This window comes from Apodemus sylvaticus, chromosome 3 (genome assembly GCF_947179515.1).
Source record: "Apodemus sylvaticus chromosome 3, mApoSyl1.1, whole genome shotgun sequence".
Lineage (NCBI taxonomy): Eukaryota > Metazoa > Chordata > Mammalia > Rodentia > Muridae > Apodemus > Apodemus sylvaticus.
Window position 1 is genome coordinate 67,202,375 of NC_067474.1, and position 288,358 is coordinate 67,490,732.

At 41.8% G+C, this 288,358-nt stretch overlaps 5 protein-coding genes, 1 long non-coding RNA gene and 2 pseudogenes across 13 annotated transcripts; 6 read left to right on the plus strand and 2 right to left on the minus strand.

Moving 5' to 3' along the window:
- Nucleotides 1-797: 797 nt before the first annotated feature.
- On the minus strand, nt 798-1,314 carry LOC127679913 (60S ribosomal protein L17-like; annotated as a pseudogene).
- A 3,094-nt stretch (nt 1,315-4,408) lies between these two features.
- Nucleotides 4,409-79,914, plus strand: Fsd1l (fibronectin type III and SPRY domain containing 1 like). Of its 2 annotated transcripts, XM_052176502.1 has the most exons (13): nt 4,409-4,556; nt 18,419-18,514; nt 19,120-19,251; nt 21,676-21,777; nt 28,218-28,240; nt 31,852-31,973; nt 47,966-48,175; nt 50,069-50,167; nt 54,294-54,423; nt 61,666-61,766; nt 62,287-62,538; nt 64,372-64,460; nt 78,862-79,914. In XM_052176502.1, exons 1-13 carry the CDS (start codon nt 4,542-4,544, stop codon nt 78,982-78,984), a joined length of 1,494 nt encoding a protein of 497 aa, XP_052032462.1. In that variant the 5' UTR covers nt 4,409-4,541; the 3' UTR covers nt 78,985-79,914. The 2 variants fall into 2 exon arrangements, with proteins under 2 accessions (XP_052032462.1, XP_052032463.1); XM_052176503.1 differs by lacking the exons at nt 4,409-4,556; nt 18,419-18,514; nt 19,120-19,251; nt 28,218-28,240 and having other exon boundaries at nt 21,702-21,777.
- A 10,066-nt stretch (nt 79,915-89,980) lies between these two features.
- Nucleotides 89,981-147,489, plus strand: Fktn (fukutin). 7 transcript variants are annotated; one of them, XR_007977016.1, is made up of 12 exons: nt 90,128-90,375; nt 92,744-92,878; nt 96,042-96,241; nt 103,918-103,977; nt 105,013-105,216; nt 109,837-110,114; nt 112,054-112,186; nt 119,512-119,641; nt 122,024-122,157; nt 123,358-123,485; nt 142,555-143,012; nt 143,849-147,489. XR_007977016.1 is itself a non-coding variant. In XM_052176507.1 (12 exons), the coding sequence occupies exons 3-11, from the start codon at nt 96,137-96,139 to the stop codon at nt 142,766-142,768; spliced, it is 1,386 nt and encodes a 461-aa protein (XP_052032467.1). In that variant the 5' UTR covers nt 90,128-90,375; nt 92,744-92,878; nt 96,042-96,136; the 3' UTR covers nt 142,769-142,783; nt 143,849-147,489. The 7 variants fall into 7 exon arrangements, 6 of the variants coding, with proteins under 6 accessions (XP_052032465.1, XP_052032466.1, XP_052032467.1 ...); XM_052176507.1 differs by having other exon boundaries at nt 142,555-142,783; XM_052176506.1 differs by lacking the exon at nt 90,128-90,375 and adding an exon at nt 89,986-90,025 and having other exon boundaries at nt 142,555-147,489.
- On the minus strand, nt 131,304-131,973 carry LOC127680807 (uncharacterized). The gene is made up of 3 exons (XR_007977017.1): nt 131,526-131,973; nt 131,390-131,488; nt 131,304-131,356 (listed from the first exon to the last, which is right to left on the minus strand). It is a non-coding gene; the product is annotated as an uncharacterized LOC127680807 (long non-coding RNA).
- Nucleotides 147,490-164,543: 17,054 nt separating the features above from the next.
- Nucleotides 164,544-170,260, plus strand: Tal2 (TAL bHLH transcription factor 2). The gene is made up of 2 exons (XM_052175495.1): nt 164,544-164,602; nt 169,376-170,260. The coding sequence occupies exon 2, from the start codon at nt 169,386-169,388 to the stop codon at nt 169,710-169,712; it is 327 nt and encodes a 108-aa protein (XP_052031455.1). The 5' UTR covers nt 164,544-164,602; nt 169,376-169,385; the 3' UTR covers nt 169,713-170,260.
- Nucleotides 170,261-172,436: 2,176 nt separating this feature from the next.
- Nucleotides 172,437-175,638, plus strand: LOC127680246 (eukaryotic translation initiation factor 1A-like). The gene is made up of 3 exons (XM_052175789.1): nt 172,437-172,453; nt 175,234-175,403; nt 175,457-175,638. Exons 1-3 carry the CDS (start codon nt 172,437-172,439, stop codon nt 175,636-175,638), a joined length of 369 nt encoding a protein of 122 aa, XP_052031749.1.
- Nucleotides 175,639-199,837: 24,199 nt separating this feature from the next.
- Nucleotides 199,838-234,201, plus strand: Tmem38b (transmembrane protein 38B). Its single transcript, XM_052176510.1, has 6 exons — nt 199,838-200,049; nt 216,500-216,656; nt 222,302-222,486; nt 223,560-223,647; nt 227,077-227,194; nt 232,176-234,201. The coding sequence occupies exons 1-6, from the start codon at nt 199,938-199,940 to the stop codon at nt 232,389-232,391; spliced, it is 876 nt and encodes a 291-aa protein (XP_052032470.1). The 5' UTR covers nt 199,838-199,937; the 3' UTR covers nt 232,392-234,201.
- A 45,204-nt stretch (nt 234,202-279,405) lies between these two features.
- LOC127681962 (uncharacterized) lies at nt 279,406-279,530 on the plus strand (annotated as a pseudogene).
- Nucleotides 279,531-288,358: the final 8,828 nt, after the last annotated feature.

The window sequence follows — 288,358 nt, forward strand, 5'->3', positions numbered from 1 at the left end:
AGGAAATGGAGCCATGGTGAAGGGCTTACTGATGGCTGTAGAGCTGGCAAGCAGCGGTGTCAGGATTCAAATGTAGATAGACCCGTTGGACTGATCCTCAAAGGGGAAGGTTCTTAGATACAGGGAGAGAAGGAACTTCCTCTCCCAGAACTCCCAAGGAAGCTCAGGCCTGCATGGAACCTAACATCTCTCCAAGAGGACAAAGAACCTAGTTTGGAGTGGGGAAGTTTTGCTGGACATTAGCAGTGCCAATCATGAGCGGATCCTGCCTTGGGGAGTCATTAGAAAGCAAGCGGTTCAGTATAGGTCAGAAGCTTCCATGGGGTAGCCGTGACTACAGGAGCATCTCAGAACCACAAGCTCACATTTGTAAGCAACATATATCGTTACTCCTCTGTTGTTCCTTTCCCTTTGAAGTGTGTGTATCATGTTTGTGTGCAACAGGTATGTACAGGTCCAACAGGTACATGTGCATCTGTATACCATGAGTGCGGGCACCAAAAGTTGATATCGGGCTCCCTGCTTAATTGCTTTTCTCTTAAAACTTGAGGCATGATCGCTGGAAGGTCACTTACTAATTCTGCAGCGTGCTGATTAGGTTGGCCTGGCGAGCCTCTGAGTGCCCGGTATTCTTTTATCTCTACCTCCCTAGCATTGGGATTGCAGGCATGCCGCCACACCCGACCCTTTTTTTTTTTTTTACCTTATCTGCATTTATTTTATGCTGAATTTACTCCCGTGCCATGAGTTTTTTTTTTTGTTTTGTTTTGTTTTGTTTTTGTTTTGTTTTGTTTTGTTTCTTCAGTTTCTTCTGGGATATCTTTTCTTCTGTGCAACCTCCTCTTCGGGCTTTGGAACGATCTGCTCCTTCTCAGTGAGGATCATCTCAATGTAGCAGGGCGAGCTCATGTATGGAATAATCCAGCCACGATCTATGTAGGTCTGTCGACGCATCCCAGGTGCCTCGTTCACCTGGATGTGTTCAATGACTAGAGAATCTACATATAAACCCTTAAGTTCAGCATTACTCTGCATTTTTAAGGCATGGGTGGCAAAAATTCAGCACTCTTTTTTTTGGCCACCGTCCCCCACTGTTTGACCTGGGCGCACTGAGGAACTCCACCTTCACACCGGAATAGTATACATTGCTTCTTTCAAGTGACATCCTTCAGATACTTGGTGGTTTTGTGGATATGCATACTCTTGATGGCTTGGGCAGTTTCCCAGGGTGTTCTTAAAGTGAACGCAAAGGTTTGAACCTCTTGATTTGCATGATTGTGTGGGGTTTTCAGGGTCATGAGAGTAGGGAACCATCTTCACAGGTCACCTCCGGCCGCTCACTGGGCACTTTCCGTGTGGGTAGAGGTAGCAAGCCGAGATCCTCACTCTTGGATGGCAGGCGCTCTACCACTAAGCTGTCTCTCCACCCCTCTGCTTTCGTCTCTTAAGACATTTTTATTTTTATTGTATATGTGTAAGTGTTTTGTCCATTTGTATGTATGTGAACTGAGTGCCTGGTGCCCTTGGAGGTCAGGGAAGGCATTATGCTGACTAGAAATGGGAGTTACAGTTGGGGGATGCCATGTGGATGCTGGGAACTGAGCCGGGCTCCTCTGGAAGAACTGCCAGTGCTCCTAACTGCTGAGCCATCTCTCCAGCTTCCCTTTCCCTTTCCCCCTTCAAGGAGCAGTATCCTTCCTCTCAGTGGTCCCCAGATGTTAGCTGCATTCGTCTCATCTGGAGGACTGGTTAAAACAGGTTACTGGACCTGACCCTGGAGTTTCAGTTTTGTTGGTTCTGAGGATAAGGCCTGAGAAACTTGCATTTCTAAGAAGTTATCAGATGGTGCTGATGCAGCCAGTCCTGGGGTCAGGAATTAACAGCAACTGCCTTAAAATAAAGTTCCTTCAGCACATTTCCTGACCTGATTGGGTATGCCAAGACAAGTACATGGAAGGTAAGGACCTGCCTGTAGTCCGAAGGCTCAGTGGATGGGTTTGTAGACTAACGGCCTAGCTTGGTGAGGGGGTGTCGTGAGAGAACTCTGAGGGCTGAAGGGACACAAGTCACAGTCCAAAGGAACTGGCTGCTGAGAACGAGGTTAGCACGGTCACGCGTGAGCTGTGCTGGGAAGCCAGATGTCTAACCAGAGCCAGAGATCTTCTGGGGGCAGAAGTCAAAGGGGTACAGCTGTTGTCAAAAGCCACAGGCTGCTTGGCTGGCCTGAAAGGAAAGAACTACAGAAACCAGGGCAAGGAACCAGAAATGAGCTCCCAGGGTGTGGCTCTGTGAGAGTCTGGTGATCACCTTGCAGGGAGACTGTGTCTCCCAAACCCACTTTCTGGCTCTTGTGGTGGCATCTGTCACTCAAATCGTTCCTCTGGGGTGAAGCTTTGGAGATGAGACCAAATGCTGTTTCCCTCCTTTTGTGATCCATCTACAGTGTCAATCAAGGGCAGCGGTGTGACCTCTGATGTCCTCTTCCCTGCAGGCTGCATTTCTCAGTCATAGGAAATGGCTCCACTCCTCCGAGCCACCAGCCACTGGGTCAGTGGTGGATACCCGGCTTCTGTCACTTCTCCTCCATGTAACTGAGGGGGCTTGGATAGTAGAGTCCCTTCCCTCGGACTCCTCTCAGTTGGCAGGGGTGAAGCTGGGCATTCTTCACCTTTGTGCCAGGCTTGCCAGCATTGTCTGCTTAGCCCGAACTAAACCATGGCTTCTCTTTGTGTGTTTTACCACATTCCTTGCATCTCTGTTCAGTTAAGAAAGGGTCACGTGGTGGTGCACGCTTTTAATCCCAGCACTGGGGAGGCCGAGACAGGTGAGTCTCTGTGGGTTTGAAGCCACATTGGTCTACAAATGGAGTCCTAGAACAGCCAGGACTACACATCCTGTCTCCAGGAAAAACAAAACAAAACAAAACAAAACAAAAAAGCAGGTCTATTGGGTGCACAGTGTGTGACTGCCCTTTGTGTGAGTCGGAATACAGGTATGGTAAAAGAAGTTTTGGTCTTAAGAAACCCACAGTGTAGTTGGAAAGACTCTAGTAGAAACATAAAACCTTGAAGTGTAAATACGATTTATCTAAGCCAGCTCAGGCCTCGTCAAGGCCTTCATTCTCAACTGTCCTTCTGACTAGACGTTCTTCTTCAGACCCTTTCATAACCCTTACCCAGATCTTTCCTGAGTAATGTCTGGAAATGGAACGCTACTTCTTTTGAGTCCATTAACTCTAAACAATTTATTTGTTTACTTTATTTCTTCCATTTACCTCATGTAACTTCCTCCTTGGTTAAATTTTTCATGTGTGTGCTTTGAGCGAGGATATTCCTATGTGTGGGCACACGAGTAGGGGCACTTGGGCGTTGGTGTGTGTTTGTGGTCACTTGCCTTTTATGTGGGTACCAGGGTATACAAACTCTGGTCCTCACATGTGTTTTATCCACTGATTTATCGCCCTCCTTCTCCCTGATTTTCTTACAAACTTTTCTTCTAACAGCCTCGTGGATTCTGTCATTTCTTGCCTTAGATTGTAAGCTCTTTGAGAACCAAGCCTTCTCGCTGAGGATTTGTGGAGAACTACAGGACCAGTAACTAGTGTTCATTCATACTCGTTTCCCTTTTATTCCATTAGGATGTGAACACCTGGATGAATTTTCTTGAGTCACCAAAATGGAGATGAAGCCTGCCTCTGTGGAGAACCTTTTCAAGTCTTCTTCCCAAGCTTTTCGGTTTGCATTGCCGGCTCCAGCCGTCCTGAGCAGATTCTAGTTTGCTGTCCCACTCTCGTTTACTCCATGTTCTGGGGAGTTCAAACACATTACTTAAAGCTGCACAGTCCTCCGCGAGGTATGCATTCATTCTATTTCATAGATGACACAGGATTGCAGAGAAAGACTTGCTCACAAGGTAGCAAGGTTCTAGTAGGGCAAGGTTGGCCAGACAACAAAGCCCATGTGGTCGCATACCCACGTTTCTGTAACTTCTTCCTACCACTTGTCCCAGAGCCCTTTACAGTTTCCACCACGCCCCCTGAAGACCCTTCCCTACATTTCCAAGGCAGCCTCTCCATCCTACCAGCTGGATCATTGGGCCTGGCCTACCAAGGCTAAGTGGAGAGAGGCTGTAGGTGAGGGATGCGTCCTGGGCAGAGCTAGCTCCCAGGGCCTGGCTGCTGGGTGCCCATTGGTTCACTGCAGGGATGGCCCAGGAAAATGATGCAAGGAAAGAAACAGCTGCAGAAGGAAGACACAAGAGGACAAGCAGCTCCATCCTCTCCGCGGGTGCGGGCGCCAGCGCACGCATGCGCATGCGTGGCGCGCTCGCACCCCACCCTCCCGCGGGCCGCCCTTTCACCCTGGCAACCGCGGCTCGGCAGAGGCGAGCGCGCGGGTTGGGCGCGGACGGGCGGGATCTCTGCGGGACGGGACGGGACAGGACCGGGCGGGCAGCAGCAGAGGTAGCGGGTCTCAAAGGCTCCTCCGGCTTCTCACTCAGCTCCGGTGACAGGTTCGGCCCGGAGGGCTTAGTCCCTCGCCATGGACTCGCAGAAAGTAAGCGGGGGCGCAGCGCCCGGCCGAGAGGGTGGGCGGGGCGCGCGGGGCTGGGCGGCAGAGGGCGAGGCCGGGCCTGGGACCCACCCGACCCGACCCGATCCCGACCCGGCCCGAGCGGACCTGAGCGCCCGCAGGGAGCGGTGACCGCGCCCGGGACCCCGGATGACCTGCTTGGCTCCAGGCAGGGACTGCGGAGCGGAAACTGGGAGCCGCACCCGGGTCCCCGTCGCCCTCTGCGGGCGCTAGGCCCCTTTCTTCCCGCTGCCCGCGGCGTGCTCCGAGGGTGGGACCCTCCTCCTTTGGAGTGAGAACCAAGGCTCAGTCTCGCGTAGGGGGATCCCCGCCTGCGCAGAAGCTGGTGTCTTTTTCTTCCACCGTGTCTTCAGCACGGTTCGGGGACCGAATCTCCTTTGTACCTCTGTCCACTGCCTTGCTAGTGGTTTATTTATAAGCAGATCTCAGTGTTTGCCAGATTGAGGAAAAAGGCAGTTGTCAGGGCCGCTGCCCCACCCTCGCCCTTCAGTTGGTGAGGCTGGTCAGTTACCTACCTAGTGGTCTTGTTTCGGAATGTTTAGTACTTTGAGAACAAGTTTAAGGAAAGAGCTACAGAGTAACCTTTTTAATTAAGTAAAAACATAGCCAGCGTACAGAATACAATTGCAGCTGGATTTTTAATATTTAGCAGTAATTCCTGTATAGAAGAAAATAAGCCATCTTGTTATCTTTGTTATAGTTGTTATAGTGTAATTGCAATACATTCTGGTATAGGAAAGAAAAAACAAGTGTTATTAATAATGCATCTTGGAAAACAAGGGTTTTTCTAAGAGGCCATTCTTTTTTAATATTGCATAGAAAATGTCAGAAAGGCTAATAGAAAAACTGCAATTTTTACCTGGATTCATCTTTCTGAGGAGTGCTGGGGATCTGGGGATTTCAGCAATGTGATGGGTTAAGCAGTTACTATTGTAATATTGAACAGAGATGCACAAGATTCCATTGTATGTGCTTGTCTTGAAATACATTTGAGTAGATCCAATTATTATTTCCAGAACTATGCTATAATATCTTTTAAAGATGTTACTAGGAAATCTAAGAAGTTTTGTGTATTTTGAGTGTATATACATTTAAAGAATTCTCTGTTAAACTTATAAAAAAAATTGCACGACTTATTAGAGGAAAAGGCATGTGATATTTAAGTGGACATTAGCAAAGGTCAAAAGGAAGAGAAAGTGACTGGGCAGTCCAGAAAGACGAGTTGCAGGGTACAGTATGTTTGCTAACTGTAAGTAGAGCACATCCATCTCTTTCATCTTCTGTCCTGTAGAAATAAGAATACAGTACAAAACAAATATTGGGTAAAATACTGCATTTGGAAGACAGTTCATGAAGAATTAGTACTAAAATAGTCCGTGCATGGTAGAATGCTAGGTGTTTGAATGTAGATCATCTTATCAGGGGACACTGAGCAATCAAGTGCTTGACGTTGTGAGTTCTATAAGGACAAACAAGGTTTGAACCAGGTTATTCTCATTTCAGACAATGTAATTGCGCACCCACAGGATACCATGTCTAGTTTTCCCAGAGGCAGTGAAGAATTAGCTGTTCTTTTTTTACTGGTGCTGATGTATCATATTGGATAACTCTGAAAAACCAACTTTTCAATATGAAACCTTTGTTGGAAGTATTGGGTAATCTTTTTAGGGAAGAGAGCTTGTGCTATGACTTCCAATGGTTAGCTAGTGCTAATGCTTGTAACTAGCACTCCTCCTGTCAGTCTGAGCTTCATTTTCTTCTGATTTGCTGCAGAGTCAGTTACTCGCTACAAATAGTAGTGAACTAATTGGGTATTCTTGTCTATTACCTAAGACAGTAGTGCACCCGTAGCATGAGATTTCCAGACTGTTTCCTGTTATATAGAATGTTCAAATTAAAATTGTAGCAGAAATGATACCCGCCTCGGGTCTATAAAGAAAGCACTTTACATACTGTAAGTGGTAAGGGAGGCCCTGGGATTTGGATGGCGAATTGTTAAGAGGAGCTCTCTGGCCATACTGCCTGTGGGCCATCATAGCTTGGATAATTTACCATTACTCTCCATCTCTTCATCTATAGAATAGAAACAACCACTGCAGTCTCTTTAAGAGTTCCGAGGATCGTGTCCACTTCCAAACACCCATCTAACAGTAATATCTGTGAGCTCTTGTTAATCGCAGACCCTCAACTTCAAAATCACCTTTTCAGATCCACTCTAGACTTCCTTAAGGTGTGTCTTCTACTTGTTTATCTTTAAGAAATTATTTCAGCAGGTGGTGCCAGGAGACAGTTGTTAAGTCCTAATACAAAGAGGATTGAGAGTTGTGAGTCAGGCAATCTAAGATAAAGACACTCACTGAGCGTCTTACGGAAGCTTGCTGCTGCCGGGCTGGTCAGCACGTGGGTCAGCTTCCCCCGGCTGCTTTTTTTTTGTTGCCTGTGGAAACAACTTCAGTGTTTTGTTAGCAACAGATGCTCTATTTCAGTAGAGGAAGAAGACGAAGTCGCTGTGGGTGTAGGATACAGAAGCAGTATTATCTCCTAGAAATGGACAGAGGGATTTTGTGTATGTAGAGTTTCTGGGACACTTTTGTGAGCAGGATGTGCTGTGGCTAGGTGGCTTTGTTTGATCCTCAGACCCTTTGAATATGTCCTTAAGTGGTTCTAAGATAAAATCTGGAAGGTTTCTTTACCTGATGTAATAAATGTGCACATTCAGAGAAAACACTGAAACAAATAAGACAGTCATGCCTCTCAGGTACTTCTTTTGAGTTTGGTAGTGCAGGTTAAATGCTAGAGCAGATCACTGGTATTCATAGGGGTTTCTGTTTCTAGGGACAGTGCTTGTTACAGCAATGGGGAGGGGTGCAGAGGAAGGATGCTGTTAGGAGCTGCTTTGTTAAATGCTTTCCCCATTGTTTTTCTGAATGTTTTCCCTACCTGGGTAGGGACTCAGAGGTCTCCTTCATACTGCAAGGTAAAGCTAGACTGGGGACATCTGCATTTGTCTTACCTGTTTCCTCTTAAATCCTGATACGCTGTACAGTTGAGAGACTCACTCCATATCCCATTGGGGTATCCATAACTAGTCAGTTGACCGGCGTTTCTTAGTTACTTGTTTTCAATTTGAAAAAGAAAAAGTTTCTCAAGGAAAGTGAAGAAGTGGATGTTGGGCGTTGCGCATCCAGGACTGTGTCAGGGTACCTTGAGCTCTCTCTGCAGAACTCTCTCCTGGTTCGCAGAGTCACTCAGCGAGCAACTGGCAGCCTGCATTCAAACCGGGTTTTTTTTTTTTTTTTCATATTCCACACTTTTCCATTACCTCCCTTCAGGCCTGAAGTCTTGGCTTCTAAAAACTGAAACAATTAAGGTAATTAAAACTTAAAATATTAGGTGCCAACATTTAGGAGCTGCAGAGATGGCTGAGCAGTTAAGAGCACTTCCTGCTCTTGCAAGAGGACCAGAGTTTGATTCCAAGACCCATATCAGGTGACTCACAAGCTCCTGCATGCATGTGCCTACACACACACACACACACATAATTAAAAAGAAAAAATATTTTTAATACAAGTAAAATGTTTCTAGGAACAAACCCCAGTTGGGCAGTCGGTTTTGTTTATTTTAAATACTTGTCCAGTGTAGTGAAGTATGGATGAGTGGTATACACTATAAGTTAGAGGAAAGTCGGGCGTCCGGTAAGATCACCGTACTGCACGAGCATCTCCCTCCCTTTGTTTCTTTCTCTTCTTGGAGAGGGGTGGGAATCTTACTTCTCTCAACAGAGCCGTAGACCATGAAGCACCATATGAGCGAATGCCTTGTGAATGCTCATGAACTCAGTACTCATGTTTAAGTATCTTTGTGTTTTTAATTGAACTTGGCAGTTTCTAACTATCAGTAATGAAGCAGGCTTTCTTTTAAGTTTAACACAATGCCTCTTTGCAATGCTTGGCTGAAGGTAAATAGGATTACTCATGCATCAGGCACACACTGATGTTGGCTGTAGTGATGGATGCCCACAGGGACCCTACTCTGAAGCAGGTGGATTTGTGAGCCACCTCGTTCCCACCTCGGCTGCTTTCCCCAGCCTAGGCATTCAGATTTAATCACTGATGTTTGTTGATTGATAGTAATTTAAATTTGGTATATAATTATTTATTTTTAAATATAACTTTGTAGCATAACCAGTCTATGTACCTCTGCAAGATTATAAATACAAATAATAGAAGTTTTATTGCAGGAAATGTTAGTTATAAATAAATAAGTAAAATCACCTTTAATTTTGTGCCTTGAAAATAACCACATGCAACATTTGATTTACTGATCACCTTTTTATGCAAATAGAACCTTAAAAATTAGGTATCATACTACGTGTACTGCTTTATAATTTGCCTTTACGTAATATATCATGGACATTCTTGCAATTTATCATCATTCTACTACACTTACTATCAAGTCAACATAGTGCTGTCATATGAATGTGATTCTTGAATACACTTGATTGCTATCCATTTCTGTTAGATGTTTATGTTGGTTCCCAGCTTTTAAGGTGGTAATACTGAAAGAAACATTTTGTAGCTAAGTCCCTGCCTCCATTCTTAATAACTCCTTGGCATACATCGGAGAAATGGAATTACCAGTTACTTAAAATTCTTGAGATGTATTGCTCATTTTCCCTTCAAAAGGGCTATGGGGGGGTCAGTGTTCCTATCCAGGGTGTCTGAGCGGCTCCATCTAGGGTCTCCTTGTGCCTCCCTGACCCCTGGTTTGCTTGTTAGGTAAGTGATTTGTTATTGGTAGTGGTGTGGTTTTGTTTTGTTTGGTTTGCTAGTTCCATGTTATTGCTCTAGTGGACTTGTGGCTGGGTAAGTACTTAGGCTGTTGTTGTAGGTCTGGGACCTTGAATGCCCAAGGCTCATATAGGGTAATCAGGCTCAGGGGCTTACTGCTCAAAACCAGGAAAACTAGAGCTTTATAGCCCTAGGCCTTGGAAGCCAGAGCCATCTAGCTGTGTGGTCAGATAAGAAGCTTACTGCCCCAGGGCTATGATTGCCAGTGGCCTGACCAGTCAAAGCCTCAGTTCTAAGCAGTAGCTACCATGAACATCGGTCAACAGCAGTCAGGGACCATCACTTTTACTGGCCTAGTGCTTTGGATGTTAGCTCCATAGTGACATGAGTTCCCTTTTGAGATGCCTGTGGCAAGGCCCTAGCCTTCAAGGCTTAGAGGCTCTTAGGCATGCCTAAGAGAATGGCATTTTCAGTCTTGACCACCACCTCGCCTTTCTACTTTCTTTGTATTTTTATCACCCTTTATCATCTACTGCTGTTACTTCTGCCACTGCTGTTCCTGCTGCTGTCTGGACTCATCACTATCTTTTGGGTGTCACTGCTGGGGTGGCAGCCACTCCACCTCCACTTCGAGGGCCTTCCACCCATTCTACTTAAGACTGACCCATAGAGAGAAGCTCAGAGGTTAAGAGCACTGACTGCTCTTCCAGAGATACTGAGTTCAAATCCCAGCAACCGCATAGTGGCTCACAACCATCTGTAGTGGGATCTGATGTCCTCTTCTGGTGTGGCTGAGGACAGCTATAGTGTAGTGTACTCATATACATAAAAAATAAATAAAATCTTAAAAAGGGGGGGGGGGATTGACTATTAGATAAGGAGGATGTCCCGGGCCTAGAACTAGAGCACTGGGGTAGCAGAGAGGGTGCTGGACGCCTTGGTTATGCAGGGGAGAGGAGGGCGTGGCATACAAATGAAGGGGGGTGTGCGTGCCAGTCAGGACACCAGCTTCAGTCACCAGTCTCAGCCTTGTGCTGTGACTCAGGGCGCGCTTGGCCTTCATCCTGAGTGAGAAGAGCTACAGGGCCATCTGAAGTGTAGCAAGGCTTGTTATCTTGGCATAAAGCTTTCCAAGGCCAGGCCAGGTTGTCTGAAGTGGTTGTGACTGGAGTCAAAGGCTCCTGGGGCAGGAGCCCTGGCTGCCAGGGTATTGACCCTTGCAGGGGAACATTCTCACAGTAAGTGTAAAGTATCTGTGACAGCCAAGCTACCGTGAGGGCTGTCTGGCCAGTTGCCAGAGAAGGGCCGCCTGCTGTAAGGAAGGCTCTGTGCTGCTAGTCAGAGACCTGAGCAGCTGCTCCTGGTAACCTAACTCACCGACAGAAAACCTTTATGGGATATTTACAATAAAGACTGAAAGCTCAACGTAAAACTAACATTCCCAACAGCACTTAACAGTGCTCATGTTTCCTTAGCCTCTCCACAGTGTCCTCTCCTAGGGAATGGTGGCTCCGTCTCACCTCCTACGCCACTGAGTGCACCATTTCTCTGCATGGTAAAACCTCTCAGTCAGTCACTCACATGCGTACATTCCCTGACTCCTAGAGGGAGGCTACCTCTTCCCCTTCTGACCCCTGTTACCCAGTTCAGCACAGATAGGCTCCATCCTGCCAGTTCATTTACTAGTGTTAGCTGATGCTCCCAGTTGTAAGTCAGATGACCAGAACTGGTCACTGGCTCAGTGAACTCAGTCTTCCATTTACACTCAGTACTGCTCACAGCATTCACTGAGCCCCCCACCGGTTACTTTATCATTGTCAGATTCCCAACATCTCCGTTCTCCTTTCTTACCTTCTTACATCATGCCAGGGCCAAACACTCTTGTTCATATTTGCAATAGCTGTACTCACCTGGTAAGACTTACTCTCTTAGCTTACCTGCTGGATGAGGCCTTCTAATTTTGGACTCTTTCTACCTAATTCAAATGAGGTATGAAGTGGTACAAGAGGTGCCATTCTGGCAACAGCTGGATCCACTGATCCCCTTGCTTACTAAAGCCTTGTCTTCCAGCCCCAGTAGTGGCAGTAGCTTACACTAGTATAAAAGCTGACGCTCCGCAGACAAGGGCCTGGATTTGAATTGGGGCTGAGGGGTGATAGCTGCATGACCTCAGTCGCATTAACTTCTGAAATCTTTCTGCAACCATAGGTTGTTGACAGCCCTTATAATGATCTTTTTGAAATACTTTTGACATTGGACGTGCTTACTAAATAATAATTTGTCTGAATGTAAGAGTAGATTAGCTTCTTAAATTGCAGGGGTGTTAGTGGTATTCACAGTGATTCTAGTTTTGTATGTCCTAACTGTTGTAAGTATGAATGTAGAATTTGTCCCAGAAGTCTCTCGGTCTGCACCCGTTTTTCTTAATCCTGCCACATGGATGATGGGTGATGATAGAAGGTAAAGTTCGGGCCTCATGGTTTGAGGTCATTTATTCTAAAAACAGGAAGTTAACACATCATCATGTCAGGCTGGTTATACTGGGTAGGTTTTAAATAAGTAGCCCGAGTTGGACGAGTTTTGTTGTTGTTGTTGTTGTTGCTATTGGCTGCAGCTAAATTAAGACTCAGCACTGGAGTTATCAGATGTTGCTGGAGCACATTAGTTAGAACAATGCCATTCGAAGTGGTGAGCGGCAGCATCATAGATTCCAGTTTACAAATGATTGACATGCAGGGTACTGTGGACTGGGTCTGGGTCTGGAGACTTGGGTCTCCTCAAGCCCCGTGTTAAAGACTCTTCCCCAGTGTGGCACTGTAGTGAGAGCCTTGCGGGAGGTCTTCAGGTTAGTGGGCTTACCCCAGCCTTGCACACTTCTCTCTCTGGTTTCCTTGTCATGGCGGTGAGCAGTGTCCTCTGTGCAGCCATATGCTGGAAGCTCCGGCGCATACCAGCCATGTGTGAAACGGAAGGTGCTGTCCCTCTGTAGGTGGTACGTGTGGAACCTGCTTGTCAGTTCCAGGGGATTTTCTTGTAATTTTGAAGCACAATCTTAGAGGGTTGTGATGCTCTTAGACATTCTGACTCCTTCTCATGAACCTCAAATTGTTTCTATATCAGATAGTACAGCATAATAGTTAATATTAACAGTTTTCATCTGAGTCCTGTGAATCCATCTGAATCTGTGGCACATTAATTCTGAGCTTCTGGACAAGCTATTTGACCTTCTTCATGCCTTCTTTGGAAAATTAAGATAATATTAGTATCTTGTAAGATTCTTGACTTAAAATGTGTATGGCTGTCTTGTTTGAATGTATGTTAGTGCTCCATATGTATGCCTGGTGCCTGGGGGGGCCTGAAGAGGGCGGGAGTCCCTGGGACTGGGGTGACAGACAGCTGTGAGCAGTAGTATGGGTGCTGGGAATTGAACCTGGGTCCTCTGACAGAGCACCCAGTGCTCCTACCAGTGAGTCCAATATATAAGACTCTTGAAAAGGCTAACTGAATTAATATGTAAGGAGTTTAAGCTGGCCTTGGCTCCCACAGTGTGAAAGTGTGACTGTGCTTTGCCCAGTCTAGTGAGTGTGTTTTTACTTCACAATTCATTGTGATTATAAACATAAGTTGTGCCACCTCAAAGAAAGTGTTTTAGGCTTTGTACATCCCAGATTACATTGATCCAATCTGGAAATGGTAGCAATTGCATTTGGCCAGAGTGTATAAAACGCCCTTTTTAAATGCTGACTTAGCACTTGTGTTATTCTAAATTCACAGTCATATAATTGATAGCTTGATCCTTATGACATGGACTTTTGTGTTTTGGTGACCATGCCGCATGACCACGCACAGCAGTTTAGAGTACACATCTCTGGAGACATTTGCTCTGTGTTCTGTCATGACCTGGCATAATTGGCATTTGTCAGAGTCTCTTTTCCAACCTATTTATAACTCTTACTTATTACTGCCTGAAGCTTTATAAAACAGTTATCTAAATAAGCTCCAAATGGTTTTATATGGCCTTTATCTATTAACATTTATGATATCCATTAATATTTGGAAGATAACTGGAGCCTTGAGGTCTGACGTGAATCCCAGATCCTCGTAGGCATCTGTCCTGCAGGCAGATTTCCATGATGCAGATGGACAGTTTTCATTGTGAGTACTGTCCTTCAGCAAGAAGCATGGACATTATCACAGACAGCACAGTGTGCCTCCTATGACCTTTGTTTAACCAATACATTGTGTATGTCTTAGAATTGTAGTTAGGAATGTGAGGGCTCCCAGGTGGAAAGAGACCTTATTGGAGAAACTCAAAACATTCTGTACAGCTGAGAGGAGAGCAAGGGAGTTGTTATGAATTAAAACAGCTGAGGTGGGCTGTGGAATGATCAGGTGGGCTTTGGATGCTGTGTTGAGGGTGTTCTGCTTTATACAGGAAGCACAAGAAGTGGCTGAGAGATGTGTTGGTGTCTTATTGCTTTAATTGAAAAATAAAATAACTTTGTATCAGAGGTTGAGCATGGGCTTTGCTACAGATTGAGACATGATAGTGACTTGTACTAGGATTGTTAGTAACTATCTAGAACTATTTAGGATATAAAAGTGGTAGAACTTAGTGGTTGTCTGCAGGTTATAAATCAGAGAGGAGGAAATGTCAGAAGGTGAAGTTTTTGGATTTTTGGATTGCAGCACCTTTTATGGAATTAGAACACTAGAATGGACTATGAGTCAGTGAGGGAAGATTATGATGTGTTGACTTTTGAAGGGCTTTTGCCACATCCAAGTGAGATTTCAAGTAGGAAGCATATTGAATGCACTGGGGCTCAGAGGAAAGGCCCTGCCGGAAAGCTCTGGGTCTCCTGCTGCCCAGCACAGTGTCTGCCACATTGGTGGAAACATCAGGCTTTGACCTTCTGCCTCACTGCATCAGTTCATTTATGTTCTCATTATGAAAACTATTTGTAGGCTTAGATTTTTCAAAACCTACTTTAATAATGGTTCTTAAACACTTTAACTTCACTTCTAGCCCACCACCCACCAGAGAGAGTGGAAAGGAAAGGTTATTAGGACAAAGGGGGATGTGGACCTGCTTAGAAATAGTTCTTTTGGGCAATTCCAATCTTCACTGTCAGGATATCAGAAGTTCAATTCAGTTCACACAAATCAGCAGCAGCAGCTCAATCCACTCACAAACACTGTTCATGAATCAGCAGTGGCAGTTTGATCCAGAAGAAACTGCAAAGCTCTGCCAGTTGGTCCAAGTCTGTGGAAGTAGTAAGAAGCTGCCAGAGTGAGAAGTTCTTTGGTGCATTTTCTCTCTACAAAGGCATGACAATGATGAGTGAAGAAAGAAGGCAAGGTGTTCCAATGCCACATCAGCAGCAGCAAAGACCAACAAACAAGGACCAGCAAAGAGGGGCAAGGCGAACCAATGCCACAGTGTCGCCCACGGCTGCTGGGTTATACTTGCACCCTTTCCAAATATTGCGTGTCCTGTCAAGCAAAGCATCACGTGCCCTTTTCCCAGGCAGCTTCCAGAAAAGCACCATATATCTGCTCTCAACAAAATATCCTCCCTCATATCTGCTTCAGCAGGACATCCTCTCATAAGATAGTTTCCATAAAAACATCATATGACACAACTGAGTCTCCAAAGAAACCAAAACTTTCCACTTCAACTATCGATAAAATTTAAAGTTCTGCAGGGGGGATCAACTGAGGCAGTTAGATCCAGAATGTATTTACATCTGCCCTGACATGTTGCCTGTTATATTTAGAAATCACTTAAAAACAAACCAATGGAGACCCTGCTGCTCTGGCATCAATTCAGCCTGCTCTCAGCAGCACATGTCCCAGAGTTGTCACACGCCATCTCTGTATGTTCCTCTTCCCGGGCCCTGTCACCCTAGAGACAACTCTTGTCTGTTACACATCACATTAAAGTCGAGTTTTCCAAATACAGCTCACATTATTATCTTTTAGGGATTTTTAAGGTACATTTTGGAGGTGGTTGTAGTTCATCTTAAATACTTTGATTACTTGTAAAAGTCTTCTGTTCTGCTGAGCTGCTGGCTCTTCTGTGGTTCTGTCATCCCACCCTGGGTTAGCAAGTCCCATCCTTGGAGCAGAATGGTTGAAGACACTGGTGCCCTTCGTAATTTAGTTCTCAATACTTCCCGTGGAACCTGGACTTGTTTATTACACTATGTGTAAGCTGTTGACCAGAGTCCTTTGCATTTGCTTGGCCTCTCCATCACACAGGGTAAAGGTCAGGTGGATTCAGAGGTGCTGGGCCCTTTGTCTCAGCAGTCTGCCCTTGGGGGACTTTTAGGTCATTAAATATAGAAGCACTGTATCTGCATTAGCTGCCAATGTCACATTGGTTTCTATGGGTTTCTGTTATTGATCTAGTAGTTTGCTTCTCCTGCAGTATATAGTGTGCTCAGTAGCTGTATTAGATTCCTTTCTTGTTGCTGTGATAAAAATTCCTTGACAAAAGCAACTTAAGACAGGGTTTATTTAACCCACAATTCTAGGATTTACAGTCCATCATTATGGGGAAGTCAAGGTAGCAGGAGCTTTCAGCAGCTGTCACATGACATCAGTAGTCAAGAGCAGGGAGTAGTGGGTTAATGTATCATATATTCTAGTGGGCAGCATTCTCTCTCTCTTACTAACCCTGCCCAGGCAGTTGAGCTACCCACAATGGGTAAGTCTCCCATGTCAATTAATATAATCAGTATAATCCTCTGTAGCCATGTCAACAGGCCAAGTTAATCTAGACAGTCTTTCATTCAGATTCCTCTCCAGATGGTTCTAGATCGTGTCAAATTGACAATTGAAATTAACTATCACAGAGCTGGAGAAGTGTCTCAGTGGTTAAGAACACTTAGTGCTCTTGAAGAGGACTGTAGTTTGGTCTCTGGCACCTACATGCCAGCTTACAGCTGCCTGTAATTCTAGTTCCAAAGAATCCAACAACCTCGTTTACCGTCCATGGGCATGTGTCCTCTGTGGTCAGGCAGATCCCACAAATTCATTTTAAAAAAATCTAAAAAACAAACCTGTCCCAGTAGTTTTGAAAATCAATGTGAACATCTTTCCAGAACAGCTACTAAAGCACCTCCTGGACCAATACAGTTTGAAAAGGGGTCTTTGATTCTTGTTTTGGTAATAGCAAGAATTTCAGATAAATTAAATGGAAATGGTAAAAATAAAATTAATTGTAATCTAAAGATGGCTATTTTGGATATATTAAATTGTATCATACAAAATAGGCACTATCCTGGTGGGACTTTGAGTTTGATAATTCACATGACAGCTGTCCCCGGGTACAGTCTTACTTTGTCAGTTTCTATTTTTACTTTGTCATCTCCCCAAACTCCTCTCCAGTGAAAAGTATTGATGATCAGTGTACATTTTCCTAGCAGAGTGCACTTATTTCTCTCCTGGTTGTTGTGATTTCTAAAAGTCTTTCAAACCTAAGAGTAATGCTGTCTCTGCACCATTGATTTTTCTTTTTTCTGAGAGTTGATAACTTTATAATATTTTACATGTTCTAGTGCTAGTAAGTACACAAATAAAAACTTAGAAATTACTAAAACTTTGAAACTCTGGTAAAGAAGCTTAATTTGACCATTTCCACTTATATCCACACAAGGTACTTAGTGTTCAAGAATCCAGCGTGATAGAGACACATAAGGGAAAGCTACCTTGTGTAGCTCATACATGCTTAGCCCCTGCTGAGGTCAGAAGATGGCATCGGGTCCCTTCACACTGCAGTTAGAGATGCTTGTGAGCCCATGTGGGTGCTGCTCTGAATCAAACACCCTGACAGAGCAATGAGTTCACTTAACCGACTCCCCAGGCCCTAGGAATGCGCTCTTGAAAACAGAATCATTCATAACCAGTAAACCTTTTTTTATTTTGTTTTTAAAATTGGTATCTCTGTGTTGTTCTATGCAGGCTGACCTTGAATTCTTGCACTCAAGCAACCTTCCTGCCTCTGCTTCCTAAGTAGCAGGGACTACAGGTGTGTCTGTATAATGACTGAATATTTACTATAAGTTAGAATGATATTTTAGACATATTAGGTCAAGTAAAATACCACAATGAATGCGCCTGTTTCTCTTTTACTTTTTTGATATGGCTGTGATTGGTTCACACTGTGTTTCTGTTGACCAGTACTACCCTAAGAATTAGAACACTGCAGTTGATAAAAACTACACTCTGACTTCTGACACTACTACTAGACAAAAGCCTATTAATTTTTCAGCAGGTGGGTAATTCATAAGGGTGTAGAAGAGTTATTATGAAGACATAATAAAAATTAGAGTATTAAGTATGTTTGACTGCACTCAGTAAATAATAGAGGCTTAAAAGAAAAAGCAAGCTTTTCATTGAAAAAGTGCACATGGCTCACAGCTTACATAGCCAAGGCAATATGCATTTGTCCCCAGAGTTCTTACAAAACTCTTACCCTTTGCTCCTCACTGTGGTGGAGTGTTCTCGCTCAGAGAGCTTTGCTCTTCTGTGTACACTGCTTTACATTTGTACTTCAGTTTTGATTGAGTATGCATGACCATTGAAACTTTGTTGTTGGCCTGTATCCCTTGGGACTTAGCGCTTCTTTTGCATAGACTAAGACTGCTTCTTGAAAATTCTTCCCTGTTCTGGTGCAGTGTCAGCATCTTTAAATGACCCTTGAGTTTGCTACATGTGCTTCACAGTGAACAGAGCTTAAGTTCAATTGTGGGTCTCTACTGTGAGTTCTAGGCCGGCCAGGGCTACATTGATTATTTTCAGTCTAACCTGTGTTGAGGGGATGACCTTGGGTACTAGAAATGACATAGTTTAAGAGAGGACAAGTGCATACTCCACCCTGTGTGATTACTGGTTTTGAGAAGAAAAGAGAAGCTTTAGATTGCCCCCTGTATATTATGCAGTGCACTATTATGTTGGTGTCTCTAGAGAATGGTTGTTAGGGGATTTAAATTTTTCTTTTATGAGAAGATAATACTTTATTTTAAATCCTAGGAAGCTCTTCAAAGAATCATTTCAACTCTGGCAAATAAGAATGATGAAATTCAGAACTTTATTGATACACTAAATCACACACTGAAAGGAGTTCAGGTATGGATATTTCTATCAAAAATTGCATAATTGAATAATTGCTAAGTAATATCTATATAAGTAACACTACATCAACTTTGGAGTGTAATGTAATGCAGCTGGGTCTTCAAAGGACAGAAGAGTAAAATAGCTTCCCGTGTCCCCTGCAGTCTACACAGGGGAAACAAGTGTTTGGGGCCAGGATATCTGACATCGTGTTTATGAGCAAGCATTAAAGTCTTGCTCATTTCTGTTTGGTGATTTTCTTTACTAATTCCAAATAAAAGCAAAGTAGTGGAGAGCAAACTATTGCTTTTACTGTACATAATGAGGCAGATACCAATGATAAGGCTTGGTTAAAGAAGTTGATGAATATCAGATATTTACATTATTATTAATATCAATAGCAAAATTACAGTTTTGGAGTAGCAACAACATAATTTATGATTCTGGATCACCACAGCACGAGAAACCGTATTGAAGGATCACAGCATTAGGAAGGTTGAGAGCCACTCCGTTAGAGAAAGGCACTTTATGATATGAATCTGTTCTCTACTTTGCTTATATGTTTAGTTTTTATATGCTGTATAAAATCAATAAAATCTTCATTTTGTTTTTTAAAACAGGAAAATTCTTCCAACATACTTTCAGAATTAGATGAAGAATTTGATAGTTTATACTCTATCTTGGATGATGTAAAAGAAAGCATGATTAGTGCCATCAAGCAGGAGCAAGTGCACAAGTCACAGGAGCTACAGGTGAGCGCAGCTGCTTCCGCATGGCCTCAGCTGCAGGCTGCGGGACCCCGGGGGAAGGCTTGTCGGAGTGGCTTTACCTTGGCTTGGCTCACAAATATCTTGTAATATTTTTAAAGTTAAGGTTAAAAATAACAGAATTTACTGCTTGCCCCTTTCAGGTATAGCTTGTTGATTCCTATTGTTGTTTAGCAGAACTCAGGATCGTTTTCATCTTATTACAAAGCTGAAACTCTTCACCCCTGAAAGAACAGTCCTCGCTTCCTTCCCCCTCTCAGCTCCTGGCAACTGCACCAATTGCTCCATCATTCTGATTACATAGATGTCTTATGCAAGTGCAATTGTGCACATTTGTCCTTAGAGACCATGCAACTGTAGCATCATGTTCCCAGGTCTGTCTGTGCTCTGGCACAAGCTGAGGTTTCCTTTTGACTGAGGAGCATTCCCGTAAGCCCTGCCCTTGCCGCCCTTCTTCTCTGTGGCCTCTGAGCTGTTGCATCTGTGCAGTGAGCAGTGCTGTGCTGTGTGGACAGGCAGACACTCCTGAAGACACACCTTTCCCTTCTTTCAGCCGCCTGTGCTGATCACAGGGCAGCTGCACTTTTAGTTTTCTGAGGTGCCTCACACTGTTCCTCACTGCCCACCAGCTGTGCGCAATGATTCAGGTTGCTCATCCTTATCAGCATCTGGTTCCAGCTGTTTTGTTTGTTTTGTTTGGTTTGGTTATGGGCATGGTAAAGGCTATGAATCATTTTTTGTTTATTTTGTTGGGTTTTTTTTTGTTTTGTTTTGTTTTGTTTTGTTTTTGAGACAGGGTCTTGATCTGGCTATACTGGATTTAGATTTCACTTATAGACCAGGTTGGCCTTGAACTAACAGAGACCCATTTGTCTCTGCCTCCTGAGTGCTGGTATTAAAGGCATGTACCACTGTGCTTAGATATGAATCTGTTTTTTTGATATGGTCTTGATTCCCATTTCTCTAGTGACTAGAGCGATAAAGCCATTTCTATGCACTTGTTAAAGCCTATATATTTTCCTTGAAGAAATTTTTATTCATTTTGTTCTGTTTATTAAGTAACTTATTTATTGTTTTAAAGTTACAGGCTTTCTTTGTGCATTCTAGCTATATTTTTATTTCTAGTCTTGCTTTCAGCAAGGCTGTGTGGGGTGTGAGCCCCGCCAGGGTCACATATGTGTTAATGTGAACCCAGCCAGGGTCACGTATGTGTTAAGCACATGACCCTGCTTAGCTTCACCTCTAAGCCTGAGCTCTGGATAGTAACGTTTGACAGATATGGCCTGGAAATATTTTCTTTTCTGTATTTGCCTTTTCACTCTTGGTTGTTTTCATTGTTTTCTAACTATAAATTATGATTTTAAATAATTTTTGACACTTGAGTCATGTGTAAGTCAATTCCAACTGTGCTAACTTGATTTACAAGCTTAAGATAAGCATTATCAAGAATTTCAGTCTTGGCAGCTGGGGTACATGGACTAAGGGTTGGATAACATTGAGATAACAAGCTGCCTTTCCAGGAGCCCTGACATGACCAGCCTGGGATGGGGGAAGGCTGGAGAGATGGCTCAGCAGTTAAAAGCACCAACTGTTCTTCCAACAGTCCTGAGTTCAAATCCCAGCAACCACATGGTGGCTCACAACCATTCATAATGAGATCTGATGCCCTCCTTTGGTGTATCTGAAGACAGCTATAGTGTACTCACATATGATAATAAATAAATCTTTGGGCTGGAGCAAGTGGGCCCGAGCAAGCAGCGGTCCTGAATTCAATTCCCAGCAACCACATGATGGCTCACAACCATCTTTACAGCTACAGTATACTCACACATAAGATAAATAAATAAATCTTAAAAAAAAAAAAGAATTTCATTCTTTATTACAGCAAGTTGCTTTCTACAAGTAGATATTTTAGTATATGATACAGTTTTCTGACTTCTCTAAGACGTTCAATTCACCCCACTTATAATTGCTTTATTTTTCCTTTTGTTTGAAATTATGCACTCAACATTTTTATTTTATGTAATTAAGTTTTAAAAATATTTACATGTGAGCATATGTGAAAGCGAGATGGGCGGAGTGTGGATGCTAGTGCAGGTCAGAGGGCAACTTTTTCAAGTCACCTCTTTCCATCCACTGTGGGACAAATTCATATCGTCAGACTTGGACCACAAATATGTCTATCCGCTTAGCCTTCCTGTCAGCCCTGTTTAAGCTGTTTATGGTGAATTATAGAAAAAGAGGCAATTTTGTCATGTATATAACTGGTAGTAATTATCTTTCTTCAGTAGCTCCATGACATTCATATTTATCCAATTATTGCCGTCTCTTTAAATTTATTATAGCATATATTTAAGGTTGGCCTTAGGACAGTGCACGTGATAACCTGATATTGTGCTTCTCCCCTAGAGTCAGCTCAGTCAGTGTAACAATGCCCTGGAGAACTCTGAAGAACTGCTAGAATTTGCAACAAGGTCATTAGATATTAAGGAACCTGAAGAATTTTCAAAGGTAAACAAAAAGCAAATAAACAGACAAATAGAAATGTTATCCTCGTATAGTGAAAGATTATTTTAAAAAGTATTTTTGTCATTTCTTTCTAATGCTGAGAAGGGCTCGGGGTTTTTGCTAAATAAAATACAAGATGTTCACTTATTTCAAAGCGTCTCCTTTTGTAGTATGTATCTTTGGGGTCAGGAATTGATTATTTTAGTTCTGTTTTTCTTGAATGTTTAATTTAAATAAGCCACATTTTTATATGTTTAAGGCAATTCATTTTAGCTGATCTTCAATACCTGAGGAGGTCATAAGTCTCTATAGGCCTACTTCAAATGCTTAGCTACTGACAGAATAGTGTGGGTAACTTTGAAGCACAATTAGGAGATAGTGGTGAATTTTTAGAAAGCTGGGGAAAACAATTTTTTTAGTCACACTATTTTTAAACATACCATATTAAAGTCCTTAAGTTGGGCTAATATAATTGGAAACAACAAAAAATAGCCTTTGGTAACTGTACAATGATACTTTTCATACTTCTTTATCTTCAAGTTCTACTATTTAAATTATCATGTTCCTGTTTCTAGCATGAGGTCTGGATTTGAAGGGCCTCCATTTATCAACATCAGATGATCTGATGAGAGTGAACAGTAAAAACAGCACAAATGTCAGGCAGTGGTAGTGCACGCCTGTAATCCCAGCACTTGGGAGGCAGAGGCAGGTGCATTTCTGAGTTCAAGGTCAATCTGGTCTACAGAGTGAGTCCCAAGACAGCCTAGGGCTACATAGAGAAACCCTGGCTTGAAAAACCACAAAACAAAACAAAACCAACAAATAAATAAATAAATAAATAAACCCAGCACAATTGTGATAGAATTCTAGAATATACTTCACCTTATTTTTTTGCATATTAAAAGTTTGGTTGATAGTAAATATATGTGAAAAGTTCAGATGAGATATAAAGGTGAATTAGGTAAATATCAGGTATGTGAAATCATTAGGTAAACAGCCAGGATTCCACCAACTACTCCGGTTTCTCCATTACTAGTACTTGGGCCTGCAGAACAGTACTTGTATCCTCTGTCAAAATTAAATTCCTCTTCTTACCCTGAATTCAAACCTTGAACTCCTCCAATGAAAAGAACTGGCCAGAACAACTTCCAAGCCAGTGTATAATTATCCACCTCCTTCAACCAGTTGTCAGATTAAAAGGGAAAGAGTGATTGCCTACCCATGAGTACCACAGTGGAATAATAAACAGCCCCAGGGGACTGTGAAAGGGGAACAGTGTCTTCTGCATTTGATCACAGATGAAAAGAGAAAATGGGGCTTTTTTCTTTTGTCTCACTCACAATAGCTTGCCCCTGGAATGCTGCTCAGGGTGTGTCAGTCTCTTGAGCATTGAGAAGAGTGGATGAGAGGGGGAGCTCAGTCAATACCCTGCAGACTGAGGTTGGGAGAAGGTCCTTTAGGCTGGTCAGGAATGCCTGGAAGAGAGGAATTTCAACAGAAGCAACTTTACCTTTGACAACAACTACAAATAAACTTACAAAGAACTTACAAACATACCTTAAAGCAGACCTTTACCTTTCCTTTGTGAGAGTTGGTGTCTCACAGAAATGTCGTCTCCTGCTGTAGAGATGTGCTTGGCTTTAAAGACGCTGTAAGGAGTGCTGTACTTACATCAGTGTCAGGCTGGTGACTTTTGGTTGAGCATGCGTTTGTTTTAAGTATATGAAGGTTTTGCTTGCATATGTGTTTGTGTATGTGTCCTGTGCCCTCAGAAGCTAGAAGAGGGCATCAGATGTCTGGACTGGAGTTACAGGGGTTGGAAAATACCCTGTGGGTGCTGGGGACTGAACCCAGGTCCTCTGAAGAAACAGCAAGTGCCCTTTACCACTGAGCCATCTCTTCCGGCCCTGATCATTTTGAAAAACACTACTTTTATAAAAAAGATTAAATACACATAGGAAAAAAAATATTTTATATATATATATATACATATATATATATATATATATATATATATATACACAGAGAGAGAGAGAGAGAGAGAGAGAGAGTATGTAACTAGTTCTTTTCCAAGGGTCTTTAAAAGATAAGATTTCCTATGTAGGTCTGGGACTTGCTTCTGTAGACTAGGACGGCCTAAATCTCACAGAGTCACCTGCCTCTGCTTCCTTACATGGCAAGGTTAGTATTTTTGCCTAAAGGAAAAAGAACATTTTGAGATACCTCCTTTTTCATCCTGTAAGGGGGGTGATATTAGGAGGAAATGGTCTTTGTCAGAGCTAGGAGGTCCCAGAGATTCAAACATTAGGAACTTTACATCCTGGAGTCTATCTTGTGGCCTGTGATGCCACATGCTACAAATATTTTGAATTACACCATAAAAGGTATTGCTTATCTTTTGAATTTATATAAGAAAAAGAATCCCCAGGTTCATGAACATTTGAAGAAGAAAAAAATAAAGATCGATCTGACCTGAGCAGCTAGGCTGGAATATACAAATGAAGTCGACTACCATGGTAAGTGGAAAGTGGAAAGTGGAGTGACAAAGGAAAGGCTAGAAGCCGCTGCAGGGACAGATGAGAAACTGACGAAGAGAAGGTGAAACAAGGAAGCCCATGTGCCCACAGTCCATGCTCAGAGAGAAGCAGAAGGATTAAAAGTTATTTGCACTGGCATGAGGAAAAGCATTCACGGAAGAGGCCAGGCCACTGTAAAGGCCACATCAGCACCGAGCTGAGAACCACCCTTTGCTTTCCGATGTTAGCTGTGAGAAAGCATCACCTCTTCCCACCACAGACAACTCTGGGGTAGTTAGCCAAGGCACTGCCATTAAAGTGGGTTTGACATGGGCCTTGTGGCTTAGGAAGCAAAATTATTTGTGAAAAAGTACCTCAGGTTATCCACAGTCCTGAAAATGGAGCATGTGTAAATGTAATCTTAGTGATTTGATGGTGGTTTCATATTGACAGCCACAAAGCAGCCAGGAAATCCACCATTACTGTGCTGTTTCTGAATACTGCTGTCTTAGGTAGGGTGTTACTGCTGTGAACAGACACCATGACCAATGCAAGTTTTATAAAAGACAACATTTAATTGACGCTGGCTTACAGGTTTATCTAGGCAGGGATGGTGCAGGAGGAGCTGAGGGTTCTAGCTATGTCTTTATCCAGAAGCCAGGAACAAACTGGGCATGCTCAGGCCTCTAGGAGGAAGATCTCCAAGCCCAACCCTACAGTGACACACTTCCTCCAACATGGCCACACCTTCTAACAGTGCCACTCCCTGGGACAAGCATATGCAAACCACTACAACTGCCAAACAGCCTATCATTGATCCCAGCCATCAAAAGAACTGTTCTGTAAATTCTTAAGAAGACAGCCTAGTCTTTTTTTAATATTTATGTTTGGCTATGAGTGCTCTATTTGCTTGTATGTCTATACAACAAAAGAGAGCATCAGATCCATCACAGATGGTTGTGAGCCACCACGTGGGTGCTGGGAATTGAACTCAGGACCTTTGGGAAAAGCAGCCAATGCTCTTAACCCCTGAGCCATCTCTCTAGCCCCTGACAGGTTAGTCTTATTGTTGTTTATGTTTGCCTGTTTGAGACAGGGTTTTATGTATATCCCAATGTGTCTTTAATTTACTCTAGAGCTGAAGATGCCCTTGAACTCCCAATCTTCCTGACTCTACTGCCTGAGGGCTGGGATTGCAGACACACACCGCCTTGCTCAGTTTAAGCTGCTGGAGCTCAGACTTAGGGCAGTGTGCATGCCAGGCAAGCACCTTACCAACCGAGCAACACCCACAGCCCCTGGGTTCTTAAAAGTATAGAAGCAATAAGGGGGTCAGAATGCTGGGTAGATTTACAGTGGTTTCTGTATCTTCATTGCAATTAAGAACAGGTTAGGCAAAGATCCAGTTTTGGTTTTGTTTATACTTAGTTGGTAATTTGAATAGTTATTTGTAATTACTCCTCTTGCAGTTCTACTTAAGTAACTTTGGCCTAGGGTGGCAAGTTCATAAATATGATATATAAAGGACTGTGATTATTAATTTAAAAACCAGAGGCTAGGTGTGCTAGCTCAGGCCTAACGTCCCAGTATTTGAGAAGCTGAAGCAGGAGGATTGCTGTGTGTTTGAGGCCAGTCTGGACTGTAGTATGAAACTGTTTCTCAGAGAACAAAACAAGAACATTAACTGATGATGGGAAGAGAGAATGAGACACATTAGAGGAAGGAGAGGCTGTCTCCAATCCAAACACAGAGGTGACATGTTGGCAAATGGGATTTAGTCAGAAATTATGATGCTTCCTGGAGGCTCTCCAGTACCATAACCCCAGCGGAAGCCGAGTGAGCACTGCCCCCTGTCCTCCTGCTTGGCCAAGTGGAGTCTTGCAGAGGCAGGTATGTGAGAGAGTAGAATTTGGGAAAATTCTAGGCTTAGCACTTCAGAGATACAAATTTTTAAAATGATCACTCTTGAAATTAAAGCAGAGGAATGAAATAATATGATAAAGTATACTTTTTAGATGGCTATCTTTGGAAGAAGAATTTCTAGAAAAGTATAATTTATTCTTTATTTAAAGATACTTCTTAAAGTTGGGCCAGTCTAGATTCTTGTAGAGTATAATTTCTCATCTTCTATATCTATAGGTGCATGTAAAATAAAATGTGAGTCTAAATGAGAGGACAGAATAAGGTTCAGTGAGTATTGTCTGTGAACGCTCAGAACAGCAGTGTCTCCTAGGCTGTCTGCTTTTTCATTTGTTCCTTTTCTGTTGTCTTCACACACCGTATGGTAGCTGACAGGATGCACAGAAGCCAGGTCAGTAGTGGTCTTTTATCCATAGGTCATGCGAGGGAAACTGGGAGTTCAGAGCCATCAGGAAACAAGAGAAAGCAGGAAAGCTGAGGAGATCCCGAATGCAGCTGTGCTGGAGAGGTCGGGTTATGTCGGAGTCAGACTGCCTAAGCCTGGAATTACCTTCCCTACCCAGGCCTGCTCAGCACAGGTTTCAGATCATTAGGGGTAGAGAAGGCTGTTTCAGTGACACTTAACAGCACAGAGGAAGAAGAACACAATATATATTTTCTGTAGACAAACAAACTTCTGAGAAAAGTAAGAGACACTGAGTTAATGCCTTTAAAACTCATAATCTAGTATCACTCTCTGTAAAGTGAAGGAAGAAAGAAGTAAGGGGTAATGACAGGAGCTTCCTCTGAATGTAAAGACGTGTTGGGAACAGAGGAAAGCCCTTTTCCTTTCCAAATTTCACGTCTATTTCAGTTCCAGCTGCCATGGCAGTAGTTTTCAAAACCAGTGTAATCGTTGACTAATGTAACATTGCTTATGAAAGGGTTCATTACCTGAGATCATAAAGCATCACATTGGACTGGCTACAGTATGTGGACCCTGAGAAGGGGCCTTTTGTTCTTAAGAGCAGTAAGAACCCAAATCCCTTAGTAGAAACTAAAATAGTTACTATCCAAGGTCGAAGTGTTGATCACTTGTAATGCTGGTGCTAGAGTATGTTGCACTCTATTTCACACTCAGCTCTTCCGTTTAGAATGAGACTCAGGCCTGAATAGTTGAGGCTGGGTATAAAGTTGACCTGTAGCAAGTAGAAACAATGCTGGGATGCAAAGAAAAACTAGAAGCAGTGTTTTTTACATCTAATTTATAGTCAGCTGTGTACCAGGCTGTATGCTAGCAAAACAGCCATCTTTGTCAGCTGTAATTGCTAACTGTGTTTGTTAGCATGGAAGAAAATCTTTCATTGTATATATTATATTTAATTCATATATAAGGAGGCAAATTTTTGTATGTTTTCATTGTTGTTCTATGACTGTATAGTACAAGGTAATGATCATGAACCCTTTCTGAACTTGTATTTTCATTTTCTAAAAACAAAAACAGAAGATATGTACAATCTGTGTAAGTTTATAGGTTCTGTGAACCTTCGAGTGTTTCTCTCATCCATCCTTGTCTGAATCTCTACTATTAGAACTCATTCTTGGGAGCAAAGGCTTCTTCTAGAGTTACAGTCTAGATTTGTATGCTAGCAAGAAAACTTTTATATGCATAAGAACCACTGGGTTGTATGGAAATTTAGTTGAATATATCAGACTGAATAAAAGTGAAGGTGTATTTGATAATCTTATGTTAAAAAAACACAATTATAGTTCCATGAAACTAGTTGAAGCTAAATTTTCCTACTTTTGCAGTAATTGCTATGGGGAGGGGTCTGGATTCTACTGTGGTCCTAACATTACTTTATCAAGCTTACATGAACTATATCGATTTCTTGTAATTTATGTTTGATGAATATGAACTAATGTATTGCAGGGTTTATATCCTAACTTTTCTTGCATGTTGCTGCCGTTGAGCTTGCATGGAAAGCACTAACTCCCTTCTTTCTCTTCTCCCTCATTTGCTCCAAGGCTGCCAGACAGATCAAGGATAGGTAAGGTATAAAACCGACATTGTTTTAATTTAAGTGTCAATATTGAAGTCAGAAATGAAATTCAGAAACCATCTTTCTTAGGATTCTGTTGATTAACATAACTACATAATTATGTGCAAAGTAAAGAGATGTGCACTGTATATCAGAGAATTACTGGTGAACTTTTTAAAGTCACATTTTAAGTTGTGGAAATTACACATTTCTAAGAGAATTTCATTTCTGGTTTAATACAATAGTTAGCTCTAGTTTTTAGAATAGTTCTTAAATAGTTTAGTATTGAATATTGATCTGTTCTGAATGACTTAAGAATGTATCCTGCTGGGATGTAGTTTTTGCTGCTGTTCTTAAATCTAAGTGGATCTTGTTTTCAGAGCAGTCCAGTGCTGCCTAGTGTCTTCAGCGGCTGAAGCTCTGCACTGCTGTCCTGGTAACACCTTTGAGTTCTCCTGGGCTGGGCTGCCACCGCCTTTCTTCTTTTCCTGCCTCTACTGTCTTGTTTTGATACTGAGGAAAACACTTCAGGAAATTGTTAAGTAGTTTGACTTAAAAGGTGCTTCTCATTGGTAGAGTCAGGAACATCAAAGGGCATTTAGCACTTGCTGGAAGAACTGTGTGTGTTAAAGGGGCTGAGGTAACACTGGAATTGTGTTCTCTGTCTTGCCGACTACTCAGTGAGATTTTCTGACAGGCAACTTTTGAGTCTCTTCAAATCTCATTTCATTCTTTATCAAGAATTTCACAGAAATACTCATTTTGGATTGTGTGAAAACCAGTGACTGTTGTTAATTTGGAGAATTTTTTCACTGTGTTTCTTTGTGTTTTTGACAGTGGGACACTGGGGGTGCAGTATGGAGCAAATTTACATAGAGTCAAAGCAAAACTATTGTCCATTTTGGTAGACTTTTCATTATGACATGATTAATGACGTAGTTCATTCTTGTAAGTGCTGGATAGCGGAAGGTCACTAGAGTTGTGTTGTTTTAAGAGATGGAGTCTCACCCTGGTTCCCAGGCTGGCCTTGAGCCCAGCTCTCAGGTAGCCAGGCCTGTGGGTGCTTGCTGCAGTCCTCAGTGAGTGGGGTGTGGTGTGAGACGTGGGTGAGAGGAAATTCTTTGACAAAGTAAATTTGTCTGCTGAGATTTGTCAGAAACAACTCTGTCTTACCCAGGCTAGATTATTACTCCTTACCAGCTAATTCCATTGTGCTTCCTGATTTTTCTGGCCTAGAAATCAAATCCTAACCAGGTTTTGGGCTGTCCAAAGAAATCTTAAGAGAGATCTTTGATTGGTTTCACGGTTCTGTTTCTGTGCTTTTTGGGTTCCCACCTTTACTTCTGATGCCCTCTGTTCAGGTTTGTTTGTCAGAATTTAATTTTAATGCCAGCTTTAATGGTTTCTCTTCTTCTCAGTCAGCCTCTCCATGTGATCCCGCCAGTATCCTGGCATCACAGGAATCAGAGTCCTTGTTTCTTCTTTGTTTTGTTTAAAGCCCACACTGTTTTCTTTGTTCATTTGGCTACCAGAGCATTCATTCCTTGTCTGAAGAGTATTTCTAGGTCTATTTTTTAACTTGATTAAATGTGTTCATCTGTTTTGTAATTATTTTCTGGTCACCATGATAACACTGGGAAGCAAGAGCCTTTTAATTCAACTGCTAATATAAGAGATAATCTAGGAAAATCAAAATGAATAAAAACATAAAAAATAGCATGGGTTGAGGCTGTTGTCAATTTTGGATTTTTAGTTTGGGCTTTGAAGCTAATTTGTCTAAATATAATCAGCTTAAAAATAAATTTAGGTTTCTTTGAAATTTTTTTTGTTTGCTTGATTGTTTTCTTGTTTTTTTCTGAGACAGGGTTTCTCTATATAGCCCTGGTTGTTTTAGAACTAGCTCTGTAGACCAGACTGTCCTCAAACTCAGACATCCGTCTGCCTCTGCCTCCTAAGTGCTGGGATTAAAAGCATGTGCCACCACTACCTGGCAGATTCATGTTCTTATTTTGACTAGAAATTGTTCTTATTTTTCCTATTATAAGTGACATGTCTACTGCATTGATGGGGAGGGCATTCTTTTCTTTGTGTTCCTTTTTGCTTATGTCAAGTTTCTGTAAATTTTACTGGTTTCAGACTTAAAATTCTCAAATTCTCACCTGTTCTCATTAAACAATTAGTTCATTAGGTTTAAAGAAACCAGTGAGGTTGAAACCCATCTTTTGAGCATCTATGAACTATCTCATCTCAGTCTAGTGCTTTAGGAACTCGTAAGTCAGAAAATACTCAGGGCTGTGCGTGCACAGCTGAACCATCATCATGACTGTTTACCAGTACAATTCAGATCTTATTCCTTGAGAACCAACAGCTTGTGCTGTATATGTGGAGTATGCAGTGCATATTTGGTTTCTAAAGCATTTAGATATGTAAGCTGCCTTCCCCATGAACTGATTTACAACATATCACTTTCTTCTTGCTAATTTCTTTACTTTATTGTATTGCTTGTTCGTTGTTATATTACACTGATTACATCATTTTTTAATGAAGTAAAATAACTAAATATAGCAACAGCTTTACATTAGCAAGTTTGCCATCTCCCATCCAGTTAACCTCTTGATAGCAGGTCCAGTTGACTAGGCCTGGTGTTCCCTTTCTTCCTGTAGCTCTGTTTATATTGTCTCTTACTCTGTGTACTAGGAAGAGAACATTGATGAATAGACATCTGTATCTTTCTTTCTCAAAGGATGTTACAGAACTGATTGTGGTGTTTATAGAAATTTACTATAACGTGAAAATATTGAAATTGATGATTAACAAGTTATTTAAATACATTTATTTATTTATTTTTGTTTGTGGGAAACCAATTCATTTGGCTAGCTGAGGGAAAGCAATTACAAGCAGGCACAATTAAGTGGGTTTCCTTTTTACATCAACATGCAAGTTTCTTTTAATTTTCAGTTTTTGCTAAGAATTTCCCCCATACTTTTGATAAGTAACATCTGATTTGGTTAGATCTTTATTTTGTATTTTACTTCACATTTATCTGAGTGTTTATTGAACACTTCTTATTCTATGACACAGATCCACTAGGCTGTTTCTCATCGTAAGTATCTTTCCACGCAGTTGATGCTGATAGATGGGAGGGCCATCTTGGTGGTACGGCACTCACTGTTAAGGATCTCAGTTCTCCTTCGTTGTCCGTAGTCTTTAGCAGATTGAGTGTGGAATGCCAGGCGTCTGCCTTTGTTGAGAGGACACGCTTTAGCAGGACCTGGGAGAAGGCTTACAGCAGGCTCGTGCTTCGGTGGATATGAGTAAGGCTTGGTACTGGAAGTGAGAGTGCACACAGTGCTTCAGATGAATTGGGATCTTGTATAGATTATTTATATTGGCTATTGGCTATTGTGATGTCTATGCAATTTTAGAAAACTGGCTGGATTTTGATTCAGTTTCCAAAAGACAAAGCAAATTTCTTTAACTGCCTGTATTAGAATTTCTATAGTCACTTAGTGAAATAATTTTTATCTTAATTTTATAAATTGTATAAAATGTGTTACTTTGCATTCATTTATTTTAAAAATTAAATGTCAAAAAAAATTAAATGTCTGTGTTTACCATAGAGTCACCATGGCTTCTGCCTTTCGCCTTTCTTTGAAACCAAAAGTCAGTGACAACATGACCCATTTAATGGTGGATTTCTCTCAGGAAAGACAGATGCTGCAAACTTTGAAGTTTTTGCCAGGTAAATGCATTATTACATTGGGACTTTCAAATAAAAATATTATAAGAATTTTTGGTAATGAACATTATGTATATATTAAAGAAATATAATTTTGCTTTAGCAATAAGTAATTATATTTGCTAGGTTTTATTGAAAAGAATTATTTTCTTGTAGTACAAATTCAACTTTAATGACATTAAGGGATAGCACATGTTGCTGTTTTGGTAAGAATAATAGTTGGTCTCACAGCTAGACTGCATAGATTTGAATTTTGCTGGGGTTTTTGTAGTGTAATCTCAAGAAGTTAACTAACTTTACCTTTTCTATGTCTTTAATGCAATGCTGATGTTTTCTATGCTTCATAGATATTACATGGATTGATTCTTCTAACACACCTGTTACAGCAGCTGGACTCATTTCAGACTCGGTGAATGTTTACTGCCAGTCTTGTTGCTGTTATATTCAGTGTTCACCATGAACTTTATCTCCATGATAGTTTGGTAACATTGTCTTATAAGAGAGTTAGTCTAAACATGTGAAACTCAGTCACAAATTATCACTTGTCTGTGTATTAATAGCCAACTGGTGGTTTTTGTTAGTGTTCTTTGAATTCCATCTTTGCATTTTTAGTGCTAAATAGTATTTTTTAATTTTAATTTTAATTTTTTATTCACCACAATATATGTTTTATACCAATCATAGAAATGATGGGCGTGTTATTAAATGAACATATAAAGATAGTCTTTTTGTTTGTTTTGTTTTTAGTAGAGTTTAAAATCTTGACTTTTACTGTGCTACAAACCTAAAATAAGAACAATTTTTAGATATTGGAGTTCATTGTAATAAGGCTTCAATGTCCCTCACATCCCCAAAGGATTTTACCTCCATAGAAGCTAAGCTAAGAGTTAACAGTTCTGCTGCACCAAGGAATGAATTGTAGACACAATTATTTGGATACATATTTCCTGCTATGGCCAAAGCTATTTGACTTGAGTGATTCATCATTCTCAGCCCACAGGGAACAGGTTACAGTCATTTAAGAAATTGTGTGTGAGCCAGGCAGTGGTGGTGCACGCCTGTAATCCCAGCACTCTGGGAGGCAGAGGCAGGCGGATTTCTGAGTTCAAGGCCAGCCTGGTCTACAGAGTGAGCTCCAAGACAGCCAGGGCTATACAGAGAAACCCTGTTCTAAAAAAAAAAAAAAAAAAAAAAACAAATCCAACCCCCCCCCAAAAAAAAAGAAAGAAAGAAATTGTGTATTAGGTTGGTCTTATCCATGAAGTCATTCATCAACTGTTTAAATGAACAATGATTCTACTTGGAGGGTGGCACAGACATTAGTTGAGGGTAAGATTCTGGTTCATTGGCTGTGATAATCTTGAAAAGGATTCATCTCAGAAAAAGAGTAATTTATAAAGTCATCTTCAAAATTGATAACAATAATTATAAATATCAAGCAAAACATTCAGTCTCACTATTTGTTGTTCTCTTACAAGCCACCTCCCAAATTAATTGTCTATGCTTCTTTTGGCTGTATAAGTAATTTTGCAATATGTAAGCTGTTCTGAAAACCATAGTATAGAGTAAAAACATCAAATAAACAATCCTACTAATAGAGAGGCTGAGATAGGAAAAACATGATTCCAAGACCATTATCTGGTACACAGCAAGACACTGTCACATACAAACAAGCAGAAAGTGTATATGGGTTGTACAATATTAGACATATTTCTCCAGTTACCAAATTAGTGAGACCACTGGGTGGCAGCCAACAAATTTCTAATTCCTCATATTTTTGAATTTCAATAGATTAGGATTTGTTGGTAATATTCATTTTCATATTAAGAGATATTAAGGAAAAGTGATTGTTACTTCCTGTTATTTTTGTTGTTAGAGGTGGAATTATGTTTGTGTGGGTTTGTTGAGAGATTACTTTCTTGCTTTTTCTAGGGTATAGTTTCCCTCCTTGTGTTGGTGTTTTCCATCGTTCCATTTGTGGAACGAAATTGTGTAAATTTGGTTTTGTTGTGGAATATCTTGGTTTCTCCATCTATGGTAATTGAGAATTTTGCTTATAGTAAGCAAATTATAGTAGCCTGGGCTGGCATTTATTTTCTCTTAGGATCTGTATGCCATCTGCCCAGGATCTTCTAGTTTTCAGAGTCTCTGGTGAGAAGTTTGGTGTAATTCTGATAGGCCTCCCTTTATATGTTACTTGACATTTTCCCCTTACTGTTTTTAATTTTCTTTGTTTAGTGCATTTGGTATTTTTATTATTATGTGCCAGGAGGAATTTCTTTTCTGGTCCAGTCTATTTGGAGTTTTGTAGGCATCTTGTATATTCATGGGCATCTCTTTCTTTAGGTTAGGGAAGTTTTCTTCTGTAATTTTTGTTTAAGATATTTACTGGCCCTTTAGGTTGTAAATCTTCATGCTCTTTTATACCTATTATCCTAAGGTTTGGTCTTCTCATTGTGTCCTGGATTTTCTGGATGTTTTGGGTTAGGAGCTTTTTGCTTTTTGTGTTTTCTTTGACTGTTGTGTCAATGTTTTCTATGGTATCTTCAGCACCTGAGATTCTCTATCTCTTGTATTCTGTTGGTGATGCTTGCATCTATGACTCCTGATCTCTTTCCTAGGTTTTCTAGCTCCATGGTTGTCTCCCTTTGTGATTTCTTTGTTGTTCCTAATACCATTTTTAGATCCTGGATGATTTTGTTCATTTCCTTCACCTGTTTGAGTTTTCCTGTAATTCTTTAAGGGATTTTTGTGTTTTCTCTTTAAGGACTTCTAGCTGTTTACCTGTGTTCTCCTGCATTTCTTTAAGTGAGTTATTTATGTCCATCTTAAAGTCCTCTATCATCATCATGTGATGTGATTTTAAATCACAGTCTTGCTTTTCCAGTGTGATGGAGTATCCAGGGCTTGCTATGGAGGAAGAATTGGGTTCTGATGATGCCAAGTAACCTTGGTTTCTGCTATGTTCTTACACTTGGCCTCCCGCCATCTGGTTATCTCTAATACTACCTGCCCTCACTATATCTGACTGAAACCTGTCCTGCCTGTGATCCTGGTTGTGTTAGAACTCCTCAGAGTCAAGCTGTTACTGGGATTCTGGGACCCTGTGATTCTGGGCGAGTTAGAGTGCCTGGGAGTGGAGCTTCCTCTGGGTAATGTGGGACTGGCTGCGGAGTTTGCACCCAAGGTCTGCTCAGGGTACCAGCCCAGACAAACAGGAAGGAACCCATGCCACTGGTCTGGCAGAGTTCCTGTGTGCCTGGGTCCTGCTGTTCCCAGTTCTCCCGGTTTTGGGACAGATGTTGTGTCCTCCTCACCACTGATCCTGTGAGAGTTAGAGCACCTAGCTGCTAAGTAGTATTTTTATTGCCAAATAATTCTGTCAGTTGATATGTAAAATTGTTTAAAAATAGTGATTTGGGGAATCAAGGATCCTTTTGAAAGTGAAGTTCCACTTACATGTTTTTTGTGGGGTTAGTTTATTTATGCTTTTTGTTTATTTGCTTGTTTTTGAACTGGGCTCGTTTTTGAGTAGGAAATACTAATTGCGCAAAACCGTTTCTCTGAATTTAAATCTAGTCATAGTGACTACTATAATACTGGTATAATAGATCCCATAATGCTAAGAGATCCCAGTGAGGGTAGCGTAGATGAACTAACTTGTAGGGGAGAAATTATGAGCTGTAGAGGAGGAATGTAGCAGGAGAGTTAAAGAAGGGTGTGCACCTGAGAGGAGGACGGTGCCAGCGTGTGCAGGGGTATGTACTCAGGGTTACAGTGCCAGCGTGTGCAGGGTTCTGGACTCAGGGTTACAGTGCCAGCGTGTGCAGGGGTATGTACTCAGGGTTACAGTGCCAGCATATGCAGGGGTATGTACTCAGGGTTACAGTGCCAGCGTGTGCAGGGGTATGTACTCAGGGTTACAGTGCCAGCATATGCAGGGGTATGTACTCAGGGTTACAGTGCCAGCGTGTGCAGGGGTATGTACTCAGGGTTACAGTGCCAGCATATGCAGGGGTCTGGACTCAGGGTTACAGTGCCAGCATGTGCAGGGGTCTGGACTCAGGGTTACAGTGCCAGCGTGTGCAGGGGTCTGGACTCAGGGTTACAGTGCCAGCATATGCAGGGGTATGTACTCAGGGTTACAGTGCCAGCGTGTGCAGGGGTATGTACTCAGGGTTACAGTGCCAGCGTGTGCAGGGGTATGTACTCAGGGTTACAGTGCCAGCATATGCAGGGGTATGTACTCAGGGTTACAGTGCCAGCGTGTGCAGGGATATGTACTCAGGGTTACAGTGCCAGCGTGTACAGGGGTATGTACTCAGGGTTACAGTGCCAGCGTGTGCAGGGGTATGTACTCAGGGTTATAGTGCCAGCGTGTGCAGGGGTATGTACTCAGGGTTACAGTGCCAGCGTGTGCAGGGGTATGTACTCAGGGTTACAGTACCAGCGTGTGCAGGGGTCTGGACTCAGGGTTACAGTGCCAGCGTGTGCAGGGGTATGTACTCAGGGTTACAGTGCCAGCATATGCAGGGGTCTGGACTCAGGGTTACAGTGCCAGCGTGTGCAGGGGTCTGGACTCAGGGTTACAGTGCCAGCATATGCAGGGGTATGTACTCAGGGTTACAGTGCCAGCGTGTGCAGGGGTATGTACTCAGGGTTACAGTGCCAGCATATGCAGGGGTATGTACTCAGGGTTACAGTGCCAGCGTGTGCAGGGGTATGTACTCAGGGTTACAGTGCCAGCATATGCAGGGGTATGTACTCAGGGTTACAGTGCCAGCGTGTGCAGGGGTATGTACTCAGGGTTACAGTGCCAGCGTGTGCAGGGGTATGTACTCAGGGTTACAGTGCCAGCATGTGCAGGGGTCTGGACTCAGGGTTACAGTGCCAGCGTGTGCAGGGGTCTGGACTCAGGGTTACAGTGCCAGCATATGCAGGGGTATGTACTCAGGGTTACAGTGCCAGCATGTGCAGGGGTATGTACTCAGGGTTACAGTGCCAGCATGTGCAGGGGTATGTACTCAGGGTTACAGTGCCAGCATATGCAGGGGTATGTACTCAGGGTTACAGTGCCAGCGTGTGCAGGGGTATGTACTCAGGGTTACAGTGCCAGCGTGTGCAGGGGTATGTACTCAGGGTTACAGTGTCAGCGTGTGCAGGGGTATGTACTCAGGGTTACAGTGCCAGCGTGTGTAGGGGTATGGACTCAGGTTTACAGTGTCAGCGTGTGAAGGCATATGTACGCAGGGTGACAGGTGACCCCTGGCCTGTGCAGAGCTGACTTGTAGGTTTCTGTATTAGACTGATGCAAGGGAAAAGCGTTGAGCGGAGACCATAGTTTCCAAGTGGGTCTTTCCCTAGGTTGGCAGCATGCTCAGATGGGATTTGCTCTTGGGACGGAGGGCAGCAGTAGGAAGTCACGGTGCAGAGAACATTGTAAAGAGCCAGTTGTATACAGTGGACATACTGTGTGGGCACACTGCAGTGTACCAGAGACTAGGCTTATGACATGAATTTTTACATAAGATACTTTCTAGTTCTGGTTGGCTTAGTGTACCCCAGGCCTGTTGCAGACTGGAGAACATCTGTGCTCTCTCTCATTCAGTGCACAGGGCTCACAGTTGGTGTGCAACTGATATCAAAAGGCAAGGAGACATTTTAGAATTTCCTTGGGAAGAGACTGGATCTTATTTTAGTTTTGATAGCTTGAGGGGTTTAGATCAAAGTTTTGCTGATATTCGTTAACTGAGATCTTACTCTTTGTCTCCACGTGTTCACTTGTGAGCTTCAGATGCTACTTAGCAGCAGAATGCAGCCTCATGTGCACAAGACAGCCCTGCCACAGAAAGAGCGAGTGCGAGTGTTCACTTGTAGGCACTAGAGCAGGGACTTAGTTCAGGCGGGCAATAGATCTCAAAATGTTTTAAGAATGGCGTTTTCTAAAATACTTATGGAAAAGAATTTAAAAAAAAATCTTGGGTCTCATTAACTGTGTACAATTTACCATCAAAGAAATGGTAGCAAGCTAATGAGAAGACCTGCCCATGAAGTCTCGCCACTTAGCAGTTAGAGCTTCTTAAAGCCCTGTGCTGGAGCATTGTATTGGAGTGGAAATGCATGCCCAGGAAGGGCAGAGCAGCACTGAGCACACACGAGTTGCTCTTTCTCACTGCACAGCAGCTTTCTTTGCAAGACCAGCATAGCTATTGCTTTCTGCATTACAAATGGGAGATGGCCAGACAAGTGTCATAAGCACAGTCTTGTAACTGACAGTACTTGGACATTTTGCTTCCCTAAACTGCCATTCCTTTAATTCAACCTGGTGTTTTTCCACTGCCTGTACAAATATGGAAGCATACATATATACTATACTGCTAAATACTTTTGCTTTGGCATGTAACAGTATGAGAGAGGTTCTTGCTGATCACTTCAGTTTCACTAATGGCTGGATAGTGTGAATTTTTTCCATTTTTATTTATGATAGGGTATTATGTGGAGGTCAGAGGATAGCTTGCAGGAGTAGGCCTTTGTCTTATATGTAGTATATACCCTTGACATCTTAGTTTTTCTATCAAAGCAGTTTATGGTCATTTTTGCCAAGCAAAGAAAATATTTTTTATGTAATCATATATATGATTTTTCTTATATATAATATGTATTATATATATTTATAAATATTTACTTATATAGATATAGATAATTCCTTTGTGTCTTTTACATTTTAATAGGTAGTTCCTACTTAGATTCACCATTGCATGATTATATAAGTATACATACTTTCTTATTTAGGTAACTGAGTGTTTTGTTCCCCCTTCTAAGAAGGACTGAAGGACCCACACTTTGGTCTTCCTTCTTCTTGCACTTCATGTGGTCTGTGAATTGTATCTTAGGTATTTAGAGCTTTCGAGCTAATATCTATTTATCTGTGAGTGCATACCATGTATATTCTTTTGTGATTGGGTTACCTCACTCAGGATGATATTTTCTAGTTCCATCCATTTGCTTAAGAATTTCATGAACTCATTGTTTTTAATAGCTGAGTAGTACTCCATTGTGTAAATGTACCACATTTTCTGAATCCATTCCTCTGTTGAAGAACATCTGGGTTCTTTCCAGCTTCTGGCTATTATAAATAAGGCAGCTATGGACATAGTGGAGCATGTGTCCTTATTACATGGTGGAGCATCATTTGGATATATGTTCAAGAGTGGAATAGCTGGGACCTCAGGTAATTCGTCCAATTTTCTGAGGAACTACCAGACTGATTTCTAGAGTGGTTGTACCAGCTTGCAATCCCACCAACAATGGAGGAGTGTTCCTCTTTCTCCACATCCTCACCAGCATCTGCTGTCACCTGAGTTTTTGATCTTAGCCATTCTGATTGGTGTGAGGTGGAATCCCAGGGTTTTTTGATTTGCATTTCCTTGATGACTAAGGATGCTGAACATTTCTGTAGGTACTTCTCGACCATTCAAGTTTCCTCAGTTGAGAATTCTTTGTTTAGCTCTGTACCCCATTTTTAATAGGGTTATTTGATTATCTGAAGTCTAATTTCTTGAGTTCCATTTGGTCAACACATATTCTTACTGTACATTGTTATATTTGTTCTGTAAATATTTTGTTGAACTTTTTTACATCTGCTCATTAATAAATATAGTAGTCTATAGTTTTCCTACAATGCTAGGAATCCTATTTTGCCTAGGTTAGGTTATTGTAGGTTGCTGGCCTCATAAACAAAGAGTTAGAAAATATTTCATCTGCTTTTCTCAAAATGATTGTATAGAATTTATTCTTTGTGTTAGGTGGAATTCACCAGTGAATCCATCCAGGCATTACTTTGGAAAGGTATTAATTAACTATTGGTTGAATTTCTTCAGTAAATTTAGGCCTAACCAGATTATTTTTTTCTTATGTGATTTTTTTTCTGCATATAGTGTTTATCATGGAATCATGGAGTTTATTTGTTCATTTATGTCATCAAAATTGTAGATCTAGAGTTTGTTCATAGTATTTATTTGTTTTTGAGGATTTTTTGTTTGTTTTTTGAAACAGGATTTCTCTGTATAGCCCTGGCCATCCTGGAATTTGTTCTGGAGACCAGGCTGGCCCTGAACTCAGATATTTTCTTGTCTCTACCTTCTGAGTGATAGCATTAAAGGCATGTGCCACCACTGCTTAGCCATAGTATTTCTTGTTATTCTTTCTCTCTCCCTCCTCATCCTCATCCTTTTCCTCATCTCCCTCTTTCCCCTCTCCTTTCTTCCAGTGCTCTCTCTTCTCCTTTCTCTCTCCCTCCCTCCCTCTCTCTCTCTCTCTCTCTCTCTCTCTCTCTCTTGGTGTGTGTGTGTGTGTGTGTGTGTGTGTGTATGTGTGTGTGTGTATGTGTGTGTATTTGCCTCCTTCCTTCCCTTCACCTAAGCATCCATGTCCTCTCCCCTTGGAGAGAGTCTCCAGGTTGCTGGCCTGAACTTCACAATGTAGACCAGGCTGACCTCAAACCTATATATAGTGTTTCTCTTTGTCCCCAAATGCTTGCAAGTGTTTTACCTGGCTTGGTTATTGGTGTTTACATCCATGGGGTCTTTAGTAATACCTCCTCTTTCATTTCTGATATTAACAATTTGTGTCTCTGTCACTGGGGTTAACTTAGGTAGAAGCTTGTTGGTTTTAATGATATTTTAAAAGAACCAGCTTTTGTTTTCATGAGTTTTCGTTACTGGTTTTCTATTTTTAGATTCACTTATTTTAGTGCTAATTTTCATCATTATTTTCCTAATTCTGTATTTAATTTGTTCTTTTTATGTATATATATATATTTGTTTTCTAAAATGCATGCTTAAATTATTGATTTTTAGATTCTGATGCATATAATCAGTGTTATTCCTCTTTATAAGCAAGTCATATGTTTTACAAATTTTCTTAAGCTGTATTTTTATTTTCATTTAGTTCAAAATATTTAACATTTTTTTATTCGATATGTTTTTTATTTACATTTCAAATGATTTCCCCTTTTCTGGCCCCCCACTCCCCGAAAGTCACATAAGCCCCCTTCCCTCCCCCTGTTCTCCTACCCACCCCTTCCTACTTCCCTGTTCTGGTTTTGCCCTACACTGCTACACTGAGTCTTTCCAGAACCAGGGGCCACTCCTCCATTCTTCTTGTACCTCATTTGATGTGTGGATTATGTTTTGGGTATCCCAGTTTTCTAGGTTAATATCCACTTATTAGTGAGTGCATACCATGATTGATCTTTTGAGACTGGGTTACCTCACTTAGTATGATGTTCTCCAGCTCCATCCATTTGCCTAAGAATTTCATGAATTCATTGTTTCTAATGGCTGAATAGTACTCCATTGTGTGTATATACCACATTTTTTGCATCCATTCTTCTGTTGAGGGATACCTGGGTTCTTTCCAGCTTTTGGCAATTATAAATAGGACTGCTATGAACATAGTGGAGCATGTAACCTTATTACATGCTGGGGAATCCTCTGGGTATATGCCCAGGAATGATATAGCAGGATCTTCCGGAAGTGAGGTGCCCCCATATGTTATTTATAGGTGGGTTGCTTAATATTTCTCAGTATTGTAGTATTTTCCAGCTCTTTTTCAGTTAATTATTCCTAGTTCAATTGGATTGTAGACTAAGAACAGATACTGTATGTTTTCTACGCTTCTGACTTTGTTAAGGTATATCTTGTGAGCCAGATATAGTCTATCTTGTTGAAAATCCATAGGTATTTCAGGTGATTCTGTAGTCTTCTAACACTGTACATATCAGACTTACAGATGATTGTTGTTTAGTTCAGCAGTTTTCTGTGGTGTTCTGCCTTCTAAATCTTTCTGATTCTGGGGAGGACTGCTGAAGTCTCTGACTTGTCTGCATTTAGGCATGTCTCTTTGCAGTCTTGTTAGTTGTTCAGGTTCTTGTGCCTTTCTTAGGGAGTCAGTATAACACCCATTCTTATCCTTGAAAAATTCCCTACTCTAATGTCCAAAGTGTCCAAAATTAATGTAGTGAGATGCATTTTCCTATCATTCATGTTAACAGTGTATATCTTTTCCTAACCAATGAGTGCTGTTATATTTAAGGTGGGTTTGCTGTATTCAACTTCTCAATATGGCTGGTGATTCAGACTTGTAATCTGTGTCGTTCAGCTGGTGCATGTAGGTCTGTTACTTCTCTCTGCTCTCAAGCAGCCACATTGAGGTTTCTCTAACTGAATGTACTTCTGACACTGTGTAACGGGAGCACGAGATACACAGGTTCTAAGCTCAGTTCTTAAAACTTCTACTTTACACCCACTTGCACATATGAGGCCTCCAGAACCTGTTAGCTGATAGGAAAATTGAGATTCCTGTTGAGAAAGAGTCAGTCTTCCCCAAGGGTGAGCACTTCATGGACTTAGCACATTGTATTTGTATGTTTAGGTGTGTGTGTGTGTGTGTGTGTGTGTGTGTGTTTGTGTGTGTGTAATCTAACTGTAACAGTAAGAAAGAAGTCATGATTTTGAGAGCACGCACGGGAGGGTGGTATACATGGGAAGGATTAGAGGAGGAAAGGAGAAGAGGGAAACAGTGTGATTTTATTTTAACTTAAAACATTAAAAAAGTTAATAAAATTAAACTGAGAATTAAACAGCCCCCTCCTTAGGGTTTTATGACTTGCTCACAAAACTCAGAAAAACACTGTATTTACATTTACTAATTTATTTTTTCTTTTTTTTTTAATTGAAAAGGGAAGTAAAAACACTTTATGATAAAATTAAAGATTTACATGGAAAATATTTCAGATAAACATGTTAAAATTGACAATTTTCATGGAAAATTAAAGAGTAAAGTGGTAGACATGTAAAACATTGCTAAATTAATTGAAATATGGAATAGAAACATTTTATGATAGAATTGAAGATTTACATGGAAAATATTTCTGATAAAAATTATAGAAAAATGTAGAAAAACATGTTAGAATTGAAGATTATCATAGAAATTTTTATATAGATATAATAATAGTAGGCATAAAAGTATTCCTAAGTTGACTGAAAGTAGAATTATATATATTTTCTGATAAACTTGAAGATTTACATGGAAAATATTTCTGATAAAATTGAAGAAATATATAGAAAAACATGTTAAAATTAAAGATTATCATGGAAATTATACAGATAAAATGATAGGCATAAACATAATTCTAAGTTGGTTGAAGGTGGAATTATAAACATTTTCAGATAAAATTGAAGATTTACATGGAAAGTAATTTTGGTAAAATTTGAGAAATATATAGACAAACATGATAAAATTGACTATTTCATGGAAAATTTTACATATAAGATGGTAGATATAAAAACTCTTTCTAAATTAATTGAAGGTAGAATTAGAAACATTTGTGGTAAAATCAGATTTACATTGAAAACATTTCTGATAAAATAGAGGAAATATATAGAAAGACATTAAAATTGAAGATTATCATGAAAAATAATGCAGATAAAGTGATAGACATAAAAACATCACTAAATTAATTAAAAGTGGAATTACAAACATTTTCTGATAAAATTGAAGATTTGCATGAGAAATATTTCGTTAGTCTATATCTTTTTATTGGGGAGTTGAGTCCATTGTTGTTAAGAGATACTAAGGAATAGTGATTGTTGCTTCTTGTTATTTTTAATGTTATTTTTATGTCTGTGTGGGTATCTTCTTTTGGGTTTGTTGGAAGAAGATTACATTCTTGCTTTTTCTAGGGTGTAGTTTCCCTCCTTGTGTTGGCATTTTCCATCAGTCATCCTTTGTAAGGCTAGATTTGTGGACAGATATTGTAAATTTGGTTTTATCATGGAATATCTTGGTTTCTCCATCTATGATGATTGAGAGTTTTGCTGGGTATAGTAGCCTGGGCTAGCATTTGTGTTCTCTTAGGGTCTGTATGAGGTCTGCCCAGGATCTTCTAGCTTTCATCTTCTCTGGTGAGAAGTCTGGTGTGATTCTGATAGGTCGGCCTTTATAAATTACTTGCCCCTTTTCCCTTACTGCTTTTAATATTCTTTGTTTAGTGAATTTGGTGTTTTGATTATTATGTGCCAGGAGGACTTTCTGTTCTGGTCCAGTCTATTTGGAGTTCTGAAGGCTTCTTGTATGTTCATGGGCATCTCTTTCTCTAGGTTAGGGAAGTTTTCTTCTACAATTTTGTTGAAGATATTTACTGGGCCTTTAAGATGTAAATCCTTGCTCTTGTCTGCCTATAATCCTTAAGTTTGGTCTTCTCATTGTGACCTGGAGTTCCTGGATGTTTTGGGTTACCAGCTTGATGCATTTTGCATTTTTTTTGACTGTTGAGTCAATGTTTTCTATGTTATATTCAGCACCTGAGGTTCTTTCTTCTATCTCTTGTATTCTGTTATTGATGCTTGCATCTATGACTCCTGAATTCTTTCCAAGGTTTTCTATCTCCAGAGATGTCTCACTTTGTGATTTCTTTATTGTTTCTACTTCCACTTTTAGATCCTGGATGATTTTGTTCAGTTCCTTCACTTGATTGTTTGTGTTTTCCTGTAATTCTTTAAGGGATTTTTGTGTTTCCTCTTTAAGGGCTTTAACCTGTTGGCCAATGTTCTCCTGTATTTCTTTACGGGAGTTATTTAAGTCTTTCTTGAAGAGCTCTATCAGCATCATGAGATATGATTTTAAATCCAACTCTTGCTTTTCCAGTGTGTTGGGGTATCCAGAACTTGCTGTGGTGGGAGAACTGGGTTCTGATGTTGCCATGTGTCCTTGGTTTCTGTTTGTAGGGTTCTTGTGCTTGCCTTTCACCATCTGGTTATCTCTGGTGCTAGTTGGTATTGTTGTCTCTGGCTGGAGTTTGTTCCTCCTGTGGGCCTGAAAGCCTGTGTCTTTATTCCTCTGAGCTCAGAAGTGAAAGTACTGCTGGGAGATCACTCTCTCCTGGTGGGCTATGCACAGAAGGCTGAGGAGTCTTTCGGCTCCCTGGTGCCAATGGCGGCAGGAAGATTTCCATCCCAGGTGCTCCACTGATCTTAGGCCCTGTGTGCTCCTAGCTGGTCCCCTCTAGAGAGAAGGTGGAGATCTCACCTCTGCGCTCAGAAGTGAAGGCACTGCTGGGAGATCACTCTCTCCTGGTGGGCTGTGCACAGAAGGCTGTGGAGTCTCCTGGCTCCCTGGTGCAAATGATGGCGGGAAGGCATTTTACTAATTTATTACAAAGGCCACTTTAACAGCTATAAGTAAGTAGCTCAAAGAAGAGGCATTAGGATGAAGTCTGGAAGGAGTCCGGCACCAGAGGTTCCTTCCTGGCAGGATTTTGGTGTGTCACACTCCTCGCATGCGTGAGTTCTTAGTACAGCACATTTGGCTTCCCAGTTCTCAGCCCAGCCATTTTGGTCTTAATGGAGACTTCATTGCATAGGTTAGATTGCCAGTGGGGCTGATGAGGGAAATCCACAAGAGCATACCTTCCTTTGGGATCTCTCTGGACTAGAAAGGAACTATAACTTACTCTCTGAGTTTCTGTAACCTACTTTGATAAAGTAGTTATAAATCAGTAATCATGATTAAAAACCAACATCTAGGTATCATAATGTCACATAGTACTTTATGTAAATGACATGGTAATCATAAACCCCCAAATCCTAGAGATATTAGAAATAAAGGAGGAAATGAAACTCATTCAAAACATTTTTTAAAATGGAAAAGTGAAGACAAGAAGAAGAATCATGAGAGCTGTAAGACAAATGGACAGCAGTTGACCGGGGGCAATAGTAAATCCTTCCTTATCAATAAGTAAATGCAGAGACTATCGGAATGACTCAGCAGTACAGAGTGTGTTCATTTCTCAAAGGACGAGATTCAATTCCATGCATCTATGTAATATTCCACCACACTCTATCCAGGCCAGGGAATCCACGTCCTTCGCTGACCCCCGGAGATAGGGATTGGGGTTCTCGGCTGCTACTGCACAGTTCTCAGGGCTTTGACAGCTGTTTGTTACATTGCCACAGAGTCTCTAGGAAGAATAGGTTCACTGCTGTTAAGTTCCCTCACGCTCCTCTTACTCTGCTCCCTCATCCCACAGTGATTCTACAGCCACGTGAGACTTCCAATGTTTGTTATGTTCAATGTTTTACCTGTTGGTTATTTCATCTGCAAAGAAAATTTTGTTTTCTTTAGATATGTTTCATGTTTTATTTTCTTATCTTGCTGGATTTTTTTCTTAGTAAAATGCTGAGTGGGATGACAAGGAAATATCTTCCCACCCTGGTTCTGAAGTTTGGGGTTAGGTATTGTGTTTCTCGCCATTAAGTGTGATGTTACCTTTTGAAGATTTTTTTTCCTTTTACTTGGTTTTGTGTTGTTTGCTTGTTTGCTTTTGAGAATCCTCTAGCCTCAGCCTCCCTAGAGCTGGAGTTCAAGGTATGCACTGCGTACAGGTATTGGCCAACTTAGAAAAGATTTAACTTTACGTATTTATTATATGTGTATGAATGTTGTTCCTGCATGTGTGTATGTACACCATCTATGTGCCTAATACCCTGAGAGGGTATCAGATGCCTGGGACTGAGTTATAGACAACTGTAAGCTTCCATGTGGCGCCTGAGAATACAACTAGGACCTCTCTAGAGTAATAGCTGCTCTTAACCACTGCGCTATCTGTTCAGCCCCTTGAAAATATTCTTTTTAATTATGGTTTCTACTTTGCTAAAAGCTCTTGTCATGATTATTGTAATATATTTTCATTTATTGTTATGGTCATATCTTTATTAATATTGAATATATCGATCAATTTTAAATGTTGATCTAGCTTTACACACCAGAATTGGTTTTTTTAAAATATAAGGACTCATCGTGTAGCCTCTCTGCCTGTGAAACTCACTGTGCAGAGCTGGCTTGCCCTGATTGCAGAGATTGGCTGTTTGTGCTTCCCAAGTGCTAGGACCAAAAGTAACTCACTGTTCTCATGGCCACCATGAGAAGAGTGAGTGTGTTTACATTTCTGCTTAAGCTTTACATATTTATATATGTACCTATATAGCATATGCAGTTAAGATTCATCTGAGTCACTTACTCAGTGTGGCAAAGCTGTGAAATCTCTTTTGTGGAAAATAAATTGATTTATACTTGTACATGCTAATTTTAGCTCATTGGATCCATTTTTAATATATCATAAAACTCTAGGGAGAAACACTTAAAAACTAATAAGTATTTTTGAGAAATGAGGAAATCAGTTTTGTTTAGTATTTTAAAATTATCTTTTAATTATTTCAAAATTATCTTTTTGAAATTTGATAAACATAATTTTTATGTATTTATGGAGTATAGTGTGATATTTTTATATATAGTCAAATCATAAAGTCATGATCAAATTATTCACGATCACATCATTACCTAATACATTTACCATTTGTGTTGGGAACATTAAAAATGTAACTATTTTAAAGTACATAAATTATTGCCAAGTATAGTCATTTTCTTCTGCTTTGGAATATCAGAAACTATTCTTGTTATTTAACTTGATATATTTGTTCATACCTGGTAACCAACTGTTCTTTTATCTTCCTACTTCCTATAAAACCAGATCTTAAAAATACACTGAAAACAATTTTTACTTAATTTAATTATTATATTCAAAGCTTTTCAATACTTATTTAATTTATATAAAACAACAATTAAAATATATTTGCAAGTAACAATCCATTCTCAATTATCTTTAGCATGATATATATTTGGAATTTGCCTGTTAATAAACCCAGAGTCTATGAGAAAGCTTTGTAATGCAAATGTTTATAATCTGGCAAAAAGAGGCTTTGAAAATAATTATTTTTAATTTCTAGGTTATCTTTTCTCATAACCTGACTGACTCACTTTGAATATTTAAAAAAAAAAAAGAAAGAGCAGAGGCTGAGTGCCAAGTGTAATAAATGTTTGCTTAGTGTTAGTGTGTGAGACTTGATTGCACCCTACTTTTTTTTCCTTCTCTGCAGTCCCAAAAGCTCCAGAGATTGACCCAGTAGAGTGTTTGGTAGCTGACAACTCTGTAACTGTAGCTTGGAGAATGCCTGAAGAAGATAATAAAATTGACCATTTCATAATGGAATATAGGAAAACGAACTTTGATGGACTCCCACGTGTAAAGGATGAGAGATGCTGGGAAGTGATTGATAACATCAAGGGTACTGAATATACATTATCAGGTAACATGACAGCACTTCATGAATCTGATCCTTAGAAAATAAGTGCAAATAAGAAAACAGTTTGTCATTTTAAATGATAAAATTAAGTTTTATCAACTAAACTGTTTTTAGATATTTGTTACGTAAATGAGTTTCCATTAAAATATCAGTAAAACTTTTAATGACTTAATATTTGCAACCTACTAAAATAGTGTGTGTAAAGCAAATAGATGTTATGGGAGCAATGTGTCAGAGCAGTCTTTCCCTGCTGTTCTTCTTTTGTTGTCATTTGTTGGTTTGCTTGTTTGTTTAGGTAGACTCTTCCATGCATCCCCAGCTGGCCTGGAGCTCACTAAGCACCACACCCATCTTGAACTCTGCCTTCTGAGTGCTAGAGTCAGGGCAGGTGCCATCGAGCCCAGCTAACCTGGACTTTCAATTTTTTGACTAAGTAAAGAAACTAATTTTTTAGGCCTACTCAGACCTCCACATTTCGGGAGTGCCATAACCACCCTTGTCTTAATTGCTTAGCCCCACATTAGCCCAGAATTGGGACTTTGCTAAGACTTTTTTTTTGTCAGACTATTGAATGCTTTTTAAAAGGTAGCTTAGCATAATGAGGTCTTTTGATGCTCTAAATGATGAAGTGTTAGCAGACCTTTTCAGTGTGTCCTGTGCAGAGTGGGATATATCACCAGCTGTCCTGTTTGAGCACTAGTTCCTTTCCTACAGTAGGCATTCTGTGTAGTAGGCATGAAGTGCGTGCAGCACACTACAGTTAGTCAGCACACCACATATCACTTAATCCTGAGTGGTTGGAAGTGTTTGTAATTGTTATACTACAGATAGAAAACAGGTCAGTCAAGTTTTGAACTAAGATTTTAGTCTAGGTGTGACTGAACAAGTCACATCTGTCTCTATTCTTTATTTCCTTTCATCTTTCCTGTAAAAATGGTTTTTCATATCAACATTGCACTGACTGGTTTTGTGTGTCAGTGTGACATAAGCCAGAGAAGGAGGAGTGTCAGTTTAGGACATGCCTCCCATGAGCTCCAGCTGTGAGGCAATTTCTCAATGATAAAGGGGGCTGGACAGTCACTATGGGTGGTAGCATCTCTGGACTGATGAAGAGGCAGGCTGAGCAAGCCATGGGGAGCAAGCCAGTAAGCAGCACCCCTCCATAGCCTCTGCATCAGTTCTTGCCTCCAGGTTCCTGCCACATTTGAGTTCCTGTCCTGACTTCCCTCAGTGATAAAGAGCAACGGTGGAAGTGTAAGCTGAGTAAGCTCTTTCCTCCCCAACTTGCTGTTTGGGCACGGTGTTTTGTCACAGCAATAAAAGCCCTGACGAAGATACACATACATTTCATATACCTATAAAAATTCCTTAGGGTATTTATTTTTATTTTTTCAAAAAAAATGATAACTATGCTGTTGTAAATTATGACATCTCTAGAATGAAATGCTACAGGTTTTGGTTGTTGTTGCTGCTATTGCTGTCTTTGTTATTGGTTTGTTTTGATTTATGCTATTTTACTTTATTTTATCTATCTATCTATTTATTTATTTCCTTTGGCGAGAGACTCTTGCTTTGTTAAATGGAACTAATGGTCTTCCTGTGTTGGCTTTCCAAGTGCTGGTATTACAGCAATGCCACCTCTAATGAAGTCTGAAAGGGTACTATTTTATTAATCACCAGGTTGAAATGTTGGTAATTGTGTAAATTATTTTGAAGAAAATTTTAAATAAGTCATTATTCTTATTTTCATGAACTACCATTCAAATAACATAAAACTATACTCTTCTCAAGTAAAGGGATTTCTAAGAAGGAAAGCAGTATCTGTTTGGTGTACACTCACACTTTTGGGAAGGAATCCTTTACTTTTTATGACGAAAAACTTCCATTTTATTTCAGGCTTAAAATTTGATTCAAAGTATATGAATTTCAGAGTGAGAGCGTGCAACAAAGCTGTGGCCGGCGACTACTCTGACCCAGTGACTCTAGAGACCAAAGGTAAGGCTAGTGGCCAGCAGAGCTTTAGCAGGCAAAACTTACCTTCAGAACGTGAGACTTTGTCAGTCATTTCCTGTGTAGTTGGACTCCTTCCCAGCACCTACCACCTACCGCTGGCCTTTGCAGTATAAGAAGTACAGGCAGGGGAAATAGGACTGTGGAAGTAAAGATTTTCCTTAGATTCTCCCCCGTGGAGGTAAGGGGCAGCATGTAGGAGTCCCTCCATTTGTGAATCCCAGAGATGGAATTCAGGTCAGTGGGCTTGGTAGCAGGCACCTGTGCCTGCTAAACCATCTCACTGTCCTGAGAAGGTGCAGTCATGTTTGCCTCTGCGTGTTTATTTCACATTTTAGGTTAGTAAATACATAAGCACTGCTGAAGTTTGTCAGAGAATTAAGAATCAGCAACAAAGAAATTTCTTCTATTTCCCCCCAAATGTTCTCCTAGTTATTACTGTCTATAGTTTGTTAATAATTACATAGCACTCACGTTTTTTTGGTCATTAAGAACACCTTGAGACCACTGCTCAATACTATTAATATCCATAATGCAAATGAAGAAAGGAAAGTTAAATTATCCTAGGTGACTATTAGAACCCAGTACCAGGTTCTAGGCCAGCCTTTATTGTAGGCTTCTAACCCAAGTTCTATTCTCTAAGCGTTCAGATTTATAAATGTCACCTCCTGTAACACAGATTTTTTAGGTAGTTACCAATTTGAAAGCGATTCTACTAGATATCCTCTCACCCACAAGGAGATAAGAAAATACAACTTGTAGAAATTTGCTATGATCCAGATGATAACATAAGCATGTATCAGAATAAAACTAAGCAAGCACTGGAAGCTGACCCAGGCCCTGTGCGTGGTCAGCGAGTGCTTGAGTTCTGTGAGTTGACTAACTCAAGAGTGATGTCTGTGGCATAAAAGCCTAGAAAAATTCTCCTTTGAAGTACTCTGAATTAGTAAATAACTTTACATGAGAATTATACTTAGCTTAGTGAAGAAATGTAATCACCATCTGTCATTAAACTGAGATATTAGCTTTTAAAAAAATGGTTTCTATATTCAGAGCCTTGTCAAACTTCCGGCAGATCATCTTTTCTCTGTGGCTGAACTGCTTTGGCCCTTGTCAGCAGAGACTGCATTGCTGCCGCTGCTCGCCCTAAGGAGCGGCAGGTCTCTGCCTTGTTGCCCATTTTGTTATCTCCTCAGTGAACACGCTTGGACCTAAGTGGGCAGGCAGCGCTGTAGATTTTGTGAACATTAAGTGAGAGAATAAATAGCTGGCTGTTGTCTCCCAGCACAGCTGCTCCTGTAGCAGGGTCTGCTATCACTAAGACCCTCGGCTGGCCCTGGGCTCCAGAGACAGAATAAGCTGATTCTGCTCTCTAGGATTTCATGAGCTTAGCCTAGAGTTAAATATCTATAACCCAGTAACAGTGATTCTGATTATCAGGGAGTTTGAGATAAAATTATTTCTTCTGTGACTATGGATCATAAAATTTCTGGGATTATTTTGTAGCATTGACATGACTATTAATGAAAACATAAGCATTGTAGAAAAGGTCCACATTTTTAAAAAGTGACCATTGAACAACTGTTTACTAAGTTATTTGGCTGGTTCTTGCTATTTTTGACCACCCAGTACAAACCAGTAAACCCACAGAAGAAGGGAGGGAAGAGGCAGTGAAAATTAAATCACTCAGACTTATAACAATAAAATACAATACAACACAATACAATACAACACAATACAACATAACACAATACAACACATCTACCATTACTCACTGCTCACCTCTTCCTTAAACCTATATGGCATTATTTCTTCCTGCCTAAAACTTATAAAAGTGATGAGTAGTGTAAGTTTCAAGTATATTTTCCCTTCCTTTCTGGTAGGATAAATGATATTATTAAATAACAACTTTTTATTCCAACCTCAAACCGTAGTGCCTATGATTCAGCTTTATAGTATAAGAGGCAGGGCTTCCTCTCAAGGGAGTGAGTCATTCCTCAGCTCCTGCTCTCTGGTCTTTTTCTTTCTAGTGTTCTCTCTGTCACCTTAAAAAAAATGTGTGGCTTAACAGAGGCATAATAAAGGGATTGTTGTGTCTGTTAAAGAGACTAAACTCAGTACACTTTCGGCAACCTGTGCCCTTTGGTTGGATATTTTGGTATTTTGTAAGTTGACTCACAAATGGTTTGAGGTGGTGCCTTTTCCTGCCACCAAGGTGGCTAGTGGCCTTAACTCCATCATTACAAATATTAGGGAACAGCCTGGGAGTCCTCTTTCTTTTGTCCTTAGGGTTTTAATAAACTATGGGCAAATGATGATACTTCTATGTTAAAGCCAAGTTTTCTTTATTTCAAAAGTATAAATGCTCTATCTGTATAATCTAATGGCTAACATCTAGGGGATACCTGTGTTTCTATAAAACAAGTTGGCATTGGAAATGTCTCAGTGTATTTCTATTAAAGTATTAAATAGTAATTCTATTAAAGAATTCTGTCTTCATTTTGCTGAAAAGCTGCATTCTTCCTGTTTACTTCTGCTTAGATGCAGCTTTTGAAAGTGATTGACTTCCTTGTATAGTGTGACATTTAGTAGAGCTGTGCAGTCAGTAGATTTTTATTCAGATGTTTTATAAGTGAGACAATGAACAATGGCTGTGATGCATGTTGGAATTGAAGTACTCTGTCCAGAATCAAGGGTGAAAGGATGCTTCATGCACTGGGCCCTCTGTGCTTATTTTGTTTAATGATGAAATTTTACTGGCTTACAAATGACTTAGCTAATTTTAAATAATTTCTGTAAGCAAAGTAGTGTACTGTAAAGGAATATTTTTTTTAATCTACAATTACACAAAATTTGAACTTTTAGCAAGAGATGTAGTAGGAGCAAATTAACTTGTAACTAAGTAGGTGATACCTTGTAAAGTAGTTTGGGAATTGCATTACAAAATAAAAGACACAGCATTGTACAGCTGTTGCATCACTGATTTTAATGATTCATTTTCTCAGTTTCTAGAAAGGGAAGCTAATACCATATTTCACTAATTTCCTCAATTATCACTTCTAAGGATTTTGAACAGTACTTATGGAGTTTCAATCTTAGAGTTTCATTGCTTTGAAGAATCAGACAACCAAGACAACTTTTAAAAGGACAACATTTAATTGTGACTGGCTTACAGTTTCAGAGTTCAGCCCATTATCATTATGGTGGGAAGCATGGCAGTACCCAGGCAGGCAGGCAGGCAGTGCTGGAGAGGAACTGAGAGTTCTACATCTTGATCTAAAGACAGGCAGACAGAACTTAAGCATATATATTACCTCAGAGCCCTGTCTCCACAGTGACATACTTTCTCTAACAAGGCCACACTTCCTCCAATAAGGCCACACCTCCTAATAGTGTCACTTCCCATGAGCCAAGCATGTTCAAACCACTACAATATAATTCCCTAAAACATCAAATAATCTGACTAGTATGGGTTGTTTCATTTTTTTTTGCTTGCCTTATTTTCATTAAGTGGATGTTTTTCTCTCCTACTGTGTCAAACAAGCTGTCTGTCATCTGGCTCAGTCCCTTTGCTTAGGTTTCCAGGGCTCCAGTATATATATTCACACATCCAGTGATGATGCGGTGTTCAGATATCACTGGAACTAATGAGCATTTAAGTGTGGATTGTTAATGGTAAAGCTTCAGAGAGAACACTTGTGCTGTTTTTACGTTATCATCTTGTATACTATATTGCTTTTTTTTCCTCCATAATTCTACCAGTTCTTTCCATTTAGTCAAAACATCAACCAAGAACCAAACTGATAATTGTAATACCATGAAATTCTGATTATTGTGTGCTAATGGAACATTCAGTCGAAGTTAGAGATGTTATTGACACTTCAAGTTCACTGTACTTGGTTAGTGTCTATAGTATGTGAATAGAAGAAGTAATTGGATAAGTGGGATTTACAACTACAACCAAAGGATTGAGAGTTTTTGTGCAAACAAAAAAGTGATTGGAACTTTTTTCTATGCACACAGAGTTGACCCACTTGAGTAAGAAATAACATGATAGGTGTGTTTCAGACAGTGGAGATGGCTTACGTTTGTTAAACATTGTCTTGGGCAGCACTTAACTTCAGTCTAGATAACTCATCATCCCATTTGAACTTGAAAGTTGAAGATTCCTGTGTAGAGTGGGATCCCACTGGAGGAAAAGGCCAAGAAAGTAAAATTAAAGGGAAAGAGAATAAAGGCAGGTAAGTCAGCTCTCTAAATCTGTGTTGTAACTAAATGCCTGCACAGTGATTGTCTCTGACCATAACTGATACTGACATTCTTTCTTATTTTATAGACAAGTACTTGTATGTTGATTCTTATTTGACAGTAATTTACAATTTTAATATTTATTCTGCTTAGTAATATGATTTCTGATATGTTAGTAACTCAGAGGTGAAGAATATAGTATCATCTGTCAATACCTGAATTTGTGGTTAACATTTTTTATATTTTTCTTGATGTCTTTCATAATTGTTTCATATATTTTATTTCAGCATTCTTATTTTTAATGTTATAGATACACCAATCTGAACTAGTTAAAGTTTTTTGACATCTCTCTAGACTTATATAGGTCATCTATCTTACCTGAAAGATGACTGCCCTAAACGACAGCTTTGAGCATTTCTACCCAAGCCTTCCTGCTGAAGACAACCCAGTGAACTCAAGGCTTGAGAATCTTTTGTTTTTATCATACCTTTCATAGATGAATCAGAATATGGAAGCTATAGGTTTTAATGGTAAAGTTTTGCTCAGACTGATGGCAAATGTCTGTGAGATATGATAGGAAGCCTTCAGGCTAGCTCTGTTGTAAGATGGTACCTAGTAGCTGTAAAGGAGTGTGTTAACAGTTGCCTGTTTTTATCTGACAGTGTCCATGTTACTTCACTGAAGAAACACACAAGGTGACGATCTGTGTCTGTGTAGTTCTAGGACTTAGTATCTAGCTTGGCTGAATAATTCTTTAACCAATAAGCAGGTGCCATTGCAGCAGCCTTCATAAGTTAAAATGCTCCTTTGCGTAGACTGTCTCTATTGGTAGCTTGTGTTTTGAATTTGCAGCATTGTGGTGCACTGCATTCTTTTGAGTTATGTTATATATAACATGTGCTCTGCTTTAAAAAGACTGTTTCTCAGATGTTTTCACCCTGCTTTTACTTATACTTGGCCTCCTCCTTGTTTCTCTTTATTCAGTAACATTATTGATCGCTTTTATATGTATTTGATAGGAGGTAGACTTAGAATGTTCTATAATAGTTATATAATTTCAAAAGTGTCAAAAACAATGAGCATGATAAAATGATTTAGACAGTACCAAAAATAGGGATCATTCCAAGTTGCTCAAGTAAGATGATACTCAGGTGAGGATAATCATGTATCTTTCTTAGGTGCCAGCCTGTGCTCTCTTTTCTGAGTTATCTTTTTTTTGTGATGTATTTACTTGGTATTGGTGAAAGTGACTGCATTTGTATTATAAGATGCTATTGAACTTGATAGACTGCATAATGTTTCATTTGGCAGCTAGGAAAGTTGTAAATAGAATTTAGCATTCAGACTGTGCTATGTCTTTCTCCTTTCTTTCAAGATTATTGCATATGTTGGCTGTTTATAGAATGGTATATGAGTATCCCTTATCTGAAACACTCAAGACTCAAATTTATTTTAGATTTTGAAATATTTGCACATATATATTGCACATATATAAAGTTGGGACTCAGCTCTAAACTCAAAATTGTTTGTTTCATGTGTACTTTATACTAATAGCCTGAAAGTAATTTTGTAAATTTTTTAGTATACCAGTGTTTAGACTGTGACTTGTTACAGGTCAGGCATAGACTTTTCTATTCATGACAATTATCAGTGCTCAGAGTTTTCAGTATTGAACTATTTCAGATTTTTGGATTAGGTCTGCTCAACATGTATATATTTACTTATCTTTTTCATAAGTATTTGTTATAGAATATAAATAGATTTTATGGGGCTTATGGGATAAACACTGCCCTTACTTTCAATAATCTTGGTCTGAGTCTTATACATGAGCTGTGTACACATGAAACAGTGATACAAGATGGCGATTGTGTATAGTGATGAACTATAAGAAAGCTGTTCAGAGCTGCCAGATGTTGAGGTGGTCAGTTAGAACTATGCACCAAATTACCATGACAGGCAAGTCTTGACGGACTGACTGTGGTAGTGTAAGAAACAGGTCACAAAGCAAGGGATGCTCCCTCACGGAGTGTCCTAATTTTCCTGGTTGAATGGTAAAAGTCAGGTGACCTAAGACAGATCATAGGCAGAGGACCTCACTGGTGGGAAGCCCCAAACAGGTGGTTTGTGTTGGCTTTTGGAGTAGAGTGCTAGAGATACAGGGAATAAGAAAAGATCAAAAGAGGAAAGAGCACCGGGATAAGCGACAAAAACTGGCTCCTTCATACACACACTTTTCAAAGAAGTCTCTGTGTAGTGCTTCTCTTGCATAAGAACAGGTCTCTAAATCAATGGTTCTCAACCTTCCTAATGCTGTGACCCTTGAATACAGTTCCTCATGTTGTGGTAACCCCACCCATAAAATTATTTTATGAATCACTACTTCATAACTAATTTTGCAACTGTTATGAATCATAATATAAATATCTGTGTTTTCCAGTGGTCTTAGGTGACCCCTGTAGAAGGGTCATTTGACCCCCAAAGGGGTCTCAACCCCCAGGTTGAGATCTAAGTGTCCAGTAAATAAAGCTGAGAAGGCCAGGCATATGGCTTGGCACTGAGCTTGGCTTTATGTAAGAAAGTGCTGAGGAACTTGTTCTGCACATGTGATACCCGTGAGCAGGGTACCCACAATCCTTCTGACACCAAGACTCCCACTCATGCCTCCTGGAGGCCTACCTGGTAGAGTCTGGAGAGTTGTGATTGTGTGTGGAGAGTTGTGATTGTGTGCGAAATGTCACAGTAGGGCCAGGATCTAGTGTGTAAAATTAGCATAGTAGGGGCTAGAAGGCCTTCATTCAAGAAGTGGTATTTCCACTGTTTCTTCCTGGAGTGGGTGTTTCATCTTGCAAAGAAGGGAAACAAGACATATAGTAGATAAATAGTCTAAAAGTTAAAGGACACTTCAGCTAGGCTAGAGTGCAGACTGGACTAAAGCAGAAGCCTGTGAGACTAAATTGCTTGTAGACAATAAGAAAATGATTATTTTATCTTACAATAGTGAACATTTGGAAAGCGGGTAAACAATTTGCTCTAGCGGCTATACAAATACTCAATCCAGTAAGATCACCAAAGGACCTTTAAGATGGAGCCCATTCTGTACACAAGGTGATGGCTGCTGTCCTTACAAAGAGTGGACCGCAGAGATGGAAGGCCGAGGCACTAAGGTGGAGCCTTCTCTTCTTTAACCTAACTCTGCAGCCAAACTGTCAACCTCAGCAGTTATCTCTTTTCTGTTTTTCATGCTTCCTTGTATTTCTTTACTACTGGTAAGTCATACTTATTTTGATTTTGTTTGTTTGGGTTTTTAGATGAGCCCTTAATATATGTTTGAAGCAAGGCTCAGTGAGTCATTTTTGCTTATTTCTATATATCATTATCCTCTCGCTGTTTATTCTTCCTAAGCACCTGGTATATAGTTTTCAGAATGAGTTCTTCCCTGTGGACTGTTGGAACTACCAGTGGGGGAGTAAATGAAATGTAGGTATTTTAGGAAGATGCCCTGGTAGGTTCTGATTCTATTGTGTCTTCTTTATTGATATCAATACTTCGTTACAAAAATCCTAAAGACCTGTTTTTTTGTTTTGTTTTTTGCAGTTTTAAGACTCTAAGAGTATAGCTAGCTCCTCACTCTTCAGCACTGCTAGCATATTTTAGTGAAGATGCTGTACATCTCTAGTGTGCTGAGGACGCAGGGCTGAGCTGTGGTTCCTGTTCTCAGTTCCTTTCTTCCGCTGAGATACTTCATAGAGAGGCCCTCACTGCCACATTAACCACGTGTTGAAGGCCCACATATTAGACTGTATTCTTGTTGTCTTTTCAGTATCATCTCTTAGTCCATGTCTGTGGTAAGGGAAGCATTTACTTAGCTTCTGCAGAGGCTTCTTGTTTTGCCCTTCTGTGCCACTGCGATGATTTGTGTTTTAGGAGTTCTTCAAATGGGCCTGGGGTATACAGTTCAGTGGCAGACTGCGTCTGTAACGTATGCACAACCCTGATCCCACCACCAGCACCAGCACAGCAAGAAAACAAACACTGCCTGGTCATTATAACCGTGCCCATGTCACGGCGCCCTGGCTTAGTGTTTTTCATTCTTGCTCACACTTAATCACACATTTACCGTTACCTCTTCCTCATTTTCTTTCATTGATCATTGCTTTGTTATTCACAAGATCTCTTTTACATTCTTTGGTCCACCTCTCAACTAAGAAGCAGTCACAGCCTGACCGTTAAGCATGCCAGCCTTCCCAGGAGCATGGGGGTCAGAGGTCAGCTCTATGTAGTGAAGTGCTGCTGGTCTAAAGGACACAGACCAAGCCTTCTCTAGTTCCAAAAGGTATTTTCTACAAATACACTTAAGATTAGTTAAAACTATGCTTATTATATCTAAAAATAAATATATAAACTAAATTAACTTTCAGAGAAGAAAGCTAATGTGCAGCAACATTTTGGTGACTGAGTTAGGTACTCTGATGAACTCTCCTGAGTGCACAGTCATTTTTTCTGGTGGAGAGGCACATTTCAGATATGAATTTCAAATGAGTGTCTAGGGAATACTCACAGTCACACAGAAGTCTTATATTATATAGATGTTTCAGAGATTTAAAACTCTTTTGTTAAAATTTATAAGCCATGTTAGGCCAGTCGCATTTTTATTTTTAACCCTGTTCCTTTTCAGGCTTCCCTGATGTTGCACCTAAAACAGGGCTTTTTACACTTCACAAGGAACAGAATGGCTTCCTCAGGAAATATGCCCAGAAGGCTAATCTAAAAAGAGAAAAAAGGAGCAGCCTTAGAGCCAGCCTCATCCTAGAGTCCCACAGCAGCCTGTGCTCTGTGGGTAGCCTGGAGTTCAGGGCATGGCTTGAAAACTGTCCCCCCAAGCTGCTGTGGTCTCCCCACAGCAGAACAGTAGGAATTGGAGGAGAGGGGATCTTTCCTCTGTACGTTCGTTCTAGCTTCCTTCCTTCCTTCCTTTCCATCTGTCTACTTTTTCTATTTTGGCAAAAATACAGTGTTGCTTTCCCCTTTAGTTTAGAAAACACAGAATATTTGTAATCAGGCAGTTTATATAAAAAGAATAAAAAAAGAAAATAATGACATGGATTTTTTTCCTTGAGTTGTCATTAATTTGACAGTATTTATACAATTTAAGTTTTTACTACTTAATGATTCTTGTGTTGCATAATAAGTACCAGCTTAGAAAATTTGGTCAAGCCAAAATTTTTTATATACTAATTTGTATCCTAATTTTATTTGTTAATTTATTATCTAATAAAAATTTTTAACTTCTTAACCTAAAAATACATTTCCTCAAAATTTGCTTTTTCAGTTTCAGTTTTCCCCCAGCATTTGAGGAAGAAATTCTGTATGCACTCATTCTAGTTTTAAACCTGCTCCTAGACTCTCCTCAAACTTGTAATCCTCCTGCCTCATACCCTTGCGTACTGAAGTTACTGACACCATACCCGGGGATTGATTGATTGATTGATTGATGATGCCTTCTATTCTGGAGAACTTCTCAGAAGCACTTGTAGATATTTTTTTCTCCCACTCAGTTCCTTTACTCTTCTGCCCCAACTTGTGCTTCTAATATTCACAGAAAATTTCGGTTACCAGTCCTCACTGATCTCTGTTCATACTCTTGGAATAGACATAATGTATAATTTATTTTAAAATGACCTTTTAGGTTTTTTTCTAAGACATGGTTTCTCTGTATAGCCCTTGCTGCCCTGGAACTCATTCTGTAGACCAGACCAGGCTGGCCTTTGAAAAAGGAGAGTTTTTAAAGAAAAGAATATTCTTTATTATTCTGACATGGCAAATGATCACTGTTAATAGTATTCCATATAAAGGACATTTGATCTCCTTTAGGAAGGATTAAACTAAACCATGCCAATTTTATTGTTGTATGTAATCATGCTCCTTAATAGCATTCACTGAAATGAAGGTACTTGAAGCAGTCCAGTGTAGTTTAATTATTTGAAGCCATCTATCTGATCTTAAAGTAAGATAATATTTAAATAATGTAAATTAAGTCATTGGATCACATGAAATGACTGTAACTATCTTTATGTTTGTTTTCTGTTTATAAAGAATTTGTATATTGATTTTACTTATATTAACATATATTCTAACACATTTTTCCATTGGGAAGAAAAATCCTAGTGCAACTGTATTGGAAATTTTCTAAATATTTATTATGGTGATAATAAAGTTTTAGCATTTCTATTTTTCCTAAATAACTTGAAGAATAATCTCTCAATATCTCCCTACTATGTGCACAAGTGTACACATTCACACGTGTAGGTGGGCAGGCAGTATTTACCCATCATCCACCTTGTGTTTTGAGACTGGTTCTTGAGTCCACTTGCCCAGGGCTGGGGTAACAAGGGCGCACCACCACTCCTGGCTTTTTATGTGCATCCTAGGGATTGAACTTCAGTCCTTATGCTTGCACACTAAGCACTTTACCACTGAGCTGTTTCTGTACCCCAACTTCAGGATGGTCTTATCCAAAAAAGCATCCTAACCAAAAAAGCAAATGTTTTTCAAGTGCAAATTCAGTATAATTAAAGCATACTTTGAAGAGCATGCTGGGGACAGTGTAGAAGGAGCCGAGACTACAAAAAGCATTCCATGGAACTTGAGGCACCGTCTTGATCAGTCCAATAGAGACGTCCTGGAGAGTTCATCTTTTTGAGGGTTTTGAGAGTTAGTAAGGAGTCTAACAGTGTCCAGTTTTCTTGTCATATAATTTGATATGAAGCGATCCTATTCATTGTAATTGTGGGCATTCTTTGAGATTTGATATTTCCAATGCATAAATTCAGATAACTTCTCTTTTTAAGAAGGAATGATCAGAGCTAAAAAAAAAAAAAGGCTACTTAGTTGTAGTTATGTAAGGAACCTCATTTTGCTGTTGCTTTTATTTAAATCCAGTTGTAAAATATTTACAAGCAATAGTAAAAGCAAAATAGCAAAAGATCTTTCCTAATTTTTCCCATCAGCAAGTGTTGTCTAATTTCAGCCTTGTATCTTACTTCAGCTGTGTGCTCTTTGTATAAACCGTGCTCAGTGTGCATGACAGTGGTGGTTTTAGCCTGTGCTGTGTGGATGCTTCTTATAGTTGAGTGCTTCTGATCCAATGACATGTTGCAACATAATGAGAAGTATTTTCAAAAATTTCTGCTGTGATTTGTAATTCTAATTTGTGAACCATTTTCAACATTTTTTAGAAGTGGCACCCCATCCCCCAAACGGACATCTGTAGGCTCCAGGCCACCAGCAGCAAGGGGCAGCAGAGACCGCTTTACTGGGGAGTCCTACACCGTGCTAGGTAGGCTGAAGCGCAATCCTTTTCAGAGTCCAGGTTGCACAGAACGCCTACTTGCCTGCGTAGGGAATGGGTCTCTGAAGAAGCTCCTGTGGATTGCCTGGGGACTGTGAGAGTTTCCAGACTAACTTACTTTTAAATCTCTGCTCCAGCTGATGTAGTGTGCCTCATGGATATAACCCTTGATGGGATTCTAACAAAGAAAGGCTTTGACGTATTTTATATGCATTGAAACATAAACAATACATGTAAATTTATAGAGTATGTACTCTGCATTCAGCATCTGATATTGATATGGTTATTTTCACAGAAAGAGGAGTTGGATTTAGTGGGTATGGTGGGATAGGCCTGTAAGTCCAGTACCTGGAGGCCGAGGTGGAAGGGTCATGAGCTTGTGGTGCGCCTGAGATTTGTAAAAAAAAATAAATAAATAAATAAAAAGAAGAAGAAATTGTTTGTTGTTAAGTAAAAAATCTGTCATAATTATGACAAGGTATCAAAACTTTTTTCTTATCTTTTATAGGAGACACTGCTATTGAAAATGGACAACATTATTGGGAAGTAAAGGCCCAGAAGGATTGTAAATCCTATAGTGTGGGTGTAGCATATAAAACTATAGGCAAATTTGATCAGTTAGGAAAGACAAACACTAGTTGGTGTGTTCATGTCAACAGCTGGTTACAGAACACATTTGCAGCCAAGCATAATAATAAGGTGAAAGCTTTGGATGTTCCTGTTCCTGAGAAAATCGGTGTGTTTTGTGACTTTGATGGGGGTAAGTGTACTTTTTTTTTCTAAAAAAAACAAAAAACAACAACAAAAAAAACCATTTCTCCATACTTGCTTGTATTTAAATATATTTTATGTATACAAAATAATATTTTTACTTCTGCGAAAGTATGGGAATACTGCTTTTTTCTCTTCCTATTTGATGATAGTTGTTTTTTAGAAATAGCTTACAAAGAAAATGAGAAACTGGACAAAGCAGCTACATTTAGAATAGTTGAAAAACAAGCAAATGCTTAGCAGGTAGAGGACAGGTGGAGTAATGTTTAAAAACTGAGGAATTGGGCACAGTCAGTATAAAAAGGAAGAGATCTTAGCATCTAGTGAACTAAAAGCCTTTTGTTTGATGATGAACAGTTGGTGTAGAGTAAGAAGAAGAGTGTTATTGGGTGGGTGCAATGGAAATTCACTTTCTAGACTGAATTTTAAATCATTATAGCTAGGCTTGAATACATTTTTGCTAATCTAAATAGGAACCATTAAAATCAATAACTTTTGCCAATAAGAAGTGTTTGTTTATTCATGTAGTATAAAAATCTATACTTCAGGGATTTGAGTAATCTTCATCCTGCCGAGTTGCTTTTATTGCAAAAAGTTCTCTGGGTTCTTGAACAAGAGTCAGTGAGATGTTGGGTGACTGTGGTTGTCAAAGCTTGCACCCATTCTCTCTGTTTCGAAGCTTTGGTTGTTTGATGTGAGGTCAGCAGTGTTGTGGAGAACTGGGCCCTGTCCCTTATTTAGTGCCAGCATCAGGCCATGCAGTCCATGATGCATCTCATGGACTTGCTAAGCATGATTCTCAGGTGTAATGGTCTTGCTGGGTTCATCAGAGCAGCAGCAGAGTGCCAAGCACTAACCTCGAGAGGGAGAGGGAGGAGGAAGGAGGGAGGGAAGAGCACAGGCGCGCATGCGTGGAGAGGGAGCGGGAAGAGGGAGAAGAGAGGGACAAGCACAGGTGCGCATGCGTGGAGAGGGAGGAGGGAGAAGAGAGGGAAGAGCACAGGCGCGCATGCTCTTAGGAGCAGCTTTGGTTGGACCACGGAGCAAGTCGTCATCAATTGCCATGCGCACTCCACTCTCCTTACCCATCACTCTCAGGATGAGAAATGGTTGTTTACACAGAGTAAGAGACGACAGCAATTCAAAATGGCTTTTCGTTTTAGTTCAGCTTAAGAGGCACCCACATACCAAGTCTTTTCACCTTTCCAGTTGCTTCCAACGCACACCACCTCAAATGGTCCATGATGAGTTGCTCCACGTCTCAACAGCGTAGCTCGTCTTCCAAGTCCCTTTCTTCTGCAAAAGTTCTTACCCAACCACTGTCTACAGGTTCATTGGCAGTTCCCAGACTAGATTCAGTACTGATGAAGGCTGTAGCTGCTGCTTACAACCAGTTTGAACTCGCATGAGAACCTAGTTTGCCTTTTGTCTAACTTTCCAAAGTATAAAATAAATATAAAACAAATAGCAAATATTGTCAGTAACAAAAAGCATACAGAAGAAATGTGCATTAAAGTGATATATAACATAATTTTTAAGAATGTATTCTAATAATGACAAATTTCAATGGTATAAAAACCACAATTACTTCTGCACCAACTTAATAGATGATGGAGATATTAGTAAGGTCTTGATGACCAGGAAAAAACAGATTTAAGATTTTATCCTTATAATGTTTTGATATTTTTTATAAGAACTGTTAAGTATGGCTCTTATAGTTTATAACAAAGACTAATAATTAACTAAGTCTTTTTGGCATGCTCATCTGTTTAACTTAAGTGTTTAATTTTGAATAATAAATGAGACTGTTTTATCCTTTTAGGTCAGCTTTCATTTTATGATGCACTCTCAAAGCAGTTGCTGTATTCCTTCAAGACAAAATTTACACAGCCAGTAGTACCTGGCTTCATGGTTAGTATCTTCTTGATATTTGTGGCTCAGCAGTTTGAGGCTGACCTGGGCTGTGCTTTCTGATGAAGCCGAGTTCCCACTTCCTTTGTGTTTGTCTCCTGTTCCCCACCCACCCCTTCCAAGCGCGATTTCTTTCTATATGTTTTCAGTATGCTTTATTAAAGTCAGTACTAACCTTACAAAAGGATAAAAACCACAATGGATATTACATTTACTCATTGTAACTGTTACCCAAGCGAGGTGTGCAGCCTTACAGAGCCCTGTGCCCATGTCCATTCCCTACGCAGCTCTTCGGGAAGGGCCAGCTGTGGTGTTTGATTTTAGTACTTGCTACTTCACTTAGCCTCCTGTTTAGCTTTAGGGAGTCGGACAATATCTTTTTGACTCAACCATATGTGTGTAAGATTTTTCCATGGCCTGTGTGGTTTTAGTTTGTTCGCTGTTCTTAAATCGACATTGTTTTCCAGGGTATGATGCATCAGCCTATTGAGTGCCAGTTAGGTTGAGTATTTTATGTGGTGTCTTCCATTTGAGGGTATGACACACATGCATGATTTCAGGACTGCTCAGTTGCATGATAATTTGTAAAGAAAAGCCATGTTTCTTCACATGAAATGAAACATGTCTTTAATTTTTTAATAAATTGTTATTGTTGCTTCTATACCATACCTGTCTGCTTTTCTCTGTTAAAGTTGGGTTGATGTAGGGAGTTCTGAGATCCACTAATGGCTTCCTTGGTTTGAATAAAACTTTTCTAAGTGTGGGAGGGCTACCTCCCTAATCCGGATGGTACATTTTTAGGTCACTTTGTGGGATGTACCACATGAGTTCTCTTCTATCTTTACTGCAGGTGTAACCCTCCATCTCAGAAGAAAGTGTTCAGGGTATGTGTGAATTTAGAATGTGTATTTACTCTTAAAACTCACAATCAAAATTTTATTCCTGAGACCTTAAAATCTTAACCTTGAGGTAATCCTGCTAGCCAGCACTCTCCATTTTTCATTAAAACATGAAGGTGATTAATGAACAAAATTGTTGCTCATGGAAAATTCTTAAAGATAGTTGTTTATTTTTCACTTTCTGAACTTTGCCACAGACCTATATTTTAATGTGTATTTTGTGCTGTTTCCAAATGAATCTGTTGAAGACAAATTATTTACCATATGTAACCCAGAGCTACACTGTTACAAAATATTTCATTTTTACTTTTTATAATAAAAATCATTATATATATGACAACTTAAGTAAAATGATTATTACATGAAAGCTAATTGATACATGTAATTATTATGTTGAAGTCCACTGTTAGAAAATATTGAGGGTCTACATACAATGATCTGATAAAATTGAAGAAATATATAGAAAACAGTGTTAAAATAGGAGAATTTTATGGAAAATAATGATAAATTGGTAAATAGAAAATATATCTATACTAATTGACCAAGCACATAGAAAAAAATTTATGATAAAATTGAAGATTTTCAAGGAAAATAATTCTGATAAAATAGAAGAAACATTTAGAGAAAAGTTTGAAAATTGAAGATTTCATGGAAAATAATACAGATAAAAGGGTAGACATAGAAAACATTTCTAAACTAATTGAAGAGGTAAGGAGAAATATTTTCTGATAAAACTGAAGATTTACATGGAAAATATTTCTGATAAAATTAAAAAAATAAATAGAAAAATGTGTTGAAATTAAAATATTCTATGGAAATTACCTCAGATAAAAACAGAGACATGGAAAACATTTCTTTTTTTTTAGATCCCCAAGGCACAATTTTATTTTATTCTTTATTGAATATTGGCTTCATTTACATTGCCAATGGTAAAACCTTTTCCGATTCCCCCCTCCCCAAAGACCCCCCAACCCCTCCTCCCACCCCCTGCCTCCACGTATATGCCCCTCCACCCAACATAATCCCACCTCCCTTCCCCTTGTTTTCCCTTTGTTGGGGCCTCTGTTGAGCCTTTACCTGTCCAAGGACCACTCCTCCCACGATACCCAACAAGGCCTTCCTCTGCCACATTTTTGTCTGGAACCATGTACCCCTTGGTTGATGGTTCAGTCCCTGGGAGTCTTGGGGCATCTGGGTGGCCGAAATCATTGTTCTTCCCATGGGGCTGTAAACCCCTTCAGCTCCTCTGGACCATCCTCCAGCTCCTCCATTAGGGACTCCATGCCCAGTCCAATAGTTGGTTGCTAGCATCTGCCTCTGTATTTGTAAGGCTCTGGCAGAGCCCCTCTGGAGACAACCATGGCATGCTCCTTTTGGTATACACTTCTTGTTGTCCATAGTAGTGTCAGGGTTTGTTGACTGTTTATAGGATGAATCCCCAGGTAGGGCAGTCTCTGGGTGGCCTTTACTTCAGTCTCTGTTCCACACATTGTCTCCCTTATTGCTCCTGTGACTATTTTGTTCCCTTTCTCAGAGGAACCAAAGCACTCTCACTTAAGTCCTCCTTCTTGAGCTTCCTGTGCTGGGTGAATTGCAAATTGTTTATTTTGAGCTTTTGGGCTTACATCTGCTTATTAGTGAGTGTATACCATGTGTGTTCTTTTGGCTTTGTTGTTTGTTTGGGTTATTTTGTTTTTTTTGTTGTTTGGATTTGGTTTTTTCGAGACAGGGTTTCTCTGTATAGCCCTGGTTGTCGTGGAACTCACTCTGTAGACCAGTGTACTGGCTAGTTTTGTGTGTCAACTTGACACAGGCTGGTGTTATCACAGAGAAAGGAGCTTCAGTTGGGGAAGTGCCTCCATGAGACTCAGCTGCAGGACATTTTCTCAATTAGTGATCAAGTGGGGAGGGCCCCTTGTGGGTGGTGCCATCCCTGGGCTGGTGCTCTTGGGGTCTATAAAAGAGCAGGCTGAGAAAGCCAGGGGAAGCAAGCCAGTAAGAAACATCCTTCCATGGTTTCTGCATCAGCTCCTGCTTCCTGACCTGCTTGAGTTCCAGTCCTGACTTCCTTTAGTGGTGAACTGCAACGTGGAAGTGTAAGCTCAATAAACCCTTTCCTCCCCAACTTGGTTCTTGGTCATGATGTTTGTGCAGGAATAGAAACCCCAACTAAGACAACCAGGCTGGCCTCGAACTCAGAAATCCGCCTACCTCTGCCTCCCAGAGTGCTGGGATTATAGGTGTGCACCACCACTGCCCGGCCATACACGTTCTTTTGTGATTGGGTTACCTCGCTCAGGATGACACTTTCTAGTTCCATCCATTTGCCTAAGAATTTCATGAATTCATTGTTTTTAATAGCTGAATAGTACTCCATTGTGTATATATACCACAGTTTCTGTATCCATTCCTCTGTTGAGAGACATCTGGGTTCTTTCCATTTTCTGGCTATTATAAATAAGGCAGCTATGAACATAGTGGAGCATGTGTCCTTATTACATGTAGGAGCATCTTCTGGGTATATGTTCAGGAGTAGTATAACTGGGTCCGCAGGTAGTACTATGTCCAATTTTCTGAGGAATCTCCAAACTGATTTCCAGAGTGGTTTTACCAGCTTGTAATCCCACCAACAAGAGAGAAGTGTTCCTTTCCCCCCACATCCTCTCCAGCATCTGCTGTCCCCAGAATTTTTCATCTTAGCCATTCTGACTGGTATAAGGTGGAATATCAGTGTTGTTTTGATTTGCATTTCCCTGATAACTAAGGATGCTGAACATTTCTTTAGGTGCTTTAGAGCTATTCGAGTTTCTTCAGTTGAGAATTCCCTGTTAAGCTCTGTGCCCTATTTTTTAATAGGGTTATTTGACTCTCTGGAGAATAACTTCTTGAGTTCTTTGTATAAACTGGATATTAGCCATCTATCGGATGTAGGGTTAGTAAAGATTGTTTCCCAATTTGTTGGTTGCCATTTTATCCTATTGACCATGTCCTTTGCCTTACAGAAGCTTTGCAGTTTTATGAGGTCCCATTTGTCGATTCTTGTTCTTAGAGCATAAGCCATTGGTGTTCTGTTCAGGAACTTTTCCCCTGTGCCCACATGTTCAAGATTTGTCCTCACTTTCTCCTCTATAAGCTTAAGTGTATCTGGTTTTATGTGTAGATCTTTGATCCACTTGGACTTGGGCTTTGTACAAGGAGATAAGAATGTGTCAATTTGCATTTTTCTGCATGCAGACCTCCAGTTGATCCAGCACCATTTGTTAAAAATGCTGTCTTTTTTTCCACTGGATGTTTTTAGCTCCTTTGTCAAATATCAAGTGACTGTACGTGTATGGGTTCTTTTCTGGGTCTTCAATTCTATTCCATTGATCTTCCTGCCTGTCTGCATATCAATAACAAACAGTTCTTACCACTATTGCTCTGTAGTAGAGCTTGAGGTCAGGGATGGTAATTCCCCCAGAAGATCTTTTGTTGTGGAGAATAGCTTTTGCTATCCTGGATTTTTTGTTATTCCAGATGAATTTGAGAATTACTCTTTCTAGATCTATGAAGAATTGATTTGGGATTTTGATGGGGATTGCATTGAATCTGTAGACTGCTTTTGGCAAGATAGCCATTTTTACTGTATTGATCTTGCCAATCCATGAATATGGGAGATCTTTCCATCTTCTCAGATCTTCGATTTCTTTCTTCAGAGACTTAAAGTTGTCATATAGATCTTTCATTTGCTTCATTAGGGTCACACCTAGGTATGAAATATTATTTGGTGGGACCTCATAAAATTACAAAGTTTCTGTAAGGGCAAAGGACACCATCAAAAGGACAGATCGGCAACCAACAAATTGGGAAAAGATCTTCACCAACCCTACATCAGATAGAGGGTTAATATCCAATATATATAAAGAACTCAAGAAGTTAGACTCCAGAAAACCAAACAACCCTATTAAAAATGGGATACAGAGTTAAACAAAGAATTCTCACCTGAAGAATTTCGGATGGCGGAGAAACATCTTAAAAAATGCTCAACTTCATTAGTCATTAGGGAAATGCAAATCAAAACAACCCTGAGATTTCACTTTACACCAGTCAGAATGGCTAAGATTAAAAATTCAGGAGACAGCAGGTGTTGGCGAGGATGTGGAGAAAGAGGAACACTCCTCCACTGCTGGTGGGGTTGCAAATTGGTACAACCACTCTGGAAATCAGTCTGGCGGTTCCTCCGAAAACTGGGCACCTCACTTCCAGAAGATCCTGCTATACCACTCGTGGGCATATACCCAAAGATTCCCCAGCATGTAATAAGGATACATGTTCTACTATGTTCATAGCAGCCCTATTTATAATTGCCAGAAGTTGGAAAGAACCCAGGTATCCCTCAACAGAAGAGTGGATGCAAAAAATGTGGTATATATACACAATGGAGTACTATTCAGCCATTAGAAACAATGAATTCATGAAATTCTTAGGCAAATGGATGGAGCTGGAGAACATCATACTAAGTGAGGTAACCCAGACTCAAAAGATGAATCATGGTATGCACTCACTAATAAGTGGATATTAACCTAGAAAACTGGAATACCCAAAACATAATCCACACATCAAATGAGGTACAAGAAGAACGGAGGAGTGGCCCCTTGTTCTGGAAAGACTCAGTGAAGCAGTATAGAACAAAATCAGAACAGGGAAGTGGGAAGGGTTGGGTGGGAAAACGGGGAGGGAAGGGGACTGATGGGACTTTCGGGGAGTGGGGGTCCAGAAAAGGGGAAATCATTTGAAATGTAAATAAATATATCAATAAATTTAAAAAACAAGAAATATTATTTGGGACTATTGTGAAGGGTGTCATTTCCCTGATTTCTTTCTCATCTTGTTTGTCCTTTGAGTAGAGGAAGGCTACTAATTTGCTTGAGTTAATTTTATATCCAGCCACTTTGCTGAAGTTGTTTATCAGCTTTAGGAGTTCTCTGGTAGAAGTCTTGGGGTTGCTTAAGTATACTATCATATCATCTGCAAATAGTGATAGTTTGACTTCTTCCTTTCCATTTTGTATACCTTTGACCTTCTTTTGCTGCCTGATTGCTCTGGCTAGGACTTCAAGTACTATATTGAATAGATAGGGAGAGAGTGGGCAGTCTTGTCTGGTCCCCGATTTAAGTGGTATTGTTTCAAGTTTCTCTCTGTTTAACTTAATGTTGACTACCAGTTTGCAATATATTGCTTTCACTATGTTTAGATATGGGCCTTGGATTCCTGGTCTCTCCAAGACTTTTATCCTGAGGGGATGCTGGATTTTGTCAAAAGCCTTTTCAGCATGAAATGACCTTTCTTTTTTTTTTTTAACTTTAGTTTGTTTATGTAGTGGATTACATTGACCGATTTCCCTATATTGAACCTTCCCTGCATCCCTGGGATGAAGCCTCCCTGATCATGGTGAATTATAATTCTGATGCATTCTTGGATTCAGCTGGCCAGGATTTTGTTCAGTATTTTTGCATCAATGTTCATGAGGGAGATTGGTCTGAAATTTTCCTTCTTTTTTGGGTCTTTGTTTGGTTTAGGTATAAGCGTTATTGTGGCTTCATAGAATGAGTTGGGTAGTGTTCCTTAAGTTTCTATTTCGTGGAAAAGTTTGAAGAGTATTGGTATTAACTCTTCTTTGAAGATCTGATAAAATTCCCTGCTAAACCTATGTGGTCCTGGGCTTTTTTTTGATGGAAGACTATTAATGTCTGCTTCTATTTCCTCAGGACTTAAGTTAAGGACTATTTAGATGGTTTATCTGATCCTGTTTTAACATTGGAACCTTTTATGTATCTAGAAAGGTATTCATTTCATCCAGGTTTTCAAACTTTGTTGAGTATAAACTCTTGTATTAGGATCTGATGATTTTTTTTGAATTTCCACAGTTTCTGTTGTTAGGTCTCCCTTTTCATTTCTGATTTTATTAATTTGGATACTGTCTCTGTGCCCTCTCGTTAGTCTGGCTAAGGGTTTATCTATCTTGTTAATTTTTTCAAAGAACCAGCTCCTTGTTTTGTTGATTCTTTGTATAGTTCTTTTTGTTTCTGTTTGGTTGATTTCGGCCCTGAGTTTGATTATTTCCTGCCATCTACTCATCTCAGGTGAATTTGCTTCTTTTTGTTCTAGAGCTTTCAAGTGCATTGTCAAGCTGTTAGTGTAAGCTCTCTCCATTCTCTTTTTGGAGGCACTCAGAGCTATGAGTTTTTCTCTTAGCACTGCTTTCATTGTGTTACATAAATTTTGGTATGATGTGTCTTCATTTTCATTAAATTCTAAAAAGTCTTTAATTTATTTCTTTATTTCTTTCTTGACCAAGCAATTGTTGAGAAGAGCATTGTTCAAAATCCACGTGTATGTGTGTTTTTCATTGTTTTTGTTTGAGCTTAAGACCAGCCTTAGGCCATGGAGATCTGATAATGTACGGGAATAATTTCAATATTTCTGTATCTGTTGAGGCCCATTTTGTGACCAATTATATGGTCAATTTTGAGAAGGTACCATGAGGTGCTGAGAAGAAGGTATATTCCTTTGCTTTAGGGTGGAATGTTCTATAAATATGTTAGATTCATTTGGTCCATAACTTCAGTTAGTTTCACTGTATCTCTGTTTAGCTTCTGATTCCATGATTTGTCCATTTTTGAGAGTGGAGTGTTGAAGTCTTCCACTATTATTGTATGGGGTGCAATGTATATTTTGAGTTTTATTAAAGTTTCTTTTATGAATGTGGGTGCCCTTTTGTTCAGAGCATTGATGTTCAGAATTGAGAGTTCATCTTGGTAGACTTTTCCTTTGACCATTATGAAATGTCCCTCCTTATCTTTTTTGACAACTTTTGGTTGAAAGTCATTTTTATCTGATAAAAGAATGGCCACTCCAGCTTGTTTCTTGGGACCATTTGCTTGGAAAATTGTTTTCCAACCTTTGACTCTTAAATAGTAACTGTCTTTGTCACTGAGGAGGGTTTCTTGTATGCAGCAAAATGTTGGGTCCTGTTTATGTATCCAGTCTGTTAATCTACGTCTTTTTATAGGGGAATTGAGACCATTGATATAAAGAGATATTAAGGAAAAGTGATTGTTGCTTACTGTTATCTTCTTAGTTAAAGGTGAAATTCTGGTTGTATGGCTATCTTCTATTGGGTTTATTAAAAGATTACCTTATTGATTTTTCTATGGTATCATTTCCTGCCCTGTGTTGGTATTTTCCAACCATTATCCTTTGCAGAGCTGGATTTGTGGAAAGATACTGTGTAAGTTTGCTTTTGTCATGGAATGTTTTGTTTTCTCCGTCTACGGTAATTGAAAGTTTTGCTGGGTATAGTAGTCTGGGCTGACATTTATGTTCTCTTAGGGTCTGTATGATATCTGCCCAGGTTCTTTTGGCTTTCATAGTCTCTGGTGAGAAGTCTGGTGTAATTCTGATAGGTCTGCCTTTATATGTTATTTGACCTTTTTCTCTCACTGCTTTTAATATTCTTTCTTTGTTTAGTGCATTTGGTGTTTTGATTATTATGTGACGGGAGGAATTTCTCCTCTGGTCCAATCTGTTTGGAGTTCTGTAGGCTTCTTGTATGTTCATTGGCATCTCTTTCTTTAGGTTAGGGAAGTTTTCATCTATACTTTTGTTGAAGATATTCACTGGGCTTTTGAGATGTAAATCCTTGCTTTCTTCTATACCTATAATCCTTAGGTTTGGTCTTATTGTGTCCTGGAGTTCTTGGATGTTTTGGGTTACCAGCTTTTTGCATTTTGCATTTTTTTTGACTGTTGAGTCAGTGTTTTCTATGGAATCTTCAGCATCTGAGATTCATTCTTTTATCTCTTGTGTTCTGTTGAATACAAGACTCCTGAATTCTTTCCAAGGTTTTATATCTTCAGAGATGTCTCACTTTGCGATTTCTTTATTGATTCTATTTCCAGTTTTAAATCCTGAATAGTTTTGTTCAGTTCCTTCACTTGTTTGTTTGTTTGTTTCCTGAAATTCTTTAAGGAATTTTTGAGTTTCCTCTTTAAGGGCTTCTGCCTGTTGACCCATATTCTCCTGTGTTTCTTTTAGGGATTTTTGTGATTCCTCTTTAAGGGCTTCTGCATGTTGACCCATGTTATCCCATAATTCCCTATGGGATTTTTGTATTACCTTTTTAAGGGCTTCTACCTATTGACCCATATTCTCCTATATTTCTTTAAGTGATTTTTGTGTTTTCTCTTTAAGGGCTTCTACCTGTTGACCCATATTCTGCCATATTTCTTTAAGAGATTTTTGTGTTTCCTCTTTAAGAGCTTCTACCTTTTGATCCATATTCTCTTGTATTTCTTTAAGGGATGTTTGTGCTTCTACCTGTTGACCCACGTTCTCCTGTATTTCTTTAAGGGAGTTATTTATGTCCTTCTTGAAGTCCTCCATCAGTGATATGAGATGTGATTTTAAATCTAGCTCTTGCTTTTCTGATGTGATGGAGTATGCAGAGTGGAAAACATTTCTAAACTAATTGACAACACATGTTGTAAAGTTTTCTGATCAAACTGAAGAATTTCATGAAAAATATTTCTGATAAAATTAAAGAAATATAGGGGGAAAGTGTTAAAATTGAAGAATTTGTTAGAAAATAATAATAGTAAAAAGGTATACACAGAAAATGTATCTTTATAACTTGACCAAGCTCCTGTCCCAGCTGTCCACTGATCGTAAGCCCTGTGCACTTCTAGTTGTTCCCCTCCAGAGAGTTATTGGAGAGAAAGTGGAGACCTCACCTCCACTCTCAGAAGTGAAAGCGCTGCTGGGAGATCACTCTCTCCTGGCTGGCCTTGCACAGAAGGCTGTGGAGCTGCCTGGCTCCCTGGTGCAAATGGCAACCAGAAGACTCCAGAATCATTTTTAATTTGAATGTATCTTACATGGATATTTATTGAGTTTATCTATTATTTTTCATTCCAAGTAATTGTAATTATGTAATAATATAGATAACCTGAGGAAACTGTTTTAAATTTATTAAACCCCTTTACTTCCCTTCTTTGGAATCCTAGTTTTATTAACTTAGTGATGGATGATATTTGCACATGATATTAATTTTTAAAGTTAGGTTTATTAAGTTATAATTTACATATACTATTATATATGTATGAATTTTGCTAGATGCATGCAGACATATAACCACTACCATAAATCAGGATTTGGAACAGTTAGCACATAGGAAGTTCTGACATGCTCCCATGTAGTAGGCTTTCCCATCACAACCACCCAAAAATAAGTAAAGCATTTTCTCTTCCTGTGGTTTGGCCTGTTGAGGCTTTCCTGTAGATGGAGGTGTGAGGCAGAAGTTTCCCTGTCCAATCACTTTAAATAATAATACAACAAGAAGCCTGTGATTGGATAGGGAACAGGGAGGGAGAACTAAGAGTCTCTGAGATGGGAGAAGGAAGGAAAATGAGGAGGAACAGATTCTGCATGGCTTTAAATAGCCACAAGTAGTTATGATTATCTTATACGCGATGGGTAATTACAGGATAATTTGTCTTATCTAGGTAGGCAATTTATATCATTATTAATTGGCTCTGAAATTATTGTTTGGGCATCTTGACAATTGAGAATTATTTGATATATAAATCTGACTGATTAATTATAAGCTTCTAGAGTTTTGGTTTACTGGGTTAAGGGGAATTGTGACCGCCAGCCATGGAGGGGGAAAGCTGAGAAGGTATGAAGCATGGGAACTTGGTGTCTCTCTTTTTTTTTAATATTTCCTACAACCGTGGTGTACGGTATACAGCCTTCAATGCTGCCACAGAGCAGTTGTGAGTGTTAGCATCCCCACCCTGTGGGCCAGTCAGGCTTCTTCTTGCCTGCTGAGGAGTTACAATGTTTGTGTGTGCTGTGGCATGAAGCCAGGGCCTGCACATGCTGAGCGAGTACTCCACCACCAGCTTCTTTCCTACCTCACAGTATTTTGGGTCAAGGTCTCTTTGTAGACTAGTCTGGCCTGAAATCCTCCTGCCTTGCTTGGGTTACAGGTGTAGACATCAAACAATTTCTGTTTACATACCAGTCCAAGGACATTTGTTTTTAATCTAGTTTGAACAACAAATAAATAATATAAATAAAGATACTCTAAGTATTCACATAGGTATTTTTGTGTGGGCATATGGTTGCTTTTCCTTTCAATAACAGGGTTGTTTAATCACACTGAAATTTTATGCTTAATTTTCTAAGAAGCTGTCAAAATATATTCCACAGTAGCTATGACATATTTGCATTGCTGCAAGCAACATGTGAAAGTTCACCACACCTTTCCCATTATTTGTATTATCATTTTCTCACATTTCTTCAAATTTTGTATTTTTAAGTTTGACATTTAATTCTTTGATTTCTTTTGTGTTGATTTTTGTATACAGCCTGTCTCAAGACTCTTTTTTTTTTCTCTTTGCACATGAATTACCACTTCCTCTAGGACTGTTTACTTTTTTAAAAAAACTGACTTTTATTGTTTTGCTTTGTACTTTTCTGCTAGATCTTTTTTTTCAAAATTAAAAAAGAAGCTGTTTGTGTGTGAGGGTTTACCTGTGTGTTTTATTGTTATTATGTGTTCTGTTATTAGTATTCATTTTGACACAAGCCAGAGTTATCTGGGAAGAGGAAACCTCAGTTGAAAGGTTTGGGCTATAGGCAAGTCTGTCCAGTGTTTTCCTGATAAACGATTGATTTGGGAGAGCCAGCTTATTGCTGTCATCCAGGCAAGCTATACTGGGTGTATAAGAAAGCAATCTAAACAAGTCCCGAGGAGACAGTAAGCAGCCTTCCTCCATGGCTTCTGCTTTAGTTGCCTGCCTCCAGGGTCCTGCCTTGAGTTTCTGCTCTGATTTCCTTTGATGATACACTGTGATGCAGAATATAAGATAAACTACTTCCTCCCCAAGTTCTTAGTATTTTATCACAGCATTAGAAACTCTAAGTAAGCATTGAATGAATGACCACCTCATCCATACCTGATGACATAGAGAGGTCAGAAGAGGTCACCAGAGCCCCTGGAACTGGAGTTACAGATGGTTGAAGCTACTATGTGGGAGCTGGGAAACAAACCCAATTCTCTGAAAGCAACCAGTGTTCTGGATGCTGAGCCATTTCCCCAGCTCTTTTCTGCTATTTTAATTTATTCTCTCACATATTGCATCCCAACTACAGTCCCCCCTTGTCTCCTTCAATTCCTCCCCTATCCAACCCCCATCTACTCCTCTATTTTCCTTCAGAAAAAGGCAGGCCTTCCAGAGATAGCGACTAAACAAAGCATATCAAATTACAATAAAACTAGATACCTCTCTTCATATTAATGCTGGACTAAGCAACCCAGTGGGAAGAAAAGGGTTCCAAAAGCAGGCGGAAGGGCAAAAGACAATGCCATTCCCACTGTTAGGAGGCCCACAAGATCACCAAGCTATACCACCATAACATGTGTGCAGAGGACCTGACTCAAACCTGTTCAGAAACTCTGGTTGTTGGTTCACTGTGTGAGCCCCTATGAGCCCAGAATAGTTGATTTCATGGATTTTCTTATGAAGCCCTTGGCTCTTTCTACAATCCTTCTTCCCCCTCTTCTACAAGATTTCCCAAGATCTGCCTAGTGTGTAGCTGTGGACCTCTGCATCTGTTCCCATCAGTTGCTGGGGGGCGCTCTCTGATGATGATTATGTTAGGCTTTTATCTACCAGTATAGTAGACTATCATTCCAGATCAGTTTATTGGCTTTTTTTTTTCTGGTATATTTGGACCTGTCTGGGGATCTGGGCTATCTAGCCTCTAGTTCCTGGCTTTCCAGGCTGAGACAGGGGTTGGCTGTCTCACATGGTGTCAATCTAGACCAGTCATTGATTGGTTATTCCCCCAGTCTCTGCACCACCCTTACCTTAACACACATTGTAGACAGAACAAATTGTAGGTCAAAGGTTTTGAGGCTGGGTTGGTTGCCCCAATCCCTCCACTGGAAGTCTTATCTGGTTACAGGAGATGTCTGGTTCAGGTTCCATATCCCCTTTACTAGGAGTCTTAGGTAGGGTCATCCTCATACATTCCTGGCAGTTTCTACTGCACTAATTCTACCTTGTCCCCAAAGTATCCCACAATTCCAGTTGTCTCTGTCAGTACTCTCTCCTTCTTTCTTCCCCCAACCTGATTCCTCTTGTTCCTGTCCCTACTTGCATGTTTGTCACAGTGGAGGAGTATTACCCTTGCTCCATATCCTGGCCAGCATGTGCTGTCACTTGTATTTTTGATCTTAGCCTTCTGACAGGTGTAAGGTGGAATCTCAGAGTAGTTTTAATTTGCATATCCCTGATGGCTGTGGATGTTAAACATTTAAGTGTTTCTTGTCCATTTGAGAGTCCTCTACTGAGAATTCTGTTTAAATCTGTACACCATTTTTAATAGAATTACGTAGTTTGTTGATGTCCAATTTCTTGATTTCGTTATATATTTTGGAAATTAGCCCTCTCAGATGTGGAGCTGTTGAAAATCTTTTTCCTTTCTGTAGGCTGCCATTTTGTTCTATTGACAGTGTCCTTTGCCTTACAGAATCTTTTCAGTTTCATGAGGTCCCATTTATTAATTGTAGATCTTTGTTGCATTCTGTAGCTGCCTGCAGCTACTGCGAACTGGGTTCCTGGAACAGAAGCTGAGGGATGGATCGGGGAAACGGTGAAAAGGAGGAGGCCAGGACGATAGTTTACCGATTGAGGACCCAACTTTAATGGCGGTCAGACCATTGAACAGTTTGGGCAAGCCCCTCCCCCCAGACTCCAGGCTGAGTTCTGGGGGAGTCTGCTGGGGGTTCTTGGCTCCACTGCTCAGGCAGCTGGTTGGGTCACCTGCTTAATTCAGGAATTCATAGACCTGGAGGAACAATGAACTTCCCCTTCACTCTGAGCACTCCACCCTAGGTAGAGCAGGATCCTGAATAGCACAGGAATCCCTGCTCAACAAAGTCTGGGAGAGGAAGTTCACTTTGATCAATGTGGAGTTCCTACCAAGTGCCATGACACTCCAATATGGCTTTGTACAGATCTTAGGACTTGTGTGATTGGTGTTTTGTTCAGGGCAGTTGTCTCAATGGATCATATGTCCTGTCTAAAGCCATGTATCAATATTAAGGTCTTAAGTGAGATAAGCTTCTTTGGAGTACAGTCCCCTGGTTGTAGAGATTAGGGAAGTACCAATAGTCAGTGTTGCTGAGATTAATCAAGTTTAGCCTCCTGAGTTTCTGCTGCTCTGAGCTCCCTTTCCTGGGTGCAGATCTGCTGGCTTCTGCTACTACACAGACTTCCTTTGGCAGCTGTGAACCTTTTCATCTCCCCTCAGCTTAAACATGAAGCTTATCAGTTTGGGGGTTGTTGATGTTTATACCTGTGATATGTTGCCTTTCAAATGGAAAGCTAAGGATTACTGGAGTTCTAATTTGGTTTGAGTCTAACTGAGGCTTTGTTTTCATCTTTTCTTAGGTTTGGTGTGGTGGACTGTCTTTGAGCACTGGAATGCAGGTTCCAAGTGCCGTGAGAACACTTCAGAAAAGTGAAAATGGCCTGACTGGTTCAGCAAGCAGCCTGAACAACCTCACTCAGTAATGGCAGCTCAGACCGGTTCCCTGCTCTTCGACTGCGTGGCCTCTCCCATACAGTTACTAACAGATATTTCTGAGTGGTGGAAATCGGGTTTTCTATGTTCTGCTTTAAAGCCTGGAATCTGTTAGATTGACTACCAAATAAGAAGCAGCCACAGGAGGTTATTACTGTCCCAGAATCAAGCAGTTGGGGTGCAGGAGGCTGACATAGTGATATTTGAATAGTAAATAGGAAAGGAGCAGTGCTGAAATATTTACGTAGAAAGCCATTTTTCTGTTTCTTGAGCTATTCTGGCTGTCGAGTAGGTGTAATTACGTCTGGTGAGCCCTGGACCTGGGGTGCAAAGCTTTTAAAGCTCACCTTTCCTAACGTCCTGGTAATGTTTCTTTCTCCTCACTGGCTGCCATTAAGTCCTACACTGAGGCTTTCAAAACACAAGGTCCCCTTAAGGCTTCCTAGAAATTGAAATCTTTGCCTAGGGATGCCAGAGATATTGTCCTATGGTGGCTTATTTTATTCTTTTATAAACAAGCTGGGCTTTTGATAGGACTACTTATGTATTGACTAGATTCATATCATTTTCTCCTCTAAAATATTGTGGTATTTTCTTATAGTTATAACTCAAAATATCAAGCAGATGGAGAAGTTAGGCGGTGCAAGGGAGTATTCTTGTGTGTTTGTGCTGAGTCATTCTGTCCACTCCGCCATGGGGCTCCTGGGCACCACCTGAGAAGCCACGCTCTCTCAGTTTGTCCTCTGCTTTAACCCCGCCTTTATAGCTGTCTTTGTATCTTTGGTAAAACTTCCACTTGAATTTGGCACTGATAATAATTATTGCTTATGGAAGTTTATGAATTAAGTTCTTTATAAAAGGTAAAAAGCTGTATATTACTGATTTTTTAATCTGTGAAAGATTATAAAGAAATGTGCCTGAAGTATTGTTTTTTTTTTTTTTAAAGATATGGATCGGTTTAACCAGCTGCTTAAAAAAACACGTGTCCTACTTAATTGGTATATGTGGTTTTCAAACAATCATTTGAGGGTTTTTTTGTTTGTTTGTTTTGATCTGGTTTTTGTTTCTGTCTTTTTGGTCCATTCATTCTCTGTTTAAAAGTTTATGATTCTTCCAAAAATGAATAGTTTTCTTTTTCACCAATCTGAAGGACTATGTGAAGCAGTGAGTAAAACCTGTGGTTATTAACAGAAAAACCTTTCATTAAAACTTTTCACTCAAGGTTTTTGAGCCAAACTAGAAGTTGAAATTGTAAAACTGCTTTCAGAACTTTAAAGAAACAAATATTTGACTTTTGATTAATTTTTGAGACTGTCTCTTCTTGTTTTAAGTTTCTTGGACTTCTGACAAGCTTCCCTGGAGAAATGTTCATTTTTGTTTCCTTTGTGTAGCTTGTAGGATCGTAATAAGTATTTGCTCTTAAAATGTACTGCTTACTGGCATGATTATTTTTGTTCTGTTGATGAAACAAATTTGACATAGAATATTATTTTTCCATATAACAAATATCTACACTATTGTCTGATGACACACTGGTAGTTTTTAAGACTAAAGCAGTTTATAGAATGAAGTATATTAGTATTCTTTTGGATTCCCCAAAACAATATTTTACCTTTCATTTATTATAGTTTGAAAGACATTTTTCATTGTTCTACTACCTATAGAAATGGTATTTCATGACCTAGGGAAAAAGGAATTACTCCTCTTTGTAGACTCATACCTGAAAGCAGTGATTTACTGGAACTGCTTTTTGTGGTTACTAAGTTTATTTTGTCAAAAAATGACATGGAAAAAGCCAGCTGCTCTTGTATAGAACTTTTCATTATGATGTTATGTCTTGCATAGTCGAATCTTCTCATTTATACAGTGCCTTTTTCTCATGCTCATTGTCTACTGAATTTAAGGCATTACTGGACCACAGTGATGAGGGCCTTCTGTTGAGGCCAGAGGAACACACGTGCTTCTGCCTTGTCTTTGTCCATCACTGAGAGAGACCTTCATCTACAGTTTCCAAACAGTCATTGGAGAATGCACGACTTTTGCTGGGAAGGTTTTATTTCTCAGCAGATTTGTAGAACGAAGTATAAAGTCAGTGAATAAGAGTCCAATTTCTTATCATGTGATATTAAGTATTAATTATACCCTCATTGCTTTAAAATAAACATCAGGGTCTCTTTTTTTAAAAGAACAAATCTGTAGTATTTTAGATTAAAAACTTAAGTTTATTATGTTAAATTGAATTTTGTCAACCCTTTTTAAATTAAAATAGTTGAATAGAGTGCCTAGTTAAATCATCTGTGAACAAGGTCCCTCTGAACGTGATGATGATATTGTCACTCTTCTAGCGTTAGGTGACATGTGTCACTCTTCTAGCGTTAGATGACATGTGTCACTCTTCTAGCGTTAGGCTGACTGCCTGGACTGCTCTGCTCAGCTCAGCCTGCTGTGGGAAGCTTGCCAGCCCTCTCCAGCACTCTTCATCCTGTGTCTGCCTGCACAGCTTAAACACGAAAGCTTCCGTGAAAGAAATATAGGGCAGGTGGACTGTAAGGAATATATCACCGGTGTGAAGGATTGTTCATAAAATATGTATTAAGTATTGTATTTCCCTCTTAGCAGTTGAATTCCAAACCAGTTTCATTTAGCTGGAAATAGACAGGAAGGAGCTGCCTCACGCACTTTAGAAAAAGAATCTGCTACAATTCATTTGACTCAGCTGATTGTGTCACATCTTTTAAATACTGGTAAATATGTATACACCAAGTATTTAATGACTAATGCACATAGAAATTTAATATACAGTGATCTTTTGAATGTTCCAGGTATAGGCTTTTTAAAAAGTGTTAAGAGTGTCTGGCTGTGTGTTTGATAGCACCTCTACCATGTGTCAGTAAACTGCTGGACAGCCAGGCTGCGCCATCTCACTCTGTTCTGAAGATGTTCTGTTCTGAATATTCTAAAAAACTCAAACCATCAACAATATTATGTGTAATTTGAACTTCCATGATTAAATTGATTAACTTGATATAAATAATAAAAGAAAATATTTATGATGAAATATTTTAATTAGGTCAGTTACCTAGAATTACCTAGTTTTTTCTATATATCTTTTCCACGAAATTATAGCTATTTATGTATTTGCAGTTGTTTCTTTCAAAAACAATTTTTAAAAATTGGAAAGGGATATATATATGTATATATATGGGAAGTGATTACTCCAAAGAATATTAATCTTAAAAGAAGACAGTATAGATGTCTTACCATGAAATACATTACTCTAGGCTAAAATTTCAACTGTTTAGTCATATATTTTTAGCATCTTTGTTATATCAGCATATAATTCATATGATTCACATATCAGCAGATAATTCATATAATTCACAGTACTTAAATTGTTCTTATGTAGCTTCAATTTTACTACTTTCTGTCTAGGTTTCTAAAAGTAGTAGAGTTTGCTTCACCATATGAACCTCATTCTGCAATTTTTGATTTGATAGTTTTGATCTGAAATAATGTTTTGTTAATATGTCACTAAATTTCTAAAAACTGTATTTATGGGCTGGCGAGATGGCTCACAAGAAAAGTGCTTGCTGCCAACAGGATGGCTTGAGTTTGTTCCTGGGACCCAAACAGAAGGGGAGACTGATCTCCTGCAACTTGTCTTTTGACCTATGTCTTTTGACGCATGCACACACACACACACATACACACACACACACAAAAACATAAAAAATTTTTTAAAGTACATTTGTTGTAGCTTGTAAAAATAACTATCAAATTAACTACACATAGTAATATTTTACTTTTAAGTTTCTTGTTTTATTTTTTACATCATATTCATTCTGTCAGAGGTAAGCATGAATTTGCTCAGTATCCATGTCACCATCAAGTTGTTATTTTCAACCAAGTATACCTTTCATAACTCCAGTGCTCAGACCTAGAGTAGGTAATAAAGCTTTTCTTACAGAAAATCATCACAGCAACATTACCTCATGTTTGATATTTTTAGTTTTATGTGTCTTATAACAGTGTTCACATTTGTGATTCTGATGTCAGTATTGTGTTACCTAAGTGTATGGTTATCTGAATAGCATAGGAACTTTGCACCAGTTGGAATTTAAATGGATTGTTTGCTGCTTTTGTTCGCATTGGAACGTTGGACATGCCATGTGATAACAATACTGGCTTAGTAATCAATACCAGTAATTACCATACAACTTTTATCTTGACTATACAACCATATCAAAAGAGTACTTTTTTCTAGGTTAATAATACTAGCTTTGGTACATAATCATTTAAGTTATATTTGTTTAAAACCATATATTTTCTTAGTAATAACAACTTAAGTTGGTGCTTAGGAGTAAACATGTAGAAGTTTTTGCAGTATGTAGGGCAGAGGTTAGTGAATGTATTTGCTTGGCTTGGAACTTAAGATGAATCAATTTTACAATAAATCAAATTGGAAGAAATTGGTAAAAGGCATTTTAGTAATATTGGAACTTTTTGGAGAGCGCAGTACTATGAGAAGAATTTCTTTAACATTTCCAATATCTGTAAGATACCAAAGGACTGAGACTAATTGGTCTTTTAATGGAGACTCCTTGAATTAAAATCCATAACTGATTCTACTAAGATACAATAGCTAAAGTTGAAGAATAACTTGAGGCAAAAGCTGCAAGTCTGTAGGATTTTTACCATTCTTTGAAGTATTTAAACTTAATCTTCATAGCTACCCCATACAGTAATCTATGTCTTCTCTGAATTGCTCATCACCCTTGGGCCTCTATTGCCTTACTTCAGATATTGTACCTTGTGTAGCCTACCTCACAGGGCTGTTGTGAGGAGTGTAGTAAAATGGACTCTGGTGCAAATGGGGTGGTTTTCACTAAGAATGGCTGTGTTTGGATACTTGTAAATGCTGCTTAGTTAGAAAAAGCATGTTAAGTTGGTATACGTGGTGATTTTTAAATGATTTTTAAAAATAAGATGTCCTTCAAAATGTTCTTTAGTACCAATTTACTTTGTGCATGATTGTTTTCATATTTCTCATCAACTACACAACTTTTCCGAGCTATGAAGTCTGCTGCAGCCTTCGTGTGTAGAGGAGGAGCCTGCGGAAGCATACTGCTGCAGCTCCTCTCCACCAGGAGTTGGCACTTGCATTTAGAATGGCTGGTGCCCCATGCAACGCGACTTTGGCTGAAATAACTTTTCCAGCAACCAAGTAGTTCAACAATTTGTTGCATTTGACAAATATTCATCAACTTTATTGAATTGTACCTTTTATTAAAAAAGAAACTCTTCAAAAACCTTGCTCATTAACCTATATCAGTTGTTATCTGTCTGGACACAGTTATGTTGCTCTAAATTGGATGTATTAAATGGTTTACAAGTTATCCTACTTCACAGAATTTTGGTATGTTTGTTATCTGGACATGATTTTGCTATGCAGTCGTGATAATAAAAATTACAGTTCCTCAGGTTTAACCTCTAAGTTGTGGATGAAGACTACGTAAAGTACACATGATCTATTCAGTGCTGCAAGAGTGTTTGAAATGAGCACACTGCCTCGTTTCCCTTACCAACAACACTAAGCCTGTTAAATGATTTTTTTTAAACTTTAAAAATGGTTATTCAAAGTGTAGCAACTTGTATGTTGAAATGATTGTATGTTCTGTATAAAATGTTCCACTTGAGGTTTTTATGAAAGTACCTGTATTATCCCTTCTAAAAATTAAACCTTTTTTTTTTGCTTTCTTTTGTGTCAGCGTTTTATTTTTATCAACTTTTATTTAGCTATCTATAGCTGTTTATCGATAAAGAGAATGTTTAAAATGTCATTGTCTCATTTCCTCAAAATATATAATGATGGGAAATCCTGTATTTAGTAGCCAATAGCCATGGGCAGCTACTGTGAATAATGTACTAGCCAATTGAATTTTTAAATTTATATTAATTTAAAATAAGTATGTTTTACTAGTCGCTCATGTTTTATACATTAAAGATGCGATAGTTAGCTCATCACATCCTATGTTACATCTTTGTAGACGGGTCACTAATAGAGTCAGACCTAGAACCCAGTCCTATTTACAGTATGTATTCTAACCAGAAAGAAAGTGAAGGAGAAAATAATAGCAATGATTGATTCTATTTAGGTTGCAGTTTCTGTGTTTCAGATCTTTATCAACAAGAGAAAGATAAAAGGAAAGCATACAGTCTTGCATTATGAGGAGAAGTATGTGACAGGTTTTGAGGGGCAGTCCTCTTGTTAGAAGGCCTATAGATAGCTGCAACTTAACAGTTTAGTGAAATCAAGATTTTCAAGTGCGCTTACCCTCAAAAGGTTATGTTATTCAGTGATTTCTCTTGCATATATGCAGAGATAAGACAGAATACATTATAGTATTGTGGATTAAGATAGAAGCAAACTGATTGTTAATTAAAGGCAAACGTGGACCATTCATCCTTTTGTGGCTGCTAGGCAAAGAACTGGCCCCCACAGTTCAGAGTTATTTTAATAATAGATTTAAATAATAGACTATGAGAATTTTGAAGGTTACCCTTTCTGACTTGTACCTGCAAGTTAACTATTTGTGTATGATGTCTTGTATATGTTCCAGCAGTTAATATTATAAATATATAGACAGTTTGTTATTTAGATCAAATATCTGACTGGGTAGTGGTGGCATATGCCTTTAATCCCAGCACTTGGGAGGCAGAGGCAGGCAGATTTCTGAGTTCGAGGCCAGCCTGGTCTACAGAGTGAGTTCCAGGACAACCAGGGCTATACAGAGAAACCCTGTCTCTCACCCCCCCCCAAAAAAAAATCAAATATCTGACAAGTAACTACCTTCAGGGAAGAAAGATGTATTTTCAGGGGTTAGAAATCCTGTGTGAGAAGGCACAGTGGGTGAACAAGCCAGAGATTGATCCAGTAGTAAACTGGTTGTAACCTTTAAGACCTGCCCACAAACAACCCCCTCCCATCAACTGTAGGTTCCACAGACTGCAGCACCATTATGAAATGTAACTGCTACGGGAACATTTTACATCCAGCCATAACATCATATGGCAGCTGGCTTCTTCAAAATTTGGTCTTTTCCTTACTAAATTACGTCCACTCTAATTTTAATGGTAAAGTTTTTTGCATCTAACAGTTGTGCACTTAACGGCACTAGTTGCTTGTTCCCACTTTACTCAAGGTTAGCACCAGAGGGATTGATAAATCCAGTGATAAAATATGTGTTAAGAGAAGACTATTCTTAAAAAAAAAAAAATTAAAAAAAAGAAAAAAAAAGAAGACTATTCTTATTCTAAACAGAGCCAACCAGTAGTGTAGACAGTATGATACAAGATTGTACATTCACCAGATACTTGGGTTACACTGGACTGCTCTTCATAAAATCACAATTGGAAGGAAGCCAAGGATAAGGAAATATGTCTTCCATATTTCTTGACCTGAATCAGGATAAGAATGGAAATTTAAGGTATGGGTAGGGATCTTGTTTTTATATAGCTATTGGTAAAGTGCTTGGTTCTCCTCCATATTGGCGCATCCTGCAACTCCATAATAGAAATCGAGCTCCCAGCTTCACCTAGTAGAATTCCCTAAGGGTGTGTTATGGCTGGTTTGAATTGTCTACTTGGCCCAAGGTGGGATCACATGAAACGGGAGTCTCAGTGAGGGATTGTCTCAGGTTGATCTGTGGGCGTGTCTATGGATGGGCGTGTCTGTCTATGGGTGGGAGAGCCACCTGAATGTGGAGCGCATCATTTCACCAGCTGGGACCTGGACTGGAGGGGAGAGACCTTCCTGAGCAGGGGCATGTCTTCTTTGCTCTTCTGCTCCTTCCTGCTTTGGGACGTGATGTAACCAGCTCCCTTAAGCTGTCGCCTCTTAGACTTCCTAATAAGATATGCTGTAATCCGGGACTGTGAGATAAAAGTGAGTCTTGCCTTTCAAATTGCCTTTGTCAGAGCATTTTATCACAGCAACAAGAAATGAAACTTGAGGTTGGATTCCTCAGGCCAGTATCCCAGACCTTCTTTCCTGGTCACTGTAAGTTTCCCTTGAGGACCTGTGTATACATGTTCCCAAGATCCATCCAGAAAAAAGACACACACGCACATGCATACACACCATGGATGGCAATTTGTGGAGGCTAGATGGTGTTTGTACAGTGAAAAAGGGCGAAAGGAAAAAACACCCTGACCTTGACTTGACCCAAAGACCGAGACAAGGACCAAGAAACAGAATTCCACCAATCCCTGAGCTTGCCACAGAAACCCACCAATCCCTGACCTTCCCGAAGCTCAGGAATTGAAATTTTACTAGTCCTCACTCAGGGAATCTGCACCCTGGGAAGCTCTGCCCTGCCCCACAAGAAACCCCATACAAACCCTGCCCGCTTCTCCCAAGCAGAAGCAGCCGCCCTGCTGGGGTTTCCCTCCCAATAAATTTCTCGTGCGGTTTGTTGTGCAGTGTGTTATTCCTGGGCTCTGGATGGAGCAGAGCTATTTAACACTGCTGCTGGGGAAATCCCCCTTGCTTAACAGAGCTGTTAGACTCGCCCTGGGGAAGCCTTTGCCTGCAGCCCCAGTAGAGTGCAAGGCTTCTGTAGGAGAAGCCTTTCCCTTCAGAGCTGCAACACTTACAGCTTGGAGGTGCCAATGTGAGTGTCTACATGCATGCATTCCAGGTCACAGAGTACTTATGCCACTCATTTTCAACACTGTCTGAGGAATTTGAGACTCCCCTATTTGAATCCGGATTTATGTTCCTTCAGAAAAATCTATCAAGGATGGATATTAAAGAAACTTTATATTCGTTTTATTTAGGTATATGTATATGTCACATAAGTGTGGGTACCCTCAAAGGCCAGAAGAGGACATTGGATACCCTGGAACTGGAGTTGGGTCCTCTGGGAGAATACTGAGCGTTCTCTGCCAAGCCCTTTCTCCAGCCCCTGAATATGGCATTTTGATGGCTAAGCTCTTGGTTCTTAAATTTGTTTGTGCTGGTATTTTCTACTTTTGCCGTAGGATATCACAAATGTTACCAGGCCAGAATGTGCAGATACACACACCTGGATGATTCTTGAAAGGTGAATGTTTACTTCTGATGGAGGCCATTTTTAGTCCTCCTTGTATCCTTCTCAACAGCTTTACATTTGGCTAAACAGATTAAAAGACGTTTTATGGTGAGAGAGTCTCCCAAATTGCCTCTCTGAACCTGCTTGAGAAGTACTATTTGGTAGTTGTAGGAGAAGCTCTGATAGCAGTAAGTTAAGGGAATAAACATTCCCTTTGGCTCAAAGTTGGGAGGTAAAAGTCTATCATAGGAGAGAGGGCATGGCATACGGCATGGCATACGGCAGCGGGGCAGGAGGCCGAGTCTCCTCACGGGTAGATGGACTGAACCAAGGAGCAGGGAGCAAACTGACAGGGGAGCCACTTCCTCCAGGGTGTTAGAATCCTACCCCTCCAAGGCTCTAAAGCTGCTTGGAGACAAAGTAGTCCAAGAGAAAAGTCTGGGGAGCAGTTCCCATTCAACCCATTAACAAGGACCATCGTCAGCAGCGTGTTTACTTGGTTATGGTCCAACTTCTGGTAGAAGATGGGCTTTTAATTTGTAAGCTTATATTAAAAAGAATAAAGTTACTTACGAGTAGAGAAAAATTTAGAGATAAATTGGAAAAAAAAGTTGCGGACAAGTTATGTCTAGTATAACCAAGAGGATTGTCAATTTTCTTTGGAGGGTTCTAAATCCTTTTCTTGATATATATCTCTAAATCCTGATACACTCTACAGTAATGGAAACTTGATAATGTAAATAGCACATTATGACTGCGCTTATCTAGGAAAAACAATGAGATCTCTACTTAAACTTAGCTCACATCAGAGGACTGGCTAGCCTTCTGCCTCTTTAAGGTTTCTACAGGATAAGATTTACTATGCACTCGAGATCTATTCACTTCTAAAACCCAGGAAGTTTTTTTCCTCATAATTCCCAGACATTGTTGAGCATAATAAACACTCCCCGTTTCTTTTTAAATATCACCTCTTAATACTCCATAGGCATCAATTATATTTGTGTGTGTGCATGCGTGTGTGCAGATCCTCCTCCCTTGGCTCCCCAAATGATTGAATCGTAGGCATATCAGACTTAATAAAAATGTTTTGATACAGCCACATTCCATCACAATTTTTAGAAAAATTCTGTTTAAGCCAAGCCTGGTGATGCAAACTTGTTATCTCAGTACTTGAGATGTGGGAGATGTGTAGGATCAGTTGAAGGCCATTCTGGGCTGAGTAGAAATTAAAGCCCGCCCATCTGAGTTAAATGATACAGAACGGGGTGTGTAGGGTAAAATATTTCATCTTTTTTTTCTATCCGCTATTAGTAATTTTCCTAGAGAGAACTTAAAAATTACAATAATTCCTTTAGTGTTTTTTAATTTTCAAAAACTCCTATCAAAGTCCACATCTGATCCTTGCCAATAACTCTTTAAATCACACTGCTAAAAGCAAAGATGCCCAGTGCCAGGCCCAGAACCGGCTGTATGTCTTTCAAGCCCCAAACTGGAAGACAGCATCTTCTAGACCGGGATGTCAAGTCGGCACCTCAACTGCATTGTACCTGCATCACTACATTGTACTCTTTCCCATTCTGTCCCCAAAGCAGAATGTGGAGAGAGGAGGAAAAGGGGGAGGACGGAGGAAGAAAAAGAAACTTTGTACTTTCTGTGCTCTGTCTGGTAAGCCGCACACTGGGGTAGGGGTGGGAGGGAACGTTCCGTTTTTCCTAAACTCCAGGCAGCCTCGGGTCACTGCTGGGAGGGGATGGCTGACTGCAGATTTCTAAAGGCCAGAAAAATAGCAGCGCTCCGAGAACTGGGCAGCAACCGCAGACAAACCAGCAACACCCAATGCTACCCGGGCTAGCGTACGCCGCTGCGCGCTTGACGGCTTCTTCGCGACAGGTGCCGTGACTGCCGTAAAGCGAGGCCTCCGCCGCAGCTCTGGAGTTAGGTAAGATCAGGGAACCCGGGCTGGGTAGCCGAGCCTAGGCGTGGGCGGGCTTCCTCAGGCACGTGTTGCTGGTCGACTGGTGCTCTGAGCAGCTCCCCTTTGGCGGCGGGGAGTCGGACGTCGGCCGCAGGTCGGGTCTGCGAGTCAGTGTGCGAGCCTGCTGCCGCCGCCCCGGCGACAGATGGTTCCCACACGTCCGTGCTGCCGGCCGGGGATCCTGACCCGGCCGAGGATCCTGACGCGGCCTCGATTTTGGAGGTTCAGAGAAACCTTGAAAAAGCCGAGTTGGGACAGTGACGTTTGAGCTGGGTGGGGAGAGCGAGAGCGGACGATGCGGGGAGAACGATCAGGTGTGATCAGGTGTGAGGACCAATGCACGCCAAAGTGCCTCGCAGGGGAGGAACTGATGCAGCCCGCTGCTCGAGTGCATCCTCCTCCGTGGCTTGAGGCAGGAACTCTCGGGGGGAAAGGGAGGGAGAAAGGCAGGGCCGCCACCCAGGGAGGGATCCACCTGACAACGACTTTGATGCTGCGCCAAAGCCAAGTTCTGTGTACAGCAGCCAGCTAGCTGCAGCCGCTTCGAAGAGAGGAGGTGGTTGGTTTACCAGTCTCCTTCCTCTCTTCTTGACTCCTCAGTGGTCATCGTTAGTTCGTTTGAAGGAGTGCTCTCTATGCTTAATAATTTGATGACGATGGTAATAACAACAACAACAACAATAATAATAATAATAAGGTGGGCGCGGTTAGCGATGCCAGATAACTGCATGTAGGAACTTTCCTGTCTTCCGTTTACATTATCAGTTGGGGGATGTCGTGAAAGATTTGATATAAATGGGGCCGGGTAGTTAAAAGCTTTAGATAAGAGTCCAGAGAACTGAATTCAGATTTCATCACGATCGCCAGTTTCTCAGGTAGCACAAGGCAAGCCACTTTCCTGTATGTCTCAAGCTTTCTCGGCTATAAAGAATATTCCAGTCTTTCTACCTTTGAAGATTTCCAATAAATAAAAGTCAGCCTGTGCGCCAGCCATGGTAGCTCACACCTGTAATACCAGCACTTGCCCGCCTCTGCTCTGGGATTTCGTCTGACTTGAGCTTCTGCAGGTCTTGTTCATGCCGTCAGTCTCTGTGAGTTCAAGTGTACATCAGCCCTGTTGTGTCTGGACAATGCTGTTTCCTCTGGCTCTTACAGGCTTTCTATTTCCTCTTCTATATATATCCCTGAGTCTTGAGGGGAGGGCATTGATAGGTTTTCCCTTTAGGGGTGAGTGCCCCAAAGTCTTTCAATCTCTGTACCATGTCTAGTTTGGAGTATCGATGTTTGTAGCGGTGGATTTAGCTACTCCACTTTGTGCTCCTGGCAACACCAGTTCATTTTAAATGCTGTGGCTAGCTCAAGGCTGGACGGTTCGAATCCTTCCCACTGCTAGCAAACACTCCCCTCCAGTACTTCTGAGTTAACATCCTTAAAATCTGTATTTCATCTCTGCTACCCCAAACACAATTGGGGAAGTGTCTCGAAAAGTGTGGCTACTTTTCCCTGATGCTCACATGTCGGTGGGCCTTTAGGTCTGATCTTCTCCCAGCATCTAGGAACGTAGCCTTTGGGAGCCAAACTGAATTGAGACAGCGTTAGAACCAATCCCTAAAGTATGTTAACTACTACCTACTGCAAGAGGTCTCTTTTTTGATGCGTGTTCAACAATGCAATGATCCATGAGTATAGCAATATGTAGTTAGGAGTCATTTGATTTCTATGTTCATTTGGCAGAATAATTTTAGCAGGGTTTCCCTTGGGGCCTATGACCTATCTAGTCTCAGGTTCTTAGTCCCATTAGTAGTGCCAGTTATAGGTTCCATCTCCTAGAGCTGGCCTTGCATCCAGTCAGAAGGTGGTTGGTTCCCCCCTTAACGTTTGCGCCACGGTTGTACAGTCAGTGGGTTTATCCTGCAGACAGACTGCTGTTGTAGCTCAGGGTTCACAGCTGGCTGAGGCTGATGATCGATTTTCTTCTCCTCCAGTAGTGTGTGTGTCATACCTTCCAGCACTGCGAGCTCTAGTCCCTTGGGGTGAAGCTTCTAGGTGAACATCAACTCAGTTTGTCTATATTCAGTGACATAAATTCATAGTATCTTCAGCAACAGAGTTTTACTATCTGGTTGTGGAGGGTAAACAGTAGCATTGGCAATATTGTCTACACTTCTCTTGCAGTCTAAAAGCATTAAGTGCTTTTTCAGTTTCTTTTTCTTTTTTGCTTCTGGGTACATCTTTTTTTAAAAAAAGATATATATATATATATATATATATATACATACAATCATTGTCTTCAGACACACTAGAAGAGGGCATTGGATCCCATTACATGTGGTTGAACTCTGGACCTCTGGAAGGACAGTCAATACTCTTAGTTGAATGTCAGCTGTGACCCTGAAAGACTAATGTTCTTGGCTACAGGAAGAATCTAAAAACAATCTTGAACTTTGTACACATTTCTATCACAAGTGTGTTTGGCTCTTACAACCACTTTTTCTCAGACTTGTTCATGTAGTGATATGTAGTAAAATTTTGATAAAAAAAAATGAAAGGAAAGCTAAAACAATACACATTCTGTAACCTAAAAATGACAGTGTAGTCTCTTGCTGACCCAGGGCCATAGATAAAAGAGAGCTCTGATGCTCACAACCAATGGTTCTTAACCATTTCCTTCTTCGTTGGCAGATCTCAGTTCATGTACTAGTGTTGTCCTGTTTCCATGCCATTTAAGAAGAATTGTACAATGTAATATGTCATATTTAAAACAACCTCTCATTTACATTTGAACTTCAGGATACCCGGACCCCTTAAACTTCTTCTGTAAGTGTTTTCAAATGCTTCTCACTGTTTTCAAAGTCATAGCTAAAATGTCACAAATGCACACCAGTATTAACTTGATTTAGATTCTGTACCATTGAAGAAGCCAGGGCCTGAGATGCTGCCGTGAGACATCTCTTTTTAAAACTATCCCATTGCTTAGTTTTTTTTTTTTTTAATGGATGAATCTTGTATTAAGTGTAAAGTAGAGACAGCTCCCAGAAAACAACAGTTTATTATTTGGAACTTTAGAATAGTTACGCTAGAGGAACTTATATAGTGGTGCAGTACACTGTTCAACACATGTATGAGGGATAGCTGAAATCTAGAGAGTGAGAGATAATCTTGTTATCCAGGACCTGCTCTGATGAAATCACTGTAGTAGATTTTAGTTAACAGCAGACTCATACCGTCATCAGTATTGATAGACGTTGCTGATTTTCACAGTTGAGTGGAGAAAATCATGATTGATTCCAATATTTTGATGCAATATCTGCAGATGGGTCAGGTGATTCTCATCTCTGTTGAGGAACCTCCCATGGATAGTTGGTCTTAGCTCATTTCTTCCAGTGCGTGTTCCATGTGTCCAGGTTGTTTATAGGGATTGTTTTGAGGCTCCACACAAAAGTTTAGGACCTTAATTAAGATGGCAGAGTAAAACTACTTGTACTTTATTCATTCTGAAGTTACCCTGAAATGACATGAAAACTGTGAGGTAGGTTAACACAGCTTCTCCAAGACAAATATTGCTGTGACCCCAAAGTGAAATATTTAAGAAGTGGTTGCCACAGGTAAAGGTAAGATCTTGTACAAAGAGATCTCAGAACTGATAGAACAGGACATGGCTCTCTCTGTGAAAAGGTCAGGACATGTCGGCAGGTGTGTGGGCAGTCACAGGAGCAGTCACAGCTGTTTGGCAGCATGAACTAGCAAGAAAAGTAAACAACATATACATACACAAATGCACTGTCTGTACAGCAGCAAAATGGAGAGATTGTCAGACACTCTTTGGTACCTGTTTCTGATATCATGAAGTAGTCGTTTTAACTTTTCGCATGTAACATGTGTTCTCTATCTTTCTCACATACACACATGTATAAACTGTTCTGTCAGAAAAAAAAAAAAGCTTCCATCTAGGCTACAGCATGTTCCCTCCTACTCCAGTATTCTTATAAATAACTGATCTGGGAGCTCAGGTATTTAAAGATAAGTAGCTAAAATAAAATGAACACTAAAAATGCTGCAGCAGGAAGAAAATAAGCTAGAAAATAAGTGATAGTGGCACAGACCAAAGAGGAAAATTAATGGAAGATGGAGAAGTCACTGGTTAAAGGCATATACTGCTCTTCCTGGGGATCTGAGTTTGCTTCCTAGAACCCATGTCAGGTGACAAACAACTACCACCTATAACTCTATTCCAGGGGAGTCCCAGTTCCTCTGTCCTTCACGGGACCTGCACACATGTGAACATACACATGCATGTACTTATAGTTAAAATCATCTTTTGACAATCTTTAAAATGACAGGGTTGTGCTGTATCTCAGTGATAACGTGCTGATCAGTCCTGGATAGAGAGAGGCCATGGGTTCAGTGTGCAGCATTGTAAAAGTAAGGCAGTGGTCATTGGGTCAAGTGCTAGGAGTTGGTTGTAAGACTGCAGTCTGGCCTAGTTCTGGAAGAAAGGACACGCAAGGAGAAGTAACAGCCTATTGAAATGCAAAGTTGACATTGAAGCTTCAGAAGATGACATGATAACAGACTTTGGAAGTTGAATGAACTGAAGGGGGAGTGAAGGAGTTATACTTTAGTTCTGGAAATAGAGAAAACAATGTCCTATTGAAGTTATTTAAACAGAACTTCAAAAGGCTTTCTATAATTGTTATAAGTTGAAAGAACACTCAAAGACTAAAGAAAATGAATATATAGTAACCACCATCATTATATAGTCTAAGTAAAAGAGAGTGGAATTTCACAGGTAGGGAATCTGTTTGCATACTTTGTACATCCCATTAGAACAGATAAGATTCTCTCTATGTGGGGCTATGATATTGAATATTATCAAGAGAACATTTAGCATTACAGGGCAATGATATAAATCCTGTAATCTGTCAGGAAGGAGAGTATGACCTCCCAGCCAAACTTCCCTGACATTGTATTTTAACAATGCCAACACTAAGTAGTGCCTTCACTGTCTCTTCTTTATGAGCTGCAGAGATAAGTAGACAAAGGACCTGAAAAGACAGTGGCAATAGGACCACTGTGGAGCACTGTGGAATAGGGTGGAATAGCACAATTACAGGACAATAAAATAACCAAGTAGAAATAAGTAGAATAAAGAAAGAAACTAGGAAAGAAAGAAGCATAGTTTGTCAGTTTCACATTATAACCAGGGAACAAAAGAACACTTAGATGTTAAGTAAAAGAGGTATTAATATTGGAGATATAGAGCTAAATACTAGGGGATCTTTAAATCTACCTAACTAAAATAATGTATTTGAGAGGGGACAGGAAGTATATACATATTAAATTTCTTATTCTAAAAAGATCATCAGAGGTGGTACCCAGGGTGAAAGACCAGAATGTTTATCAAAATTTTCTTTACCCTTGCAAATTCCAAGATCATATATGAACATCCTATACCTCACACTCATACACACATACACGCCTCTCATAAAACAGCTATATACTGTGCTCCTTGACTAGAAACAGTCACACTTTTTTCCAATGGAAGTAGATCTCAGTGTGGTCAGACATACATCCTGAGGTCCAGAGGTCCCAGGACAGCTCTGTTGAGTCAGACACATTGGAGAAGACTCCCCTCTGCACATGTTCTTGGCCATAGTGTTCTGTGGAACTGCAGATAACTTTTCCTATTTTTTGTATTTTCTTTTCTAGATTAGCTTTTGATATTTGTTAGTTTGTTTGAGACAGGATCCTTTTATGCACTTCAAGCTGGTCTTAACCTCATTATATAGCCTAGGCTAGCCTTGTACCTGTTATCCCCCTGCCTCAGCATACCAAATGCTGGCCATTTGGGGTAAATACTTGGGTAAATATAAATAACTCTGTGTGTGTGTGTGTGTGTGTGTGTGTGTGTGTGTGTGTTGTCAATAATTATTGAAGTTAATTTTTTTGTTGTTGCCAAATTGGCTTTTTTTCTTTGCAGAACTATCTCTGGTCACAGGAAACAAGATTCTGTTCCATGAAGATGAAAACAACTGGGTCACTGTTAAAAGCCAGCCAAGAGAACAGCACAGACCAATGAGTAGAATCAACAAGAACGTGATCTTGGCCCTGTTAACACTGGCGAGTTCTGCATTCCTGCTGTTTCAGCTGTACTACTACAAGCACTACTTGTCAGCAAGGGTAATTGTCTTCTTAAGAGGCATAACGTGGCTGTGTGGTTTCTTAACATGTACATTTCAGTATAGAAAATTAATGATGTTTATTTTTTAAAGAAATATTTCTCAGTGGGGTCCTCATCTTTATAGGATGTGACAGGCAGATTAAAATTCAGCTAAATGTTTTTGTAATTAAATCAAAAGTAATGTTTCAATAATGTTTAACCTATTCACATTCCCTATTGAATAAAAATTGTTATTTACAAATTATATCAGTTAAATTAAGTCACTGATAAGTAATTTTGATAACATATCAAAGTTATTTTATCTGACAGTGTATATTTGATTCAGAATCGACTTGAAGGGTAGTGTGGCTTACCTTTGCTGCTGTTTGAGGGAATGAAGTGGAGACACCGGCTGGAGTCAGGCAGCGGCAGGTCAGGCAGCAGTGTGTGCCTGCAGCTCCATGTTCGGATGAGTGCCCAGCATTCCAGGATCTTAGGAGATGCTACCCTATGTCGCTCGTGGGCTAGGGAAGGGGTCTTAGAATAAAGGAGGCCTATTTCTGCTTATGTTTGGAGCGAGCATTACTGTAGATGTCCTCTCGGCCCTTGCTGTATATTTAGATGTTTAGACTTTCTGTGATCTACAAATAAAATCAATCCAGTTATCTAATAATTAAAGAAAAGGAACAAATATCCTGTATTTCATAGAGGAACAGGCTTGACAGAAGGTTTTTAAAATGCAAACTTTGTTTGGATGTCCTATGAGGGAGCACAGCCTCTCATACACCTTTGACCCAAGAATAGCCCTCCTTTTGAGGGGAAGATTGTCATTTTTGACGGACTGAGTGCTCAGCTTCAAGGGGAGCAGACATGGAGCAGTGAGGGAGGAAGGGGACACTTGCCTGGCCAGCCAAATCAATCCTGGCAGTTAGTGAGGTCGCAGGTACCACAGCAGGATCTCCCTCAGCTCCTGAAACACAAACTCCAGTGGAATAGTAGCATTGTGAGTACTGAATAGCCTACCCAGGGAGAGATGAAATTCCCAAACTTAAAGTATCATTTCTGAGCAGTGCCTAGTAGTACTTTCCTGTCATTATAAACTCAAAAGTCCCACTTTAAGCTGGGATCCATCCAGAGTCAGCTTACAGTTCACACCAAGAATTGTTTCTAGGGAAGTTTCAACCATTCATCATTTTTTATTTTTTTCTTACTACACCCAACCAGTGTCTTAATTCAGTGTGCTTATTGAATTTGTATTTATTGATCACTTATTAATGCACAGGGTATATAGCAGGAAAACTGAGATTAATAAGGCAAAGGTCTTACTTTTGAGATACTCATAATTTGATAGGTAGTAAATCTTGAGTATGGGTTTTGAGTTCAAATCTTAGTTCAGTCATCTGACTTTTTGCAGGTCACCTCTTCAAGCTCTGATTTCTTTGTCTGGGGCTCAGTAACATTGCCAGTCGAGGTAGTCTAGTTGACGTGCTGCAGCTCACTTAGTGTTTCCGTGTAGTACATGCTAAAATCCATAGCTTCTAGTAACTTCTATTTCCTGCCAGTGGCTTACATTATAATGTTAAAAATAAAGTTGAGAGGCTGGAGAGAGGCTCGGTGGGTAAGGTCACTTGCCTCTAGGCTAGACAACCCTGAATTCAATTCCTGGAACACTTTCTGTAGAGGGGAGAACTGGCGCCACAAAGTTGTCCTCTGACCACCACATGCAGGCCACGGCACGCCTTCTCTCACCCATGGACGGATGGACGGACGGATGGACGGATGGATGGATGGATGGATGGATGGATGGATGAAATTATTAGAGTCCTTGTGAGCCTCTATTTTCACTGTTTAATCAATGAATTAACTGGAGTCTAGATAGAATGTTTATCGCTCTTGATTCAGGGCCTAAAACTGTTAGGAGCCATTCTGATGTGTAAGTAAAACTACTTAAACAGAATGTGTTCAGAGTGGCAGATAGGAAATAAAATGGCTCTCAGAATGCTGTAGGACAATTGGAAATATTAAGCTTGATGGCTAAGTAAAGGCAGCACTAGGTGAAGCAAAGCGTGATCGTGCTTTCTAACCGCCGTTCGCATTACCAGTGGCCATCACAGGGTGCTGCTCTGGGCTAGCTTCCCACTATGCTGAGTAATTTGTTTTCAGTCAGAGGGAGAGGTTTGAAAGAAGAATGGTGGCAATTATTCACAGTGAACAATTTTGTATGCCATCATTAAGAGTGGGAATTAATCCTCCAGCCATGTGAAACATGTGTAGCAAAGGCTCTTGAAATATTTTTGTTTGTTTATTATGTTTGTTGCTTACTAAAATTTATGCAAAAATTTTCACTCAGTCTTTGACTTTTGGCTTGCTTTATTTTTCTCTGAAGGAAAATATATAGGTTATTCCTGGAATAGAAGCATACTAGATGTTCCCTAGACTACAGTATGAACAGTTTTTATTCTTTTGTATATTCTCAGGGTGTGGATTATTGGTTTTCAGATGGTTTACCTAGACAGATAGCTTGCTTCGCCTTGCTGATAACACTTAGGAGTCCAGTCCAAGGAGAACTTGAGAGAAGTGTTTCTATGTGAAGGAACAGTACTGAGATGCAGAAGAAGGCAGCTACCCAGACAGATGGGACTTCCGCCAATTAGGGTCTTCCGGCTTTATCTATGCAGGTTTATAAACAATGGGAGAAAATCAAGTATTGAAGACCTTAAAGTTTTTAACAAATTAGTAACCATTTTACTCTAAGTGGGCATGTTTAAACAGTCATACAAATTAAGAATTTGGATTTTGAGTTCCTGTAAGAATTTTATTATTAGATACTTTGCATCAGAAATGACAAGACTTTTCTTAAGTCTTAGCATCCTGTTTCTGAAATGCCTTTTCTTTAATTATGCCATAGTTGGGTCACTGGAGTGCAGTAGTCACCAATTACTCTTCTACCAGTTCTTTCTAGGATCTGGGTCTACCCATCTGTTATTGGTGGGCCTTAACTTTTCAGTACAACTATCCAAGTTTTCAGGAAAAAAAAAGAACTGAAGAATAGCATGCTTGGAGGACTGGGTTACTGATTATTTCGTGGGTGCACAGTATTTTAAGCTGGTCTTGTGGGATGTGTAGGAGTTTTCAGATGAGCAGGAGAAGGCCTTTACAATCAAAGAAAAAGTTTATTTGAAAAGAATGAATTGCATAGATATCTATAGGAGAACAGTTCTTTCTGTGCAGAACCAAAGGAAACTGAGTACAAAACTCGAGGTGGAAAGTGTCTGGAATAACCTGGGTGTTAATATCATTGTAGAGGAGTGAGGTGTGTAGATGAGAGAAGGGAGGGTAAAACTAAAGACTTTGCTGTCTTTGAGACTGTTATCGACCATCATAGGAACTTTTGGTCTTAGTGGTAAGCTTGAACCATAGGAATGAGCTGTTAACATGGCATGATTGGGACTAACCTATCTGCTCTATTTAGGAATAGCCTAGGAGCACAGGCTGAAAGAAACCAGTTAAAAGGCTGCTATACCCTACACAAGAGGTGGCAATGGCTTTGCCAAGGAATTACTAAGAAACCAAAAGCAGAGCTATGAGGATTTGTTAATTGTTAGAAGCAGAGTATGACATACAGACGGGAACCAGAAGTTACTTGTGTTTTGATCTAGGCAATAGAAGGAGAAGTTGCAGTTTATTGAGAGAGAAACACTAGAACAGCAAGTCTGAAGTAGGACAGAGGGAGAGCTTTGCATATGCCAGTTTTAGGTGCCTAGTTGACATCCTGGTGAAGAACAGACAGCCAGATAGATGTATGAGTCTGCAATTCAAAGCAGTACTGTGGCCTGGAGTTATAAGCAGATATATGGTATACACAGCTGTAAGGCTTGGGGGAGCAAGATGACTCTGGTAAAGGCACTTTCCTGTGTGTGATCCTCTAAAGAGGCCACAGAATGGAAAGAACAAACTTCCACAAGTTGTCCTCAGACCTCCAAATGCACAGGATGGTGGTATTAAAAGAGGAAGAGGAAAAAGAAGAGGAGGAAGAGAAGAAGCAGCAGAAGTAGTAGCTATGGGCTTAGCAGTTGGGAACATTTGCTGTTCTTCAAGAAGATCTAGATTTGGTTTCTAGCACTTGTAGGGTGGCTCACAAGCTCCTGTAACTCTAGTTCCAAGACATTTAATGCTCTCTTCTAGCACAGCACAGATGTGATACATATGTATAAGCAATACACTCATACACATATAAGTAAATCTTTAATAAAAATAAAAAGTGGGGCCAGGCAGTCATGGCGCATGGCTTTAATCCTAGCACTTGGGAGGAAGAGGCAGGGGGATTTCTGAGTTCAAGGCCAGCCTGGTCTATAGAGTGAGTTCCAGGACAGCCAGGGCTACACAGAGAAACCCTGTCTCGGAAAAAAAAAAAAAAAAAGAAAGAAAAGAAAAAGGAAAGAAAGAAAAGAAACTTTAGGCTGGAGAGATGGCTCAGTGCTTAAGAGCACCGACTGCTCTTCTGAAAGTCCTGAGTTCAAATCCCAGCAACCACATGGTGGCTTACAACCATTTGTAATGAGATCTGGCTCTCTAATCTGGTGTGTCTGAAGACAGTTACAGTGTCTTCACTGTATAATAATAAATAAGTTACTTAAATAGTAATATAAGTTACTTATAATACATATAATAATAAGTTACTTAAATAAAAAATAAAAACTGACAAGACTCAATGAAATACCAAATAAGTGAACATAGATTTAAAAGAGAATATCTCAGGATTGGAGCTTTGGCCCCTTAAGCTCATTTCAAGGAATTGAGAACTAGCTAGTGAGACTAAGGGCTAGCCAGAGAGGCATAGCAGGAGAGTGTAGTATGGGAGTCTTGAGAGTCCAGTAAATGAAGTATACCAGTGAAGCAGAAGAGACCAAGTCTTGTTAGATGGAATGAGGAAGAGCTCACAACCAATGGAATTAGCATTGTGGAAGTCAGTGGGAGATGTGAGTGTTTGGCAGAGTGGCTCTGAGCTCAGGTGATCTCACAGGAGTGAAAGGCAATGACAGCAACCATTGGGAGATTTTTATGTGCTTGGTTGCTTGGTTGGTTTTTTAATAAAAGGTTTCCTCGGTGTAGCCTTGGCTGTCCTAGAGCTAGATTTGTAGACCAAGCTGGCCTGTAACTCACAGAGATCTTCCTACCTCTGCCTCCCAAATGCTGGGATTAAAGGCTGTACCACTACAGCTACCCAGCATAAAGGAGAAATTGTTGAGGAAAAGGGCTGTTGAGAGGTTTTTGCTTGTTTCTTGTTTTAATTATTTTTAATGGGAAGAATAATACTGTGTGTGTGTACATACTAACAGGAATGGTCCAGCAGAAAAAGAAATTTTTCTGGAGCAGTGTCTTTGGCCAAGTCAAAGGGCTATAAATAGGAATATAGACAGATTGTCTCTTATGAGGAAAGGGAAGTCAGATTGTATGAATGTAATTTCACTGGGTAGCAAACTATTGGGAGTGCTTGAAAGTTCTTTAATTCTTTTCTTGGGAAAGAGAAAGGAATGCCACAGACAGATAGAATAAGGAATTGTGTTAAAGGAGAAAAGAGCAGAAGCCTCCCAAGAGGATGAGAATCAGTGGGCCAGGGAGTAGAGGATCGCTCCACAGAATGAAGACCTACTCTACATCTTCAAGGACCAGTAGTGACAGCAGTGAACAGCCATGGTTAGCTGTGTGTTTGCATGTGCAGACAACTGAGTAGCTGGATTTCTGTGCTTATCTTGCTGTTTTTTTTTTTTTTTTTAATGAAGAGCTTCACTATGCCATGTAGTTGGATGTCCTAGAACCTACTCAGGGATCCTCTGGCCTCAACTTCTCAAATACTGGGATTATACATATGTTAATGTTAGTATGATGGCACAGAGGAAGACTGGGGAATGACTGCTACTCAGAATGTAGTTTGCACAAGGTAAAGTGTTCTAGGTAGAGTGATATTAACAACTGTAACCATATGTTTAGCACTCTAGTTGGCAGCATGGACCTATGAAAGCAGGCCTGAAAATGAGGTAACCAAAGTTTCAAGTAATAGCCAGCCTTATTTATAGCATCAGACAGACAATTTATACTCCAAGGGTTAAGAAAAGCTACCTGAGTAAAGTGTACAGTCACAAGGACCAGCCTAGACACACATGAAAAACAACAGCTGAAGTAAACTCACTGTCATCCACTACACCTGGAAAGAGCACAGAAGTACATTCCAAGAACACTTCTGTGGTTTCAAGAAACAGGTCACAAGACTCTTGCCTTAAGAGTTTCCTTACAAGCTCTCAGGATTCTCCTTGAATGACTCCACGCTTGGACTGTGTTCTGACAACCATACATACAGTCAACTATACCATCTAAAAGAGTAGAATGCATGATATATGATCTTAATCCCCCCCAAAAAAACCTAAAGTAATCTACTAGCTCACTAGAAATGTACTTATTCCAAGTACAACATAGTCAGTCTCCTCTCCTAAGTTAAAGGAATGACTGCCTGCAGTTTCCATCCCTTGTCAAGACTGAAGATAACAAAGTTGCTCTGTATTTTTGTTGCTTATTTTTCTCAAATGTATATTTGTATTCAGCTGTTACTAAGTTGCAGATCTTGGGAGACCCTGAATCCAGCTCTACTCTAACTGCTCCCTTCTTTTCTCCTCCAATTAACAAATTCTTACTAACATTTATTTAACCAAGCATATACCAAACACGGTAATACAAAGACAGCTTGGTTTAGACACCTGTCCTTGAGGATGCAATTTATTGAGAAGAGGAGCATTCTTTTTCAGAATGTTGAGCACATTGTACTTGTAGGATGAGGCAGTTCTCATTGTCAGCATCTTCATTTATTCATAATTCACAGGTACAAAAAGCACTGAAAACATCAGGAGCTGTCAAACGTCTTTGAGTGTAAAAGTCTTCTGAATTCTAGACTGTCATGTTCTTCTATTTAGTTTCAAAGCATTTGGGGACTAATATGAATATTGATAATATTGCTTTCTCCCTTCAAACTCTCTAAACCTGAACATTTAAAAAGGACTGTTAATTTATAAGTAACCTAGAGCATATGAAATAATAGTGTACATCGTGAAATACGTGGGTACTGGTGCCATCTCCCAACTAGAAATAATGACGCTTGCTTTGCAGGATTGTTGAGGGGAGCATAGATGAAGAAAGAACCATCCTTTTTCTTCTTCTTCTTTTGGAAGTATCAAACAGACCCTGACACTCAGGAACTGCTCCTCATTATACTTTTTTAAAACTTACTTTGCCATCTCCTCACCCACTCAGTGTGTGGAGATGAAGTTAGGAATGCGAAGCTAAATGGACAGCTCTCATTTCGGAGGGACAGCCGGTTCTAGCTGTAATCTCACAGTTTAAGAGATTGGGGCAGGACAAAGAGAGGTGGTGGGAAGGGGAAACAGACAGACAAGCAGACAGACAGACAGACAGACAGACAAAGGAATGTGGATGCTCTTTCTTAATGGGCATTAATTGGTTCAGAAATGCTGGCCATAGCATTGAAATATTTCGATAACCTGTGATACTCTTTCAATGTTTTACATCTTGGGTTGATTGTATTATAAAATTATATTTCTGTTTGATTCTGAGGGTGAAAATAAGCATGTGGGTATTGCCTGCTGGGATATGAATTTACTAAAATATCTTTTTCCCCCTCTGTTAGAATGGAACGGGTTCATCAAAATTCAAAGGAAATCGAGTTGGATTTGAGAGCACACAGTGGGTATGTACACCAGACAAGAAGTGTCAGTTACAATGCTGTCTGCAGCTCATCCATTGATCTACTCCTCAAATACATGCTGAAGGATGGCAGTGACCATGACTGCCTGGGACATGAGGGTAGGCCCTCTTCCAAGAGCTTTATACACACTATCTCATTTTGTCCATGTGGAAACCTGATAAAATCAGTTTCTATTGCTGTTCTCAGGGTAGCTAGTTAGAGTAAGGTTAGTTTCCTTTTAAGTATCTGAATCCAGATGGAAACTTCCCATCTCTAGAATTCTTGTCCACTGAGCTATACTGCTTCCCCAGATAAATAAACATATGAATCAGACTTGATCTACAAACATAAAGGAAAATTAATAATCAGGAATAAAAATCTCAGTGCTTTCTTTGGAAGAGGAAAGGAACAGATAATGAAGTATATATACTACATTTTTTTTTTTACAAAATATAACCTCCATATTTTAAAATTTTTTTTTTTTTTTACTTTTTTCTAACTAAAAATTCAAATCAATGCTGAGAAGGCAGAGTTAAAATGTAGCTCAGTTGATAGAGCGTTTTCCTAGCATGCAGAAGGTCCTGGGTTCAATCTCAAGCACTGTATAAACCAGACATGATGGCAGGGGGACCAGTGGCTCAAGATCATTCTCAGCTGCAGACCCTGTTCAGGCCAGCCTGGCCCTCATGAGATCCTTGTCTACTATAGTTTTTAAAACTGAAAAATAATGCTGGTTTACTAATCAAAAACAAAAACAAAAAAACCCTTTGATTTAAAAAAAAAGTGTTTGTTTATTGATTCTTTATTTTGTCTTATTTATGTCTGATATTTTGAGACTACTATAGCCTTGTTTGACATGCCTCTTAAACTTTGTGATAGTCTCCTGCCTCTGCCTCTGGAATGCTGAGGTCACAGACAGTCATCACCATACTTGGCTTCTGTACCTAGCAAGTGTGAGGTCCAGGGTTCTGTTCCCAGATCTGGGAAAAAATTCTATTGGCTTAATCGATTCATAGAGATTATTTTCCTCTGAAACAGCGTGCAGTTAAGAAATTTATTATGCTGACATCCAGCCAAAATGTGCCAGTGTTCCTTATTGACCCTTGGATTCTGGAATCAATTAATAAAAACTTCGAACAAGTGAAAAATACTTCTCAAGGCCCGGCTTCAGAATGCAGATTTTTCTGTGTTCCGAGAGACTTTACTGCATTTGCTCTGCAGTATCACCTGTGGAAGAATGAGGTGAGTGAGCCGACGTGTAAAACATCTACAGTTCTTTTTATAAATTACCAGGGAATATTTTCAGCAATAAGATAACTGGATACAATGTCTAGAATGAAGAAGGCATTAATTCTTCTCTGCTGGTGGCCTGCCCGGCTTAGGGGAATGGGGCTGAAGAGGGATGCAGCGTGCTCCCGCCTTCTAACTCTCACTACTCACTGCGCTGGGGCGGGAAGCTCACGGCTTCTGGAGAGTTAACAAAACCACCAGCTTCCCTTTCACTCTCTGTGCTTCATTTTACTTTATAAATTTCTGTGTTCTAGTAAACGCTGGAGACTTAACTCTTTCTTGCTGTTTTGTGCTTAAATCAGTGCTGAAGACTTAACTCTTATTGTTCTGTGATTAAAAAAAAAAAAAAAAAACTTTTGTGGCAGGAGAGATGACTCAGCATTTTAGAGCACTGACTGCTCTTCCAGAGGACCTGAGTTTAGTTCCTAGCTACCGAATGGAGGCTCACAACCATCTGAAATGGGTTTTGATGCCCTCTTTTGGCATGTCTGAAGACAGCAATAGTGTACTCACATACATGAAATAAGCAAATCTTTTTAAAAAAACAAACTTTACTCTTTATTTTCTGTGCTTCAGTAAGCACTAAAGACTCAACTCTCTATGCTTAAATATATGCTGATCTCTTACTGTGTCTAACTCTTATTAATTGTGCTTAAATAAGCATTAAATTCTGGCAAATTGGCACATGCTCACAGGCTGTTTAGCAGAAGGGGATTAAGTAAAGGATTAATTGCTAGAGTGCCTTTCTCTGGCTAGTCAGCCCTGAGCCCCTCGCTACTAGGCAAGAGACTCTCAGGGCTCATTAAGTCTTTGTGAACCAGAAAGAAAAGGAAAGAAAGAAATTCATTTATATAGACAGTGCTCACAGATACATATACACCCATACACATGCACATTCTGGCTGGGCAACCATAAGTGTTCATGCATACTTACACATAGACAAACAAATGTGTACATGTATGCATTTGGTGGCTGGGTGGGTGGGTGGGTGGATGGATGGATGGATGGATGGATGGGTGGGTAAATGGAGCCGAACCCCCCACAAACCAACACTTCATTTCTTTTCTCTGGTCTTTTTATAGATAAAAGTTCTTAGAAAATTACCTCATAGATAGAATTACATAAAAGGGGAGTCACAGAAGGGTGTTGATAACAAATTCAAAGCAGTGTTTCATTCTGTAAGCTCATTATAAGTTCAAAGCAGCAGTTTCCCATGGCCTTGTGTTACCATAGTGCACACCTGTGCCTTCATCCTCAGATCTGACCTAGAATAAATGTTTTTCCTTGAACACAAATCTTCCCCAAGCCTATTTCTCCTTTTAGTGTAATTGTGAAAGCTTATTGTATTTCTTATTATGCAGCCTTTACTTACTATTTATGAAGAGTGGGCACATTTTAACATTCTATTCTTGATTTTAACTTTATTACATCTTTTTAGCTAAACAGCTAAAACCATCTCTTAAAACTTTCTTCCTAGAATCAAATAGGAATTCTATAAAATTATTAATTCATCTAAATAGTATTAATGAATGGAAGTTCATCTTCATGTTGATCTATAGGAAGTTTGCTCAATAGGCTAATGCCCAGGAACCCTTAGGCTATGTAGTAGTGACAGGAAAGGATATCTTCTGCAAGAAGCAATCCTGTGATGATTCTTTCTCTGGGACCTTGCCTCTCAGAGCTCACCCTTCTTAGGACATGCAAAAAGGTGGGCCGCCTCCAGATAGGCCCCCTGCTAGCCTTAGCCTCTCCTAGATGGCTCCTGAAACTTCTAGTTAGAAGCTAAAATAATGGTGGCTCTTGATGTTAATCTGCCTCTCCACTGATATCAGGGCTGAAGTTCTATCTCTATTTCCACCATTGTTCCAGCCTAACCTGTACCAGCATAGAAACATGCTCAAGACAGAGAACGAGGGGTAGGAATGAGAATATCAGCCTTTTGAAGGGAAAATGTTTCTCAGAAGCTTCTAGTAAATTGCTGTTCAGATATTCTATTGGGATATTCAGTCTTGATTATAGTCATGACCTTGACGAAGTCAACATGAATGTTCAATATCTCTGTCAGTGTAGACAGGCAAGCAGGGGTCTTATGCTTCATTTCTACTCTGTGTTGCAGAAGGTACATCTCAGTGTGGGATCTTGTCTACAACCCCATTCCTCCATTTTGTATGTACACAGTGCTAGTTTGATACTCATTGAGTAGTTTTTAGATGTTTCCAAAAGTTGAACTTACATTTCTATCCTCCTTTGTGGTTTCAAGATGAAAGGCAGACAGGAATAAGAGGAGAGGTGCTTCTTTATTTCACGTGTCTGCCATCATTTTCATCCAGTGTAGATGTGTTCCCCCAAGGTTTACATGTTGTACATTTGATCCCCAGTGCAGAGGTGCAAGGATATAGACTATTTACCTGGTAGAGTCTGGTGGGAAAGAAATTAAGATAGCTTGAATCAGAAATAATGAGTATCAATAGTCAGCCATCATGAGAAATGCAGACATTCTACAGCAGATCTGATAAATCATGTTGACTCTGGTAGGTGAGACTCCTTCTGGAGTGGTGGTGTACTCTGGGACAGCAGTATATGCTGCAGGTTTTATTTTTAAGCAAAATAATACTTATATTGAGTTCAAAAGGTCAAATAGTAACACAGGTAAGCAAGTTAGGGTGCCGGCTGCCTCTCTTTTTCCTCCTTAGCCTTGGGCCCAGTGCCTTTTGTCTTGTTTATTTTCTCATTCAAAAATGCTTCTGTGTTAACTAGTATCTCACTTAGATAGGAATGTCATATAGGTTTCCTCCTATCATCACTCAGTTTACAGTTACATGACAGTCTACCTTATGAGGAAACACTAACTAGCTTGCTCTGCTCCTGGGATTCTCCTTGGTTTTTTGGATTGATGTTGTGACTGTACTCTGAGTCAAGTAGTTACCATCTGGGGGAGTTCAGCTGTGTCGTTCCAGCTGGCCTTGTTGACCGTTTATGGCCTAGAGGAGGGATAGGGAGGGTCACAACAGCACCTGACAGCTGCTGTATGCAACTCTGCCTTAATGGCACCAGGTAAAGCCTCTGTGGAGAGGCTGCAGGACATAAATCATGAGGGCAAACAGGACAGTCATTTGGTCACTTACAACACCAATGTTCTGACCTCAGCCTCAAAAAGCCAGTTTATTGATATAGGAAATATTCCTCCACATTTCCAAAGTGTCCCGTGAGTGCAGCACACTGCTACTTTAAAAGAAAGAAATATGCACTAGAGTTGTCAAGACTAATACAGCAGAGTCCGTGGAAGAGGCGGGGGTCAGCTAGGAACTGGTGAGATGGCCAGCAGGTGGGCTTGCTAGCTGTGATCCTCAGTATTCGTTTCTGAATTCTGCGGCAGTGAGATACTTTCCTGAAGCTTTGTGTTCCGTGACTGTAGGTCAGACATACATAATGTCTCCCTGGCTGACCTCACATGTCTGTGGGTATCAAAGGAGGTGATCAGTGGGCGTGTCCTTTGTATGCTTCAAGTGCCTCTGTGTTGACTTTAAATGTGTCTCCCTACTTAAAATGCTCATGCTGCTTCTTATATAGAATAGCTAGCAAATGCAAATATAAGAATATAAGCGAAAGTTCTTTGGCGATTTTAAATTTCTAGTGAAATATAAGGGTTTTTTTTCTTTTCTCTTTCTTTCTTTCTTTCTTTCTTTCTTTCTTTCTCTTTCTTTCTCTCTCTCTCTCTCTCTCTCTCTCTCTCTTTCTTTCTTTCTTTCTTTCTTTCTTTCTTTCTTTCTTTCTTTCTTTCTTTCTTTCTTTCTTTCTTTCTTTCATCAGGAGTTCACTGTAGCTGAAGCCAGCCTCAAATTTATAATCTTTCTCTAAGGATTACAGTTCATAGGGCACCATACCTAGCAGATACTCTGTGTGTGTGTGTGTTTAATTGAAACAGAATTATAGCAGCCATTTCTAGGAGGCCTATTTCCCAGCGGGCTTCCTGGTACCCTTGCTTTTACAGTTTTTCAGACCCCGCTCTGCAATGTTCCCTGAGCTTGAGTTGTGATGGAGATATAGCCACTGGGTCAGCAGATACACTTAATAATGTTTAATCATATGCTAAAATCTATATATAGGATAATCTTAATAAGATTTAAATCTTAATGGTTTTGAAAAGCATACATTGTCTTACAGTATGTTGGGATTGGTTTCCTGATGTTTGCATTGTGGTGTGGGTTGTCTTACAGCATTTTTAAAGTCATAGGAAATAACAGTTGCAAGTTTGCTTTTCTGTTCCTGCTCCTAACATCTACTTCATAGAAATTAGTGAGAGAACACTGAGCATTCTCATCCCATGGGGAGAAATGTGTTTTAATTTTCAGAGTCCTTAGGGATTGTCTCCATTCTCCACAGCTTTCTTTTGCTACTTTAGTCTTTTAGCACTACCTTGTGTTCAGCACTCCCATTTTTTAAAAATGTTCTAGCAAAGAAGCAAATTAAGACAAAAATATGGCTTAGTTAATGGTGTAACAATTAGTAGCTTTAGTTTTGCTACTAGTATTTGGTTTTAAATATCCATGCTTGATCTTTGTCTTATGCTAGGATGGCTGGTTTCGGATAGCTGAGAATATGGGCTTCCAGTGCCTAAAGATTGAAAGCAAAGACCCTCGGCTAGACGGAATAGACTCACTTTCTGGAACTGAAATCCCTCTGCACTATGTCTGTAAGCTGGCCACTCATGCCATCCACTTGGTAGTCTTTCATGAGAGGAGCGGCAACTACCTCTGGCATGGCCACCTACGACTCAAGGGACACATGGATAGGAAGTTTGTTCCTTTTCGAAAGTTACAGTTTGGTCGTTATCCTGGAGCCTTTGACAGGTAAATCTGTAACAATAAACAGCAATAATTCAATAATATCATGTTTATAGTTATATATACACATATGTCTATACACACACAGTTAAGTACTAGACCTCGGAAGTCCGCTGCAATTCTACAGCAGTGTGGGTGGGTCCTACAGTGCAGGAGTGTTTCAAGGCAAAAAAGAATAACAGTACAGAGGTATGCTATGTTCATGGATATCTTTAAAATAGAATAATGATACTAAGAATAGTAAAGAAAAGTTACCCCCAAACAAGATAGAATGTACCTAGATGGGGATGGTAAAGAGGGAGCCATCAAGTGGGGTGCACAGAGAACTCCAGGGAGCTGACAATTTCAGTGTCTGTGATGAAGATAAGAATGCAAGTGTTGTGACTCTTGACTTTATGTCTTTATGTCTTATGTACATTTGAGTGTGTGTGTATGTATGTGTTAAATTTCTTACTTTATTTCCAATATGGCCTGAGGTGGTGGCTCACACCCGTTAATCCCAGCACATAAAAGGTGAAGCAGGAGATTTGCAAGCTGCAGGTAAGGCTGGGCTAAATAACAAGGTCCAGGTCAGCCTAGCTGTAATCATAAGGCATTGCCTCAGATGTAATCATAAGGCATTGCCTCAGATGTAATCATAAGGCATTACCTGAGGAAACTAAGACAGATCCAGGAATGAAAATAATACTGTGCATAGTACCCTTAACCATCACAACAATAAAAATACTTCTGACAAGAAATGAATACTTGAAGAGACTTGTGTGATGTCAACTTTATAACCCAAAGCAGTACTTTCCATTCTCTTTAGAAGTCATTAATAATGATATTTTAATGTGTCTGAAATACTAGAACTTGATGTAAACAGAGCAGTGAATGTTTGTCTTTTGCTTTAAACTTTATCATTTAGAAGAATTTCATAACAGTGTACTTTTGGGCACTTTGAGAGAAACAGTGCTGCCCATTACGCCACAGAACCATAAGGCACGTTTATTCTTGTCTTCTTCCCAGTGTTTAAAACCACCCATGAGAGAAGGAGCTGAAAAGGTGGTCAGAACTGGAGAAGTCAGGAGCGTCAGTGGCCAAAAATGATTCCGGTTATCAGGAACAGTTTATTGACATCTTTGACTATTCATGTTTATGCTTTTATTTTTTTAATCTTGTTTTTCAAACAGGTGTTTTAAGTAAGTCATTTAGTTCTTCAACTATTAAAAGTTTAGTTCAAAGTTTAATTAATAATTTAGTTAAGTTCAAAATCACTGACCAAAAATACCTTGTGAGTATAACGTGTGCCAGGCCGTCTGCACGCTTTATAGTTGACGTGGAGGAATAGAAAGTTCCCAAGCAGTATTCACAGCAGGTGGGTTGCAGTGATTCATTCAGGGTTTTTAACTCTAAGAACTGTCTACTTCTTTAAAACTAAGTTAGTACCTGAAAATGATGTCATTCAACTTTCATTTCTGCTTAAAATACCAAAGTACCTGTAAAAACTCTGTTAGATGCACTAAGGCAGGCCTGGTGGCAGAGGCCTGTCATCCCAGGGGCCCCATGGGAAGCTGAAGCAGGGGGTGGCAAGTTCACTGCCACTTTCAGGAAGTTACGGAGACCTTGTCTCAAAACCATTTTTTTTTTTAATTTAATTTGAAAGAAGGCTAGGGTATAGCTCAGTGGAAGCATGCACAAGGCCCTGGCTTCAATCCGTAGAGGAAAATCCATTCTCCTCCCCTCAAATTTAGCTACATAAGTGAAAATACTTAAAACTAAGATTGTGTGTTGCTATTTGATGTCTGATTTTCAGGATCCTAATAAAGTTGCCGATTGATGCCCAGAGGGTTTGAAGAGAATTCCCTTGACTCACCTCCTTTGCTGGGGTTGACAGTTTTCAAAAGCTGCCAGGGCTCTGGATTAAATCTCGACCGTAAAGAGACTTTTACCTTTTGTTTTTCAGGCCAGAGTTACAGCAAGTCACTGTTGATGGACTAGATATGCTTATTCCAAAAGACCCAGGGCACTTTCTAGAAGAAGTACCTCACTCCAGATTTATCGAGTGCAGGTATAAAGAAGCTCGGGCCTTTCTTCAGGTTAGAAACAACCAAAGCATGTATTTCTGAACTGCATTTAATGAGACTATTATGCTTGTTTTAGTTCTTAAGAGGAAATGAAGAGGCTTCTGAAGACTAGGCTAAAATGGCTTGTTAAGTTGGTCAGTTCTCATCCCACTGGTTTTCTTTTAATTTAAAGCTCGTTTTTCCCTGAGTGCTGGGCATGTCGTCTAGTTGGTTGAGAGCTTGTCTAGCACACACAGGGCTTGAGTTTGCTCCCCATCACCACATGAGTCAGGCATGATAACAGGGGTCTGTAACCTCAGCACTTGGAAGATAGTGGCAGAGAGTTGAAGGTGGCGCTCACACACACAGACACACACACACACACACACACACACACACACACACACACACACACACACTGGAGAATGACCATATACTTACTGTTTTATTTCATTAGATCTTGATAGGGTTAACACTGGCTTATTCCACAGTTATGATAGCTCATTAACTATTTTAAAGGTACTTTTTTTTTTTAAAAGAAGTCCAAGGAGAAGTTCAAGTTGGCTTAGAATATAGTCACTGAAGGGTCATGTGGATTTAGAAAGGGATTTTTTTTTTTTTGTCTAAGTTTGGCACTGAGTATGAATGTGTCTGCTGTTTGGCAACGTGCTATACAAAGAGCTGCTGAGTTTTCAGCTTTGCCTATGCTGTTCTAACTTTGTAGGCTTCTGACTGGAGTGATACAAAAATGATTTGGATGGGTGTACAAGTCCAACTGTAATGAGTTGGGCAGAAAGACAGTGAAAGCAGGCAGTTTGTCGGGATTTGTACCCTAGTTCTACATGCCCTTTACTCTCTGGGGTTCTCTGCCTCACCCTCACAGAGGTCCGTCTGCCTCCGCCTCCACGGTGCTGAGAATAAAGACATGGGTCACCCCGCCAGCTCTCCAGGTCTTTCCCTGAGGTCTTCCCCTGAGTTCCCTCAGGCATGAGCTGTGACTGATGAACAGAACCCTTTCTCCCCCAAGTTGCCTTGTGATCCTAGTGTTTATCACAGTGATAGAGAGCACATAGGAGCCTTTGTGTGTCTCCTCTGTTTGTTGGTTTGTAAAAAAGACCAACTTTTTTATTGCTGCCCAGGGTCCAAAGCTTATACAAGACTTCTCATGTGCGGTACGCTGATACCCAATACAGCCCAAGAGGTTCTTCTGGCTCTTCCTAGTCTTTTGAATTTATTGTAGGGCAGTCAAGTTTACAGAGCTTTGTGCTAGAAGCCAGAGAGCAGCATGTATGGATAGGCCTGTTGTGCCCACAACTTCTGCCTCCACCACACAGTAATAAGAGGTAGGAGGGAGGAATTCAGTGCTTCCTGCCTTCCGGCCATTGCCCACCTCTGCCCTAGCAGTTTCTACAGTGAATTGTGAAATGTCTTGCATCCTCCTAATTTTGTGAGCTTCCTGGTAGCAGGAGTCTTATTTTATTCAGGGCAGCCATGTCGGTAGTGATGCCTGAGTTGTGTTCGCCGATGCCCTTGAGTTGACATGTGAAGTGACTAAAGGGCTTGGTTGTGGTCTTATCTTTATCCTCTTATGTGTTTCCTCCTTTGTGCCTCACATTAGATCCATGAGTAAGATACCCAGAGTGTACGTTCTCAAATTAAAGTTAGCGTACACCCATTTGAACACTTGATGGCGCCAAACAGTCTTAAATGAACCACAGGATGGTCCTAAGAGATGAACTAGTCCAAGAAACCTAGTAAAGTAGCCCCCTAGCTTTCTCATTTATTTTAATAATGATATTTTAAAAGCAGTTTCTGACTTCTATAACAGTTGCCAGTACAGTACAAAACACTTCTTCTTCTGGCACATTTGAAAGTAAACGATAAACCTAGTATCCCAAAGCCTCAAATAACTTAGTTTCTTTTTTTCTTTTCTTTTCTTTTCTTTGTTTGTTTGTTTGTTTGTTTTCAAGACAGGGTTTTTCTGTATAGCCCTGGCTATCCTGGAACTCACTCTGTAGACCAGGCTGGCCTCAAACTCAGAAATCCACCTGCCTCTGCCTCCCAAGTGCTAGGATTAAAGGCATGTGCCACCATTGCCTGGCCAGTTTTTTTTTCTTAAAAAAAATTTTTTTTGATTATTTCCTATGTCTGAAAATAAAAAATTAACATACATTGCTTTTAATCTCAAATCTAAACTGTGTATGCCTGTAATCTTCATGTTTGGAGGGCCAGGGCAGGAGGATTGCCAAAAGTTCCAGACCAGCCAAAGTATATGGCAAGACCAATTTAAAGACAATGGAAGTCTACATTCACATTTTGCTGGCTGTCCTAATAATAGGTTTGTATTGAAAGGATTCTGTTTAGAATCGCATGCTGTACTGATTTCTTGTTGCTTTAATTTCCTATAGTCTGTGCAGGGTTCTCTACTACTCTGGGTAGAGTAGAGAACCCTACTCATGGCTTTGATAATTTTGGAGATTACATGAGATATTTTGTAAACTGTCCCTCTGGGTTTTTCTCATGCTGGATTCAGACCAAATATCCTTAGATACACAGCATGGCGGCGCTGCCTGATCGCCCTGCTGCTGCTCCTTACCTGACTTTTCCTGAGGAAGCACAAACAAATAGTGTTCACCCCAGGTAGGACACTGACAGCAGACTGCAAACCCATTCCACTCAAGTCTAGCTTGGCGAACCCTTGAGTTTGTTAAGGTTTCTTAGACCGTGGGTGAGACGTTCCAGGAGGCTGGATGTCTCCGAGTCAGCTGCAGCACCAGGCTCACCTCTGTGTGAGTAACTTAGAACAGCTCTGTTCTCTGACGCTCCACACAGCACCAAACAGCTCTGTTCTCTGACGTTCCACACAGCACCGCGAGCACCTCCCATCTGACACCTAGTATGACTTCTGAGTCCTGTGGCCTCCCTTCTCCCTCTGGTGGAAATGTTGGAAGGAAGGCCTCAGAACACTGCTGGGGCTGCCCTGCTCCCTCAGCTGGCTGAACTGCTTGCTTCCTTTTGTTGCATTTAGAAGCATTTGTTTGCAAACTACTTTGTAACCATTTAAATATTACATTTCTTACCAAATTTATTTTTAGGATAAGAGATTCATGGTTTCCTGTTTAATAAGTTACAGGCCCTTTTATTTATTTTAATCTTCAGATTGTTCCATATTTGGCCAGTTAAAAACTCTTCCCTATTGCTTTTGTATTTTCTAGTTTATCTCCATCATTTTTAGTAAAATACAGATATTCTAGGTTCATCTTATGATTTTCCTATCCCAGCTCTGGGGTCAGCCATTTCTCCTGAGTCCTTGTAGAAGCCAAGATCTGGGACTAGGTAGTATGCCCACTGCTCTTTGGGTTTTGCTGACCACAGCTCTCTCAATAGAAAAATTATGCATATGTCTGTATATATTTATTTCTCTATTTGATGAAACCTATAAATTCAAATTATTATCTCCAGCCTGATTAAGTTATACGAGCTAGCTAAACATTGGATAACCTGTCAGGGGACAGTTTGTCCATCTGTTAGCAGCCATTCACTGCCTATAGCTCTTCATCTAGGGGTTAGGGCCTTATGAGAGTCCTCCCATCCACACTGTAATGTCGGATGGTACTACCAGTGTCCCCATAGTCCTGTTGAGGTGACCATATTGTTAAGGTTTGGGGGTCATGTTCTCTATAGAGAATGTTGTCTCACAGTAGACAGTGTGATCTTTCACTCTGAGTCCTTCTGCCCCTCTTCCATAGACACAGGGATTGGATGGTCCATGTATTGACTGAGGTAGACACCTTATGTTCAGTTGTTCTCTGCATTTTGGCCAACTGTGACTTTCTGTGGTGGTTTCCATCGGATGAAGAAAGAAGCGTCTCTGCTGAGAGAGGGTTGAGAGTTATGCTTACTGTGGCTGTAAGGATAAGTATAAATATTCAGAACTCAGTAGGGATCATACTGGCTTAGGAAAGGGCGGTAGGCTCTCCTCGAGGTTCCATGACCTCTTCCAGCCACTGGCCAGGATTACACAACCAGGCACGAGCTCCTTCCTACTGATCAAGACTTAAGTCCAATTAGGTGGATGTTGGTTACTCCCAAGATGTAAGTGCCACCATTGAATCCTTGGTGACATCTTGCCATGCTGCCCATTGGTGTGGTTTATAGGGTTTGTAGTCGAGTAAGACTGTTACTTGCTTTTCTCCTTCGCGGTTTGTATTAGCACCTTCAGATACTCTGAGAGGTAGTCCTCAACAGTAATGCTTCAGGTCATTTCTAGCTTGACTCCTTCCTGCAAGTCCCGTGTATGAAGTGTGCTGTGTCTTCAGCAATAGTGCCTTACCTCCATGTTCTGAAGGGTAACAGAGGACAATGGCTTACATTGTTTGGGAGTTTCTTGGACTCCCCTGATCAAAAGTTTGAAGAAAGGTTTCTCATAAGGCAAGTATTTTTTAATAAAGGAAAATTGTAGCTTCAAGATACCACTTAACACTGACCATCATACTGGCTTAGCATGTAGTCTACATGGAAGCTGGGTCTGGAAACTTTTAGTTCTAGGCATTTGTTCTTATAACAAGCATAGGAACACATACCTCTAAAAGAAGCAGGGCCTCAGGAAAGGGATGTTTAATTCAGGAGATTCTTTATAGTTTGCTTAATCTATAAGAACAACTTACCTTCCAGGAGCGCTCCTTCCGAGGATACTTTGTTCCTGAAGAGAGCCATTTAGTGGTTCCATTCCTTCTTGTCCCAGTGACACCTCTGTAAGCTATATCTCTCCTGCGTTCTGGTAAAGAACACAAGTCATTTTAGGACATTGTCAGAAGTAGTTACTGCCTCGTTTAGCCTCCCAACAATAGTTGTTGCTCACCTACTGTGGACCCCATTACATTCTGGTGCCATAGATTCAGTGGGAAGAAATGCAGTGCCTGATCTTGTGTTTACAGCTGAAGAAACTGAGACAAAAGAAACAGTTACAACTAAAATAAGAATTAACATGTGGGGCTAGAGAGATAGCTCAGTGGTTAAAAGCCCTGGTTCTCTTCCAGAGGACCGGAGTTTGATTCCCAGCACCCATGTGGCAGTTCACAACCATCTATAACCTCATTCCCAATAGATTTGATGTTCTCTTCTATCTTCCACAGCTACCAGGCAGGTACATAGTGCACAGACATAAACATTTTTTAAATTTTTTACAGAATTTACAAGTATGTGTAAGTGGTAACTGTTGTAGGTTGATGGAGGAGTTGACTGATTTCCTTGGCTTTGTGTGTTAGTAAATGGTCAGTAGGAACACTGGGAAAATAAACCCACCTGTCTTTTAGGAAAACCAGGATATTTCTCAGAGGCTAGAGGGAAACAAGATTTTCACTATAGTCAGAGTCAGAGGCATACTAAAAAAGAAAACAACATATAAGGTCACATTGGCTAGAAAGGCTGGGCCATATTGCTTTTCTCTGGATGGTTACTCGATTTTGTTTTGTTGTTGTTGTTTGGCGTTTTTTGTTTTTTTGTTTTTTGTTTTGAGATAAGGTTTATTTGTATAGCCTTGGCTGTCCTGCAACTCACTTGCTCTATAGATCAGGTTGGCCTCAAACTCAGAGAGATCCTCCTTCATTTGCCTCCAAAGAGCTGGAATTAAAAGTGTGGACCACCACTGCCAGGCTGAGGAGTTGCATTTTATTGCTATAACAGGATATGTAAAAAGAGGCTAGTGATGAAGGCAGGCCAGAAGTCAGGGACCTGTGTCCTTGGTCTGCTAGGCCAAATAGCTTACATTTTGTTCCATAGTGAAATATCACTGAAGAATTCATTCTGTTTTCTTCAGTTACAGAATAAAATGTAGTAAATCCAGATAAGCAAGATGACTAAGTAAAAGATGATAATTAGTACAAATCTTTATACTTTATGGAAGGATTTCATTCAGATCTGTAGAGTGGTTCTGCAAAACATAGTTACTGTCTTTAAGTTATAAATAACTGAGGAAACCGGGCAGTGGTGGCGCACGCCTGTAATCCCAGCACTCTGGGAGGCAGAGGCAGGCGGATTTCTGAGTTCGAGGCCAGCCTGGTCTACAGAGTGAGCTCCAGGACAGCCAGAGCTATATAGAGAAACCCTGTCTCGAAAAAACCAAATCCAATAAACAAACAAACAAACAAATAAATAAATAAATAAATAACCGAGGACATTAATGACTATGAAATTTGCTTCTTGCATTCTCTTGTTCACGCATCAGACGTGGAGATGGAGGTGCAGACCCTGGGTATTTGATGTCTTCCTCATTGAGTTCACACTCTTGTGAAAGGAGGTGGCCCGAGAGCCAAACACGGGTTATCTGATTCAGAGTGTGTCCTTCCCTGCCTGACTACCCAGTGTCTAAAGACAAGCAAGTGACTGTACAATGGAATATCAAGTAATCTATCTTGTTTACTACTTCTCACTTGTAATTAGCTCTTTGTTTCTCCCAGCTGCCCAGCCTGCTAAATTCTGTTGCACAGAGAAAACTGTTAACAGTCGAAGTCTCATCGTTGGGGAATCCTAGTTGCTTACATTCTTTCCTTTTAAACTGGTTCTTCTAGAATCTATTCTAATTATTTTAATGTGTGACTTAGAAAAAGGAGTGAACTCTGATTTCTGGGTTTGTGGGATGTGAGTGTGTGCCTGTGTATGCAGCTGTGTGGGCACAGCTGTGCACTTGTGTCCGGCGCTTGGTGTCTCCCTCTACTACATCTCGTCTCTCTCCACTCCCAGTTCTCCTGCACTCCTGCCCAGTGCACTCCCTTCCGCTTTCATCTCTTTCATGTTTATAATCCACAGAATCTAGCTAGTACTTCTATGTGGACTTGGACGCGGGCCATCCACCAGTGCTTGGTCAAGTTAACAGCAGCCGCACTCCTTCACCTTGTCTTTATCTAGGTCTCTCACTAAACCTGGAACTGATGGAGACTGGTTGGCCAGTGAACTCCAAGGATCAGTCTGTCTGTCTTCCACCCCACAACACAGGCGTTGCAGGCAGACACACACACAACACTCCCAGCTTCTATATGCATGCTGAGAATCACATAGGCATTGCAGGCACACACACACAACACTCCTAGCTTCTATATGGGTGCTGAGAATCACACAGGCATTGCAGGCAGGCACACACACACAATACTCCCAGCTCCTATATGGTGCTGAAAATGCAAGATCAGGCCCTCGAGCTCACCTCACATCCCCACTGAGCCACATCAAGCCCCCTAAATTTGGATTTTTTTACATTGGAAAAAAGATACACTGTTAATTTCTCAGTTTAATTCAAATATTGTATTAGTGTTTCTAGCAGTTTAGGGATTGTTATAATAGGTAACCTTTTATTAAACCTGCAGCAGTACATTGATGATAATACTGTGGATGCTATGGCCTTTCGAAAGAGGGCAAAGGAGTTACTGCAACTAGCAGCCAAGACATTGAAGGAGTTGGGAGTGCCCTTCTGGCTGAGCAGTGGGACTTGTCTAGGTAAAATTGCTTTATTTTTTCTCTGTCTCTGGCTTTAAGAGTAAATGGTTGAGGTAATCAGGCATCAATAATATTGACAGTGTAATATTTATAATCAGAATAAGCATTAGTGTACAAAGCAAAGATGTGTTGACTGCTTTAAAAAAGTAATTGATAAAAGATAAAATAGAACCTTTTTTTAAAAAGATTTATTTATGCACTTTATGTTTATTAGTGCTCTATTTGCATATATACCTGCATAACCAGAACAGGGCATCAGATCACATTATAGATGATTGTGAACTATCATACAAGTGCTGGGAAGTGAACTCAGAACTTCTGGAAGAGCAGCCAATGTACTTAACCTCTGAGCCATCTCTCCAGCCCTATAAAATAGAATCTAAGGTCACTTTTATGCTCTAAAAATTATAATGTGTACAAATTTCATCAGACATGTATATTATGATTTGTTTTCAGGTAATTCTTACATTACCTTTGTTATCCTGATTACCTTTGTTTTTTTCTATCTCAAAGAGTACTATTGCTTTACATTAAAATAAGAACAAAAAAAGTTAGGTTGTAGGAAACATTTCTAGTGAGGGAAAGATTGAAAGGCGTGCTCTGAGGCCATCCATAAACTTTCCAGGTCACTGAGAGCATCACTGGTTTGGCCTCACTCCTCACCTGAGATGGGGAAAGACACTTTTGTAGTCTTACACTATTAGACTCTGCAAAAGGTTTCCAGATACACTGTTCATTACATCAGCTTTGTGGAATGTAGAATTATGTAGATCCTTAAGATTGTTGTTTTTATCTATTCCTTCTCAATTATTACTCTAGTTGATAACTACCTATGTTTTGATTGTGACTAGTACAAAAGTTAATTCCAGTTAATTGAGCTTTTAGAAAGAATCACCATAGAATGTATCGTCCAGTTCAGGACACTTTGAGACTGAAAGGAAATGCCTTAAATAACTGTGCATGTGCAATAGGTTATAGCCTAGGATTTGAGGCTCTCCTACAGAGAAGGTTATGTGAAAGATTACATACTTATACTGGGTGTGGTACACACCTGCAGTCCAGCATAGGAGGTAGAGGCAGAAGGCTCAGAAATTCAAAGCCAGTCTGGGATAAATCAGAAACAAAATAATAAAAACATAAAAGATCACATTGGTAATCTCTTGTGTATGTGATATTTGCTTTAAAGTGTAACTTTTTATAGAAACAAGGTTGTTTTATAGTCAGTAATTAAAAATTCTTAGTCATTTGTCATGATTTAAGTTTTAGCCTCGTGTTTTATTTCATTTATAAAATAAGAGAATTGTATTTGATGATACTGTGTATTAAATGATATTTGTGGTATTTAAGGAGCCCTTCAATTTTACATTTTGGTTGGGGGGGTTGTGTATGGGGGGGGTAATTTTGTTATAATTCCAAATAATATTATCCAGTAGCAGTGCCTATCAGGATGACTATAGACATGTACATACTTTAAAAGCCATTTGACTAGAACATTAGAAGCTAGTAGGGAAGACTCGGGAGTCATCAGTAATGTCAGGGAGCAGGCTTCCTCAGAAATGCTGAGGCGTCTGAGCAAGAAGTAAACCCAGCTCTGCTGGGCATCACACCTTAGTCAGACCTTCCTAAGGGACCATCGCTCATGAGCTATTTGGAATTGGTAAGTGCTGTAAGTTATGAACTCAGGAAAGTATATTAAGAGAATTAAATATTCTTAGCACATCTTAAGGCAGTCTCAGTCAGTAAATGTTAATGATTAAATACTCTAAACAGCAGTTGTTGAGTGGATCATTTATTTACCATATTATTAAAGCTAATGATCTATCCAGAAATTATTATGGATCCTGAAAACTTTTTCTTGTATACATAGGATCTCATAGGATGCACAGCTCTGTCTGTCTTGAAACTCACTGTGTAGAACGGAACAGGCTGGCCTAAAGATGTGAGCCACCACACCTGACATCATGAAAGCCTTTGAGGAAGCTGCGCACTGACCAGGGAAAGAAAGAAAAAGGGAGGGAAAGAGGGAGACTGATTCTTCAAGGAAACGGCGATAACCAAGTCATTTAGTTTGGGATTTAACTTTTAAAAAATAATCTTAGCTGGGCAGTGGTGGCGCATGCCTTTAATCCCTGCACTTGGGAGGCAGAGGCAAGCGGATTTCTGAGTTCGAGGCCAGCCTGGTCTACAGAATGAGTTCCAGGACAACCAGGGCTATACAAGAAACCCTGTCTCGAAAAACCAAAAATCAAATAAATAAATAAATATCATAATCATCATCTTGGTAATAAAGCACCCCAACTTTAACCCTGTGAAATTATATAGCCATTACTATAAAGTTTATTCATTATAATAACTAATTTTCCATCCTTTTCCCTCCTTTAGGATGGTATCGGCAGTGCAATATTATTCCTTATAGCAAAGATGTCGACCTAGGGATTTTTATACAAGATTACAAACCTGATATTATTTTGGCATTTCAGGATGCAGGACTTCCACTCAAACACAAGTTTGGAAAGGTTGGTAATAATCAAATTAATATAGTAAGTAGTGTGTCTCTATTGTAAAGTTTACTTTATCTACCATATTTATACTTAAATGTGTGACAAACATAGTTTTATCACCCAGTACTTATCAGGATGGGCTCGTGGAAGCAATTATCCCTTAAGATTTCTGTGCTACTTAAAGAGAAGCTAGAAAATCCAGCCTTTTACTATTAGTGAAGAAAGAAGGTTCTTTGGCTCTTGTAAGAGGCTATATTGCTGTTCTATTAGGCCATAGTATGGTACAAAATTAATCTAAAGCTAAGATATTTGAAGTTACATTTTTTTCAGAGTATCTTAGTCTATGATCATTTAGGAGTAGATTTCATAGTAACATCAGCACAAATATCTGTTGCGTGCTTAGGGGTAGAGGTATGGAGCCATGTTGAACCAGTCCTGTCTTGTTCATATGTCCTAAGGTGAGCGGCTTCCTTAGGGGCTAACAAGAGCCAGGGCCTAAAAGATGAACTCTTACTCTAGACAGCTTGATTACTGTTCAAGAAGCCCATGATCCTCGGTCAGAATCTTGCTCTTAATTTGTCCATAGAGAAGGAACGTGCAAAGCAAGTAAAAAAAATAAAATCATTCCTGGAAAATTATTTCTTACCATCAGAGATAATCATTCTAATTTAAAATACACACACACACACACACACACTCACTCACTCAACGTAATGTTTTCTGCAGCCAAGCAAAGCAATAGCCCTAGTCGTTCAGCAGATCCTTGCCAAGTGCTGGTGTCTGGCACTGTGCTTTGCACTGTAGCGTACAGATGGATACATCAGATCTTACCCCCGTGAGGATCACAGAAATTATTATGTGATGCTGTCGGGGACACATGTACCAAATCCAACGTGACCATGCTTTTAGGATAAGTTTCCTTTCTTCTTTAGTTAGAAGTGGGCTCTGGAATGTGATGTTTCAATTTTCCCTGCAGTGACAGTTCTAACTACCATGAAACATATATTCATGAATTTGTGTTCATTTAAGAATTGTTGTTTTATATGCATTGAAGAAAAGTTAATATCATGTCCCACTTTCTGAAGCTTCTACTTTCAGCGGGACTCAAGTTTAAAGACCATACATCTTATAATTAATGCTTATTAATTTTTCTTTATTAAAAATGAAAATGTATTCCTGTTGTTTCACTCTGTAAAGGTTTTCATTTTCCCATAGGTGGAAGACAGCTTGGAACTATCCTTCCAGGGAAAAGATGATGTCAAACTTGATATTTTTTTCTTCTATGAAGAGACTGACCATATGTGGAATGGAGGCACGCAGGCCAGAACAGGAAAAAAGTTTAAGTATGAATCAGATAAGTCCTCATTAAACAAAAGGGGGTTAGGGAGTCATTTCAGAAACTAGAAAGTCTGCTAATGTGCTGCCAGCTTGCCTAGAGTCCAGCTGTCCTGCGAAGCTCTCAGAAGAACTCACTGTGAGGAGTGTGTGAGGAAGGATCCCAAGAGTAGTCAGCCAAAGGAGTTATGATCAAAGCCCTGAGTTACCATAGAACAAACAGCACAGAAATCAAGCCCACAGCCTAAGGCAGAAGTATGTCTGTCAGTGTTAAGAGCTTGATAATCTATACGAATGGACAAACAACTATAATAGACAGTGAACTCTATAGATTTCATATTTTTAGCTACTATTCAGCATGGCCTCCATAATATACTTGACAGTAAGACGTACTTACCATATTACTTAGCACTTAGCAAGTTAAGAGCATGTAGGATTATCACTGATGTTGTTACCTAATGTTATAATTATTACTATAGTTACTACCTTTTCTCCCATTGAGCCCTTAAGCGGAAAGGAGACTATTCTGTATGCACAGAGGAGGAATTCTAGACTTAACAGTGTTGCTTTTCTTAGGTTCATCTATCCTACTAGCATCCCTGAGTCTTCATGTGAAGATGGTCAAGTAAACTTGTTTTGGAGGTTTGAGAGTAATCTAAACCTTTTGCTGAAAGTCATAAATTATCCCAAAGTGGACTTTAATCCTAGAGCATAATCTTTAAACATTTGTTAATTATAAAAACTACTTAGTTTTATGACAACAAACTCTATTGAGTAAAATCTGATTATAAAATACATAGGAATAAAAATTAAAAAAAGAGAGAGAGCCGGGCGGCGGTGGCGCATGCCTGTAATCCCAGCAATTGGGAGGCACAGGCAGGCGGATTTCTGAGTTCGAGGCCAGCCTGGTCTACAGAGTGAGTTCCAGGACAGCCAGGGCTACACAGAGAAACCCTGTCTCGGAAAAAAACAAATCCAAAAAACCAAGAGAGAGAGAGAAAGAGAGAGAGAGAGAGAAAGAGAGAGAGAGAGAGAGAGAGAGAGAGAGAGAGAGAGAGAGAGAAATGGGCCAGTGAGATGGCTTAGCAGGTAAAACATCTGAGGCCAGGCTAAACAACCTGAGTAAAAATTTTAAATATACTTAGAACTAAGTAAATTAATGAGTATATAAGTGTCTTGGTTAGGGTTATTATTGCTGTGATGAAACACCATGACCAAAAAGTAAGTTGGGGAGGAAAAATTTTATACTTTCATATTGTAGTACATCATCAAAGGAAGTTAGGACAGGAACTCAAAAAGGGCAGGAACCTGGTGGAGGCAGCCATGGAGGGGTGCTGCTTAATCATGGCGTGCTCAGCGTGCTTTATTAGAAAGCCCAGGACCGCCCCTCACAGTGGGCTGCCCCCCATCAGTCACTAATGTAAGAAATGCTGTACAGGCTTACCTACAGTGTGAGCCTGAGGCATTGTCTTAACTGAGGTTCCTTCCTCTCAGATGCCTTTAGCTTGTGCTGAGTTGACGGAAACGTCCCAGCACAATAATAAGTAATATTTATAGTTAGGTGAAAGGGGTAGGGGTTGGAAATGTTTAAGTTTATTCAAAATATAACAGAAATGCCAAAGTTAGTGTATAGAGTTTTCCTCTTGTAGATTGCATACCATAGATATTAAGATCATAGAGCCAGCTTTTGAATCCCAGCTGTATGTGTTATACCACAGCAGTTTGTTAATTTGGCCTCTCTGCATAAGGTTTTTCCACTTAAAAGTGGAAATAATATTAGACATTGACATGCAGCCCTGTTTTAAGGATTAAAAGTATTAATGTACAGGAAGGATTTTAAGAGTGTCGTGATGTCCTGAATGCTATTAGCTGGTGTTAATACCACTACGGTAATAGCAAAAGAAAATTGCCCCTTTCTTATGACAGGATATACAGATCTCAAAAAATATCTGATTTTTTGAGAAGTCATGTAAAACATCACTCTTTTATCTTAAATTTCCTACTAAGGGTGAATTTTTCTCCCCATGGGTGTGATCCAGAAACATAATCCTCGAAGCATTCATTTTAGCTGCTGTGCTTTTTGGTAGAGATAACTGGTTCACTCCACAGCTCGTTATAGTAGCAGTGTTTGGGAAGTGTGAAGTGCTCTGACTAACAGAGAAATGAGCAGTGAGGGAGCTGTCTGGACAGATGGTGTGCGTCCCAGAATTTCTATCATGTACCTTAAAACTGTAACCTTAAAAGGCAGAGAAAAGAACAGGGGAGGCTGTGTGGAGCAGTTTCTTTGGAAGACTCCCCAACCATATGCCATTGTCAGCACTGTTTCCTTTAAGGAAATAGAAGATTTATCACACTGCCATTTTCGAAGGGGAGAACCTGAAACTATTATGGGGTCCACTTCAATCCAACGTGACTCAAACACCAGATCAATGCAGAAAATGTAATCAAGCTGAACTGCGGCAATGAGCCAGAATATCACAGAAAATTTAAGCCCACAAATCATAAAGATCTGTGCCAATATTGTTACATCCTCCTACCAGTCAGGATTGGGGTTGGTTCCTGGTCTTGGGAATATGAATTTAGTTTAACCCTGTCAGCAAGATGAAGAAGTTGTCCCTGAGATGTCTGGACTCAGACAACTGTCTCCTTACAACAGAAGCTGTTCAGCTATTGGGAATCCCCAGCTCCCCTAGGGCCTGGTACCTTGAACCTAGTTTCCCCCTATGATTAAGTGGAGTCTAAAAGCAAAATGGCAGTACTTAGGACAAGCTTCTTTTGCTTGTTGCCAATAAAACTAGTATAAGAGTTTTTGGTTTTCTTTTAATTTTATAGCACTGTTTAAAACAAAATAAAAGCCATGTGTTGTTCATGCTGAGAAAAAAAAAAAAAACAACTTTAGAATGCTTTTAAGGAAGGAACTCAGTGGTAAAGGCTTCTCTTTCTACACTGTGCTCCACATGCCCTCTGACTGATGCTTCGGAGTCTAAGATTTGATCATAATATTACTATTAATTACTATTAATAGCAATTGTAAAGCTGTAAATTGTAAAGCTGTAGTAACAGAGTGTCTGCTAGATGCGGTCTACTATATAGTTTTAGATAATTGTATTACACTTTGGATTATGTATTCTTACTACCACCTCAGGCTTGAGGGTAACTCTGTATGAAGCTGTGGACCATTAATAACAGTGCCACTATTTAACCACAGACTTGTTTGGCTCTCCCTAAGTACATGGGTTAATAGCAGAAGTGAGTTGATCTAAGAACGTATTTAAAACAGTACCTGGCGCCATGCAAATACAGTGTCAGCATTAAGTACTGTTTCTATTAGCAATACTAGATTACCACTACTCTGCACTCCTAAGGTGCTGGACTGGTACAGAGCACAGTACCTCCACAGGTGCTGACTTGGATTAGTTACCCTCTAGGTGAGTGTTTTCTTCCCAAGTATTTGGCTTTTGCTTCTTTAGTCCCCATTAAGTGTTTTGGGTTTTCTGCCTTTATATCTTTTAAAGGTATATGTTCTGTATCTGTTTTATTTTCAGAAGTTGTCTGTGTTTCTCACAACTGCATCTATAGAGTCCAGATCACCAGTAGTAAAAAAGCGATGACGCTCTGGCAGGGTTTTTGAGGGGTGGTGTAAGGGAGAGGGTAATCTGCTTAATTTTCTCGCAGAATTTGTAAGCATTATTATCAGCATTATATAATCATAATTATTAGCATTATTACCTTCTAACATATTCAATGGATTGTACACGTAAAGCTGTCCTAAGCCCAAAGTTCATGGTGGGAAGTTTTTCCTTTTCAAATTTTTATTAGCATATAATAATTTTATTAGCATTTTATAATTTTATTAGCATTGTAAATAGTAATGGGTTTCATAAAGGCATTTTGTTTCAGACACGTTGTGTATTTTGGCATCCCCTATAACCTTCTCTTTGTCCCTGTTCCCCTTAGTCCCTTACCTTTGCTCAGTCTTGTTTCTAATTTCATGTCGTACAAATATAAGTAATTTTATGTATGACATGAAATATAAAATCTGAGATCCACAAATGGAAGTGAATATGTGATACTTGTCTTTGTGAGTCTGGTTTATTTTATGTAATATGATGATCCCCACTTAGCAAAGGGGATTATTTCTTTGCAAAGGGCTCAGATTTGTTCTTAGTTAAGACTAAAACTCCACTGTGTGTGTGTGTACCACAAGTCTTTAACTATTCATGTATGTCCTTGCCCCCAAGTTTTTCTATAGTATGGCTGTTGAGCATAGTGCTGCAGGGAACAGGAGGCACACATTTGTGTGGCTTGTCTGACTTAGAATCCTTAGCGCATACAGCCCACTGGAGTCATAGAGTAGTTCAGGAAACCTGAGACTTGACAACAATGGCATTGCATGAAGCTTTAAATAAAGAAACAGAATATAGAATGGGGGAGGGGCCCCTTGCTTCTGTACATGTAAAATATCTACAATATATAAAGAATTCAACAAGCTAAACACAAAAACCCAAACAACCCAGTCAGCAAATGGGCTAATGAAATGAAAAGACAGGTCTCAAAAGATGAGGCACAGATGACCACGAGCTATCAATAGATGTAAAGTAAAACATCACTGGGATTTCATCTCACCCCAGTCAGAATGCCTGCCATTAGGAAAACAGGAATAATGAATGCTGACAAAGACACAGGGAGCAGTGCATGTACACTGCTCCAGTCACTGTGGAAACATGGCGGCTCCTCAAACGGGAAAAAACTGTTTTTGTTTAACCTCTCAGTTCCTACAGCTATTGCATTGCGGTTTTTTTTTTTTTTTTTGCATTTTTTTCATCTGAATCAATATATGGATAGAAGCTAGAAGTTCTAGAGATAACCGTAAAAGCTAGGATTTATGATATACTTACCATATGTAGTGAATATGCTACATTTTATGGGTACCTTCTCGTTTAACCCTCTCAGGAACTTTGTAATGGAGATTTGAATACTGCTATCTTTATCTAATGGAGGAGATGAAACAGGCAATGTCGTTTCAGAGCCCATGTTCTCCTCCTTGTCCTCCTCCTTTTAAGATAAATTTTGTTCGTTGACAATTTTATGCATGTATATAATGCACTCTGGTTACTCACTCCACAGCTCTCTGGTTGCTCTCTTACCCTTCTCCACCATGTCTCTCAGGCCCACTTCCCTTTAAGTAACTTTCCCATATTCATGACTTTTTGTTTTGTGTAAGTGTCCCACTGAAATATAACTAGGGCCTGTGTCCCTCTGTGTGGTAGTGTGTGCTAGACTCACTGATGGGTGCTTACTGCAGCCTGTGTCTCCCCTCTCCCAGAATCTGTTAGTTGCCAGTAGTTCAGCCATGAGGGGTAGGGCCCATGAGTCCCCTTTCCTGTTCATAGCCAACTGATGAGTGGGCCTGACTTATGTAACCTAGGGCCAGTAAGTAAACCTGCTTCTCCACAACTGCCACAGCTCTTGGTACTGAGAAAGTGGCATTTTGAAGACCTTCTCCCTGCCTTCCAGGCAGAGCCCACAGTTTTTCTATATACAGTTAGTGTCACCAAGCTCACGGCCAGACTGTGAATACTCCCTTCATGAGAACACTGTTGGGACAATTCAGCTACTGCTCTCCCACCAACAGAGAATCCTTTATTGGATCCTTACAATGTCTTATATTTACTTACTGGCTCGCTCTTCAAATTTTTTGATTCATCCATTTTTAGACTACACTGAAAGTGTAGCTTCTGTGTAATTTATTACTTAATTTTTTTATAAATTACTTAATTTTTTTATAAATTACTTAATTTTTGTTTCTATAAAATTTATTTCTAACTGCTCTCTGTACTAAGATACTGTTTCAAATGTATTTTAGTTTCTGCTCTCAATGAGAGCATAATCCAGACCATAAAATAGGTGCAACAATATTCTGTAAGCAAAAAGCAAAGTTATTGAACTGTATACCATTTGCAGTTGAGGTCTTTGTCAAAAAGCAGCAATGAAGTATGGGTAAAAAAAAAAATAGAGGAGTCGGTTGGATAGACTTGGGAGAAATAGAGAGAAAGATTTATTTGTTACTTTTCTACTGATTTTTCCAATCGTATTTTAATTTTAAAATTCTCTAATTTAACTTTCTAGGCAGTTGTGCTTCAACTATTTCTCCATTTTACTGACAAGCAATATTAACTTATTTAATAAGGAAACTATATAATAACTTGTATTTAATAAAAAATATTTAATGATGAAATTTAGCTTCTTAAATATTTATGCATTTAGCTTTGGGGTGCCTTTAGTTTTTGACACAGTCTAGTACATGGTGGTGTATATTCAAGGATCACAGAACAAGGGTATGCTAGTACTGATGTAAGTGACGCTCCAGAATAATGTGCATGGAGGTGATTCCTGACAGTCAAATACCCTACTAGTGAGTGACATTGTAAAATACTGTTCTCACTAATTTTTGAGCTGCCGATTCCTTGTGGGCCTTAAACCACCTACTGTGCTTCAGATAATGTCATAAAAGGCAATTATGGTTTTGGGGGGTTTTTTGGTTTTGGTTTTTGGTTTTTTGGTTTTTGGGGTTTTGTTTTGTTTTGTTTTGTTTGTTTGTTTGTTTGTTTGTTTGTTTGTTTTTGGTATTTTTTTGTCACAGCAGCAGAGTTAGCCAAGCAGTGGTGGTAAGAGCCTTTAATCTAGCACTCAGGAGGCAAAGGCAGGCGGATCTCTGAGTTAGAGGCCAACCTGATCTACAGTGCTATACAGCCTGGGCTACACAGAGAAACTCTTTCTCTGAAAAACCTAAAATAAGCAAACAAACAAAAAAGCAGAATTGTTTACATTTACTTGTAACTCATTACGTTATATGGCAACTAATTTAGTGGAACTAACTGTATATGATTTTAAGTTGAAGCAAACAAACTTTTAGATAATGCTCTTAACCTTTATAAATAAATAGCGTTTCTAACCTAAAAAAAAATTCGGTTGGTATGAATGTGGAATAGCGATTACTACAGGTTGGGAAAGGGAGTCTAAAGTTGGTCACTGCATGCTGTATGCATGGACTGTATTGATGTGTACATTAACTAACGTGTATTAATCAGAAATATGTAAAACATTACCCAGAAATGGGTCATGTTGACATCATTTGGCTATGCTGTTTCGTACAAACAAATTTAATATCCATGCAGTTCAGATCTTAAGCAATCATGTCACATTTTTTTGTAGTATCTCCGGCACTAAGCCCCATGCTTTCTCAATAGCTGTTGGATTAATGAATATGAATGGAGAAATAAACTAATAGGGTTATGATCTATATTGCCAGATTGTAGTCCCAAAAAGTTATTAAATTTTTAAATAGCCACCAGGAATAAATGATACTGTTATGTTACTGAATCTTACATTGTAATTTTGATCATTGTGAGACTGGTTGTTCCTCTGAGTCATTTCCCCCCCTATGGCTTTTCATTAATATAACATATAAAACAGGATCAGTTATTAATGAGAGGTTATGAGAGTTATTACCTAGCAACTATTTAAAAGTTCATAGTCCTTTAGTCCTACCAGATACGTACCTCCTGCTACTTTCTAGTCTCCATTTCAAAATTCAGCTATGAGATACTATATCACTTTCTATTATGTCATTTTAAATACTAGTTGACCACTATGTAGAAACCTCTTTGTAAACTATACAAGTATGAGTTTAGGATAGTGGAGCCAGGAAATCTGTTAGCCCTAGATTCAAGTCTAAGATCAGCGTTTTGACCTAAACTTCTGAGCTTCAGATTTCTCCTCAATGAGAAGAAAATAACACTGCGTCCCTCACAGCATGCACTGCTTAGTTACATGCTGCAGTCACCTGTTGTAGGACTTAGTTACATGCTGCAGTCACCTGTTGTAGGACTTAGTTACATACTGCAGTCACCTGTTGTAGGACTTAGTTACATGCTGCAGTCACCTGTTGTAGGACTTAGTTACATGCTGCAGTCACCTGTTGTAGGACTTAGTTACATGCTGCAGTCACCTGTTGTAGGACTTAGTTACATGCTGCAGTCAGTCACCTGTTGTAGGACTTAGTTACATGCTGCAGTCACCTGTTGTAGGACTTAGTTACATGCTGCAGTCACCTGTTGTAGGACTTAGCTCACGATAGGGCTCAACTCTTCTTAATTCCTAGAATTCTGATTCAGTATCATGTAGTAATTAAGGGAAAATGTATTAGTGTACTAAAGTACCATATGTTGCAGGAAGGATGCAGACTTATGATATGCTGTAACAGAAAGATGAATTATAGACCTACAAAGGGTAAAGGTTGGCTCAGTACAGTCAGAATGCTAGTAAGTTACCTTGAGTTGGCTGTAAGAAAGAAAACTGTTGTGAAGTGTGGAAGTGATGCTGAGGAGTGCTAGTGAACAGTAGTTACCAAGGTCTTAATGCTGAGCTGCAGATGTCCAGGCTGATTTTCTTACACATATATGTGCATGGACTGGGGTTGCCTGGTCATAGGATTGTTCTTTGCTGTACTGTAATGTGGCCGTCATTGTGTTATAAGATGCACCTTTGCTGCACGTTCTTGGCAGCACTTGATATTCTCTTTAATTTTTTTTTTTTTTTTTTTTTTTTTTTTTTTTTTTTTGGTTTTTGGATTTGGTTTTTTTGGAGACAGAGTTTCTTTTCTTTTCTTTTTTTTAATATTTTTATTTTCTATATTCTTTCTTTACATTCCAAATGATTTCCCCTTTCCCGGATCCCCCCTCCCCCATATGTCCCATGTCCCATAAACCTTCTTCTCTCCATCCATTCTCCAATCACCTCCCTCCTTTTTTTCTCTGTCCTTATATTCCCCTCCAATGCTAGATCAATCCTTTCCAGGGTCAGGACCTTCTCCATACTTCTTCATGGGAGTCATTTGTTATGCGATTTATGCCTTGGGTATTCAGGGCTTCTGGGCTAATTAATATCCACTTATCAGAGATTACATTCCATGTGTATTCTTTTGTGACTGGGTTACCTCACTTAGGATGATATTTTCTAGATCAAACCATTTGCCTAAAAATTTTGTGAATTCATTGTTTCTAATTGCTGAGTAGTATTCTATTGTGTAAATATACCACATTTTCTGTATCCATTCCTCCTTTGAGGGGCATCTGGGTTCTTTCCAGCTTCTGGCTATTATAAATAAGGCTGCTATGAATATAATGGAGCATGTGTCTTTATTGCATGCCGGGGAATCCTTTGGGTATATGCCCAGGAGAGGTATAGTGGGGTCCTCCGGAAGTGTCATGTCCAGTTTTCTGAGGAACCGCCAGACTGATTTCCAAAGTGGTTGTACCATCTTACAGCCCCACCAGCAGTGGAGGAGTGTTCCTCTTTCTCCACATCCTCACCAACACCTGCTGTCTCCTGAGTTTTTGACTTCAGCCATTCTGACTGGTGTAAGGTGAAGTCTCAGGGTTGTTTTGATTTGCATTTCCCTAATGACTAATGATGTTGAGCACTTCTTAAGGTGCCTCTCGGCCATTCGAATTTCTTCAAGTGAAAATTCTTTGTTTATATCTGTACCCCATTTTTAATAGGGTTATTTGGTTCCCTGGGGTCTAACTTCTTGAGTTCTTTGTATATATTGGATATTAGCCCTCTATCAGATGTAGGGTTGGTGAATATCCTTTCCCAATTTGATGGTTGCTGTTTTGTCCTTTTAACAGTGTCCTTTGTCTTACAGAAACTTTGTAATTTTATGAGGTCCCACTTGTCAATTCTTGATCTTAGAGCATAAGCTATTGGTGATCTGTTCAGGAACTTTTCCCCCATGCCCATGTCCTCTAGGGTCTTCCCCAGTTTCTTTTCTATTAGTTTCAGTGTGTCTGGTTTTACATGGAGGTCCTTGATCCACTTGGAGTGAAGTTTAGTACATGGAGATAAGAATGGATCAATTCGCATTCTTCTGCATGCTGACCTCCAATTGAACCAGCACCATTTGTTGAAAAGGCTATCTTTATTCCACTGGATGTTTTTGGCTCCTTTGTCGAAGATCAGGTGACCGTAGGTGTGTGGGTTCATTTCTGGATCGTCAATTCTATTCCATTGGTCCACTTGTCTGTCACTGTGCCAATACCATCCAGTTTTTAACACTATTGCGCTGTAGTATTGCTTGAAGTCAGAGATACTGATTCCCCCAGAATTCCTTTTGTTGTTGAGAATAGTTTTAGCTATCCTGGGTTTTTTGTTATTCCAGATGAATTTGAGAATTGTTTTTTTCTAACTCTGTGAAGAACTGAGTTGGGATTTTGATGGGGATTGCATTGAATCTGTAGATTGCTTTTGGCAAGATGGCCATTTTAACTATATTAATCCTGCCGATCCACGAGCATGGCAGATTTTTCCATTTTCTGAGGTCTTCTTCAATTTCCTTCTTCAGAGACCTGAAGTTCTTGTCATATAGATCTTTCACTTGTTTGGTTAGAGTCACACCAAGATACTTTATATTGTTTGTGGCTATTGTGAAAGGTGTCATTTCCCTAACTTCTTTCTCAGCCTGCTTATCCTTTGAGTATAGGAAGGCAACTGATTTGCTTGAGTTGATTTTATAACCAGCCACTTTGCTGAAGTTGTTTATCAGCTGTAGGAGTTTTCTGGTGGAGGTTTTCGGGTCACTTAAGTAGACTATTATGTCATCTTCAAATAGTGATAATTTGACTTCTTCCTTTCCAATTTGTATCCCCTTGACCTCCTTATGTTGTCTAATTGCTCTAGCTAGAACTTCAAGTACTATATTGAAAAGATATGGAGAGAGAGGACAGCCTTGTCTAGTCCCTGATTTTAGTGGGATTGCTTCAAGTTTCTCTCCGTTTAGTTTGATATTGGCTACTGGTTTGCTGTATATTGCTTTAACGATGTTTAGGTATGGGCCTTGAATTCCTGTTTTCCAAGACTTTTAGCATGAAAGGATGCTGAATTTTGTCAAATGCTTTTTCTGCATCTAATGAGATGATCATATGGTTTTTTCTTTGAGTTTGTTTATGTAGTGGATAGCATTGATGGATTTCCTTATATTGAACCATCCCTGCATCCCTGGGATGAAGCCTACTTGATCATGGTGGATGATCATTTTGACGTGTTCTTGGATTCGGTTGGCAAGAATTTTATTAAGTATTTTTGTATCAATATTCATAAGAGAAATTGGCCTGAAGTTCTCTTTCTTTGTTGGATCTTTGTGTGGTTTTGGTATCAGCGTAATTGTGGCTTCATAGAACGAGTTGGGTAGAGTTCCTTCTGTTTCTATTTTGTGGAATAGTTTGAAGAGTATTGGTGTTAGGTCTTCTATGAAGGTCTGATAGAATTCTGCACTGAAGCCATCTGGTCCCGTGCGTTTTTTTGGTTGGGAGACTTTCTATGACCCTTTTTATTTCTTCAGGTGTTATGGGACTGTTTAGTTGATCTATTTGATCCTGATTTAGTTTTGGTGTCGGATATCTGTCTAGGAAACTGTCCATTTCCTCCAGATTCTCCAGTTGTGTTGAGTATAGGCTTTTGTAGTAGGATCTAATGATTTGTTTTAATTTCCTCAGTTTCTGTTGTTATATCTCCCTTTTCATTTCTAAATTTGTTAATCTGGATACTGTCTCTGTGCCCTTTGGTTAGTCTGGCTAAGGGTTTATCTATCTTGTTGATTTTCTCAAAGAACCAGCTCCTGGTTTTGTTGATTCTTTGTATGGTTCTCTTTGTTTCTACTTGATTGATTTCGGCCCTGAGTTTGATGATTTCCTGCCTTCTACTCCTCCTGGATGAAATAGCTTCTTTTTGTTCCAGGGTTTTCAGGTGTGTCATTAAGCTGTTAGTGTATGCTCTCTCCATTTTCTTTTTGGAGGCACTCAGGGCTATGAGTTTTCCTCTTAGCACTGCTTTCATTGTGTTCCATAGATTTGGGTATGTTGTGTCTTCATTTTCATTAAGTTCTAAAAAGTCTTTAATTTCTTTCTTTATTTCTTCCTTGACCAAGGTATCATTGAGTAGAATATTGTTCAGTTTCCACGTGTATGTGGGTTTTCTTTTGTTTTTGTTGCTATTGAAGACCACTTTTACTCCATAGTGATCTGATAGGAGGCATGGGATTAGTTCGATCTTCTTATATTTGTTGAGGTCTATCTTGTGACCAATTATATGGTTGATTTTGGAGAAGGTACCATGAGGTGCTGAGAAAATGGTATATATTCTTTTGCTTTAGGATAGAATGTTCTATATATATCTGTTAAATCTAATTTGTTCAAAGCTTCAATTAGTTTCATTTTGTCCCTGTTCAGTTTCTGTTTTCCTGATTGGTCCATTGAGGAGAGTGGAGTGTTGAAGTCCCCCACAATTATTGTGTTAGGTGCAATGTGTGCTTTAAGCTTTAGTAAAGTTTCTTTTATGAATGAGGGTGCCCTTGCATTTGGAGCATAGATGTTCAGGATTGAGAGTTCTTCTTGTTGTATTTTTCCTTTGGCCAGCAAGAAGTGTCCCTCAGAGTCTCTTTTGATGACTTTGGGTTGAAAGTCAATTTTATCTGATATTAGACTGGCTACTCCAGCTTGTTTCCTGAGACCATTTGCTTGTAAAATTGTCTTCCAGCCTTTTACTCTAAGGTAGTGTTTGTCTTTGACCCTGAGGTGTGTTTCCTATATGCAGCAAAATGTAGGATCCTGTTTACGTATCCAGTCGGTTAGTCTATGAGACAGAGTTTCTCTGTGTAGCCCTGGCTGTCCTGGAACTCACTCTGTAGACCAGGCTGGCCTTGAACTCAGAAATCCACCTGCCTCTGCCTCCCAGAGTGCTGGGATTACAGGCGTGCACCACCACCGCCTGGCTCTCTTTAAATTTTAACCATTTTTCTTAGATATTCATTGTTACCATACCATAGATTTAATTTCCACTCTTTCTGTATTTATTGACCATCTAGATGCTCTGTTTTGGGGGAGCTTATTACTATCTTAGAGATTTGCCTCTGAGACGTCAGTTCTCTTCTTACTAACTATAGCTCTATATATCAAACACATCTTCCAATATGGCCTTTCTTCTTTTCCCTCTCAATAGTAGCTTACTCACTGAAAGTTCCTAGTTTTAATGTAATTCTGTGTATCAGTCTTTATGTGTCCTTTCTACAGAATATTTTCCTATTTGAGGTAATGAAGGTGTTTTCTCGGTTGTCTTTTAGACACTGTTTTACATGTAACAAAGTAAAGATCAAGTGTAACCTCCAGACTTTATTCGTACTAGCTTTTTGTTAGTGTTCTCTTTCCGTTCCAAGAGCCAGTTCAGTGTACCACGTTACACTTAGACTCCTTGGCTTTTGACCCTTGATTTTAATCCACGAGTTTAAAAATGACACCAGTGATTCCAGATTGCCATCCATCATTGTCCTAGCTCTGCCCAGGCGTGGACTTGCTTTCTCTGTAAAGTTGAGTGCCACTGTAGAAATGATCTTCCCTCCTTCCAGGTTTTCATAGATCTGCCCCAGCCCAACTGACTTCTTTCTGCTGAGGTTTTTTTTTTTTTTTTTTTTTTTTTTTTTTTTTTAAAGAGTCCTTTGCAAACCTGTCTGCCCTAAATTACAGATAAAGTTGGTCTTGATAAACTTTCAGGCCAAGTGAAACCTCAGTGCCACTTGACTGACTTGGCTCTCTGCTGTTGAGTGAGCAGGAGAGGTGGAACAGTGAAGCTAAGTCGTTCTGCTTGTCACTGTGCTACAGAGTTAGCTTCCGACCTGTCCCTCGAGGACTCCCAGCTGAGAGGCTGACGTTATGCTCCTGTAGTTCCAAATCTCAAGAAACACATTTGTCTCTGCAGGACGTACAGCTGCAAAGCTAAAGACAGATTTGAGTAATTTCTTTAAATGAATATATTTAAAGTGTTGGTTTTTCCAGAGGAATCCCATTTCCTGCTCTGTTTATATCTTCGTATTTTGTAACATACCAATTATGTCACAAGGCTCCGTAATTGAGTCTCCAGACAGTGGGTGAGGAGCAGGTGTAAGAGGAAGGGCTGAGGGAGAAACCTGAAGAGGCCATTTGTTCTAAAGTGACCTTTGGTTTTTGTTTTGTTTTGTTTTTTTTTAAAGGAAAAAATTGTACTACAAAACTTTTATTTATTACAAGTTATAATTTTTTCAAATATATTTTGTTAACCATAATTTGGTAGTGTTTGAAGAGACATTTCCACTACAAGACGTATGTCACAGGTGTTAACAGTTTTATTTAGATAAGCCGAATGGTTTGGTTTTACCCATGCTACCCAGATATCCCAAATGTTCATCTTCTGGTAACCAGATACATTAATTGTGTATTCACACCTGGAATATTACCGAGTACTGAAGAGGAATGAGTTACCAGATATACTAACATGGATGAATCTTCAAAACATGCAGAGTGAAAGAACTCAGATGGGAGGAGGACTCCCTGTGCATTTTCATGTATTTGAATTGTTACCGAGCATTGCCTAGGCTTGCGGAATCCCAGCGATCAGTAGGCTGAGTCAGAGGAAGAGCCACAAGCTCAGGGGCACCCCAGGCTACAACCGGAATCAAAACCCTTCTGCGTAGGCTCTCGTCTGTGTAGGACTGAACTCGGGCTGGGCAGCAAGAGCCTTTTCCCACCAGCCAGCACTCACACTTTTTAAAACATCACTTAAAATAAATGCATTTCATTCTATAAGATTATACCACAAAACATTGAGTTAGGTTAAAAATACAAAAACACTTTATAATTTTGAAAACTGATGCTAAGACAAAATTACTCATAGTAAGTGTAGTCCAAGATTATACATTGAGCACTGTATGGGCCAGAGGCAGTGAAGTTGATCAAGGAAAACCTAATTGCATGGAGACCTTTGCATCTGATTAGACAAATTAGATAATATGCTATGATTTTTAAAAATCCTTTTGTATCTGGTATAGAATTTGATTTTTTTTTTTTTTTTTTTTTTGGATTTGTTTTTTTCGAAACAGAGTTTCTCTGTGTAGCCCTGGCTGTCCTGGAACTCACTCTGTAGACCAGGCTGGCCTCGAACTCAGAAATCTGCCTGCCTCTGCCTCCCAGAGTGCTGGGATTACAGGCGTGTGCCACTACCGCCAGGCTTGGTATAGAATTTGAACTTTAACCTCTATCTAATTATTACATCTAAAGAGAAATTCTTCAAAAATTATCTGACAGAAAATAATTATAGCTAGAATCTTAATTTGTTGGTGATAAGCTACAGATCTAGTTTTTATAAGTCATGTAGTGTCCCGACCCACAGGACAGTCAACAGGGTCCCCGGACCACCTAGGAGAAGGTGAGAGACGGACAGCAAGACAGTATTCTGATCAAGCTGTCAAATTTTACTTTATACACAAGGGCAATTTAAAGGGAAGCAAGCAAGATGTAGGAAGGGGTGAAGGGGGCAAGTCATTGTATTTGGGGAACAATCTCAGGGGGTTAGCATCATTTCTCCAGAACAGTTTCTCAGAATTGTCTCTCAGAATCTCAGGGAAGAATTGGCAATTGCTGAAGGAACTTGGCATAATTCGATCATGAGGAGGCGAAGTGGAGAGGAGTTGCTATGGTAACCTAACCACCGGTGAGCTCTGCATGTACTGACCATTTAGCTTACTTGGCTGATCTTTAGTACATTTCCTTCTAAAAGCAGCCTAGAAAAAACAGGCTAGAAACAGCTGTTTTGAGATCTATGTGAGAATGGCTCCTGGTAATGTAGTATAAATAAAAGTTCTTCAAAACTTGGTTCTCTGGCATGTTGTATGTATGTATGTGTTTAAGCTATTGGGTTTATAATCATAAAGTATGTCCAGTCACCTATTACCTATTCCCAGTCAAGAAACTGAATTAATAACCAGAAAGCCTTTTTTCTCCTTCCAAAAGTTACTGAGACCTCCATAGTTTACAAGTAAACTGACCATCATGTCTTCATACAGAAAGTTCCCTGTAGGGGATAGAGCCTATTTATAAACACAGGAAGAGAGCAGCTGAGTCTTAGTACGTAGGCCTTGGCAAGCCTGGGCATGCACTGCCCCAGAATAGTTGTAAGCAGGGAAATGGCACGGTGAGCCCTCATGAAAACTTGCTAAAAGAACAGTGCATATGCATTAGTGTGATTCTTTACCATAAAGGATTTAAGGGAACGCTTCCCTGTGCATAAAACTGGTATGCCATACCCAGCCCTGCCACAAGGGGTTGGCTGGCGGGCTGGTGACTGAATTGATGTTATAAAAAAGCATAAATTCTGTAATTGAGCAAAAATCCTTTCAGAAAAATTGAATTAGCAGGGCTATGGGGTGTCCTTGACTTGATGAATGGAAGATAATAAAAATGTGGAATGAACATCATGTTTAATGGTAAAACTTCAGAAGCTTTTCCATTACAGTCAGAGGGAGCAATGTTCGTGGGCTTCTATTAAACAGCATGCCGGTGTTTAGGCACTGGAATAACAACAGTTAAATTGGGAGGTAATGATGACGACATAAGATGCTAATGTTAATAAACCATTTGTGTTGTCAAGGGGAAGGGGAGTTTGGCTGTGTTCTTACAGCTACAGCATTTAATGCAGACTTCCATGTAGAGAGGTCAGGGTCAGTGTAGTTGATGGGTCTGTCTTCCTTAGCCACCGTAATGAGCACCGGTAAAAGCACTGATCTGGGGTGCTGGAAAAGCTTTCTTCTCATTTAGCAATTATGTCCCTAGATAGTACAGTTAAGTTGACAAAATTCTTAACTACCCCAAAGCAGCTTTATTGGTTTGAAGGAATTTTAGAGGAAAATAAAGCTATCCTCCTCTAGCTCACAGTCCAGCAACCATTTTAGGCAGAAGCAGCATGTTCAAGTTAGGAACAGATGGAGAAGTTTCTGTGGTAGCAAGATCTCCTAAATGTGTAGCCTAAGTTAGAGTGCCGTAGTCTAAATTTAAACCTGTTCCCATTATAAATCCCATCCTAAGACTTTAAATTTAAAGTACAGACTGCTCTACCAGACTTTACCATAGCTTTTAAAGCCAAGAGATTTAGTATCAATCAGTGTTTACTGGTGACCCACGCAAAGTACATGGCGTGTGCTGTTTTGTGTAACTTACTGCCCTTTTCCTGGTCGTGGCCTGACTTCATAATTAGTTAAAACATAGAATGGGTTGTTTATTGCTCCTATTCTGGGAAGCTAAGATACTCTTTGGTTGAATAGAGAGAGCAGAGAAACAAAAATCACAGAGGCTTTGGGGGTTGGGAGGGAGCAGGTTTAGGAACAGAAGTTAACACTAGAGTTGAATTGTTTCTGTATGATTTTCACGGTGTCTCTGTACTTTACGCGTTCTGGGTTTATGCTTAGATTCCTCTTCACTGTTCTAAGCATTGTTTGTATAGTCTGCAGTCTACTGTGTGTGTTCTAAAGCTGTTGTCTGTCTCTCTCTGCTGTCTGATGAGACTGTAGAAGCTAATACTTAAAAGAGATGCTTCCTGGCTGCTGTCGCTAAGGGAGACCATATCCGCTTCACCTCAGGTTCCTTGTGTCAACTTGATGGTATGGGACAGGTGGGCACTCTGCTGACCAGCAAGTGATCGTGGAGGGTGGAGGGTGATGATGGATGGGCGTGTCTCATGACACAACGAGTAATTCCATGGATCTGAGTGTGCAGGGTAAAGTTGGGACCAGCAGATGTTGATTCTAAGCAGTATCTTATTTCTTTCTCAGCGAGGAGACTTTATGTGGCTATCTTTTTAGAGAGGTCAGCTGGACAGGGCTGTCCACTCACCACCAGTGCCCTCTGACTTTTTTAGAGGCACTTGCTACTTTAGAATTTATTCAGACCCACTTTCAAGTAGGAGTTCATATTCACTTAGTGGTGAGATGAGATATTCAAAAGCAGAATCCATTCTTGTGGTTCACTTGGTAAACATAATCAAATACAATCAGATACCTCTTCTCCAGTCCTCTACTCTGTCTTTAGCTTTCTGATATATTAAATTCTTATGGTCCCTATTATTGCCATTTCAGGATTAATTACTGAAAATTCTTTTTGAGTTGTTAAGAAAAAAAATTCTCACCAAGAATCTTAACACAAAATATAGAGCTATGTAACTTCAAACAGACCTGCTACTTTTAGTTTTCCTTTGTAATATATCATGTATAATTTATACTTAATCTGAAGTACCTATTTAAATATTTTGGGTTTTGAGACAGGGTCTTCTATAGCCCAGAAGTGCCCTGTCCGTCACTATATGATTAAAGCTGGGCTTGAACTCCTCTTGCCTCTCCCTTCCAAGTGCCACAATTACAGGCATGTATCACCATGCCCATAATTATTCACACACCTTTAAGAGGCATATTTTTAGCCGGGCAGTGGTGGCACATGCCTTTAATCCCAGCACTTGGGAGGCAGAGGCAGGCGGATTTCTGAGTCCGCCTGGTCTACAGAGTGAGAGTTCCAGGACAGCCAGGGCTACACAGAGAAACCCCATCTCGAAAACAAAACAAAACAAAAAAAAAAAATGCATATTTTTGGTTAATTCAAAAGCTTCAAAATTCTTATAGTTCTGTAGCAGATGCAACCGAATTCATTTTAACTGGTATTTCTTAGACAGGTTTAGAGATGCTCTTTAGAGTCTAAGACAAAAAGTAAAGTTATTGTCTGTAAAGCAAGGGGAAAGCCTAGAGGATGCTATTGGAATCAATCCGTATCCCTTGGAACTCCAGATAATACAAGAGAAGAAAATGACCATTTCTTACGTCTTGTGGAAACTCTGCTATGACACCTCTTTCTCCCGGTGTTTCCCAACACAATCCCAGAGCTGATTTCGATTTGTCTGGTCTTGGTGGGCTCCCGCCTATAGCAGTCACTGTAACTTGGCTAGTGCCAAGCCTGGATTTGGTTTAGTTTATAGTTTGGTTTGTATTTTGTCTCATCTTTGGAGCTCATGAGTGGGATTAACTCCCCTTCAGATTGGCAGAGACTATAAGAAGACGGGATGTTGGGGTTAGCATTAATCCTGGAAGAAAAAGAGGATCTGGGCAGGTCTGAAGGCACCCAGCGGCTGAGTTACTTGGCCTAACGCTTCCTGCTTATCTGTGTTTTGCTGCAGGTATCTGTTTCCCAAGTTTACTCTGTGCTGGACTGAGTTTGTAGACATAAAAGTCCATGTTCCCTGTGAAACAGTTGACTACATTGAAGCCAACTATGGGAAGACCTGGAAGATTCCTGTCAAGACATGGGACTGGAAGAGCTCACCCCCGAACGTGCAGCCCAATGGGGTCTGGCCAATCTCCGAGTGGGATGAGGTTATCCAGTTGTACTGAGAACACTAAGCTCAGGTGGGGCATTTCCCAGAAAGGAGGCGGGTAACTGTTTAAAGCACTGCTGTTTTTTGCCTGATGTGAGAGCCAAAGAAGAGAAATGACAAGTTGGAAGACAGAAAAGGTTTTCTGACTCGTGGGCCATCTAAATAGTTCTGCCATTCAGCATTTACTGAGGAGATTATACACCAGGTGAAGTACTGGGATCTGGTGAATGAGCAATTGCAGCCTCTCTCTTGACCCATTGGTAAGCACTACAAGTTTCTTTTGAAGGAAGCTTACCCTCTGAAGAGCTGGTGTACAATATGATGTATTCCATAATGATTTTTAAAATGTTAATTAATGTTTATACCGGAAAGTGAGCTCAGCATACGAAGCTTACAAAGGATATGTTAGTTAAGAATAATTCATTCCTGCCTGTCCTTGGGATTTAGCTGCTGCGTTAGAGCTGCTTTTAAGGTTGTGGAATATGAGTTAATATTCCAGTGCGTGATTAGAGTTTGTCTCACAGAGAAAAGATGGTGGTAAACTCATTTCACAAGCAGTGTGATACACAGTTGGCTTCAAGCACAGGGCATTCTATAAGAGAAGATGAGAGCCCATATCAGCTCTTGTCAAGACCATACACTGTTTTCATATTTCAAGTGAACAATGGATGCTTAGATGGTGCTTGAATCTCTGACATCATAGGAATATTTTCACTGACCTGCAGTAGTACTTGCTGAAAAATCATTTAATCATGCTATCGAAAGTTGTGACATCTCAAAGCTTATGTTCTTTATTCATTTTCAATCACTCTTGGATTTTAAAATGGAATTATTCATGAATATTTTTATATTTTATGAATGTATAACTCTTCTGCCCTTAATTTTAATATTGACACTAAATACTAATAGACATACCTCTGAGTTTTTTAAAAAATACCCTTTATTTATTTATCAACCATAGTTCCATATGATTAATTTATGGCCTACACAATAATTTATTTAGCATGAAGATATTACTGTTCTTAATATTCCTGTATTACTTCAAGTTTCCAAAATGGAGGGTTAATGTGAACCTGGAAACTATTCCTTTTTCTAGATCACTGTCGTTAAAGCCTGTGTCCATCTCTAGATTGTCATTCTGCTGAGTGTAAGAGGGCAAGGACTTCCTACTGCCAAGTACTGCACATGTGAGACACCTTGATTTCCTTTTTCTTCTCAAAATACACTTATGAGTAAGTTGGAGCAGCTGCGCTGAAGCCGCACAGAGGATACAGCGGATGCCTATCTTCCTTGCCTGGGGGGGGGGTCGCCACTCCCTGCTGCTTAGGGGTGTGCTTCCTGGCAGCTTTGCAGACTTCCCTCTGAAAGTGTAGTTACTAAAATGGAAACCAGAATATCTGAGGGAATGGACTGGCCGAAAGGAAAAGGGAAAAAAAGAAAAACTTGGAGGAAGTAAACTTGAAGTCACCTACTTCCAAATTTTAACTTCAACATGAAAACTGTCTTTGTTGGATGACAAGCAACAGTTAGGATGCAGCCTCTGTGTAGGAATATTGTCTCTCCATATGCATCTAATGAGGTTGTTATAATTATTAGCAAACTTGTACCCAAATGACAGATCATAACCAGTTCTTTCCTAGAAAATAAGTCTATAGAATATGTACCCAAGTTTTAGATACCCAGCCCTATGTATTTTTATGCGCTAAACAAACAAAAGCCACCACCAACAACAACAACCAGATAATAGTGTTCTTGAGGACAAACCCACCCCACCTGGAGAGGATCATTTGCTTGTACTCAGTATCAGGGAGTACGTATGTTTACATCATGCTCCTTGAGAGCTTCCACGTCTGCCAGGAGATCTTACCCACCCCTGGTCAGGTTACTTCTCTTATATCTATCGTTGTGGAGTGCAAGATCTGCAAGTGCCCATAATACAGATGCTCTTGGTCCTGTGCACAGAGGTTCTGTAGTCTTCCCTCCATAGAGGATGGGGAAACTTGTCTTCCCCCTGGTTTGGCTTCAGTTTTTAGGTTCTGTCCCACCTTGGAGAAAGTTTCCCAGAATTTGCAGGTGAGGTTTACTTCTGAAAATGACTCAGTCATTCTGAAGCCAGTGCTTCTTAACCTTTGAACTCTGCTGAGTGTCCGCAGACTTTGGTCAGGTGTGCCTACCACCTGACTGACCCTTTCAGATCACTTTTCTTCCCTCCCTGAATATGCAAACTGTTATTCTTCTCATATGACTACTTTCTGGTTCCATTTACCTGGTTTGCTTGAAGATACCTTTTGCCAGGCAGTGGTGGCACATGCCTGTAATCCCAGCACTTGGGAGGCAGAGGCAGGCAGATTTCTGAGTTCGAGGCCAGCCTGGTTCCAGGACAAGCCAGGGCTACACAGAGGAAAAAAAAAAAAAAGATACCTTTTAAATTAACTTGTTCTCATGTTGCCAAGGATACTTCCAGAGAGACCATGAGAAGCACATGCTTTCTCAGTTTACAACAGCCACCTACTTCCCTAAGGAAGGGCTGGCATGGAGGACTTGCCCTGCTCCTGGATATAGTTATTGACATTGGCCACTGAGATAAAATAACAGTAACTAAAACTGGGCATTCCTAAGAGTAGCTGAGATAGTTCTTAGTGGAGCCTCCATGACACTTCAGTGCTTGGTGAGTTTTCCAGTGTCTCGGTGGCATGTGCTTCAGGGTGTCCCATGGAATGCCTGAGCTGACAGAAATGCTGAGGAGGGTCTATTTCTTCTTGTCCAGAATTCTCAGGACACCTTCTTACCTGTATTGGAGGAGAGGGTGGGTGGGGGGGGGCACAGAAGCCTTATCTACAAAAAATAGAACAGTTTCTGTCTGAAGATATCACCTGTGGTTTCTGACTCTTGAAATGCTTAAAGGATTAAATGAGACATAGGTGCTTCCATTCAGGCCCACGGTTAAGTAAGTACTCATGAGAAGTGCCGTTTCCTAATTCATGGTTCTGTTGTAACTTGGAAGGTTGCACAACACAGTTGCTTAAAAATAAAATTGGGACTTGGGCACTGGTGAGATAGCTTAGCAGGTAAATGCAATTGTTACCAAATCTGACATGAGTTTGATCCCCAGGACCCATATAGTTTAAGGAGAGTGTTGCTATATTTTTCCAACCCAATTACCCAGTAAAAGAAATCTCAATTCAATCAATAGCAATACAAGCTATACACCTAGATTGGGCAGATCTCCCACAACACTACTCTATTCCCATCTATGTTATCTCCCATATAATTATCAGTTTCTCCAGTCCACAATCTTTTCCCCATCTTCTCAGTCCATCTTCCATAGCTCCTCCCCCTTCCCTGTCGATCCTTTTCTCCTCCCCCAAACTCTCAGCTCTTCCTCCTTCCTCCTGCCCAATCATTGGCTCAAGCCTTTCTTTGAAAAGTTAAGGTGGAAAGAAGGTTCACTCCTCATCTGTAGCCCTCCCAGGAATGGAATCAGCATCAAAATATAAGCCCAGGGCTATCCACAACAGGAGAGAACCTCAAATACATCAGTATACAGGCTCTGATGTGCTTGGTGCTCCTCTCTAGCACAAGAGGACAACACACACACACACACTTAGTCAATATCATGAAAAGTTTTTATTGTATCCAAGCATTGCAGGTCAAATTGTGTGATGTATGAACTCAGAGTCATTGCCATAGCACCCCCACCTGGATCAGTTGTCTCTCATTTTGTTGACCAAGTTGCTGTCTTCTAATGCTATCCCATTGTACTGCTTCCTTTTAAACCCAGTCAGATTACTCTTAAGTTTTGTGCCTTGCTTTTCAATATGCTAGCCTTGGGCAGCAAACATCACTATATATAATGATTTTCAGAACCAAAGATTTTGGAATGCTTAGTTTTATTTAACTGCCTACTCTATAAAAATGTGGGTTAGTAGTAGTCTAACCATATGGGATGTCTGGATTCAGTACAAAGCACCAGAAATCTGAGGCAGAAGGCTTACCACATGCTCAAGGCCAGCGTGGGCTATCTAGGGGATACCAGCCTATCCTGGGCAATAGTGTAATACACAGTATTGAGGGAGGACAAAGGAGGGGAGAGAAAGAGAGACAGAGATAGAGAGAATGAAAATAAATCTGCCCGCAGATTTATGTTTTTATCTAAAGTAGGCAAAAAATCAGGAGGATACACAATGCTGTTTTAAATAGTTAATTGTAGGCAAACAGACCAATTGGGTGTTAATGCCTTTTATATAGGACCAATAGGGAAGTATAAATTTTTTGAAAAAATGTGTTTCCAAACCCTCAGAATACCTAGGCTAAAATTTACTCCTATAATTCCTGGATAGGTCCTAATAGAATTTCTATGAGGGCCATTTAGTCATCTAGACTCCTGTCTACTTATGAGTAGCTTTCACAGAAGGGCAATGTATAAGAAAGCTTTGTCATATAAAGTATTCTGTCATGCACTTTAAAAATTATAAGCTTGTACAGCCTGATGACAATTTATTCTAAGCATGAAAACTAGTTGATGAGTTTGTTAACTGTAGCTCTGTCAACATGTGACATATGACTATGACACACATGTATGTCAATTTTCTAGACAAAGCTATATTTTAAACATGAGATTTCAGTATATGCTTACCAGTTTAATATTTGGTTTTGTCTTCAGGTATAGTTTATGGTACTACTGAAAATAGTTTTAATATGAGTACTCTGATCTGAATTTGTAATACACAATCTACTTTGTGATGATTAATAAAATTTTTTAATCTCTTGTGATCTTTTGTGTTTGTTTTTGAAAGTCTATCTAGGAAAGAAGATAACATTTGAAACGTAAATAAAACAAAAATCTAATAAAAAATAAAATAAGATTAAAAAAGAAAGACTAGAAATAAAAAGCAGTTGTGTTGAAAACTGGTAAAATAGTAATCGTGCCACAAATGCATGTTTCTAAAATTCAAGTCTGGAAACCCTAGAGGTCTAGACACAAACACTGAGATCAAAACTTCTCAGTGACAAAGTCTACCACATGACATCTCTCATGCAGAGTTTGGCTTATCAGCTCAGGATAGCCAGGAAGAGCACTTTCTGTGGAGAACCATGACATACTTTAGGATCAGAGATCTCTAGAAAAGAGATCTTTTATAGTAGTTGAATGTAAGCCCAACTACTTACCCCGAGGATTGAAGTGAAAGTCCTAGTTATACAAACCCAACAGTCTGTAAAGGAATTATGTTCATCTAAAAATGTCAAGAAGAGGGATGGTAAGATGGCACTGGCTTCTCTTCCAGAGGTCCTGGGTTCAATTCTCAGCAACCACAAGGTGTCTCATGACTATCTATAAAGAGATCAGATGACCTTTACTGACATGTAGTGTACATGCAGACAAATCACTCCTACATTAAAAAAAATTAATAAATGGTTTTTAATTAATTAAATTTTATACTCCATAGTTTATTCCCCACCCTGTCCACCCTCTGACTGTTCCACATCCCGTACCTCCTCCCTACCCCCCTGTCTCCTCATGGATGTCCACCCCCCATCCCTGCCCTGACCTCTGAACTCCCTAGGACCTCCAGTCTCTTGATGGTTAGGTACATTGAACACAGACCCAGCAGTCTGCTACTGTATGTGTGTTGGGAGGCTCATATCAGCTGGCATAAGTATGCTGCCTGTTTGGTGGTCCAGTGTTTGAGAGATCTCAGGGGTCCTGATGAAATGAAACTGCTGGTTAGTTCTACACGATCGCCCTTCAGCTTCTTTCAGCCTTCCCTAGTTCAGCTACTTCTGGCTGTTGGTTGGGTGCAAATATCTGCATCTGACTCTTTGAGCTGCTTGTTGGGTCTTCTAGAGGGCAGTCATGCTCTGTCCCTTTTTGTGAGCATTCCATAGCCTCAGTAATAGTGTCAGGACTTGGGACCTCCCCTTTAGCTGGATCCCACTTTGGGTCTGTCTCTGGACCTTCTTTTCCTCAGGCTTCTCTTCGTTTCCATCCCTCTTCTTTCAGAGAGGCACAATTATGGGTCAGAGTTGTAACTGTGGGATGCCCCCTCCCTTCACTTGATGGCTTGTCTTCCTGCTGGAGGTGGGCTCTGTAAGTTCCCTCTCCCTACTGTCAGTCATTTCATCTAAGGTCCTCCCCTTTGAGTTCTGATAGTCTCTCACCTCTCAGGTCTCTGGTGCATTCCGGAGGGTCCCCCCAACTTCCTGTCTCCCAAGGTTTCCTGTTTCCATTCTTCCTGCTGGCCCTCATGGCTTCAGTCCTTTTCCCTCACCCAAATCCAGATCATGTTCCCCTCTTCCCTGACTCCCTCCATCAATATTTTTTTTTTAATGTCAAGAAGATACCAAAGAAGATTACATAAATGGAGATACTGTGTCAAGCATTAGGAAACTCAAAGATGTGAAATTTGCCAAAATTGATGCATAGATTTGGTGTGCAACTCCTCTGATAATCTCAGCCATGTTTTTCTAAAATTCATATGATGGATGTATGTAGCTCAAGCAATCTTCAGTTCTCAGCATGCACATGGTGGCTCACAACTGTCTTTAACTCCAGTTCCAGGGGAATCTCACTCCCTTTTCTGTGGGCACTAGGCATATACATGGCACACATACATGCAAGCAAAAGAAACACATTTAAATAAATTCTTCAGAGAAAGAGAGAGACAGACAGAAGATGTAGGGAAAGAGAACAGGAGCATGTGGCCGTCCCAGCCTTGAGCAGGCCTTTTCCAGCCATGAGCAGGCTGAACAGACCTCTAGTGCTTGCTACAATGGACCTTATTGACCTTGGTGGAGTCATCTGCCTTGGTTGCATGAGCCTGTTCCCACAGGAACTTAGAAGATTAGACTGCGGTGATGACCTAGCTTTGCAAAGCAAACGATGGGTTCTGTGGACTTTCCTTATGTAAATGCAGTGCTGAATGTTAAACTTGGAGCCTTGATCAGAACCTTGTCTTGGCTTCATTCTTCTTTCACCACCCCCACCCCACCCCCCATCTCTTTTTCATTTCTAGCCCCCCTTTCAGATAAACCCAGTTCATTCATGGTCAATGGACGGCTACAGGAGCAGACAGATGTGGAACTAGATGTGAGTCTTCTCTCATTTTAATAGGTCTGTAATCTTATAAGGGAGATAGACAGTCCCCTGTGTTTTACAGTGAAGTTGCTCTGTAGAGATGACAGATCTTAAACCCTTGTCTTCCCATTTGAAATCCACTGGTTACCATTTCTGCCAATTCTTATTACTACTGGCCTGAAAATAATTTTTCAAATAATAACTTGAAATCCATTTTTTTTTCAAAATGTAAATATGTACTTGGTATATAAAAACATCTGGTGCTATCTCTACAAGATTGCCGTGAGTGATGGCGAATACAGTCTTTTTCTAGAAGTCAAGGGTCAAGTAACTCTTGAGCTTAGAGATAGCATCAGAGGTGACCTTGGTAAAATTGTCCAGTGGGTCAGTGCAGCCCCAGCTCATGTGTAGCAGTCACCAGTGCTGGCCAGTGCAGCAGCTTGAATACAAGAATGGGCATGATGCCTGTGCTTCCCAGGGCAGGGATGAGGCACACCAGCAGAGACAAAACAGCCTGTCACCTGACATAGTATAGGGGGGACGTTTTCATTCTTATTCCACACTGGGACACTAGTGCCAGCAGCTACCTCCTCAGGACTCATGACACTCAGGCCAACATAATTATTGTAGTCCCCAGTGGCTACAAAGCTAGCCAGCCCAAGTCTGCTTCAACTCTGGCCTGATCTTCAAATCCTTATCAAGGGACTCTCCAAGGGAAAGGGCAAATAATCTCATGTTCCTGTATGTAACAGGAAGATCTTCAGGAACCTGATCTTCATGGCCTTGACCGGGAAGCATAGTTGGTAACTTCTTGTCTTTGGCTCTGCCTCCAGGGCCCCACAATTTTGACCCCACTCTTGACCACCGTGGTCTCCATGAAAACTTCAGAGTCCTCCCAAGCATGGGGCTCTGTGCTCTGGGATCTACTGCTGCATGGGCATCATCCATTTGATATTTTCTTGACCAAGTAGTGAATCCAACATGAAAAAAAAAAGTAAGAAAACGATTGAGATTGTTATTTCATGAAGAGGGGAAGAGGCATATTGTGACAAATTTTAATGGTAGGTGTTAGGACATGATGGAGGGGGACTGAGATTCCAGGAGGATTTAGAGCCTTTGGATGGCCAGGCACTACAAGTGGGTAGCAGCCTTGCACTTGCCCTCAGAGGACAGCAGTAGCCCACACTCCTCATGCTTGCAACAGCCAAAGTGAAAACCTCTATCTAAAGAAACAATTGTCACCATCCTCTCCTGCTTCTAGCATTATGGCCCACCATACCTAGCATTGCGGAACAGATTTCCAATACAAGGCCTCAGCATAGTCAATCTAAATGATGGTGTCCACTATGAGGGGGATTCTGCTGGGGCCATGGTGACACACCACCCACAGTTTGGTTTGTCTGGTAGATGAAGAGAAGATGTGGCTGATAACAGAGTTGGGGTTATGACCCTAGACCATGCCTTTCAGATTGGTGGTTTTATATGTTCTACCTGTTGGGCCTAGCTGTCAGGCTGTCATTCCTGTCCTGTGCCAGGCCAGATTATTGTAAGAACTGGTTTGTGGCCACCCAGAAGTGTTTTGCATGCTCTGAACCCATCTTAAATCGGATCCTGTGGACTATGGGGGAAACTTACCATAACAGGGTCCTAGAGCTTAGTAGGCCCCCAGATCTTACCTTCAAGCCATGAAACTCAGCCTGTAGATAGGAATGCCTACCAAAACAAAGACAAAAGAGCCATCAATGTCCATAGTTCTGGGAACAGTTGCTAAGTGAATTAACCTCACTTTTGACTTCTGTAATTCTGCTTCTGGCTAGCTGTTCTTGTTAATTGAATAACATAAATGATAATCAGAATCACCATGTAGCAGCTAGACTCATTGTTGCTGGCATTCAGTCTACTGAGGAAGCTAGCCTTCCTCCATAGGACGGCTTTAGCAAATCAGTGTAGGTTTTGCTTTGCTTCGATTCTCAGCATCCATTCCTTGCCAACACTACTGTCTTACCTACAGCATTAGATTGTGAGGACCTTGATAAAGTACCACACTGACTGAAGGACTTAAACAGTAGACAATTTCTTAGTTCTGGAACTAGAAATATTTTTTCAAGTTAGATTCGCTTCTTGGTCCCAGTGCAGCAGCAGATCCCAGAGCACAGAGGCCCATGCTTAGGAGGACTCTGAAGTTTTCATGGAGACCATGGTGGTCAAAAGTGGGATCAAAACTGTGGGGCCCTGGAGGCAGAGCCAAAGACAAGAAGTCCCCAACTTACGTGCCCTGATCAAGGCCATGAAGATCAAATTCCTGAAGATCTTCCTGTTCCTCTGCCCATACAAGAACATGAGATTATTTGCCCTTTTCCCTTGGAGAGTCCCTTGATAAGGTTTTGAAGATCAGGCCAGGGTTGAAGCAGATTTGGACTGGCCAGCTGTGTAGCCATGGGGGATTGCAATGGTTTTTGTGCTAAAAACCTCACCTTGAGGAAGGTTCGGTGTTACACTGGGATCCTGAATACCCAGTGTAGTCACTGGCCGGCTAACACAGACTTTCTATTGGCTTAAACCCAAGTCTGAGCAGTCTTCTCTGGCGAATACCACACAACTCTTACGTGCACTGATTTCTTGGCCAGTATCTCCAGATCTTCTTGTAAACATTGGCCTAAGGGGAGCTGCGGCCCACGCCCTAACTTCCCCTCCTCCCCAGGGCTACGCACCTCAGCAGCTTTCGTTCTTACCACATGGTTCTGGCTCATGGTAATCCTAGTCCCCTAGACTTCATCCGGGCCTGGGAGAAGACCCCTGTCTGTAGGCTTTCAGAGCTTGAGCTGCATTGAGACTTGTACAGAGAAAGCAGGGCCAGGTGAGGTAAGGGAGGCCAGCGATAGAGGAGGAACAGCAGCTCTGTTAGGTCTATAGGTCTAAATGCCAGAGAGCATAGCTCCTTCCCATGACCAGACCACTGAGCATGCTGGTCAGAGAATCTATCTAGGCATCCAGGCTGCTGGGGCAGATGACCCCTGCTGTTTGGGATGGGGAGCCCCTGGGAACAGAGCCAGAGAAAGGGGAACCAATACAGCTCACAATCCCTGAGTTCCTCTCACCTCTCCTCTGAAAGAGATGCGCCATCCATCCAACCCTTGACCCCAGCTTCTCATAGTGATGCTATAGTTATTCTACCCAATACTAAGTTTTACATATAAAAGTATATAGTAAGAGAGACAAAAGACCAAAAGAAAAAATTCTAAATGTATGTAATACATTTATTTGAATTATATAATTTTTAGGGGCAACCTTTTTTTATTAAATCCCAACTTAACTTTCAGTGTGCGCAATAATATGGGATGTAGAAACAGAACCATTAAATAACCAATGAAAGTAAAATGGAGGACATATGTGTAAATCCTAATCCAATGGTGACTGTGTCAGTGTAAGAGAGCAGGTCAAGAATGTCTCATAAAGAGAGTACCATGTGTGGTCAGGTGTCCATCTACGGCCTGGAGAGAAACCCACAGAAGGGATCTGCCAGTGCCCTGATTTGGATTTCTAGCTCCATAACTAAGAAAAAGTCTACAGTTTAAGCCCCACTGTGGAACTTTATCAAGGCCCCCACAAGCTAATGCTGTAGTGGAGACCTTAGTGCTGGCAAAGAATGGACACTGATGATCAAAGTAAAGCAAACGTCCCACATGAATATGGTGTAGTGTCTTATGGAAAAAAAGGATAGCTTCTTCAGCAGACAGAAACCCAGCAGCAATAAGTCTAGCTGCTAAACAGTTATTCTGATAAATGTAATTTAAGACAACTTGTGTGTGTGTATGTGTGTGTCTGTCTGTCTGTCTATCTGTCTGTCTGTACACTAATTCTAGGGAGCACATATGAGGCCCTGGGCCCAATCTCCAACAATGACAGAAAATACAAATAAAAACACCAAAACCTATAAAAGATTATTTTCCCAGCTGGAGAGATGGCTCAGTGGTTAAGAGCACAGACTGTTCTTTTAGAGGTCCTGAGTTCAATTCCCAGCAACCACATGGTATCTCACAACCATCTGTAATGGGATCTGTAACGAGATCGTCTGGTGTGTCTGAAGACAGCTATAGTGTATTCCTATACATAAAATAAATAAATCTTTGAGGGGAAAAAAAAGGTTATTATCCATCCCGTGTAACAATGATGAAGGAAGAGTGAAATAAGGGCTGAAGTGCACAGACACAGACACAGTGGATGAAGCACTTGTGCTCTAAGGATTAGAACTTGAGTTTGGATCCAAGTCCCAGCATATAGCCAGGGAAAGGAGCACTGGGTATTGGGAGCAGAGACAGGTGGACTTGGTGGGCTACACATGTTGGTAGTCAGTCTAAGCTCCACCCCCCACACTTACCTGGCAACAGCCAGGTGTGCCCCACCCCATAGACCTGGCCCACTATAAAAGGGGCTACTTGCCCCTCCTCTCTTTTTGCTCTCTCTCTCTCTCTCTCTCTCTCTCTCTCTCTCTCTCTCTCTCTCTCTCTCTCTCTCTGCTCTCTCTCTCTGCTCTCTCATCACACTCTCACCTCTCTGCCCCTTAGGCTCTCCTCCCATCCCCCCTCTCCCCACATGGTCATGGCCGGCCTCTACTTCTCCACTTCTCTTCTCTCTCTGTCTCTGTCTCTCTCTCTCTCTCTGTCTCTGTCTCTGTCTCTCTCTCTCTCTCTCTCTGTGCCTCTCTACCCTGAATCTGAATAAACTCTATTCTATACCATGTCTGTGTGCATGTGGTCCCTCAGGAGAAAGAGGTGCTGGGGCGAGGGCCCGCCTGTGCACCCCCTTCCCCCACACCCCCGTGCCACACTCCCTTAACCCCAATCCTCTCTTTTTAAGCCCCTTCAACACACCCTAGTCAGTCAGTTCCGGGTTCAGTAAGAGATGTTGCCTTTAAAAATAAGGTGGAGACATATCAAATGAGGTACAAGAAGAAAGGAAGAGTGGCCCCTTGTTCTGGAAAGACTCAATGAAGCAGTATTCAGCAAAACCAGAATGGGGAAGTGGGAAGGGGTGGGTGGGAGGACAGGGGGAGAGAAGGGGGCTTATGGGACTTTTTGGGAGTGGGGGGGCTAGGAAAGGGGAAATCATTTGAAATGTAAATAAAAAATATATCGAATAAAAAAAATTAAAAATAAATAAGGTGGAGAGCAATAGAAGAGGACACCCAATGCCAGTTTTTGGCCCCTGTGCATGCTGCTTGTCTTAGTGTCTCCCTTCCCCCAATACACACACACACACACACACACACACAACTAAAAAAAAATCAAAACAAAAACCAGCAACCTGAAAAAACCTGCCTCCTAAAAACGGAGCCGAGATTATTTCTTTAGATTTTATCCTGAAGAGTATTACATACTGTGAGTTTGTAAGATGTGTCTCAGGAAAAGCAACATATATAGATAGTATGAGTTCAAAAAGAGAAACATAGTGACCTGGAGAGATCTCCGGCAGTTAAGAGCACTTGTTGCTCTTGCAGAGGACCCAGGTTCAATTCCCAGCACCACAACCATCCTAGAGTTCCAAGTGATGTTTAGCCAGGTAAGCACTAAACCCAAGATGGCTCAGATGAGGTCACTCCTAGGAATAACCTACCCGTGCCAGCCACAACAGGGCTCCAACATCAAAATTACTCATGGGCAGGGTGAACAGGGAGGCTTTGGTGGTGGTCTTGCTCAAAAGCACAGAGTTTGTACAATAGGACAAAACAAGGTCTTGTACAGGCTTTTGAAAACTATTTAGAAGTCAGCTGAACAGAGATGTTAGTAGGATTTTCTGGGTTGTGGGAAGGGCATGAAGGCAATTTTTGAAACTTAAAAATAGACTCCATGAGGAATCCCTGTACTCCATGCTGGGCCTGTGCTTCACGGTGTAGGCAATGTGAAGAAGAGACCAGAGCCATATCTGTACCTGCTGCAAACTGGAGACCAGGGAGGGATGGACTTCACACACAGAGATAGCTCAGTAAAGATGTTAAATTCTGGGTCTGGGTCCGCTCCTCATTCTCACCTCCTGAAACCCCAGGCTCATAAGGGTAACAAATTCCTGTAGTTGTCCCAGGATGTGGATGACTGAGCCTAGCCACTGCCCTTACTTCTTCCGTTCTGTTTGTCCCTCTACACAAATGTTTGGGCCCTAATAAATGAAGTGGGATAAGTCCATCATGTTTTCATTCATGCCCATTTCCACCAAGCCAGAGAGTCCACTGCCTCAGCCAGAGAAACCGCAAATACTTATTACAAGTGAATGGACCTGGGCCAGCCTTGAATCCCTGCAAAAACACGGGCAGTGGGTGGGTGGAAGGCGAGCCAGGCTCAGGGCAGACTGCTGCCACTAGGGCGGAGTCTTCAGAATGGGCCCGAGACAGCAGCTGGTAGCAGTTGTTTCAGATCATTAGCAAAGACACCAAATCCCCACCGGTTAAAGAGACAGGCACCGTCTTGAGCGCAGAGGTCAGCACTGATAGCTGTTATTAATGGCAGAGGTGAGAACCCTGGCGGGAAAACAAGCTTTTCTTTGTTGATCTATTTTCTTTGTAGGTCTTCCTTGATCGGATTTCAAGTGACATCTCCTAATTTTTCTAAGACGCTTCCTGGAAACCTCTGCTGGATTTGAGGGATAAGGAGGTGCTGCTTTCAAGTCCTGTTGTGTGTGTGTGTGTGTGTGTGTGTGTGTGTGTGTTTGCATTGGGATTTATCAGAGCCCAGGGCTCTGAGCAGCTTGAGCTTGGCAGAGTTCCCCCACCTGCCTAAAATACAGCCCAGGGGGAACAGGGGCCCTTCTCAGCCCAACCCAGCACCTCTACTCCATGTTCCCAGAATTGTGGCCTTTATTTTTAAGTCTGGTCCCCTGGGGGCGGAATGGGGAATGAGGGTAGCTGATAAGCCTGGCATTATTGACTTTACGAGGAATATTCAACGTATTTACTTTCTACAAGTAAGCTGCCCTCTTATCTGCTGCCCACAGAGCATCTAAATCCTGTCCTGGGAGCCAGTAGATGAGTCATGTTCTTATACAAAGACCAGAGAATAAATAGGGGAAAACAACCCCACCCACCCCCTTCTTCCCCAGTACCTGATCCAGCCCACCCTCCTCCTTTCCCTTCCTTTTCTCCATTGCTCTTGGGTTTATTGCTTGAAAAATAGAAGCATTAACTGCTCCAGGCCGACAGGGTTAAGGCCAAGCCAGCCTTGTTTTGAATGGTTGGCAGACAGCTGGGCACACCCAGGGCTGTGTGACCCTCTGATTGTAACTATGGGAGAAAGAAAAACAAAAGTCCACTCCCTTAAGGCAGTTATGTGCCCCCTCTTCAGTGGTCAGCATTTGCTCTGGACAGAAATACTCACCTGGCCTCCACACCAGATGTCTTAGAGAGGGCATCTATATGTGTGGGCGTGGCAATGGATGTGGATGTGGATGTGGAAGGTGTTACCAAGGAGACTGGGTCCTGGAGAGTGGCAAGCATTGATGAAAGGCCAGATGCTCTGGAGAAGGTTTGCTTTCATAACTGGCCTCGCCCTCCTCTGGCCCTGGGCTCTGGTTCTTCCATACACTACTTCAGGGCAGCGCTGCTCCAGGACACTCAAGGGAAGGAGGGGCCAGAATACAGGGCTGAGCAGGCCAAAGAAGGCAATTCACAATGCCCATTGCAGAAAATTAGAGCCCTGTGCTTAGATTTCCCTATCCCTAAAATGAAAGAACAAGTATTTAAATGTAAATCAATCCCTCCTTCCCTCCCTGCCTCCCTCTCCCTCCCTGCCTCCCTCTCCCTCCCTCTCTTTCTCTCTTCTCCCCTGTGCAGCCAAGGATAAACTTGAACTTTAGACTCTCCCGTCTCCACCCTGTTAGTGCTGAATTACAGGCCTATAGTACCACACCAGGTTGTAGGTGTGTGGTTGAAAGGTAGGACTAAGCAAGCATTCTACCAGTCCTCAGCCCTCAGACCACTTACTTCAGACTTTATATAGAACAGCTCACAGAGTCTTCCTAGAAACTCATGAAGTTTAGTAAAACCACAGCTGGGAGAACAGCTACCTGGGATGACCGCTGGTCAGAGCACTCGTGGTACGGGTGATCCACCTCTAGAGCTCAAGTCTTAACTACCACAGTGAGCCGCCTCACATTTCTTAGTATCCTAAACAATTGATGTTATGATGCCCCGTGTTATATATAGGAGACATCTTCAAAGATGCTTCTACCTGTCCAGTGCATATGTGGACCCCATTTAGTAGATATTCTTTATGTGTTAGTTTCAAGGTTCTAGCATATCTTCTTTGGGCTGACTCAGAGAAATCTAAAAGTGAAACAATTTACTCCCCTCCATTGAAAGAGCAGACCAGAGCTCTCACTCAGCCCACTGCCTCTGCCTCTCAGCCTCTCTGCCTCTCTGCCTCTGCCTCTGCCTCCACACTCAGGCAGAAATGGAGGCCAGATCAGTATATTTTCCCTTCTGTATGGCTTGCTTTGCTATCTCACTGGCTTTTATCCATAGTTACCCTTCTTATGTGGGGTCGGGGGGGGGGGGGGGCTGTTGGGGTGAGGAAGAAGAAGGAGCTAGAAGCCTGTCAGTCAGAGTGGCATGGTGTGCTCTGCAAATGGAGGAGTCCACACTGAGGAGGGCCTGTAGCCTCTGCCAACTCAACCGAGTCCACTCTGTGCCCAGGGTTTTGTTTCCCCTTTGGTATATATTTTAGTGCTTAACTTTGTTAGGAATATTTTGTTTTGTCTACAATTATAACTTGCCTGGTAACATAGTTACACACATATACATATGTTGTACATATACATATATTGTCTATACACGTACATATATTGTATGCATACACACAGATACATGTATATATGTGTGTGTGCATGTGTGAGTGTGTGTGAGTGCATGTGTGTGTGTATGTGTGTGTGTGTGTGTGTTTGTATGAGAGAGAGAGAAAGAGAGAGAGAGAGAGAGAGAGAGAGAGAGAGAACATACTAGTGAGGTACCTTGAGTGAAATGCCTGGGTGACACAGATGCTTAGGGTTAAGTAATGAGAGAAGAAAGAGAAATTCCTGCCCAGAGTCCGGGCATCATCCCCATGGCCCCGCCTTCCTCCTCGGAGTTTCTCACTACTCCTCCTTATGCTCCTGCTCCTCCTCATATGGCCTCAATCCTTCCCATGCCTTTGCAGAGAGTCACAAGAAACAAGCTTTGTGTCTGCTGGGAGAAAGGTAGAAGGAAGAAAAAAGAAAACCAAACACCATTACAGAAAGTGCTTCCTGGTGTTCATTCTCCCGCGCAGCTCCAGCATGCGAAAGCATGGTCTCCCAGGCCCCCAGAAGCTCACCAGGAGGCAAGGAGCAAAAAATGAGATTTGTTGTAAAGAACTCAGCATAGAGATGGGGGCTCCTTTATAAAAGGAGTACAAGAAATTTACATTTACCAAGAAGGTTTCCTCTGGCCAAGAGTCATTACCAGTTCAATAAATTAACTGTAAAAGAATGAGCCCAGGGCGTGGGGGATGACTCACTGGGTAAAGAAAGTATTAGGACAGGACTTCAGATCCCCGAGTAAATGCAGGCAGATCTGTCTGCCTACCTGTAAGGTAGTAATGGGGTTACCAGAGCAAACTGGGTACGTAGATGAGCCAAATGATCCTTCTCTGGGCTCAGCAAGAAATCCTGACTCATTATTTAGAGTGAAAAGTGATTGGGGATAAAAACTTAAATCTTGAAACTTTTTTATGTTTCAAAAATCTCAAAAAATGTGTCAGAACAAAAAAAATATTATGTGCATCTTTGAGCATGCCACAATAACATTAGAAAGTAATAGCGATGCCGGGCGGTGGTGGCGCACGCCTGTAATCCCAGCACTTGGGAGGCAGAGGCAGGTGGATTTCTGAGTTCGAGGCCAGCCTGGTCTACAGAGTGAGTTCCAGGACAGCCAGGGCTACACAGAGAAACCCTGTCTGGAAAAAAAAAAAAAAAACAAAAAAAAACAAAAAAGCAAGCAAACAGAAAGTAATAGCAAGTCATTGCCAGTAACAACAAGGACAATACTAGGAAGCTCTAAGAACAAGGAAACACTTAAAAACACTTTGTAGAAGAGAAAAAACAAACACAAACAGACTTTAGAATCTAAAGCAGTCAGATGTCACTGCACACAGCGATGACAGAGACAGGATGGTCGCTCACACATTCCTAGCCTGGGCGTCATAGCAAGACCCTGTCTCAAAAAACTGAAACAAAAAACTTAACCCACCGATGAATCTGAAAAGATCAGAATGTATCCAGTAACCTGCCAGAATTTATTTAAAGAGATAGAATTCATGAAGGAAAAGAGATGTGCCTGTGCTTTTAAGTTCTGTTAGACGTCAAAACCCAGCTATTTCCTATGAAGAAGAAATTGGGGGTGCCACGTGTAATGTGTGGTTGGGGGCAGGGAAGAATATCTTACTGCATGAAAAGATGATGCCTTGAAACCTACAAGTGAGGATTCAGAGTGGGGTTTACAGGGGTGGGGAGTGGGGAGGTGATAGGAAAGTTTAAGACTGGTGAAGGCTGACACAGACTCTCTAGTCAACACGACTTTGGCCACCCATACCCACCTGGGCTGGCAGAAGCTCCAGGGACACCTTGCTTTTCCTGAAACTCACAGTTCTGCACAGAGGACTAGAAGGCCTGCACTCACATCACTGGCTAATCCAGACAGATCAATTAAAGCTGCAGGACCACTGAAGCCGCATCAGGACCCGCCCATCCCCCTCCCGCCCCAGGAGCTCTGCAGGTGCAGTCTCTCCAGGGGGCAGTGAGAGCCATGAATAGTAAGGGGTTTAGCTCAAGCACATAGAGGCATTTAGCTGCCTAAACTTAATCCCCATAATCGGATTATGGAAATTCCTACTCCAACCTCTTCCTCTGCAGGACCGAGCCTCTAAACTCTCTACCCTGGGGAATGGGATGGGACCAGACCCATCCTTCTGAAGAGACACTGCTAGGAAACCACCAACCCAAATGGCATCTAAAATCTAAGTGAACAGTAACATTTAGGAAGGTTTGAGAACAAAAGCCAACCCTCTTCAAGTGTACTAACACACTTACGCCCCTTTCTCTGAGTCTTAGTTCTTTGTCTGAATTCCTGTCCACCCTCACAGGTTTTATGGTATAACTTGTTTCACTTAGCATCATCTAATTCTTCACAAATGAAAACGTGCCATTGAGAAAATACAGCACCTCACAGTTTTTGGCTAAGGTGAAGAGGAAGCAGCTTTGGTGTGGCCCGTAGAGTTGTGATATCGTCGGACAGAGTGGAAAAGCACGGACACCGTAGGAACAATTTCTCTCCTGGAGCACTCAGAAAGAGCCAGGAGGGGGGACCCGGGTGGGAGGGCAGAAAGAGGAGCAGGCCACAGGTATTTTCTGCAAATACTAAGTTGTGTTTCTGTGCGCAATTTAACCAACTCTCTTTTCTTCTTCCTCCTCCCCACCTTTAAGATACAACCAGAATGAGTCTTGGAGTCCCCATGTCTTAATCAGGGTTTTCATTTCTGCAAAAAACATCATGACCAAATAGCAAGTTGGGGCCAGGTGGTGGTGGGGCACACCTTTAATCCTAGCACTTGGGAGGCAGAGGCAGGCAGATTTCTGAGTTCAAGGCCAGCCTTGAACTCTGCAACTACAGAGTGAGTTCCAGGACAGTCAGGGCTACACAGAGAAACTCCGTATTACCCACCCACCCCCAAAAAGGAAGCAACTTGGGGAGGAAAGGGTTTATTCAGCTTACACTTCCACATTGTTGTTCATCATCAAAGGAAGTCAGGACAGGAACTAAATAAAGCAGGTCAGGAAGCAGAGAGATGTTTCTTACTGGCTTGCTTCCCCTGGCTTGCTCAGCTTGCTTTCTTATAGAACCCAGGACTACCAGCCCAGGGATGGCACCACCCACAAGGGGCCCTCCCCTCTTGATCACTAATTGAGAAAATGCCTTACAACTGGATCTCATGGAGGCATTTCCTCAAGGGAGGCTCTTTTCTCTGTGGTAACTCCAGCCTATGTCAAGTTGACACAGCCAGTACACTCAAGCAGTCTTCACTGTTCCCATTTTTGCCACACACTGTTTGTTGTCTTCCTACCCTCCACCCTCTGCACCAAGGTTCGGGGTGCCTGGAGCCCTGATGTAAGTTAGAAGCCTGTTCTCGTCCATTGCCTACCCTGGACCCACCTTCTAGACAACAATCTGGGCATCTGGGAACCCTGGGAGTTGATTTTCAAAAGGCCCCAAACCCATTTTCAGTGTTAGTTCAGTTAGTTAGGTCTTTGTGGACCTGGAGTCCACATAATTAATACACAAAACCCTTCACTGAGGAGAACCAGGCCAGGGCGTAGGAGTAGAGGAAGAAGTTAGGAGGCTCCATTTGTTCTCATACCATCCTCTCCACAAGCCACGTCAGATCATCCAGCCAGAATCTTCTACTTCTGGTGGTAACTAAAGTCCATGTTTTCCACTACTCCGAACTGTCAATCTGGTATTTAGTCTGTCATGACCTCTTCACCTTTCTGGCTCTGCCAACATACCTGAGCTTTGCAAGTCAGGCAGTACCTTTTTGATTTATAATAAAACTGTGAGTTTAGATGGGTATAAGGTAAGGAGCCCCGGGGGTAGCAAGCATCCTGAGGGCCCAGGGCCTGGCAGCATTGGTCTCTCCCATTGCACTAGGGTGTTGAGTGCTTTGGAGTTTGCTCCATGGTCCCCAGGCTGCAGGAGCAACCTCAAACATGACTTTCCGTGTTGCTGATTCAGCCCACAGTTATCCTGCTGGAGTTTCTGCTGCATGGTAAATCTCATATCTGCTCACATTCAAGGGCTGCTGTGAGGCCCACGACGAGCCCAGCACTGGGTCAGAGAAGTATGATCTTCCCAGCTCTACAGAGCTGCTGGTCCCATGGCAGTGGGAGGGGTTGCATGAACCTCCCACAGAGAAGGGAACTGGAAAGCAGTTGTAGCAATAAAATAAATAATTTTTATTGCAACTGCAATAAAAATGTATTGATGCTGTACTGTGCACTACTTGTGATCCTAAATAATGTACCTGTTTTTCCTTATTTGGTTCCCACAGTTCTAGCATCGTTCCCATTTTACAAATAAGGAAACCGAACACTAGAGAAGTTTGATAATTTGCTTAGCGCCACCACACAAGGGAATAATGAAAAGATTTCAACCTGGGTAAACACAACCCCAGAGCTGGTTGCTCGTATTCACCAAGGTGCAATGCATTTATGAATGCATTGTCTCCAATCCTGCCACCTTCAGAGAAAGAAATACCTGGGGATTCATTATTCCATCGAACACTAATCAAGCAACATTTGATGGACATGTATTCAGTGTGGGAATGATGGATATGGAAGAGATAGGAGACAAGATAGGTACCGTAACTATTACAGGGTTAAGCACCGAGAATACACCAGGCAAAGGATGAAGTACGTGCGTGCGTGCGTGCCTGTGCTTCTGGCATGTGCAGAGGGTGGGGGATGGGCAACCGCCATCTTAGTAGGCTAAAACCTCTTAGGTAATGGACTGATGAGATAGCTCACTGGGGAAAGACACTGGCTGCCAAATCTGAAGACCTGAATTTGATCCCTGGAACTTATTAGTCGAAGAAGAGAACGACTCCATCCAGTTGGTCTCTGTCCCCACACGTTGGCCCAGAAGCACCTCTCTCAGTAGATGGATAAATACAATCTTACAAAGTTTAAAGCTCTTCCCTGGGAAGGTGGCATCTGAGAAAAGACCTAACTAAAGACCGTCAGTGCTGTGAGGGCAGACGCTTATGTCTGGTTTTGTTTGGAACTATCCCCTTGACTTCCAAACAGGGCCTGGCTGGGGCATAAGCTTCCGGTGCAGAACTGTGAGGAACAAGAGGAGGGAAGGACTCCTATCAATAACCTGGGAGAGGCTTGTTAGGCAGAGAGAACCCTGCAAAGGCTAGGAGGCAGGGGGATGCCTGATGTGTTCCTGAAAGTGACCAATTGAAGTCTGTTGTTCACTTTCTTTCTGGTGTGTGTGTGCGTGTGCGTGTGCGTGTGCGTGTGCGTGTGCGTGTGTGTGTGTGTGTGTGTGTGTGTACACGCCCGCATGCCAGTGAGGAGTTTAGATCTCAGAAGTGACAGAAATCTGACTTGGGTTTTCTCGGGTCATTCTGTAAGATACAGGACAGAAGAAGGGAGGCAAGAACAGAGGCCCTCCATCCCTGAAAATAACCATGGCTGTGCTGACCAACAGGAAAAAACAGACCAGACCCATATATGAATCCAACAGTATATGTACAGTGCAATGCTTTTAAACTTTGTTGTGTGCCTGCATTTCCTGAGGGTATTTGGTAAAGTTGCAGCCGGCATCCCTCAGACTCATTAAGGAGACCTGGAGGTGGATCAGACTACACCCGTCCTGGTGTTTGAAGAAGTACCCAGGGAGTTAGCAAGAGTCTGAGGCATTGAGATGCTTGTCTGCAAGAGGAGGTTGGAAGCCGCAACCCCTCCCCTAAAGCCTCAGACAAAGAGGGGAACTTCTTCCTCCACCGCTCCTTGGAGACTGCACTTGGGAGGGCTGACGGGGCAAGGTGGGGAGGGACTGGCGGGAGTCCTCGGCGGGAAGCCCCCCTCCTGCCGCCAGACAAAGGGCGGAGTCCTATAAAGGCTGTGGCACCGACCCTGCGTCCAGGCGAGGGCGCACACAGCCTGGCGCTGCGACGGCTACTGTGACTGCGCCGGCTCCCAGCTCCTGGCAAGAAGGTGCGTGGACACTGGGGAGTGGGAGCAGCTAAAGAGGGGACTCTGGGTGGCCCGGGAACTTTCGGCGGGACAGTGGCAATAGCGCGGCACTTGGGAAGCCGGTCTGGCATGTTGTCAAAACTGCTTTAGCTGAAATGCAGGGACAGTTCCCTATCACCCCCAGATCTGTTAGCAACCCTTCGAGACTCTGCAGATCTGAAATTTCAACCACTACATGTATTTCCCGAAATAATGTATATGGGTAGGTCAATGGTTTGCTACGGTGGGGTGAGATAACTTATTTTTTTAAAGGGCGGAGAAGGGATAGATGGGACAGCAGCAGCAGACTGGACAAAATGTGCAGAGGAGTCAAGCGCGGCCAGGCTGCGAGGCTCTTAAGTGCGCCTCAGAACCGACCGCTCCTCCCCCGGGCACAGGAAAGCTGTTCAAGGGCCTTAGTCCGCGGCCCCCAGAGCGTATCCAGTGAGCCCAGTGAGCGTAACGTGAGCTGCTTAAGAGAGACAAGCTGCCAACAGTACAGTATGTATAGTGAGTGCTAAAATGTGAGTGTATGTGTATGTGTGAGCGAGGATGTAGCGCAGACCTCAGACCGGCAGGGATGGAGAGTGGGATGGTTAAGTAGATAGGTAGGGACCTTCCGTGTACTGTACTGTTTACTTTTTCTTTTTTCTTTTGTTTGTTTGTTTCTTTCTTTTTTTGAACTGGCATAGAATAACTTTTTAAAAATCAACATATAAGGGGTTAGATGTCATTGTAACATTTTTCAATAAACTGTGTTCTAGTCATTTCCTCTCCTCATCCTCTTGCCCTCTACCCTCATACCTCTCTCCCCTTGTAACCTCCTCCCCCCCTCCGTATTTCCCCCCCCCCCATAACTCTTGCTTGGTACTTTTTCCTTAAGACAGCAGAGCCATGCCTAGTGTTGGCTGTCAGACCCCATCCATCCTCTGATTAGCTATTCAAACTGCTGCCCAGCTTTCTTTCTTTGGACAAATTCATAAGAAGAGACAAATACACGGATCAGGTTGCAGGAGATAAGCAGAAAATCTTAAGAACAAAAGAGCCCTGTGAGCCCACAGGCCTGGGGCTAGACACTTGGTGACGAAGTGAGCTACCGACTTTGTGCCTTTCTAGCTGACCCGGGGTTTGAGCCCAGGAGCTGCAGGAACCAAAGGGCAGCAATGTCTATTGGCAGCATGACCTTCTCTAGGAGAATGCGTCATTTTCTCCATTTAATGGGCTACCTTTTCTGGTGACCATATAATATACTCATGTATTACTTAACAAAGCATTAGTCCAGGGGCTTTCTACAGCAACCATGCCTTGGTGAGATATTTGTCCAGGCGGGTCTTTCTTAGACTTTTAATTTAATTAGCATTTTTATGCATATGGACTTGTATCTGTGCCTGACTTTCATGCCTGGTGCCCAAAAGAGGGGGTTGAATCTTCTGGAGTTGGAGTTACAGACAATTATGGCCTGCCATGTAGGTACTGGGAATTGAACCCAGGTCCCCTGGATGAACAGCCTATGCTTGTAACTACTGAGCCATTTCTCCAGGCTTTTCCCACCATTATTAACTTGGGTCTATAATCCCTACCTACCTAGGGTTCCCTTCCTAGAAAACAGCTTTAAATATCTTAAATAAGTAGACATGGGAAATAACCAATTGTATTTAGTAGCTGTTCAGATACTGTGCTTTAAGATATGATACAATAGCGAAGTTTTATCCTAATACAAGGTAGTGTTAGCAAACTTATCCCCAGTGGAGGTCCCGGATGCTAGTGTCACAACCCAAAAGTCGCAGATCCTTTTTTAAAAAACTCAAATGTCACTTCTTAGGAATTATGGTGATATGTGTAGTTTTTATTTTTATTTTTTTGTATAGTTTTTTAAATGTGTTAAACATTAAGCAAATATATTATCATGTTGCACTTTTTATTTTAGTATTTTAATAACTACTAAGTATAACTAACTGTTTTTTGTATCTCCGTATTTTAACTTATGCATTTATAATTTTGACATATGAACCAATATGTACTTAAAATCATCATCCTGAGTGGCTTCCCTAGACCACCAAAAAGATTCATGGGGAGAGAGGGAAAAAAAAGCTACTGAACCCTAACCTAGTGAGAGTCCTCAGCTGTAAAGATGCTTGCCTGGCCCTTGCTTCGACATCTATCCATGGCATCTGGGGTGGAATTTTCCCTCTCTTCTATTGCTTTGAAATCAACATTAGAGGCAATCAGACCTTGCAACTGGAAAAACACTAAATGTAATTTTCCTTTGATTTAAGAAGTACTGCAGCAATTTTCCAGTGGCCTCTATTTTGGGCTTTTCCAGCGTGTTAAGTTGCTGATTTCTCTTTCCTCCCGTGGAGAAGGAGAGTAAAACACTCGAGGCTAAATCAACAAGTAATTACCAAGCATCCCTAGGATGGCAGGCTACATTTAGAAGTTTTTTTTTTCTTTTCTTTTCTCCCCATACTGTTCCTTCTGTCTCTCTAATACAATGGGCTCCAGCCCTCTTAGAAAAACACCACAACCAGTTAATCCTGCCTAATCCTCTCCTCCCAGCTTGAAAAGGACCCCCACTCCCAAAGGACTAGAGTTGACTTGGCCTTGAGCTAAACCCTCTTTTGATAAGACAACTTTGCCCCCTCCATCCTGGCCTGCTCTGGGGTGAACAAAACCTAATAGTTTTCTTTCTGTCTTCAAGTCCCCTTGATGTGGGTGCAGCTGAAGCTTTCTGCTCCAGGTATAGTTGGGATAAAGTTCTGACAGCATGCTTTAGAACCAAAAAGCAAAATACTCAGAAATGACTCAGGCTAGATACAAGACAATGGGCCAGTGTACGTTACTAACAAGGACCTAATCTACCGTCTGTTTTCCAGGGAGATGTGGTATCCTTGGAAGCAGGCTCTAACATGTAGGTGTTGTTTCTCTGCATCTACAGAATCTATTTTCCTCCGTCAGATAAACAAAAGGCGGCTAGCTCCTGAGAGTCAAGTTCTGAACCCTACTTCTGAGGGTCCAGCAGCAGTACAATAAAGGCATACGCTGACTCAGGATGTAGTTCTGAACCCTCCTCCAGAGTCTGCCAGAGGTTGAAAACACACATTGAAAACGTATTTGACACACCTGACTTACAGAAGATCACTAATTTAGACCTCAAATGTGCTCAGAACATTTACATTAGCGTACAGTTGGGCAAAATTACCAATATATTGAATACCTTGATCCACAAACCACTGGCAACACAGTAGTGTGCACTGTAGCTTACTCCAGTGACGGCACAGCTGACAGCCGCGGTTGATCCTAGCATCTCTGAAGAGTATTTTGCTCTGCTATGAAGACTCTTATATAGGCAGGGTTAGGAGGTGGCCGGGTAGAGCTGGTCTCTTTTCCAGTTCTTGAGGTGGACCTTAGGCCTGCTTCATGCATGCTACAGACAAGTGCTCTTGCCCAGGAAGACCAAACTCCTTCTGTAGCTCAAGGAGTCCTTGAACTTCAAATCCTCCTGCCTTAGCCTCCTAAGTAGCTAGGACTGCAGGCCTGCTCTTGAAAGAGTCTGGAGAAAGAAATGGGGAGAATGTGAGGAGGAGATTTGAGAAGGAGGAAAGAGCATGAAAAGGTAGTGAGTTAGCGACGCACATCACTCTTGGGAGGGGGCAGAGAGCCTATGAGCCCTGGGGAGCTGAGGCTGGAGCAAGCAGCAAGACACTTGCCGGTGTGTCACGACCGTTCCCATTAAAATGCACTTTGCCAGGCCTTGTGGGGGAGAAAGGGGGTTCATACCTCCAACGATTAAAGATGGCAAAGGAGATTTGGCAGTATTTGATGCTCCTTCCTAATGTGGAAAAGGTCAGCTATGGAAAAGAAGTTCAGGTGTCTTCTGGAGGCCCACGCCACAGATTACAGGCGCCTCACCTTTCAGGTGAAACACCCGCATGTCTGCTTTCATAAATCTGGGTATCACAGCCCTTTCCCACCCTGCTCACAGTCCTCCAACTGTGAACATTCTAGCTATTGGAGTTTGGAGCCCAATCCAGCAGATGAGGTCGGTTAAAGCAAGGAGAGCTGCCCTGTCTTCTCCAATCCAAATATCATTTTATTTCTCTGTTCTTAAAAGTTATTAATGCACCGTACATTCACATCCAATACTCCATGGGCTAGGTGTGGATTTTAGTCACTTGTGTACTTGTGTCTATGCTGTAGATGATCAGCTGGGAACGATGGGTTATAAAGGAAGCTGGAGAGGTAGCTACAGCTACAGATGTAGCTTAGTTGAAGGATTGCTGCTTTAGCATGTATGAAGCCCTGGGTTCAACCCCCAGCATGCATACATCAAAACATGGTGACACAAGCCTGTAATCCCAGATTCAGGATGTGAAAGTAAGAGAATCAGAAGTTCAAAACTGTCCTTGCCTATATAGTAAGTTTGAGGCCATTCTGGAATACATGAGATCCAGCCTCAAAAACCAGGGGATAGGAGAAGAAGGGTACAGGAAAAAGACCAGATGCACTTTTGTAATGGCGACTGCAAAATCATCAGGGAGAACAGTGTGCTGGTCTTTTTGCCTTTATTTTTTCATCTTTTTTTTTTTTTATAAAAGAGATTTCCAAAAAATGTCTTTAAAATTTTTTGGTAAAAATGGATTTCCTAAGTATGAGTTGAGAAGAGCTAACACTGAAGGTTCTTGGGAGAACATATGATTATAACTGCACCTCTTACAAGGTTGTGGCTGCCAAAGACTCTTTTCTCACCTATCACAGGAACCTGGACATGACCAGAAAGATCTTCACAAATACCAGGGAGCGGTGGAGGCAGCAGAGTGTCAACAGTGCCTTTGCCAAGCTGAGGAAACTCATCCCTACTCACCCCCCAGACAAGAAGCTGAGCAAAAATGAGACCCTTCGCTTGGCAATGAGGTATATCAACTTCTTGGTCAAGGTCTTGGGCGAGCAAAGCCTGCAGCAGACAGGAGTCACTGCTCAGGGAAACATTCTGGGGCTCTTTCCACAAAAGCCCCACCTGCCAGATGGGGATGACCGAACTCTACTGAATGACTACCGAGTTTCTTCCCCTGGCCCAAGTCATGGGGCTCCCTAGGGTGACAGTGACAGTCAGCCCCCAGGGCAGCACTCGTTAAATAGTCATGTGGTTCCAGACTGTGGAGAGAGGTGGCATGGGAAGTGACTGGGACAGCAGCTGAGTGCTGAAAGGAGACTTGAGCCATGTTGCTCTGGCCCCATTACCCCAGAACTTCAGGCAGGCAAAAAAACAGCAAACAAAACAATCGTAAGTTTAAAACTGCTGTCTTGCTCTCTCATGATGACAGTAATGAAGACTTCCTTATACTGGATATCAGATGAAAGAACAATGCTTGTTGCCCTCTGAATATATTTAAAAGTTTACTTTGAAAAAGGAGAAATGTTTGATTGAGGGCAAATACAATAAATGTTAAGACTGATGAATGAAGAGATAGCCACTACGGAAACCAACCTGGGAGAGCTATGGGGTCTTCTCTGCAGGGACATCCATCTGGAGCACAACAGTGAGGCTTGTGTGTGTGGAAAGTCTCCTTTGACCTCTGTGGAATCATGATATTCTACTTCAGTTGAAGAAGAAGAAGAAGAAGAAGAAGAAGAAGAAGAAGAAGAAGAAGAAGAAGAAGAAGAAGAAGAAGAAGAAGAAGAAGAAGAAGAAGAACTGTTATTACATATTACATCAGGTCCAAATAGTCACAATATGTGTGAGGAGACTAGAAGCTAATTCAAAACTCTGTATGGTTTTCTCTGGTATCTTCATGTCAAGGCATGGTGATCCTAGCAGTAAGATTTCATAGTTCAAATGCATTATAGTCTACCGAATGCTCCATCTGTTTATGGGTCATTAGAGTCTAACAGAAGAGTTAAACCAAATTTTCTAACTATGCTTTGGTCTTCTTTAGACGATGATGGAAATGTTTAGCAACCACATCCAAGCAGGGAGAATGACTTTCCAAAGGTCTCAGGGCCATCAGCAGAAGTCTAGGGCACAGATGCCCGTCTCTTGACCCTTTGTAGCTTTTCCTTAGTGCTGATCAGTCAGCGTGTATCTGGGGTTGAAAACAAACAAAAGCACTTACCATTGTGTTAACCTTTTCCTGAAAGTATTTAGTAATTTTCATATGCTTTTTGTGACATGAAATTATCATGCTTTGTAGAATGTGAGTAGACGTGTCAACCAAAGACTTTTTAATCTGTTAGTATGTTCTATGAGTTCTTGACCATTGATTATAATTTGCTATTTAACTGCTAATTTATTACAAATAAATTATTTAAGAAAAGAAATCATTCTTTAATTTGTGGGTATAGTTTCATCAGCACACTAAGCACAGCCACACATTTCTTCACTTTTTTGGTCTCTGTCCTAACTTGGAAAAACAAAACAAAACCTTTTCATAGTCCTTAGTTTAGAGAAACATCAGCATCAGCTGACATCTCTTCCCTCTGCTGACATACCCACAGCAACCAACACGCTATTTTCTTTCCCTTCTCTTCCTTTCCCTCTCCTTCTCTCCTTTCTTCTCCCCTCTCCTCCTTTTCTTTCCTTTTCTAGACAGTTTTCCACATAAGATCCAGGTAGTGAGACACATTGGGGGTAAAAATCATGGCCATGAGAACTGGTCAACTGGAGTTAAGAGCAGCCATGGCAAGTCATATTGTGGGGTTATTGGCATGGAAATAGACATAATACCACAGGGGGTAGATATCTGCCCAGCTCTACTGCCCACTAAGGCTTATTATAAATGTAAAGGTTGTGTGTCATTTATTCTGAAACTGAATGACCAAAGGCAGGGTAGAGACCCCTGAGTGAGAGTAAATATTCTCTATAGCACAGTCTAATGCTATTCTTTAAAGTTTCCCATAGCCACCATCCAAAAATACCCCTTACAGCACCTGCCTTGTGAATTTCATCACCTAAGAATAGCTTGGACAGTCAAAATAAGTGTTAAATTATGCACAACTGGCATTGTCCTTAAAAAGGTTGGGGATAATGGACAGCTTAACTGCTGACACACAGGCCAAAGGTTAGTCAAAAGTCACATCCTTAGTTAGAAAGGTCAACGGATGGACGGGAGGGATCTGAAAGTCCTATAGCAATGCAAAGTGAGGGCTTTGCAGCAGGTGCTAAGAAAGGAATGCTGGGCTGGAATGGCCCCCTGGGATGGCAAGGTCTCCCTGGACCAATGTCTTGTGCCTCACTTGCAGCCTACTGGGAACAGACAGACATGCGTGGCTTCATTTTCTTATCCTCATTTACGGCCTATTTTAAAGAACTTCAAAAGGCACTGCCTTGGTACATAAGCCTCAGGCCCCTAATTCACCAACTCCACTGAGGAAGTTTTGGAAAATGTAGGATATAGTGAATATAATCCCCATTATTTGATCTAAGTAATCATAAAATAAATGAATAAAGGTATAGTCAGAATTCTGGTCAGCAAAGCATGCCCATGAACTCAGTGCAGTGACACTCCTAGCTATGGTCCAAGTAAGACAAAAGGATTGCTTCAGTTCCAGAGTTCACAAACTGTGCAGTATAAGGAGACCTCCTCTCTGGGGTAGATTCTTGCTCGAAGAATTATAGATATGAATATTTCAGAATTATATGTGAGGAACGCATGAATATAATATGAAGAATACGACTGACAAAGTTTTCACTACTTGCCAGGCACTGAACCCAAGAACTTCTCCTAATTTTCATAATAATATATTTGCTAATACAACATTAATTGAATTCTATTAATTATATTTACTTCTTTTTGTGGTCCTGAGGAGTGAACCTGGGATCATGGGCATCTTTGGCAAGTACACTACCGCTGAGCAACACCCCTAGCCCTAATTACACGCACATAACATCAATATCATGGTTGCCGTTTTGCAGACTATCTAAGCACATATAACTGTGCAGGTTCACACTGCTGAATCAGAACTTTATTTTTAGCTGGTTTTGCACAGAATAATTGCATCATGTAAAGCAAGGCAGGGTGACTTTTCATGACTGTTTCGTTTACATCTGCATCCTTAATTCTTTTTGACTCTAACCACATCCACAGAATCTCATGGCCGGGCACACTGTTGGGTAAATAAGCACTGGAGTCCCTAGGAAGAGGAAGCTTCCTGTTCTGGAGGCACCAGGCTGTGGTCAACACCCATGGACCTGTGACTAGACAGCTGTACCGCGTGTGACGTACCACAGGTGTTAGCTGCTGTGCACCCGTTGGGCGCTAACGTGAGACAGTTCTGTGATTTTTTTTTCCAGTCCCAGCCTACAGATCTGTTCTGCCTCTTCTCCCACTGCTCTGTAATGTAAGGGCAACCATGGCAGGCCAGGCCACTTCAAAAGCTCCTCTTATTTCCTTCCACCACACCATACCAACTTCTCTGTCTCTCCTGCTGTCCTGGTCTCAGCTCTTTACAGTTGGAGAGATGCACAAAATGGTTTCTTTGCTGGGTGTAAGATGACAATCTTGCTCTCTGTAAAACTTCTTTGTAACAGGGGTTTTTTTGTTTTGTTTTGCTTTGTGTTTGTTTTGTCAGCAAGTGTTTGAAAGAATTAGGAAAAAAAGGTCAGAGAAATGGCCCAGTAGGCTCTTGCAAAGGACTCAGGTTCAGTTCCTAGCACCCACGTGGCAGCTCACAGCCATCTGTAACTCTAGTTTCAGGGGATCTGATATACTTTTCTGGAGTACATAGGTACCAGGTTTGCATGAAGTGCATATATATACATCCAGGCAAATGTTGATACACATAGAATAAAGTTAATATTTTTTTCTTCAACGAGAGGGGGCAGGGGGAAAGGGAGAGAGAGAGAGAAGGAAAGGGAGAGGGAGAAGGAAGGAGGGAGAGAGAGTAAGAGAGTATAGATTAGACTTCTTGGGTTCAGCAAAACTACCTTGTACATAGTCACATGACCATTGTGACCATATTCTACCCTGGGATTAGTAGAATGCTAAGTTGAAATTACTTGCATCTACTCCAGAAGTCAGATAATAACTTCAGTATATTTTTTAATATTTCACTAAATGAATTAAGATTTAACTTTACTTTATATATGCATATATATGTATGTACATGCACATATGTGTAGCCTTGTACTGTTTTCTTTCTGCATATGGAAAGAGTACAATTATACTAGAAACTATGGCCCCCTTAAATTCAATCTCAGTGCTGCACAGAGGGTAGATTTTAAAAGCACTGTCAGCAAATAAGGTGAGGTTCCTAGAAAACTTCTGGAAAGGCTAGATATCTGTCACCTGAGTTGTGAAGTGATGCCGTGTGTGTGTGTATGTGTGTGTGTGTGTGTGTGTGTGTGTGTGTGTGTGTGAATTCTGGCAGCACTCTCCTCTCTCCTCTCATAGGCACCAGTGAGTAGCTAGAGGCATGGGAGACAAGAATGAGCTCAGATTCCCTTTACCACCAGCAAAAGCCATGGAGATCACGCTAGACCTTGAAAATATTTTGAGGATATAATTCACTCATAAGATCGAAAATTGTATTGAGGCTGGGGGATAGCTTGATGATAGAGCACAAGGTTCATGCTCTAAGTCCTAGATTCAAGTCCCAACCCCTAAAACAAACAAACAATGCCCCTCCCATTCTATTAAATATAACATGCATGGGACTTATGGATTCATTCTTCCTCTTCTACCCATTTTTTTCAGTGAACATATGTAAATAAAAGTACATATTCTTTTTCCTTCCTCTTTCTGAATTTCTTAATACCGTATCGTATCCTACAGTCTTATAAGTCACAGAGGCCTTTCACACTGCATATACAACAGTGTTCCTGTCAGCCGGGCCTCCACTGAGGCTCACTGGGGTAGCTCCAGTTTTGCTGCTATGCGATGAAACCCATCCACACGTCTGTTTGCAAGCTTGCAGGTCCTGTGCATCTGCGGGACAGTGATGTCTTAGCGGTGATACGGGTGCTTCCATTTTCATGAGATGTCACCTGAAGACCATGCTGACAATAGCTGAGATTCTTGCCAATCTGACAAGTGAAGTCCTAGCTTGGCACAGTTTCATTTGCATTTTCTTATCACAGGTGAAGTGGCACTATAAACTTATGGGTCAATTTTTGTTGTTATTCGCTGTCTTGTCTATTGATTTTTTTCATCTTTTTTCTTCCCATTTTTAAAGGCATTTACATATGAAAGCGGTGAGCCCCTCTTCTATGGTGTGAGCTATAAATATCTCCTCCACAATTTCATTTGTTATAGTTTTATTTGTAGTCTTATTTGTCATAAGAATTTGGGGGGTGTGGCCGGCCGTTGCCTAGGAAGGGTACTCGCCTGGCTGCGACAGTAAAGGGGTTCTGCTGCATTTTGTTGCTACTTCAGAGACCACACCTTCCTGAGAACCAGACCAGAAACGGAAGCATTATTTTGTAGCTATCAGAAGCCAAGACTCTGGAACACTGTTTGCTGCCTGTGGGGCTTCTCCCCTCACAGTGTACCAGTTGCTTCTGATCTACCGCCATTAGATACCTCCTGCCACCCATCCTAGTAGTATAGTTGCTCTTGGAAAGGAGTCCCACCACTGCCAGCAAGGAGTCCCTCACTGACTCCTGTGGTTGACCTTTCCAGCACGCTAAAGAATAAAGGCAAAGGAGGCAAAAACAGGCACAGAGGTAAAAATGAATCTGAGAAAAGAGAGTTGGCATTTAAAGAGGATGGGCAAGAGTATGCTCAGGTGATCAAGATGCTGGGATGTGGACGCTTGGAAGCCACGAAGAAGAGGAAAGCTGAGAGAAAAGGTTTGGATAAATACCTTGGACATTATATTGATTGGTCTACGAGACTATCATAGATAACAAAGCTGATGTAATCTTAAAGTATAATGCAGATGAAGTAAGAAGTCTGAAGGCCTATGGAGAACTTTCAGAACATGCTAAAAACAATGAAACAGACACATTTGGTCCTGGGGATGATGATGAAATCCAGTTTGATGATATTGGAGATGATGATGAAGACACTGACTATCTAACCTGACCTAAGCATGTTACATTCCAAGTTCTCTGAAGATAGCTCGACACAATTGGCGTCTTGACCTTCAGCTGTTAAGTAAAACTTCATTTGGCATGTGTATGACTTGTTAACGCAAATTGATGACTTTATTTTGGAAGTATTATTTTTCTTTGAAAACTAAAGATGTTGAGTTATCTTAAGTGACAAGTTAACACTTCGTACTTTTGGATATAACTGAACTTAGGGCACAGCAGTGTGCACTGTTAAGAGACTGCCTTCCCATTTGTGATGCTTCATTCTGGCACACGAGTGTTTTGTGTTAGCGGTTCTGCCGGGTGACCATCACGGGCTAAAGTCGGTCCAGGTCCAGCTCCCCTGCTCCCAGCCTTTATATTCTAGTCATCTGGCTGTGTTTGAGACTTCTCAGCAGACTAACAGATCTGTAAGGCTGCATTTGGAGTCAGACAGAATGTGGCTATTTTTCTATTTATGGAGCCATACCATTTTATACTTTCACGTTCTATACATAAGTTGTTGCCACCCATAACATGACATCTTACAGTGCAGCTTTTAAATCACATGGGTAGCAATTTTGAGTTTTAAAAAATGAGTCATGGCAGAAATTAAATACTTAAAGGAGATAATCTATTATCTTGACTTTAGAAACATAATTGTTGACAATGTTTATATGTAATTTTACTTTTCTAAGGCATACCCAAAATTAGAAAATTAAAAGGAGAAGTAAACCTGTTCTGATACTTACATAGAGAAATTTTCAAAGAAGGCAGTTGTTAATAGCACATAAAATATTTTTTACTTTGCAAAGTAGGTTGTGTTAAGTCATTTTCAAAAAGTTATCCACTGTATTGAGGCTTTGGATAATTAATTACTATGTATTGATTAAAGTTAGTTATATAATTGTACAAGCGAAGTTTTTCTTAGGTTAAAGGAAAAGGAGACACAGCTTAATGAAAATGTGGTTCCTGTTTACTAAATGGAGGAGTCCAGAAACACAATAAAAACATGTTGGTATATATAAAAAAAAAAAAAAAGAATTTGATTCTAGCTGGGCAGTGGTGGTGCAGCACATGAGAGGCGGAGGAAGACAGATTCTGAGTTTGAGGCCAGTCTGGTCTACAGAGAAAGTTCTAAGACAGCCAGGGCTACCCCAAGATACCCCATCTTGAAGCACTGCCCCCCCCAAAAAAAACTGACTTTAAGGTTAAAATGGATTTGTGGTTCTGTTTTGAGTCATAGAAGCTCTCTCTACTTTACTCTGAGGTCTGTGCCCTTTTTGGATTCATGATAAAATCTTGCAAGGACTCGTCTTTTATGTTTTTAATGAAATAAAAGTGTAAGGGGAGGAAGCATGCTGTGAAAAGTCTCTCCCCATTAGTGAGAAGGACTTATTATGGAATTGAAGGTCCAGCCAGGGCTACCGAGTGAGACCCTGTCTAACGTAGAGGAGGAGGAGGAAGAGGAGGAGGAAGAGGAGGAGGAGAAGGAAGAGGAGGAAGAAGAGTAGGAAGAGGAAGAAGAGGAGGAGGAGGAGGGGGAAGAGGAGGAAGAACAGGAGGAGGAAGAGGAACAGAAGCAGGATGAACAAGTTATTGAAAGTTACATGAAGTTAATTTGAATAGAGAAAAATCACTCTTTATTTTAAAGATTTATTTTATGTATATGAGTACACCATTGCTCTCTTCAGACACACAAGAAGAGGGCATCAAATCCCATTACAGATGGTTGTGAGCCACCATGTGGTTGTTGGGAATTGAACTCAGGACTTCTGGAAGAACAATCAGTGCTTTTAACCATTGAGCCATCTCTCCAGCCCAAAACCTTACTTACTGTCATATCTCATCAAAATCTAAACTAGGTTCTGATGAAGAAGTGGTTCAAAGGCATGTTCCCTGGAGCTGGAATATGGAAATACTAGTCAAGTAGGTCTGTGACAGATCACCATTTCTTTCTTATAGAAATGACAGAATACATATCCCCGTGCTAGAAAAAGAATTATCCCCAGAAAGAAAGAAACAACCAAAACAAAAGTCAGAGATGCATGCATGGTCAGCTTTGTGTCCCAGTGTGCAAACCCGAGTTAATCCATGTATGGGCGAAAGCTTGTTTTGGCTCATGCTTTGGAGGTTTCAGACCATGGCCTTATGATCTCGTTGGGTTATGAAACATTACACCATGGTGGAACACATGGAGGAACACATGGAGGAAGAGAACTTTTTACTTCATGTTCCAGGAACCAAAGAGAAAGAGAGGAGAAGACTGGTACCCCCATATACCCTTTGAACACAAGCCCATGAGATCTAATCTTCAAATAGGCTAGCTCTTAAGGATTCTACCAGATCTTAGTAGCATCATTCACTGGGGAACAAGCCTCTAACCATGAGCCTTTGAGAGATGTTACACATAGAAACTCTGTAGTGCAATGAATATTGAAATTGATGTATTATATTAATATATTTCTTTATACTGTTGAAATCTTTTTTAAATCATAGTATACTTTTATTTCCATGTGTGGTCAAATGACATTCTTTTTCTATATCTTGACCATGATGTGAAATGTCTCTGAAAAGTCAGATATTTTTCATAACAGACCCTTACTAAAATTCGTGTGGGAAGGCACAAAAGTAACTTGTTTGTGTGGGTGGAGTGCCTTGTCTGACTCAGGACACGCTGCTCCTCTTCCTCTGGTGCCACACGGGGGCTTTGTGAAGGGACGTACAGAATCAGGCTTCTGGGGACTCATGCGCTCTGCTCTTGCCTGCGGCTGTTTCCTCTTTCCCCTGGACAGGAGGCCTCAAGAGCTCAGCTCCTATCAGACTAGGGTTATTTTGTTCCCTGACTTCATGGTCGCAGAGCTTTTGAAATCAACTTGCAACGCATCCATTATTCCTCCCTGAGAGCATGTGGGCTCTGACTTCAAGAAAAAAGACACTCACCATGGAAACTGGGGGCACACATGGACTGGAGAAATGACAGGGAAGGCAAAATGGAGGAGAGGTCACAACTCTGCACTCTGTTCCTTGGGTTCATGACTGAACCTTGCTGGACACACCATGTAAATGCATCTGAACACTCAGGTTTGGGTTGAGAAGGAGTCGAAGGATAAACACCTGCAGCAAATGTTACTAACCCCCATTGTATGTCTACAGGGACAAGGATATTATAAATGCTGCTTTTATCCTTCTAACCATGATTTAATGACTCTTCAAGCTACAGTTACAAGAACTTGTGACTTGGAAAAGTCCAGCAGACAACCTTAAGGCCAGGCCAGCGGACAGAAAGTTGAGGAGAAGGCAAGGCGCTGAACCAGGTCTGCTTTTTGGCAAAGGCACATTTTCTTTTACTCTCTCTTAGAACTTTTAGAGGAGCAATGAGATGACTGAGCAGTTGAAGGTGCTTCTTGTCAAGTGAGCCTTGCAACTCAAATTCTTTTTTCTTTTCTTTCTTTCTTTCTTTTTTTTTTTTTTTTGAGACAGAGTTTCTCTGTGCCAAGTTTCTCTGTGACAGCCCTGGCTGTCCTGGAACTCACTCTGTAGACCAGGCTGGCGTTGAACTCAGAAATATACCTGCCTCTGCCTCCCAAGTGCTGGGATTAAAGGCGTGCACCACCACTGCCCCGCTGCAACCCAAATTCAATCCTCAAACCCCACAGACTCCACACAGTTGTCCTCCAAGCTCCACGCATGTGCACGAGCTTCACACACATAGAAATAAAAAAAAATAACATTCCCCTCCCCAAACAGTCTGGCCACTGAACTTCAGATTCACCTGTCTTGGTTCCCCCACCCCAACTCCCCAGCACTAAGATTAGAGAGGTGAACTGCCACATCTGCTTTTCATGTGGATGCTGGCACTAATGAGACAGTCTAATCAGCAAAGTTCCTGCCACCTAAGCCTGAAGACCTGAGGTCAGATCCCCTGCACCACACAGAAAGCTGGGCGTGGCAGGCAGCGTGTGTCTGGAACACACGCTAGGATGCTAGGAAGGCCAGAGTCCTGGAGCTTTCAGGCTGATCGATGGCCTCTCAGCTAGCCAATCAATAGGTGCTGAGTACAGGGACAGAGCCTAGTCCTAAACACCGAATGAACATAAACAAACAAACAGACAAACAAATAAGGTGGAGATTGATGGATCAAAACCACCCAACATTGAGCTCTGATCTCAAAAGGAACATATGGGCACAGGCACCCCCAACACACACTCACACACACATCACTGGATTGAGATTCAACATTTCTTCTTCTTCTTCTTCTTCTTCTTCTTCTTCTTCTTCTTCTTCTTCTTCTTCTTCTTCTTCTTCTTCTTCTTCTTCTTCTTCTTCTTCTTCTTCTTCTTCTTCTTGGTTTATTTATATATTATATATGAGTGCACTGTAGCTGTCTTCAGACACACCAGAAGAGGGCATCAGATCTCATTATGGATGGTTGTGAGCCACCTTGTGGTTTCTGGAATTTGAACTCAGGACCTCTGGAAGAGCAGCCAGTGCTCTTAACCGAAGAGCCATCTCTCCAGCCCCCTCAACATTTATTCTTGCGGACATGGATTCATTTTTTTATGTTTCAATAAAATTTGGTCATACCCACTAACTAGAGAAAACTACGCTCAATCGATTTTCCTGACTTTACCTAGTAAAAACTATTGGATCGCTCTATTTGTCTATTGTGGTTTTAAATACAAGTTATCCAGCAGCCGACGATGACTCCCACCATCTATACCACCACATATCTTTCTTTTCTTTTTCTTTTTCTTTTTCTTTTTCTTTTTCTTTTTCTTTTTCTTTTTCTTCCTTCCTTTCTTCCTTCCTTCCTTTCTTTCTTTCTTTCTTTCTTTCTTTCTTTCTTTCTTTCTTTCTTTCTTTCTTTCTTTCTTCCTTCTTCCTTCCTTCCTTCCTTCCTTCCTTCCTTTCTTTCTTTCTTTCTTTCTTTCTTTCTTTCTTTCTTTCTTTCTTTCTTTCTTTCTTTCTTTCTTTCTTTCTTTCTTTCTTTCATTCGTTCTTTCGTTCTTTCTTTCTTTTGCTTTCTGTTTCTGTTTTTGTCTTTTCCGGAAGCAAAGGAAAGATGCAGACGTCCATATTCAGAACCGACTCAAATCAAACGCCCACTGAACTTGATTCCCTTCTCGAATAAAGTGAAGCCCTTATCAGTGTCTTGCAGAGATTCTGAGATGTTATCTCGGCAGGCCAGATTAGGAGGCTAACGCTCTCAGTGCTGAGTAGGAGCGAGCAGTCACTCTCTTCTGTCGGCAGCCCTTTCTTTGCTCCAGCAATCCAGATAAATCAATTAATAGAATGCAGCTGCCGCCTTGCCTTTCCCTCTCACGCTTCCCTCCCCCAGGCTCCCGGGACCCCTCAGTCCCCTGTCTAATACCATCTGAGAGTCCTTATTTACAAGAGGGCTTGTGCAGGTGCAAGCATTCCGGCTGGCCGCAGCTCCGAGGGCAGTGGCCGACCTCTTCCCTCCTCTCCTCCAGGCTTCCCCCTTTGTGAGACACTTTTCTTTTCTGCTTTTCAGACCAAAGGCCCCCTCGCCCGCTAATCTAATCGGATTATGCTAATTTGTACTTCACAAACCTAAACAGCATAACCCGGCTCTGCAGAGGGTTAAAGCGGGGGGGGGGGGGGTGTGGAGGGGGGGGAAGAGAGAGAGAGAGAGAGAGAGAGAGAGAGAGAGAGAGAGAGAGAGAGAGAGAGGCACAATGACTTCAGTAGTAAACCTACCCCCTGAGAGTACCGAGAGAAATGTCTGACGGTCCTGTGTTCAGCCCCACAAAGCTGCCCACAGTTTAGTGTCCAGGCTCTGCAGTGCTCGGGTCAGAGCACAGAAAGGGCCAGAGGGAAGGTACCGTTCCTCCCGGTGTGTGGTGAGCCCCCTCTCCCCATTTGCTGGTGTCAGTTACCCAGCCCCCCTCCCCCGTGGTTAATCAATACCTAACCGATAGACCGGAAGCTAAGACGCAATTCTACCAATTCTACAAGCTGCTGGTGAAGGATGTTGCTGGGTTGTAGGAAGAAGGGTGCTCTGGGATGCATGACGTTGTCTGAGACTTACTTGTTATTGCACTTCAGAATTTCAGCACCGGTTGCGGAAAAAATATTTTTAGGTACAGAAACTAGAAAACATGTCCATGGAAAGATACACTACTTTGTTGTGTCTGCCCCTGGGCAGCCGGTTCCGCGACTCAGTTTCCACACCCTTCTAGGCATGAGTTTTCTTTTCTTTTTTGGGGGGTGGTGGTGGTGGTGGTGGTGGTGTTGGTCTGTATAGCCTTGACTGTCCTGAAATACGCCCTGTAGACCAGGCTAGATTCAAACTCAGAGATCTACCAGCCAGCCTTAAAGGCTTGTGCCTCCACTACCCTGTCTAGGAGTGATACAATTTATGTTTTTTTTTTAAATTAATTCTATGCCTTGCCAAAATTTACAAATGTGTTGCTTAATTTTCCTAATGGGACTGTGAGATGAAACGGGTAAGGTAGGGTGGTTCAATGGTGAAGTGTGGATGTTTTGCTTTGAAGATGAGATCGCTTCCATATGCTCACGTTTGACCGGCTGGCCCCCTGTTCCGTGAAGGCTGTTTTCAGAGGTTTGGAAACTTTAGGAGGCAAGACTTAGGCCACAGGGGTGGGTCTTTGGATGAACCGGACCCCTCTTTGCGTCTCACGTGCCAAGAAATGTACGGTCTCTGCTACCTTCTCCTGCAGCTAAGACATCCCGCCATTCACAGGACCAAGTGAGCATGGACTGAGAAGCCTCAAGACAAAATAAAGTCGTTGTTTCTTTAGATTATTTTGGGGGTTGGAGGGTCAGGTAATTTTGTCACAGTGATAAAATTTTAATTAAAACAGTTTGCTTAGTGAGGCCCTGGGGTCAAATTAAATAAGATTGCTACTTTTTAAAATATTTATTTATGTATTTTATGTATGTGATTACATTGTCACTCTCTTCAGACACACCAGAAGAGGGCATCAGATCCTATTACAGATGGTTGTGAGTCACCGTGTGGTTGCTGGGAAATGAACTCAGGACCTCTGGAAGAGCAGTCGGTGCTCTTAACCACTGAGCCATCTCTCCAGCCCCTATTTGTATTTTTAAGCTCTATTTTCAAGCATTGAATGTGAGAGTTATGGATGTTAAATGGTTCCTCCCAGAAGGCTCATCTAAATCCACTGTTCTCACTCCTTTCCCAGCATCCTCCCTGTGAGGACGGGACCTTAGGAGATCCCTTCTCTCACAAGGGCTTTTGAGACAAACAGGTTTCAAATTCAGAATCCTCCTGTCTCAGCCTCTCAAGAACTGGCTGGTATTATTAATGTTAGCCTCGGTATTACTGGTGTTGAGCACCAATCCCCAACATGGACACCCTTTTACAGGACCTTCATGCGTGGTGTAGTTGAGAACACTACTTGGTAGTCTCAAATGGGAAGTGATGTAGGTGCTTGGATAATAAATCCAAGAGGCCCGTGAAAATGAAGACATTTTTAATATACCATTCAAAGCTTTTTTGGGGGGGGGCGGGGGGAGGTTCGAGACAGTGTTTCTCTGTGTAGTCCTGGCTGTCCTGGAACTCACTCTGTAGACCAGGCTGGCCTCGAACTCAGAAATCCTCCTGCCTCTGCCCCCCAAGTGCTGGAATTACAGGCGTGTGCCACCACGCCTGGCTCAAAGCTAATTTTAACATACTATTCTGCAAAGAGGGATGTCAGCACAGGGACAAAGCAAACCTGACCCTTGGACTGATGTGACATAAGACTGTGGCTTTTAAAGTCCTGGATCTAGAGACATTCTCTCTTCTCTTGCACCATTGTCAAATGTTCCATCTCACTGATTGAAGACACAACGCCTTGTCTAATGAATCATGTGGGGTTAGAGACTGCCTCGCTCCGTCCCTGTCTTCATGAGCTCAGTCAAATAGCAAACTATTTGTGACTTTCTAATTCTCAGAGTTCTGAGACACATAGGCACCTCAGGCAGGCAGGAGAGGGAAGGCCTCGTGTTTCTGGCTTCCCAGGGCCTTCTCTCGGTGAAGACATTAGCAAACACTCTGAACTGGGGTGTCCCACTCACCTCGAGCCTCGCCTCTTCCTCCCAGAGCTCTTGCTGCCTTGGTTTACTGACACTCAGCACTTTGGCTAATTGGTTTCTAAGTTGGCTGTCCCCTGGGGTGATGCGGCTTCAGCTGTTGGAGACATGGTCCCTGGAGACTGTCTGCCACACACCTGTCCCTGTCACAGCTTGCAGAGCAAAGAGTCTTTCTCCTTTTCCTGAGGCCCCATTCCCTCTGGGATCTTTCACTGAGTTCTGTTTCTGATCCGAGAGACTGTTGTAATTCACAGTTCATTTACTGAGTGGAAAAGATTAACTACCCTGAAATGAATGAATGATGGGGTGGGGGAGGGGGTCTTCTCAGTCTTGGGCTCCTCTCATTCAGCTCCCTCCCCACAAGCCCAAAGTAGGCTACAGTGATACACACACAGCGGCAGTAATCAGTGCCCACCAAAAGAAGTAGGGAAGGCATATCTTGTTTTTTTTCTTTTTCTCTTTCCTTTGTTTCTCCTTCTTTCTGTTCTTGTTGCCGTTGTTGCTGCTGTTTATTTTGCTTTGTTTTTTTGTTTGTTTTTGAGACAGGGTTTCTCTGTTTAGCCCTGACTGCCTTGGAACTCACTCTGTAAACCAGCCTGGCCTCGAACTCACAGAGACCTTTCCCTCCCAAGTGCTGGGATTAAAGGCATGCACTACACTGTCCCCTAGCATACCTTACTTCTGTTCTCATTCCAATACTTGTTACCACAGTTGTCAGGATCTGAGACCAGGCTGTGGCTGCCCTAAGGAATGGTGCTTGGCTACCTGTCTTCAATAAGCTAATTAAAGAGAAATACAAGACAGAGAAAGATTTATCCAGTGTCACCACAGGAAAGAGGCCATTGGTGTCTCCCACCTCTTTGGGGTCCTATTATGAGGTAGGTATTGGTGTAGCCAGAGGGCAATAGGTGTGAGTGACAGTAGTCCTCCTCAGGTGGAGGGCCTGCCTGTCATTACCTCATTGTTTTCAGGGCTCCAGTCTCCCTACAAGGCTGTCTGATAAGTTGTCAGAACTGCATGAAATCTCTCTCTGGAAGACAGATTCTCTTGTAGTTACAGAGCCCCATTCTTTTCCTTCTTTCTTTTCAGCATAAAGCATGGTCACAGGATTCCAATTTCTTGGAAGCCATTCTTTTGATAGCGTGATGTCCAAAGGGAGGGGCACTAGCTATGCTTATAGACTGTCTTCACTCTCAACAGGATCTGTACTCAAATTCTTTTTTTTAAAGTTAAAGTTAAAAATAATTCTTGTTTGTTTGACTTTCTTTCTTTCTTTCTTTCTTTCTTTCTTTCTTTCTTTCTTTCTTTCCCTCTTGCCTTCTTTCTTTCTTTCTTTCTTTCTTTCTTTCTTTCTTTCTTTCTTTCTTTCTTTCTTTCTTTCTTTCTTTCTTTCTTTCTTTCTTTCTTTCTTTCTTTTGAGACAGGGTTTCTATGTGCAGCCCTGGCTCTCTGCTCTCCTGGAACTTATTCTGTAGACCAGAATGACCTCTAACTCACAGAAATCTGCCTGTCTCTGTCTTCTGAGTGCTGGGATTAAAGTCATGTGCCACCAGGAATTGCTTTATAAACAATAAAAGAAGCCACACAAAATTCTTGTAGTTGTATAGCCTCAGATTCTGGTTGGATGAGGACTACAATTCCAAAAGGTCGAAGGTGAGAGACTTTTTAGAAGTCTCTGTCTTCAGACAAACTGTCACTGTCTTCAGACAAACAAGAAGAGGCCCATTGGATCCCATTACAGATGGTTGTGAGCCCACCATGTGGTTGTCGGGAATTGAACTCAGGACCTCTGGAAGAACAGTCAGTGCTCTTAACCACTGAGCTATCTCTCCAGCCCAAGGTGAGAGATTATAATGAGCCTAAATATCAACACTCAAGTACTTGTATTCAACTTAAAAAATTTAAATATGTTGGTATATTTTTGTTTTGTGTGTGTGTGTGTGTGTGTTCACACGCATGCACACGTACAAGTATGGGAGGAAAGATAACTTTCTTTAAAAGCCACCCACTTTTTTTTAATAAGAGTCTCTGTGTAGGCCCGGAGGACACCATTTTGTCTAGGGTGTCTGGTCAGCAAGCTCCAGGTGTGTGTCTTCCTGTCTCATCTCCCAACACTTATCACCACACTCGGAATGTCACATGGGAGCTGGAGAACTGAACTCAGAGCTGAACAGCTTGCACAGAGAGCCCTTAAGAACCAACCTGTCTCCCTGGGCCCTGACAAGTATTTTGTTGTTGATGATGATATTTATTTAATAATTTATTTATTGAGAAGGAGTCTAACGATGTAAACTTGGCTGGCCTAGATCTTGCTATATAGACCAGGCTAGCCTTGAACTCACTTAGATCTGCCTGTCTCTGGCTCCCGAGTACTGTGAGGAGAGGCATGTGTCCCCACACTCAGCTTCCTCTAGTAGTTTTAGTTTCCTTAGATGGTTGACTGTTCGACACTAATTCCATTCTTTCATTACTAGCTTAAATATACAGCAACCTAAATAGGAATGAGCTTCGTAACAACTTAGCCTTGGTGTGGATTTTGCTGTGGGTGGCTTCCTTTGCCGGATGGAATGCTGCTGTATCCATCTGAGTGCTCCATCTGAGTGCTCCATCTGAGTGCTCCATCCTCGTCTGTCTAGTTCTCCTCATAAACGAAGGGCTAAGGATAGTGGATACGGCCTGCAGTCTTGGGAGGTGGTCAAGCTAGCCATCATGACCAGATTCAAATCAGTTGCCACAGACACAGCGCTGGGAAATGGGTGGCTTCTGCCTGAGAGCAGAGGTGACAGAGATTTTTAAAAGCCTAGATTTAAAAAGATAAATACTTTATAAATATTTATAAATATTTATATTTTATTAAATATTTTATGGAGCTGGAGAGACGACCCAGTGGTTAAGACGACATGCCACTCTTGCAGAGGACCTGAATTCAGTTCCCAGTACCCACATCAGGTGGTTCACAATCACATGGAACTCCAGCTCCAGGAGATCTGACACTTCTGGCCTGTCATGCCTGCATTCTTGAGCACACACAGACACATACACATTATAATAATAAAATAAATCTTTAAAAATAAAATATAACAGAAATCTAATATTTTAAAGAAATGAATAGGGGGCTGGAGAGATGGTTCAGTGGTTGAGAGCACTGACTGTTCTTCCAGAAGTTCTGAGTTCAGTTCTGCTCACAACCATCTGTAATGAGATCTGATGCCCTCTTCTGGTGTGCCTGAAGACAGTTACAGTGTACTTATATACATAAAATAAATAACAAATCGTAAAAGAAATGAATAAATATGCTTAGGTCTCTTGTAAGACTTACTAATAGTCATTAAGCTAGAAAATGTTTCCTGAATTTATCCTGGCAGTTTATTTTGCATTGTATATACCCACTGTTCCTCAAGGCCAGGACTCAGTCATCCTGAAGGTAGAACACAGTGTGAATGATCCTCCCCATCCTACTCATACAACACAGTGTGGTCTAAGAGCTGCCAGGTACACACTGAAAATAAAACCGAGAAGAAAGGAGTTATTAATCAGCGTGGAATGGGCAGAAAGCCAAAGCTAAGTCCAAAGAGCTGTAGATGTTTTGCCCAAGACCAGTTTCTAGGACAGTGCATTCTCTCTGGAAGATGTCTGTTCCAGAGAGATCCCGGTCATTTATTTCCAAGGAGGGCATGGAATAGCTACCCAGAGGGGTCAAGAAGAATCTGGATAGACAGACCTTGCTAGGGTATCCTTGCCTCTAGTGATCATTAGATCATTCCTTCTTGTAAAATAATATTTTACAAAGCTCACCACTCTCCATCAAGCACACATATAAAAATGGGCAGATTTCTCCATGGCTCCATCTCTCCAAGTCTTGTCCCATTGAAAATTTTGAATAGTTTTGTTAAGCCTTTCTCTTGTTACTCCATCTTTTGTTACAGATGTATCCACCAAGACCTTTACACTGGGTAAGGAAAGAGACCACACCCTTCTGCCCCTACAGTGCCCTGGCTTTTATGAAGACACAGGGGCCCCATCTCTGCGACCATCTCTCACTTTTCTTAAGACCCCAACTCAGAACTGGTCCACAACACTAGCCTGCACCGTGGCTTTCTTTCTGCCTATTTGATGCATGGCACTTATCTCTGTAGGAAAGTATTCGTGGAAAGATGACGCATGTCTGAGGCGCTTCAGAAACAATATTTTAATTTTCCTTTTTTTTTTTTTCAGTCATTACCCCAAGCCAGAGTTGTTCTGATTCTAGCTGGATGGAGTCCTTGAGCTTTTTTACCATTCTCAAGAATATAAGAGACACCTTGCTGCATTAGTTACCTTTCTTACTGCCTCAATAAAATATGTAGTGAGGGCAACTTAAAAGTAAGGCTTATTTTAACTTACAGTTTGAGGGAAGCAAGTATGGTGTCGGGAGCATGAGGTGGCCGGTCACATTAGTGCCACAGCTATGAAGCAGAACAAGGTGGGTTTTGGTGCTCTGTCCATTTCATTTATTCAGCCTGAGACTCCAGTCCATGGAGATAGTGCTCATATTTGGAGTGGGTCTTCCCTCTTCAGTTAAACCTCGCATAGACACACTTGTAGGCGAGGGTTCATGGTGACTCTGAGTCTGGTCAAGTAGACAATTAAGATTAAACACAACCCTTGTTTTCTGGGCCTAGTCTTCAGTAGGTGCAGGGATCACAGAGCAGCATCTCCATGATGCACCCCACAAGCAGAGCAGTGTACCTCAGAGAGCTCCTAATTTGAAGACATGGGAAGGCATAGCTGCGATACTTGGGTCCGGCTCATCTGGTTAGATGTATAAACAAGAGCAGGAGAAGCGGGTTTGTTCTGGACTGCTCGTCAGCTCAGCCTTGCTGGTCTGTAATTCATAACTACTTGGGATGTTGAATCAGGAAGATCACAGGTTCAATGCCAACCTGGGCAACCTAGGGAGACCCTGTCTTCAGAAGAGGAAGAATGATTGCAAAACCAGTAAATACAGGCTGGTCTGACTGCAGGACAGCTATTTTACTAAGTTCAACCAGAAATTGTCATCTGTTTATGAACTTGGCCTTGAAATCTTAGAAGATGTCTGTTACAAGACATGCAGACCAAAGCCCTGTCTTTATTTGGATGCCTTTATTTAGTTTTATTTTAGTCCGCTAACTGGACTACCTGATTGGGCCTCGGTGTGAAAGAATGTGCATAATCTTGCTGGAACTAGATGTTTCAAGGTAGGGTAAATACCCGAGGGAGGCTCCCCTTCTCTGAGGAGAAGGGGAAATGGTAATGGGGGAAAGAATTTGGAAGGAAGGGACTAGAGGGAAGGATAGAGGGGACTTTGATCAGGATGTAAAGTGAATAAATAAAAACATTATTGGAAAAAAGACTTATAATATATTCTATATATTTTGGCTAAGATGTGTATTTTTAAAGTTGTCTTTTGATAATGAAAAGCTAGTAATTTTTATGCGATTTCTTTCCTTTTAAGATTTAATTATTTTGGGGGTGAGATGGCTCAGTGGGTAAGAGCACTGACTGTTCTTCTGAAGGCCCTGAGTTCAAATCCCAGCAACCACATGGTGGCTCATAACCATCCATAATGAGATCTGATGCTCTCTTCTGGTGTATCCAAAGACAGCTACAGTGTACTTAACATATAATAAGTAAATAAATCTTAAAAAAATGATTTATTTTATTTTGCTGAGAATTCATGTCTAAGTACTGTTGCAAGATCATTCACATCCTCCAGCCTATAGCTGACACTTTGTACTTATTTTGTGAGAAGGATCTGTCTTTTGGACAGCAAATTCTTTAGGGAGGGTAAGTGCATGTTTTTATTGTGGTTGGTTGTTTTTTCATTTACCTGTTCAGAAGAAATTTGGTTCTAGTTTAAAGTAGTTTTATATAGCTGGCCATTCACATTTCCTTGTCTCTGAACTGTCTTCTTGTTTTATTGGCTTGATTTTTTTTTTCTCACCTTTCTGCCTGGGCAAGGTTTGACTACATTCTACTCAAGCCCATAGACAGCGTGCTGTGTGGCTCAGGGTGAGTTTCTTAGTCTCAGCTCCATTGAACTGACCAGACTTGCCAGCCACCTACTCTAATGAGCTAGTCTTCACATCCCTGTGTCTAGTTTTACCCTCAGTCCCTCTCCTGGTTATGGATTTGCAACAGCTGTTGACCAGTTGTTCTAACCTTAGCTGGGAAAGGAGTGTCCTCTGATTTAGACCATGTCCTGGCTAATCCTGGTTTTCACTGTGGCATGTCAAGGTTGGGTGAAGTAAGAGCTTTAGAAGCCACCTTAAATATGTTTTTTTCAGTACCCAAACAAGTTATATTTTAGCATAAATGAGAGAACGTGAAAGATCCAGAACATGCCATATTCACAGCCACTGTATTATCTTCAAGTATCATGGGAAGAATTATTGCTACTTGTTTTGGAGAATTCATAGTTATCATTAACATTAAAAATAAAATAAAAAATGACAAAGCAAAAAGGAGAAACTAAAGAAAAAAATTCCATATCTTTTTTTGGAGTGCTATAGACAATTTTTGGTTGTGTGTGTAATGTGTGGAGATATGTGTGTGTGCAAGTGTGTATCGATGTGGAGGTCCAAAGTTGACATCAGGATTTCTCTTTACTTTTTATTGGTTGAGGCAGAGTCTCTTCATAAAACCAGAACTCACCAATCCTGGTTGGTGTAACTAGCTGGCTTGTCCTGAGGACTCTATTTCTGCATCCTGAGTTTTGAAATTATAGTTAGCTCCAAACCTGCCTGGTTTTCACATGGGTTCTCCAGCCCTCTACTTTACCCACTGAGCCATTCTTATACCCTGCCCTACACAATCAATATCATTGAACATTGGAAAGTGCATAGGCACTTATGCAGTGATTAGTCTGATCATTATTTCCATTTGGACAAGCAGGCAATCAGCTGGGAGCAAAGGCCCGTGGCAGATCACCTGCCTAGCCAGTGTGACGCCATGTCACTTCCCAGCACCCAGGCTGCGGAGTGGGGATGGAGGCAAATGCAGTAGAATACAACTTTGAATCCTCTTATGTGCTGTCTTCTACTCATGGCCAGGGTATGCATTGATAGCAAGGTCACTTGCCACATGGGCAGCTTACAAGGGACTGATTTCCTTCTGTAACTGGTAGGGGTCAGAATCCACTTGCAATGTCCCAGGATTTATTCCTGGATGCTGTTGACTCCAACATCCAGTTCTCCTGGAGGGAAATGTAAGAGGCCTGCCTCTGCTTTCATCCTGCTGCTACACAAAGTGGATCTGCTTTCTTCTGTGTTGAGACCCAGTAGTTAGAAAGCAGGTGCTGATGGCGCATGCCTTGCATCCCAGCGCTCAGGAGGAAGAGGCAGGTGTGTCTCACTGAGTTTCAAGCTAGCCTGATCTTCATAGTGATTCCCTGCCTCAAAAACAAAATAAAAAGGAAGCAGGTGCAGAAGCCCGACATCAAGACTTCTCCATTCGCTGGAGGAATTGCCTATATTCAGACACCCTTATCAGTTCCTCCGAAGTGTTCTTTTTCTTTGTCAGAGCATGAGTACTCATTTTGTTCTTGTCGCTGGCATGCTGGGTTTTCAAGACACCTATACAACTTACAGACACCTCTCAAATACTCAGATGCATATTTATGGATTTCCTATCCAACCTTTTCTGTCATTAACTCATTAGTTAGTTAGTTAGTTAATTAATAAATAATGAGCATTCTCCAAGGAACCCTCGGAAGACATTGCGTCTGCATTCTAAAACGAGAGGCTAAAGAGTCTAGGAGCTTTTTTATGGGTAAAAGCGAATTGATCCTGGGATCTTCATGACCAACAGTCTAAGCATTGGGATGGCTTAGGGACATTCCTGGAAGGGAATTCAGAGGGAAGAGAGCTTGCTTTCCTAGCTCTATGAGGAAACGTGCCCCACCCCCTCCTCAGACAACCCAGATTCTCTTTAAACAGATAAAGGACTATTTTATCTCACATAACAGAAGGTCAGAGAGGCATAACTGATAAAGTTGGTTATCTGCTTGTTTTCCCCTCATGGTCACAAGTTGGCGACTGAAGGCTGGTCACGAAGAGAGCCCAGGTCTTATCAGGGAGATTTTATTTCTCCCTCCCAATGATCTACTTTTCTCTTTTTTCATAACTACTACTGTGTTTTGATTCTTGTGGCTTTGAAGCAAATCTTGAGGGTGGAATGTCTTAGGTGCTCCCTTTTGTTCTTCACTTTGGTTCAGAAGCTGATAATAGAATTCTCCTTTCATTTAATTTACCAATGTTTTAATAAACATACTCCTTACAAAGAGGCTGCATGAGACATATTTAATATCTAATAGGCAGAGGATACACATGTTGAATTCATCATGTATGGTATCTACTATAACTGTAGATGTCAAGAAACTTTGGTATTTGGAGGTCTATGGCATCAACAGCAAACACACATATATACCCTGTGAATGAGTTAGCACTGGGACCATCCCCACCCAAAGCTATCAACAATGGAAATCAAGACTCAGAGAAGAAGCCAAGCCAAACCTATAATCAACACTCACCAGCTAGGGGAAGTCTAACTCCTTTTCTCTAACTTTGCTCTCCCTCTGCCCACTGAGTGTCCTGACCATAGAGGAAGAGAAGATGGAAGGTTCAGAGGAGAAGATGGGAGACTGAGTCACCAGATGTCCTTCCCTCACTGATTGTCCTGGAGAGGTACACCTGAGCTGTTGGGTGGGGCATTGATACTTTTAACTGTAACGGACTTTCTTTTTAGTATCAGCTCTTTTCTTTTTCTTTTTGTTTTTGAGACAGAGTTTCTATGTGAAGCCCTGGCTGTCCCAGAACTGACTCTGTAGACCAAGATGGCCTCAGATTCACAGAGATCCTCTTGCCTATGCCTCCTGAGTGCTGGAATTAAAAGGGTGTGCCATCAACAATAGGTATGCCAACCTACTTACAAAACTTTGACCCAAAACTTATCCTGTCTACAAGAAATGCAGGAATGGGGGGTGGAACAGAGACTGAGGGAACAGACAACCAATAACTGGCTGAACTTGAGACCCATCCCATAGACAAGCACCAATGATTGACGCTATCAATGATACTCTGTTATGCTTGCAGACCGGAATCTAGCATGGCTGTCATCTGAGAAGCTCAGAGGAGCTGACTCAGAGAGATGGAGACAGCCACAGCCAAACAGTGGATAGAGCTTGGTGACTGTTATGTAAGAATAGGAGGAAGGATTGCAGGCCCCAGAGGGGATAAGAACTCCACAGGAAGACCAACAGAGTCAACTAACCTGAACCCTCGGGGTTCTCAGAAACTCAACCACCAACCAAAGAACATACACAGGCTGGATCTAGGCATCCCTGCACATATGTAGCAGATGTGCAGCTTGGTGTTTTTGTAGGCTCCAAACAACTGAAGCAGGGTTATCCCCAAATCTGTTGCCTGTAGGTGGGATATCTTCTTCTGGCTGGGCTGCCTTGTCTGGCCACAGTGGGAGAGGAAGCACTTAGCCTTGCGGAGACTAGAAGCGCTGGGGGGGTGGGGGGATGGAGGAGAGGAGTGGGGTGGCAGGAATAGCTAGGGGGTTCCCAATCACTTAAAGGAGAAGGGGGAAGGATTATGGGAAGGGGAGACTGGAAGTGGGCAGTGAGCAGTGAATAAGTAAAAAGTTTAAAAAAATAAAGGCGTGTGCCATCGCCACCTGGCATTCTTTAGTATCTTAAAGGAGGAGAAAGGGAGGGTTTCTGTTTGGATCCTGTTAAAAGATAGGATGACTGCCACACCATCACTCAGGAAAGGAAACCCCTTGTAATGTTTGAGCTTCGTCTAACAGGAGAAAAGACAGTGCTTACAGAGTATGTAAGGGGAGCTGATGGCACCAGGATAAACATTTCCAAGTTGTTCCTCACGGCCTTTGCAGCTTTTCTCTAGTACTAGTCTAAAATAAATGGTTTGAAGAAAATGATAATTTATGACAGGGTTGTAATTTGCTATATCTGCTTTCAGGGTATGCTAACATACACTGATGTTGGGTTTGATCCCCAACACCACAGAAAACCAAACATCATGATTAGAAGTTCAAGGCTATCCTCAGCTACAAAGTGGGTTTTTCTGATATGTGAGATGCTGTGTCTGGGAGAGAGAGAGAGAGAGAGAGAGAGAAAGAGAGGGAGTCTCACATCTGAACCAGGTGATCCAGCCTTGTGCCAAGAGCTGTTAACCAGGAGAAGATATGTTGTCCATGCCAGGCCAGCTGTGTCTCCTAGCAATGTGGGGGAGGGGCGCAGGCTGAGGGATGGTAGCACTGAGTGTGGTCAGTAGCTGAGAGAATGCTCTGAGTCTGTTGTTGTAGGGCCCAGAAACATCCTCCATTTTTCCCCCTCTTCTTCTTGGGTTTGATATTCAACTTGCCTTCACTTTCATAGGATTCTGTAAAAGTGACATTTATTTGCCAGATGTAATTGTCATCTCAGAGGCTTACTGCTGAATAAACACACCCTTTCTAGCTCTTTCTGACCTCTGGCTGGCGGTTCCAACTCAGCAGTTCTGGCTTAGAACTCCTTTCCAAGCTGACCGGTTCAAACTGGTTTCTCACTGGCTTGCTCTGCTCAGCCTCAAGCTAACTTTGGCAATCTGTTCTAATTCACCTGTGTCTAGTTTGTTCTCTCTGGAGCCTGTGTCTTTGAAACTGTCCCCACCTCCAACTGCTTTCTTAAGTCTTCTCTTTCCAGTGCTATTCTCCTGGGAGTTGGGCAATCTTTCTCTGATTTGTCACTTTCAAACATGGCTTCTTCCTTCTATAAACTAACCCTTCTTTCATTGTTTGGGATTAAAGGTGTGCACTAAGGGCTTGTCTGTATCCCAGCCAGAGGGATTAAAGGTGCGACATTCCAGCGAGATCACAGTGACCCGACGATTTTGGATGTGGTCCCTTGCCAGGTCCCAATCACGGCTGTGTTGCTGAATTACAATTTCTTTACAGGATCCAGTAACTTCCTCACTTTGTTTCAGCTTCCTAGAATGACTTATTGTTTTATTTTTTGTATCTTATCATCATTTATTATTATTATTACTATTATTATTGTTGTTATTATTAGTCTTAGTCAAAGTTCTATTGCCATGAAGAGACACCATGCCTATGGCAACTCTTATAAAGGAAAACATTTAATTGGGGCTGGCTTACAGGTCCAGCGGTTTAATCCATTATCGTGGGGAAGCATGGCAGCATCCAGGCAGACATGGTGCTGGAGAGGTAGCTGAGAGTTCTACATCTGGATCCACAGGCCGCAGGCAGAGAAAGCAACATGGGGCCCACCCCCAGTGACACACTTCCCAGAACAAGGCCATAACTACTTTGACAAGGACACACCTCCTAATAGTGTCACACCCTATAAGCCTATAGGGGACCATTATCATTCAAATCACCACCACTACCACATCATCATCATCATCATCATCATCATCATCATCATCATCATCTATGGGGGTCATACAAACATAGGCACATGCTTATTAAAGGAGCCAGGTGGTAGTTAGAGGACAACTTCTTTGGAAGTTGATTCTTTTGGTCACTGTGGGATCTGAGGATTAAACTCAGGTCATCAGGCTGGTGTAGCAAGGCTTTTTACTAACTGAGCCATCTTTAGGGCCCCCAAATATTTTTATTTTCTTCAAGTTTTTAGGTCCATTTCCTTGTTACTCTTGACCAGAGACAGATTGCTACAGATGTTCTGAGCCACAGAGAACTGGCAGCTACCACACTGGTGACTGGCAGTTTAGCTTTGCTGACCAGTAGATGCTTCCTTTGGTGACATCAGGTTTTTATTTAGGTTTGTTTGTACTAGGAGAATATTTTCAGTCTAATAGTTTTATATTTACTGGAAGTATGAATGATGCTGATACTTAGAGAAAAAGATTTTCATTTCAAGTGTAAGAAATAAGGGTCAAGATCATATTTTTTTCCCAGACATAACACCAAAGGTGTTATTACCATATACATACCGAGTAGAGTTAAGTGGGCTCTCAGACTGACTTAGTCACTGGATCCTCATGAGGCAGAGTCTCATTGTGCTGACTGAATGTGGTTGGTATTTTGAGTGTGACCAGCCTTCTCTAGTTAACCCTCCTTTATAATTCTGAACATTAAACAAGTTAAATTCAAGCCAGGCATACCTTTAATCCTAGCACATGGGAGGCAGAGGCAGAGGCAGAGGCAGATGGCTCTCTGAGTTAGAAGCCAGCCTGGTCTACAGAGTTCCAGGATAGCCAGGGCTACACAGAAACACTCTGTCTCCTCCATTCCCCTCTTCAAATAAAGGTTAAGTCAAAGTGCATGTGTTTTATGTGTCATATCTTATTATAATATAATTTGATACTGACAAGCTCTTAAGTGGCTATTAATATTATATTAGGTGAGGCGGTCAGATGGCTCAAGTGGATACAGACATCTGCCATCAGGCCTGAGGATCTGAGTTTGATACCTGGGAGACCCATATGGTGGAAGGAGAAGTGACTTCTGCTGAGTTATTCTCTGACCTGCATATGCATACAGAATCACATACACATAACCTCCACATACATGATAAATTAGTGTAATTAACTTAAGAAAATAGCTTCAGATAAAAATACCTATCCAGAATACTAAAGTTTAAAAATACAATCATTCCCTTTAAAATGAAACTTTTTTTCTTGCACTTTTCATGGTTCTTTTTTTTCTTTTTTTTAATTTGATATATTTTTTAATTACATTTCAAATGATTTCCCCTTTTCTAGCCCCCCCACTCCCCGAAAGTCCCATAAGCCCCCTTCTCTCCCCCTGTCCTCCCACCCACCCCTTCCCACTTCCCCGTTCTGGTTTTGCCGAATACTGCTTCACTGAGTCTTTCCAGAACAAGGGGCCACTCCTCCTTTCTTCTTGTACCTCATTTGATGTATGGATTATGTTTTGGGTATTCCAGTTTTCTAGGTTAATATCCACTTATTAGTGAGTGCATACCATGATTCACCTTTTGAGTCTGGGTTACCTCACTTAGTATGATGTTCTCTAGCTCCATCCATTTGCCTAAGAATTTCATGAATTCATTGTTTCTAATGGCTGAATAGTACTCCATTGTGTAGATATACCACATTTTTTGCATCCACTCTTTTGTTGAGGGATACCTGGGTTCTTTCCAGCATCTGGCAATTATAAATAGGGCTGCTATGAACATAGTAGAGCATGTATCCTTATTACATGGTGGGGAATCCTCTGGGTATATGCCCAGGAGTGGTATAGCAGGATCTTCTGGAAGTGAGGTGCCCAGTTTTCGGAGGAACCGCCAGACTGATTTCCAGAGTGGTTGTACCAGTTTGCAACTCCACCAGCAGTGAAGGAGTGTTCCTCTTTCTCCACATCCTCTCCAACACCTGCTGTCTCCTGAATTTTTAATCTTAGCCATTCTGACTGGTGTAAGAAGTTAGACTCCAGAAAACCAAACAACCCTATTAAAAAATGGGGTACAGAGTTAAACAAAGAATTCTCACCTGAAGAACTTCGGATGGCGGAGAAGCATCTTAAAAAATGCTCAACTTCATTAGTCATTAGGGAAATGCAAATCAAAACTTTTCATGGTTCTTAAAAAAAAGTATTATAATGGATTTGTCAAAGTTAAAGGCATGCCACCTAGTGGCCAAGATGCAGTATTGCAGGAAAGGAAAGAAGGAAATGCCTTCTGTGAAGCTGAGTATGTCAGACTTCTTGCCAGGGAGTGACATGAACCAGCAGAGGCTGACGTGGGCTATGAGGGTAGTTCTAGAATTAACCTTCTGGCTAACCTGATGGCCTGGCCCCAGTGCTTGTATTAATAGAGGCACTGTCCTTGATTCATTTACCAGCATAGCTTGGACTGTGCATGATTTTGTAATCCTCCCCACCCTGGGAACATTTCGAAATAACGAGATATTTTTGATCATTACAACTGGTGTGTGTGTGTGTGTGTGTGTGTGTGTGTGTGTGTGTGCATGCACAAGGGATACTATTAAATATCCTATAATACCTAGGGCAGCCCCAAAAAGAATTGTTCAGTTCAAATGCCAATGCTTGTACTGTTGAGAAACTTGGTTTAGAAAAATGCTAGTTTCACATGCAACAACAACAACAACAACATGTATTAAAGAGCTCTAGTCAAAGCTCCTTAGATGATCATCTGAGTAGCCCAGCTCTGTTTTCTAAGGTGTATACCTTGGATTTACTTTATCAGCAACTTTTGTAAATCACTTTCAGATGTCAGGAAAAGTCTGAATAGTCCCAAATGAACTGTCCCAAATCCCGCCTTTCTTCTTTCCTCTTCCAAGTCTCCGCTCAACTCATTCCTGTTTTCCTCAACTACACAGCATTTCATCAGACCAAGTAGTGTATATTAGTGACCAGAAGCAAATATAATAGGTACGTACAAAATCTGGGTAGACCTTTTCTGCGTCTGATCTTACTAATTCATTCCTTTTAGATCTTAAAAACATTGTCTTCAGGTGGTAGGCAGATATGAGCAAACTTTCTTTCTTCCTTTCTTTTTGTTTTGTTTTGTTGACAGGGTTTCTCTGAGTAGCCCTGGCTGTCCTGGAACTCACTCTGTAGATCAGGCTGGCCTCAAACTCAGAAATCCGCAAGCCTCTGCCTCCTAAGTGTTGGGATTAAAGGCGTGCCTCAACACCACCCGGCTTTTTTTGTTTGTTTGTTTGTTTGTTTTTGTGAGCAAGCTTTCTTTGTTATTCATGTGCTGAGTCACAAGTCAGGGAGCCTGTGATATCTCTGAGAAGAGGTAATAAACCCTTGAGTGTTTCTTATTTTGTTATTTTTAAAGTGTGCCAGAAGGTAAAAAACAAATGTTTCTCTATAGAAAGTGTTGGCTTAGAAAAGCAGATCAAAAAGTATTTAATCGAGGCTATTGTTTCTTGACAGGTTATGAAATGAAGAAAGTTGCTACCATTTTCTTACATTTTAAGCCTGGTGTTTAGGACAGTGCCTCTGGCAGCCAGTAAAATGCTTGGTACAAAGCACAGATATAAATAATATTTGCTAAATGAGTTAATATTACGGTTAAATTCAGGAGAAAAAGGAAATTGCCCTTTGTAGCAATCTATAGTCACCCACCTCCTCCCTCAATAGCTTGTGTTTACAGATTCCAAGAAACAGCATGATCTGTTGACATGTCAAATAAAAATGTGCCAAACTTACTTTTTTTTCCTTACACAGTCTTATTTCTTTCCTTTATTTATAGTTCTTTTTTTCCAACTAATTTCTGCAGATCTCTCCCTTTCTTGTTTTTCACAACCTGGCTCTATCTGCAGTCTTTATAGGTGGAGTTTGCATCCACTTTACTCTGCTTGGACAGTCAGTATTTCTCTATCTGTGTCTTTGTTCATAAGACCCGCATCTACTCCTACCTTTTATCTTGGACCAGTGAGTACATTTCTGATTTCTCTGGTCTTTTCTCCTAAATCTTTGGTGCTGGATTGCAACTTCAGTGACCCACCCATCTTCCTCACCCCAACAGTCAATTCAGAACAATGGTAGGGTTTTTGATAAATAAGACTGAGCACAATGTAGCGATTTATCAAGAACTTAACCTCCTGGTTTCACTGCGAAAGACTTTATTTCATTTCCAACTTCATTTTTCAGGTTGTAGTCTAGCTAAAATAACTTTAACATTTACAGTCTAGCTTTTAATACCTTATGCATTTCCCTGCAATGGTCTTTCCTAACCAACTGCCTTGACATGGCATCCATACATTTTATGCTTTGTGACATTCCATTAATCCTTAAAAAAAAAAGTTTACCCTGGGAAAACTTTCTCAAGTTTCATGGGGATATGGATAAAAACATTACCATTTTATTTTTCATATCTTCACTAAGTAATAAATGAGTTACATCGTGGTTGTTCAGAAAAAGACGAGTGGCATCCGTTTACATAGAATCTGACCCAGAGCGTCGGCCCTTGGGTCAGATGGCACTGACTGCAACACTGAGAAAATGTCATACCTTTATTAGGAGAACCAGGGGCAGAGACTAATCCGCTGGCCCCGCCTCTCGTTCCGGCTCCGGCCCCGCCCCCGTTCCGGACCCCGCCCCCTAGGCCCCAGAGCGCACGCGCAGGGCTGGAGCTGGCGCGGCCGTCCCCCTCCCCCACCCCCGCCGCCGGAGGGGAACCGGCCGCCGCGGCTGCTGGGGCCGGCGGGGTCGGTAGTCGTCATGGAGTACCCGTGGGATGATCTGACTCTGGCCTTCTCCCGCACGTCCATGTTTCCCTTTTTTGATATCGCCCACTACCTGGTGTCGGTGATGGCGCTGAAGCAGCGGCCAGGTGAGTGAAGGGGCCCCGACGCGCTCCCGGTTCCGCGTCCTCACTGCCGGAGGCAGGGACGCCGGAGTCCCCCGCGGCCCACCCCTCGGTTCAGAGCACCCGACTCAGACCTAGTCTTGGGAAAGTGATGTAGAGCCCGGAACAGAGCGTCTCCGGTGGGACCTAGCACCCTGCTAGCGTGTTAAACCCGGAGAGTGGGTGGCTTTGCGTCTTCTCAGCCAGTCACTAGAGACGTGGTACAGGTAACAGTCACTTGGCATGTGGTTCAGCATCTGTGAAACGCGTGGGATGGGATGGGATTTTTCACAACGTTGAGTTCCATGAACCATGTGACCAAAGAGCAGTGCTTGTTCTCCTGTTTCTCACACTGAATGTAGGTTTACTTTAGCTACCCACTTTCCCATTAGTTTTCTGAGTCTCTGACTTCGAGTTCAGGCATTTCTCTGCCGTCCTTGTCCAGTAGGTGAAGGGTGAAAGTTTTAGGATTGTCTTAACTTTCCTGGACTACCAATTCTCTAAACCCTTGAGTCATACGTTTTTTGAGAGTTTCTATGCCTAACTTGTTGAGGAACAGGTCATCTGGGTAGGATACTGTTTGTCTGACTAAAGAGGACTACAGTTTTGTTACTGCTCCATCGCCAGAATCTGATACTATCCTGTATTGACTAAATCAGACGTTTTCAAAGTGCTGGTGGCTTTCCGTGTACTTCCATGTCCTACACTGCAAAAATCATTATTTTCATAACGTATTCAGAGGTTATTTATCTGTTCTTGCCTGAGTGTACAGCGAAGTTTCCCAATGGCCGCGTGTTGTAAGAAATGATTGAAACAGCTGATGAGTCCAAGCACTCATTTCTGTCTGGGGCTAGACATTAAGGGGATTTACCTAACTAGACAGCAATGTACGCCTTTTCTCTCGAAATACTTTTTTGATTTTGATAATAGTGATTTTGGTAAAGCACACATTATTTATATTTAATGCATTATTTTAAAATCCATATGTAAAAGCTTTAAGAACTGTTTACATTTCTTTTTTTTTTACTTTTTTATTTTTTTGTTTACATTGCTAAATGCTAAATATAAACACAAACTCTAGGCCCTTCTTTGTTGTTACTGGAGATGGAAGCTACTGAAATGCTCTCCCACAGAGTGTTGCCCTAGGCCAAGAAATTTTAGAAGTAATTTTTTTTAAGGTATGATTTTCATAAGTATATTCACTATTCTTTTAATTACAAAGTTATATGATTTTGGATAAAAACAGTAATAGAACCACTGTCATGATAGAAATATAAAGTATTTTCTTATTCCAAATTCCCTTTACCCCTCTCTAGTCTCTTCCCCCAAAACCCTGGCAACCCATTCATGCCCTCATTACATTTTTGGGGTCCATACAGGTCCAAAATCTGAGAATCACTTGGATAATTGAATGCTAATTAACATGGAGGGAAACATGTTTTTCTCCCAATACTAGTAAATGATAGCATTCACAGGAGAATGCCTACGTCAGCATCCAGGGAGTGTGTTAGAGGACCTATTAACTTTATTTCCAGTCCTCACCATCTTGATGTTTTCATAGAAAGCCATTTTCATGGTTATTACTGTGTATGCTTCCTTGGTTTTTTGGTCATTTGTATTTAATTTCTATAAATGACTAGTATCCTTTGCCTGTTTATCAGGATGTAGGTTGTTGTTTTATTTTTATTGATTTTCTTCATGCATCATGGACCTTTCGTAGTAAGTGCTGAAGCTTCCTCTCTCGTTAAGTTTTAGCTTTTAGTGCAGAAGTTTTAAAAAGTTTATGGTTAAATCTATTTACTTTTTTTTTTTTTTTTACAGACAGAGCTATTTTTATACACAGATCTCCTTTATGACTTTTAAGATTTGTATTTTGTTTCAGGAAGGTTGGTCCCATACCAAAGATTATAGAAATACTGATTTATGCTATTTTACAAACATATTTATTTTTATTATTTTTAAGTGTGTGTGTGCGCGTGTGTGTGCATATCAGTACAGGTATGCAGTATGCAGAGGCCACTGGGTCATCTTTCCTTGGAGCGGAAGTTAGATTAGAGTTAGAGGTGTTTCTGAGCCCTCCATTGAGAGTGCTGGAAATGGAGCCAGGTCCTCTGTAAGAGTAGTGAGTATGTGCTCTTAACCACTGACCCATAGCTCCAGCTCCTTATGTTTCTGTCTCTTTCATTTTGTAGACTTCTTCTCTAAAAGACAAAGCTAAGTGTATGGCTATAAAAGGAAGCTCTTGGGCTGGAGAGTAGATGGCTTAGTGGGTAAGACAGCTGTATGCACAAGCCTGGGGACTCACGATCAAATTCCCAGGACCCATGTAAAATGCTGAGAGTCTCTCCATGTGCTTGTAACCTGGGCTCTGTGGGCATTGGGAGAGACAGGATTGCTGGGTCTTGCTGACTGCTAGCCTAGCTTACAGTCAGCTGCAAATCCTGTCTGGGAAGAATAAGTTAGGCCGTGATAGAGTCGGACACCTGATGGTTTCCTCTGGTTTCCATGAATTGAGTACACACACACACACACACACACACACCCCTTAACCTTCTGTAACAGTTTGGTGGTAGATGGTATTTCTTTACGAACCTTTGCGTCTCAGTGATGAATTACTGCAAAGAACACTTGGAGGTTGGTGATCGTGGCGCAGAGTGGCTAATGTGGCAGAATGACTGACGTGGCAGAGTGGCTAACTGGATTGGTCTTGTCCTATTACAGAGATCACTTTTCTGTATGGCCATTTGTAGGTCCCTAGTATCTACTTGCTATCTTTAGCTTTGAATTTCTTTTGGGAGTTGCTGAAATTCTTCCAGTAAATTCTTTTTGGCTTAGTTAGTCGTATTGCTTGTAGCCAAGAAGCGTATTTCCTTTTCTAGCCTGTGTGAAACCGTACTGGTACAGGGTGACCAATAATACACTGGCCATAGTCTTGCCTTACTTCTAAAGTTTAATGAAATGTGATATTTTCCGTAGGCTTTCTGGAGGTGTCTTGCAAGAAGGCTTTATTGTATTTGTTAACTTTCTAGACCTCTTGATATGTGATGTGCACATGCATGCTTGTAGGTACCAGCGGGTGAGGAGGCAAATGTCATTGTTGGATGGCTTCCTTGATCCTGCCGTCCTAGTTGAGACAGGTTTTCTTAGTGAGTCTGGAGCTCACGGGTTGTCTGGGCTGGCTGCCTGTGGGCTGCAGACTCTGCCTCTTTGTGCTCACCAAGTGCTGGCTTATGGACGCATTGCTGCTCCCAGCTTTCCTGTGGGCACTAGGGATCTGACTCGGTCTTCATGCTCACAAGATGAGCACTTTACCAGTGGAGACATCCCCTGACCCCGCCTAGTTGTTACTGTTAAGTGCCTCTTTGAATTTTGTGCATCTGTCTTATGCCATATATATACATATATGTATCTGTATATATATGACACATCATTAGAATACATTGGAATGTACTATTATATATAATAGATTTTCATGTATTTTTTTCTCCTTTCATTTTGATTAAAATATATTTGTTCAGACCCTGTCTGTAGATATAATGATTGGCTTGTGTTTTGTCTGTGTGGTCAGCATTTCTTTCCCTTAATTTAGAACAGAAGCCCTGGTATGTGTGTGTCTCATTCAAAGTTTAATTAGATCATTACTTAGTATATCCACACTTTACCAATCGACAGTGCTTTGTGATGGCCAAGGAAAACTCCACTTTGTGCTAGGCACCCTGTTAGCCATTTCTTGTCTCTGGCCTAAATTCCTGAAAGATAAGTTCCCACCCACCCTGACTTCTTGCCCCTTTCCAAGGATTGTGTAACTGTTGTGAAATGACTAACTGCTTGCTCTGGCTTCTGTAAACTTGCTAACTGCTATGTGCTCACATACCTGTAAATTCCACAGATATGTAGCATTTGTGCATTTTGCCTTTCAAAGCCCTTCCTTCACCTGCTTCTGGGCAACATGTCTCTGATTTGGATTAAAGATTGCAGCCCTGATAGCAGTTTTAATAAATTTAGCTAATTATAATCTGAATTAATCTAGTGATCTTTTCCCAGGGGCCTTGAACTCCATAACACTTTCAATTCCCCCAATGACCAGTTTTCCAGTGCTCTAGAACCCAGTAAAGCTACTATTCATGCGTGCGCAGACAGCAGAGCCTTTCTCTCACCCACTAGGAATTCAAGGCTAGCCTGAGGTATACAAGAGTTCAGGGCCATCCTGGGCAATAAGAGGCAGTGTCTCAACACCCTGTCCTCCCAGCAAACTGAAATAGCTTATCTGACTAATGTTAGAGGATTATTGGGTAGCCATTGGCTTTTTTCAAGATAATTTCCCTCAAGCCATTAAAATAATTCAGGCAGTTTTAAAATGACACTTACATTGGAATATGCTCAAGTGTGTGCGAACAACACAATACAACAACACACAACCCACACAAATCTACCTTAAGTATGTGCTCTAAAATGAGCTCTGCATCTAGACACTGGCAGTGAATGTAGGAAAGGGCACTGTTATTTTTGTGATGGAAGGAGTGGGGTGGTGGTGGTGGTGGGTTTAGTTCTATTACCATAGTTCTTTCTAGCTTGACCATCCCCCGCCAGAGGAAGCCATGACAGGCTCCTGTTGGTGTGGCTGACACATGTTAAGTTCTGTTTCACACTCACAGTGACAGCTGTGTGCAGCCTGCACTGCAGGCCGACCCCCATCAACCTGCTTAGAGATGGCTCAGGGGCAGCCATTAGCTATGTCTGTGAACAGAGGCGTTGGAGAGTTGGTGATAGTGAAATGTTTTTGAGGAGTGACACAAAGAAGTTTTCATGCTTCTCACAGTATGTGGGGTGGTGAAGGAGAGTTTAGATTGGTATTTCAGCAACATATGATGAGCTGTTTCCAGAAAAGTCCACTAGATTATAGCAGATACTACAATATTATTGATTCTGAGTCATTTAGAAGAGTCAGAGACACTAGCAGGAAGACTCTGTAGCTTGTAATTAAAATAAAAATAAAATTAGAAGTGAGACCTGGGCCTGGGGGCATAGCTTGGAAGTGGAGCACTTGGCTAGCATGCACTTATGCCCGGGTTCAGCCCAAGCCCAGAAAAACAGGCAAGCAAGCCAGGTTTAGGTTTGGCTGTGGTGGCATGCGCTATGGTGGAAGTTTGAAGTCTCAGTTCACAAAAGGCTGGCAAGGGATGATCCTAAGTTCCAGGCCAACCTGGGCTGCATATGGAGATCCTTTCTCTAAAACAAAATAACCATCCAGTCCCCGCCCCCTGAGAAAACCCCACCTCAAACACAGGTCTTTAAGCCTTTGTTCGAATCTAGTTGTCTATTCTCTAAGACTCTCCCCTCAAGGCCTGAGTACCCCAGGCTAGGTTTGAAGCAGGAGAGAACCTTGACATTCAGGTCTTCTTGCCTCCACCGCCTGAGTGCTGGCATCACAAGCATTCCGCACGGATTCTTCCTCAGTGCTGGGAATTGAACTTAGTACCTCTTGCACTTCAGCAACTGAGCCACATCCCCAGCCTTCTGAAATTTAGTCTACAATTATTTCTTCTATCCATGACATCTTTATTTTAGTCTGAAGTCTTCAACAGCTGTTTTCCTAACGTTCAAGTCATGTGTGCTTCTGTAAATCACATTGTTACTGAACAGCATCTTCTTTCAGCAACTATGTTAGACATCGAGGCTCCCAAAACAAAAGGCAGTTAGAGCCCTAAATGAGCTCAGCTGTTTCTTGTTTTTTCGTAGCGTCTCATACAGCAGCACTGTCATTCTCACACAGTAATAATAGCTATTGCGTTCAGCTCCATGAAGACCATTTCAGCAGGAGATGTATAATCCCTTCGCAATTCTGTACTGGTGCACTCATTTGACAGATGTGGGGTTTGTGGGATGAAGTACCCTTCCTGGGCACATAGATATTAAATTATAGAACTTGTTCTTGACTCCAGGTCTTACCAGTTCCAGTTTCTTGCCATTCACTGCTTTCTCTTTGCAGCCCTATTTAATGTTCATAGTTTTCAATATTTACAAGTCTCAACAAGCTATCATGTGTCATTTTTTTCTCCATAATTTTTGCAATTTTTCCACTGTTTTTATAATTAAATCCAGAAACAAAGGATGCCATTGTTACTTTAGTACTATTTAGTACTAACTAAAGTACTAAAACTACTTCCTAGTTTGTGGGAGATGAAAGGTTAATATGTTAAAAATTTATTTGTCAGTCTTGGTGTTAAGGATAGGTGGAAAGTGACAGCAGCATACCTTGCAGTGTTTATGAATGCTTAGATATGCATGAAAAGGACAAAAGTTATAAATCTGCGGCCTGGGAGTGCTCAAAATGTACCAATCCATGTAATTAATATCTAGGTAAGAAGACAGCATCCGAGAGCTTCAGAACCACCCTTTGTTGTATGATTTAAAAAAACTAGAATAGGTTCTGTCTAGTGTGGAGTGAGAAAGGTTGTGTCAGAAGTGACAGGCTGGGGCTGGGCCTTAGTTTGTAAAGTGCTTGCGACACAAGCTTGAGGACCGAGTTACACCCCACATAAGCCATATTCAGAAGCTTTGTGCTGCAGTACTCACTCCTCATCCTGAGGCTGGGATTTCCGGCTAGGCAGGCCAGCTGGACTGGTCAGTTTTACGTTTCATAAAAGACCCATCTCAAAAACTAAGCTTGAAGGAGATACCCGGCTTCCACCTCTGCCTATACACGCACATCCATCTTTCTATACATTTATCCATCCATCCACTCATCCATCCATCCATCCATCCATCCACCCACCCACCATCTACCTAACTATCCATCTGCTTACTATCTGTAGATAGGCAGGTGTGCACGCATACTGTCTAGGGGTGAAGAAGAATGCCCCACAAGACTTGATTTTCAGTTTGTGATACTATTTGGAAAGGTTATAAAGCTTTGCTGGAGGAAATATATCCCCAGGACAGGCTTTTGAGGATTGTATAGACACACACACACACACACACACACACACACACACACACAAGCATCTATAATTTACTTCTCTGAGTTTAGAGACTTAGAGTTATTGCTTGAATATCTATCTTTCTTTCTTTCTTTCTTTCTTTCTTTCTTTCTTTCTTTCTTTCTTTCTTTCTTTCTTTCTTTCTTTCTTTCTTCCTTCCTTCCTTCCTTCCTTCCTTCCTTCCTTCCTTCCTTCCTTCCTCCCTCCCTCCCTCCCTCCCTCCCTCCCTCCCTCCCTCCCTCCCTTCTCTCTCTCTCTCTCTCTCTCTCTCTCTCTCTCTTTCTTTCTCTCTCTCTCTCTCTTTCTTCTTTCTTTCTTTCTTTCTTTCTTTCTTTCTTTCTTTCTTTCTTTCTTTCTTTCTTTCTTTCTTTCTTTCTTTCTTTCTTTCTTTCTTTCATGTGTGAACAGAAAGAAACTTTGATCAGACATAGGGTTCTGTGTAGAGAGTGATGTGGCAGGAAGCCTGCTCGTCGAGTCAGGAGACCAGTGACTGAACTCTCCCAATCACGGGTTGAGTAGCATGGGTGAGAGTTTAAAGTCAGCGTCCTGTTTATACAGTGAGAGGTTGGACTGAACACCGACTACAGTGTCTCGTCCCTAGGGGTCCCAGTTTTTGTTCTAAAGAGATTTTTCTCTATGTCTCTACATTTTAATAATTTCAACTTATTCTTTGTCCCCCTTCCCCCCCCCCCCCAGTAGTAACTGCTTTGTGAGGCTTATACCTCTCTCATGTTGTATTTATTGTTGCTTTTCAACTGGTTGGTTGACAGTTCTATATGTATTTCATTCTTTATATTAAACTCTGTCTGTTAAATAACTATATGTTTTCAGTCATCTGACTCAACTCTTAACTGAGAGCAGAAACCTCGGAGTAGAGCTTATGTCACATTCTGGTTTGCATGGATCTTGTATGTTGGGTTTGATTTTGTTGGTTGGTTGTTTTTGTTTTTGTTTCTTTTCTTTTCTTTCTTTTTTCTTTCTTCTTCTTTTCTTCTTCTTCTTTCTTCTTCTTTCTTCTTCCTCCTCCTCTCCTCCTCCTCCTCCTCCTCCTCCTCCTCCTCCTCCTCCTCCTCCTCCTCCTCCTCCTCCTCCTCCTCCTTCTTCTTCTTCTTCTTCTTCTTCTTCTTCTTCTTCTTCTTCTTCTTCTTCTTCTTCTTCTTCTTCTTCTTCTTCTTCTTCTTCTTCTTCTTCTTTCTTCTTCTTCTTTCTTCTTTCTTCTTCTCTTTGCTTTAGAAATAAAACAAAACAAACCAGGTGTCTCTATGTAGCCCTGGCTGTCCTGGAACTCCCTGTTTAGACCAGGCTGACCTCAAACTCATGGAGATCCATCTGCCTCTTCCTTCCAAGTGCTGATAAAATGCCTTTTTATCAGATCCAGTATAATGTATCTGTGTAGGAAGACATCTGATGGCTGTGTAGATGCCCAGTAAGATGTTCTGTGGAACATGTTAGAATGTAAGAAAGTTAACAGACCTGAAGACTGGCGTGGTTTAGTGAAGTGAAGTGCTTCTGCCTTTTCCCTCCCCTCTTAAATTAGTATAGAGAAAAAGAGCATTTGACTGCTAGATTACAAGTTGCATTACTCTGTTCCGTAAATACACTATAGGTGCTAGCTGCCGGCAGAGCTACTGCCTATCTAGATAGGATGGTTCACATCCTGTCACCAGGAGCTAGCTGCTTATAAGAAGACCTAATGGCCAAGCCATGGGCTCACCGACTGTTTTTCAAACCGTTAGTTATAGCATCCTGTGTGTCTGTGTGTGTGTGTGTGTGTGTGTATGTTTTTTTTTTTTAATACATTGGCGAGAAGAAGAATGTGTGGGTTTTTACTTGATCCTTCCTATCATAATGATGTATGGATCCACATGAGGATTGTGCCAGTTGCCAAGTCTATTCATTCTAGTTACACAGTAAGAAAGTGGGGAAATAACCACATAGTAGTTCTGTGTATCTATGCTTCCTACTGTATTAAAAATTGATTTAAAACATTTTGAATTGTGTCAGACACAAATTCTGTTAGCCCTAGTTGTTTACGGGATAAAATTTAAAAGATCATTTCGATGACAAACCATGTGTGACTTGTCTTACTTATTTTTCCATTGCTGATTGACAAAAACATCCAGACTAAGGTAATTTATAGAAGAGAGAGCTTATTTTGGCTTTGGTTGCAGAGGGTTAGAGTCCAGAATGGTAGGCACAATATGGCAGCAGGCAGACAGAAGCCAGGAACAGGACATGGAGAGCTTACGTCTTCAAATGGAAGCACAGAGCAGTGGCAGTGAACTGGAAGCTCTTAGAGCCTGTGTCTAGTGACACTCTCCTCAGGGCCACCCTGCCCACCCCACAAGGGCACCACAGCAGGTGAGCAAACATTCAGACCCCAGAGCCTCCGCGGGAGACTCATTCAGGCCCTGCATTCACCACTCAGAAACTTGTGAGCGCATGTGCTTGTGTGTGAGAGAAGTGACCAGGTGCTTTCCTGTTCCTCAGACAAAAAGCAGGTGAGAGATGAGTCTGTTGGAGTGGAATTGGGCTGATTGGCAGCGTGGTGTCAGCTGAGACAGACCTGTGCTGAGGCTGGAGATGTTTGGAGGGATAAATAGGTCTTGACGACAGTGACAGGAGCTGAGCTTGGCTTGTTGGTGCAGCCAGCACTTGTGGGTCTTGGTCTTCACTGATCTTTGCTTTCCTGAGAGAGGCACAGCAGAGAACTTCGCCTGGTGTTCCTCTGGGTCCCTCCTGCAGACTCGAGCCAGGCTGAGGCCTGGCTGTCTCTGCTAGGTCTTGTCACCGCTAGTGCTAACTCAACGCTACCGAACTGGACTGCTGGTGTGTCTGTGAAGTTTGGTGTGTTTGTGAGTGGATCGAGCTGCCTGCTAACCTGTGACCTGAACCATCATTAAAAATAGGATTTAAAAAAAAATTAAAGTTACAGTCCATGGGGGGGGGGAGGTTAGGGTGGGGTAACAGGGACAGGAAGCTGTTCTGCGTTAACACACAAGAAGGCAGGTGTGTGTGTGTGTGTGTCTATACAATCCTCAAAAGCCTGTCCTGGGGATATATTTCCTCCAGCAAAGCTTTATACCCTTTCCAAATAGTATCACAAACTGAAAATCAAGTGTTGTGGGGCATTCTTCTTCACCCCTTGACAGTAACTGTACATGTGTGTGTGTTTGTGCTTGTGGAGGCTGTTGTGATCATAAAAAGAGAAAGAGACTTGAGAATATGGTATACAGTGGCGGTGTGTGGGACAGGGGTGTCCCAGCGGGCCCATGCCGAGGCATCCCTTCCCCCTGAGGGACCAGACACACACACCGGCATAGTATAGAATAGAGTTTATTCAGGCCATGGGATGGGATGGGAGTTAAGGGAGTAGAAGAGGGAGAGAAAGGCAGAGAGGGAGAGAGTAGAGAAGCAGAGGCCGGCCATGACCACATGGAGAGAGGGGGGAGGGGAGGAGAGCCCAAGAGGGGCAAGAGAGAAACTGAGAGTGAGAGAGGTGAGAGAGATAAGTGGTAAGAGAAGAGAGAGGAGGGGCCGAGCATCCCTTTTCATAGTAGGCCAGGCCTACCTGGCTGTTGCCAGGTAATGGTGGGGAGGGGCCTACATGGCTGTTGCCAGGTAACTGTGGGGAGGAGCTTAGACTGAACCCTAACCAAAGCCACAGGATGATCTTGGCTGTTTGTCTTCAGGAATGCTTTCTAGCCACGCCACCCCACCCCACCCTCTGTTTGAGACTGAGCCTCTCTCTCAGTGACCTGGGCTGAGTCCCATGCCTGTATGTGTCTCTTCCTCACTAGTGCTGGGGTCTTGTACCACTGCCCCTGGCTGGGTTCTTCTTTTACACGGTTCTAGGGATCAAACTCAGCTGTTCGTGCTTACAGGGCAGGTATTTTCCCAGCCTCCAGTTTGTCCCTTTTTGCTTTTGTGTGTGTGTGCCCATTCTCTGTCTCTCTCCCGCCCCGTGCGTGCGTGTGTGTGTGTGTGTGTGTGTGTGTGTGTGTGTGTGTTGTGCACACTGCAAGTCAGTGGTCAGCATCAGGTTTGGTTTCTGAAGCTGCTTCTGCTTTTTTGTCACAGTCTCACGGTCACTTGGAACTCATGATTCCTGAGGACTGGCCAACCGTGTCACCACTCCACTCCACTACCCTGGTTTTGTTTTTGTTTTCTCCAACTCACGTCACCACTATACTGCACTACCCTGGTTTTGTTTTTGTTTTCTTCAGTGAATTCTGGGATTAAACTCAGGTCCTTATGCTTGCATAGCAAGCACTATACTGACTGAACTATCTCCCCAACACTCCTCCCCCCCCTTTTTTAAAGAACTATAGGAGAAAGACCAAAATAAAAACCTGTTAGTATTCATTCAAATACTTAATGACCTCAGACAGAAGCTTTAGAAAGCTGGATCAGTCTCATGCTCCGATGCCATAGCAACCCTTTGGCAGCTGGATGCTAACTGTTTTGAAAATACCTACAGTTCTACCAGGAAGAGGGGGAAGAAAAGGAGAGGACAGAGGCCTGAGGGAAATGTGCTCAAGTTACAATTATGCACTTGTTTTAAAAATTAAAAAATAAACAAAAAGAAAACTATAGTGCAGTGGTTCTCAAAAAGAGATCCACACTACTGACCTGGCACTAGGCTGAGAACGACAAACAAGATCATGTTTGCTGCCCCTGAAGAAGGCTGCCAGGCCTTGGTGTATCCATGTTAGTGACACTGTCTCAGGCGCAGTCTGCCGGTTCATTTGGGATTTTGTATGTGTGATTCTTAGTGAGTTCGTAGAAGCCTTATGATTTGATGTTTAGCTTTCATTCTTAGTAAAAATCACTCTCATTGGAATGTAGCATTTTTACTCCATTACACATCAGCTATCACTGCTTTTTGCCAAATTGGAGCTGGATGATTGAACAGACACTGTATAGCTCACAGTGTCTAAAATACAACTAACCAATATAAGCTGCTTGCCAGCTTCTGGGTTCATTGGTTTGAGAGAAACACAAGCTCCTACTGTGAGCTGCAAAAGGGCTTACCATAACCTGGGTATGACTGGGCTACTCTTCATGTCTCTGACCACTGCACTTCCCGGCACAGCCACTCCCCTGTGCCTTTCCAGTTCTAGGAGGATGTGTGGTAGCATGCCTCATTCAGTTCTTGGACCTTTTGCCTGTTATCTTTCTCTAGCTATTCATCACAGCTCACCTGGAAGTATTTGATATTAAAGTTCATAGGTGATTATTTGTATTTTAGCCATCTTGTACTTAGTGTGACAGCTTTTGTAAAGAATTTTGGGAAAATAATTCTATTGATAGCATATTTGAAATATCTTAAGGTAGGACAGAGAATTTTTACTTTAGCTTCTAAATGTATGCTAAAAATGTAGTTTGGGGCTAGGGAAATGTGCCCCCCTATGAAGCACTTGCAATAAAAGTGAAAGAAGTTTGTATTCCCAGAACCTATGTAAAAGCCAGGCAGGTATGGTGGTCAACTATAACCTCAGTGCTGGGGCAGGGCAGGGGATCTGAGACTAGCTAGCCCAGCTGGAATCGGTGAGCCAGGGTTCAGACAGAGACCATGCTCAATAAATAAAATGGGTGGAAATTAAGGAAGATACCAATGTTAACCGTGAACTTCCATATACATGTACACACATGTAAATACCCATACATACAACACACACATACACACACACACACACACATACACACACACACACACACACACACACACACTGGCTTCAAATAATGTAGTCTGAGCTAGAGATGCTTTTTTTACTGACATAGTTTTGAAAATATGAGGGAGGCAATCCCTTCCCAGACTTTCTTCTCTTCCTAGGTCTTCTGTCTAATCCATCCCAGTGCACTGACTTACCGACCGTTGTATTTACTTTCTCTGACATGCACATCATGTCCACCTCCGTTTCAATTAAATAATGATATCTTGGCACAGAAAACTGAGTGAGCAGCACCAAGGCTTTCATTTACGTGTTATGAGGTAACATTCACGTGTTACCTCTGCTCCAAGCTTGGTCCATTCAGCAAATACATCAGCCAGCAGTGTCTGCTGTGTACTCAGCATAAACATGCTTTCTTATTTAAATCCTATAAAGTATATAATATTTTCATTTTGTAAAACATACAATTTAATGTCAAAGACATTGAGGCTCTACCCAGAAGCAAGAGAGCTAGGGGGTACCCATACCTCTGTGTGTGAATTGTGATAACACTTGGTAAGGGAAGCTAATGGTAGCATAATTTTAATGCTTAAATGTTTTGAAATATTTCACATTTTTTGGTCATATGAACAGTTTTAGAGTACTAAGGTTTCCTTTAAAATCTCAAAGATTAAGTCTTAAATTGAGCTATGACTTGTGGACAAGATCAAGAATCTGATGATATCTTAAATGCAATGAGTACATTGCACTTGTGAGAAATGTTATTTGCTAGGCTTAATGAGAAATGAAAAAGCACTTAGTGCATTTGATTTGTATTGTCTTGATGGGTAAAGGGAAATCTGGGTGTATATGGGTCCCCTTATTAGCCAGTGACTGCTGAGTGCAGGATAAAGGTAATGCTAATTTTTTGTTAGAAAGACACTCTAAATTAGACGTAGTCAGTTAGGAATATATATATCTTCATGGTGACGGCCACATGCCATACTTTAAATCTCATTCAACTGGACCTTCCATTCTGAGAACTCATCTCTGCTGCTAACCAGGGCGTCCTGTGCATGTGAGGAAGTAAAAAGGGTGGGAGGAGGAGGGGAGAGGGAGAGAAAAGGAGGGCATGGGCACACACAGGCCCGAGCTCGGGTATATATGTGAATGACTGGATAAATAGCCTAGAAGAATAGATAAGTCACTCTCCAGGGGACAAGTGTGACTGTGACCAATAACAGGGACATGGAAAAGGGCAGTTTTGTTCTCTTCTCCTAATTTCTTCTGTGATGATAAAATGACCTATTGCTTACTATGTGCCCGACTCAGACTCTCTCCTAAAGCACCCAGAATGCTCTTCGCTGTCAGTCCTTACAGCACTGCTGTGAGGTGGACTCTCCCCTAACACACACATCCCCCCATGCACTGGGCAGGGGCGGCACTTGTATTTCAAGGGTGGAAAGCCCTCAGTTCAGTGTTGACACAGAGAAGGTGCTAGAGGCAGAGTGTGTTTCTCAGTGCCCAAGCTCTGTGCTCAGCATGCTTCAGCTGTCTGTGCTGCTTTAGCCCTAGACGCTTCAGTGTAGCCTTGTTCCTTGTTAGTGAGCGCTCACCGACCGGAAGGAACAGATGGAAGCCACGCTTATTCATTGTGCTGACTGAGCAGCGTGGCCGTCAGTCACCTCTGCAAGAGGAGATACTGGATGGGTTTGGACACTGGTTTAAGATAGATTATCTATATGTTAACTAGCTGTCAATCTACCCATCTTCTTACCATTTGTATATATGTTATATGTGCGTGTATATATGTTATATGTGTGTGCATATATATGCTATATATGTGTGTGTGTATATATGGAGGTACAATAGTATCATGCTTAGGATGGTTCATTTCCCCACTTCAGATAATCCAATCAAGACCATTTGTCACAGGCAGGCCCAGCTACTGGGGTTTTCGTTGACTCCTGCCGTAGTCAGGGTGACAGCCAAGGGAAGCCATTAGAAGCAGCATGCTTAGCTACCAACCCTCCCTCCCCATTATCTTTGGCATTTGAGTTTGTTTCTTATTTCCAGCCCGATATGTTGAAAGCTTAGTTTATTTACTAAGCCACTTAGTTTGTTTACTGTAGCCACTTAGGTTTTCTAAAGTTGTTAAGGTTATAAACCTTTATTAAACAAAACAAAACACCAAAAAAAGATCTGTTTCATTATTGGTACTGGCAGATGTGTGGAGGTCGGAGAAGAGCTCTGTGGAGTTGATTCTTTTCTTGCATCTTTATGTGGGTTCTGGGGGCTGAACTCAGGTTGTCAGACTTGTACATGAACCTTGACCCACTGAGCCATAGAAAGTTAATTACACTATTTATTTATTTATTTATTTATTTATTTATTTATTTATTTATTTATTTATTGTGTGTTGTTCAGAGGACAACTTGTGGGATTTGATTCTTTCTATCCACAATGTCTGTCCTAAGGATCGGATCAAACTTAGTTGTCAGGCTTGGTAGCGTCTTTATCGGCTGAGCCATTTCACTGGTCTCCAACTTTCTTAATATATTCCTTTGACACACTGTTTCAGAGTGCTCACAGTAAGATTTGGGGTAGAAGGAAACACTAAGTAGGACCCATTGTGAATCAGCCATTGATTACTAGGGAACTGATTAAAAAAAAAAAACTTGGAAGATATTTTAAGGATGTCAAAATCAGTCATTAAACAATACCTCAGGGGCTGTGAGAAGCTTAGTGGGTAGAGTGGCGCTGTGGCTGTGCAGACGTGGAGACCTGCGTTCACTCCCTAGCCCTTACTAAAGCCGGGCATGGGGCTGTTCCTGTAACCCAGGAGCTGGAAGGATGCAGAGTGGAAGATCCGCAGAGCTTGCTGACCAGCCTGTATAGTCAAAACAGTGAGCTCTAGATTTTGTGAGTGACCTTGTCTCTAAAAATAAGGTAGAGAGCCAGGCATAGTGACGTATGCCTTTCATTCAGGAGGACCAGATAGGTGGATGGAGCTCTGGTTTCTAGTGTGAGACTAGCCTTGTCTGTGAAGAGAGTTCTAAGCCAGCCAAGGTTATATAGTGCCCTGCCTTTAAAAAGATCAAAACAAAGCTACAGCAACAAACAAAATGCAAAAAAAACCAGGAATAGAGGGAGAAACCCTGGGTCAAGCCCAGCTTCCTCGGGGGCACGCATAGGCAATGCCTGTCACTCAAGGACATAGATATGCATGCTGGCTCTTCCTTTCTCCCACACCTCAAAACCCCCACAGTGTTTGCAGAAAAATCTGTTGTTTTTGGGCTAGAAGACTCAGTGGATAAAGCACTCGCTGCACAAGCACGAAGAGCTGACTTTGGATCTCCATAACCCAAATAAAGTCAATTAGAGCAACACATGGCCAGAACCCAGCAGATCCTGGAGGCTCACGGGTCTGTCAGTCTAACTGAGGCAGCAAGCTTCAGGTGCAGGCAAGTCCATGTTCCAAAAAAGAGTGTGGAGACATGATCGAGGAAAGATCCTGACATCACCTCTGACCTCCATGTGCCTGCACTGGAGATACTCTCCCAACATACCTGGGTATACCTGCGGCCACACCCACATTCTCCCCCCCCCCCCCCCCACACACACAGTAAAGCCTGTGACTTAAAAAGAATACTGATTCAAATCGCCATGATGGGCAGGCACACTTGTGAATATAATTTGCTGGGAATAAACAAATGCACGCTCTATTTCCCTAGTGCACTGGGTACTTAGTGCTTTCTGGTAAGGCCCGCTGTCTCAGCGTAGTTTACTCTGTCCTTTCAGGAGCAGTGGCAGCGGCCTGGAGTAACCCCCTGTCCAGCTGGCTGAGCGCGATGCTCCATTGCTTTGGGGGAGGAATTTTATCCTGTATACTGCTTGCAGAGCCTCCATTGAAGTTTCTTACAAACCACACTAATATTTTACTGGCATCTTCAATCTGGTAAGTAGCTCTTAGGCTGCACTATGAAATCTTTTAAGAATTGTTTAATAGATTGCAGTAAGATGGATCTCTTTTACCCTTTACCATTTACCTTTAAACGTTTTTATGTCCTTAAGTTAATGCATGTGCAATGAATGAACCCAAATCATGCCAAAGAGTTTTAAGTGCAAAGTTTGCCTCTTGTCCTTATCGTCTCCCAGTGGAAAGTGTTCTTAGTGTTTGTGGGAACATTTTATCAGGAGAGAACATGAAAAATTGGCCCAAATATTTTGTTATGTGAAATAAACTTAAATAGATAGAATTATGACATGATAAACATGTGAATGTGAACAAGTAAACAAAAAGTCCAAGTGATTATCATGGCTTAAACATAACTTGTCTTTTTCTTCATCATTTGCTTGTTTATTTATTTGTAGATAGATACACGGGTGGATGGATGGATGGATGGATGGATGGATGGATAGATAGATGGGTTCAGAGCCTCACTGTGTCACCCTGACTGTCCTGAAACTTAGTACATACGTCAGGCTGCCTCCAACTCAGATCTACCTGCCTCTGCCTCCCCGGACAGTGCTGGGTTTACAGGTTTGATCCACCACATCTGGCTATTGGATACTTATAGGCTTCTGACATCTTTAAACATGAATTTGGAAAATGATAGTAGGAATTGGCTTGGATGCTTTTTCATGTAGGTTTAGATGGTTCTTAAGAAGATTGATTAATTAAGTTAAAAATATATTGATTATTGATTTCAATCAACATGCTTTGTTTTATTTAAAGTAAACTATGCTTTCTATTTAAAAACACTATCAATTTAATATATATTAGGAATATTTAGAATTCCTTTTTCTTGAGGCTGGTGAGAGGGTAAAGGAGCTAGCCATACAAGCCTGGCACCCTGAGTTCTAGTCCCGGAACTCACAAAGCTAGAAGAGGAGAATCGGTGGCACAGAGAAGCCTCCTGGCTTCCACACGTTCACTGTGGCATGAGGGCCCCCTGCTCATCATGCACATACCACACAATGAGAAAAATAACCAAAAAGCCATTTTATTATAATAATTGTGAATGTATTAAGTAGTTATAAACAGGGATGGATGTTAAAAATAACAGTAGTAATGGTAAACTAATAGAGGAAACCTGTGGCTGTAGAAGGTAGGTGGGTGGAATTACTTACTTGATAGCTAGTAATTAGTGAATTAATATTATAGACCAGCTAAGATTAATTTTCATATTGCATCATGGGTCCTGTGAAGTAGTATATTAGTTAGAGCTTTACTGCTGTGAACAGACACCATGGTCAAGGCAAGTTAAGAGTCTGTCTCTTGTTCTGAAGGCCAACAGAAGACTAGCTTCTAGGAAGCTAGGATGAAGATCTTAAAGCCCATGCCCACAGTGACACACCTTCTCCAACAAGGCCACACCTCCAAATAGGCCCACTTCCTGGGCCAACCATATTCAAATCACCACAAGTAGCTATTATAATTTTTTTCCCAACAAAATCTTGTATTGGTGACTTTAAGAGAAAAAAAGTACATAAATACTGTGAAACTATATATTGCATCTCTTTGATCTGTAGTTAATATGGAATTCATCTACAACTGTTTTAAACATCCAATAAATTTGTAAGCTATGCAGTCAGGTATGGGATGACTATATCAAAACGTTCTGCAGGATAAGCCTCCTCCATATGAACAGGATTCCAAGTTTTACTGTTTTTTTTTTTTTTTTAAATCCAATCTGGTGGTAAATTAGGATTTATTTATTTATTTATTTATTTATTTATTTATTTATTTATTTACTAACAGCAATTACAAGTTTCTCTCTCAAGTAGTTGGTATCTTAAATCATGACTCATGCTATCAAATGAGAATGGAGGAGAATATACTACCAGACTTAAACAGGAAAGTCTTCAAAGATTTTACAGGCTGTTGCTTGCTTTCAGTAAAATCACTACTTTCTCTCTGTTAGTAGTTTGTATTTTTTGGCTGTAGAAAGTGGGTGGAGTGGAGTTAATCATTTGACTAGTATGTATTGAATGAAATATTAGGTAAATTCTTTATATTTATATTCATACTTATGAGTCCTGTGAAGTAGCTAGTGTAATTATGTTTTTAAAGATTTATTTATTTTTATTTTATGTGTATGGGTGTTTTTCTTGAATGTCTGTCTGTCTGTCTGTCTGTCTGTATGTATGTATGTATAGCATGAATGTGTGTATGTGCCTGGTCCCTCAGGAGGCCAGAAGACGACATTGAATAACCTGGAACTGAAATTACAGATAATCGTGGGCCACCATGTGGGTGCTGGATAAGGAAGCCAGGTTCTGTGCAGGAGCAGCCACTGTTCTTCCCTGCTGAGCCATCTCTCCAGACCCTTAAAAATTAAAATAATGAGGTTTCCTTATGGCATTTCCACACATGCGTAGCTTTGGCCGACTCCCCACCCTGCTTCCCAACCACCCTGGTGTCTCCCCAGGCTTAAGCCTGCCTTCCAGTTGGTATCACATGTCTTCTGTTTGCCATCCCACCAGAGGCAGCTGTTGCTATTACTTCCACTTGACAGTGAGGAAACTGAGGCCCACGGAACAGTCCCATAATTTCTGTGTAGGTGGCCGTCAAGGTTAGAGTCAGAACAAGTGTGACTGCAGAGCGTCCAGGTGCCTGACAGTTGCCGTGTCTAAGACTCGCTTACTCACCTCACAGCATCGTCCTCCAGAAGCTGCTGAAGGACTTCCACTCTGTAATGGAGGTTTACAAAGATACTAGCATCTTAGATTGTTTTAATGTCTGTAAATGCTGAGACTATATAAGAAGTAAGACAGCCAGATTCTGTTAACTTCCTGTCTCTCCTGTTTCTAGCATTACATATTAATCCTCCCACTTCTGGCCTGCACTTTCCCCTACTTCCTAAGTGGGCTAGTTGCTTTTCTTGTTACCCCTATCTATTCTTCACATAGTGATAAAGTGATTATCTTAAAGCAAGTCATAGTGTGTCACTCCTGTGCAATAATTTCTTTTTAGGAACCACATGCTGAGTTTCCCCATGACCCACTGACCCCCCCCCCCCCCCAAGTCTCCCTCTGTCCTGTCTGCTGTGCTGTGTTGCCTCTGTTCCTCTTAAACCGTCCTTTCCAGCCTCACGCCTGCGTTTATCAACACTCTGACTTGCCAGAGTTTGGTTGAACTTCTCATAGAGAAGCAGGGCTCTTGCTTGGTTGGTTGGTTGCTCTCTGGCCATCCTGCAGAGATGAGCAGTTGGCTTCAGAACAGTAGCGCGCCTGGGGGTTAGCACCATCTACTGGTAAAGACAGGCAAGTGCTGGCTTCTGTCCATGCCTAGCTACTGTCTGAAATCTCCATGTACTTTCATTTGAGTTGTCTTTTTAAAAAGCCATTTATGGGGCAGTACATAATTTATAATTTTTCTATCTATTGATTTTTATGTCTCAGAATGTTTTCGCTAAGCATTCTGTATGGAGATTACATTTAGACGAGGAAAATTTAAGAGCCATAGTTTTCTAGTCTTTTTCAACATCTATCCATGAAATTTCTTTGGTGTCCTAACCACAGACCAGGGCTGTTGCAGTAGACTAAGGTGGGTGTGGTCTGTGTTCTGTTTGGCCAAGTGATAACTGCCTTTGGTAAACAAGGGGAGGTGATGGTAAGTGAGGGAGTGGTCTCAGTGATGCGCCCAGTGGAGCTCCTTCTGCTTGACCTCTGGTTTTACCCGAAATTCTGTTCCCATCTTAAAACCTGTTTATGTTGGCTGTATCCTATTTTACACTAATTCTATTCTGTCATTTTTCTCTTTTTATTAATTTGACCCACAGGACTTAAAAGCATGTGAGAAATCCATTATCTTCTCACTCTCATTCCATTTCTTTTCCCTTTCTTGTATGCATATATGTGTGTATACATGTGTGTGTATGTGTGTGTGTTTGTGTGTGTGTGAGTGTGTGTGTGTGTATGTATTTTAGGTACTTACAAGGTAAAGGTTTTTTGGATATTACAAATTTAAGGTGAAATTACAATCTTCACAGAAGAGACATGCTGTTTAACTAATGACTGTTTCCCAGTAAGTCATCAGGGGAACATTATATAGCTAACGTGTATTACAGAACAAGAGCGGTTTTGTCTGCAGTCATTTGTCTTTCATGCTTATTTGTAAGTCTGTTGAACACGACAGAGAGTTGTTCCTTTTGCTCCCTGGCGACTCACGTAGGCTCAGGGTTTTGCTGATATGTGAGGTTGTAGGTGTACTTTAGAAATCTCTGATGCTGGGCAGTGGTGGCGTGTGCTTTTAATCCCAGCACCCAGGAGGCAGAGGCAGGCAGATCTCTAAGTTTGAGGCTAGCCTGGTATACAGAGCTGTTTCAGGACAACCAGGACTGCAAAAGGAACCTGTCTTGGAAAACCAAAAGAAAAAAAGAAATATCTGATAAAAAAGGATAATAATTATAATTATAGACTGTATGTTGTAATATTGCATGGTTGAATGTAAAGTTGCTGTTGTGGTAATGAGTTTGAACACATGTTAAAGATGGAATTAGGGGAGGCAAATGGAGCTGTTATAATACTGGCTTGCTTTTTTGAGCTTACCATTTTTAGCAGTGAATTACTGCTGAAGGAAACTGTAGCATCTGTTCTTTATCTAATCTATAAGAGACACCAAAGTATTGTTTCACCGTGCTGGGTGCAGTGTGTGGGACCGTGAGTGAGAAGGCATGCAGCTGCTGACCATTGCTTCCATATTAGGTCTTGGGAGCAGTGTTGGCAAATATTGCATATTTGGTGAATGTACATGAGGTTTTTGTGTTTATGACTCATGAATTAGAATAAAATTAACACTTGCTTTCAAAAGAACTCAAACATTTTATTCTGTGCCGTGTTTTCTGTATCCATTAGAAGATGTATTGTGCTTTATATACCAAACTATTAGGAATGGAGGGAAAAAACTGTATTTTCTAGTAAATATTATTGATAGTATTTGAGAAGTTTAAAACTGTGGTTCACTGGGGAATGGTTGTGTTATTGTTAAATTAGCAACAACGTCATTGGCTAAAATTAAGCTTATCCGATCAAATTAAAGATTGAGCTCAATATTCATTCAGCTACATGAAAATTTTTTCCATAACATAAACCTATTTCCTTGTGATCTGTCTCTGTCTTTGTATAGATTTTAACTTACACTGTAAGCTAAGGGACATAGATCAAGATGTTAGTAGGAGTTGAAATTCCACCCTCGCTTATTTGCCAAAGGCTGGTTTGTCTAATTCCTCTTCCCTAAGAACAAGATACTGTGTGCTCATAGCCCATACCTGCTGGAACTGGTATGGCACCTGCTTCTTTCTCTTGATAAATTATGTACCTATCTTTCTTTTCATACTGGGTAGATGAATGGAAAACTGTGTAGAGCATTGCAGAGTGTGTGGCTGCTCCTCCTCATGACACAGACTTATTACGCATGTATTGTATGACTTGAAAAGCAATCTAGTACCTGCTCTGCTCTTTTTTAACTCATATTCCAAGCTTTTATGGATAATTGCATTGGTTGTTTTGCCATGCTGTTAGTGGTGATGACTTAGATTTTCACGTCTATTCCTCGGATATTATTTACATATTGAAATATTTAAATTTTAATTTCAGGTATATTGTATTCTTTTGCCCACGTGACCTAGTTTCCCAGGGTTATTCATATCAACCTATTCAGCTCTTAGCTGCGGGAATGAAGGAAGTGACCCGAACGTGGAAAATAGTAGGCGGAGTCACGCATGCTAATAGCTATTACAGAAATGGCTGGATAGTCATGATAGTTGTTGGATGGGCCCGAGGTAAGATTAACAATCTGTGTTCATATGTATTGTGTCATGAATACTTCTTTGCTTACAGGGATAGGGATCATATACTGTACTAAATCTTTTTGGAAAGTGGGAGCCTTGTCTGGATTTTTAGCTAGTAAAGTTAATTTAAAAGTTACTTACATCAGTATTAGTGATCAGCCATTATTTCTTTAAGATATTATTTAATATATATGCAGCATTTAGCCTGTATGTATGCCTTTATGTAAGAAGAGGACACCAGATCTCCTTATAAATAGTTATGAGTCACCATGTGGTTGCTGGGAATTGAACTCAGGATCTCTAGAACAACAACCAGTGCTCTTCACCTCTGAGTGATCACTCCTTCCCTTCTCTCTCTCTCTCTCTCTCTCTCTCTCTCTCTCTCTCTCTCTTTCTCTCTGTCTCTCTGTCTCTCTCTCCCCTCCCTCCCTCCCTCCCTCTCTCCTTCCCTCCCTCTTACCTTCCCTCCCTTCCCCCACCCTTTTTTCTTTCTTTGTCAGTATTTCAAGTAGTCCAGGTTGGCCTCAAGCTTACCGTGTAGTTGAGGATGACCTGGGACCTCTCAGCATCTTGTGTGCCTCCTGAGAGGTAGTGCTGAGATCACAGGCAAGTGCTGCCGTGCCTGGTCTGTGCATTGTTGGGGACTGATGTATACTAGGGAAGTGCTCTAACAATGTCACTAATCCTCCTGTTTTATATGTAGGAACTGACAGAATTTTGTAACCTTTGCTATGGTATACTGTACCTAAAACTAGCCATATCAAGGAAAGAAATATAAAGAGACGATCGTACTTCTCCTAAAAGAGTCCTATATATACATGGACATGTTTGAGAGCTCAGCTTTAACCTGAGGTCACAGTAAGACAGTTGTCACTCTGAGGAGGGAAAACGCACTTGTCTCAGATCTCAGTGTACAGAAGACAAATTTTTTCTTCCTCCTAAGAATTCTGTTTTGGTAATCTTGGATTTTAGACCAGGAGGGGGAAAATTCTGACTTCCCTTACCATGTATTTTCTTAAGCGAATTGGTTAAATATTGTTGTTTCCTTTTTATTTTGTCTTTAGGTGCAGGTGGTGCTATCATCACAGCTTGTGAACAGTTGTTAAAAGGAGACTGGAAACCAGAAGGTGATGACTGGCTGAAGATGTCCTTGTAAGTGGTCTGTATTATATCGAATGCTCTTGGAACTGTGTCTGTGACTGAGACATACTCAAAACACAAATGGCAGTCACATTGGGAAGAAAACCAGCAAACTCATTAATTCAGATGAATTCTGAAAGGAAGCATCAATTTTCTATGGACTTCTCTTCTTTATAAAAACAGCTTGGCCTGGGCTGGACCAATCCCCCCACCCCCATGATTCAGAAGTACAGCTTAGTCTTTATGTGGGTCTCCTAACAACTGGAGCTGGGGCTGCTATTCCCCTGACTGAGCTGCCTTGTCTGGCCTCCGTGGGAGAGGATGTGCCTGCTTCTATGTAGTGACTTGTTGTGCCAGGGTAGTGGGATAAGGGGGGTAGGGGGCCTTCCCCTTCTCAGAAGACAAGAGTAGGGAGAAGGGGGGAAGGTGCTGTGTGGGGAGGAGCTGGAAGGAAAGGGGGGCTGCGATTGAGATATAAAGTGAAGAAATAAATAAATTAATGAAAAAAAAACTAGCTTGGAGGCTGCAGGCATGGCTCGATGGCTAAGCAGACCCGCTGCTCTTACAGAGCACCCACGTGATGTGTCATAACTCTAACTTCAGTTCCACTGGGTCTGATGTCCTGTTCTGGCCTCCGTAGCACCAGCCATACATGTGGTACACAGTATACACATGTATGCAAAACACCCATACACGTAAAATCAACAACAAACCCTATCAGACATGTGATGTGCACATGTCTTATCTTGTATGCAGCTCCTAGCTTTAGTATATACGATGTGTGGCCTTGAGTAGGGAATGAGACCTGGAACTAGGAAGTGACCAAGAAAAGCAGAAGCAGTTTTGAGGAAGGGTGGGGAGCTCAGTGGGCCTGGGGCACAGGCTGGAGTTGAAGTGCAGAGGCCAAGGCCATGCTGTACAGGTTAAAGCATGGCGCCCAAGCCCAAGCCCTTGGTCCCCGTGGAACTTGATCTGCTGGAGTTTGGGGCCAGGGCTCTCTCCTTTCCCTTTTTGGAAGAGGAGTGTCTGCTCCCATCTGCTCCACCATTGTGGTTTGGAAGGAGAATCTGACTTCCTGCTTCATAGGAAACAGGGATAGAATTTCCCAGTACATCTCAGTCTTCATAGCAGGTCTAACCCTGAATTAAATCTGAAGTTCTTCTCCAGTGCCCTTTCCCAATTAGCTACAAACTGCATATTTGTAAAGTCAGTCTTTAAGAAGACAAAATCCAGAATAGTCAGTGTGTATGTCAAAGCCAGTTCCTTAGGGAGCTACTTTAGTGTAGGAACCAAACTATTAGAGTAACACAATAACATCAAGATAAATCATATCCCATTGGTCATATGTGTGTATGTGTGTAAGCATGTTCACATGTGTGTCCTAGTGCATGCTTGTGCTGTGGCAGCCCAGGGCTGGTGTGGGTGTTTTCACTGATGTGTTCCCACCGTATATCTTGAGGTGAGGACTTCTGAGACCATAGAGCGCACTGTTCAGTCATCCTGAGTGGCCAGCCTGCTCTGGACTGTTGTCCGCCTCTGGTGCCTTGGGGTTACTGGCGGGCTCTGGCGGGCTCTCGGCACCCAGTGTGCTTTCATACTGTACAGCAAGCGCTTTACCCACTAAGCCATCTTCCCAGCCCCTCATTTGCCCTTTACGTTTTTAAATGTTTAATTTGTGTACATTTTATAACAGTTATGCATTTATAAACTGATAAGTATATTAATATTAATAATTGTCTTAAATATTCTTTAAAGATTTATACACACACACACACACACACACACACACACACACACACACTGTAGCTGTCTTCAGACACACCAGAAAAGGGCATCAGATCCTATTTCAGATGGTTGTGAGCCACCATGTAGTTGCTGGGGTAGAACTCAGGACCTCTGGAAGAACAGTCAGTGCTCATAACCACTGAGCCATCTCTCCAGTCCTAACTTAAAATATTTTTAAAACATAGAAATATACAAGAAAAGTTTAGAAATCTCTTTTCCAAGTCATGGTTGTTATTCAGTTATATTAATACTGAAGTCCAGCCCTTCCACTGTTTTGAACCCATTTCTTAGTTTATACCACTTGAATACCTTTAAAAGTAAATGGAATTATGAAAGCCTCTTGTCATGTTGGCAGTGTGGCATTCTCATAGTTTATAATTTATGCTCCAGGCATAGCAAAGCTGGGTGGAGATCTTCTACCGAGATATCTGAACATGTCCCAAGTGTGCAGGAAACCCCTGCAGCCTCTGCAAGTTAGCGGCACTGGGGATTCCTAGTTTGAGCTTTAGGACTTGTGATGCTGGCAAACACTGACTTGCTGTGCTATGTGGGGTACTCAGGTATGTGGCTCATCCTGCACTCTGAGAGAAAGGGTCTCACTGGGTAGCTATGCTGGCCTCTAACTCACAGCAATCCTCCTGCCTTTGCTTCCCAAGTACTGGGTGTATGGGTGCTACCATACTGCTTTCTGAGAGTAACTCTCCACTCTGCGCGGCAGCCTGAGGTAGTCCAGTAGAGGCATTTACACCACAGAACAGGAAAGACCTTTCCCTGTTTCTCTCATCTGTCTTGGGGTCTTGTTTATCACAGAAGGTTTTTCAAGTCCTTTAAAAAGGTGTTAGATGGATAAATATGTTTCTGCAATATGTACTATGGAAGCATAATGGACACTCTAAAAAGTTTTGTGCCTGAGGGGTGATTAGAACAGCGGTCAAGAGCACTTTGTGCTAGCTTTAGGGTTTCTGTTGCTGTGAGGAAACACCATGACCAAAGAAACTTGGGGAAGAAAGGCTTTATTTGGCTTACATCTCTTCATAGGTTTTCATCAGCAAATGACGTCAGGGCAGGAATGCAAGCAGGGCAGGAATGTGGAGGCAGGCGCTGATGCAGAGGCCGTGGACGGTGCCGCTCACTGGCCTGCTTCTGTGTGGAACTCAGACCCACCAGCCCAGGAGCACTGCCCACACTGGGCTGAGCCCTCCCACCATCACTAAGAACATGTCCTCCAGCTGGATCTTATGGAGGCATTTCCTCACCTGAGGGTCTTTCCTTCCAGATAAGTCTAGCTGTGTGACTTAAGACAGGCAGCACAGTGCTCTTCCAGAGGAGCGGAGTTAGGTTCCCAGCACCGAGTCAGGCAGCTCACAACTGCCTGCAACTCTGATCTGATGCCTGTGTGTGTGTGTGTGTGTGTGTGTGCACAGACATACAAAGACACACAAAGGCTATAAAAATCTCTAGTACTTTACGCTGTGAGAAAAGACTTTTAAGTTTAACTCAGCATTTCTGAAATTTAAAAAATATATTTGCATAGCTCATTTTGTGTTAATACCTGTTAACAGTCCATTAAGTTATTGTTTACAGAGCACTCTGAGAAAATTGTAGACAGAGCACTCGTTTTGTTTGTCACTGACTTAAAACGTTATTTTCTTTCAGCCCTTGCAAGGTAACCCTGCTGGGGTCAATTATGTTCACCTTTCAGCACACCAGGCATCTGGCGATATCAAAGCATGATCTCATGTTTCTTTATACCATCTTCCTCGTGACCATAAAGGTAAGAAAGGCCCCGGTGTCCACCAGCCCCACGACACATCCTCTTTAAGCCTTTTTTTTTGATAGCGCCCTTCAGGTGAAGCTAGTACCAAGAACACTTGTTTCTTGTTGAATATGAAAGGACGATTCTGGGGGAGTTTGCTCAGTGCATCAGGATTTCCTGAAACTCCTCGTGCTTCTTCATTTGCCTTCAGGAGATGTTTATGGTTGGACAGGATAGGCAGGCGGTGGCTCGGAAGTCAGAAAGTAGTAGGGAGGAAGGTCAGAAGCTGTACAGATAGGCCCACTTCATTCTTAAGGCTAGGGTAGAGTTTCAAGTTAGGGCTGCTTTTGTTTTGTCAAAGGTAAGTCTATTAAGTTTGCAGGTAGAGGAAGCCACAGGTATTTACAGACCTGCTTCTTCATTCTGGGTCAAGTAGACAGGTCTTGATGGTTTTCTGCTTCTTCCTCTTTGTCCTTGAGAGAAATATATCAGCATCTTCCTTTTCTTCCTTTCCTTCTTCCATTTCTTCTCTACAATTTCCGTTTCCTTTTCTTCTTTCTACCCAGAACCCAAGTAAGTGGAACATATGAATGTTTAGCCAGATTCATTAAAGAGGAAATCATTTATTTTTATAATTCTCTCGAGTACTTTATGATTGATAAAACTCAAGCCACAGGGTAACAAAATAAATGGGAAGGATTATCAGTAGAGAAGAAAGCCGTCTTGTATTGCTCATACACAGACCTATGTCGAAAGGGAGGCTTTGCAATTTCAAGCAAGTCTGTGTTTCATAAACTAGGGTTATACATGCCCCAAGGGATATGTGGCTTCTGGTATTTTCTGTATAGAATCATATTATAAATGTGATGTATTTTCTACCATTAATTGATCTCAATGGTAATTAACTTTAGATATGTTAAATGCATTATTGGGTAAAATTCACATATGCTTTATTTTTTTATGTGTATTGGTGTTATATTATTATTTTATTTTATGTGTATTGGTGTTTTTGTCTGCATATATCTTTGTATACCTTGTATATGTCTGGTGCCCAATAAGGCCAGAAGAGGGTGTTAGATTCTTTGAGTTGGGGTTATAGTAATTGTGCCATGTGGATTATGGGAAATGAACCAAGGTCCTCTAGGAGAGCAGTCAGTGCTCTTAACTGCTGAGCCATCTCTCCAGCCTTCTCACATAAGAAAAAGGTTTTGTCTTTTGTCTTGTTTTGAACTGTGTCAAATTTGGATCCATTTTTCTATCGGTGGATACTGAAAGAAGTCTGAGAAGCAGATATTACTTACTGGCTGTTCACGTGAAGAAACTATAGTGAACTAGTTACTATGAAATAGAGCAAAGCTGCTGACCAGTCATGGTTCAAACGAGAAAGAAGCTCTGTGTTTTTACAACTAAGCCATGCATGATGACCTTGGTAAAAGCAGTTTCAAAGATTGGTAGAACTGTAAAATGATTTTAGTTAATTGAGGTAAATAAAAGTGAAGGCGAGGGGTCTGCAGGACTCGAGGGACCTGGGGAGCGGAGACAGGAGCGGTCCCGGGAGAGCAGATTGAACTGTCCTGTTGCTTGTCACTTCCACTGTTGGTGCAACCCGCAGCCATACCCCGGGTGTGGTGTAGACACCAGCTTATTAAGGCCACTTAAAAGACCATGTAACAAAGTACTGATTAGTGTGTGTTTTTACAAAATACTTAGGAGTGAGTACTTCTGCATTTTTTAAAATCAGTTTGTTAGTAGAATAATTTATGTGTTCTGAGGTCTGCTCAATTCCAGCAGTACATATTTATATTACGATCTCTGGCTGCTCTTCCAGAAGATCCAAGTTCAGTTCTTTTTTTTTTTTTTTTTTTTGGATTTGTTTTTTTCGAGACACAGTTTCTCTGTATAGCCCTGGCTGGCCTCAAACTCAGAAATCCGCCTGCCTCTGCCTCCCAGAGTGCTGGGATTACAGGCGTGCGCCACCACTGCCTGGCCCAAGTTCATTTCTTAGCAACCCTATAACAGCTCACAGTCTTCTGCAGTTCCAGCCCCAGATAACTTATGTCCTCTACTGGCCTCCTTAGATATCAAGCACACATACACATGCAAATAAAACACTCATATCTAAAAATAAACTAAAATTTAAAATTTAAAATTTAAAAATTTAAAGAATATGGGTGTCTTACCAGTGGCTACACCACTGACGTAAATGTCTCTCCCTCTTCCAGTAACCATTAGCTACATATAAATCCTCAAGGAATCGTGGGACATCATGAGTCACCTCTTCTGTGGCAGGATGTTGGCAGGTCCAGTCTTACATAAACCTTGTGCAGTCCATCACAGATGCTATGAGTTCAAGACTGCAGCAGCCATATTACACATCATGTCAGCAGGCCATACCACTCCCCTCTTTTTCTGTTTCTTACATTCTTCCTGATACTTTTTCTCTGAGATTTCTTAAGTCTTGGAGTAGGATTGATGCCCCAGTTTTTGCTGAACATTTAACAGTCACTTCTCATTACTTTGGCCAGTTGTGAGTCCCTGCACTTAATCTACCCACTAGGACAGGAAGTGTCAGACTGAAGCTCACAGCGGCACTAACTGTGGGTATAACATTGTTGTCGTGATAGGCACACCTTGTCTATTTAGCAAAACCAAAGCAGCAGCCTCCCTATTAGGCCTTATGACCTCTGTGGCCAACCTCTGTGTGGCATCTCACCAGGTTTTATTTTATGAGATGTGAATAAATCCCCTCCTGTGGAGTGGGCCTCAGATTTAATGAGAAAGCTGCTGTCTGCCCCTGGACTGCACCAGTGGGCACAGCTTGCCTTCCCATTCAGTAATGTAGCAACTGAGTAAGACTTGATGTCAGTCTCTCTCAGCAGCCTTTGTGACACCTTCTGGCACCATGAGGACTAAGCAGTATCAAGAGCACTCGTGGCCCAGTTCACGCTTGCTTTCTCCATGTTCTGTGACGAGAGTCTATGGTGTCTTTAGCAATTGGATCTTACCATCTAGTTTTGAAAGGCAGCCAACAGCAGGGGCATTGGCTTGTATTTTTGTCAGGAGATTCGATAGGAACTTCAGACACTTCTCCAAGCAGCAGCTTGTAGGGGAGTTGCCCACCTCAAGACGCTGGAATTTGCAGGTATCCTGTGATCTGGAAGCAGCTTATCTACCCCATAGAGTATTTTCAAAGTTTATATTTTAATTTTATTGATAAAATTGCATGCATTCTCCACCCCTTGTCTAGCTTTCCTCCTTCTTTCAACTTTTCTGCTCCCAGGGTTCTCCTTCCTGTCATACATCATACGTGTTATAAAAGTAGCTGTTTCGGGCCTGAAGAGGTGGCCCAACGGCTCACTGACCAGTCTTCTGGAGAAAACAAGCTCACCTTGTCTCTCTTGGATTTTTAATGTAGCTGTTCCAAAGTATACATTTCAGACCATTTGACCTTCACAAAGTTATGTGTAAATGAGCTTCGCTTTATATTTGTGGTAGTGTTAGTATCCTATAGCTTATGTTGTTGTGTGTAAATGAGCTTTGCTTTATATTTGTGGTAGTGTTAGTATCCTATAGCTTATGTTGTTGTGTGTAAATGAGCTTTGCTTTATATTTGTGGTAGTGTTAGTATCCTATAGCTTATGTTGTTGTGTGTAAATGAGCTTTGCTTTATATTTGTGGTAGTGTTAGTATCCTATAGCTTATGTTGTTGTGTGTAAATGAGCTTTGCTTTATATTTGTGGTAGTGTTAGTATCCTATAGCTTATGTTGTTGTGTGTAAATGAGCTTTGCTTTATATTTGTGGTAGTGTTAGTATCCTATAGCTTATGTTGTTGTGTGTAAATGAGCTTTGCTTTATATTTGTGGTAGTGTTAGTATCCTATAGATTATATTGTGCCATTTTCATCTGACAATGTATTCTAACTTATTTATCTTTATTTCTGGCTACTTTAACTTACAAGCCACACATTTCATCTGTCTGTTCTTGTGATGGACATAGACTCTTTTTGTAACTTCCCAGCCCCTAGCTGATGTCACACTGAGTACATTATTCTTGATATCATGCATGCGAAGCAGGTGGATTGTGTAGGGGCCTATTTTAGAGATGTCATTCCGAATGTTTCTAGTTTGGCTTTTTTCTTTGATCTGGAAGAACTGACTGTTACAGAGTCTTAGGACTTTGAAACTAAATTAGATCCCAAGTTCTCCCTGCACATCCACTTTGGGATTAGTCCAATTTCTTGATCAAGTCTGAGCATTTCGGAGCAGTGTAATTTATGAGGTAAAGGACTGGAACCACTTTTCAGTCCAAATTCTGATATCTTTGTTCTATACTTAATTCAAGGAGAAAAGATTGGTGGGGAGATTCTTTCTGTAGTTTCTTTTTGGGAAATGATCTGCAGCTCCCGAAAGCTTGTACCATTGGCAATAGTGTGTTGTTAAGTAGGAGTTGAACCCAAGTCTGATTGTGTCTTGTTTTCCATTCAGTTTGCTTTGGGGTAACCTGTCAGAGCTGTGACAGTTCCTCTCTGTGATGAAGGCGATGGTAACTGTTGCATTAAGTTGAAAGTAGAGAGGAATGTAAAGTATTTACAATTCTGACCCATGCCAGAGGTAGAGTAATGTGTGGACAGTAGATAAGATTATATCTCATTTCCTTTGACTCCTTTATCATCTGTCTGTCTGTCTATCTGTCTGTCTGTCTGTCTGTGATCTATTTCTCTCACTCTCTCTCTCTCTCTCTCTCTTGTTTTTTCTTTCTTTCCTTTTTAATTTTTGTAGTAATTGTTATACTTCATTTGGTATACCAGTACCAGGTACATTTTAATGAATAATCTTTAAATTCATAGCGATCTGAGATTTTCTCAGAATTTACCTTAACTTTTTCTCCTACAGATTAAATAAAAAGTACATTTGAATCTCTTTGCCCATTACTTACTTTTTTCTCTCAGTCTTAAGAAACAGTGTTTGTATTGAAATTCAAAGTTAATTTTTTCCCTAGGTAACCATGATGATGACAAAGGACACTGCTGTCACTCTCACACCCTTTGAGGACACCTTGACTCGGATGCTGTTTGGCCGGCAGCAGCAGCAGTTTTCATTGAGTGAAAAGAAAGCTGAAGTCAAACCGTCTTCCAATGGCTCTGCCTCATCAGCATCCAAGCGGGGCGCAGAGCCTCCAGCTGCTGCTAAGAGACACGCTAAGAAAGAAGACTGAGGGTTGTCCTGAGCTTCAGAGGCAAAGCGAAAGAGTTACTTATCTCTCAGAGTGTGGCCGTGCTTCTGTATAAATGATGTGAGATAACGCTTCTCTGTGGGGATGGAGGGGACAAAAGGAGGAAGTGCTTTGTTTCAGGGACACGCTCGCTCTGCTGATTGTAACTCTTGGGCTCACGAGTGTATCATGTGAATTTATTTTTCTGGTATAAAAGATTCTCATAATTATTTGAATAGTTTTATATTGATAAAAGAATAATTTTTTAAATGTTAGAAAAAGTTCACTTGTTACTGCAAAATTCTAAGAATTTAACAAAAAAATTCAGTATTTTTTTTACTTTTTGAATGACTATAATTGTGTTTTAATTCTGCAGAATTAAACTTTTACTTCATATTTCCAGTATAATTCCTGTATATAGAAGACAATTCCTATCTAATTCTGAACATGGAGAACTTTTCCTAAATACTTTTTAACCTAAAATAAACTAATAGTGTATATTTGGTGTATACATTTATTTATTTTATATATCTCGCACACATTAAAAATACCTGAAGTTAATTTATTTTAGTTTCAAGTATTATTTTCATTATTTTTAATATGAATCTCAGTTTGAAGTTTGTTTCATGCCCTTGTTTTAAAAACTACTTTTATCTTAGAAAAGCAGGGCTACAATTTGTATCTGTATTTTTCTTTTTGCAACAGCAAGCTCCCTCTGTAGCCCAGGCTGGCCTCAGCTTCTATCTCAGCTTCCCAACTGCTGGGATTATTTATGGGTGTGGGCCACCATGCCAGGCTAGGGGTGCAGTTTTTATTGTTAATAATCCTGTGTTTGGAACCTGGGTTGGCTTGTCCTTACCCCGTTTCAACAGCTGGAGAGATAGATTACTCACATGTCATATGTTCCTCCTGACTCAGTTGGTCTGAATAGGCTGGTGGCATGTCTTTGTGACTCAACAAAAAGTACTGTCATGGCTGAAAATGTGTCCTGTACCTCTTTTCCGGTGATCATTGCTTCATGAGTTTATTTGTCTCTTGTAAGTTTGCATTTGGGTATCTATGCTTAATAGACATGTGTGTGAATTTCTAGTTTTATCTGAAATGAAAGCTATTTTCCTGTGAAAATGCTCAGGTATTATGAGGACTGTCTTCCCGCATTTGATGTGAACCACAGACCCTAACGTCACGTGGCAGACTACACTTGAATGAAGTAATACAACATTAAATCTGCTGTCTCGTTGACGAAGTAAAAAGCAAACAAGGAAACATCCTAAATGATAGATTTTATTTGCTTTATTTGGTGCGAAACAGTCATGTTATAACATTAAAATTCTGTGGTGTGACTTTCATACTGAGAATGTGAGCCTGCCATCTGGGTTAGGCATTGTTTTGGTTGGTTAAGAAGCACTTAAATGAAATGATATTCAATATGTAAAGTTTTCCTCTTTTTTTTGTTTTGTTTTGTTTTTGTTTTGTTTTTGAAAACAGGGTTTTCTATGTAATAGCACTGATATTTTCCTTTTTAATTTTTAACAAACAAGCACAATAGCTGATACTTTACTTGATTAAGAAAAAGATTTTGAGTGGGGTACTTTTGATAGCCTAGGTATGAGAAAATGCTTATTTTTGATATTGTGACAAAAACACTAAATTGCATTCTCTATTACATATTTGACAATCTGTAGTTAAAAACTTTGCAAAATTAATGTGTTATTGGTCAGCTCTGAAGTTTTAATTTAGTTAAAATGGTAAGAATCTTGTTTTTCATTTGTGTTAAAAATTCATTAAAATAAGTACTTTGGTACTCAAGGGATATTCTTTTTCTTTCCTTTTGTATTGTTTTGAGGAAGAAGTTCAGAGTCCTGTGTTGTTTTGACACTTGTGGAGCACAGTCTGAAGGGGAGATTGCACTGGAGAGTGGATTAGGCTTAAGACCTCCTACCCAGGATCTACTCAGACAGGACTCTCAGAGACCAGCTCCTTATTCCTTACCTCCCAGGAAGCCTGGATGTGGTCTATAGGCCAGCTTCACATGCCCAGCCCCACTGAGGGGAGCTAGGAAAGCTGCCAGAGCATGACCCCCAGTGGCAGTGGTCCAGCCTCTAGAGACTGTGCCTAAATACTTTTGACCCGGGTCACCAGATACTTCATTCTTCCTTGCTGACGGTTTCCAGTAAGGGAGAGAGACCAGGTGTGTATTAGGTGGATTTCAGTGGGGACTCTGACTAGTGGCCTTTCTAGTGGGCACAGACTGAGAGGCAACGTGAGGAGTGAAGGGTGCACACTTCACTGTGGGTGCAGTCTGTTTCTTTCAGCAAACCACCTTTTAATAAAATGTACGTAAGGGAAAGTATCTACTTCAAGTCACAAGTTGATTGCACTAGAGAGGAATGTTGGAGCCTGAATCGTATTTAATATGTTTTGGAAGAGGAGGGACAAAGATTGTAAGAGCCAGAAGGGATGGATGACAGGGAACAGTGTCCTCCTCACATAACAGGACAGACATCTGAGTTCAGAGACTGCCAGCGTGCGCAGGGCCTGGAACGCCAGGCCTTCCCGCCCTCATTTACGGTGTACTGGGACTGCTTAGCTAACCCAACTTATTCTTCCTGTCCATCTTTTACACGGAATAAGGATTGTAAGTGCCCATGCACCTCGGGATATCTCCCTGTATCTGTGCAGGTGTGCATGCGGAGGGTAGAGGTCACTAGTGAGTGTCTTCCTCGGTGGTTTTATAACTTGTTAATTAACATCACCTTTTGTTCTCTGTGTGCGTGTGTGGGCATGTGCCCCGGCATGTGTGTGGAGGTCAGAGGACAGCTTCCAGGAGTCTGTTCTCTCCTACCATGTGGGTGACCAGGAGTGAGCTTGGGTTCAGGCTTGGCGGTGAGGGCCTTTACCCTCTGAGCTGTCCCGCTTCCCTAAGTCCCCCTTTTGAGATAAGGTGTCTCAGGCTGGTGCTTAGCAGGCTGACTACACTGAGCAGTGAGCCCTGGGGCTGCTCTTGTGATCCCTGCTGTACTGGTATTACAGCTCCTTACCTAGGTGCTGGGATCTGAACTTGGGTTCTCACTGCAAACACTATACCTACCCCTCAAGCTGTAGCCCTTGCCCCAGAAATTGAGTGTAAACAAACACCAATGGCTACGAACTCCCAACCAGAATATGAATATTACAAGGACTTCAGGGAATTAATATCTAGCAAACTCTATCCCCCAATGGACCTAATATAAAAGAAATCTTGCTCATGTAGATTTCTTAGAAACTTAGCATATTTTTAGATGCTTGTATCTTGTATTTATCTGAAGTTCATTCCATTTTAGTCGCTTCATAGTCTATTTGAGTACCACCATTCAGTCACCCTGCTGATGAATGCAGGCCTGTTTCTAACTGGGGATGTTTCAAATAAACAACTGTGAGCCCTTGGGTGCAGCTTTTGTTAATTGTGTTTTTCTTTTGGACAAATAGTAGGAGGTATGGTGGGTCATGCTTGATTTTATAAAAACAAAGCAACTTGTGTGTTTTTCCCCAAAGTGATTGTACCATTTAATGTTCTAGGACAGTATGTTGAATGTTCTAATTAATCTAGGTCCTTGCCTAGGGTCAGTATTATCAATGGTTTAATTTTGTCCATTTTCAGGGAATGCTATTTGGGGTTTGAGACTTTAGTGACCCTAATGATTCTGAACACAGTATGTGTTGGCCATCTGACTGCCTTCCTCTGACTTATCTGTTCTGATCACGACCCACATTTTACCAGAGCTTTCTTCCTATTAACTTGTACAGATTCTTTATATATCAAATCAATCCTGTATTCACTGCCCTAACATGCGGGCATGTGGAACCATGTTATCAGACAGACATGAGAACTAGAAAGTTGAGTGAGCCAGACCCAGGGTGTCTCAGAGTTCTGAGACCTGTAGGAGTGGAGCCACTCCCTGTCTGTCTCTGCACCTGCTCTGGGACCACGACACCCCACTGCGGACTGGGATAGCTCCAAGCCTTCAGCCAACAAGCTTCCTTTACTGGGTATTCCTTCCCACAAAAGGTATTTAATCCTTAGTTCACCTTGAATAAAGTGTATGCATTTACATCCACCATCAAATCAGTATGAATAAGCAAGGACCGACTCAGAGAACTGCCCTCCTTAATGGATCTCCTGAGGGAGGCTTTCTTCCTGCAGCCCCTCCAGTACTCTTGGGCCTTCCTCCCAATCAGAGTGGGTTCTGTTTGTCCCAGGCTCTGCCTCCCCTCTGCGCCTGGAGGGTGGACGATCTAAGGGGAAGCATGTATTCTGGTTACTGACACTCAGTGCGGCACACGAATGCCCGGTTACCCAGAGAGTAGAAGGGGAACCACAGCATTTGTGTTAAGACTCCCGGGTATTTCACCTCCGCTCTGACGAAGGAAGACATGGGGTGTGGATCCCCATTTCAGACTTCTGCCTCCTCAAGCAATGTGCCATGGTGCCCAAGCACCCACAGGACAAACAAAATGTGTATGGTACTTACATAGTTTAATATATTTTCATGAACAAAAATTTTTGTGGGGGTGGTAGCTCAAGACAGGGTAGTAGTCCTGGCTGTCCTGGAACTCTCTTGGTAGACCAGTTGGCCTTGAACTCACCAAGATCTTCCTGCTTCTGCCTCCCAAGTGCTGGGATTAAAAGCATGCATCCAGCTCCAGATTTCAAAATTTTAAAGATAACTAATTTTTATACATTTTTCATTGTTATTGCTCTTTTAGATTCATGTTAAGATACAGGCTAGTCTGAGGAACCCCAAATAACAGTCTCTAGAGCAGCCATTCACGTGTGAGTCACAATCCCTCTGGGGGTTGCTAATCAGATATCCTACATATCAACTATTTACATGCAACTCATAACAGTAGCAAAATTACAGTTATGATGTAGTAACAAAATAATTTTATGGTTGGGGTTCACTGCATCGTGAGGAACTGTGTTAAAGAGCTGCAACATGAGGAAGGTTGAGAACCCCTGCTCTAGAAAAACACTAATGATGAACACTGTACGTTGCTATGCATGGCGGGAATTCTATTGCTCAGGAAGTCACTCATGCCTCTCTGGTGGCTCTGCATTCCTTATGTAAGTGACCACGTTTCTTGTGTTTGCATTGTAGGCTATGTATTGCAAGACAAGTTCAATAGCTCTGTCCTCTCTTAGAAATCTCTCCTACCTACTTGCTGGGGAGTTCTCCCACTTTTTCCCAATTTCTCACTTTTCAAGTTCTTGTTTTTCTAGAACTCTTAAAAAGCTTGCTTATACTTTGTGTATACCTAGGGAGAATCCAGATCTTCAATTTTCATTAATATGAGATGGTGAACTTGGAGTGACTCCCTCATCTTGACCTTTGGTCACAGTGGAATGTCTGGCATCTTAGGACCTTGAGTTAGGCATGATTGGGCTGGGGATGGTCACTTTGTACCTTATAGTATACTTTAAAAATAAGGTGGACAGGTTTTAAAAATATAATTTTATAGTGAAAGGTTAAGCTAACCAATAGTTGAAATCAAGTTGTATGTAAGCTCATGCACACATGTGTCCTGGGCACATCTGTGGCAACAGATACTTGAATTTCACACGTGGGGTGGGAGCTTGAGAAGTTAAAGTTCCTTTTTATACTATTTCATATCTTATGACTATTTTAATGATGCTGTGGTGATGGTCTGCTAGTAAAAGTCCTCTGTAGGGCATTCAGTAATTCTGTCATTTTGATCACACATGTTACATTCACATCCCATGTTTGATCTTCCATGTTCTCAGTTGGATATGAGTCTTACGAGCCTACAATATTCTTCCCTGTAATTGTCCAACATATATAGCCATGAATTTTGTGGTAATTAAATCTATGAGACAGAAAGTTCCCTTCTCTCTCCTTCTGATCTGTATGATTTGTGTATTCAAGGAGCTTCAGGGTTGGTCCAGTCTCCTTGCCCTGACTGGTGTTTTCCGTGTTAGTCACAGTGAAGGGTAAACACCAGAATCTTCTGATTAAAACTTCAAATGTCCCAACCAGTCAACCCCATGGGATGCTAGAATGATTCCATAAGCAAGGGTTACTCTGTTAAGGTGGCATTGATTTGTGTCTATGGGTTTTGAAGAAATAGCTGGTGGAATAAAGGAGTTGGGAAATGTTGGGACAGGATGTGAGAGGCAGGAACAGCACAGAGTTTTCTAGGACAATGCCAGGAAGGCTCCAGGGGGACAGAGGTTCCCTCAGCTGGCACAGCAGAGGAATTAAAGGCCCCCTTCAATTGCCGCTAGGGTATTCCCTCACACTTGCTGAGTCGGGTGATGGAGGGGGCCTCGATTTCATAACACATCTCAGCAACTGGCTGATTCACTTAACAGCAGCCTTCAGGGTACCCTGAACCCCCATTTGTTCCTTTTCATCCTCCGTGACTACCCCAACAAGAGATAGTTTGTAAAGCCATCAAACCACTGTTAATTTTGTTTCCTAACAGAGTATGTAGTTTCACACTAATAGAGTATTTATTCTGCAGCCCTGCTCACCTCAGCCTCCTCTCCTTACACTGGCCACACTGGGCATTCCCACCTCAGGGTTTCTAGTCAGGCCCCTCTACCTTTCTGGAATACTACTTTTTGTTCCCAGATTTCTATAGGGGACAGGAACAAACTTGAGAGCTTTCTCAGAAAATGGAAGAACAAATTCACAGCAGCCTGGCTATCTCAAAATGCAGCTGACAGATCACTGAGAATAGACACAAAAACACCTACAGAATTGCCAGGTCACACCCCTCAAAGAATGCCACCCCGCTCCTGGAAGGGAAAGGAGATCAATTCAGGCAAGAATGACAGAAAATCAAGGCAAACGTTCTCTTCTAGAAAGGGTATCATATCTTCAAAGGAACATTATAAGGTCTGCATTATGAATTTGTAATGGATATCTAACATCCTGACTAGAGCACAGTTCAAAAGTATTTGTCTGGTTAAATAATTTCAGAGGTACCCACATGAGACCTGCACAACACTGGGACCATCAACCTTTCATCCCAGGTAGGGGAGGGGCTCTTAAGACCACAGCCCTTCCTGAGGATGGAGGAGACAATGGTCTCTTTAGTGGCATAGCTGCTGATAGCTGTGCTGTAGTGCTACTCAAGTTTGTGCACATGAGTTAATTAAACTCAATGGGTCATCAAAACAAAGCAAAACTTATAAAAACACAAAAAGATTGGGGGGGGAGATTTAGTAAGGGAGGAGGGGGATGACAATGGTATCATTGTGTATGTGTGTGTTTGTGTGAATGTGTGTGTGTGCCTGTGTGTTTGAATGTGTATGTAAAAATGGCCCAAATTCAGTTTTATACACATTCAAAATAGGAAAAATGAAAAATCACAGAGAATGTATTTTTTAGAGCTTTGTATTTTATTGCTTGTGTGTGCCCATGGAATCCTGTAGAGAACAGCGGATGCCCTGGAACTGGACTTACAACTGGTTGTGATCCACCAAGTGGGTGCTGGGAATCAAACCTGGGTCATTTGGAAGAGCAGCCAGCAGCCTTTTATATGGCTACTGGAATCTTTATTTTTTTTATTAGTTATATTTTTAATTTAAATTTCACATGATTTCCCCTTTTCTGGCCCCCCACTCCCCAAAAGTCCCATAAGCCCTCTTCCCTCCTCCTGTTCTCCCATCCACCCCTTCCCACTTCCCTGTTCTGGTATTGGCCTATACTGCTGCACTGAGTCTTTCCAGAACCAGACCACTACTCCTTTCTTCTTGTACCTCATTATGTTTTGGGTATTCCAATTTTCTAGGCTAATATCCACTTATTAGTGAGTGCATACCATGATTGATCTTTTGAGACTGGGTTACCTCACTTAGTATGATGTTCTCCAGTTCCATCCATTTGTCTAAGAATTTCATGAATTCATTGTTTCTAATGGCTGAATAGTACTTCATTGTGTGTATATACCACATTTTTTGCATCCACTCTTCTGTTGAGGGACACCTGGGTTCTTTCCAGCTTCTGGCTATTATAAATAGGGCTGCTATGAACATAGTAGAGCATGTAGCCTTATTACATGGTGGGGAATCCTCTGGGTATATGCCCAGGAGTAGTATAGCAGGATCCACCAGAAGTGACGTGCCCAGTTTTCTGAGGAACCGTCAGACTGATTTCCAGAGTGGTTGTACCAATTTGCAACCCCACCAGCAGTGGAGGAGTGTTCCTCTTTCTCCACATCCTCGCCAACACCTGCTGTCTCCTGAGTTTTTAATCTTAGCCATTCTGACTGGTGTAAGGTGAAATCTCAGGGTTGTTTTGATTTGCATTTCCATAATGACTAATGAAATTGAGCATTTTTTAAGATGCTTCTCAGCCATCTGAAGTTCTTCGGGTGAAAATTCTTTGTTTTGGCTACTGGAATCTTAATGTGGTTGCTTTACTCTGTAACATTTGTGTCAAGTCCTGGCTGCACCCATGTGGCACCAAGTCTTGCCACAGCCACATGGGTTATTATTGTCATTCACAGGACTCAGAGCTGGGTAAACATGATGGCTGTTCCCTCCAACATCCTCCCTAGAACCTTCCTGTGGTATGAAAGCTAGCCAGCAGGAAGGAAGTTTCCTGGTTACTACTACCAGGTCACTACTACCAACTACCAGTTTGAGTTCTCCATGCCCTGTGACCAAGGTGTATGGGGACTTCAGCAATCGGGTCTTACCTTCAAATTTGTGTGGGCCACCAAGAGCACTAGTAATAGCGTATTGTTTTGGGGGGTCTCCAGGGCACCTCTGACCAACAACTAGGTGGGGAGTAATGGCATGCTGGCTCTGGGTGTTTTATTGTTAGTGTTTATCTTCTGGGATGAGCATAATCCTTTGTAGGACAATCCAAATAAACTCATATGCGAGTCTATGAGTTTCAAACATCTTTAGCATTGTTAACACTTCCCTAGTCCCTTCCTGTCTCACCCCCTTGGGTCCTCTCCTCATGAAGAGGTCCTTCCCATCGTCCAGCCCTCTCTCTCCATACCATTTGTAGAGCAAAGATTTTAAAACTGCGGCGAGGCTCAATTTATATTTTCTTAGATGGTGTATATTTTGGGGTATTTTATTGGACAACTTTCCTTAGTCAAAAATTATGAGCGTCTTTACTTATGCCTCCTCCTAACGAATAGTTTTTTCCCAGTTCTAGCTCCTATATTTAAGCACCTGACACACTTTGAGTTACTTCTTACCTTATTGTGTGATGAAGGGCATTCGTGTAGTCTTAGAATGTCCTGATTTATAATTATGTTGTTCACAAGTAAAGCTTATTTCTTTTCTTTATGTACTTCATATATTTTTTTTCTTGGCTTACTGAAGCATATTAGATCACAACCTCTAGTGAAGATTTGAGTCTAAGTTGTGAGTTACTGCTGCTCCACCATAGTCTGAGTGCCACTGTTTTCTGTTGGGCAGGAACTGTGGAGGGTAGGAATGCCCAGAGGAGTATCACACAAAGTGAACTTGTAAATGCAATCCAGTTAACTCCTCTTTAATTTGTTGTCGGCTATCTTCTTCAATTTATTGTTTGCCAAGTAAACTTTTGATAGCAATTTATTCCCTCTATACAGATGCCTAAAGGAAGAAAACGAACTAGTTATGCCAATTTGCATAGTGTCGATCGCAATAATCATAATTTAAAATTTTAATTGGAAAACTTGCTGACTAGTTTTTATCAAGCATCCTGGTTTGTGTGAGACTGCCTCTAAATGGATTCAGCCAGATTTATAGGCCTGTAAGACTGAGAGGCATACTTAGGACCGTGATAAATTAATCATTTTAACACCACCTGTGAGACCCGCTGGGAACTAGGCCAGCCAATCTCTCCTGAAAGCACTCTCTCCCGTGTGCACATTTTCTGTACAACTTCAGGAAATTCACTGTGATGATGTCTCCATCACCAGAGACTGTGGAACGCACTTTTTCATGCTGTTGTTTCTCCAACATTAGGGTACTTGCCTAATGTGTTTTTAGGGAAACAAACAGATCTGTATTTTCATGAACTTCCTACATGACATCTTTCATTGGCTAAGTTTGGGAATCAGGATAATTCCAGTTTCACTTATTTCTCCTACAACCAAAATGTTAGGTTTTCATTAGTACAATTCCAGGATCTGCTGACCTCAATTATGGTTTATAAACTATTGTCCTGAAAGTTTTGGGATTTTCTTCCCTATAATGGCAAAAGTAAAATCCATAAGAAAACCAAAGACACCCCAAGGCCTACCTCCTCCCTCCTCCCATGTGATTCTAGATTCTATGAAGTTGACAATTCACATAAATCAGGGCTCACACTTTGTACTATAAGGTTGCACAGATTTAACAGATGTGTATACTGTTGCATATCTACCATGATAATATCGTACAAAATGGTTTTTCTGTCCCTGTCCTTCCTGAACCTCTGAGCTTCACTTACTCAGCTCTCTCCTGCCCTTGGATTCCTGACATCCTATAGAACCTTCACCTAGCATTGCTAGGATTTGTTTTCTTCTGTGCTCGGTCAGAACTGGCCACAGAAGCTTCCTCAGCTGGCTTCTCTCAAGTAAGCGACACTCCTGTACATTTCTCTGTGCATTTTTGTGGCTTTAATGGATAATTTCATTTCTCAATAGTGTTCTACTGTTTAGACATACCACAGTTGTTTACTCATTCACTTCTTGAAAGGCTTTTTGGTTGCTCACAAATAAAGCTGCTATAGATGTTTGTGTGCAGGTTTTTATGCAAGGTGCGCGTTTTCAGGTCCGTTGGGTAAATACCTGCTAGTTGCTGCGTTGTATAGCAAGACTAAGTGTGGCTTTATGGGAACCTGCCAAGCTGTCTTCTAAAGTGGCCGTACTATTTTTACAACCCATCAGCAATTACTGAAGGTTCTTGATATTCTTCACTCTCAGCAGCAGTTGGCATTGCTGGGGTTTGGATGAGAGCCATTCCGACAGGTGTGCAGTGGTAACTTGTTTTAACTTGGAATTCCCTAACAACAAAAGATAATAGCCATTTCACAGGCGTTTTCCCTGTGTTCCAAGTTGGATCGTGAGGTCTTTCCTTTGATTGTTGTAAATTTGAAAACTTTATGTATATATATTTTGGATCGAGATGATTTATGTCAATTGTCAACTTCATAGAATCTAGAATCACATGGGAGGTGGGAGGTAGGCCTTGGGGTGTCTTTTGTTTTCTTATAGATTTTAGTTTTGACATTATAGGGAAGAAAATCCCGAAACTTTCAGGACAATATTAAATAATAGTAACTGCATGTTCAGTGATCCTCCAGCTTCGTGTTCACACAATTCAGCTGTGATGATGAGCAAGTTTATGTGACAACTTGATTAGGCTGGAGTGTTTATTTATTTAATCAAATGTTAATATAGGTGGTGGTGTGCATATAATATTTTAGGTGAGTTGAGTTTTTTTCTTTTTCTTTTTCTTCTTCTTCTTCTTTTTTTTTTTTTTTCCAAAACAGGGTTTCTCTGTGTAGCCCTGGCTATCCTGGAACTCACTCTGTAGACTAGGCTGGCCTTGAACTTAGAAATATGCTGGGATTACAGGTGTGCGCCACCACTGCTTGGCTCTCTTTCTTCCTTCCTTTCTTTCTTTCTTTCTTTCTTTCTTTCTTTCTTTCTTTCTTTCTTTCTTTCTTTCTTTCTTTCTTTCTTTCTTTCTTTCTTTCTTTCTTTCTTCCTTCCTTCCTTCCTTCCTTCCTTCCTTCCTTCCTTCCTTTCTTTCAAAGATTTATTTCATATATGTGAGTACACTGTAGCTGTCTTCAGATGCATCAGAAGAGGGCATCAGCTCCCATTACAGATGGTTGTGAGGCACCATGTGGTTGCCTCGGGATTTTGGAAGAGGAGTAAGAGTTCCTAATCACTGAGCTATCTCTCCTGCCCCATATCTAACTTTTAAATACAGTTGAATAATCCTTTCTCTTTACTGGTGAAGTTGAGGTCATTTACAGTTTTGGTTATTATTGAGAGATCTTTAGTGAGTTTTTATTTTGTGGGCGGTTGTTCTGCTTGGTTGGATTATTTTCTCCTTTCTTCACTTCTGCTAGTGTCTGGGGTTTGCTGGTTCACCACGCTGGAAGTGATGGGTTTCTCCCTAGCTCCTTTGTTCACATTTTCCTCTCACAAAAGTACTTTTCCTCTGCCCTTGCGATTGAGTCCGTCTTCCTCTGCTGTGCTAGTGTCTTCTGTAGTGCTGGCTCATTCATCACCGATGTCAGTCATCACAGATGGCCTTAGCTTGGCCTTTCTTGAAATGACCTTATTTTACCATGAGTTTTAGAAGTTTTGCTGGTTACAGCTCCCTGAATTGACAGCTATAGTCAGACCGCCTCAACTGGTCAGCTGCCAGTAATGACGTGAAGGCTTTTTATTATATATGAAAGCTTAGGACCTATAGCTTAGGCTTGTTCCCAACTAACTTGTATAACTTAATAACCTGATTATACTAATCCGCTTTTGTCATATGGCCCATTACCTCTCATTCAATCCCAATACATCTGTCTGTCTGGCAATTCCCCTCCCCCATGCCTGATTCTCTCCCAGAGTTCCTATCTCTGCCCAGATGCCCTGCCTTTCCTCTCCTGCTTCAGCTATAGGCTGCCAGGTCTTTCTTAAACCAATGAGAGGATGATGGAGAAGAATGTTTACAAAACACTAAGACAGATGATGCTTCATAAAAAATAATACCAAGGTCCACTCAGCTCTCTGCTGTCACAGAAATCAACATTTGAATAATACAAAGACAACTTTTACACAGTGCACAAGAAGATTAATCCAGAAGACAGCTACTTTCAGGACTCAAATTATCATTTTAGGCTATCCTTGATTTTAGATTTGCTCATGTGAGACCTGATGTTCTGACATGTCTTCCACTGTAGGTAAGTTGATGTTTACAACTTACAACTTTTAATATTGCTTTGCATTTTTGATATCTTTACTATTATGAATCTTGGAGAGAGTTTCAAGTATAACCAGTTTCCTGAGTATATGAGATTATGAATGTCTCATCTTTATATGAGATTATGAATATCTCTTGTCTTTACATATCTTTTTTTCTAGATAGGGGCATTTTCTAGTATAATTTCACAAAATAGATTTTTCTGTGCCATTTGTGTTTATTTCAGTTCCTATGCCATGGAGTGGTCTCTTGATCAGATCTCAGAATTCTCAGATATTGTGGTCATGATTTTTCCTCCTTACTGATATTTTGAGAGTAGGTTTCTCCAACCTTACCCTGCATCTCTGGTATCCTTTCTTCTGCTTTGTTGAATGATTGCTGATGTATTCTAACTAGATTTTTTGATTAGGTTTCAACACTCTCTCTCTCTCTCTCTCTCTCTCTCTCTCTCTCACACACACACACACACACACACACACACACGTGTGCGCGCCAAATTTTAAGAAATCTCTACTACCATGCCGAATTTTTCTTTCATGCTGCCACCTTCTCCCCCTGCATTGCTAATGATCTTGTCAGTTTTGCTGGTGTTTACTTTTGTGCTGCTAATTTTCTTTCCAGTTCCTTGACTGATTTCATCTGCTTCTTTGTGTCTTCCCGGAGGCTGTTGATTATTTTCATTAGTAAACTTTTGTAAAAGTTTATGCAGTATTTTGCCTATCCCAGTCTCTCACTCCCATGGATGGAGAGTTTTACTCATCTGTTGGTCAGGCCATCTCTGTTTTGGTGGGGATCTTCTCACTGAGCTGCCTACTCTAGAAGGTTCAGTTTCTAGCACATTTGGAAGAGACTTCTGTTTCTTCTCTCCACTCTGAGGACTCATGCAACTGAAGCTGTGTTAAACTTGGCTTCCTTTCCCTTTACCTATCCCTTTCTCTATAGCTGCAAAGTATCCTGTCATTGCCTTTCGTAGCTTCTTGTTGCTGTGATAAAATACTTTGGGAGGAATAGGAACTTAAGGAGGGAAGGGTTATTTTAGATTACATTCCAAGATGACCTATCATGTTGGGAAAGTGAAAGCACCAGGAGCTCCAAGCAGCTCGTCACATTCTCTCTGCAGTCAGAAGAAGACAGGGACGAACACACAAATCGCTTCTTCCATCCTTACAGTCCAGGTTCCCCTGCTCAGGAAATGGTGTCACGTCAGTGAGTGAGCTTTCCTACCTTGATTAATGTAATCAAGATGATGTCTCTTGGATATGCCCAGAGGACCTTCTTCTAGATGTTCTAGAGTTTGTCAAGTTGACAATGAGCACTAGCCATCACACTACTGCCTGTGCAAATTTCTGAAGCTCTTCCTTTTTTCTATGCTTGCAACACTACACGTATATAGTGAGGGAGTTTCTGGTCTAGCTTACCTTGGAGTAGCCTTAACTCTTATGTGTACTTATTGTGATTCATCTAAATCCCTCTGTTCTGAACATTGCTCTACTTTGAACTGTAACTCCAAAACAGCTCTCTATACATAGCAACCTAGCGCTGAAGATTAACACACACATTTCATGTTGTGGTTGATATTCATAGATATTACTGCCTTCTGAGCTCTCCCCATCACTGTAGCCATCAGAGTCTAGCCTAACCAGTTGACTTTACACAAAAGAGATTACCTTTCATAATGAAATTGTCCTTATCCAGTCAGTTTGGACGCTTAAGAACTAAACTAGTTCATCCAGGGAACAAAAGTTTCTTCCTCAAGATCACATATCAACCACTTCCGGAGTTTCCAGCCTACCTTCCAGTTTTGAACATGCCAACTCCATAAAAGTATGAGGCAATTCCTTAAAATAAATATCTCTCTGTGCATATGTATGTTTCTATCCTTGTCTGTCCATCTTCACTAATCAAAGAGAATAGAATTATGAGAAATCAATTTAGTCAAGACTATACAAGACTTGTGAGTGAAACAGCACTAATATACATAAAGGCATGGAAGGATAGCCCATGCTCATATGATGGCAGCTTCCTAATGCTAGGCTAGCCATACTTACCAAAGCAATATTGAGAATATGATCCCAATAAAATTATCAATAATTTATTTTTACAGCAATAGTAAAATCAGCCTTAAATCCATATGGAGGCTGTGCGTGAGCTCAACCACGTGAATATCTCAGAGACTGATTTGCTTTCACCACTAATAAGTGTTGGATTTGCCAGTACTAAGTCCCCAAATCTATTTCCCAGCCGTATCAACCGTTTACATTAGGTACTCACACTAGGCCACTTCCGTTATGGAAGGGGCAGCATTGTGCTCTTAGCAGAATAGATATTTTCTCTAGATACAGATTTGACATCCTTGCAAATAGTGCTTCTAACAAAAAACTCTGCTCCCCAGTATAGCCTTATAGACTATGCCTATGCCATCATGGTATTCCCTCTAGCACTGTTTCTGACTAAGGAACCTATTCCACAAAGAATCAAACATAGCCATGAGCCATGGTCACAGGATGTGCATCTCATGCTCCCCTCTTATATCTTCTCTTTTGCCTTCAACTGGTTCATAGGCCTCAGTTTGAAGCATCTCACAGATTTTGTAGAAAGAGCACATATCAGATGCGACTCAGTACCCCCTGTGTAACATTTTCAAACTGGGTTAACAGAGGTTCTGTCTAGTTTCAGGCATTTCTAATTATTATAAAAAGGTAACTTCCATGTCTGTTCACAAGAATCAATTTAACAAATCTACAAAAGCAAGAAAGGTCATTAGTATAATAGGCGAGAACTTGTCTTCACAGTCATACTTGATTCTAGGTTCCTTCTGTTGCTGGGCATAGGGTGACTTAGGCCAGGAATGGCTCAGAGATAAGTTAGGGGGGGTTGTTTCTCTTGCTAATATGCTTTTTAAAAAAATCTCCAGTTTTCCTAGAGGATGTGCTATTCTGCCTCTTATAGGGCTTACTCTTGCAGAAGTGTGTTGGTGAATGGGCAGGTGGGCTTTTGGTACCCAGGTCTTCCTCATGCAACCTCAGCCACAGTTCTCAGCTTTTAGGACTTTACAATAAAATGGGTAAGGATTCGGGTCATAACTTTCCATGTCCTGTGCCCACATAGGATACAGCCCATCTCAGATGTGTCTCCAGGAGCTGAGTAACCACCAGTAGGTTTGCACAGAGAGAACTGGATCATAAATTGCGTGGTTTGTTTGCTTTTCTCTTTGGAGATAGGAAAAAAAACTTAACAATTGTTTAGGGCTTTCTGGAAATCGTCTTTTAAGGATGATACTGCATGTACTATCTGGAGATGCTGTTGGAACAGATGTTGTGGGGCTCTTACATGCTCATATGCCAAGAATGCCCATGTATCCCCCTGGCATCATCGCAGAAAAGCCTCAAACACATTCATAGCACTACAGGGCGTTACCTTCCTCTTGACCCTTTCCTTCTCCTGATTGTTCAATGCACAAGGGTTATTAAGAAGCTGAAAGATGATTATTACGCTCCATTGTGGATGCCAGCTCTGTGCTGGCAGATTTTTGCAAACAGATTCAGGAAATTATCGTAGGTTAACGATATAATGGGATGAGGGAGATTTTAGTCTTTGAATAGATGAGGCTATTTTATAGAGAGAAATCTGGGATGATAAAAGGAGCAGAATATTGCAGAACTTGAGCATAGTCTATGTGCAGAGCATCCATTTACAGGCATTTTACCTTCACCACCTTTTCTTTTTCTCTTTCTTCCTTTCTTCCTTTCTTCCTTTCTTCCTTTCTTCCTTTCTTCCTTTCTTCCTTCCTTCCTTCCTTCCTTCCTTCCTTCCTTCCTTTCTTTCTTTCTTTCTTCCTTCCTTCCTTCCTTTTTCTTTCGTTCCTTTTTTCCTTCCTTCTTTCTTTCTTTCTTTCTTTCTTTCTTTCTTTCTTTCTTTCTTTCTTTCTTTCTTTCTTTCTTTCTTTTTTTTTTTTTTTGAGATAAGGTTTCTTTGTCTCAAAACAGGGCCAATGCGGTAGATGAGGCTCTCCTGGAACTCACAGAGATCTACCTGCCTCTGTGTCCCTAGTGCTGGGATCAATGGTGTGTGCCATGACACCTGACTAAGACATTTTTTTTTTTTTGGTTGTTGTTATTGTTGTTTGTTGGTTTTTGCCTTTTTTCTCTGTGTAGCCTTGACTGTTCTGGATTTCTCTCTCTGTAGATCAGGCTGGCCTCGATCTTAGAGCTCTGCCTGCTTCTGCCTCCCAGGTGCTGGGATTAAAGGTGTGTGCCTGCAGCATGCCTGCACCTCGAGTTACTTTAGCGGCTTAGTGCCTCGGTCTCCTCATATGAGAAGTGGAGAGGGCAGAAGAATGGTCTTCACTCCCATGGGATCAGTGATACAACTAGGAAGGGCAAAATTCCTGGCACCTATATTTATAGGAATAGAGTTTTAAAATATTTTTAAAGTCACATTTACTTTGAGTATGTGAAACAACATAGCTGGGATCAGGTCTCCCCTTCCTACATATGGGACCTGGGAATTGAGCTAAGGACATTAGGTTTGTTGGGAAGCACCTTTACTTACTGAGCCTAAGTTGTATATTTTTTTTTTTTTTTAATTTGTCATTTGATTCAAACACTTGTTCTTAATGGTTAGAACAGAATCTTTGGGATCCATTGGTAAAAGTGTGCTTTTGATGACGTCCTCCCGCATTGGCCCTTTTAGTCAGTCACTACGAGAGAACTCACAGCTCATGTGGAGAAAATGCACAATCTATCATCATCGTGCGGCTCTGACTCCATCCATCCAACTTGTTAGAAATTCCTTAGACTGACCAAGTCACAGATGCGGAAGTTCAGGAAGACCCAGAAACGAGCCTTTCAACAGCATTTTAAGCTTGGTGTTGAGGGCCACTGGCCTAGGGCCACCAGAGACATGGCTGAGAAGCTGCCGTCTGTAGTCATTACGGAATACGCGTGGAGGCTCACGATCCAGTCCTGTATCTCCGGTTGCCTGCTGGAGGCTCCATCTGAGTCCCGTCTTCACTCTGCCTTCTTCCGACCATCTTGGTTTTCCTCTAACATCCGGTCTCGTAGAGAGCCTGCTGCTTCCGTTTCCCAATGCGTGGTCTGCTGACCCCAGGTTTCCTCAGTTTGCTCTCTCCATGCAGCGACAGTGGAGGGTCCGGCCGTGGAGGGTCGGTCGTTCCGCTCCGATCCCTGAAAGCACGGTCTGCTGTAGACACCTTCCTGCCCACGGTGTTCCCGCCAGGGTCCAACCTCCCCAGCGAGGATGCCGCCAGTCTCCTGCCCCTTCCCACGCTCTCGAGTCTCCTTGCTCTGTAGCTGCCCTCTGCTTTGGTGTTCTTCCCCATCTCTGCTTCTTGGGCTTGCATCTCAGCTGCAACATCACAAGCCCTGGAGAAACTTACTTGTTGGAAGGAAACTTAGGATTTCTCAGTATTTCCCAGATATGTTCTATTTTGTGTTAACATGCAAGTGTGTGTGTGTGTCTGTGTGTGTGTCTGTGCATGTATGCGACACACGTGCATTATGCATATTGGAAGCCAGAGGATAACGTCAGCTGTTGTTCCTCAGGTGCTGCACACTTTATTTTCTGAGACAGAACCTCTCATTGGCCTAGGGTTTCACCAAGCAGGCTAGGTTTACTGCCTGGGAGCTCAGGGATTTGTGCATGCTAGTGTTTTGTTTTTGGCCAATGATGGTTGATGATTGATGATGATGATGATGATGATGATGATGATGAAGATGATGATTTCTAGGGGCCAGAGCTCACGTCCTATGCTTGGCTAGTACTTTATCAACTGAGCCAGGACCTCACACCCTCCCGGTGCTTCATTTTAAAAGGCCTTTACTACTCTTATTGATGGCGTTCTTACTGGTCTGAGCTTCTCAAGCGCCCCACGTGGACTGGCTTGCTTATTTTATCTTTGCGTGGTCAGCATGGTGCTTAGCGCTTGTTAAGTGGGGGCATGATAAACATTTGCTGAAGGACTAAGGATACGGGAGAGGGTTTTCCTTGCAAGGAACCAAGCCTCAGCTGCTGGGACTCAGAACTCGGCCTGGGACAGAGTATTTATGTCCTGGATCGCAGCAGCTGCGGAAGAGGAATCGGTCTCCGAGGGAAACCGTGGGAGGGTTTGCGCAGGTGAACTGTAATTATCCACGCTGGCCCTGAGCCAAGGACTTGCAGACCCACCTCGAGGCCAGGGCTAACCGTGAGTGGGGACGACCTTCATCTCACATCCCTTCGGAAGACTAGCTCCTCTGGCGGTGCTGAGCCCCCTAACAGCTTGCTAGGGCCCGGGGTCACTCACAGGAAAGAGGCAGCACAGCCTGGCTGAGCTGGCTAGTTGACCTCCCGTCCCCTTTGGTCTAAACATCCAGCCGGGTGCAGGAGAGGCAGCCTGTGATCTTTCTCTCTTTTTTGCAGCTGTGCTGCGGCATTCCTGGCGGCTGAAGTTAGCAACACGCGTTTGCCTTTCAGAACAAGGACCCCAGCGTGTAAGGCTCGCTTGACATCATGTTACTGGCAGCCAGCTCTCTCTCTCTCTCTCTCTCTCTCTCTCTCTCTCTCTCTCTCTCTCTCTCTCTCTCTCTCTCTCTCTCTCTCTCCCCCCTCCATGCGTGTTTATGTTTATGTCTACAACCAATAAATCTCTCTACCTAAATTACAAAGCAATTCATGCACACCATGCACACATGCAGAGAATCGAAAAGCCTTTTGTTGCAGCTGACTGACCGTAAATCCTTTTTGGAAGAAAATGTAGGTTATATAAAAAAAAAATGGCCGAGGTGGGACTCGCACTAAAGAAGAGTGAGACCCCTGACTTTGCTGTGAGTTAGACTCTTGGGAGATCTACCTGGGAGGGTTTTGGGGTAACAGAAGCCAGCACACACAGCCAGGACTCCGGGGGACCTCTGGTTTTTTAATATAACTAAAGCCACAGACTCTCCAAGCTTCCACGAGTGAATGACCTTGGAGGTGACCCCTGGAGATGGCAGAAAGAATGCCGAGTGGAGAATCAGGCCTGTCCTTTCTTCAAAGCAATCTCACATCTCAGTCAGTGCCTCAAAACCATTCTCCAGACAAGGCTTTCTGCCCAGAGCACAGACTTTCCCCTAAACAGCAATATTCCTGTATGTTCTGCTTTTCATTTTCTTCATTCTCTCTGCAAAGGTCTCCAAGCAATTTACAAACTGCAGGTTATGTTTGCAATTCGGACCCTTAAAGTTTATCTTTCTTGCTGCTCTTCACTTTTCTTTTGTCTTTTACGATTGTGATGGAAAAAGAGGAAGAAGGGTTGGGAGGCCAGAGCTCGTGAATGGATATGAAGAAGCCATTACATCTGTAGGATGAGACGCAGGCGCGGGCCCAGGCGCGGGCCGTCTTTAAAATGCTTGTCACCCCATCCCCAGAAATGCTTTCCTGCTTTCCCTCCGATTGCACAAATTCATTATTTACTCTTTTACTGCACCTATTTGTAAGTCTGCATGGGCCCTCTGGGAGACACAGTTCAGGCTCAGAGTACCTATAATGAAACCCAGTCCCTTCGCTCTGATGTTCCGCTACTGCTGCCTGGAGGGATAGAAGTCTGCCCACCTCTGTTTTTGGAAGGTCAGCTTGACAGAGGACAAAGGATTTTAAATTGTGCTCTGTGGAATCCTGGAATCCTGGGTAGGCAGCCAAGAGACCTAGGAAATAAGAATAAATCTGGCCACAGATAGATACTTGCATTTTTCAAGACACTATGATTTTTGACTTGGTTGTTAAACCTTTTTTCTGGAAAATCTATGTCTCGTGCAAGTAGATCACATCTCCCAAAGTTTCTCTTCAAAACTGACCGCAGACAGGTGTGGAATGAATAGGTTCAGAAGAGCTGGAGGAGAGCATGCATTGGGACAGGCCCTGAAAAAGACCCTGCTGGAGAGAGTAAATGAGTGAATGAACTTACCTGGAGGTTAATTTCCCTCCAAATCCCATGATGATTTTGACCAAAGAGGTTTTTCTTTGTGGTGCTGGGGAATCAAACCTTCATACTAGCCCCAAACTCTAGCCCCAAAGAAGGAATTTGTTTTATCAGCACTGCACGTGTGCATTAGTGCTTGTGAGTGTGTGTGTGTTTTGTGTGAGTATGTGTTTGTGTGTGTGTGTATCTGTGTGTTTGTGTGTTTAGGTCAGAAGCTAACAGTAAATTTCTTCTCTAGTCATTCATCTTATTTTTGAGACAGGGTCTCTCTGTCTCTCACCAAAGCTCACTGGTTTGGCTAAGCCAAATTTGGCCAATGAATTCCAGGGATCTGCCTATCTCTGCGTCCCCAGTGCTAGAATTATAGGTGTGTGCCACAGTGCTCTTGGCTTTTTACAACTGCACTAGGAATCTGAACGCAGATCCTCATGCTTGAATGACAAACACTTTACTGACTTATCAGTCCCTTATCAGCACCCCTATAACTTGTATGATTAGCATCAGAACCCTGGTGCCTAAATGGGGACACATTATACATTTGTGACCTGATAGCTGACCCTGTCATGCTCTGTGAGTCTCTAATATTTGATACTGTAGCATGTACCCTGGGTTTAAAGCTGCTCTCTCTCTTAATCATGGCTCCTAACTTCCTTGGGTCAAGGATAGAAGTTCAGAGGTCCTGTCTGTCGTCTGTCTCCTTTGGGCTTTCCTTCAGATGAATGCCTACAGTGAGCTTCAAGTTCAGAGACAGAGAGACAAAGAGACAGACAGAGAGACAAAAAAGGACAGAGAGACAGACACAGAGAAACAGAGACAGAGAGACAGACACAGATACACAGAGAGACAGAGACAGAGACAGACCTTGTCTAAAGCATAAGGTGGAGACCAGACAAAGAAGACATCCATGCTTCGCCTCTGGCCTAGACACACATCACACTCGCTCGCTCACTCACTCACTCACTCACTCACTCACTCACTCACTCACTCACTCAACTTGTCTTCCATATTATCTATGCCAGAATTTGACTCAGTTTTTCTCTTCAGTGACTCAGAATACTCCACATCCCCTGCCACCAAAGATCAAGGTTCTCAAACTAGAGTTTGGAAGAAAGGGATGTTTCTGATCTCTACATACCTGGTCACCTGTGAGTTAACTATACTCAACATTTTACAGTACTTCACTCAGGGAAACAGCTCCTGGTGAGAGCATTAGGCTCTGGCATGCTCGCTCTTGGTACTTAGGTGTGTAACACATGGATGGAAGGGTACTTCTTGGGTCTGTGTCCTCTCCCTCCACGGGGAGCTCATGGGTCTCAGCCATTCCATTGAAGCTCTCAGTTGGTAGTGCAGGTGGGGAAAGGACAGGCCCTGGAAATGGGACAGACAGACAGCTAGAATCTCCTGGGTATGAGTGAGTCTCCAGTGGGGAGAGGCAGTTCTAAGTAAGAGTTACCAAACTTGAAGAAGAAGGAGGAAGAAGGGGAGGAAGAGGAGGAGGAGGAAGAAGAGGAGGAGGAAAAGGAAGAGGAGAGAGAGAGAGAGAGAGAGAGAGAGAGAGAGAGAGAGAGAGAGAGAGAGAGAGAAGCTCAGTGGTTAAGAGCACTAACTGTTCTTCCAGAGGTCCTGAGTTCAAATTCCAGCAACCAGAAGGTGGCTCACAACCATCTGTAATGGGATCGAAATCCCTCTTCTGTGTGTCTGAAGCGTACTTACATATAATAAATAAATCTTTAAAAAAAAAAGAAGAAGAAGAAGAGAGAAGTAAGATGCAAAATTTAAGAATCATTACCTGAGTTGTGTCTGTGATCTTAAAAAAAATTTTTTTTTGTATTTTTCTAAAAGCAGAGTAAAAAGTTTAAATTCCTTTTTGCCTGCTAGGCTAGTTTATTTGATCGAGGTGCCATCTTAGAATTAAACTGCTTGGGAACCAGAGGTTTCATTGAACAAACAGTGAATACTGAATACTAGAGAAACAGTCATGAACAAACTGACTTCAATGCCTTCCTCAGGGGTATGTTAGAAGAGAGAGACATTAAGTAAAATAGTAAATTATGCCATGGATGGTGAAGTCATAAGGGCTATTAAGAAACAGAGCCAGAAAGACCGAAGGGTGGGGGAGGGGGCTCTGTGGATTTCACATACAGTGACCAGGGATCTGTTTCCAGAGAAAATGGCAGAGGGAGGGATGGAGGCTCTGAGGGACTAAAGCCACACAGAGAGCTGACACAAAGCCATAGAATCCCACTTAGAGCCGGGTGTGAGTGTGAAGTGGTCAATATGGCCAGCGTGGCTGACTGGAGTGAGCAGAGAGTGCAGGCGGAGATGTGTTCAAGAAGGAACAGAGATCTGACTAGGTAGGACTCTGAACCACTCGGATGCCTTTGCTATTCCTCTGCAGAGCTCTGGGAGGAGGGGAGGGAGCTGAGGCTTAAAAGTGGAAAGAGGAATGGACAGAAGGGGAGGTTGAGGTAAGGAGAGCGACCCCCATTACACATCCTAGGCAAATGAGGGGGAGGAGGATGGTGATGGATACAGAGAGGAGTGTCAGGATCCTGATGGCCTACATTTACTGATCACTTAGTTTAAAAATCATTTAATAAGTGATTAAATAGAGATGCATTGTATTCTTGTGAAAGCTACAATCTGAAATCAAAGGCAAATGCCTGCTACAAATACTTAACAAAGCCAGTGCTCCAACATTCTAAGTAGCCCCAGGAGGGGAGGAGCCAGCCTCTTCCCCTCAAGGAATCTACTGAGCAGTGTGAATGCTCCATGGGATAGTTCCCTGTGACCACCATGAGCAGCAAGGGTGAAGGAGTCTCTGGCCTTCCCTCTCTCTCCTTCATTCAGGAGAACAGAACCCTTCATCTCTGCCGTCCACTGTCTTGAAGCTCTGTAGGCTGAGGGTGTGATTTCTGTCATAGATTCTGCAGCCTTGTCTTTGTCCCGGGGGCTTTGGCCTCTGTCCCGTTTTGCACTTCTTTCGTCTGTCTGGACCTGCTCCATGCACCAGGTTCTTGCTCTGGGGTCTGGCTCCTCCCTCCCTGATGGCCCCTGGGAGTCTCTGCCAGGCTTTCCACTCATCTCCACATGAAACAGCTACACAAATGTCCTGTTTCCCACTAAACCCTAAGGCAATCTGCTCCAGTTTCTCCAGTCTCTATGTTCCTGGCCATCTCCCCCTACCTGTGTGAAATCCCTGCAGATCCTTTTAAAAGCCCAGCATCTCCCTCTCTTCTTATGTTATCTCTTTTTCTGATTACTCAATATTCTCAGAATATCTAGGGGACTGTTGGAAAACCAGGTGAGTGAGGGCTAACTTTCACCTTATCTTATCAGTCTTTTTTTTTTTTCTGTCTTCTATAAGAAGCAGGGCACTGCATTTTATGTTTGATCTGGATTGAATGGAGTAGACCTATTAGCTCTCCTTTTAAAAAATGTAACATTTTCACTTTTCAGAAGATTTTCTTTTAAAAATACTTGTTTTTATGGCCCCCCTTGTATAGGTGTGTCCGTGTCCATGTTTGTGTGTGTGTGTGTGCTTGTGTGTGTGTGCGCTTGTGTGTGTGCACTGTACGCATCCCTGTCATACGTGAGATGCAGATGCTGTGAGCTGCTGGATGTGGTTCTGGCACTGGATGCCAGGCCCCTGGAGGAGCAGCCATTGCTTCAACCTGCTGAGCTGTCTCTTAAGTACCAAGAGTTTCATTTTTTTCAGATGATGAGTTTTTACTACCAAGAACTTGAGCTTCCTGGTAAAACACAAGCTTGTCTTCCTGCTTGTGATGGTTTAATCAGGTGCCTTGTTAGACACGTACTCTTCAGCCAGTGCTGCCATTTCAAGAGATGGCAGAGCCTTTGGGGGTCTGTGCGGGTCATAGCCTGGGCCTGGCTCCTGTCGACTCTTTGAGTCCCCATCTGCCATATGAAGACACTACACCATGCTAGATACACAGGCTCCCCTGCTATGATGAGTTACGTTTACGTTGTAATGCTGCGTGCTGTCTCATTCCATGGCTTGCTTAGTTAACTTTCTTAGCCCAGGACCCAGGGGTGGAACCACCCACAGTGGACTTGGGCCTCTTACAACAATCATCAATCAAGAAAATGCCCCAGAGACATGGCCACAGGCCAATAGTATTTAAGCAATACCTCAGTTGAGGTCCCCTCTTCACACCGGAGCAGCCTCCACTATATCAAGTTGACAATAAAAAGAAGCCAGCAGACCGCCTAAAAGAGCTCACAAGAGGCACACAGGAGGGATACACGAGGAAATACATACACATGAGCTTTGTATGTTGCAAGGAATGTAAAAAAGCTGCCTACAAATCATTAATGTTTGGGGTTTGCATTTTCAACCCCAGCTGCAGACGAGCTATAGCTTGGAAATTGTCCCTGCAATAGCATATATTGCCACCAGATGGCAGGAGAAACCTGTGTTCCAATTAAGGAAGCCAAATGTGCCAAGAGAATTAGTGAATAAAATAAATGTCGATTGTTAAGAGCTTCAACTGGTTAGTGATTATTAAATAAACAACAGAGCCTATTTGTAAATCACAACATTCTAGAATAAAGCAAACACAAACTTGCGGCGCAGCGAGCCTCAGACGGTGCTGTAGACTGCCATGCTCCTTGGCAGCTGGAATCCTGCACACAAGTCTGTCCACACAGATCGAAGCTGCAATGCTTTCTCTGACGCTGGGTAGGGACACCGGCACATCTCCCTCATCTGGTTCTTTTGTCCTTGAGCCACCACTGCTGAACTAGAGGTCTTCATGGGAAAGAGGGTTAAGTCTCAATTGGGTCTAATAACTGTTTTCTTAACACCCTTCAAAAATAAGCGTCTACCGTTGCACCCCATACTTATAACCTTTTCAAAACAATGACTATAAAATAGATTATATAAAATACAAATTATAAATATGTGTACACAAACATGAAATATAGCCTACATCTATACTAAATAGTATGTAAAATATAGGTTTTCTTCTAAACCTTATATATAATATGGACTGTACAAACATAACATTTAAAACTCTAGAATGAAGAAAAGGTGATTTTTTTTCCTAAAGGTACTTGAGGAAATTGCTGAAAAGATAATCCTTACTATTCTAAGTTGCTATGGACTTAACACTTGAACCACTGAGCTTTTTCCCCCCAGTTTTTGGTAGAGGATGGAAGGTTGAGCCCAAATAGTTATTCCTTTCCATCCTTGAAAACAGCAATGTTAACTCAGTGTGAAAATAACATGAAAATGAGGGAGGTCCCTAGAGGTGTGAGGACGGCTGTGGCTGCTCAGAGGATCAAAAGCCTCGAGTTTCTGGAGGATGGAGGATGTCTTATATTTAGACTCAAGAGCAAGCACAATTGGAGCGGGCCAGTGTTCCGTGCTGCCCGTGGTGATGATGTTGAATAGAGGCAAGCTGCGAGGTGGGGCCAGGTTTACCTGGGGAGTGTGAGAACTCCCATAGTTCTGAGTCCAGCGTTCGGTGGAGATACCCACCAAACTGTCCGGGCCGCGGCTGCCGTGTGTTTGTTTACAGCATCTGCTCCTTCCTCATAGTTATTCCTCTAAACAACGAGATCCTTTCTATCCAAAACTGATGGGAGAAAAGTGTCTTCTAAAAAGATCAGGACATCTGAGTGTAAGCAGGCACAGTGCCAGTAATGGTAATCCAGAACAGTACTCTCGCTGCAGGCGGGGGTCAGTGAGGTCAGAGGGCATCAGGAACGATGCCTTCCGCCTGCTCCGCATCCTTACACCCTTCCCAGAGGCTGGCTAGTGAGTAAGCACCCCCCTAATCTCACAATCCCCCCACCCCAGGCCAGAGGCAGATCAGCCCATCTCTTCGTGAATCTACTTAACAGTAGACCTTTCTTCAGACGCGTAAGCGGATACCGGTGACCGCCAAAGCCACGCACAGGATGGACTACATGGCTGAGGAAGGTCTGACCTAGGGAACACTGGTAATTTAGGGAGAAGAGGATAACCTGAAAAGGGACGGCAGAGACGTGATTTCGACAGATGTTGCTGTCCTCGCGAAGTGCTATAGAATATTATAATGAAGGCACCCAGTGAGCGAGCCCCAGCGAGAAGTAGACTGCTTCTTGAATGGAGGCCGGTCCTCTGCACAGCCGTAGGACTGTACCCCTGCCAGGGACCACGTGAGTGAGGATTGCGACTGGTGTGCCTGGGAGTGCTGGCTGGAGAGTGGGTGTCAGGAAGACTGGGTTCGAGTGCAGCCTGTGCTCCGGCAGGGGCACTGGCTCAATGCCTTGAGCTGTGCGTTCCTTTTGCCTCCAAACTACTATGGGACTGGTGATGGATGATGTGAGTGCAGAGCAGGAAATCTTTGCCTGTTTGATTCCTTTGCCTATGTGAGTCCTTCAAGGCGGTGCTGCAGTTCTCTGGGTTAAACTCTCCGTTTTCAGTCAGATGCATTTTTCCTCCTTTGGATCTGAAGACAAGAAGTGAAGAATTCGAGAAGATCCTTTCTTTCACTACCCTCTCACGCAGTCTCTGACAATCCCAGACCGGTTCCTTCTTGGCAATGCTTCTGTACTGGACAAATAAAACTCAATCCTAAAGTTGGGAGCCCAGGAAAATCAATGCGAGGTTTATGAAGTAATTCTGTAGCCCAGGAAGCAGGGGGGTGTGTTGGTCGGCCAGAACAAAGTGCATTCGCTTCTCCCGGAAACAGATTCTAAGAGTGAAAGAAACATTACAAATACCAATGCCTAAAAAGAGTCATGTGGATACTTTCTTCCATTAAATGGTCCAGTTTGTGAAAGGGAGGAAAGAGAGTAGGAACATAAAAAGAGATATGGAAGAGGAAAAAAATAGTAGAAGAAAAATAACCTGGGTGGCAGAGACCAGGGTGTTGTTGGTGTCTGCTGGTTAGACAACCTACCTAAAGGACTACAGAGTCCGGGATCAGCAAGAGACCCGTTCACAAGAGGGCGAGGCAGAGAGTGCTAGAACAGGAGGGCGGACAGCCTCCTTTAGCCTCTGCATGCAAAGGAGTGTGAACCTGCACACGCTCACACCACACACATTTGCAGGTGTACATTCATAATACATATATACATACATACATACATATATATCAAATGCAACATGCATACACTATAGCAACACACTACACCTCAGCAAGGCAGTCAGATCCAAGAAACGTGAATCTTACTGCAGTGAGCTCTGAACTTACTAAGCATAATTTAACAAGAGACATTTGTAGGGAAGGCAAAGGTTATATGTAAAGAAATGATACTTCTTTAAAAGGGAAAATATCGTCTGGATTCAAAATAAAGGATGGCATCAAGACAACTCTGGAGGGCAGGGAGAACGCAGCTTCTAATTTTTACATTTTTTAAATAGACCAAAGTAAAAATTGCAGACTTCATAGTTGATAAATACGTATAGATTTTAAAGTTTTGGATGCAGTTAGCTGCTAGAATTCCAAATGTTCGCAGGAGGCTAAGGCATAGAGCAGCTCATTGGGAATTTAGAATGGGAAGGAAATAGCAAAGAAACAAAACTCAGAAAGGGTAAGGTAACATGACAGTGACCAAGCATAAACCATATGAGAACACATGTGGCCAGGCTTTATATATTTAAATGATATTAATAGTCTCTTCAATTAGATCATAAAATAAAAATTCAGTGGTGCACTGATATGCTTAATATACTTAATCAGACCTTATATAGACAAATAAAATGCCAAAATGTATTAGGGAAACAGAAAATTAAGAAAGAAAGCATAACACTATTGCAGTTATTAAATGAATCATCTTCTATCAGCTCATACTAGACTGGGGGTGTAGCTTAGCCTGTAGAGTGCTTGTCTTTAGTGCCTGAAGCCTGGGGGTTTGATTCACAGAGCCTCATAAACTAGGCATGGTGGTACACACCGGTTACCCCAGCCCGAGGAAGGTAGAGTTGGAGGATTGAGAGTTCAAAGACACCTTTGATTACAAATCAAGTGTGAAGCCATTCTGGGCTGTGTGGGATCCTGTGTTTAAATAAATCATTACATAGTGCTAAATGTTCTGATCTAGATCTGTGGATGCTCTGATTTGAAGGGATCAGAGTGATCTGTAGTGAAGAGTTGTCTCTGGCCCCACCCAGTTTCTAGTTCTTCAGGTCTGAGGGAAGGTGGGGTGTTAGACTTTTCTGTCTAGCAAGTTCCTAGAGGAGGCAGATGCTGGAGGGAAAGGGGAAGAAAGAAGGTCGGATAGTGGTGAGACCTCACGTGCTAAAGAACAACACGGAAGCATGCGTCACAAACATGCAAATCTCAACAGAGTTTTAATTTAAACAGCTATCTAATAAGCAATTAAATTATGTAAATATTTTAAACAGCATCATTACAGTAACAGCATAAAGACAGGACAAGTGCACTTTCAAGTGTCCACAGGATACCTAACATTTAAACATGGATTTCTACCTTTATAAATATCTCTTTCTAGAAAGCAAGGTAGAAAAAAAGTACATAATTACAGTTTTGGCATATATATACATACATATACACATACATATATGTATATAAAATGCACTTTGAAACTAGAGCAAGATCAAGAGCTCAACTTTTAAAAAGTGCAAATAGGAATAAAAGACTATAGCTCAATGGTAGAATGTTTTTCTAGGAAGTATGAGGCCCTGGGTTCAATTTTCAGCTTCAGAAAAAATGTTCCAATTTGATGTTTCGAGGAAATGCAAATAAAAATGTCTAGAGCAAGTATATTAATAATATTGGACCCAGTTCTGATGAAGCTGACAAATTCCTAAATTCTTAAGGTGCAAGGGGGGAAATATCGCAGAACAGGAGCAGCAAAGCAACACACCGCGGCTTAGAAGGCAGCATGTAGGCAACTGCAGCAATGGGTTAGATTCTCTCAGATGGGATGGATTCCTGGAAAGAAAAATAATGATTAGATTTTACCCTTGTTCTAACTTTAGGCTGGAGATAACTTTCAGTACTCTTCATTGGCTGACAAGAATCAGCAGATTACCTTATCACTCTGGCTGTTGTAGGACCCAAGCTTAAAGCCAATTAAACCTAGAATAGTTTAATATTCTAATGGAGGTAAATGCAAAAATGGTCCACAGGCTAACTTGCTAATCTCTAATCTTTCTGTTTTGAGAAAGCGTTTATTTTGAAATCTTCAATCTTTTAAAGAGGCAGAACAAAAGATGACCTGATGGACCCATATACTTTATTTCACAGTGGACAGGGTTACTTTGAGGATTTATTTGCATTACAATATTATAGCTGTTACACTAAGATGTTATTAATTAATTAATTTTATGTACACAAGTACACTGTATCTGTCTTCAGATATACTAGAAGAGAGCATTGGATCCCATTACAGATGGTTGTAAGCCACTATGTAGTTGCTGGGAATTGAACATAGGTCTTCTGGAAGAGCAGTTAGTGCTCTTAACCACTGAACTAACTTTCCAGCCCAGCATATGATTGCTTTAATAAATGCCAACATAGCGTGTTATAAAACATGCAGAATATTGTGTCTATTTTACTGGAAAGTCAGCCCAAACCATGCATGGTGGTCATCAGTTGTGATGGTCTTGGATTCCCACCAGTCTCATAAAATAGTAGGAGCATTTACAAAGGACAGCATCTGGTTGGATTCATTTGCTTAGTGTATGGGATGTGCCTATGAAGGAGAGTGTATTAAACTACTTGACAAGTTCCTGATTCCCTTCATGCCTTTACAGCTGCTCGCTGGTGCCATCAACTGAGTGAAAAGGTAACTCAAGTAATGAAGCAAGTGACAGAGATATATCTGGCTCGCATGGCTCTAGCTAGGGTGCCTCTATTGACAAAGCCCTGCTTGGGATCCATTTTCTCAGAAGAAAAGTTAACTGCAAAGAGTTTCTTTTGCAGTACACGAAACTGTTTCTGATGCCTATAGCACCCTAGAAACTCAGGAACAAGAGTTCAGAACAAAGATGAAGGATATGAACACAGGTTCCCTACTGCAGAAGCCCACAAGCTATTGCTAGTGTCACAGAATGTCCTGCAGCTGTGGTGGTCCGAGGCTTTAGGTCATTGTCCTTGGGTATTAGGGGACATAGTCATTTATACTGAGAGGGTAGATGGAGGCTGTGAAATTGTGAAATAGAGAAGAAAAAGGTTTAACTCCTGCCATACACACTGGAGAAAAATACCTCCAAGTGCAAGGTACCTAAGGCAAACTTGCAAATTTTTGCAGATCTCGTATTTGGCAAAATTTTCTTCAAGTCCCAGAAGTGCAGGTATCAAGTGCTGAAGACAGGAGCGTGTCTGTAGTACCACATTGATAAATTTGACTATATTCATATAAAGTTCTTTAGTTGAACAGTTTTTAGAGGATCTTATCAATGAAGTAAAAATTTAATATAGAGTGGAAAGAAAGGTTTGGAAATATCTAATAAAGTAACAGCAAAATTTAAAATCAATAGATGATCTACTCAGATTTTTTTCCTCTGAAGGAAACATACAAATGGTCAATAAGGCCATGAGGAGATGCTCAGCAGTAGAAAAATCAAGGCTTCTCTGAAGCAGCTTCTGGGAAACAGCCTTTGAGTCTCAGAAATGTAAGACTTAGAAAGACTTAGACACATCAAGTTCCTTCACGACACAGTAGTTCACTCCTAGGAATTTAGTCAAGGAGATGGAAGCATGAACTTCCCAATAAAAGAGGGGCGAAGGAAATCAAACACAAGAAAGATTCTATATTGGGGCTGGAGAGATGGCTCAGCAGTTAAAAGCAACGACTGTTCTTCGAGAGGTCCTGAGTTCGATTCCCAGCAACTACATGGTGGCTCACAACCAACTGTAATGAGATCTGGCGCCCTCTTCTTGTGTGTCTGAAGAGAACAATGGTAATATACTCAGATGCATAAAATAAATAAGTAAAAAAGAGAAAGCCTCTACATCAATTATTTTCAAAGCAACATTATTCCTAATATCCCAAAGCTAGAACAAGTCAACTGTCTATCAACTGATAAAAAAAAAAAACAACAAAATGTGTATCTTTAGAATAAACTATAACTCTGTCACAAAAGGAATGGAATATTAATGTATGATTCATACACATATCTCAAAATATTATTATGATGATTGAGCTAGGAGTGTAGCTCATTGGTAGAGGGCTTGCTTAGCTTGCCCTGATTTAGTCCCAAGCACACCCTTTTATTGTATGATGCCGTCTATCCATCCATCTAGAACGGATAAACCACAGACATACAACACATCCATGATGGTCTATGGCTGTGGGTGCTGAGGAGCCCTGAGACTAAGGTTTCTCTTGACTGATGAAAATATTCCAAAACTATGATAAGGGTGCGCGGCTCAGCACGGAACTGTGCACATTAGTGGGTGAAACTTACAGCCTGTGAAATCTGACTAAATTGTTACAGAAAAGCTAGAATACTTTGGACATCATATTTAAACTTAATTTCTTCAGTATATTTCCCATGTCTCTCTTCTTTTCTTCCATTTAAAGGCTATATTTGTTTTTCTTAGAAGTTAGAATTTTTCATTCACCTCCCATTTTGGCAAATTGATTTTCTGTAGAATCTACCTGCTTCTGTTATAATTTTGATTCAATTACTTTTTCTTTTTCTTTTCTTTTTTTCTTTTTTTCTTTTTTTAATTTCAGTGCTGAGGATAGAATCTAAAGTTTTGTTCCTGTGTTCTCTTACTGATCTGTGTCCTCAGGCCAACAGTTTGGTTTCTGGTCATCTAGCCCAGCAGTTCTCAGCTGTGGCTTGTGACCACTTTAGGGATCAAATGACCCCTTCAGCGGGGTTGCCAAGGACCATGGGAAAACACAGGTACTTGTTTACATTATGATTCACAACAGTAGAAAAATTAGTTATGAAGTACCAACAAAAGAATTTTATGGTTGGGGCAGGGCTCACTACAATGTGAGGAACTGTATTCAAGGGTCACTGCATTCAGAAGGTTGAGAATCACTGCTCTAGCCTTTCCTATTGTTGGAGTGTCATGCCTTTACAAATATTTCATTTAGTTGTACAGATGCAATATGTTGTGTTTTATAAAAAGAAAGAGCGCCGGCAATATGTTTGGTAGAGGGAGGTATGGTGAGGGGGAAGGGGCGCCGCTGCGGGCTCATGCTGAGGCATGCCCTCCCCCCAAGATACCAGCCATATGACGGGCTTAGGACAGAATAGAGTTTATTTAGAGCATGGGAAGAAGAGTTGGAAGGGAAGAGAAAGAGAGATGGGCCAGGAACACGTGGAGAGAAGAGGAGCGGAGGGGGGAAAGGGTTAAGAGTAAGAGAGTAAGAGGGTAAGAGAGAGGAGGGGGTAAGCAGCCCCTTTTCTAGTGAGTCAGGCACACCTGGCTGTTGCCAGGCAACTGTGGGGGTGGAACCTAGAAGGAATGCTAACCCAATATAATCTTTGGATCTTTCTAAGAATGGATTTAATGGTTGTTCCAAATTTTGTCCTAATTTTTGCTAGAAATGTATCTTACGATCTTAACTAAAGAGTTCCTTTCCCTCCTCTGCACTTTGCCATGTGAAGGACCCCAGTCTTCAGGCTAGGCACTTTTCCTGTCCTTAAATCACTAGGAATAGGCACTTAGGGGCTGTAAAGATGGGCCAGGGGTGAAGTGGCGATCTCCATGATCTTCAAGGCTGTGCTCCAGACTGCGCATGCAGTGTATCCACTAGAGTTCTCTTACCATAGACACTTGAAGATACGGCCATCTGACATCGGCTAGCTCGTCCTCACTCTGGTTAAACTTTATCTGCTAAAATGTTTAGAGTTACCCACGACTGTCGGAACGTTGAGCATCCCCAGTGCACATATTGGGAGGTATTCAAATACACATACCCAGTGACATATAAGGAAGCTGTGTCCCAGCGAAAGTCACTTCAATCTGAATACACCATGAGATAAAGCTGTGTTTACCCCGCAGCCTACTGACATGTTAGCTTAGCCACAGCGTGCAGACTGCACTGTAGAGTCGCAGTTCCTGACTGTTGTGATTTGTAGAGTTTGTGTCTTGGTGCCGTTGCCCAGGTTCGTGATGGAGGATCTAATTGTATAGAGCTAGCCCAGGAGAAGACAGACATTCAAAGTGCAGCTTTTTACTGAACAGTATCGCATGCATTACCATTGTAAAGTGGAAAAATCTTAAGTTAGGGGTGGGCAGGGACTGTTGGCCATGCAAAAAGTATGTGCATGGCTCCAACCCGTCTTACGGTAGCTATTGCAGGGAGAGGCAACAAGGAGAGGTCAGGCAGATGTAAAATTTTGTTACTGCTATGCATCAAAATGAATTCGAGATGCATTCGAGAGGTAGAAGAGTGGAGTTGAAAAACAGAGTAAAGAAAAATAAAAGTTTTTGTTTTCCCTCCAGTGGAATACATCACTAACTATTGAAGTAACGGAAAAACCGTAAAAGTTCACAAGTTTGGGGTGATAAAAAGGACAGGAGTAACAAAATTTAAAAGACAAACACACTTTGAATGTATTTTCCATGAAAGTGGCAAAGTTGTGGCCATAAAGTTTCATGCCTTCGCAGGGCCTTAGGACTTACTGTGGTCCAGTTCCTTCTTAGAGGCTCTGCACGATGCCAGCTCCCTCTGGACTCGGGGCTTGTGACTAGATTTCTGCAAGAAGGCAATCAGCATACCAGTTGAGAGTGTAGCCTGGCTGTCTTCAGCATTGGGTTTTGGCACCAGCATTCCTATACTAGCTGTGTGAGCTGTGAGGCACTCATTTTCAGTTTCCTTATCTGTGCCATGCGGGGAAAATGACAATGTCGGCTTCCTGGGGTGAGAATGGGACTGGGAGGGGGCAGGGCAAAGGCCTGAGGTCTTCTGACAATGTCTGCTACATCGAGTTCAACAGATGAACTGACTGCTCACTTTCATGCTCACGTGGTCTTTGTTATGCCCATTACTACCGTCATGCGTATAGTGACCATCACCGTCACCACCATCATTACTATTGTCACAAGTTATTACATCTTCCTCGTATTTATCAATTATCCTTATCATCATTCATTATTGCTATAATCATGCTCCATCATCACCATCACCACCACACTATCACCATCACCATGACTGTAACCATCATGATGTTATCATTATGTCTTTCCTCTTCTACGCCATCCATCCTTATCACGTGTCATAACCATTATCAGAGTCCTATCCTCACCACCAGGCATCATTACCACCGTCACCATCCTACCAACCTGCATCTGAGCCCTGAGCCATTTCTTCCAGCATCTAAAGCTTTTTAAGCTCTTGGTAAAGACAGGGCTAAGTGAGGCCAGATGTCACAGATCTCAGCCACCGGTTTATCCCAACGTCCTCTGCTTTTCTGACACAGCCCTGTTCACTCCTGCTTTAGTCACTCCACCCCTAGGTAAGTATGTCCCAGGATATGCTGTGGCCATGATAAAATTGCAAAACACTTCTCTGCTGTAGTCTCTTCACTTTGAATTTGGGGTTATAATTCCTATAGCCTCAAGGTTGTAATTATGATTTTAAAAAATACATAATTATGAGAGTTAGCCTAGTGGTAGATAAACTGAAGGTTCCCCTCAAACTCTAATGCTGAGAGGAGGAGGCTTGTTCAGTGTCATAGCTTATTGAATCAAGGAATGCCTATGGGAAGCTGGTGTCTGACTGTGGTTAGATTTACAGCCTGCTCTTGTGTTAAATATGGAAAGAGGCTGCTACTTGGATCTGCAGGGTGTAGCTCAGTTCTCTCTGACCTGTACCTTCATTCACTTCTGAATGCTTTAGATGGGCTTTTATTTACCCAGTGGTAATAACCTTTTGCCATGGTAGCTCTTTCTTTCTTTCTTTCTTTCTTTCTTTCTTTCTTTCTTTCTTTCTTTCTTTCTTTCTTTCTTTCTTTCTTTCTTTCCTTCCTTCCTTCCTTCCTTCCTTCCTTCCTTCCTTCCTTCCTTCCTTCCTTCCTTCCCTCCCTTCTTTCCCCCTTTATTTTTGTTCAAATTACTTATGACCATTTAAAAATACATAAAGAACCAAATCTGATACCGCTCCCCCAATAACAGTTGGTAAAAAAACACTATAAAATATGTTAACGTTTAATTTTATGTATATACCTTTTTTTACCCCCCCAAAGAAATAATAAAAAATTATACTTGCAAAATACATAGTGTGGGTCTTGAAGCAAGCAATCAAGTTCCTTTTGCCAGATGCCTTTGACAGCACCCAAGAAAGTCTGCACTCCTGGGGTTCCCTTCTCTGGATATACCCATCTTGTGTCTGGATTTGACATTTTTGTAGGGTCTGGCCTGGATGTGGTCCACTCCTTTAGTGTGCGGTTACTGGTATAAAAAGGCCATATGAAGGACATTCTTTTTGTTGTTTTGAACAGCATGTTTCTGCCTCAACAGTGTGATGGTGAGGCAGACTCCTCTGGAAGAGCGAATCTGTCTCTTGTGCAGTTCCTCCCCGAGCCCCTCCCACCCACGCCATATGCTTCCTTCTTCCTGAGCTAATTCCCATCTCTTGGATGCCATACGGTTTGGCAGAATCTTGGCATGGGGCTCAGAGATCTGAAATTATACTGGGTGTGGCACCTGACCACTCTGCCTGTCTAGCCCACTTTATTGTCTATGGAAATGTGGAACGTGCCTGGAAATGGGAGTTTAGATTTGTTTCTCTCATGGTGGGAACCGATTGCTTCTCATTGACATTGACACGCTCTCTCTGATTTATAGGCAGCATTTCAATTCAAAGGAATTTATTTAGAGCGTGTGTTCCCAGATGATGTTATTCTTCTGTAGCTGTGATTCAAGACAAACCATTTCAGTAGGAACTGTATCACACGCCCCGTGAATGTGCTTCCTCTACCTCTTACCATATCATGCCAGAGATGACCTGCCACCCTTGAGGTATATGACACAGGGGTCATACTTGCATTAATTCGGCTGGACCCTCTGCTGCAAATACTCCAGGGTCAGTCATGAAAATCTGTTGAAGGGCCACAAGTTCAGCTGATTTCTCCTTTCCTTGTCCTCTACCTTCTTTTGCAACACCTGCCTGGGCTCCATGGCATTGTTCTCCTGTGGGATTACTCTCTCCTGCATTCACCATGACTGAGAAAACTCCTGCTCTTTGTGAGGGAATTAACCTCTGGCCCACATGCAGGCTTCATTAGGCACCCCTGGTCTCCTCCCGGCACCCCTGGTCTCCTCCCGGCATCCACTACCTACTTGCTGAAGTCTATTTGTTGTGAGCCAGCTGTTGAATCCATGCCTGGAGCAGAAACTAGTCTATCCCACCTATGTGGCTCTTCATTCAACCCAGCCTCCCTTCACTCACGAAACGCTGACTACAGTCCTATTCTTGGGAAGGCTTTCCTCTCAACCTGGAAACATAGATGGGAAAATAAAGGGATAATTACCCACATGTGGGGTGGACCCTAAATTAGAAAGCTATGAAAATAAAGGCATTTGAATCAGGAAATTAGGAGAGAGAAGAGAGACTCATTTCCTGGAACACATACTTATGAGACCGAGTCTCCCACTTGACAGTTCCTCCATCTCCGTCTCCCCTGGTTTTGCCCTGTTCGTTGTTGGTTATTCTCCCAGTGTCTTGTCTTTGTGTGTGAGTACCTCTCTGAATGTCTTAGTCACTTTTCTATTGCTGTGAAGAGGCATCATTAAAAGAAAATTAAAAAATTAAAATTAAAAGAATTAAATTAAAAATAAATAAAATAAATATAAAAATTATAAATAAATATAAAAATAAAAATTAAAAAGATTAAATTAAAAGAATTTAACTGCTGGTTTACCGTTCCATAGGGTAAGTCCATTATTAAGATGATGGGGAACATGGCAGCAGGCAGGCATGGCACTGGAGCGGTAGCTGGGAGCTTACATCTGATTCATAAGTAGGAGGAGGGAGGGAGGGAGAAAGGAAGGAGAGAGAGAGAGAGAGAGAGAGAGAGAGAGAGAGAGAGAGATAGAGAGAGAGAGAGAGAGAACAGATACTAACTGGGAGTGCCATGGGCTTTTGAAACCTCAGAGCCCACCCCCTAGTGACACACTTCCTCCAAATAGGCCACACCTCCTAATCCTTTCTAAACCATTCACCATCTGGGGACCAAATATTGAAACATATGAAGCTATGGGAGGTGTTCTCATTCAAAGTAGCGCAAACTCCATGATCTTGGTGAAGTTGTTTGACTTCTGCTCCCATTATGTTCCCCTTCCGTGTGTTGCTGTGGTCACCCAGAGTCAGGCTTGCTTCTTCCTGACTGGCTCTTAGACTCTGAGCCTTGAACCCTTAGGGCACCCTCATCCTTTGAACAGTTAGCCTGCCCGACACAGGATGCTGAGAATCAGACTTTGGTAGATAGGTTGACGTCACTGGCTTATCCTGAGCCCACCTGTTCTCTCAGCCTTCATCTCTGACTTCTCCTCAGATCAGAGTCCGAATTTAACCATTCCACTGCCTTCTCTAAGATTGCTGCATGCCTTACATAGGAGCTCATCTGAGCTACAGGTGGAACTTTCCTCCACGAAGAATGAAACAGAGTGTATCCCCCTAAAGTTTGATTTTTATCCCTTCTCCCCTTGTGATGCTTCAAGGTGGCTCAGCTGGGAGCCTCTTTTCACCTCCTAGATAATATCTCATGTGGAAATATTAGCTTGTCAAGAATCACAACAGACACATTTTGGGGTGTCTTAGGGATTTCAATTTGATTTAGATAAACTAATCTTTCAGTGTCTCATCCAACTTTAAGTTTTCTCTCTAATTCTTGATGTGTGTGTGTGTGTGTGTGTGTGTGTGTGTGTGTGTGTAGTGCAGGATGGACCCAGGCTCAGCCTCCTGCCCTGGGAAGAGGGGAAGAACTCATGGCTTGCTTTTTTCACTCTTTCCCCCAGTTCACCTGCTATCTCTAAATGGCAGTGAGGAGTGGGCAGGGAGCTGTGTCGACAGTTGCTGGTGTAACTGGGTGAAGGATGCTCTGATAGATGTTTGGCTGCCCAGGGAGGTTCTCAAGGCCCTTCTAGCTGTGAACTCTCTGACACAGAACAGGCCTCGACATGAATGTTGTGTTATCTACTGGCTACCACCAAGACCCCCTCATCTTCTGCTTGGGGGGAATATCTCTAGACCTGCTGCAGGAATCTGTCCAGTTTGCCGCTGTCAGTCTTCCTACATGGGGGGTCCTTCCATGATGGCTTTAGGCTCAGCCATGCCTGAACTGCACCTAAGCCACCAGGAGTTGTCTGTTTGACTGACTTTTCAAAGATGATGCTCCCGGGACAGCCCAAGTCAGAGATTGAGGGTCTCACTTGGAAGTGGCAGTGAGGCAGTATGTGGAACCTGACTGCACAGGTCCTCATTTCTCACTAAACCCATGCTGATGCCATGGCAGCCATAGCAAAAGAGAAAGAGAGAAAGAGAAAACGGAGGGAAAGTGAAGAGAAATAGAGAAAGAAACAGAGGCTAGCAATACCCATGGCCTAGGATGGACCCCGACTCTGTCATAATGGCACGACACTGACAAGAACTGGCTGGAGTGACAGGCACATGAGTGCTACACCTTCTCTGCCACCTAAGCTTCAGCCTGTGGTGACAGGAAATGAATGTGTACATGAGTATTGTGTGTGCGTGTGTGAGCGTATGTGTGTGTGTGTGCGCGTGTGCGTGTGCGTGTGCGTGTGCGTGTGCGTGTGCGTGTGTGTGTGTGTGTGTGTGTGTGTGTGTGTGTGTGTGTGTGTGTATGCATTTGCATGCGTGTAGCTGCAGCATGTATTGATGAGTCAGCATGTTTAAGAGAAACCCTGAGAGGTGAGAGTGTTACTACAACAAAGAGAACTTTCTTGGGAGGAGAGAATTTGATCCTGTGAAGTGTGTGTGTGTGTGTGTGTGTGTGCACACACACACGTGTGTGCACATGCACAGGAATGTAAGGGACATGGAAGAAAAGATAAAAAAGAGAAAGAGGAAGAAAGGGAAAGAAGGAATGTGGAAGAAAGAGAAGGAAAGGAAAGAGAAAGAAAAAAGGAAAGAGAAAGAGACAGAGAAAACAAGGAGAGAAAGCAAAACAGAAAGAATGAAAGAGAAAATGGAGGGAAAGGAAAGAGAAATAGAGAAAGAAAAGAGGCCCAGAAAGGAGGAAAGAGAAAGAAAGGGGAAGAGAAAATGAAAAGAACAGAGAGACAGGGAAGGGAGAGAAAGAGGAAAGAGAGAGAAAAGGAAAGAGAGAGGGATGGGAGAGACTGAGGGAGAGGGAGAGGGAGAGGGAGAGGGAGAGGGAGAGGGAGAGGGAGAGGGAGAGGGAGAGGGAGAGGGAGACAGGAAAAGAGAAAGTGGAAAGGCAGACTGGGGGAGAGACCATCCAGCTGAGCTGTGGAGCTGAGCCTGGCCCCCTGTGCACCTTCTGTCTCCCAAGAGACACAATTACTACAAGGACTTTACTGCTAATTGCTTCTGTAGACAGGAGCTGCCTGCAGAGCTCCTGCCCAGGCTGAGGGACAGAGACAAGGGAAGGCCGGCTTGGGAGGGACTAGAGAGGCTCTGGAAGCAGACTTTCACACCAGCGGGGAGCAGAAAGGGCAGAGTTAACCGGTGCTGTAGCTGCTGGCTGTGGGTTTGCTTCCTTGCTTTCTTGAAACTTTAATAATCCAAGGCCCCTGCTCAGTTAAGAGCTCTGTCCCTTTCTGGGCAGCCACCAGTGAGCCCCTCTCCACCTGCTTCCACCCAGCTGCCCGGCCAGCCTGTTCGGTGGCACTCTTGTCCTTCCCCCATATCCAGAAGGAAGGTATCCCTGACTGCAGTGCATGTGCAGAAACGTGTGGATTTCCTGAGTCAATATACTTGACTTCCTCCTGGGCTGTCCCTATTCCCTTACTGAACAAGGAAAAGAAGGAGAAGGACAGGTCACAGGTTTGCAGGGGAGCCAGGATTTGACCTTGACACCATCATTTCCTCCTGGTTAAGTTAGAGTCCTTTGAATCCAGGTTTCACTTAGACCCAGGGTGATTCTAAGCCCAGCATGAAGTAACGGTTAAGAAACTACACACATGCCAGCTGCTAACAGTACCCTAAGATGATGGCATTACCTGCTATACAGAATTATGTTTGCAGGCTAAGAAATATCCAGAAATTATTTTGCATAATGGCGTGCATCTTGTTGGTTCCTTCTACCTTTTCCTGTTGTCAGAACCTTTAGGAAGAAGGCAGAACTCGTTGTTTTTAGGAAATACAGATCTCTGTCAGGCATGGTGGTGCATGCCTTTAATCCCAACACTCAGAAGTCAGAAGCAGGCAGATCTCTGGAGTTCAAGGCCAGTCTGGTATACATAGTGAGTTCCAGGATACCCAGGGCTATAGAGAGGCCCTGTCTTAAAACAAGACAAGGCAGATTTTTGTGTTTCTTTGTAGAACCAGTGTTCCCTCCCACCCCCTGCTGGGGTGAGGGTAGTGGGGTGGGCTAAGCAGATTGGAAGTGTTCCCTCTGAATCCTGTCTGTAGGTCTGGGACACCGGGCTGTGTGATGTGGGACACCGGGCTGTGTGATGTGGGACACCGGGCTGTGTGATGCTTGTCAGGCTCAGGGGCTGGGACCCAGAAGAGGAGGGAGGAAGGTGAGGGTGGGAATAGAGGCATTCAGTAATTTACTGGGCGAGAGGCTGGAGCCTTTTGTCAAACACTGGGCCAGTTGGCTGTTGCTATTAGTCCTGGCAGTGAATCAGTCAGGAGCCTTCCCATGAGGCTGCCCTTCTCCTTGAAGATTAATGTCTGTCTTCAGCCAGAGCTGCTCCGGCAGGAGGAAGTCAGAGTGCTGAAACCTGACAACAAGGAAGTGCCTGAAATCAGTCACAGCAGCTGCCAGGGCCACAGAGTGGGGAGGAGCAAAGTCCTTTCGGGGGAGGTTGGACATCAGTGACAGTTTGTCCAGCACTCCTTATTCCTGGTAGGTGTTGAGCCTGTCACTGCTCTACAGTGGAATTGGGGGATGGCTATCCAGAGTAGAGTCTCACGGCAGGCTACTTACCTCTCTCCTTGAGCATGGTTCCTTTGTTCTTAGGTCCCTCTGCTATCAGAGCTTAGTTGGGTACTTAGATTCACCCACTCACATGCACATACTGTCTGTCTGTCTGTCCGACTTTGGAGACACAGCTTCATGATGTATGTATCTTAGCCTCTCTTTGAATTCACTTTATAGCCTAGACTGGTTTCAAACTCACAGAAATCCTCCTGCTTTAACCTCCTGACTGCTGGAAGAATAGGCCTGTGTCACCATGTTATGGTTCCAAAGGATGTCTGCTGTATCCAGGTCTGGCTGTTCCAACCCCTCTGGTATTTCCGTCATCTCTCCATGTGTGTCTGAGCAACCGGCTTTATAGTATGATGGTATCACATGGCAGAAGAATCCCGATTCTTGACACCAGTATGGAGAACTTTGCAGACCTGCAGGTGCTGGGACCTCGGACAGGATCACATCACCGAGGTCATTGAGTTGTGACTATGGTCATTCATCCCTACAGACTGGTGATCCTGTGGGGATGCCCAGCTCACTTTTGCTGTTCCTATAGTTGGGACAGGGCCTGGGTTTGAGTGGATTAGGTCACAAGGAGCCACGAGCATTGGCTGTTAGACTGGGGCTGGTGACCTCTGCTCTTGGAGAAAGTGGCATTAATAATAAAAGCACAGGTTAGCAATCACATGGTCTTAAACCACCAATCTTATTAGTTGTGTATAAGGCTAGACCCTGGAGAGCCCCAGCCATTCCATCTGTAAAAGGGGCTTAGAACCTCCTGTTTGTTGAAGATTAAATGACATTTTTGACACAGTTTGGTTCTTATCTGTGACTGTTCCCAACTTCATTCATAGATTATTTTGTGCAGGGAAGCACGATTTTATTGTGTCTTTGGCCTTTCTTATGGGCAAAGAAGAATTTGGTGATAACAGTTTATCAGGAGCAGGGAGACTAGACACTAGTCAGACCTCAGGGGTCACTCTGTTTCCCAGCCTGTCCTTCTCTGGGTCATTGTCCCTTTGTCACTTGCTACCTAGACCAGCTCACAGCTTTCCTCTGTGGGAAGTCTTCTCACCAAGAGACAGACAGAATGAACCCAAGTCTCCAATGATGGGGAGAAGAACTTCTCTCCCCTTATTACAGATAAGCCATTATCCGACATACAACCCTAAATGCCACCTAGTCCCTAGATGAGTCCTCTTCCCTAGATGTCACTGTCTTAGTCAGGGTTTCTATTCCTGCACAAACATCATGACCAAGAAGCAAGTTGGGGAGGAAAGGGTTAATTGATCATACACTTCCACATTGCAGTTCATCACTAAAGGAAGCTAGGACTGGAACTCAAGCAGGTCAGGAAGCAGGAGCTGATGCAGAGGCCATGGAGGGATGTTTCTTACTGGCTTGCTTTCCCTGGCTTGCTCAGCCTGCTCTCTTATAGAACCCAAGAGCACCAGCCCAAAGGTGGTACCACCCACAAGGGGCCCTCCCCACATGATCACTAATTGAGAAAATGCCCCACAACTGGATCTCATGGAGGCACTTCCCCAACTGAAGCTCCTTGCTCTGTGATAACTCCAGCCTGTGTCAAGTTGACACACAAAACTAGCCAGTACAGTCACCTGCCCACTAGATGCCATCTAGCCCCTAAATGCCACCAGAATCCTAGATGTCACTTAGCCACTAGATGTCACCTAGCCCCAGATGCTGTCTATCCCTAGATGTTACCTAGATCCACCTATCCCCTAGATGCTACCTATGCCCTAGAAATCATCTAGCCACTAGATGCCATCTAGTGCCTAAATGCCACCAACCCCCTAGATGTCACTTAGCCACTAAATGTCAATTTGCCACTAGATGTCACCCAGCCCCAATGATGCCACCTATCCCCCAGATACTACCTATCCCCTAGATGCTACCTATTCCCTAGGTGCCACCAAGCTTCTAGGTGTCACCAAGCCCCTAGGTGCCACTTAGCCATTGCATGCTATAGTCCCTAGATGTGTGCTAGCCCCCAGATGAGGTCATAAGCTCTCTTCAGAATTACCTGATGTGCATCACCTGGGAGACTGTTCCGAGCCCAGATCCCTCAGCATCGACAGTACTTTCTTATACATCTAAAATGAATGAATAGCCAGTGGCTGGAGGCCGAGTCCATCCTGTGCTGATGCAGTCCCCAGCTAAGGGTGAATTGCTCCCCATGGGCTGGCTTTTGATATGCCATTGACAACAGCTGTCAGTTACAGCTCACATTCTGCTTGCAGGAATTGTTCTAAAGGCTCGGCTGTAGGCTGGGATATATGCCCTATTGCAGTCCCATAAAGAAGAGGCTCAGAGGGGACAAACAGTCACTTCTTGAAGGACACACAGCTAGTAGGGTAAGGGGTCTGGGGTTTGAACTCAGCTGCTTGACTATAGCCCTGGAACTGCTTGCTACAGTACTCCCTGGGCTGCAGCCACAAAGCTAGCAAAACCCACTGGGGGTCTATTGCTGGAGGATTCCGGCTGTGTCCTCTGCTGCTATAGTTTAAAACGATACTTTGTAGGATACAATGTGGCATGCTGGAGGCAGAAAGACCAGCCAGGGAAGACGGAGACATGGAACGTCTAGTTACAGAGGCAGTTAGACCTCTGTGGAGGCGGCGGCAGCCCCTTCTTCCAGCCTCACAGTCTGGACACCCACCTTGTTTTGTTTTCAGATCTACAGGAACTTGTGTGCCAAGCTGACACTTGTCAAGCCTGTAAGTTGCTGCCGCTTCGCAGCCCATGGGGCTGGCTCCTGGCTAGATACATAGTCTTTCTTTTCAGCCTTGGGCTTGCCCTGACTTGTTTGAGGTTCAGATGGTCTGTCATTATCTTGTTTCCTCATGAACTGCCTATAGCCATTCTCCTCAAGCCCTCATCCTCTTTGACTTACATTTTAAGTCATTTAATTCATCACAGTTGCCCTCTTCACTCCGTTCCAGTTTGTTCCATCCCAGAAATTCCTTCCTTGGAGTGGCTGCAGAGTAATGTGTCGGGAAGAGCCAGACACATAGAATCTCAAAAGCCAAGTGCCCATCTGTAGTGTCCATCCAAGTCTCAAGGAAGAGAGGGCAGAGAGAATGCTTAAGCCCAATAATGTGGGATGGGCTATAAAATGTTGCCTTAGAGTCATATGACGCTGCTACTAGTGAATCCACAGAAGCCTGCAAAGGGTCTGCAGAAGACCGAACAGGTAAATGCCAAGTCATAGATGTGGGAGGGACACAGGGTTCCATTCCACACAAAGGGAACCAAATGCATTGAGGAGCTGCTTGGAGTGAAGTGCCTTGTCTTCAGTGATGTGGCCACTGGTGAATTCTCACGCTCCAGCACACAGCTTCACACTCATGCCCAGGACAGCTGCCCTGGTTAAATACAGTGGGTCACAGAGCAAAAGCAAAACCAAAGCAGGAAGACATGACGTCGGATGGAAACCGGAGGAGGTGGGGATCGGTAGGTGTGAGAAGAGGGTAAAGGTATTGAGGGGATTGGTAAAATAGCTCAGTGGGGCCAAAACCTCCACCCAAGGGCTATCTATTCCCAGAACCTACATGATGGGAGGAGAGAACTGACCACATGTTGTTCTCTGAGCATTCCTACGTAATAAATGAATGAATACATAAATGTTTACAAAAGAGAAGATGTACAGGTGAACGTGTCCAGGATATATCATATGGAGTTGTCAAAGAGTAAATGAATGTAAAAATACCAAGTGTCCCTTATCATTCGCTTACTAAGTCAAGCCTTAGATTCCTAGCCTGTCAAGTGGGAACAACTTAACAGCCCAGAAGAGCTGTTAAGACTGAGAGAGACATGTGCAAAGGGACACAGCGTTATGAAAGGGTTCACTGACTCCCCTAAGTCACCATAACATGAAGTTATGCTAACAAAATGGTTCCAGGCTCCTCAGGTTGCACAGGGCCCGATTTCAATCACCTGGCCAAAGTGACCTGCTGTATCTGTTCCTCTTTGCTACTCAAAGTGGAATTTCCCTAATGTCATTTAAGTATCACCACCGGGGAGATCGACACATTCAGAGGAAGCAATAACCTGTGAGTTTTAAAAATTAGGTATAGTAGAGTTGAACATGGTGGCTCACATCCGTAATCCCAGAACTAGGGAGGTTGAGGTAGAAGATTGTTATTAGCTTGAAGCCAACTTGGACTACATACTGAGCTCCAGAAAGCTGGGGCTACAGCATGTGGTCCTGTCTCATAAAAGCTAAGAAAAAAAAAGAACTTTAACTATAGTAGCATATATATATTCACAGAAGGAAATTGGCTAGTTATTGTTGTGTTGGCCAAATCACAGCTAGATTACCATTTGGGCCTAAAATTAGTAGCCTCACTGGAAGGTAGAAAGTCTTTACATTTGTGAGTTGAGTTTGAATACTTATTTGAGTTTTGTTTGATCCTGAGAATAATCTAGAGTGCACGCAGAAGTGCTGTTTTCTTGCCTCTGTTTGCAGAGGATGAATCAGTCCTTAGGAGATTCTTATCAGGCAACTAGGGAAAACCCTAATTTTTGTGTCTCTCAGAAAAAAAAATTGATAGTTGTGCTAGGGTTCTTATTTCTTTCTAAATAGTAGCTGACTTAAAAGCCATCCAGCTTAGCATATAGCTAAGAGTAATCTACATCGCACATCTGTGTGTATGTATGTATGTGTGTGAATAAAATAGTATACATTGTGTTTATATAAGTGTGTGGTGTGTGCATGTAGGTATGCATGTGTCTGTATACACTCTAAAAGTTAAGACACTTTCCACTGTAGGTCAGAATAACAAATTTAGGATATTGGGTTATGAAGTTAATTCATCCTCTAGAGTCTTCCTGTTTATTCTTTACTTATAAAAACAAAAAAGGAAGATGAACTCCCTTGCTTTTCTTCATTCCCCAGAAGACTTTGCTCAAAGAAACAATTCCTTGTGTCTACAGAAGAAACTGTGACTATTAGAAGCTGGATTACCATTTCAATGGCATCTGACATTGAGGGATTTTCAAACCATTTCAGTAGGGCTGATTTGAAGATTCAGACTAAAAGAAGACACTATAGTGGGTGTCCCTCTACAAGATCTCATTTAAATTCAGAGCAGTTTTCCCTGCCCCTAGAAGGGTTGCAGGTGTGGCTGCTATGTCACACAAGTGTCAGTAGGTGGCAGAGAGGCTATGTCACCACTCAGCACTCTGACCTGTGAACATCTGAATCATTAGTATCTCAACACTCCCTGAAAACACAAGGCTGAGATGTCCACCAGACCAGCACCAGGCAGGCCCAGACAGGAAGCTCTTCTGAGATGATGGCCAATCCAGTGCTGCACAGGCCCAAAGGGCTCCCAGGAAGCCAGAGACTAGAACAACCCTGCCCTGTGGCCAGGGGCCCTGGTGGGAGGGAGCCAGATTCAGATGACCCCAGGGGGCAGATGGGTCCATGAGTGAGCCTAAGATAACCATCAGTTTGGCACCCTGGAACCCAGACAGGGAGCTAGCCTGAGATGACCATCAGATGGGCACTGCACAGGCCTGGGCAGGGGTGGGGCAGACCATGCCCGAGATGACCCCTGCCCAGGGCCATAATTCACAAGTGCAGCGTTGCACTCCTGGGACCACTCCTGAGATGACCTCAGGCATTCAGAGATCACAGGTGCCACTAAGAGGAGCAAGTGAGTGGTGGAGAAATGGAAGAGAATGAGAAGCAGAAGGATACGTGCGCAGTGAAGAGAGGCAGAACTGGAGACTTGAGGGTAGTGAGGAACAGCCTGATGTGAGTAGCCTGTGATGCCACCTGGGACCACGGTGGAGTCCTGACCTGGGCTCCCAATGGGATCCATGCCTGGGTCTGTGGCCCTGAAGCCTGGGGGTCACCTGGGGGTATGTCACCACCAAAGGCCAAGTGATCACTGGCCAACAAGTCTGGGCTGCCACCCAAGGACATTTTGATGATGTCTGAGGGCTGGCCCTACTGTTTGCCTGGATATCCTGGGGAAGCTGTCCCTGAGGGTGTGAGAATGGGAGAGCTGAACCCATCCCTAATCAGCTGTAACACCAGGGAAAGCTGGTTCCTTACATTGTCTAGGAAGTACAGTAGAGCTGTCTGTAGTTTTGAGAGTTCTTGGTGAGCCTGGGGGAGCTGGCCCTGCCACTCATCTCCGGTGCAGTGGCATGGATGCGGGAGAGGAACCTTCTTCCCCTCTTTCCCTTCATAGGGCAGAGACCTGGCCTTGGGCTCATGAGAGCAAGAGAGCTGACCCCGTTCCTCACCTGCTGCAGCAGCACTCACGAGAGTGGGCCCCACCCCTTGCCTGCCACAGTAGAGCTGGCTCTGATGGTGTAGCCACAAGTGATCTAGCTCTGAGGTCATGAGAGTGGGATAGCTGGCTCTGCCCCTTGCTGGTGGTGGCATTGGATGGGCCAGCCAGGGCAGGGCAGGAGATCTCCTCATGCTGGTGTGGGTGCATGACAGCTGGCTGGGCTGACCAGCTCAGATACCTCTCCAGCCAAGTTTCAAGTCTTTGAATTGGCCCATTTCAACATTTAACACATTGATGAATTGCTGGAGCACAAGAAGGGGCCAGTCCTAGAGATCCCAAGCTATAAGATCTTCATGATAGAGACCGGCGGCAGCAGCAGCAGCAGCAGCAGCAGCAGCAGCAGCAGCAGCAGCAGCAGCAGCAGCGGCTGGTCCAGAGGAAGGGCCATCAGCAGAACCAAGCGGACAGGGTCCAGGCAGACCCGGCGCCCACGACCACTGGCCATCGCTGGCCAGCCAGGCTGCAAGCAGCGGCGGATTTACGGTGCCTTTCACCACACAGAAGCCACATCAGAACTCTGCCTCCCGCCAGTCAGTTACCAGGGCTCCATATTGGTTCTCGGTCGCCAGAGAAATCAGACTGAGGTACGCAAATATAACCCGAGACCAACATCGCGGGGGTCTAAGCCTGACGGGCGTTGGCCTGCACCCAGGCCCTGGGCTGATCGGAGGTCCACCGGGGTGCAAACCCGGCCAGGAGGTTTTTTTCCTCCCGGGCCGGCGCGCGCACCACCACCATTTTGCCTAAGGGAAGCCAGGGAGACCTAGCAGGCAAAACCAAACCGGCTAACAGGCATAGCTCGAGGTGGACATAGCAGGGGTCTCAGACGGTCAGGCCCCGGACTGCCCCCAGGTCCTGGGCTGCTCGGCGGGCCATCTGTGTGCCAACCCAGCCAGGAGCTTGTTTGCCTGGGCCGGCGCGCACCGCCGCCATTTTGCCTACGGGAAGCCAGAGAGACCTAGCAGGCAAAACCAAACCAGCTAACAGGCATAGCCCAAGGCGGACATAGCAGGGGTCTCAGACGGTCAGGCCCTGGACTGCCCCCAGGCCCAGGACTGCTCGGTGGGCCATCTGTGTGCCGACCCAGCCAGGAGGTTGTTTATCGGGGCAGTTTGCGCACCACCGCCATTTTGCCTACGGGAAGCCAGAGAGACCTAGCAGGCAAAACCAAACCAGCTAACAGGCATAGCCCGAGGCGGACATAGCAGGGGTCTCAGACGGTCAGGCCCTGGACTGCCCCCAGGCCCTGGGCTGCTCGGTGGGCCATCTGTGTGCCAACCCGGCCAGGAGGTTGTTTATCCGGGCCAGTTTGCGCACCACCGCCATTTTGACTACGGGAAGCCAGAGAGACCTAGCAGGCAAAACCAAACCAGCTAACAGGCATAGCCCAAGGAGGACATAGCAGGGGTCTCAGACGGTCAGGCCCTGGACTGCCCCCAGGCCCTGGGCTGCTCGTTGGGCCATCTGTGTGCTGACCCAGCCAGGAGGTTGTTAGCCCAGCAGACTCTCCCAGCACTCTCAGGGAACTCGCGCATCCCACCATCCTAGCCACCTGACACACCCAATTAACACCCACAGCTGAGGGGAGCTTTGCACCAACATTGGCCTGCCAGGCTTTTGCCTAGACTCAGGGCCTGAGCAGCTAGGCTAGCCTTGTGTGCACCAACCCGGTTGGGAGTTCTGCTGCCCAGATCAGCCTGGGCGGCAGCACCACATATCCAAGTCCTGCAAGTGGCTAGCTGGGTTTCCGGGCGGCCAGCTGGGAGAAGTCAGTGTGCTCCAGTGAATCCAGCGGGCCCCAGCGGGAGCCTTCGGGTGCCTGCTTTGGGATCTGAACAGCCTGGGCAGCAGCACCCTGTCTACAAGCAGCGCAGGAGGTAAGCTGTGCACCAGAGGCCAACTGGGAAGGGGCAGCTTGCACTGGTGAGTCCAGCACTGACAAGAAAAACTTACACCAGTGAGAACTAGATGGCAAAAGGCAAACACAGGAACGTCACTAACAGAAATCAAGGCAATATGGCAACATCTGAACCCAATTCTCCTCTACCAACATGTCCTGGATACCCCATCACACCAGTAAAACAAGATTTGGATTTAAAATCACTGGTCATGATGCTGGTACAGGAACACATGAAGGTCATACATAAAGAAATTCAGGAGAAAATGGATCAAAAGTTAGAAGCCCTTGCAAGGGAAACACAAAAATCATTGAAAGAAATCCAGGAGAATACAAAAGCCAACAAGGAGGAAATGCAAAAAACACTTAAAGAAATACAGGAGAACTTTGATCAACAGGCTGAGGTCATGAAAGACGAAACACAAAAATCTCTTAAAGAAATACAGGAGAACTTTGGTCAACAGGCTGAGCTCATGAAAGAGGAAACACAAAAAACTCTTAAAGAATTACAGGAAAACACAAACATGCAAGTGAAGGAGCTAAGCAAAACCATCCAGGATCTAAAATCAGAAGTAGAAACAACTAAGAAAACTCAAAGGGAGACAACTTTGGAGATAGAAAGCCTTGGGAAGAAATCAGGGGACAGAGATACAAATATCAACAACAGAATACAAGAGATAGAAGAAAGAATCTCAGATGCTGAAGATTCCATAGAAACCATGGACTCAACAGTTAAAGAAAATGCAAAATGCAAAAAGCTTGTAACCCAAAATATCCAGGAAATCCAGGACACAATGAGAAGACCAAACCTAAGGATTATAGGCATAGATGAGAGTGAAGATTTACAACTTAAAGGGCCAGCAAATATCTTCAATAAAATTATGGAAGAAAACTTCCCTAACCTAAAGAGAGAGATGCCCATGAATATACAAGAAGCCTACAGAACTCCAAACAGACTGGACCAGAACAGAAATACTTCCCGTCACATAATAATCAAAACACCAAATGTTCTAAACAAAGAAAGAATACTAAAGGCAGTAAGAGAAAAAGGCCAAGTAACATATAAAGGAAGACCTATCAGAATCACAGCAGACTTTTCACCTGAGACTATGAAGGCTAGAAGGTCCTGGGCAGATCTCATGCAGACTCTAAGAGAACACAAATGCCAACCAAAATTACTATATCCAGCAAAACTCTCAATCACCATAGATGGAGAAACTAAGATATTTCATGACAAAACCAAGTTTACCCAATATCTATCCACAAACCCGGCCCTAAAAAGGATAATAGGAGGACAACACCAATACAAGGAGGGAAACTTCACCCTGGAAAAAGCAAGATAGTAACCTTTCATCAAACCCAAAAGAAGTTAAGCATTCAAATTTAAAAAATAACGTCAAAAATGACAGGAAGTAACAATCACTATTCCTTAATATCTCTTAACATCAATGGACTTAATGCCCCAATAAAAAGACACAGACTAACTGAATGGATACGTAAACAGGACCCTACATTTTGCTGCTTACAGGAAACACACCTCAGGGTCAAAGACAAACACTACCTTAGAGTAAAAGGCTGGAAGACAATTTTACAAGCAAATGGTCTCAGGAAACAAGCTGGAGTAGCCATTTTAATATCAGATAAAATTGACTTTCAACCCAAAGTCATCAAAAGAGACCCTGAGGGACACTTCTTGCTGGTCAAAGGAAAAATACAAAAAGAAGAACTGTCAATCCTGAACATCTATGCCCCAAATGCAAGGGCACCCTCTTTCGTAAAAGAAACTTTATTAAAACTAAAAGCACACATTGCACCTAACACAATAATTGTGGGTGACTTCAACACTGCACTTTCCTCAATGGACCGATCAGGAAAACAGAAACTAAACAGGGACACAATGAAACTAATTGAAGCTTTGGACCAATTAGATTTAACAGATATATATAGAACATTCTATCCTAAAACAAAAGAATATACCTTTTTCTCAGCACCTCATGGTACCTTCTCCAAAATCGACCATATAATTGGTCACAAGACAGACCTCAACAAATATAAGAAGATAGAACTAATCCCATGCCTCCTATCTGATCACTATGGAGTAAAAGTGGTCTTCAATAGCAACAGAAACAACAGAAAACCCACATACACGTGGAAACTTAACAATACTCTACTCAATGATACCTTGGTCAAGGAAGAAATAAAGAAAGAAATTAAAGACTTTTTAGAACACAATGAAAATGAAAACACAACATACCCAAATCTATGGGACACAATGAAAGCAGTGCTAAGAGGAAAACTCATAGCCCTGAGTGCCTCCAAAAAGAAAATGGAGAGAGCATACATTACCAGCTTAATGACACACCTGAAAGCCCTAGAACAAAAAGAAGCTACTTCGCCCAGGAGGAGTAGAAGGCAGGAAATCATCAAACTCGGGGCCGAAATCAATCAAGTAGAAACAAAGAGAACCATACAAAAAATCAACAAAACCAGGAGCTGGTTCTTTGAGAAAATCAACAAGATAGATAAACCCTTAGCCAGACTGACCAAAGGGCACAGAGAAAGTATCCAAATTAACAAACTTAGAAATGAAAAGGGAGATATAACAACGGAAACTGAGGAAATCCAAAAAATCATCAGATCCTACTACAAGAGCCTGTACTCAACACAACTGGAGAATCTGGAGGAAATGGACAATTTCCTTGACAGATACCAGATACCAAAATTAAATCAGGACCAACTAGACCATCTAAACAGTCTTATAATGCCTAAAGAAATAGAAGGAGTCATAGAAAGTCTTCCAACCAAAAAAAGCACAGGACCAGATGGCTTCAGTGCAGAATTCTACCAGACCTTCAAAGAAGAGTTAACACCAATACTCTTCAAACTATTCCACAAAATAGAAACAGAAGGAACACTACCCAATTCCTTCTACGAAGCCACAATTACGCTGATACCAAAGCCACACAAAGATCCAACAAAGAAAGAGAACTTCAGACCAATTTCCCTTATGAACATAGATGCAAAAATACTCAATAAAATTCTTGCCAACCGAATCCAAGAACACATCAAAACGATCATCCACCATGATCAAGTAGACTTTATCCCGGGAATGCAGGGTTGGTTCAATATACGGAAATCCATCAATACAATCCACTACATAAACAAACTCAAAGAACAAAACCACATGGTCATTTCATTGGATGCTGAAAAAGCATTTGACAAAATTCAGCATCCCTTCATGCTTAAAGTCTTGGAGAGAACAGGAATTCAAGGCCCATACCTAAACATAGTAAAAGCAATATACAGCAAACCGGTAGCCAGCATCAAACTAAATGGAGAGAAACTTGAAGCAATCCCACTGAAATCAGGGACCAGACAAGGCTGCCCCCTTTCTCCTTATCTTTTCAATATTGTACTTGAGGTACTAGCTCGGGCAATTCGACAACATAAGGAGGTCAAAGGGATACAAATTGGAAAGGAAGAAGTCAAACTATCATTATTTGCAGACGACATGATCGTCTACCTAAGTGACCCAAAGAACTCCACTAGAGAGCTCCTACAGCTGATAAACAACTTCAGCAAAGTGGCAGGTTATAAAATCAACTCAAGCAAATCAGTGGCCTTCCTATACTCAAAGGATAAGCAGGCTGAGAAAGAAATTAGGGAAATGACCCCCTTCACAATAGCCTCAAACAGTATAAAGTATCTTGGGGTGACTCTTACCAAACATGTGAAAGATCTGTATGACAAGAACTTCAAGACTCTGAAGAAGGAAATGGAAGAAGACCTCAAAAAATGGGAAAACCTCCCATGCTCATGGATCGGTAGAATCAATATAGTTAAAATGGCCATTTTGCCTAAAGCACTATACAGATTCAATGCAATACCCATCAAAATCCCAACTCAATTCTTCACAGAGTTAGAAAGAGCAATTATCAAATTCATCTGGAGCAACAAAAAACCCAGGATAGCTAAAACTATTCTCAGCAACAAAAGAAAATCTGGGGGAATCAGTATCCCTGACCTCAAGCAATACTACAGAGCAATAGTGTTAAAAACTGCATGGTATTGGTACAGTGACAGACAGGAGGATCAATGGAACAGGATTGAAGATCCAGAAATGAACCCACACACCTATGGCCACTTGATCCTCGACAAAGAGGCTGAAAACATCCAATGGAAAAAAGATAGCCTTTTCAACAAATGGTGCTGGTTCAACTGGAGGTCAGCATGCAGAAGAATGCGAATTGATCCATCCTTGTCTCCTTGTACTAAGCTCAAATCCAAATGGATCAAGGACCTCCACATAAAGCCAGACACTCTGAAGCTAATAGAAAAGAAACTGGGGAAGACCCTTGAGGACATCGGTACAGGGAGAAAGTTTCTGAACAGAACACCAATAGCGTATGCTCTAAGAGCAAGAATTGACAAATGGGACCTCATAAAATTACAAAGTTTCTGTAAGGCAAAGGACACCATCAAGAGGACAAATCGGCAACCAACAAATTGGGAAAAGATCTTCACCAATCCTACATCAGATAGAGGGCTAATATCCAATATATATAAAGAACTCAAGAAGTTAGACTCCAGAAAACCGAACAACCCTATTAAAAAATGGGGTACAGAGTTAAACAAAGAATTCTCACCTGAAGAACTTCGGATGGCGGAGAAGCATCTTAAAAAATGCTCAACTTCATTAGTCATTAGGGAAATGCAAATCAAAACAACCCTAAGATTTCATCTTACACCAGTCAGAATGGCTAAGATTAAAAATTCAGGAGACAGCAGGTGTTGGAGAGGGTGTGGAGAAAGAGGAACACTCCTCCACTGCTGGTGGGGTTGCAAATTGGTACAACCACTCTGGAAATCAGTCTGGCGGTTCCTCCGAAAACTGGGCACCTCACTTCCAGAAGATCCTGCTATACCACTCCTGGGCATATACCCAGAAGACTCCCCACCATGTAATAAGGATACATGTTCTACTATGTTCATAGCAGCTCTATTTATAATTGCCAGATGTTGGAAAGAACCCAGGTATCCCTCAACAGAAGAGTGGATGCAAAAAATGTGGTATATCTACACAATGGAGTACTATTCAGCCATTAGAAACAATGAATTCATGAAATTCTTAGGCAAATGGATGGAGCTAGAGAATATCATACTCAGTGAGGTAACCCAGACTCAAAAGGTGAATCATGGTATGCACTCACTAATAAGTGGATATTAACCTAGAAAACTGGAATACCCAAAACATAATCCACACATCAAATGAGGTACAAGAAGAAAGGAGGAGTGGCCCCTGGTTCTGGAAGGACTCAGTGAAACAGTATTCAGCAAAACCAGAATGGGGAAGTGGGAAGGGGTGGGTGGGAGGACAGGGGAAGAGAAGGGAGCTTACGGGACTTTCGGGGAGTGGGGGGGGCCAGAAAAGGGGAAATCATTTGAAATGTAAATAAATTATATCGAATAAAAAAATTAAAAAAAAAAAAAAGAAGAGAGGCATGGCTGCAAATATGTTTTAAGAAAGCTGTAAAATGTTCCTCCTGAAATTGAGCAGACCATTCCACATTCAACAAAAATGCCAAGTGGCTCACCATCTCTTATCATTCCTTATAAAACCCTCATACAGGGCTGTTTTTATTTTATTTTATTTTATCATTTTGCTTTTGAATGGACAAAGGCTTGATTTATTTTAATGAGTGATCCACGAGAGGCCACGGCCAGGCTGCTATGTACAGCCATGAGGGTAGCAGTACTTTTTGCTCTCTTGAACGAGTGGGGGGCCAGAAAAGTGGAAATCATTTGAAATGTAAATAAAAAATATATTGAATAAAAAACAATAACAA

What these genes read in the sequence shown, in the direction of transcription:
- Fsd1l (XM_052176502.1), top strand. An exon ending in ACACACTGAAAGGAGTTCAG is followed by an intron (nt 18,515 to 19,119) that starts GTATGGATATTT and finishes TTTTTAAAACAG; the next exon opens with GAAAATTCTTCCAACATACT. An exon ending in AGTGACTCTAGAGACCAAAG is followed by an intron (nt 50,168 to 54,293) that starts GTAAGGCTAGTG and finishes TGTCTTGGGCAG; the next exon opens with CACTTAACTTCAGTCTAGAT.
- Fktn (XM_052176505.1), top strand. Translation starts at nt 96,137, where the DNA reads ATGAGTAGAATCAACAAGAACGTGATCTTGGCCCTGTTAACACTGGCG. An exon ending in AAGCTCGGGCCTTTCTTCAG is followed by an intron (nt 112,187 to 119,511) that starts GTTAGAAACAAC and finishes TTAAACCTGCAG; the next exon opens with CAGTACATTGATGATAATAC. An exon ending in TCAAACACAAGTTTGGAAAG is followed by an intron (nt 122,158 to 123,357) that starts GTTGGTAATAAT and finishes ATTTTCCCATAG; the next exon opens with GTGGAAGACAGCTTGGAACT.
- Tal2 (XM_052175495.1), top strand. Translation starts at nt 169,386, where the DNA reads ATGACCAGAAAGATCTTCACAAATACCAGGGAGCGGTGGAGGCAGCAG.
- LOC127680246 (XM_052175789.1), top strand. An exon ending in GAGGAAAGCTGAGAGAAAAG is followed by an intron (nt 175,404 to 175,456) that starts GTTTGGATAAAT and finishes AGACTATCATAG; the next exon opens with ATAACAAAGCTGATGTAATC.
- Tmem38b (XM_052176510.1), top strand. Translation starts at nt 199,938, where the DNA reads ATGGAGTACCCGTGGGATGATCTGACTCTGGCCTTCTCCCGCACGTCC. An exon ending in AGTTGTTGGATGGGCCCGAG is followed by an intron (nt 222,487 to 223,559) that starts GTAAGATTAACA and finishes TTTTGTCTTTAG; the next exon opens with GTGCAGGTGGTGCTATCATC. An exon ending in TCTTCCTCGTGACCATAAAG is followed by an intron (nt 227,195 to 232,175) that starts GTAAGAAAGGCC and finishes TTTTTTCCCTAG; the next exon opens with GTAACCATGATGATGACAAA.